The 247,677-nt window shown below is 38.8% G+C and overlaps 27 protein-coding genes, 4 long non-coding RNA genes and 6 other non-coding genes across 44 annotated transcripts; 14 read left to right on the top strand and 23 right to left on the bottom strand.

The window, feature by feature from the left end:
• Positions 1–6,302: 6,302 nt before the first annotated feature.
• Positions 6,303–11,486, bottom strand: PK2-R1 (Pyrokinin 2 receptor 1). Its single transcript, XM_064696614.1, has 6 exons — positions 10,837–11,486; positions 10,594–10,759; positions 8,571–8,703; positions 8,302–8,500; positions 7,452–7,675; positions 6,303–7,381 (listed from the first exon to the last, which is right to left on the bottom strand). The coding sequence occupies exons 1-6, from the start codon at positions 11,321–11,323 to the stop codon at positions 6,566–6,568; spliced, it is 2,025 nt and encodes a 674-aa protein (XP_064552684.1). The 5' UTR covers positions 11,324–11,486; the 3' UTR covers positions 6,303–6,565.
• Positions 11,487–21,266: 9,780 nt separating this feature from the next.
• PK2-R2 (Pyrokinin 2 receptor 2) lies at positions 21,267–25,437 on the top strand. The gene is made up of 7 exons (XM_064696602.1): positions 21,267–21,703; positions 21,757–21,922; positions 21,985–22,117; positions 23,151–23,349; positions 23,423–23,637; positions 23,697–23,807; positions 23,878–25,437. The coding sequence occupies exons 1-7, from the start codon at positions 21,328–21,330 to the stop codon at positions 24,637–24,639; spliced, it is 1,962 nt and encodes a 653-aa protein (XP_064552672.1). The 5' UTR covers positions 21,267–21,327; the 3' UTR covers positions 24,640–25,437.
• A 17,369-nt stretch (positions 25,438–42,806) lies between these two features.
• On the bottom strand, positions 42,807–54,043 carry LOC135438649 (glutamyl aminopeptidase). 2 transcript variants are annotated; one of them, XM_064697030.1, is made up of 9 exons: positions 53,920–54,043; positions 53,448–53,860; positions 52,329–52,699; positions 45,391–45,538; positions 44,809–45,330; positions 44,452–44,744; positions 44,252–44,395; positions 43,699–44,190; positions 42,807–43,636 (listed from the first exon to the last, which is right to left on the bottom strand). In XM_064697030.1, exons 1-9 carry the CDS (start codon positions 53,927–53,929, stop codon positions 42,961–42,963), a joined length of 3,069 nt encoding a protein of 1,022 aa, XP_064553100.1. In that variant the 5' UTR covers positions 53,930–54,043; the 3' UTR covers positions 42,807–42,960. The 2 variants fall into 2 exon arrangements, with proteins under 2 accessions (XP_064553100.1, XP_064553099.1); XM_064697029.1 differs by lacking the exons at positions 52,329–52,699; positions 53,448–53,860; positions 53,920–54,043 and adding exons at positions 45,657–46,143; positions 46,424–46,874; positions 51,988–52,117.
• Positions 52,756–53,270, bottom strand: LOC135438652 (uncharacterized). Its single transcript, XM_064697036.1, has 2 exons — positions 53,197–53,270; positions 52,756–53,137 (listed from the first exon to the last, which is right to left on the bottom strand). The coding sequence occupies exons 1-2, from the start codon at positions 53,222–53,224 to the stop codon at positions 52,923–52,925; spliced, it is 243 nt and encodes an 80-aa protein (XP_064553106.1). The 5' UTR covers positions 53,225–53,270; the 3' UTR covers positions 52,756–52,922.
• A 259-nt stretch (positions 54,044–54,302) lies between the features above and the next one.
• Positions 54,303–63,925, bottom strand: LOC135438496 (uncharacterized). Its single transcript, XM_064696822.1, has 13 exons — positions 62,670–63,925; positions 62,491–62,588; positions 60,863–61,180; positions 60,676–60,794; positions 60,490–60,575; positions 60,013–60,418; positions 58,552–59,206; positions 57,478–57,732; positions 57,049–57,404; positions 56,808–56,955; positions 56,204–56,737; positions 55,207–56,144; positions 54,303–55,116 (listed from the first exon to the last, which is right to left on the bottom strand). The coding sequence occupies exons 1-13, from the start codon at positions 63,871–63,873 to the stop codon at positions 54,438–54,440; spliced, it is 5,796 nt and encodes a 1,931-aa protein (XP_064552892.1). The 5' UTR covers positions 63,874–63,925; the 3' UTR covers positions 54,303–54,437.
• Positions 63,926–65,343: 1,418 nt separating this feature from the next.
• wntD (wnt inhibitor of Dorsal) lies at positions 65,344–67,060 on the top strand. Its single transcript, XM_064696963.1, has one exon. The coding sequence runs from the start codon at positions 66,035–66,037 to the stop codon at positions 66,968–66,970; it is 936 nt and encodes a 311-aa protein (XP_064553033.1). The 5' UTR covers positions 65,344–66,034; the 3' UTR covers positions 66,971–67,060.
• Positions 67,061–68,814: 1,754 nt separating this feature from the next.
• Osi22 (Osiris 22) lies at positions 68,815–69,999 on the bottom strand. The gene is made up of 2 exons (XM_064696821.1): positions 69,243–69,999; positions 68,815–69,179 (listed from the first exon to the last, which is right to left on the bottom strand). Exons 1-2 carry the CDS (start codon positions 69,997–69,999, stop codon positions 68,851–68,853), a joined length of 1,086 nt encoding a protein of 361 aa, XP_064552891.1. The 3' UTR covers positions 68,815–68,850.
• A 3,120-nt stretch (positions 70,000–73,119) lies between these two features.
• Positions 73,120–73,760, top strand: apn (apnoia). Its single transcript, XM_064697004.1, has 2 exons — positions 73,120–73,298; positions 73,366–73,760. Exons 1-2 carry the CDS (start codon positions 73,196–73,198, stop codon positions 73,650–73,652), a joined length of 390 nt encoding a protein of 129 aa, XP_064553074.1. The 5' UTR covers positions 73,120–73,195; the 3' UTR covers positions 73,653–73,760.
• Positions 73,761–74,757: 997 nt separating this feature from the next.
• LOC135438493 (uncharacterized) lies at positions 74,758–77,773 on the top strand. The gene is made up of 3 exons (XM_064696820.1): positions 74,758–74,823; positions 76,847–77,246; positions 77,301–77,773. The coding sequence occupies exons 1-3, from the start codon at positions 74,758–74,760 to the stop codon at positions 77,771–77,773; spliced, it is 939 nt and encodes a 312-aa protein (XP_064552890.1).
• A 2,356-nt stretch (positions 77,774–80,129) lies between these two features.
• On the bottom strand, positions 80,130–85,870 carry LOC135438297 (acyl-CoA Delta-9 desaturase). The gene is made up of 5 exons (XM_064696569.1): positions 85,473–85,870; positions 81,687–81,999; positions 81,275–81,611; positions 80,807–81,153; positions 80,130–80,742 (listed from the first exon to the last, which is right to left on the bottom strand). Exons 2-5 carry the CDS (start codon positions 81,997–81,999, stop codon positions 80,480–80,482), a joined length of 1,260 nt encoding a protein of 419 aa, XP_064552639.1. The 5' UTR covers positions 85,473–85,870; the 3' UTR covers positions 80,130–80,479.
• A 5,949-nt stretch (positions 85,871–91,819) lies between these two features.
• On the bottom strand, positions 91,820–92,821 carry LOC135438579 (uncharacterized). Its single transcript, XR_010437902.1, has 2 exons — positions 92,684–92,821; positions 91,820–92,077 (listed from the first exon to the last, which is right to left on the bottom strand). It is a non-coding gene; the product is annotated as an uncharacterized LOC135438579 (long non-coding RNA).
• Positions 92,822–93,960: 1,139 nt separating this feature from the next.
• TBC1D5 (TBC1 domain family member 5) lies at positions 93,961–96,608 on the top strand. Of its 3 annotated transcripts, none has more exons than XM_064697034.1 (8): positions 93,961–94,474; positions 94,534–94,938; positions 94,999–95,101; positions 95,162–95,307; positions 95,361–95,503; positions 95,559–95,920; positions 95,979–96,510; positions 96,576–96,608. In XM_064697034.1, exons 1-7 carry the CDS (start codon positions 94,134–94,136, stop codon positions 96,462–96,464), a joined length of 1,986 nt encoding a protein of 661 aa, XP_064553104.1. In that variant the 5' UTR covers positions 93,961–94,133; the 3' UTR covers positions 96,465–96,510; positions 96,576–96,608. The 3 variants fall into 3 exon arrangements, with proteins under 3 accessions (XP_064553104.1, XP_064553102.1, XP_064553101.1); XM_064697032.1 differs by having other exon boundaries at positions 96,573–96,608; XM_064697031.1 differs by having other exon boundaries at positions 93,962–94,474; positions 95,979–96,608.
• On the bottom strand, positions 96,534–101,333 carry Su(var)3-7 (Suppressor of variegation 3-7). Of its 3 annotated transcripts, none has more exons than XM_064697026.1 (5): positions 100,491–101,333; positions 99,875–100,429; positions 99,480–99,812; positions 98,480–99,403; positions 96,534–98,433 (listed from the first exon to the last, which is right to left on the bottom strand). In XM_064697026.1, the coding sequence occupies exons 1-5, from the start codon at positions 101,171–101,173 to the stop codon at positions 97,092–97,094; spliced, it is 3,837 nt and encodes a 1,278-aa protein (XP_064553096.1). In that variant the 5' UTR covers positions 101,174–101,333; the 3' UTR covers positions 96,534–97,091. The 3 variants fall into 3 exon arrangements, with proteins under 3 accessions (XP_064553096.1, XP_064553097.1, XP_064553098.1); XM_064697027.1 differs by having other exon boundaries at positions 99,875–100,423; XM_064697028.1 differs by having other exon boundaries at positions 96,534–98,418; positions 100,491–101,332.
• A 317-nt stretch (positions 101,334–101,650) lies between these two features.
• Bet5 (blocked early in transport 5) lies at positions 101,651–102,361 on the top strand. The gene is made up of 3 exons (XM_064697035.1): positions 101,651–101,811; positions 101,885–102,027; positions 102,085–102,361. Exons 1-3 carry the CDS (start codon positions 101,713–101,715, stop codon positions 102,278–102,280), a joined length of 438 nt encoding a protein of 145 aa, XP_064553105.1. The 5' UTR covers positions 101,651–101,712; the 3' UTR covers positions 102,281–102,361.
• Positions 102,362–109,041: 6,680 nt separating this feature from the next.
• LOC135438781 (acyl-CoA Delta(11) desaturase) lies at positions 109,042–116,814 on the bottom strand. Its single transcript, XM_064697266.1, has 4 exons — positions 115,870–116,814; positions 112,045–112,175; positions 110,135–110,526; positions 109,042–110,056 (listed from the first exon to the last, which is right to left on the bottom strand). Exons 1-4 carry the CDS (start codon positions 116,294–116,296, stop codon positions 109,621–109,623), a joined length of 1,386 nt encoding a protein of 461 aa, XP_064553336.1. The 5' UTR covers positions 116,297–116,814; the 3' UTR covers positions 109,042–109,620.
• Positions 116,815–125,332: 8,518 nt separating this feature from the next.
• On the bottom strand, positions 125,333–128,624 carry LOC135438783 (acyl-CoA Delta-9 desaturase). Its single transcript, XM_064697270.1, has 4 exons — positions 128,388–128,624; positions 128,171–128,301; positions 125,931–126,136; positions 125,333–125,848 (listed from the first exon to the last, which is right to left on the bottom strand). The coding sequence occupies exons 1-4, from the start codon at positions 128,566–128,568 to the stop codon at positions 125,347–125,349; spliced, it is 1,020 nt and encodes a 339-aa protein (XP_064553340.1). The 5' UTR covers positions 128,569–128,624; the 3' UTR covers positions 125,333–125,346.
• A 159-nt stretch (positions 128,625–128,783) lies between these two features.
• LOC135438782 (acyl-CoA desaturase) lies at positions 128,784–143,933 on the bottom strand. 3 transcript variants are annotated; one of them, XM_064697269.1, is made up of 7 exons: positions 143,746–143,882; positions 142,771–142,787; positions 134,401–134,853; positions 130,900–131,030; positions 129,512–129,903; positions 129,269–129,444; positions 128,784–129,194 (listed from the first exon to the last, which is right to left on the bottom strand). In XM_064697269.1, exons 3-7 carry the CDS (start codon positions 134,804–134,806, stop codon positions 129,031–129,033), a joined length of 1,269 nt encoding a protein of 422 aa, XP_064553339.1. In that variant the 5' UTR covers positions 134,807–134,853; positions 142,771–142,787; positions 143,746–143,882; the 3' UTR covers positions 128,784–129,030. The 3 variants fall into 3 exon arrangements, with proteins under 3 accessions (XP_064553339.1, XP_064553338.1, XP_064553337.1); XM_064697268.1 differs by lacking the exon at positions 142,771–142,787 and having other exon boundaries at positions 143,782–143,933; XM_064697267.1 differs by lacking the exons at positions 142,771–142,787; positions 143,746–143,882 and having other exon boundaries at positions 134,401–134,980.
• A 5,497-nt stretch (positions 143,934–149,430) lies between these two features.
• RpS7 (ribosomal protein S7) lies at positions 149,431–151,628 on the bottom strand. The gene is made up of 4 exons (XM_064696841.1): positions 151,477–151,628; positions 151,027–151,194; positions 150,630–150,962; positions 149,431–149,667 (listed from the first exon to the last, which is right to left on the bottom strand). The coding sequence occupies exons 2-4, from the start codon at positions 151,192–151,194 to the stop codon at positions 149,584–149,586; spliced, it is 585 nt and encodes a 194-aa protein (XP_064552911.1). The 5' UTR covers positions 151,477–151,628; the 3' UTR covers positions 149,431–149,583.
• On the bottom strand, positions 149,904–150,046 carry LOC135438800 (small nucleolar RNA psi18S-1377). Its single transcript, XR_010437936.1, has one exon. It is a non-coding gene; the product is annotated as a small nucleolar RNA psi18S-1377 (small nucleolar RNA).
• Positions 150,079–150,221, bottom strand: LOC135438798 (small nucleolar RNA psi18S-1377). The gene has a single exon (XR_010437934.1). It is a non-coding gene; the product is annotated as a small nucleolar RNA psi18S-1377 (small nucleolar RNA).
• On the bottom strand, positions 150,274–150,416 carry LOC135438799 (small nucleolar RNA psi18S-1377). The gene has a single exon (XR_010437935.1). It is a non-coding gene; the product is annotated as a small nucleolar RNA psi18S-1377 (small nucleolar RNA).
• On the bottom strand, positions 150,429–150,567 carry LOC135438801 (small nucleolar RNA psi18S-1377). Its single transcript, XR_010437937.1, has one exon. It is a non-coding gene; the product is annotated as a small nucleolar RNA psi18S-1377 (small nucleolar RNA).
• Positions 151,629–152,634: 1,006 nt separating the features above from the next.
• Positions 152,635–153,040, bottom strand: LOC135438450 (cecropin-2-like). Its single transcript, XM_064696778.1, has 2 exons — positions 152,875–153,040; positions 152,635–152,813 (listed from the first exon to the last, which is right to left on the bottom strand). Exons 1-2 carry the CDS (start codon positions 152,971–152,973, stop codon positions 152,721–152,723), a joined length of 192 nt encoding a protein of 63 aa, XP_064552848.1. The 5' UTR covers positions 152,974–153,040; the 3' UTR covers positions 152,635–152,720.
• Positions 153,041–156,658: 3,618 nt separating this feature from the next.
• LOC135438422 (cecropin-2) lies at positions 156,659–157,084 on the bottom strand. The gene is made up of 2 exons (XM_064696744.1): positions 156,919–157,084; positions 156,659–156,852 (listed from the first exon to the last, which is right to left on the bottom strand). Exons 1-2 carry the CDS (start codon positions 157,015–157,017, stop codon positions 156,760–156,762), a joined length of 192 nt encoding a protein of 63 aa, XP_064552814.1. The 5' UTR covers positions 157,018–157,084; the 3' UTR covers positions 156,659–156,759.
• Positions 157,085–159,883: 2,799 nt separating this feature from the next.
• Positions 159,884–160,298, bottom strand: LOC135438440 (cecropin-2-like). Its single transcript, XM_064696767.1, has 2 exons — positions 160,135–160,298; positions 159,884–160,073 (listed from the first exon to the last, which is right to left on the bottom strand). Exons 1-2 carry the CDS (start codon positions 160,231–160,233, stop codon positions 159,981–159,983), a joined length of 192 nt encoding a protein of 63 aa, XP_064552837.1. The 5' UTR covers positions 160,234–160,298; the 3' UTR covers positions 159,884–159,980.
• A 2,742-nt stretch (positions 160,299–163,040) lies between these two features.
• LOC135438373 (cecropin-1/3-like) lies at positions 163,041–163,837 on the top strand. The gene is made up of 2 exons (XM_064696669.1): positions 163,041–163,578; positions 163,640–163,837. The coding sequence occupies exons 1-2, from the start codon at positions 163,480–163,482 to the stop codon at positions 163,730–163,732; spliced, it is 192 nt and encodes a 63-aa protein (XP_064552739.1). The 5' UTR covers positions 163,041–163,479; the 3' UTR covers positions 163,733–163,837.
• A 2,604-nt stretch (positions 163,838–166,441) lies between these two features.
• On the top strand, positions 166,442–166,839 carry LOC135438421 (cecropin-2). Its single transcript, XM_064696743.1, has 2 exons — positions 166,442–166,600; positions 166,662–166,839. The coding sequence occupies exons 1-2, from the start codon at positions 166,502–166,504 to the stop codon at positions 166,752–166,754; spliced, it is 192 nt and encodes a 63-aa protein (XP_064552813.1). The 5' UTR covers positions 166,442–166,501; the 3' UTR covers positions 166,755–166,839.
• A 4,599-nt stretch (positions 166,840–171,438) lies between these two features.
• LOC135438416 (cecropin-2) lies at positions 171,439–171,826 on the top strand. The gene is made up of 2 exons (XM_064696739.1): positions 171,439–171,615; positions 171,677–171,826. The coding sequence occupies exons 1-2, from the start codon at positions 171,517–171,519 to the stop codon at positions 171,767–171,769; spliced, it is 192 nt and encodes a 63-aa protein (XP_064552809.1). The 5' UTR covers positions 171,439–171,516; the 3' UTR covers positions 171,770–171,826.
• Positions 171,827–173,219: 1,393 nt separating this feature from the next.
• On the top strand, positions 173,220–173,515 carry LOC135438559 (cecropin-C-like). Its single transcript, XM_064696906.1, has 2 exons — positions 173,220–173,318; positions 173,423–173,515. The coding sequence occupies exons 1-2, from the start codon at positions 173,220–173,222 to the stop codon at positions 173,513–173,515; spliced, it is 192 nt and encodes a 63-aa protein (XP_064552976.1).
• Positions 173,516–187,534: 14,019 nt separating this feature from the next.
• Positions 187,535–189,063, top strand: LOC135438653 (uncharacterized). The gene is made up of 3 exons (XR_010437916.1): positions 187,535–187,704; positions 188,320–188,735; positions 188,797–189,063. It is a non-coding gene; the product is annotated as an uncharacterized LOC135438653 (long non-coding RNA).
• Positions 189,064–203,764: 14,701 nt separating this feature from the next.
• LOC135438520 (uncharacterized) lies at positions 203,765–204,438 on the bottom strand. Its single transcript, XR_010437891.1, has 2 exons — positions 204,150–204,438; positions 203,765–204,087 (listed from the first exon to the last, which is right to left on the bottom strand). It is a non-coding gene; the product is annotated as an uncharacterized LOC135438520 (long non-coding RNA).
• A 4,687-nt stretch (positions 204,439–209,125) lies between these two features.
• On the bottom strand, positions 209,126–217,520 carry LOC135438492 (uncharacterized). Its single transcript, XM_064696819.1, is given in 7 exon segments — positions 209,126–209,757; positions 209,820–210,118; positions 210,179–210,275; positions 211,106–211,709; positions 214,559–215,153; positions 215,731–216,367; positions 217,362–217,520. Coding segments are annotated over 7 exon segments (2,709 nt in total). The 5' UTR covers positions 217,420–217,520; the 3' UTR covers positions 209,126–209,338.
• A 2,471-nt stretch (positions 217,521–219,991) lies between these two features.
• Positions 219,992–220,071, bottom strand: TRNAL-UAG (transfer RNA leucine (anticodon UAG)). The gene has a single exon. It is a non-coding gene; the product is annotated as a tRNA-Leu (tRNA).
• A 468-nt stretch (positions 220,072–220,539) lies between these two features.
• Positions 220,540–220,619, bottom strand: TRNAL-UAG (transfer RNA leucine (anticodon UAG)). The gene has a single exon. It is a non-coding gene; the product is annotated as a tRNA-Leu (tRNA).
• A 1,081-nt stretch (positions 220,620–221,700) lies between these two features.
• LOC135438497 (uncharacterized) lies at positions 221,701–222,521 on the top strand. The gene is made up of 2 exons (XR_010437889.1): positions 221,701–222,261; positions 222,320–222,521. It is a non-coding gene; the product is annotated as an uncharacterized LOC135438497 (long non-coding RNA).
• A 3,747-nt stretch (positions 222,522–226,268) lies between these two features.
• On the top strand, positions 226,269–227,467 carry LOC135438488 (mucin-21). Its single transcript, XM_064696815.1, has 2 exons — positions 226,269–226,425; positions 226,492–227,467. Exons 1-2 carry the CDS (start codon positions 226,330–226,332, stop codon positions 227,374–227,376), a joined length of 981 nt encoding a protein of 326 aa, XP_064552885.1. The 5' UTR covers positions 226,269–226,329; the 3' UTR covers positions 227,377–227,467.
• Positions 227,468–228,286: 819 nt separating this feature from the next.
• LOC135438375 (uncharacterized) lies at positions 228,287–230,249 on the top strand. Its single transcript, XM_064696672.1, has 6 exons — positions 228,287–228,547; positions 229,047–229,154; positions 229,213–229,272; positions 229,344–229,376; positions 229,916–230,002; positions 230,055–230,249. Exons 1-6 carry the CDS (start codon positions 228,311–228,313, stop codon positions 230,073–230,075), a joined length of 546 nt encoding a protein of 181 aa, XP_064552742.1. The 5' UTR covers positions 228,287–228,310; the 3' UTR covers positions 230,076–230,249.
• Positions 230,250–247,677: the final 17,428 nt, after the last annotated feature.

Here is a 247,677-nt window from a genome sequence, read left to right as displayed (position 1 = left end):
TCAAGATTCTTACTACAAGACTAACCTGGGTGGAACATTTAGTTCTTTATTCAATGGACTGTAAACATATTTTTAAGTAGAAGTGGACCTCAATATAGTACGGGCAGAAATAAATAGTCCACGAGCGGAAGCTGGGTGAAAAGGTAATATACACAATATTTAGCACAAACCTTGCAACGGGTAATACCATCTAGTATATCATATTTGAAATATATTTTTTATAGTTTTATTTATAATTATAGTTATCCATTTCTTTATGCCCTCTTTATAAAGCTTTATTTGCCTTCTTTTTTATTATTAGTTATATATTTATTTATACATATATGTATATATAGTCTTTTAGAGTCTGTGCCTATGCAAATAAAAATTACATTTTGAATTAAAAGTTAGATATTTTTATTTGTTTAAATTTCTCTGTCGCGGCAGCTCATTAAAATTAACTGACAGGCAGACAGGCGTATATGGTTGACATGAAAAGTTCAACATAAAAAAACAATTTAATTATTTAGCTGATATTAACTGACATTATCAATTAAAATGTTGTACCTAATTATGGTAGTTTTTAACTTATTAAAGCGCATGAATATTTTAAACAAATACTTTTTATTGTTTTGTATAATTTACATTGAAATTTAAGTGCAACTAAATTCCACAATTGGAGCTTTATTTATTTGTACATCCAGATGTATGTGCATTTATGTATATAAAGAACTCTAAAAACTGTGATAAACTGAGAGCTGAGCGCTTAGTTCTGTGTACAGACTAATATTTAGATAATCTCATTTATTTCATTTGCTGCGTGTGGGGTATTATTTGCAGCTTTAGCTGTTGGAAAAACTCTTTTCATTTGCTTGCTTGTTTGTTTTTCATGACAATTGGCAATTTGCGATTGCTTTTGCCCCTTTGCCTGACACTTTGCTACAATTGTTGAGCACGAAAAGTCTTTGCAAGTGCCAAAAACCAGCGTTAATTAATAAACTTTTAATACACCAATAAATTATTGGAATTGTTGTCAAACCTCTAATTAATCCCCCTGAACGATTGCCAAAGTTCTGCGCTGCAATGAGCATTGTTAGCGCGTGCGTGTTTGTGATATCAAACAGCTCGACTAGCAGATACCCAGCTGTTACTAGCAGCTATGTAATGTGAGTGCTTCAGCTACTTAAATATTAGAAAATGTGACATTTTCTGCTTCGCACGAGTTGCGTCCATTTGAATGAGTCCGTGTTCATTTGCTTAATAAATTCCAACTGAGAGCTCAGTCGTTGGCAACTCCGGGGTTAAATAAAGCCGGAACGGATTACAAAAGACACGTTCCTGCCCGGTTATCGGGCAGTTGGCATTTACTACGCATCGGCCGCAACAGTGGAGCTCCGCAGACAATGCCAACCATTGCCGCTGATTAAATTTTTAGGGCAAACTTTAAGTTTCGGCGGCATTTGTAGACCCAAGTAATTATTATGAGATGCTGTGGCTGTGGAAATACAACAGAGAAAAGAATATAAAGGGACATTTAGCTGACTGGATTCGAGGGGCTGTGGGTTGGTGGGTTGGTCGGCTTGCTGGCTTGTTCGGCTGCTGGGCTGTTGGGCTGGTTCATGGGTCCTTGGTCAAGGCTAAGAGTCTTTATTGTACGGCTGCAATTGTACAAGCAATTCGAGCTATTTTTGGCCCTACACTTGTGTGGCGGCAAGCTGCAGCTAATCTTTAGCTGTCTGCTTTGCGATTTCGCCCTTTTGTTTTGCCCTCCTCTGCTGCCAGTTTTGGCTCTCTTCTCAGCCCTCTGCCATTCTAGCTTCTTGTGTGTGTTGAAACGAACGCCAGAGTACATGGAGGCCATAAAACAAGCAATTTTAGTTTGTTGAACTGTGACCGGGGGGCACTGCGTTTAATTTGTTGTCAAAAATTGCGGGGCAAATTTGATGCGGCTGCCAGCTGCTAGCTTGCCACACTTGCCGCACTTGCGACTGCGACTACATTTTGCTTAAACTTTGAATTTTTTTGTTCTTTTAAATATATGTTGGCTTTTAAATAATAACATTAAACTGACACAATTAAGTGTTGCCCTCTTACCAAGTATTCCACTCAAAGGAAAATTATGTAAAATAATGAGATAAACACAATGCCACCAAATAAACTTGAATTAATGTTTATGTTGAAAAAATGTAGCAATTAAATTTTAATTTCACGCTATCAACAATGGATCCGACGCTAAATAACGGCAACTTCAACTGATTACAATCAAAAATTCAATTCCAATGCACTTTGCGGATTAATAAAGAATAAATTGAAAACTAAAATGCACTTTTGTCACGCTCAGTTGAAAACTTTTCGATTGAATTTTAATTAATATTTTGCAGAAGCGCATCAAAGTATGCTATACAAAATGTTGTCAAGCGACAGTTATTATTTATCTTATCAAATAAATAATTTAATATATTTTAAATGTTTATTGTAAACTAAAAGATACTTGAACTGTTTATACTAGATATAACATGTACAATTTAATTTGCTCAATAAACAGGATTCTGTTATCAATTTTTATCGATTTTTTGCATACGGAGCAAGTTATCGATTATTTGAAAGAAACTCGTTCTGCTGGGACGGACGGAGGACAGACAGATGGACATGGCTATATCGACTCGACTATTGATACTGGCCATGAATATATATACTTTACATTTCCTTCTTCCTGTTAGATACATTTGCCCTTTTTTTTATATCATAGATTTCTATAAATTCCAAGACAATGCCAAGGCAGGCAGTTGACCTCGCAGCGCCGGCAATGGAAATCAATTGGGTTCATCGATACTATTTGTTAGATTTCGTACATACAAACAATAGCTTGACCAATAAATACATACATATATGCATATATATTTGCATAGTTTCATACACATTATATATCTCCATACACATGACTGCATATTCGCTCGCTTTTAGCAGCTTTTTGGCCATCAAACACACACACACGCGCACACAGAGAAAATACCTTTTTCGGGCTCCGGCAAATTAAGTGCTGTGTAAATTTTTAATTGCCAAACCATTGAAGGTGCTTATGCAATTCGAAATTTGTTGGTTCAGCACTTAAAACTGGCACAGGGAGAAGTGTGTGGTCCTTTTGCTGTAGTCCTTCAATGAGTTTCATGAACAATTTAGAGACTTTCCTGCGGCTAGCCGCTTACTCGTTAAGCGCAGACAATGGCCACAAAAAAATAAAAAATGTTGCTAAAAACTAAATGACAGGATGTGGGCTTAAAATCTGGACCTGAGCATGTCAGCTTATGGGATACAAAACTCTCATAATTTTATACTTTTGTGTGCTGCCCAGACGACAATAGAATACAATGTGTGGGAGTTTTTTTACACACACATGTTACGTGCATAATAAACTGTCTGCGCATAATGCTTGACACAGACCACACAAATCTACGCTCCAAACAAGCGAGAACGCTGTAGTCGAGACTGCTCAACTACAAAATTCCCTGTACTCGTCTTCAAACCGGAAATTTCGTGTTGAATAACTTCCCATTTCCAAAGTAAATTCTAGTACTCATTCGGCTCTAGCTTTGATAATGAACTGTGTTTTAATTTTGAGGGGGACATAAAGTGAAATTGTCCTAATATGTGTATATTCTAAGAGAGCCTACATACCATATTTGGTATAGTTGCCGAACTATGCTTTGAAAACCAAGTCTCAAAATCGATATTTATGGATATATTGAAAATGTAACGAGATATCCTTTAAAAATGTAAAGTTCTTTTTGTGTATGGAACTTCAATTTTCTATAACCTCTTTTCAACTGATATCCTTACGAATACCCCGCATTTTGATTGATCACACAGGCACACATCCACACACACACACCTCAGTGATGAGTATCCGGAAAAGCTGTTTAACGTTCTAAACGTGAAGGATAAGTCTGTTGTCAAATCCAGTTCAAAGGGCTTGCATGCATCTCATATAAACGTGCTTCTAAATGTGACTGACTGTCAAAAGTTAAACGCAAGTTTAATGGAGAAATCATGTTGTCAACACAGTGAGCTGCTTGTGTGGGCAGAATTTAAGATTTGCTCATGAACAATATTCAAAGTCGATTTGATGTAAAGTTAATCAACTGTAAAATGGAGTTCATGCCGAGGGCCTGATGTTCAGCAATTTTCTTTCTATGTCCTGCCATAAATTTTTAGTTCATATTTTATGTCACTTTTCGACTTTATCTTTGACGTTGTCGTGAGCTAACTTCTTAGCTTTTTAACGATTTTTTCCAACTTGAAAATTTATTAAGAAACAAAAACATTTGAACTTGCCTTAATAGAAAGCAGGACAATATTAACTTTATTATTGCGCTTGTATGAAGTATGACTTAATTTGACTTACCTTGGCAAATATTGTTAATAAATGAAACAGGATAGAGACGAACAAGAAAATACCTTGCATACAAATTATATAGTATACAACATTTAAATAAGTATATATATGTATATATAAATTCATTTACTGATCTGGGTAGGACATGGATGTTTTTATTTTATAATCAGTTTAATTTAAAATAATTAAATCCTACTTGACGTTCTACTTGCCATTTAAGAGCCTTTCACTTGGGCAGCTAGCAGGTGCAAGGACTAAGCCCTATGCCATAGCTGTGCAAATCCCTTCCATCAGGCAGACAAAGCGCACTTGGCAAAAAGTAGCTGACAAAATGGCTGCCAAGTGCAAAATAACAGATGCTGCCTTCAAGGAGCAGTTGCTGAAAGGCACGAAAAAAAAATATCCTTTTCCATTCGAATTCGATGTGGGCCTTAGATGCCATTGAATTCTGTTGCTGGCAGTGCATTCGAGGAAAGTAAGAAAAATGATAGAAAAATAAGAAGAAAACTCTTCTCACTTGTTGTTTTTCGTTTCGGTGCATGTGAACAGCTTTATTTGTTATATATATATACTCGTTGCCACTTAAACACTTAATTTATGTGTGGCGCCTAAGTACTAGAGTTGTGGCAAGTCCATGACGTAGTCGGTTCGTCACTTGCAGCCGACATTGGCTTTGCTTTATGCCGTGGCATAAATCGTCTGGGCCAGCTAATGCAGCCGCTGTCATTTATATGGCCATAAATTTCCATGCGAACAAGTTTTCTGACCCTATTTGAAGAGTCTCTTTATATATCTAGATACCTTAGTACTACAAGTAAGTCAACTTGTGTGTGTGTGTGTGTGTGTGTGTGTGGGGGGGGGTATATGTAGTTGGGGGTATATGTAGTTGACAAAGCCTGTGATATTTGCTAGCCACAAGTAAAGCAATGATTAAACATTTCTTAACATTATCGGCTTAAGCGAGAAATTCCAACTTTGGTTTTTATTTTCAATGAAGCTAACTCTGAAACGGATTTTTTGTATAAGGAATAGCGAAAACTGGTTGGACTCAAAATGTTTTCATATATATTGAAGTATTTTAAAAAAAATTCGTAACTTTTTTAGATATACTAAACTAAAAAATGGACTAATTTCGATAAATAATGTGTAATATTTTATATTTATATTTCAATCTCAACCTCAAGAAGCGCAGACGTGTAAAGTATTCGTCTAAAGATGGTTGCCGATGCCGACGGCGCCCGAAATTTATTGGAAAAATATTAATAAAAACAAAAATTATTTTAATTTTTCTTTTTTTATAGACTAAACGTCAGATCTCGAGCCAGCTGAATATAGATTTAATATATATATATAAATATATATATATTTATATATCCGGCGTTTAGCTTATTAAAAACAAATAAAAAAATATATATAATAAAATATGTATAGTAAATAAAATATATATGTTAAATATATATAAATATATTTTTTTTAAATAATATATATATTTTTTATTAAATGCTTATTTATATTATATATTATTATTTTTATTTCTCGAAATGATCCAACTTTCTAATTTTATATTTCTAAAAATATAAGAAATAAAAATAAATACAGTTTTTTTTTCTAAATTGAGGATTTATATATATACATTTAAAGCAGTACATATCTTTGCTTGAGTTCACAAGAAATTGGAAACTTCCGCAACATTTACTTGAGGGGTTGTCGTGTTAGGGGGAGGGTGGTGGAGAAGACAAATAGTGGCAATATACAGAGACGGCTGACTGCGACGTTTTGTGCCTAACTTTTATTTTGGGTAATTTTAAAAACAAATTTATTATTGAAGTAATAATTAACAAACGTCTATTTGAACTATTTAATTGGTTTAAAATGTATTTTTGTCGCTCAGTACTCACTAGATAAAATTTAAATTCTTGCGGTTCTCGCCTCTTACTAAATTAAATTATTGTGCTTAAGACTGGAGAAGCGGAACAACACAAAGCTGAAAGCGAAAATCTGTGCAAATAGGGGCGGAAAAGCGGATTTCGTGCACCCGACTAGAAGCCGAAATACAAAAACATTTTCGTCCATAGATATATTTAACTATTTGTTAACATTAACTCAACACTGAATATGTATGTAAATCTAACTATTTGTAAACGTTTATTTGCTAGCTAAAAAGTTGCAGAGCTTGCGGGAGCGTACCATTTATCACAGCGACTTGGGCGTGGCATAGCCATTTCTGCCACCGCCCGCTTCATTGTTGTTGGCCACATTTTGCTTCTGGCGCTTCTTGCGCCATGGAAACTTGCGCAGCTCGCCGCCATTTGTGTCCGTGGTGTTGGTGCCGTTGTTGGTCTCCTGGTCGGGCAGGCTGCTGCTGCCACTGTAAGCCGGCTCATCTCGACGGCTTATCACCCGTGATAGCTTGAGGCGCGTTGGGGGCTGTGCGTCCTCTGGCTGGGCCGTTGCCAATAGCAGGGCGCCATTGTTTGTCGCCAGCAGTGTGCGCTTGGCACGCCCAGCGGCACAATGGCGACCCACATCAGCCACATTCGTGTCCAGCAAAGAGTGCGAATTGCCATCACTTAGCCTGGAGACCTGCGACTGCAGCAAGCGATGTGGCACTGCGCTGCCCGGCGCTGTGGCATAAAATTCCTGTTTACGTTGGCGCCTGCCGCCAGCACCACCATTGCCACCACCGACAACACCGCCACCACCACCACTACCAGGAACTGAAGCACCACCAGCACCAGCTCCAGCCAGGCTGCTGCTATTAATGGTTGTGGTTGTGGTATTGGTACGTATGCTATCCTGCAGCGACAGCTGATGGTTGGCATCGCGACAGCGAAATTGCACCACGCGATAGGATCCATAGGGCTCCAGTGCATTATTATTGTTGCTGCAGCTGACGGGCTGCAGCCGCATCGAGCCCTGCAGCCGCATGAGTGCGCTGTAATTGTGCTGACGATATTGGCTCTGCTGCTGATGGTTTCTGGCTAAACCGAATTGACGTGTCAACGTGATCTGCAACGCGTTTGCAACGCTCACTAAGTGAAAAGCAACAAAAACCAAGATTGGCAGCACTATTACATACCTTGAAGGCCTCACGGAACTTGTGGCTCATAATGTTGTACAGCAGCGGATTGATGCAGGTGGACAGAAAATACAGTACACCGGATGTGTAATCAAGTATGTGGAAATAATCGTTAAAGGCATCTCGACAGCGGCAGGCATTAATCAGCGAGACGCCATAGACAGCCATCAAACGTTGGGCGTGAAAGGGAGCCCAGCAGAGAAAGAACGCAACGGCTACAGCTACTGCAAAGAGGGGGGAGCGGGTTACCAAATGCCTAGAATTAGGTGTGTGTGTGCATTAGGTGTGTATAAATATATATATATATATATCCAAGAGGGTTCCGCTAGCGCTGCGGCCCACATGGCGTATGCGCATCATTGGGCAAAGTTTTCAATGTGCGCCGCATACTTTTTCTCGTGCGTTCACTGTGTATGTATGAAAGTGTGTGTGTGTTTGTGTGAAAGTCTGTGTGTGTGTGTATTAAGTGTAATCTCAAATTGAACGCTTCGACACTTAGAGAAAAAACCTTGACCTGCTTCTTCAAATTAAATACAAATATTGTCGAAATTGTAAATCCTCTATACGGAATTTTTATATTAAGACGAATTCTTAAACTAAATGAAGAAATGAAGAAGCTGAGTAGGTTTAACTCTTATTTGAAGTCTGTAAATTCTTTTGCCTCATTTTTTTGCTTTTTAGCTAAAGAGTTTTTTCTCCTTAGTTTAAAAAATTCAAAATTTGTGAATTGTGTTCAGTTTTTACCAAAAATGTCATATTTTCTCTGAGTGCATGGCAAAGTTTGACAGTGTGCTTAACGCTCGATGGCCGCTGATTTCAATCAATCAAACCGCCTACTAAATCCACCTACCCAGCATTCTGATGACGCGACTCTGCGCGTTTAGGCCGCGATTCGCGTCGTAGGCGCGTCGCGGCAGTGACTGGAGCAGCCGGCTCCGCTTTAGCTTCATGCCAATCAGCACGTAGAGTACACAGATCGCCGTCATGGGTCCGCAGAAGAATATAAAGCCCGAGACGGCAAACACATGCGCGTAAAAGTTGTTCTCCATCTATAAAAAATATCAAAGTATTTCCTTTAAACTGGCATTAATGGGCAATCAAGTTGCTGCCTGTGCCCACCGTGCAGGAGTAGCCATTATCCTGGTTAACCACAGAGAACTGCATCGCTTGCGGCAGCGCCAGCAGAAAAGCCGCCAGCCAAATGGCGAAGATGAATTTGATGGCCCGCGATAACTTGGACATGGTGTGTTGCCTGTAAATGTTGCATTTTATTTTTCGGTTACACGGATTGCCCATCACTCGCCACTCTCATCAAATGGATGTGTGTGTGTGTGTGTGTGTGTGTGTATGTGTCATTAATAGGGAACAATTTAAAATGTTGAGTTATTTCCGCTGCACTCCAAATACCCTTGCAGCTATACTTCCAGTTTTTATACCCTTGTATAGGATATTATGGTGAATTGTGTAACGCATAGAAGAATCTCCGACCCCATAAAGCATATATATTCTAGATCAGCAACAACAGCTGAGTTGATACTGACGGACTTGACTTCCGTCTGTTGGTCCGTTTGTCTTTTTCTATGCGAACTCGTCTCTCAATTTTAGAGTTTTCCTCTTGAAACTTGCATAGGGCCGTATTTCTATTCTAGGCAGAACATATGTCGGAACAGCCGGTTCGGACCACTATATCATAAGGTTGCCATTGAAGTCGGTCGAAAAGTAGGATCTTGTATCAATATGTTTCTCATATATATACAAAACTTCAGCAACATCGGATCCCTTTAGGATATATCGGTCGAAAATGAAATTCTTGTATGAAAAACTGTTTTGTTTTTTCAAAATATCGTGACCAAATTCGGCATTTATTAATTTCACTATGTTCCTCATATGTTCGCAAAATCTTATCAACATCCGGCGACTATATCATTTAACTGCCATTGGAACGATCAGTCGAATATGAAAAACCTGTGTGTTTATCATGATATATTGATCAAACTCCGTCATTAACTAGTTAAACTAGGCTGCGTGTCAAGTCTTATCAAGACGGCGCTACTATATTATATAGTTCTATAGGAAGATTCGGCCTAACAATGAGCTATTCCATGGCAAAATATTCTCAGCACTTACGAGCTTTCCTATTCAAGAGTGTTAAATCTTAGGCGTGCCGAAGTAATCCTTACTCTTTTGTCTTACGATCAATAATTATCGATAACTTACAGACAAAAGTTTATATCTTTGTCGGCTGACCTATTTGTCTTACGATCGATAATTATCGATAACTTACAGATCACAGGTTCTATCTCTCTCGGCTAGCCTCGACTAGTGCACTCTTAGTCAATTGAATTTGGTTAAGTCGTCTATGTCAAACAGTTTGACATGGCAGCAACAAAATATTTGAACGAATTACTCAAAATAATTTCAAAGCTTGACGCTAAGCGACTCGAGGTTGTTCAGATTAAAAGATATAAGCTTATGCTTTGCATGGACATAAAACGTAAATACCATTTGCTTTGTAATAAACATTTGTTTATTATTCATTTTTAAAGGATAATAACCGTTTCGTATTGTTGTTGACAATTTGAACAGTGGAGTATAAACATGAACAGTTTTTTAAGCCCACGGCTCGCAAAAGTGGTAGAGTCAATAAATAAATAAAAAAACAAAACAAAAATTAATAACAATGGGAGCAGAAATATTTCTGCGAATTGAATGAATTGATTCTCTGTTTGTTTGTTCCATTTAATTATGACAACTGGCGGGATGCAATAAAATCAGTTGCTATTCAAGAATATTTCAACAAATGATGGCAACTCTTTTTGGTCGGTTTATTTAATTGACATTTTACTATCTATCCGCCCATATTTGTAGCCTTAAGCCTTGAATATGCATTTAATTATGTGTATTATTTGGCATTAATTACATATATCATGGATGAACCTATCAAACAACATAAAACAACTCAAATAAATTCCAATGTAATATTGTAAGTGGTAAATAGCAATAAATAATATATACTTGGGGTTAATTAAGCGTACCAATATTATGTTTATAGAGATAATTTATGGACATGTGCTGTTGTAACTAATTAGTTGTTATCTTCAAGTCAACACATACACGCACAGACGCACACACGCACACTTACCTGAAGGGATGGCAGATGGCTATGTAACGCTCCACGGTGAATGCCGTTATGGTTAACACCGTCGCATTGGCGGCCATTTCGGAGAGGACGCTCTCTACAATGCATATGCCGTCCGTGAAGGGATACGAGTTGGGACACCAAAGATTGTATAGCTCCTGCGGTATGCCTAATGATGGAAACCGGATGCCGCAAATTAAGCATACGCAACGCAACGTAAGCCCGTGTGGATTTTGGCCAGCTTACCTGAGACGAGCAAAATCAAATCAGAGACTGCCAAATTGAACAGATAGAAATTGGTGGCCGTGTGCATAAAATTGTTGCGCGAAATGACAATACAGGTGATTAGATTGCCCAGCACGCCTGCCACAAAGATTAGGGCATAGCAAATGGTTAGGATGATGAGCAGCGTGGGCGATTCCTCCGAGCTGTTGGCCATGTTAGTAATTGTTGTTGTTGCCGTTATTGTTGCTGTTGCTGAGCTGCCGTTTGTGCTGTTTGCGGCAAGCAGATTTGTTAGATTCTCGGTCGTCATGTTCAGCATTTGAGCGACATGTGTTAGGAATTTATCATTGTGCAGCAACAACAGCTCCGGGCTTGAACTGTCGCTCGGACTGCGACTGGTACTCGGCCGGAGACTTGGCCTCGCATTTGGCAACGTATGAGCCATGAATGATTGATTGAGGCCATCATCATTGTCGCTGGCAAGAGCAAAGTCAACGCCTTGCATCATTCTGCTGCCAGTTGTCAATTAATTTGTGGGCGTGGCCTTATCACTATTATTAATATAGTCTGCAGCGCCAGCTGCTGTTGTTTGTGCTAAGGTTTGTCGTGCTAGCCGTGCACATGGCTGATAAGCGAGGCAGACCGTCAGCAGGGCCCCAATTATTGTGCATTCGTCTGTAAAGCAAACAACATTAAAAGTCATTAGTCTCAAGTATGAATTTAAATTGTATCCCAAAATACACTGAATACGCCCATCTGGCTTACATTATGATATGCGAGCATACCCGCCCTCTCCCTCAGATTCTGTTTACAACAGGAGGCTTCCTACCTGGCATTAAGGCCAGCTGCCACAATCACAACTGCGCAATTTGGGGCAACTGATTGTGGAAAATTTTTGCGGCACTTTAAGCACAAGAACTTCAAGTGGAAATTTTATGGTCTAATCGCAAATCTTTTGGCTATAAATAGAGAACATCTTGCATTGAGTCCTGGCCACGAGTTGGCATAGTTTCCTTTTGGATTGCTTGCCCCAAACAAAACAGAAAACTTTTCCATATTTGTGTGGCATGAAGAGTTGGTCAACGAATTGAGCAAAATAATGGCCGCAGGACAAAACTTTGGCAAGTGGGCAAACGAGTTGGTTTAGTTAAAATATTTTGTACGTTTAAGCCATGGCTCAATGTGAAGCCACGCAATTTGGAACATCTCTGATAAATGGCATTTTGAGCTCATAATTCACTCATTATTTCGTTGGCACGTTGACAATATGCATACGTAAATCTTACAGCTGCCAATGGCACAGGCACCAGGCCCAACTCCTGAACCTAGCTTGACTCCTGGCCACGTTTCGCATAGGCCATGTGGAACGGCAACAGCAGCCAGCCACTTGGCATTAATCATATTTTCGGCTCGTGTAGTTAGGCTACCTTGAATTTTGAATACCGTTTGAAGATGTTTTGCGTCCGACAGCATTTTCTTAAAGCGTTCATCAGTCAAATTGAACAATGTGAACAACCACAAGGCTTACATGTGATTATCATGCATCATGGCATTTAACATGCGTGGTTTTAGGCAAAATGGTTGAGGCTTAAAAGGAAATTGTTCCTGGAACAATTATGTGCTCTGCTTATAATTAAATGCGCGGTTAGTTAAGATACTTTTGTGGAAATTGTTAGATCTTTAACTTAAGCCATGAGATTCTTTAGGCGGAATAGTTTTGATGTTGCACCAAAATGTAAGCGTACTATAATATTTATAAGGATAACAAAGATAATGAAACTACTTATAATAATAATAATATTAATAATAGAAATATCGATGACAATAATGAAAATATAAATAACAGTAATAAAAATATAATATAAATAATAATAATGATTATTATCGTGTAATATCTTCACTTTTTACTTTTAGAAATTTCACACTATTCAGAAATACTTTTCTTATATGTAGAAAATAAAAGTCAATTAAAAATTTTTATACCAATTTCTTTTTAATATTTCAAAGAAAATTTGCTTTGGGGCAATTTTATTAAAATGAACGAATTTTGCCTGTTTTTGAAGTATTTGATTTGATATTTGATTACCAAGTAAAAAGAGTAAACGGAAACTATGACAATTTTCGATATTATTTTTTATTGGGGCAATGAATAAATATTTGAAAGACTTTTATTAAATATTAAATATGTCCATATTTTGAATTTTGAATCTGACATTTCGACATTTCACATGTCCACACCAAAACCTCGTAAGTTAAATGTTTCTCGAAATTTTATATTCTTGGTTGATTGTCAAGAAATTAATACGAAAACCCAATGGGCAAAACAGTTCTACATCCGGGCCGTGTTCATTGCTGGAATAATTAAGTTGCCAAATCAGGCGTAAATCTTAAGGCCAGCCGAAAACCTCAAGATGTGCAGCAAGTCAACTCACTGTAGCACTTGTTATTACTAATTTAGGCCAATCAATTGTCCAAATATTGCAATTTGAATAATGATAATATTCTCTGAATTACCTAACCTGTCCAAGTTTTTGGATTGACAATTTAATTTGTCAGATGCCGAGCATATATTGTGGAAGGTCAAGCCAATTCTTAAACTTTAACGCTTTAACGCTTTTAACTGCTGTACCGTAAAAATGTCAAGAGATCTGATTCTTTAAGCCCAGTCAGTTGGCTTAAACGAAAACTCCGCGTACCCAAATGCGTCTAAATGACAAAGGCCATTAAGGAGTACAAGCGTTTTATTTGATTTGCTGTCACTTTGGTTGGTTAAAAGAGAACTCGCGGACAAGGACAAGAATTGTTGATATTATTTTTATAATTTTATTCAGTCTCACTCTTTTGTATAGTTATTGTTGCTATGCTCCGACTGAAAGCGGCCATGACAATGGGCACACAAAGGAGCTTTTGCGATGATATCTTAAGCACTTTATGACTTTAAGTAAGAGTGAGAGTTTTAAAACAGATTTACCAACGATTTCAAATCTTTTTTTACACTACTTTTATTGAAAATTAACACTGAATTCCATTTAAATTTATTTAGGAATTTTTTATAATTTTCTTATTTACATCAAGGATAATAAGGTGTTAAATTAAAAGTCGCGCTTGATAGTTGTTAAACGTTTATATTAGGCACGCGCACGTCCGTTCTGCAGCGCAGTCAATGTTAGACTAAATTTCCGTGTGGCTGTTTCGGGCGCACTTGACGCCGTGCCTGTTAACGGTTAACAGCTGTTAGCTAACAGCATTGCCGCGTCCTGTTAAACGGCACTTGTACTTCCTCTCTCGCTTTATTAGCGGGCTGTTAGCATTTGGGCATAATTTCATTCATAAATCCATGCACTTTACCTTGACTTTGGCAACGAGCTAGTCGAGTCGGCCCATAGACACACATACACACACATACACAGTGGCACGGGCAGTGTCTAACATGACGTATGCGTAATAAAGAGCTGGTGCTATAAATGGTAGGCAATTTCATTAAATTGAATTGAATTCAAGCTTAGACAAGCGTATTTAGCGTTTTATTGAAATGTCAAATTGGCCGAGCCACTGACACTTACATTTAATATTTATTGGCCAAGGCGCCGCCTATTGACGTTCAACTGGTTTCCCTCTCGCTCCCAGACAGTCTGGATCGCAAGCGAAACAATCAAAACTCACGCGAAATCAAAGCTTCTTCTTAGTCTGACAGCGGTTGAATGCCCATAAAATACCAAAACAAATGTTTCTTTTTTCCTTTTGCTTTGCCCTTTGTTTTTTTCAGTTTTGCAGGACATGGAGGACAAACGCCGTCAATGCAGCAAAACCACATATTAATCTTTGGATGGACCAGCCGCAGATTTGTGGTTTTTGTTTTGACCGCTCTAAAACTCGCGGCTTTCAGTTAAAGCGCTGGAAATGTCGCTTGTGGCTTTAAAGCGGATTTTCCTGCTGTTTTTGTTATGGTTTGTGGTTGTGCCTTTGGGCCAATACCATGAACAGTTTGTCAGCGACTCGTAATTATGCGCCAAATGTAGGTTGAGCCAAATTGCGTAAGCATAAATTTTCAAAATACAAATTTTACGCTTTTCTGTGTAAGTGAATACTTAAAAGAAAATAACAGAAACTTAAAAAAGATGTCAACAATTGAAATAGGAATTATTGAATTATCAAGATGTACTTACCGAACGTACCGAACCAGTTCGCATTTGGACGGCATTTCACATTTGATTAACGCTGAACCTAAAACAGTTGAATATATTTATTTTTAATTTTTTTAAATTAATTTTGCTATATATTTCACTTTCTGATATTCCGCTGAGCATTTTGTATACAAATAAAAAATATATTTTATCTCTAAGCATATGATTATTTTTTTAAATATTCGAAAACGAGCTTTGGTAAAAATCTAAGACAACTAGAGCAAATGTTTCTGCAAACTATCTTCATGCCCATTTTCGCTGCTCTAGTAAATATTTAATCTCAATGACATCTTAACTGAATATGGCGCAAATAGTCAGAGTCCATAATCAGTTCTACTATTCTATGGATTATTCATGAGATATGCAGATAAAGATACAGCTGGGTAAGCACTCCCACACAACTACTACTACTACACAATTGATGTGAGTACTACACTCAGTCTTCTTGGCACTCTTTAATTGCGTATACGCCACCTTGGCGCTTCTCTTGACAATTCAATTGTTGACAATGTAATTGCTGAGCAGAGCCAGTGGTCCGCTCGGCTTGGACATAGCAGCTGATTAGCATAAATTGGCTGGCGGGCGCACATGTGGACCACCCGCTGTGGGCAGCAGAGGGAGGGCGGGGGGTGGCTGCTTAAATTGTTTGGCTTAAATCAAAAAGGGTCGACCGCAGAGCTGATGGGTTCTCTGGGGCACTTATCTTGATTTGCGAGTGCAGTGTGTTAAACGATAACGATAACGATAATGATAACGATAGCGATAACTTAACCACGCTAGGCGCAATTGTGAGTGCTTGAAATGTTTTTAAGCGCACTTTAATGAGCCATCTAATTTAAGTAGCTTTTAATTGAATGAAATAGGGCTAGATGTGTCCTAGAGTCTGTTGGCTTCGCAGGCTCATTGAACTTTTCACAGAAAATTAAAGGGTTCTTTTTTTACATTACTCATACGACGCGTTGCGCGGCGTCAATGCGAACTCTTGGCATTTGGCGGGTGGGATTTTAATCAAATGAAGCCGCTGTCAGAATTTAGAATTTCTTTTTTGCGGGAATTCAATTATGGGCAAGGCCGTGCCAGTAATGCTCGACTCAATTGCTAATCGAAGACCACAATTAGCCAGAAAATGAAATTCACAAAAGGCCGACGATGACTTGTTGCCCGCGTGCTCACATCAAATAAATCGAAAACAACAACAAAACGAAATAATATACAAAAAAAGTAAAAGAAATTCAATTAAAATGGCCTGTCATGACAGTGCAGCACGCCAAAAGCGATATACTCTAACCAAAATATGTATTCGTTATAGTTGAAATAAAAGGAACTAGTAGATAGATATAGATATTGATATAAATTATTAAATTTCTAAGAAGTAGATAGAAATTGGTAAACATATTTTATTTCCAAATAAATAACAGCTGAGATCTTAATAAAAAAAATATTTACCAAGAATAAATTGCTGGCAAGTTCTTAGAACTTTTTTAACATTAGTTTCGACTTATTGGCAAGAGCTGCTGTTTCCCAAATGAGAGTATAGAAATTAAATAAATATTTGTATATATTCATGCATGTTCTAAGCCGAAATTTAACTTAGCCATGTGCGTTGCGTGCCTGATGAGAAAGTTATTATATAGAACATTTGGCCAGGGAAAACATTGGGCAACGGGTTGGTCGAACTGCAAATGACTTTCGGCCCGAGTTGGCTTGGCTTGCAATAAAACTAAATGAATTGGAAACTTGCACAAAACTCAAGTTGAGCTGCTGACAGCGCCAACTACACCAACTACCCAGCGTTAATGGGAAAACTTCAAAAAAAAAAAAGAAGACAGAAAAGACCAATGCGAAAACCCGGGCGAGACGCCCTGCTGATGTCATGCCTGTTGTTCATAAAGAAAACAACCGAATTCTTTGACTTGAACGTAAGTGAAAGAAAGAAAAGCCAAGCAGCAGCAGCAGCAGCAGCAGCAGAACTTGAAAATTGAAAAGCGACAGCTGACAGTTTGGACAGAGAGGCGATTTCTGGTTTGAGTGTGCCTCTTGGCACGTGCTCTGTGTGCGTGTGTGTGTGTGTGTGTGTTTGCCTTGGCATTGAAAAGGATACATGTGCCATGTCCTGGGTATGCGAGCATCTGGCCGGCTTGTCGGCGTGTGCCAGTGAACATATCTAGCGCCCGCTGTTTGTTTAGGACTTTGTTTTGATTAAGTGCCCAAAAATTGTTTTGCATTATTTGCATAAAGATTGAGAAATTGAATGCCTGCTACGAATTTGATTTATTTGCCCTTGTCAATTCGCACGCTTTTCTCTCAATCGCATCAAATAACATTTATGCGTTTATAGGGACCAGGCCTTAGCTTTTATGAGCCGTAAAGCTATGATAGATTCCCTCGCACACAGCCATAAAGCTGACGGCCAACAAACGCCCAACGGACACATAAAATCTTACCGACTACAAGCCATAAAATGGCATGCGCCAATTCGTGTCGGCCATTTAACTGGCCAACATTCCACTTACTCCTCGCATGCCAAACATTTTATACCAATTTCGATATCTGCAATTGTTAGGAAATACATCATCTGATATATACTATAATATATATTCTTCAAATGTGCTACTGGGAGTGTAAGGCATATTTAAAACAAAATTTATGAATATTAATTGTCATTTTATAAACTCTTTTTGCTTTACATGCAAACTCAAACCAGAATCTTGGCCATAAACAAAGTGTCCTCAAGCATGGAGAACGTATTTAAATTTAGAATAATCATTTAAATGCCAACCCCTTCACATATTAAAATATTTGTCACTTGATTTTTGACCAAATGTTAATGTAAATTATATATTTAATAAAATTTGATGAAAGAAAATTTCTTAAAATTATATCGTGGATATTTTTCGGAAAAATGCAACGGAAAACAAATATATGAAATAAATAAAATAAAATAAAAAGAAAAATATTCTAAAATGCAAACATTTTAGATGAAGAATCTATTAATACCGAGAAAGACGAGAAAGGCTATGTTCGGCACCCCGAAGATTTAACACCCTTGCAGGCCCAACCTTTTCATAATGCTCATAGTGCTTTGCCTGTATCTAAGAAGCACAGGGAAAATAGTTAATGCCGAGTATGGTAAAGATATCTTTAAAAACAAAAAAGTTTTCCATACAAAACCTAAATTTCGACCGATCGTATATAGTGGTCCGATCCAGTTGGTTCCGACATATTTACTGCGTGCAACAGAAAGAGGGACTTCTGCAAAGTGTCATAACGATAGCTTTAAAACTAAGAGACTACTTCGCATAGAAACAGACAGACAGACATTGCTATATCGACTCGGCTGTTGATACTGATCAAGAATATATATACTTTATGGGGTCGGAGACATCTCCTTCTATGCGTTACATATTACACGACCAAATATTAATACCCTCTACAAGGGTATAAAAACGATCATCAAAATGGCCTTTAACGTAAAATCAAATTCGCTTTGGCCGAGATATGCGAGTTTGAAGTATGTATAAGGCATTGACTGGAAACTTAAGAGCTTGACTTAAATAGAAATTGCTTTTGAAAATTGATTCATCAAGCTGGTAAACATTTATGAGAATAATATGAAGTGTATATGAAGTTAATTGAACCTATGCCAAGCTGGTAAACATTGCGGTCATTAGATGGCTAAGCGAAGACAATACAAATGCTAAGAAGTGTATATGTCTTTTTATATTGTCTGTGGCTAAAGGTCATCATTAGCAGGGTCCTTGCTGTGGCCAATATACACGTAATCAGCCAGCCTCAAACACTTAAAGATGCCACTAAATAAGATTAAGTGCATGCCACAATATTAAGTATTTGCATTTTTATTTAACTGCCACAGCGTGAAAGCGAGGGAGATAGAGAGGGAGAGAGAGAAAGCGCCGTCGCAGAATCTGACAAAAGCAACCGGTAGTTCTTGCTGCGCTGCCGACGTCAACAGCAGCATCGGCAGCGTCTGTTGCGTCGCTGTTATTGTGCGCGGGGCCAACTGATACAAGATTTTTGGCCCGAAATTCAGTTGCTGTTATTCGGATGCTGCGGCCAGTTGTTGTCGCTGTCGACCAGCTCGTGGGCCGACTGCGAATACGAATCGAGACTCGTCAAATACGCGATATTTCAAAACAAGTAATCATAAATATACGCATTTTTTCCTCTTATATACACGAAAATGTGGCCCGCAACACGCAACAGAAATTCCAAAATTTAAATATAAATTATAATCACAATACGGGCATAAACATTGTTAACATGTTCATAATCAAGTTTTTAGAAAATTGTTACTAATATGTTCCGGCCATAATGTAACAAAAATAAGTGCAAAAACAGTGAAAAAAATCCCCAAACAAAAAGTAAAGTGCATCGTTCGCAAAATAACTCAAAACAATATCAAAAGCAGTTCAAAGCAATAAAAAATAATAAAAAGGCCAACAAAAAAATGTTAAAAAAACCGAATGCATAAAAATGTGGCAGGCAACATTTAATAAATTTCAATTAAACGTGTTTAAAATGCACAAACGATTTCCAGCACTGGCTGATTAACAAATACAAAAACAAATTATAATTAATTGGCTCTAAGTGAATATACAAAATGTTTCAATGAGCCATTAGAAAGATATGCAAATCCAATTAAAATTTCCACTTACTTTTTGTATACCCTGAAACCATTAAAAGCGGCTAACGAGGGTATTATATTTTTCTGCAAATGTCATGTAACAGGCTGAAGGAACCCTCTCCGATCCCGTGAAGTTGACTCGATCCAGCCATGTCGATCTGTCTGTCTGTCTCTATGAATGCTCGCCCCGATCTGGGCTGCCCTGGGCTAGTATAGCATACGAGGAGCAAACAAGCTAATTTTTAAGCTTGCGCTTTGGTATATACGCAAATTTTGGGGATCATAACAAAGCCCTTATATAAGGATCGGATTATAAATACGGAACCTCTTCAAGAAGTAATTTCCCAAAGCATGAGCCATGAGGGTAGAAGAAGCGCAGCATAGAAGTAAGCTAGAATGCTTGTTTGCTTGAAGCTGGGCTTAGGCTATCTCTTAGCCGGGCACTCTCGACTAGAGCACGCTTCTTTCTTTCATTGTTTGTTTTTTTTTTTGCCTAAGTCTGACATTTATTAACGATTTGTTGAGGCTTTCAGAAGCTAATGTTATCTAGCGATCGGTAGAGCCAGCCATTCATTAAACCAAATCGGTGCAAACTCGATCCTCATTTAAGGCAAGGCCATAAAGTTTGACAAAATTAAGAAAAAATAGCAAAAACGAACAAATAAAATATAATAAATTTCATATGCAAAAACTTTCCAAAAAGGAAGAAGACAAAATAAAAAACATACATTCAAAAAAACAAGTGATAGAAAAAAACACTTTATGGCCAGTGCCAATGCATAACTTATGGATGCGATACGCGATGCGACATGGCGCTGCCCACATTGGAGGCGATTGCCATGCCACGATGTCCAATGGCTAAAAACGCCGACACAATATAATAATAGCTAATAAAAACGATACCAAGCTAACACAATCGAAACCAGTTTCGGTTCATATCAAAATAAAATCCAAATCGACAACATTCTTGAATAAAAGTCAACGTACACATTTTGCATAAATATGCATAACATAAAAAATAACATTATATCATATACATTTTTTTGTTTAAGAATAATAATAATAATGTTATCAAAATCTTTGTTAAATATACTTTACGACTAGCCGTATAGATAGTCTGAATGAATCGCGCATATATATATATATATCTATCTATATAGATATTTATTTGTATATATATACAAATGATAGGCATTATAGTAGGGATCTGTGTGCGACTTTGCTAGTCGGTTGCTAGCTTAAAGGAAATTAAATTAAATGTGACTTAATGATTCAAATGAAAATTCCGAGGATATTGTTGATCCAGCAAGGACATTAAATTGGCAGCTAGCCTCTTTAACTGGTTTACCTGCGGATAATATTTAATTTATGTACAAAAAAAATGACGCTGCAGCTGCTTGGCTCTTCGCTCCTAACGAAAATTTAATGTGCAAACTTTGCGCATTATAAAAACATTATTGCTAAAGAGTCGCATACATTTAAATATATATTTGTATATATAAATGTTTGTGTACATAAGAAACCCACTCTAAAAATTAGATGAAATTGGTTTTACGAATGTATCATTTGGTATAAAAAATGGAATACATCAATTGGCATATTTATTTCGCATAGCCCGTCTCTTCCATTGGATAATCAAATGACATTTTGAATGCGACATTGAAGACACACACACACACACACATGTCAGCCATGATGCTGGCCACAAATGTGTCCGCCCTGGGCGAGGGCACGCCCCCCCTGTCTGAGCTGCAAGTGTTTCACAGTGAAAAATTCCTATTGAATTTAACCCAAGTGCTAAACATATCGGCGGACAATTTGACCAGCCTTTTGCAAGGACTTGAGCCACAGGATCTGCTGGAGCAGTCGCCGCGTCCGATGACCACCCATATGGGCCTGCTGGCCACGCTCAGCGTCGGCTATGCCCTCATCTTTGTGGCCGGCGTGCTGGGCAATCTAATTACCTGCATTGTCATCTCGAGGAACAATTTTATGCACACGGCGACCAATTTCTATTTATTCAATTTGGCCATCTCGGATCTAATATTGTTGTGCTCGGGTAGGTTGCAACGTCGTAATCCTTAACTAGCTGCTTAACCCTCTGAGTCGCAGGCATGCCGCAGGATCTGTACAACTTATGGCATCCCAACAATTATCCCTTCTCAGACGGCATTTGCATACTGGAGAGCGTGCTGTCCGAGACGGCGGCAAATGCCACCGTTCTGACCATCACCTCGTTCACCGTGGAGCGCTACATTGCCATTTGCCATCCGTTCAGGTGAGTGGCCAGTCGCTGGCCTTGGCCCTGCCATTGCCTTGATTGATGTCAGTTCCCACTAGGCAGCACACCATGTCCAAGCTGTCGCGTGCCATAAAGTTCATCTTTGCCATTTGGATAGCCGCCCTGTTGCTCGCCCTGCCCCAGGCCATACAATTCTCCGTGGTAACCCAGGGCGCTGGCTCATCATGTACGGTAAATGTTGTTTAAAGACGACTTTCAACATACCCTAACAGAAACTGAATGCATTGTATTGCAGAGGGTTGTTCTCTTCTTTTTTTGTTTTCTGTATTACGTGTTCAAGGCGATATTTCCAGGTACATTGAAAACTCATTTTTGTTTGCCCAAGAGGAGTGTCTGACAAATAGAAAGGGGAATGGGTGATGCCTGCTCATTATTTAATTTCGATCTATTAGGCGGACTCTTCTCTTAAGTTGACCAAAAATACTCTACGGTCGCTGTCCACCCAGGAGAGTTTTCACTGTAATTATTTTATATATTTTTTGAACAGTTTTAGAGCCGAACAGTTCGTTTCAATGCTAGTCTCCCAGTTTTATAGAGATATATCACATCGCTGTCATAAGAACGATCGGTCGGAAGATATATTTTTACGACATTTGTTCTCAAAATGACTTCACTTTGTCTTTCAAGGCATCTTAACATTACTTGGGGCGCACAAGTTTATATTTTCCATAATATCTTGCACATATTCCGCAATATCGGGCTCATCAATAATCCTGGTATATGAACAAAATAGAATCCAAAATAGAATCACATATCAGTCACATAAACGATCGGTTGAAAATTGCGTTTTTTTGCAACGATTTTGTTTGTTTTTTTTTAAAGATAATTTATCTTCACTTGGGAATTACAAGTCCTACTATAATGTGAAAAGTCTTGTAAACTTAGGAGAATATATGATAGGGTAAAATCGATGAGTTCGATATGAAAACATTTGAATACCGAATATATAAGCCATATCGGCACATTATAACATATAGTTTTTAAATCGCCCAATCGCCGGAAAATGAGGTTTTCGTTATATGGCAAAGCTTAGATAAATATATACTGCACGCCTGCTATCTGGCTGCAAGGGTATTCAGTATTCGGCACACCGAATGTGCATGTTCCCTTCCACTTATATATCGCTTCGTCTGTTAGAGTATAGTATATTCGTTAAGCTTAGACGTATTCGCGCATCGCATTATATTCGTATTATTTTTGACAGATGAATAACGACTTCTTTGCACATGTGTTCGCCGTATCCGGCTTTCTATTCTTTGGCGGCCCGATGACGGCCATCTGCGTGCTCTACGTGCTTATTGGGATCAAGCTGAAGCGGAGCCGTCTGTTGCAGGCGCTGCCGCGTCGCAGCTACGACGTTAATCGCGGCATCAGCGCCCAGACGCGCGTCATCCGGATGTTGGGTGAGTTGAGGATCAGCCGGCAAAAGGCGCTGACATCTCAGCAATAATACTTACATTCTGTTGGCATGTGCAGTCGCTGTGGCAGTTGCCTTCTTCATTTGCTGGGCGCCATTTCATGCACAGCGCCTGATGGCGGTCTACGGCTCCACGTTTGGCATTGAGTCACAGTGGTTCAACGACGTCTTCAATATATTGAACTACACATCGGGTGTGCTCTACTTTCTGTCCACCTGCATCAATCCGCTGCTGTATAACATTATGAGCCACAAGTTTCGTGAGGCCTTCAAGGTGAGTCCATGTGGTTAATGGGCCTGTCGGCGGCTGCTCTAAGACTTTGACCCTTGCAGGTCACTTTGGCTCGTCAATTTCGGCTCTCGGGCAAGCATCAGGGTCAGGGCCTGCCGCACAACTACAGCGCGCTGCGACGCAATCAGACGGGCTCACTGCGCCTGCATACGGTAAACACATGCTAAAATGCACTGCCTTTTGCTGAAACCAAACCAATTGTATTTAATTTTAACCCTGCAGGACAGTGTGCGCACCACCACAACGTTGACCACGTTGAATGGCAGCAGCAATGGGGCCGCAATTGGCGGTTGTCGCAGCTCTCAGCGCTTGCAGCGTGGCTCGCTGAGCAGCTCGCATGCCACATTGCTGAGCACGCAGAGTCGCAGCAGACAGGATCTGTTTGCGACACGTGTTGCAGCAGCTGATGCAGCAGCAGCAGCAGCAGCAGCAGCAGCAGCAACAACAACAGCAGGAGCAGCAGCAGCTGCTGCAACACATTCGCAGCCACACCGAACGCTGCAAACACAAATTTCTCAACTGTCCTCCGTGGGCGATGCCCACTCGCTGCTCGAAGCGGAGCTGCAGTGGCCCGAGGAGCACTACGAGCTGGCGGCACGGCACAAGTGTCCGCCTGCAGCGATGGGCGCCATCGATGAGCTCAGCTGTCAATCGAGTGTGGTGGGCGGCGCCGCTGCGGCTGGTCTATCTCGTGCGCGTCTGAAGCTGACTCGCATCACGCGGCAGCCACAAATGCAGACAAGTGGAGCAGCACTTGCCACCGAGCCAGCGGCAACAGCAGCCACATCAGCCACAACAGCAGTGGCAAAGTCAACGGGCAGTGGCAAAGTGCGCAAGGCAAAGGCTAAACGCTCAAATGCGCTCAAGGGTCTCAGGGCCAAATTGAATTGGCGTGGCAGGCACAAGGAGAGCGCCAACGAAAACGCTGATGGGCAACAAATGCCGCAGTCAAGTGTGGCATCAACACCAAGTGGCGTTTACTGAAGGCACTTCAGCTCGTTCGGTCAGTCCATTCCAGAGATCGCGGCGCCCGGGCTGGGGCCAGGGGGCAGGTACTCGTAACTGTGATAAGAGCAGCAGCAGCAGCAGCAGCAGCAGCGGGACAACTACAACAACAACAAACAATTCCAATTTGTGGCCAACTAAGAGCCAACTATATTCCTAGCAAATACTTAGTCATATATTGTACATACATATATTTAACGCATGTACTCGTTATATTACTCTGATCCGCTCAAATGTGTTTCTCTCTCTCTCTCTTTCTGTTAATAAAGCTGCCAAATTTAACTCTCGTATCTGATATCTGGCACGCGTATCTCTCGGCGCGCATCCAAATTAAGTTCTCAGACTAATGAATTCCATGCAAGTTTTAAGTGCAGCTCACGCTGAAGCATAATCCCCCAGCAATTAAGATGTCTATCGGCCGCATAAATTCCATTTTGGTCTAGACGCTGGAAACTGTTCGAGAGGCTTAGCAGACGGCAGCTGTAAAATGTGAATCTGACGTTTTAAAATGGCGTATGAGTGTGTGTGCGTGTGCGTGTAATGGCGTGTGTGAGTGCATGTCCATGCCCTTGACTAATTACAAGTAATTAGGCAAACAGTTCGAGCAACCGACTTCCATATACCCGCACACCCACTGGCTGAATGTCTAAAGCAGTTGTCCAGTCATAAAGCCAAAATAATAAATGGCTAATTTAATTGCCTTAAACAAAAAACCGTAGAGCTTATTGGCATGAACCAATGCCTAGGTTTGAGGTTTGGCTAACGAACTTCACTTTGCACTTTTTTATGGTTCAAGCTTCGATTCGAGCTGCGCTTGGCATATAATAGTCAATATATAAATAATATTCCCCAGCTCGGTGCGTAGTATATCAGTTGGCTAAATGACTCAGGTATTCAGGTAACATTCTTTATTATAGAATTATGAGAAGATCAAGAAATTCAGAGTTAAATCTGTGACTAGTTGGATCCACTCCGAGCCGAGGTTACCCGAAGCTAACTGAATCACGCGGTGCCAGGTTCAAATCCTGACTTTATGTGTAGCATTATCTGAAGGTCGTTAAAATATATACTATTTAAAAGATAGATTGATGGCAAAAATGTTAAACTATACTTCAATTAAAATATGTGCTATTTAAAACATAGAATGATAGTTAAAATGTTATACCATACTACAAACTATACTAATAAAATAATATTTATAATTAAAACAATTTACTCCAAAAATCTTTTCAGTATTATCCTAATTTATTATGGGTGCTTATGAAAAAAGTTCGTCAGATTAACCTGCAAACTTTCAAACTGTTTGAGCTTTTGAATGATGTGCAAAACCAGAGCCTCGATTTTCTCCTGCTCACTTTGTAACTTTAGGTAAACACTTACGAGAGGGGTATAGCATATACATATATATGTATACTACGTATGGGAGAGGAGATTTAAGGCATTGCGACAGATTACTGAATATTTTATGCCTCTGCACTTGTTAAGTAACAACACAACTCTGAAATGCGCAGTAAAGATTAAGATTAGTGAGGATTTATGAAATTTGTTAATAATTTTTAATGCAGTATGGCATATATATACAAAAGTGATATATGTATATATAAAGATTCAGGTTAGATTAGATTTAAATTGAAATGTATTGATATTTAGGGCTATATATACATATATATGTATTGATATTTAAAACCGCAGTATAATATAGTATATACAAATATATGCAAAATATCAATAACAATAAATCTAAACCTAACCTCAATTTTTATTGTATTTTCAAATTGAGGTTATGTTAAGAGTTTTTTTGGAAACTATCTTAAGACAATAAACCAATTGCTTAGAAAACAATGTAAGACTTAACAGGATTGTTTGAGCTCCAATCAGTTCCAGATATATACTTAACATTATAGTTTGTGTAATCATTTTAAACGTCGTGGGATCCTGCTATCAACTCGGAGATCCAAAGCAAAATTATTTTTATGATTGTGTACCTATTTAGATTTTGCGTTTCACTTCTATTATATAATTGGATGAGATTGTAACTGGCACATTTTAGATGAAAATGAAGTCATTATTCCTGCCAATATTCCCTTTTACTGCTTTGGTGCAGGTATTTAGAGTGCCAGCTGTGCACTTTTTGGCGCATTTAGTTTTAATTGTCAGCGAAATTAATTAAGAGACAGACCAAAAACCGCGTGTGAGCCAAAATAAATGTTTAGCAATTCATAAAGTGCAGCATATGTTAGAAAGTGGTTGGTAAAATATGCATAAGGATACTAGATGCGACTATGGCCGCAACACAGCGAAATTTGGCCAAATTAAAAGGACATTTATAGCTGCCAACTGGCGCAGGTGTAAATATGCAAAACATGTTACATGACATGTAAAAGGAGAGACACGCATGTGCGCAGTATTATTCAAGGTCTACTTAAGATATTTTTTGTTTACATACATTCTTATCAGCCCACAAGCTACGTACACCAAATATTAAGTATACTTAGTGAGTCACAAAATGAAGCTTGGTCAATGGCCAGGCTGGCATTTTGTAGCTGTCAATTGAGCTGAGTAAGTATCTGATTTACTTTACTATGCTAATCATATGCCTTATGGCCCAGTGGCGACAACAGGCACAATATTCAGTTAGTCTGGCCCGACGTAAATATAAAAAGAAACCTTTTCATCAAATTTGCCAGCATTTATCGTATGTGACATCAAAGTCAAAGGCTTTTCGAATAGTTGCCGATGAACTTTATCAGTTTTTATGCGCTGCCCGAAAAGAAACAACAACAACAACAAAAAATGAAAGAAAATAAGCGTATAATATGCAGACATGGCCAAAAATTGGTTACCCTGGCAACCGCACAATAAATGTTACTGTCCCTTATGCCATCAAAAAAATTTACTATCACTTTGCCATGCGTTCAACTTGTCTGGCCGAACAGACGGAGCGGGGACTGTATCATTCAATTTACGGGCAAATAAAATGCGCCCTTATTTTTTGTTTTGTATTTTAAATTTACTAATACGTCTTTGTTTATATCGACACACACGCGCACACACACACCGCACACACACGGTCATAACGCATAAATTGCATACAAATACAACTACAAAGCGGCAATTGAAGCCGGCGACCCGAGTACTGAGTGCTCAAAGGGTCTGCGATTCCTGCGTGTGGCGGGGTTCGATGGGGTGGGGGGCTAGGCAATAACTCGCAATTCCATTTGTATGCATGAGCCCAGTTAGCAATTCAAATGCGCGTTATCAATAGGGGACGAAAGGACGTAGTGGCCGGCAATTAAGTTATAAATTATTAGTTGCGTACTTTTTTGCGACGCCGCAAACCTGAGCTTAATGCAGCTGCGACAATTGAAATTATTTATCGCTCTCTGAATTGGCTAACACTTGTCGCCAACATACACAAGGCTCAATTAATTAACACACGCCTCGTTTTCATTGTAATTGCCAGACGTAAGCAGCCTGTGGCAAGCACACACACATACAAATTTACTTTGGCAAATACATGGGCACACGCCCTGTTATGTTGCAAAATAAGAATGCGAATTTGAGATGCCAAACATGTTGGCCAGTGTTGGGCAGCTAAGTTTGATAAGTGTTGTGTTTGCCTTCGTGCTCGCGCATATCGTGCGTGTTCGCGTTGAGCACGTTAACACGACTCAAGTGAGTCGAATGAGAATGATGAGAAGTATTGGATAAGTATAAGGCTAAAAAAAGGAATTTAATATATATTAATCTTCATTTAAAAAATTTGCAATTAGTTGGATCGTGTCCGCCTCGAATATCGTGCGTGTTCTCATTGTACACGATAGCACGATAAATCGAACTTCGTGCTTGTTTGCATTGAGCTTAACACGACTCAAATGCGATGAAGACTATCGGATAAATATTGGGTTAATAAACATTTTTTGATTGTGTTAATATTAAAGTATCATATGAGTAAGCGTTCAATTGGGCGTGTTTGCCTTCGTGCTCACATTAGAACTGAATATTGTGCATATTTTCATATTGAGCATGTGAACACGACTTAAATTGTATGAGGACAATGGAATAAATATCAAGCTATTAAAAAATAAAATTTAATATGTGCGTCTTCGTTGCACGATAACACGACTCAAAAAATTTAAGCACTGTAGTAAATATCAAGTTATAATAAAAGTAAAATTTAATTTGTGTTATTGTTAAAGTTTATATTAAAAATTGTGCCTTTAGTCGTGCGTGAAGCTTAAAACGCGTGTCAGTATTAAACGTAAGTATGTTTAAAAGCTGTTTAAAACAATATTCTCTCTTTTACAAAAATTGTCCAAAAGTCGTTCGTGCTATGTTTCCCTCGCGCGTGTTGTTCAATTGTGCTGCGTGATCGTGCCGATTCGTGTTGGGCACGCGCCCATCTCTACATTGAGGTGCCAGCCACGCACAACCAGCATTAAGCCCCATCCTAAACCACAAAAGAACAACAATACTTGATATCAAAGTTCTGAGAATTGATGCTGTTTAGCTGGCACGTACGAATCGTTCTGGTTGCCAGGGGGTGCACAAAGAGGTGCGGCAGGAGGGCGGGGTGTGGGGAGCATTGGTTGATGTTTGCTTAAGCCTGGTATAACGTATCAAATCTTTAGCTTTTTGGCATTGACTACACGCCCTGACTTGATGATCTTTCGTTTCATATCCGTTTCCTTTAGTGTTGTTCTTGTTGTTGTTGCTGGCAGTTGTTTTTGTGGCGTTTGTTGTTGGCATTTGGCACGTTGTTAGTGGCCTTTGGGAGTATGCGATAGTCGTAAAATGGAATTTGATAGGCCATGGCATGGAAAATGCGTCTGCCCACACACAAGTATGTATATCCTGCGATTGCCTAAATGCCAAATAAACTGCAATTCAATCACAGTGTCTTGTGCTGTGCCAAATATAAAATAGAAAACAAGAACAAGAGTGCCAGTTGGACGTAACGGACAGCGCAATACCCTGCACAGAGGGTGACTTGCAGGCGAATATACGAATATATATTCAATACTTTGTAAAGGGGTCTTCAGTTTAAGGACCTATAAGTCCTTTGACTCAATCTGTTGTAGGCTAAAGCAAATGTATGTATTCCAAATTTGGAGTTTCTATAAATATATTCAGACCCCATAACATATTGCTAGTTTGGACAAAACAAATATACTTGTTTTCACTGTGTAAAAAGAGTATAACAACTAAAAATGATGCAGACAACAATTTTTGAATGCGGTCTTCAATATTTCTAGCCTAAACACTGATGGAAAGATATGGAAACAGTCTATTTTATAAATGACCGAAAACCCCACACACCCTTTTACGCACCTTTAGAGCAGAGCAAACATGCAAAATAATTTGCGAAAATAACTTGCGACAAATTGATGCCAGTCCCTTCGATAAAACTTACGTAAAATTCTTGTGTTTGCCCTGTGGCTTGGGTCACGTTGAAAATATGATACAATGGGAGGGGGGAATCACCGCTCAGGCTAGAGTATGACAAATGCCAATATCACTCATGGTTAGTTTCTATGGCGACCCGTGGGAGTTGGTTTTGGCATAAGCCCTCAAAATGCTCGAATCTGTATGAATAACAAAAATATAGACAACTGACCAATTCGGCAGAAATTGCCAAGATTTAATTTAAAATGTTAAAGGAAGTGTGTGTAACATTCTCTGCATAAAGCACACTTTAATGCTAAGAAACAGCTATTAATTTAAACTTAACATGAATTGTTACTCTTGACGAAAATGACTTCCCACCAAATGTAACCAAAACATTATTAAAAAGACGACAAATCGAAAGGAAAGAGTTAACAGAACCTGTCAAAATATACAAATTCCTAATATATGTACCACGACTATCAGAACGCCTCACGAACTCAGACCGTTAAAACAAACAAGAAATAAAAGTAGCACAAAAATACATTACAAAAATTCTTCAGTAGGATTAAGTCAAAAATCCCTATGACCGACAAAAGCAACGTTATTTACAAAATACCGTGTGGCGGGAAAAACAACAACAAGTGCAATAGTGTTTACATAGGTACATTAAAATCCAAACTAAAAACAAGGATCAGTCAATAGAAATCGGACTTCAAATGAAGACAACAAAAAAATAAACAGAAAACAGCACTAATGACTCACTCTATAAGGAGCAACCACAGACCAAATTTTAAGGAAACTACAATATTACAACAAGAACCACACTACAACAAACGACACACATTGGAAATATACACCAATCAACAAACGTCTAAATGACAAGACAGAGACAGACACCTCTTAAGCAGCCAAAAAGCCTCAGTTTCAATATCCCCGTCAAAAAGCGCAGACGTGTTAAATAATGTATGTAAAATGTTAAAATTATTGTTTCAACTTAATGTATTCTAATTAATTTAATTGTTTTTGGTATCTTGGTGTTGGTGAAATAATATTTGAGAATAATAAAAGTGTTGGAAAAAATTCAAAGTCGGCAGAAATCGCCAACGTTTAATGTCAAATTCGACAGAAGTGTATGTTTGCTTCGTTGCAATAAATAATTTTTGAAAATTTTACTTTAATGCTAAAATATAACAGCCTGTGAAATGTTACATAAAGCAGCTCTTAAATTTAACATGAGCATTTAAGGTGTGCTCTCATAATGTTAAAATATGTGTGAATAACAAAAATAATCACAATAATCGTTTCATTAAACGGGTTTTGTAAAGCCCCCCCTTATGCTAAGATAAAAGCACATGTTACTTCAAACTACTCTTTTATTTAAATTTAAGATGAGCATTTAACAATTAACATAAAATATAAATTACCAAATTGTAAACGTAATATTCAAATGAAAGTGTATGTTATATTCTTTGCGTTAAATTATTTTTATAAAGCCCACTTTAATGCTTAAATAATTGCCTAAGGACTGTTACATAAAACAGCTCTAAAATTTAACATGATTTAACATGGGCCCTGAAAATGTTAAAATCGGTGTGTACAAAACAAAAAGAAGAAATCGCAAAGATTAAATTTAAAATTTAAAAGGGTGTGTATGTCATATTCGTTGTGTTAAACGAGTTCTTTGAAGCCCACTTTAAAAAAATAACCTGTGGAATTTAACCTAAAACTTTAAATAGCTCTTATATTTAATATTAACATGAGCAAATGGAATAAATTAAGATCGCAGAGCAAAAACATTTTAAAACGGCTACCCGAAAATCGAACCTGACTCGATAAAAGACACGTGTTATTGTTTATTTATTAAAGAGAGATTTAATATATGCAAAATGTTTATTGGCGCGCGACAGGCCAACAAGTCGAACCACATCGCACCACAGCCAAACTGCGTTTGATCCAATTAGACAGAACGCTGACTCAACCGGCAGATAAAACAGTTCTTGCTGCTAACTTTTAATAGCCCCGCTAAAAGTTTGGCACAAATATAGATCTAATGCGACATTAGCTGAACCCAAACTAAGCGAAACTTAAAAGCAATTCAGCTTTTGTCTGTGCGTTAAGACTTATCTAGGATGTCGCCGGGTTATTATTGACTACACGCAAAGGCAACTGAACTTTCAGCTAAAATATATATGTATGCATACTTGCTGTATGCATAAGTATTTAAACCAGTCAGATTGCCCGTGAACCTGTTGTCGAATGCCTTCGCTGTATTAAATTGGCACAATTTATATGTAAACTGTTTTTAATGAGCAGATAACGTTGCCTCTCCCAATGGGAGTTCAGTTTACTAAATCTGTAATTCTTGGGAAAAATGGCGTAACGAACCAAACATCTAGGCGGTATTATAAAATCATGTTAAGGGGAATTACGTATTAACATTAATTAATTCGCATGCTAAAGATAGCAAATATGTTGCCCAGAGTTTGGTTATGTTACATTAGGATTAGGATAGATAAGCTTAGGTAAAATTTCGTTACGTTAGATTATGTAAGGTTAGGTAAGTTAAGGTTAGGTTAGATAAGGTTTGGGATGGTTTGGTAAGGTTACACTATGTAACGTTAGGCTACGTCATATTAAGTATGGTTAGGTTAACTTACATTACGTTGCGTTAAGTTAGGTTAATGTTACGTAAAGAAAGGGTAGGTTAGTTTTGATTTGGTTTGGTTTGGTTTCGTTATGTTAGGTAAGGTTAGGTTAGGTTACTTTAGGATAGGTAAGGTAAGGTAAGATTAGGTTACACTAGAGTAAGTTAGGTTATGTTACGTTATGTTAGGTTATGTTAAAATAGCTTAGGTTAGATAGGTAAAGTTATATTGATTTGTGTTAGCGCTTTTTAAGTTAGGTTAGATTGGGTAAGGTTATCATAAATATAAAACATAAATATAAAATATGTTGGTTGAGTTGAAATAAGATAGTTGGTCTGTGATTGTCAAATGTATGTCACGTTTATCAAAGCAAATATTAATATTTTCAAAGGTATCATAATGTTAGGTGCAATGGTAATATAGAATATAATATAGTATTAGATTCCATTATTTAAGTTTTTATTCGTTTAGAATAGTCAATTGCACTGTGGTAGATGAATCTACAACAGAAATAGCTACTGTAGACGTTCAATATGCTTTACAACCTTAACAAAAAACTATCAATGAAATATCTTTTACATTAAGATGACTTCCTTTCTTCGCTACGTAACTGATAGTACTTACATTTCCTCCAGTAAAATCCACCAAAGCATCTACTAAGCTGTGACCCGTCGATACTCTTATCAACAATGTTGAAGACATTTTTGGCACTTGCAGCTATATGCGCCTAATATATTATTTTCTGATTCTTTAACCTGAAAGATATTATCCAGTTCCCCATATGTGGCTGTAAAAAGAAGTTGTTTGCCCCCAAATACGCAGCTTATAAATATAAAAAATTATAAATAAAGCACCTTGAAAAATATACAATAATTTGACTTTGATGTGTGCTATTAAAATTCATGGAACTCTTGAATTCAAACAGAGCCGTCGAAATAATAAAAAGCAGACGCATTACACAAAGAAATGACTGAAAAAATGGCAACATAACAATCTTAATTAATTGTAAACAAGCCATGCAAAAACCGCAACAACCCCCACCTACCTCCCGCCACGCCCACTGCACTTACAGACCATTTCAACTTGTGACTCTTGTGGACACGCAAATGGCAGCTAGGAACTGAATTTAAGTAGGGAAGGGGATGTGAAGCACTGGCGAGAGGCAGTTCCTCATTGTATATCATACTTATGCCAGGTTTGTTTATGCGGCGTTGTGGTGACTGCAACGTGGGTCCCCAGTGAGTGGGTAAAGATTGATTGCGTCGTCGACATTTGCTATTTGTATGCCATACAATAATAATGTGATTGAATATTCCAGACAGTAGCAGCAGCAGCCGGCAGAAGGAAGCCGACAGATGGTAGAAGGGGAAGCGCGCACAGAATAAAATGGCATTTTATTTATGACACTACGAAAAACAAGTTGTTAAATCAAGAGGAAAAAGAATGCTGAGAACATGACGTCTTTCAATCAGTCAAATTAAATTTGGAAATGTTTAAATCTTAATAATTGTTCTGCAAGTTAATATAGCAAGTCATTAACCTAATATGTCTGTCTGCACACGCATTCGTCTTAACTAGATCTTTTTATAAATATAAGCATGTGCATAAACACATGTATATTTGGATTGTGTGTGTTTTTCTACTCTAGAGGAATTCCTCGGAAAAATATTTAGATGAGCTGTCTGCATGATCTAAGTAAAAAAGAGCTGATCAAAGCTCTATAAATAAATCTGCTTAATATTGTAGCTTAGCTAATTAGCAAAATATATTAAAAAATTATTTACGATTTAAATAATAATAAAAATTTATTTTTAACGCAAAATATTTAAAGTTATTATGACAGTGAAGATGCACAGTGTTAAGTGTTAAGAGATTTTTGATTTTTAATAAAATTAATATATAATTAATATATATATATAAAAATATATAATAATTAATAAAAAGAATAATAATCATATTGAAAACCGCTTGCGTTTTAATGAAATAAATATGAATAAATCAATAATAATTATATATAATATATATATAAATTATGAATAATAATAGTAATAATACAAATATGTATTATAAAAAAAAAAATTTATACATTAATAATAATACATTAAAAATAATATAAAAATGTTTGGTTTAAAAAAAAAATAATATCAGTAAATTATTTATAATAATACTCATATTAAACAGTTTTTAGTTTTTAATAAAATTATTATTAAGAAATAATGATTATTATTAAAAAATTAATAATAAAAATGTTTGATTTTTAATTGAACTTTGATTAATAGGAATTAAATAATTATTTTTTATCATAATCAAAATATTTCAAATGTTTGGTTTTAATAATGCAATTAATATTAATAAATTATAAATAATAATAATTATATTAAAAAATATTTGATTGTTAAAGCATATAATATTAATAAATAATTAATAAAAACTGTGGTTTTTAATAAAATGCATTTTTTATAATACTCATATAAAAATATGTTTCATTTTTAATAAAAAATATTAATACACACAGTAAAATATGTTTGAATTTTTATAAAATTAATGTAACTTAATTATTAATAATAATGCAAATATTAAAAATGACGAACTTTCTCTCTCTCTCTCGAATTAACTATTAAATGCTGCGATTTCTAGCACTCAGCTTCTCAGACATATGTACATAAAGTATTTGCTTTTAATTTCGCTGGCTTTTCATTTCTTTGCATTTCTATATTTATATGAATACGCATCTTATGCGTCGTTTTAAGTGATGGGGCGTGGGACCGTTGAGGCGTGGGGGCGAGTCGCTGTCACCAACGTCGTCGGCAGAACCAAATACCTCATTCGTCAATAAAATTGTGATTCATTGTGAAGCGCTTGCTTGGCCGGTCAGATCAAAATATGGTTATTATTATTATCGCAAAATATTGTGAACATCTTAATTTGCATATAAATTCGTCTGAGAAAAATATTTTGAATAAAATTGTATTGCCTTATCGGGTAACATTACTTGAATAACTCGTTTGCCACGCTTGTAGGGTATCAGGTCTGTGCTCTTAGTATGCCGCACTTTTCAAGTGTAATCAAATTTCGGTTTCCCATTTTGTTGAACATTTTTTTAAAAGTTTTTGAACAATATGCTGATTGTTTTGGCGACCTTTCTGGTGTGTAGCTCGATGTCTAGCTGACTCGAGGCTGGGTGTTTTTTTTTCTTTTTTGTGAAGTGTAATTAGTTTTAATATTTTCTACTTTGAAAACAAAAAAAATAATAATTCTGTGCATGCATGACGTTTCTTAGACATTTTTAAGGTATGATATTTTTTTAAGGAAATATAGTTTTATATTATTCAAAAATTTGTACAATGTTAAATAAAATAAACTTGTTGTGGCTAAAATCTGTATTTCTTTCAGGTTTTTGCTCATAAAAGAAGTAAAATATTGTAGCATCTCCATAGGAGATGTAAGAAGTATAAAACTAAAGACTATGTCTCAAAAGGATATATAACCCATTGACGCTTACTTTATGGCCGGCTACAGGGCATCCCCCTGTCAGGCGCACTCGATTTGACTCTCTTGTTGAAACAAGATTTATGCGAATGCGAGGTATCACACCTTTATGTGCGTCTCGATTTATTTATAGGCATCGAAAAAGCCGAACAGATTTTTCAGTTCATTAAAAATGAAGCTATGTAAATGTTAATGAATTTAATGTTCATGTGAACGGCGACCACAACTGTCAAATGATTTGGCCATTTGGACAGTTGGACAGTGGACAAGCGGACGATGTCGACCAGAAGTTGTCAACCGTGCGGTTGGCCAAATTTATGGCCATTATTTATGTGGGCGCGTGCGAAGTGCACAATTTACACCTCACTAATTTAGCGCTTTGCATTCGCAATGCAAATGCGGCTGGGAAATGCAAGAGTTTTACAAATTGTGCGGAAATAAATTTAAATAAATGCGAACATGGAGACGCACGCAGCAAATGCAATCGAAACTTTGCCAATAAAGGCGGCTTATCAGGCTGAAGGCAATGCGAATGGGAATGGCAATGGAATTGGAATTGGAAATGGGATCGGAGAAGATATACGCAGCGGACATGGCATAAACAAGCGGAAAATGCAAGCAAATGCAAATGGAAATTGCTTGCGCTGCGACTGTCGAAATATCTAAGCCATTTGCCAGCTCGGAGCTCGGACTATTAACTTTGTTTTTACTACGAACCGAACCTTGAACCGAATTAGCAGCACAAGAAAACAGTCGCAACCTGAAACGTGAACCTACACTTATTTAATAACATTTTGAAACTTAAAATTCATCGAATTATATTTAAACCATTTGTATCAAGAAAGAATGGATTTTCCGAAAAGTGTGAAACACCCCTCAAATCAACCTAAACAAAGATCTTTGAAAACGATTTTGTAGCCGAACGGATGATAACCTAAAAACTTTAACACAACCGTTTACCGACAACTTACCGCAGTTGCGAATGGAGTTACCAAACACATACTATATAACTTATTATGTAGGGCTTTGAAAGTTAATTTAAGATCAATCGGACGAAACTTAGAGCTTCTCGTTTTCTAGAAGACCTACTTCGAGAATCGGCTTACACCCGACACATCGCCCATTCAACCTTTGAGTCGCATTTATCATCTAAGAAGATTTTGCGATAAGCATTTTCATAAAATTCTTAGAAATCAATTTTTGAATACGAAACACTACCCACCAAAAATTTGACCCCCATTTCCACCAAGGAGGGATGGATCTTCCGAAAAGTGTGAAACATACCTCAAATAAATTTGAACAAAGATATTTGGAAATATGTTTTTCAAGCCGATCGGCCGTTTTCACATTTTTCCCACACTTGCGGGTGGAATTTTCCAAATACCCGTCATAGCGTGCACCTCTATCACACATAACTACTGAGAAAACTTCAGCTTCCTAGCTCTATCGTTTTCGGCTGTGCGTGGATCAGTCAGTCAGTCATTAAGTCAGTCAATCAGTCAGTTAGTCATTCAGTCAGTCAATCAGGACAAACAGTTGTATATATAGAGATTACGAAACCTAGATGCATAGATGTGTAAAAACCAGATTCACGAAGCGAACTTTCGCAATGAATTGATTTAAACCCCGAACTGAATCACCCTGTTGACGGCAACGATTTCCATTACGCATACGCAAAATTAAGTATACGCAGTGTGTACGCAAACAGTCAAACGTTTTGCGCAATGAGCCGAATTCGGCATTCGAATTAGCAGTTGACTTTAACCGAGCATTGCATAATGGTATTCCCCTGAATGCAACTTTGCAACAGCACAGAGCTTTGCACCATTTGGCGCATTCGCCATTTCTTTGGCTATTTTTCTACTTTTTTGTGTGTGTGTGTATTTATGGCCTTGTTTGTTAAACGAAAAACAAGCGGCCATAAATCAAATGTCATATGCTGGCCACACAGGCAATGGCTCTGCAATAACCCCTTCCTGCGAAAAACCTCCAAGCAATAAAGTAATAAAAAATAAATAAATAAATACAATGAACACAATTCAGAGACCAAGGATTTTAAATTTAAGATAAAGTTGGATAGAAAAGCGAAATTTAGCATTCAATTAAAATGATAAACATGAATTTGAGGAGCTATTCATTGCGCCTTTGGCTTAGGGTTCAGTCACATCACGTATACGCCGTGTGTGGCCACACAGATGACTGCACATGTGTGTGTGTGTGTGTGTGCATGTGTGGGTTAGTGGGTGTACTCTGTGGCATTTAATTACAGAGAGTCGCATCATTAAAGCCTTTTTATTGCACTTCTTTGGCAAAGAATTTTACGGCCAACGACATGAGCCACAGTTTTATGCCATTTTATGCATTTTTGTGCCCACACACGCGAACACACCCACAACTACACACAATATAAACACAACAACAGACAGCAGTCTGGCAGATAGCAGCTACATTCGGTTCACAGTCATCCAGACACACATATCAACAGACTGCACATATGTGTGTGTGGGTATTTGACTGCGTATATCGCAGTGGGTACTGTGGCATATAAAGCTACGCATCAGCAGTTGTCTGTCCGTCTCGTAAATATAGCTCAGAAAATATGCAAACGAGCCATGCATAAAATCCCAGAGCTGCCAATGTCTATAAAACTAAAAGTTGTAAAATTCAAATAAAACGAGCTACTCAAAAATAGATAAATACATTGAAAACTATTGAGCGTCGAAATGAAACAGATACGCTGAAATATTTGGAATATTAGGCATTTTAATGCTTAGCTAATTGATTTATGGTTTTCAAATATTTTGTTGCCGGTGGAAAAGCGAGTGAATTGTCCATTGAAAATTTAAAATATAAATACCGTGAAATATCTTTTGGGCGTATAGAAAGTATTCACAGTCCGTTAGGGGATGCAATTAAATATGAATAAACTTAATACTTCGAATATACAATATACAGATATATGTATATAAATATATACAAAAAAAATGAAAATATAATTTTTAATAGAAAATATTGTTTAGCTTCAAAAAAGCTTATATATAAAATTAATGTGTCATATATTATATATAAATATAATAATATAAATACATATATAATTTTAATTGAAAATATTGTTTTAATTAAAAAAACGTATAAAAAATATAAAATAAAAAAATATAAATATAAAAAATAAAATAAAGAATATAACAACAAATATATTAAGCATAACATACAAAATATGCTATATAAAATATAAAATATCAAAAATAAAGTAGAATTTACATAAAAAAATATAAAATATAAAAGTTTATATAAAATATAAAATATGAAATATAAAATATAAATATAAATCGAAATAGAATTTTAAATTGAAGAGATTGCTTAGTCAATCCCATGTAATTTATAAAAAAGCAATTGTTATATGTTCCATAATTTCAATAGTCGAACCAACAAACCAATTTGTACACAGCTACTTAGAAAATACACTTAGAAATTACACTTAGAAAATACATACATTAATGACTAAAACCTTGTTTACAGAGTATCCCGTAGTTGAGCGCCTTCGACTGCTACATTTTGATCGTTTCTCTTAATAAACACTTTTCAATTCATTCTGGAATGTGTAAGCCTTTTTTTAAATAAAACAAATGCGTAGAATAATTTAAATCAAAAAAAAAAACTTAAAAATGACTAACACACAAGAAACATAAATAAAAAAATATAAAATGTAAATGAGTGCCGTATAAACAGAAACCCTCATTCATTAATTTAGTTTGTTTATAAAAACTCGTCTAAGAATTTTTCAGCGCCGGAAAGAGGCCCATCCAGAAGATGTTCTAAGCATGATAAACTTTCGCTTGCATGGGCAAAGAAATATATATTTACAAAATGAACTTTTTGATAGTATTTGTTTTTGCATTTGGCGAATTTAAGCTAAGACCACGCCTTGGCCGAATCGATAGTTAACCATAAAAAGTGCTTAAAGTGTCGCATGGCCGGGCTCAAGTGCCGCTAATTAGTGCCACAAGGCAGGCACCAGGCGCCGTTGGCAGCTGTCTCTGGGCCTATCCGCAACTGACAATTTAATTTTTACGAGGCGCTTAATGTGCCTTTAATTACAAAAGCAGGCAACGCAGGCCGCTTGATTGAATATTTGCGCCGAATTAAGATTAATGGGCAGGGCGCCCCGCAGGCTTTGGCAGGATGTTGCTATTATTAACACAACATAAATAAGGACAACTGAAGCCGGCGCTTCCGCCGGCTGTCTTATCTATGGTGAATTTGTGCCCGCAAGAGCAGCCAACTAAATGTTGCCGCCTGGCAACAGACGCGCCTCTTCGAGCCGGTTAAAGCAATAAAAAAACAAATATTAATCACTTAGTCCGTCGAGCGTTGTGCTTTCTTTTTTCCACACTCAACGGGCAATGGCAATTCAATTAGCAACTAATGAAGTAATTTCAAGTGTTTGCGAATTGCCTTACGCACGATCCATGGCATTAAATTTAATTACATTACGCATCAACAGGTTTGACGTCATAAAAATGCCAATGCAGGCCAATATAAAATCAAGGGTCACTGTTATTGACTGCCAGTCACACTCACACACACAAACACACGAACACTCACTTACATACACAATTAGGAACTCAATATGCGCGCCATTTTAGATGGAAGATAGCCGGCAAGGCGCAAGTCAATGCCCGAACGTGACAACGGGGCGTATGAGCGATGCCAAAGTGCCCAAAAGCCAGTTAAATGGCTAACAAACGAGTTTCATGACAATCTCTTTGGCATTTGTTTATACTACAGGCAATAATATAATTTTTATTGATAGCCAGACAATAGACCAAGTATGCATATTTATTTATAATGAGCTGCACGCATATGCATATGCATACGGCAAATGCCGCAAAAGTTGGCTAAAACTAGAAAAAAGTTTATGGCTTTAATCAAGACACATCTTTGGATTTATGCAGTCAGACTCTTTGTATAGAAACACACAACAAAATAAAATATGGCTTTGATATATAATAAAATATTAATTGTTAAATTAATTCGCGGCGTAAAATCCATTAAAGTCCATTTGAGAAAAGGCTTTAATTCAATTTAAAGCACAACAATACTTTTGAAAGTCAGATTTAAATATATATTTTAAATTAATAAATAAAATAAAGTGTTGCGACAAGCTCAATCATTCATAGTACAAAATGCTAATGCCTGAGTAGAGCTTATAAATTGGGCTAGTTGGGCCAAATGATGCTGTAGACAAAGCGAAATTAGTTTTGCCTGGCCGTGGGCCAATCAGGGCCAAGAATGTATGTTGCCTAAAATGTGGCAGAAGTTGGGCACTTTATGGCACACTGGGGCATAGACTAAGGGCCAAATGAGCCCAGCAATGCAAGTGGGAATCGGAGCGTAGCTGCTCGACCAATTTAAACGCCTGCAGCCTGTTGCGAGCACATTTACAATTGAAGAAGTTGTGTCCAACTGCCTTGATACACACATTATCATGTCTCAATCGGGCGCCGTGCGATTCCATTAATAGTTGGAGTACCGTCTGGCCGGGTCGATACGCATGACCTTGGCCGGGGGGCTTACGCTTAAATGTCCAACAGAAATCGGGCACTTTAATGTGTGGACAAAAAACACAGTGCAGCTAAATGTGAGGCAATCAGGAATTTACGAGCCACCAAAACATCAAAATCATATAAAATCGAAATCAAATAAATGGCCAACATTTGGGCGACAGATTATTGAGGCCAATCTGTGAGTTATTCGTGCTGCTGCAAAATATGGCCATTTTGTATATTTTGCTGGTGGTGATAATTTAATGGGCCATAGCTGAAATTTATGCAACTGCCCGACTACGTTGCCAATGAAATGTCGCCATCATTTGTGGGCGCCACTTGAGTGATTGGCCTTCCAGTGCAGATGAGGCCTATGTGCAGAATAAATGAAAACAAAAAATTGTTTTGCAATCAGTTGGCAAATTCAATGGACTTCATTCAATTTAAGTCGTAAACAATTTCGCTGCTGACGCCAGAGGCTTGGCCAAAAACTGTGTGTTCGCAAGTAAACAAAAACTTAGGTCCTGTTGCCATAAACAGCTTGGCCAACATCAAATCTGGCATGGCTCATAAAAACGCACAGCGCTCAAATTAAACAGGCACGCGCACCATTCTCCATTCAGCGTGGCGTTTCCGTTTCCGCAATTTTATTGAAAATAACAGACAGGGCAAAGTTAGCCCAAAAATTTGTAATTTATATACGAGATAATAAAACCATTTGAGGAGACAAAACTTTATGCTGATTCCAATATCAATATATTATGCTAAGAAGTATAGATAAAAACAATTTTAATGGTTCGCTTCAGGTTTCTCACATCCATGAACTAGTTCGTCCCTTATTAAATAAATATTTAATGTAAAGCTACAATTAATTTCAATAATGTAGCGTCATTGAAATATAGCAAAGTAAATAATAAAAGTAGAACATTATTTAACTAAACCAGTTTTTTTTCCTTTTGATATGGTTCAGATTCGCCTTAGATTAAGCTTCTTGTTAAGGTTAAGAATTTCAAATTTCCGATAAAGCCGATTTCATTAACAATATCCTATAGTTAAGGTTATAATAGAATGATAACAATTCTTTTTTCAATTTGTATTTTATTCCAAAAATAGTATTCACAATTCCTTCATTCACATTTGCAATGCACTCAAATTGCAGGCTATGACTATTCAAAAATCAATTGGTAATTTTTACATTAAGGATACTTTACAGGTTGCCTTTGAGCAACAGTTTAGTTGATGCGATTTGTCACAGCCGACTGCTCCGCAAAGTTGGCCAACCATTTGCCCACTTGCTCTTGGTTAAGCTCCAGCCATTTGATGTTGGCCTTGACCGTTTCCAGTGCCTGTTGACGCGCAGCAGTGCCAGCGCCGGCCTCAGGATTTTTAGCAAAGAACTGCTGCATCTCCTCCAACTTGGTTTGCGTGGCAAAGCGAGCGGTAATGGTGGGAATAAGGCGACCCAAGGTGCGCTCATTGATACCAAAGCGTTCCACCAGCTTGTCCCAGTTTTCACGCACATAGTCCCAGACGAGGCTCTGACCCACTGGATTGGCGGAAATGTAGCCCAGCAGCGTGAAGTAGTCCTGCCGGCGCACATTGTTCTCGTCCCAAGCCAAGTTGATATAGCGCTGCAGCAGCCAGGGCACCTTAATAGCCGCCAGCGCGTTCATCAGCTTAAGCTTCTCCTGCGCATCGGGCTCAGTCAGATACAGCTGCCAGACCTGATCCCAGGCGGCCTCAGTGTTCACCTGTTGTAGCCCGAAGTAGTAGACAACGTCGCGAACATCGGGATTGGGACGTGTGTCCGGGCTGGCCAACCACTGGTTAAACAAGGTGGCAGCCTGCTCAAGTGCACTCTCGTCTCCAACACCGCAGGCAGCGCTCAGCACCTTGATACGCAGTTTACTAATAAATACAAAGAAAAGTATAATAAATAACAAACTTAAGCTATATGTAGTCGCATATACTTTTCCAGATGATCCGTGCCCACGGTAAAGGTAAGCTTCTCCACAATGGGCGTCAGCAGCTTGCGCGCATATTTCGTAAAGTCCTTATAGGCATTCGTATAGTACACACGATTCTTGAGCGCTGTCAGCGATGCGGTGCCCACGCTCCAGGGCACATAGTCCTGTTCGTTTTCCAAATATGTGCTCAGCTCCAGCGCAATGGTATAATTCAGCTGTGCCGCGTCCGCCAAAGCATTGGCATCGTTTAACAAATGTGCACGATCCGCAGTGCTAAAGGTTTCACGTGATGCCTTCAGAGCTGACACCAATTCGGTCCATTGCTCCTCGGCATAGTTGACACGATAGTAGCCCACCTGATCTTTGTTCAACTTTACCCAACTGACAGTGCTGGGCAGCGTGATGCTAAGCTCATTGTCGTTATAGTTAAAGATTGTGGTCTTTGGCGTGCTGTCTTCGCTGGTTATGTAGGTAATGGGTATAGACCAGCGATAACTGCGAAGGGAGCAGAAACAGTTGAGTAGGTTGCTATTAGAGTGTAAGGCAGTGCACCTACTTGAAGGAAGATGGCTCGACTTCAGCACTATAGTCATCCTGATTGGCTAGGAAACGCTTTTGGGTTAGCTTGTAAACATTGCCATTCTTCACAACTTCAACCACGGGCAGACCCATCTGTTCCGTCCATGTTTGCATGATTTGCCTGTAAGCTCAGATCAATTAGTTTGGTTAAGTGCCAGCAGCAATTGATGCACTTACTTGACTTCATAGTCGAGACCCTCCTCCTCTTCAATGGCCGTCAAATAGTCATCGGTGGTGGCCGTGGTGTAAGTGTGACGACGCAAATAGCGCGTAGTGGCATTCTGCAGTCTTGCTTCGCCAACAAGATTCTCGAGCATGCGCACCAAAGCGGCGCCTTTGGAATAGGTAATGGTATCAAAGTACTCGGTAATTTCAGCAGGGCTCTCAATGGACTTGACAATGGCATGCGAAGCGAGCGTGGCATCAATCTTCAGCACAGGATGCAGCTCCTCAGTCACAAATTGATTCACCTACGTAATGAATGAGAGTATATAAGCAAGATCTCCGACAAGCCAATGAATAAACAGATCTTACCATATCCCAATCGGCATGCATATGGTGCACTCCCTTATACTCAATGAATGAGGCGAAGCCTTCGTTTAGCCACAGATCGTTCCACCAGTTCATGGTAACCAAATTGCCAAACCATTGATGCGCCAGCTCATGGGCGACCACAACAGCGACGCGTTGCTTATTAACGCTGGAGCTGGTGCTCTCATCATAGAGCAGCGCCGTTTCACGGAAGGTCACTAGACCCCAGTTCTCCATGGCACCGGATACAAAGTCGGGTATGGCAACCAAATCCAGTTTGGGCAGCGGATACGAGATGTTAAAGTAATCTATATAATGCGCCGTAATGCCGGCACCGATCTCCAGCGCGTATTCTGTCTTATTAACCTGGGCAGGTGGTGCAAACACACGCAGCTCGATATTGGTTTCGCCCACGGTGGTTGTGGTGTGCGCAAAGTCCGAGATGACAAAGGCGGCCAGGTAGGTGCTCATGGGCAACGTCTCCTCGAAAGTAACCTCCGTCACATCGCCGTCAATGTACTCGCTCTGTAAAAGAAGCAATTCTAGAGAAAGTCTATGATATGTGGGCTTTAATGTTCTTCTTACGGCAACTGGCATATTGGACAGCACATGGTAATCATCGCCGCTGGGCCGGGCAATTGTTATGGCAAACTGCGCCTTCAGATGCGGCTCATCGAAGCAGGGGAACGCTTGGCGGGCGTAGGTGGGCTCGAGTTTCGTACTAGCAATCCATCTGTGAAAAAATTGAACAATTAGTATAAGCAAAACAACTTGTTAGTTAATTTATAAATGTGTTGGGTTAATTAAGGTGCATGCATTTGTTAGCTTAAGAAGGTCACAGCTGCGTCTACCTGGAGCGGTTTTTCAGCTTATTGTAGTATGAACTTTGGTACAGCCCCGTTATGCGATCGACTAACGAGCCATTAAATTTCAGATGCAACGTATAGTTGCCCACTTCCAGTGGCTGGGCGAATTCGCTGACAAAGTACTCGTATTCGGGATAGGCAAAGGTGAGCGTTGGCTTGATTTCCGTCAGCGGAGCACCCGAATCATCCAAACGCTGCAGTTGCTCGTGGCTCACATTCAGCTGTTTGACGTGCACGGGTATAAATGCGATAGGGTCCAGCACCTGCAGATTGATGCTTATGTTGCCCGTATAGCTCTTGGAGTTAAAATCTGGCCTCAAGTGCAAATTATATTTTCGTGCTTTTATCGCTTTGGGCAAACGGAAGCCAAGTTTCTGCAGGACCCGGCTGGCAGCACGTATTTCAGGCGATATGGCGGCCATGGCGTTTGACTTTTTCGTGGTGGGCACTTGGGTGGTCTGTGCGCGAAGATCTGTTTTTTTTATTTATTGTTTTTTTTTTATCAGTAATTCATGAATTAGTTCAAATTATTTATTTCTTCAACTTATACAAAATCAGTGCGCCGAACAGCTGTGGCGTTATCGATAACGATAACAATATCAGCTTGGTATGCTGAGCAAATCGCTTGCAGGCAACACAAAGCTTATTGCTATGAGTGCAGCGGTTGCTCGGCGCGCATTGGCTCAGCATTTGAATTTGCATTGAACAATTTTTAATTTATGAGCGTTTCTTATTTTTAATTTAACACAAACCTGAGAGCACGCTCAAAATTGGTTTCGTGGACAATAACTGATCACGATCCACATATATGGTGCGTATTGTGTCGTTTACTACGCTCAGCGTACCCCCGCTCGCCTGCTGCTTCTGATGCTCGTCAGCAATATTTTTGCCGACATAAACCAAAGCGCCGAGCAGAAAACTGCAGAGCACCAAAAGAAACACACAGAACGCGACCAGAGTGAGGACCGTGTTGCTCGGCGATTTCTTGTGTGCACGATTTGTGTCCTTGATACGATGATTGTCGTCTGTGGAGAGGCTGCTGCGTGGACGCACGTTTTTCGTCGCGTACATGCCGTTGACTTTTTTCGTTTTTGTTTTTGTTTTTGTATATACTATTTGGTTTTTCGGTGTTTATGTATTTAGCTGTTGATTAACTAGGCGCTATTTACACTGGTGCTGATACATTTAAAATGACTTAGCGAGCTATAAAATGGTTAACAAACATTTTACATTAGCTGGAGTGCGTCCAGATTTACATAGCTCTGACTTTCTATTTTTTAAAACAATCGCAGTTAAACACAATAATTTAAATTCTAGCCCGACAAAAATCGAACTCGATGCACCTCATAAATTTCTATAAAATTTTCGATAGCAATCTCACATTTTGTGAAATCGATTAATATCGATTTCCTACACGGGTCTTTTAAAACACGAACGGCAACTAAGAACTAATAACAGGATATCTCCTAGTCGTCTAGAGCAGCTTAGTTAGTTGGCTTAGTTAGCTACGATTTGAAGTTATTGCAAGTTGAAGCTGTTCGAAGCAAAAATCTATTTTGTGACCGCCCAAAAATTTTATTATTTACTGCATTTTAAGGCTTGAAATGTAGCTCAAAAACTAATTTAAGCTGCGATTGAGTAGCGTGTCATCGTCACACGTAATTTGAGCTTATCGTAAACAGACCAAATTACAGACGTTGCTATTATCACATTTTCGTTAGTTATTCCCTATAAACAGAGACATAACATTTGTTTGCTTTGCTTTTGTATCTTGTGTACCGTTTCCGTCACATTTGACTTGATTTCATTGAGAGTTGATGCGATGTTGTCTCCATTGCAGGATCAATCAAATGTAATCTCTACGCTGTCACGTAATGGAGTTGGTCATTTCGCCTTTTCTGTGTAATTGTAGCGACTTAAAGCCAAGTCTTACTTTTAGTTGTTGTTGTTTTGGTTGTTGTTGCTGGCAAGCCGCAATGTTGTATTACAAATTTCCAGGTTTATTGCAATTGCAGTAATACGACCACAGGCCACTTTCTATAGGGGCGTCGGCGTCGGCGTCGTCGTCTGTGTGATTGACTGATGGTTGGAAAGGTTGTTGGCTTTTTTTTTAGATGATTTGCAAGACAGCTCCCTCTCTCTCTCGCTCTCGCTCTGTCTCTCTGTTTGGGCTTATGTCATGGGAAACATTATTCGCACCAAATTTGCATTGTAATTCTATTGAATTAGCCATAAAATGCAGATGCGGTAGTCAAAGCTGCTCTACTCATGTCATCTCATATACATGAACAATAAGCCAATAAACCAATTACCATAAAGCTTATGGTCAAAATGCGATTGTTCAAAACCGAGAGATTAATCGAGCCAAATAAAAATGATTAACTTGCTTACAAACTGCCAAGCAATAGGCATTAAGTCCAGCCTTTGGCAAAATTAAAAACATAACTAAACACATTGATTGCTTTAAAGTGCTTTGAAAGCTTTTCAGTAGCTTTTGCGTTGAAGTCGTAAAAAGGTAAGGTAAAAAACTGTTAACATTTAAAGTTATTTTCTTGAAATTACATTTCATAATATATGTATCTGTTTTTATTTTAGAAAAACCTCTATTTTGTTGCACAACACTGTTGAGTAGCAATTACTTTATGCAAGCTAATAGAAATGGGTCTTTTCTTTTTATTTTAGAAAAGTCTCTCTTTTGTTACACAACACTAGAGAGTATTCCTTTCTTTTTGCAGGAATATAGAAAAGTGTCTTTATTTTGTAATTTAGAAAAAGCTTTTGTTACACAGCACTGGTAGGTAGCCTTTCCTTTATGCAAGCCAATCAAAATGTGTCTTAACTTTGAATTCTCATAATACAGCGCCTACAATTGTGATTTTTTAGTCGTATTGTGTACTCACACTTATTTGTGTACACACTTGAGTAGCTCGGGCCGCAACGAATTGATTAAGATTTAAATGCGGCTATGCACAATGTGAGCGTATGCGTTAATTTCGGCAAGTTGTGCGAATGCGAATCTCAAGTGTTGAATATTATGAATATGCTAATATCGAGTGAGCTGCACAAATTGTCTGGGGCAGCGGCAAGCGCTTGCCAGCTCTGATCCAGCTCATCATTGTGTCGTCTCTCTGACTCTGAAGCCTACGATGATGCAATGCATTGGCGTTGACTCAATTAGGCTGCAGACAAGAGCCACTACAACAACAACAACAACAACGACAAACGGAAAAACAACAATAAAAAAGAGCATAAACAACAAATGCGGCATAAAAATTGCATGACTACCTTATAAGCCAAACACTTGATGTGGCAGCTGCAAAGTATCTGCGACTGCATAATTTTATACGCCTCATTGTATCTGCATCTTGTACACTCAGAGAAAAAATCCAAGAACCTAATAGTCAAATCTAGCCAAGCTCAAATTCTTTATTGAGGAACTTTTTACAAGCAGAAATTCCTGAATACAAATACAGAAATTGTTACTTTTAAGAACGATTGAGCCTTATTTCATATATGAAAGTTATTGTTATAAGTATTTTATGCTTCACCCGAATTCCGTGCTTAAAATAAGAATATTCAAGAATACTTTGTACTTAAGTTTTCAAGACTTAAACGGTTTGATTTTTATTCGAAATTAAAAATAGATTTTCTTTTTGTCATTTCGTTTTTTTTGAGTGTAGATCTAAGGTTGGTTACTCATCAAGCTCGAGGAAAATGTCAAATGGCAGAACAGTTATGCTGCCTTGTTAATGAATGTGGCATTAAGTCAAATACGTTTTAATTTCCATTTAATTAAATTCACGAACTAAAGTTGAATGCACTCGCAGAATGTTATTGTTATTAAAAATAATTTGTTGGTTTATTCAAACGTTCAGTGACTTTTTTTTCCAATTTCACAACTTTCCCAAATAAATAATTAAATGCAAAGTGCGCCCCACAAATGCCCAAAAAGTGAGTCGCGGCCACATAACAAATGCCCTGGCCCAAGCCCAGGCCCATTGCCAGCTCTCTGATTGGGTCACTGTGACGCATGCAGGGCCCCCAATACGTGACTGCAATTGAAAATACGCTCAGACACATATATGATAAGTATTTCAAACGCACACCCAAAAGTTAAAAAAAAAAAACTACGAAAATCAAAACAAAACGAGAAAGAAAGCTATCTTCGGCACGCCGAATATTTAATACCCTTGCAGACCGGATCTTTTCATAATGCTCATAATGCATAAGAACCTCATTTTCGACCGATCGTTCCTACGGCAGCTATATAATATTGTGGTCCTATCCAGCCGGATCCGACATATGTAATGCGTGCAACAGAAAGGGACCATGTGCAAAGTTTCATGACGATAGCTTTAAAACTGACAGACGGAAGGACTCGGCTTGACTTGGCTATTGATACTGATTAAAAATATACTTTATGGGGTCGGAGATGTCTCCTTCTATGCTTTACACAGTTCAAGACAAAATTATAATTCCCTCTGCAAGGGTATAAAAACGAAGAAATGCTTGCAACAGTTTGCCTGTTATGCACAATAATTAAATAGTATTCGATTTGTTTTAATACGTTACGTAAAAACGAAATAATAACGATATTGAAATAAGGGAAAGTAGTAGTTGATATATACCTATATGATGTACCCAAATTTTGTACAACTTTATTATATTCCCTTATTGTGCACATTAGTATATATTATGAGTTAATAATAACTATAGACTACCAAAAGATATAAAAAAGTAATTATTTCTTCGGTACAGAATAAATCTCAAGATTAAAATCTATTCATCAACTATACTTATAGTTATGCATTTTTATTTGGGTATATATCAACGCCTTTGGTCCTGTACTTCAATTAAGACATCACATGATCTACTAAGAGCATGTATTCATTAACTATTCTAAGATATAATACCCTTTTATCTCTCACTATCATAATCTCCCTCAATCTCTACTAATTCAATTATTTGTTGTTTATCCGAAAACCCATTTATCGATCTTTATATTTGTTTCACAAACCTTACAGATTCTCTTTTAGCCAAAAAATATAAGTTTATGTTGACTAATAAAATAAGCTACATTTCACTATATTAAAAATGGTTTTCTTTGATTATTTAGACTGCTTTCACATGCATTCTAAATGAAAGTGAGGAACTCTTGATTGAAGAATTAGTTTTCACAAATGCAAATTAATCAAAAATTGTGCTCTCAGACACATGATCAAGTATAATTTGGTTATTTATCAAAAAGAGCTGACCTTCATTTTTTCCAAACACCAAAGAAGTGAAAGAAATTTAAATGGGTTCGACTGACAGTTGGCCCAAAGGCGTCAAAGTGAAATGGGAAGGGAAAAGAAAAGAAATCAGTGCCAATGAAAACGAAAAATGTTTGAATAAAGCGCGTTGCCCGAACTTCTCAGAACCAAAACATAACAAAAACATGAAACCAAAAAAAAAAACAAGTGAGAGAAGTTTGTAAGAAAACCAGAATCAACTGCGACAAGAAACGGAAACAACATTTAAGTCGATGTCGACCCATTTCGTTTGAGCTGTTGAAGAAAGTATTTTTTTCTAGATAAACGAGCGGCAGCTTCTGCCAGCTATTCAAGCGCTTGGCTGCAGCTTGTAAATGTAAACACAAGACAGAAGCAAGGCGAAGTCGCCGCCGCCGTCGACGTCGACGTCGTGTATTGGCCGATTTTAAGGCCAAGAACTTGCGCGGCAAGTGAACTATGAGAGAGGCTGAGCAGAAGCCTGTTTGCCGGCTAGCTGTGAGTAGAAGGGGGCGGCCAAAGGGGGTGCTGCTGGCTTGGTGGAGCAAACGCAGTTGCAACCTGTTTTGCGTGCGTGAAACTTCTGCTGCCTCTTGCGTTCATATTTATTGTGTTTATTGTTGAAAGTCAAAGTTGGCATAGAATTCAATGGCCGCATTTGTGTTTTATTATTATTATGAAAACGTATTAAAATAAGTTTTCGCCTCACTGCGCTCAATTAGTAATATAATGGCACATTGCCCTCGCCTGGACAATGACAACAACAAAAACTGTTCGGTGCCCAGAAAATAAAATTTAAACGGTATTCATTGCACAAATACATACATATGTATGTAAGATGTACGTAGATGGATATCTATTACAAAGACGCTCATAATTCGCACTGAACAGTTGGTTGGCTTATTTTTGTGGGCATTGCGCTTTGCGCAGCTCTACTTGATTTACAGTTAGGCAGTGTGACAGCAGATTTTTTCTTAATTATTAACCATGCCCAGCCAATAACTGCTCTATTTAATAACGGCACTCGGCTTAAGCTGTTGCTTTACTTAATTCAAATCGATGCCGCGCACGTTTCACATTCGCACGAGCGCGCGAGAGGGCGAGAGACGAGATCGGAGTTCGTTGAAGCGATGCGCATTGACAAACGACAACCGTCGCGCTCAGCTTTGAAATTACAACTAAAAGTCGGCTGTCAAAGCTGCTGCTGCGTGCAAGCTTTCCCGAAAGCTTTGCTCAACAGCTGAGACCGGCTTATTGAACACGCACCAGTTCATTAAGCACTAAGCTCACGAGCTTTTACTCTACGTAGTTTAGTTAGGATTTTAAGCGCGTAGTTTGTTGTTTTTTTTAAATCTAACTTAAAAACCAAATGCCTCAATACACTCACCTCTTATTGCCCTCCGCATCCGTATAGCTGCTTCTGTAGGCACCATATAGATTGTCCAAATTGCAGTCAAAGCTAGCGGACAGCGTATAGGCCTTGTTCGTGCTCAGCACCTCCTTCAGCTCGATTATCAGTAGCTCTCGCGTATCATCCAAATAAAATTTGTCGATGGCGATGCGCATGCGCGCCATCATATTCAGAATACTAATGCCATGCACATTCAGATCCTTGGCGTGCAGCACTATCAAGTTGGTCACTGCGTCCAACTGGAACTGTATGGAGACGGTGCCCTCACAGGCTCCCGTATCCAGATCGGGATGCAAATAGAGTCGATAGCGTATGGGCCTCAGCTCAGTCGGCAGCCGATATACAATCTAGTTGCAGTTGTAAAGATTCGGTGAATATACATAATTGATAACAAGGAAGTCGTTAAAATACGATAAGGCACGCGATAAAGAACTTTATTATTGGTCGCTATCTTAACTAGCTGGACTGAGTCCGCCACAGTAATATCTGACGCATTTATCCCGAAAGTAATTGGCCTGTAATCGTGATCTTTATTAGTAAACCATATTTGAGAACAGTTTGTTAAATAGTTCAGAATTCGCTGCGTAAGTGCGCCTCAAACTGTTCTGTTGGATCGGACAGCACATTGGTCTGTATATAATCCTCCAGTACATCGAGTTTCTCTCGGGCCTCCGACAGCTGCAGCATCAGATTGTCCCTGTGCACCACAACAATGACCAGGGCCAAGGCCAAGCAAGTTGACAGCAGGCCAAAGAAAATGGCCACACGCTCCGCTGTGATATTATCTAACGGAAATAACTGCAAGCTTTAGCCCAGAATTTGCAGGGTATTGACCACGCCTTACTCTTTAGATTTGCCATTAATCTGCCCATTTTAAGTTACCAATATGTACGAAGGCTGCAACCAAACTGACCGCTGGTCAACGCGCAGCGTTTTTTAGGCAAGATAAAAAAATAAACGGCAAAACCCCAAGCCGATAATCGACCCCAGAAAAAAAAAACCTAAAGGTCCATATAGTATGATAATATGTGAATTGGTGCTAATGCCGCCTTTACGGCACAATGACTGGGGCTATAAACGAGAGCAAGTACATACCTCTTCGGGATTGGGCAGTCCGGTGGGCAGAGTGGGATAGATGGGATTCGGATTGGCAGACGTCGAGCTGGGCGTAGTGTTGCCTGGTGTGGTGCCGCCAGGTGTGGTGCCGCCACTGGGCGTGGTGCCGCCACTTGGCGTAGTTACCCCACCTGGAGTGGTGCCGCCACCTGGTGTTGAGTCTCCCGGAGATGTACCCGGGGAGGTGCCACCGCTGGGTGTTGTAACTCCCGACGTGGTGCCCACGGTGGGACCGGCTGTTGTTGTACTAGAAATGAGCACCTCCAGCTTATCCATGGCATCTTGCAGATCATTCTCCAGATTAGCGTTCTCCACGGCCAACACAATTGTGGCAACACAAAAGGCCGTCGTGGTCAGGCCCAAGCAGATGGCCACCACCTTGACCGTTAGCCCTGATCGAAAATGGATTATAAATTCCATATATCATTTTTATAGCAGTTGTAACACTCACAGGCAACCATTTTTTTATTTAATGTAAAGTCCTTGCTCTAGGATTCGCGCTCTTGCCAAACCACTTGCACTGTGCAGCGCGTTTAGACTTAAACTAACTGGAAAACTCGCATCTGAAAAACAATTTGGACTTGATAAACAGATTATTGATATCTGGCCAATTGGGCTGGGCCATAGTTAACGATATGGGGCTAGTGCGATATCATTATAATGGGGGGCTCTTAAGTTTATATGGTCCAATATATCCATATATCCGACGTGGCCGGTTTGATTCGGAGTTGGGTTTACGACTATGACAGGCATTTTTTATCAAAGCTATCGAAGTGCCTGGTTTTTTAAGGGCCACTAAAATCGCCACTCGGTTGTGTAAAATAAAATGCATAGTTTAAATTTACGACTTGATTTGTTTGGTCTACTTTATTGTTATATTTCTTGGCCATTCGCCTTATTATGCAAGTAATTGAGGAAATATTCCACGGAACGGAATTTATTGAATTAGGGAAATTTGTGGTCAATTTTTTACAATGGGTTTTTAGAGGTCAATGGGGCGGCCGTACCGCTCAGCCAGCTGGCAATGTCGTCGGAGTTCTCCTTGAGCCAGTTAATGTTGTATTTGATCGTCTCAACTGCCTGCTGCCTGGAACTGGCGCCCGCTCCAGAGTCTGGATACTTGCTGTAGAACTCCTGCACTTCATCCAGTTTTATCTGGCTGGCAAATCGACTCGTTATGCTGGCTATCAGCTTGCCCAGATTGCGATCATTGAGGCCAAATCGATTGATGAGCTGTGGCCACTGCTCGCGATAATAATCCCAGACAATGGGCTGACCCACCGGATTGGCGGCGATGTTCTGCACACAGGTGAAATAGTCCTGGGAGCGTACAATGCTCTCATCTGTGGCCAGCTCGAGGAAGCGATAGAGCAGCTGACTATCCTGCACAGCCGACAGGCCGTACATTAGCTTCGATTTCTCGCTGGCATCGGACTCGGACTTGAACAGCTCCAGAAGCTGCTCCCAGCTGGCTTCGCTGCTCGTCTGCTGTATGCCATAGTAGTAGACCAGCTCGCGCAGATCGGGCGCTGGGCGATTGGCGGCGGTTGGCGCGTTTAGCCACTTGGTGAATAGCTCCTCGGCTTGCTGCAGGCAATCTTCCACGCCCAAGGCACAGGCTGCGCCCAGCACAGAAACACGCAGGCGGCTAAAGGAAGAGAGCGAGAGAGTTAGAGTAGTATGCAGCCGGCTGGGATATATCCCATATATGTATATATATAGTGTGATTTGCACTCACTTGCCCAAATGGTTGTCGTTATCGACTGTCCAGCCGACCTCCTTGTAGACATTGGTCAGCAGGGTGCGCGCATAGCTCAAATAGGAGACATAGCTGTCGGTGAACATGAGGTTGCTTCTGAGCGACAGCAGCTTGGAGGTGGCCACATACCAGGGCACAAAGTCCGTCTCCTGCGACAGGTAGGCGGTCATCTCCAGCGGCACGCTGTACGACAACTGGCTGGCATCGGCCAAGGCGAAAGCATCGTCCAGCAGATGTGCGCGATCCGCAATATCGAAACGCGTTGGCTGCTCAACCAGCTGCTGGATGAGCTGCTGCCAAATGTCGGACTCATAGTTGACGCGATAGTAGCCCAGCTGATGGGAATTCAGTTTGAGCCATTTAACATCCGTGTTGACAGCCACGCCCACCTCATCCTGATCATACTCGAATATGAAGCTGTGCACCTCGTTGCTCTCCGACGTGTCCAGAAAATAGGTTATGGGCACACTCCACTTATAGCCAAATTCAGTGGACTCGACCGCCTCCTCATAGCTGGCCTTGTTCGAGAGGAAACGCTGTTGGCTAATGATGAAGCCAGCTTCGCTTGCGCGCCGCACATTGAGCACCGGATAGCCCATCTGCTCCGTCCAGGTGCGCATGAATTGGCTCACATTGAAATCGGTGACCTGGGCGGCCACCTCCGTCAGGAAGTCATCGGTGACAGTGTTGGCGTATTGGAATTTGGTTAAATAGTTGGTGACCGCCAGCTCGAAATTCTCGGCGCCGACAACGGACTCCAGCATGCGCAGCACAGAGCCCGCCTTCTCGTAGCTGATGGTATCGAATATGGCCGTGATTTCATCCGGAGATTCCACTTTCTGTACAATGGGATGCGAGGAGAGCTTGGCATCGAACACGAGCACCGGATGCAGTGCCATTATTTGGAATTGTTCCAGCTAAAGGAGAATGCGAATGAGATGGACTTTTCGATGTGAATCCCCGAATTCGAGCTTACCATGCCCCAATCTGGATGCACTGCATGCACGCCCTTGTACTGCATAAAGCGGGCGAAACCCTCGTTTAGCCACAAATCATTCCACCACTTCATGGTGACCAGATTGCCAAACCATTGATGCGTAATCTCATGGGCCAACACACCGGCTATGGACTGTTTATTTAGCGTGGAACTGTAGTCCTCGTCGTAGAGCAGCGCGGTCTCCCTGTAGGTGACCAGGCCCCAGTGCTCCATGGCATTGGAGGCAAAGTCCGGTATGGCAGCCATGTCCAGTTTGGGCAGGGGATATTCGACATTAAAGTACTGTATATAATATTCGGTGACGGCTGTGCCGAATTCCAACGCGTATTTCACTTTATTCAGCTGATGGGGCGTGGCAAAGGCGCGCATCGCAAAATCCTTGCCAATGCCATTCGCATTCACCGTGCTCGACTCCGAGTCAAAATCGGAGACAATGATGCAGGCCAAATAGGTGCTCATGGCCACACTGGTCTCAAAGGTGGCCATCGTGTTCTCGCCTAGATTTGTCGTCTCCTGCATTGAATAAGATGAATCCAATGCTCAAAGAAGATAAAAACAATGCTAAACACACACGTTGACCTACCGTTTGATCCATGTTGGAGAGCGCGTGGTAGGAGCCGGAACTGGGATGCACCACGCTGATGGCATACGTAGCCTTCATGGCGGGCTCATCGAAGCAGGGGAACGCCTGTCGCGCATAGGTGGGCTCAAATTTGGTGGTTGCAATATCGCTGCACGAGAGAGGGAGAGAGAGAGAGAGTAATATGTGGCATGCTTTTAGGCTGCGACACAATGAAGCCCAAAAAAACCCGCGCTCTACTCACCGGTGCTGACCGGCTGGCGTTGTATAGCTGCTGCTGTAGAGCCCAACCAGCTTGTTGATCGACTGGCCCTCGAACACAATGCCCAGCGTGATGACCGCATCCACGGGCAGCTGCTCCTGCATATTGATGATGAGAAACTCGCGCACCTCGTCCAGCTCATGGCTCTCCAGCTCCCGATTCTCCACATAAACGCTGGTTATGTTCAATTTGTGGGAATGCAAAACGATTTGTTTGGTCGCCTCCAGCACTTTAATTGTGATTTTCTCTTGGCCCGTAAAGGTGCCCGCTTCCAAATCGGGATGCAGATAGAGATCATAATGCTGGGGCTCGAGTGCCGTTGGCAGACGATAATCGATCTAATGGGACAGAATACGCTGATAAGCTAAGCGACCCGCTTTTAAACATTCACACACCCAGACGGACACTAACCTCCTCTCGAGTCTGACGCTTCTGGCGTTTATTGGGGTCCACTGCAAGCTGCGATCCATTAAGCGCCTCGTACATGTCAATCTTTTCGCGCATATCCCGCAAATCCGCCTCCAGCTGGTTGCGCTGCACAGCGACCACAATTGTGGCCGCCGCAAGGGCCGCAACGGCCCAAAACAGAGCCACCCGTAAAAAATTGCCGTGCAAAAACATCTTGGCCGTTTGATCGACGGCAGCTAACTGAAGAAATTGGCGACACTTTAGCCGTATTCATAATAGAGCCAAACGATTGTAGCCATATTTTTGTAGCTAATTTTTAATAATGGGCACTTGAGTCACTTTATGGCCAACATCGCCGATAATGCGCGTACAACTAGAACTAAAAGCAATTTGCCGTCCATTTGCTGGTGCCCCACCTGATAGCCAGTTAATGGAGCAGCAGAGATCGCTCAGCGATGACAAATTGAGTCGCAAGCAATATAGTTATTTCGACACTTACCGAGCTGTTACACTCTACCCTCATACCAAATGGGGCATGAGGGCGGGCCTATTGGGCTTGTGCTATGTCCAATTCAACCAATTCGATTTGCATATTTTGGCTTATGTCTGTCCGAGTGCCACGCCCACTGGTAGCTTTGATAATCAGTAACATGTAAATGTCTTTATCAATACATTTGATACACACACAGAAACGCTACCTATGACATGTCAAATAGATAAAATAAAAAACATGTTTTTGATGCCCTGATATCCAACGAGTTACCAAATTCGCAATTTAGCTTCTAGTATAGTATATACAGACCAAGTATCTTTCGTTTTGTGGCCAACTAAATTCTTAGCTTAAGTTTTTTTTATTAAATCCATTATTCCTTTACCCATTAAATAGGTAAAAAAAGTGTATGCCCTAGTCGGGCACACCCGACTAGAGTAGCCTTAGTTATTTTTCTCAATAAATGTCTAATCTTTATTTTACGTATACGCAACGTGTATTTATTTATTATGGCAATTCGATGAATACAAAGCTGTGCCACTTTTAGGGTATTCCGCTAGCCCCCTTGGCCTGCTGCCTGCCCCCTAGTGCAGTCGCTGTTCCTGCGTTTCCAGCCAGGCGTCGACGCTTTCGAGATTTTCGGCCAGCCAGACAATATTATTTTTGACCGTCTCCAGTGCACGGACACGTGCTGCTGTGCCGGCGCCAGCTTCTGGATACTTGGCAAAGAACTGCTCCATCTCCTCGAGCTTCGTTTGGGTGTGGAAGCGAGCCGTTATCGAGGGTATCAGATTGCCCAGATAGCGTTCGTTCAGACCGAAGCGTTCCACCAGCTGCAGCCAGTTCTCGCGCACATAGTCCCACACGAGCGGCTCACCCATGGGATTGGCCGAGATATAGGTTAGGCAGGTGAAGTAGTCCTGACCACGTACATACTCCTCGTTCCAGGCCAGATCAATGTAACGCTGCAGCAGCCACGGCTCCTGTATGGCGGCCAGGCCATACATAAGCTTCGACTTCTCGCTGGCATCGGCCTCGTTGATGAAGAGCTGCCAAACGGTTTCCCAAATCTCCTGATTGCCCGCCGACTGCATGCCATAGTAGTAGACCGTCTCGCGCACATCGGGACTGGGACGCGTATCGGGCGTCGCCAGCCAGCTCTTGAACTGCTGGCCGCCTTCAGTCAGGCAGGACTCGAGACCCAAGGAGCAAGCGGCGCTCAAGGCGGTCACTCGCAGACGGCTGAAGAGAGAAAACAAACGAGAAAAGAGAGCCCGAGTTAGATAGATTGTGGTAGAACAAGAATAGAAAACAACAAAAAATCGAATTAAGGGTTCTCTAGTCGAGGGTGCACGACTGCAAAATACCCTGTACCCAGCTTTTAACTAATGTGACGATATTTTTTAATAGTTAAATATTGTCGCCTTTATGAATTCCAAAATTAGTATGTCTAGGTCTTAAGATCGAAATTTGTAGATTTCCGGCAAATGGGTGAAGTTATCGATAACTTCAAATAAAATTTAAATTTCAATACCTAAAATTAAAAGAAAAAACGTTTTTCGAAACTATATAAATTCTGGAGACTTTGTAGAGCTATCTAGAAAAAATATAATCCTTATCACCCAGATTTCTAATTTAAGACCTTCATTAATATATTGACTCAGCCCAACTTCATGATCAATTATATTTTATAGGTATGTGCCACAGTGAAAACTCTAATAACCAACACTCCTGTTAGGCGGGCACCCCTTTTAGGCGGACACTAGCTCTTAAACCATCATAAATTATGCCAGTACATTTGCCGCTATTAGACGGCTGTTCGCCCAAGATAGTTTTCACTGTACTACAGTGCTGCACCACAGTGAAAACTAGCGGACACTTCTTTTAAGCGGACACCTCTTCCTCCTCTATTTGGCAAGCTCTCCTCTAAAGCAGACACCGTCCATATACTCTTTTTCCCATTTTTAATGGGCACAGGGTGGAAAAAAGATTAGAGAAAACCCCGAGGGATTCCCCGTGTGCTTTGCTTTTAACAAATCTCCACATACTTATCCAAATGATCCTCGCCCACAGTCCAGGTGAGGGACGAGTAAATGGGCTCAATCAGAGCTGTGGCATATTTCTTGTACTTGACATAGCTGCTGGTGTAGAACAGGGTGCGCTTCAGGGATGTCAGCTTGGAGGCAGCCACGCTCCAGGGCACATAATCAAGCTCCTTGGCCAAATACTTGGTCATGTCGAAGGCAATCTCATAGGGCAGCTGCGTGGCATCGGCCAGGGCAAAGGCATCATTGAGCAGGGAGGCACGGTCACCAGCGCTGAATGCGTCCGGGTTGGCGACCATTTGATTGGCCAGTGCCTGCCACAGGGACTGCTCGTAGTTGACGCGATAATAGCCAACCTGATCGTGATTAAACTTGATCCACTCCACAGCGCTGGGCACAGTAATGGTGACTGCACAGAGATTGATGTGATAGTGATCATTATGGTTTAGTATGGACTGGAATATAGATGCCAGCACTTACTTTCGCTCTGATCGTGATAAAACCAGGCGCGCTGCACCGTGGCATCCGCGCTGGTGGTATAGGTGATGGGTATGGACCAGCGGTAGCTGCAATCGTATAATAAATAATATATGTGTGAACATTTCAATCTGATAATCCAGACAGTAAACAAATAAAGATAAGGCAATAAATAACTGGGAAGCTTACTCGAATTCCGAGTACTCGTGCACTGCATCATAGTCATTCGGATTGGCCAAGAAACGCTTCTGCGTTAATTTGTATTCAGTGTCCGAGACCTTGGTGATCGTGACCGCCGGCAGACCCATCTACAACGAATTGGGTTAAATGTCTATGCAAATCTGGCGGGCATGCTGCACAAAGCGATCTTCTTCACCTGCACTGTCCAAGTGAGCATTATATCCGACACATTGTACTCCAGACCCAATTTATCAATCTCCGCAAAGAAGTTGTCCGTTACGGCGTTCTCGTATTTGTATTCATTTAGATAATTGGTAACCGCTGTGCGAAAGATTGTCTCGCCCAGAAAGTCTTCCAACATGCGCACCAGAGAGGAGCCCTTGGAATACGTAATGGTGTCAAAGATTTCCGTTATCTGATCCGGATTTTCAACCTTCTGAATGATGGGATGCGAGCCCAGAGTGCCATCCAGGGTAAACACTGAGTGCAAAGTACTAACGATAAACTGATCTCGCTGTAAAATTAAAAAAAATGGATTAATTAAATTTGATTTAGTAAAATAAAAATAATATTTAACAAAATAAAATAAAGCAACAAAATGGAATACAATTTATCTTTAAAATAAAATAATATAAAAACGAGAAAGAAGAACTATCTTCGGCACTCCGAAGATATAATACCCTTGCAGACCCAACCTTTTCCTAATGCTCATAGTGCTTTGCCCGTATCTAAGAAGAACAGGGAAAATAGTAAATGCCGAGTATGATTAAGATATCTTGAAAAACAAACAAATTTTGCATACAACAACTTAATTTTCGACCGATCGTTCCTATGGCAGCTATAAGATATAGTGGTCCGATCTTAATAGGATTTTGAATATATATGAGGAGCATAGTAAAACTAATAAATGCCGAGTTTGATCAAGATATCTTGATAAACAAAAATGTTTTTCATATAAGAACCTACCCTTCAACCGATCGTTCCTATGGCAGCTATATGATATAGTGGTCCGACCCAGCTGGTTTGAACATATGTACTGCGTGCAACAAAAAGAGGGACTTCTGCAAAGATAGCTTTAAAACTGAGAGACTAGTTCGCATAGACACAGACAGACGGACATGGCTATATCGACTCGGCTGTTAATACTGATCAAGAATATATATATTTAGTGGGGTCGGATATGTCTTCTTCAATGCGTTACACATTTTACCCTCTGCAAGGGTATAACAAGTAAGGGTGGCCTAGTCGGGAGTGCTCGATTATGGGATACCCAGACATTTTTTCTACTAACACCAAATGCCAAATGGCAAAGGGATACTGGCGTTAAAGAAAATAAATATTTATATTATTTTTTATAGTTTTAAAGATATTTGATCTCCATATACTCTACTCGAAGCTACATGCCATGATTGGTGACTCTAGCTCTTAAAATCAAAATATAGGATTCTGATATCGAAATATATCGCCTTTTATTTATTGCCTGGGAACGAGGCAAGCTATCGATTATCGGAAAGAAACTTCTACTGCGCGGGCACTAGGAGGGCCTATTTTAAGTCTCTGGCTCTGGTAGGTTCTGAGATCATAGAGTTCATACGGACAGACGAAGGGGCCGACGGACACGGCAAGATCAATTCGACTTTTGATGCTAATCAAGAATAAATATACTTTATGGGTTGAGGATGCTGCCTTTTATAAACCTTTGCACCGTTTTAATCTTTTTACCCATCAATGGGTTCAGGGTATAATAAATAAAATAATAATAAAGAAACTATATGTATATATAAACTGAAATTTATGGCTCGACTTTGTGGATTATTGACTTACCATTTGCCATTCGGGAAAGACGGCATCAACGCCGAGATACTCAATGAAGCTAGCAAAGCCCTCGTTTAGCCATAAATCATTCCACCAATGCATAGTAACTGATAGCAGGGAAATCGAAAAAAAAATATATATATACCAGTTGGGTTAATCCTCCTTATCAGTGGAGGGGACATAAGTACCTAAATTGCCGAACCACATGTGCGCAAACTCGTGTGCTATCACGCTGGCGATGCGCTGCTTATTCACAGTGGAGCTGGTGGCCTCCTCGTAGAGGAGCGATGTCTCCCGATATGTGACCAGACCCCAGTGCTCCATGGCACCGGACACGAAGTCGGGTATGGCCGCCATATCCAGCTTGGGCAGCGGATATTCAATTTGGAAGTAATCAATATAGTACTCGATGACGCCCTTGCCCACCGTTAGCGCGAGGTCAACCTTGTCGATCTGCTCGGGGGTGGCATAGACGCCCATGTCGAAGGCCTCGCCGATTCCCTTGGTATCAATCTGCACCGTTTTGGCCTCAAAATCGGAGACAATGAAGCACGCCAGATATGTGCTCATGGGCACGCTCTTGGCGAACCTGACCTCCGTGTAGGTGCCCTTGTCAAGCTCCGATTCCATGTTCATGTTGGAGAGCGCATGATAATTGTCGCCCGTCGGATGCACCAATGTGATCTCAAAGGTGGCCTTCAGGGCGGGCTCATCGAAGCAGGGAAACGCCTGACGAGCGTAGGTTGGCTCAAACTTGGAGGTGGCTATCAATTTGCGGCTCTCATCGGCCTTCACGTACGAGGAGCTGTATAGACCCACAATTTTGTTGGCCATATTTCCGGAGAATTCGATATTGAGCAGTACGAGGGCGCCCGCGGTCAGTTTCGTATTCAAATTGATGATGAGGAACTCCCGAACGGTATCAAATGTGTAATCTGTGACCAAAATGGTGACCTCATCCGATTGGAAGACATGCACACCATTGATTTCCAGATAAAGTGAATGCAGTATAATCTGGTCCGTGGCCTCGTTGACGGTTATGTTGATTGTCTCCTCGCCACTAAAAGTGCCCGTCTCAATGTTTGGATACAAATAGAGATCATAATTGTTGGGTATCAAGGCGCTGGGCAGGCGATAGTCAATCTGTTCCGGCGCCGCAGTGGTGCCCGGCTCCGGGGTTGGGCCCGGCTCCGGTGTTGGGCCCGCACTGGTGCTCGACGGCGCCGCCGTGCTGGACGCCAGGCCCGCCTCGAGCAGATCGAGCTTATCCTGGGCCTCACGCAAATCGGCTGTCAAGTTCGCCTTCTGCACGGCCAGCACAATTGTCGACACGGTAAACGCCGTCAGCGCGACGCCCAGACAAATGCTAACCAATTTAGCGGTTATTATCATTTTCGTTTGCGGCCTCAATCCAAAACCGGCGACATCTGAATTGCAACTAAGCGCCCATCATGGACGCCCAGTGATAGGTAACCCACGAGCCGTCACACTCACATATATCTTAATTGGACGCTGAGTGATACCGTCATGGACTGATTGCTAATCTAATCGCAATCGCAAGTCGAACCCGGCACTCACCCACGTCAAGAGCAACTGCGGCCATAAGAATGTGTATTATATATACATACATATATATATATATATATTTATCTGGCATATTTACGGGCCAATCCATTCTGTCCGCATTAGCGGATTCGATTAGAAAGCCAAAAATCTGCGCGTTTTTCCTGCGCAACAAGAATTCCCAATCTCTTGAACAATTTTTGCAGAAACTCCCGGCGCCAGCTTCCTAACTTTCCCTAGCGCCGGCGCCCACATGTGTGTACATATTTACATATATATCCTATATTTGTGTTGAGACCAATTGACCAAAGTTTTTACCCAAATTGACTACCTGATCGATTGCGAGCAGCTCGCCCGGCTTTGGTTTTGTGTATTACCCCGGCGCTTTAGGTACTTAAAAAACCCTTTTCCGGTGCCTACGGCAATACGGGATTCTCGGCCTAATTAGAGACTTTTGGTATTTTCATTGTGTTAAAACCCAAAACATGAAATTTCCGCGCATGTTTTTCAAATGCCTGGCAATATGTAATATTATTTCCCTTATGATAGGGAAAAAAAAGTGTGGCACGATTTACGGGAACATGCGCATACATATATGTACATCCATTAATCTATGGCAATAATATTGTCGCTTGTCCATGGAATTTGGAAATTTGGCTATAAATTAGGATTAGATATGAGTTGTGAGTGAACTAAGCCATTATCAGTATTACATGCACATTTATAGTTTAATCAAATAGTAATCTTAGCCACTAGGAGAGAGTCGAGTAGGTGTCGGACAGAGTTGCCAGACCTTAGGTGTTTATTTGGTTTTGTTTTAATATTTTAAGCATTAGACGTATTATAGCACAGTCTGTGCGGCTAAGAGTTGCCAGACCGGCAACATATGTCCCTTTATGGTTAAAAATATTCTTTAACAACCTCGGCGTTTTTCTAGAAATTATTATTAAATTTTCAGCACTTAATGATGACATTCAAATGTTAGTTTTTCAATAATTCAATAATTTTAGTTAAATCCAATATTTATCTAAATAACAGTATTCCAGTCTATCCGACTGAGCGTTGCCAGAGCGTTAACATACGTTCGTTTCTAGTTTATATATATTCTTAAATAACTTGAGTGTTTAGGATGACACTTAAATGTGTTTGTATACAAAAAATCCAGATTCTATCTTCACAGCTTTAAGCAAACCCATTTCAATGGGTACAGGGTATCAGTATGTGAGCGAATATGTATTAGAGCGAATATCATAAAACTTGTTGATTTATGATAATGGCTTGTAATTGAACTTTGCCTTATACGACTAACTCATGCCGTTTAGCCAAGTCGTGGCATTTACTGTTGTCCGGAAATACCAATAATATGGGCGAGCATGGGCAATTCTGGCTGGCAGGCTAGAGCCTGGTCGAGGGATTCACAAACAGCTTACCGCAAAGCGCAATTAATTTTCCATATTCTATTATTTGTCATATGTTTTGTTAGATAATTGGCTTTGCCAGCCGAGTTGGCAAAACACAGGACTACAGCCCGGAGTACGGCTGCAAATGCACGCCGTACGCCGAGCATTGATATTGAGCAGTTGGGAAAATCCACGAAAGTGAATGGATTCGATTGAGTTTCATTCATGAACACGTAGTGTGCGCTGCAGGACATCTACCTGCCTAAGCGTGGGAAAGTTGCTGGCGACGAGGATCGACGCCGCAGGACGGACGCCGGGCAGGTAGAGGGGAATAAAACTGGGCTGCTCCGCAATTGCGTCGGGCCAGGATCTGTTGGGTTATTTGTGAGGCGCTGGGAGTTTCTTCTGTTCATGAAAAAGTCCCAAGTTGACAAAAGGCAAATTTCCGGTTTTTCGCTGTCGCCTCGTATTTCCCACGGCCCAAGCTTGTGACTTGGTATAAAAACTAGGCCCAGGCTCCTGACAGCCCACAGTCGACCCAAAGACATCACAGAGATCACACACACAACACACACACGTCCAACAACATTATGTTTTATATCATACAAATATTCCTGAGCTTTGCCAGTAGCGCATCGTCGGCCAGCTTGGTGGAGCCGATGAACTACTATCAGTATACACAATTCCAGGCGCCGCTCTCCTGGGAGGCCATCAGCAGCAGCAGCTTGGACCAGGCCATCAGCAGCTGTCAGCAGAGCTTCAAATGGCAGCGCTGGAATTGCCCCAGTAGTGACTTTATAAGGCGACGCACGGCCCCGAGTGGCGCCCAGGAGCTGGATCGCGAGGATGTCTATGTGGCCGCCATATCCATGGCCGCCATATTGCACACGCTAACCAAGGACTGTGCCAATGGTGTCATCGCCGGCTGCGGCTGCAGCAACAATGCCCTGAACGTGCCCTGCGCCCATGAGCCGGCCAAGGCGATGCAGCTCTATGAACAGCGCTATGGCATTGGGGCCGGTGCTCCGGCGCATAATCAGCGCGTGGTTGGCGCCCTGTTGGAGCGTTCGATGGAGCAGGAGTGTCACTGCAAGCGGCACAGCGCACAGGGCAGCTGCCTCGAGGAGCAGTGCGTGCAGGTGCTCAAGCCCTTCGAGTCTGTGGCACAGGATCTGCTGAACATGTACGATGATGCCATACAGCTGGACACGACCTCAAGGAATCTGAAGATCATGTGGCAGAACATACCGCTGGACTCACTCGTCTATATGCTCGACTCGCCCAACTATTGCCAGCCCGAGACCAGCGGACGCTGGGCGGGCACACGTGGCCGCCAGTGCGCCAAGCATGCGGCCAGCAGCGCCGAAGAGCGTCTCTCCTGCCAACAACTGTGCCGGGTCTGTGGATTCCGTGTGCGTTCCCAGCATGTGCGCAGCGAGCGGCGTTGCAACTGCAAGCTGGTCTGGGGATTCCGTTTGCAGTGCGATGTCTGCGTCCAATTGGAGCGACAATACAGCTGCTACTAATCATACAGAGAGAGTAGGAGAGAGAGTGCGAGACTGAGCGAAATATCAATTTGGGGCGCTGGTTGAGCCACGCACCGCACCGCAGCCGCAACAAGAAAAGCAAGAACAACAACAAGAGTTGTAATTAGTTGCCTAGACTTAAGTTAATTTATTTGTACCCAATGCTAATTTATTACCTAGACAAAAACAATAGACAATAAATACGTAACTGAAAATAGATATTTTGTGTTGGTGCATAAATCATTTAGGCAACTCTTGACATTGACTGCATTTATTTGCACATGTGTAAAGTCCCAAAGTTGATGTCATACGATAATCCGTATTATGCCCATTTTGTATGCCCTTAACTTGCATAGTGTCTAATCAGACACAGGGCTTCCAAGCGGGTCGAGATCGAGTACCAACCTATATCATATCACAATATTAGTGGGTTGGATAAAAGTTAAGAAATAATAAAATCAACCTCAAATAAAACTGCTCAGATCCTTTAAAATACATATACATATACTCCTCTATCTTGCCATATTTGTTTCTGATCCAACTTAGACCAATTAATACCAATAGTAGAGGTATACTCTTCTTGTCACATAATGTAAACTATCTCATATTTTAAATCAGCATCAAGAATCAAGCGAAGAGCTGTGGCCAATTGGACTTAAAGCTTACATGTTGAAACCTAATAGAGAATCATTTTTATTTTTTGCAAACAGTAAAAGTTTGTCGGTTCGGCATACCATATCATATAGAAAATATCTGTTAAAAATAGTTTATTTTTACTAATTTCTTTTCAGCTTTTCAAAATGGTCAAATCAAAGAATGCTTCTATTATTTGAGCAAGCTCTTTATCAGACTCGAACTATTATATCATTCGATTCAATAGACAAAATCATTCGAAATTTTTTAAAAATATAACGCATCCAAATACATAAATAAGTGTAATTTCTTGGTTTGTATACCATTGTAGAGGTTATTATAATTTAGACATGAAGTGTGTAACGCATGGAAGGAGACAGCTCCCACCCCATAGAGTATAAATATTCTTGATCAACAGCCGACTTGATACACCATGATACACCGTCTAATTGTTTCTATTTTTTTTAATAGGTCCGTCTTTTTGTTGCAGGCATTACATCTGTCGGAGCCGACCGGATCGGACCATATATCCCATATAGCGTCCTTAGTAACGATTGGTCGAAAACTAGGTTATCGTATGAATTTTGTTTTTGTTTCTCAAGAAATCTTAACCGATTCCGGCATTTAATAGTTTAACTATGATCCAAGTCATATCAAGATCGCACTACTATGTTATATAGCTCTATAGAAAAAATCGGTCAATAATGTTAGGGAATGCCAAATTATTCTGTTTTCCAAGATATTTGCATCAAACTTTGTGTTTACGAGCTTCGCCTAACTCACATATCCGCCAAACCGTTAAGCAAATGTTTACAAGGGTATTTAATCGTCGACGTGCCGAAGATTTCCTACTTTCTCGTTTTGTTTATGTTCAAAAAGAATAATCACTAAATGTTTTTAACAAAAGATTAATTATTTAAAAAAATAATAAATCTATTATCTCTCTACAGATAATTTCATCATCCAGCTCTCATATGCGAATTCTTTCTAGATAATAACTAATTGCTTCTTTAGATGATTATCTAACCTATTTAAGTATATTAATGTCTATAATAAAGTAGATATTCTATTATTTTTAATACCTAATTAAAAACTCAGCGAGACACCCGATATGTTTTTATTTATTTTCATATATTTTGTAACTTAATGCGAAACTTATTGCAATTTGTATGTTTTGTTTTTTTAACTAGCTGTCTAAACTCTCTCTCTCTCTCTCTCACTCCCTCTCGCTGTCTGTCTGCCTCTCGCTAATTGACCCAGGTGGTGGGTTTGCCCTCCACCCGGTAGCCATTGTAGGCCGCAGCTGCGGATGAGGCAGCTGCCGCCAGCTCGGATCTTCGGCTTGGCTCGCTGGCCCAATACGAGGGCGCCACCTCATACGATTGCATCATTTTGTTGCTGTTCTTGATGGCCGACAGGATGAGCAAGAATATGGCCAGTTTGCCCACCAATATGGACTTGACCAGCAGCAGCTTCAGCTTGGTAACCAAAAACGGCACAATCGCCGACTGGATGAGAAAGGGCAATATGAACAGCGGCAGCACCTTGGTGATCATATCGTACTTCTTGCCACGACCTAGGATTTAAATGCAACTGTTCAACATGGCTGTTATCATGCAATAATCTCTTGCGGACTCACCCTCCTCGCTGTTGTCCGTGGTCAGCCAGCGATCGCCGATGATCTCCCTGAGGTTCTCACCATCCAGTTTGACGCGCACAATGTGATTACTCATGTCCAGGCTGACATTGAGACCGGGTCCCACATGGTAGTGCTCCACGTTATCGGATGTGGCCTCCTCAGCCAAACTGGGCTCTGCTTCGAGCAGCTGCTCTTCCAGCCTCTTGTTGCTGTTGTTGTTGTTGTTGTTGTTGTTGTTGTTGTTGTTGCTATTGTTGCGATTCTTGCGTTTGCGCTTGCGCCGCTTCTTGCCGCCCGCCGTCTCATTCTCATCATAGATGGGCGTCTCGGTCTGTGCCTCCAGCAGCGCCTCCGCATTTGCCTCGTTGCGCAGCTCCTGCGCGAGTGCATCATCAATTTCCAGCTGCTGATGCTGCTGCTGCTCCAGCTCCTGGTACTCGACTGCCTCTGTGGCAGCCTCCGCCTCATTGTTGGCCAGCTGTGCCGTACTCACGCGTTCCCGCAGTCGCTTTCTGTACTCACTCGTCGTCTTGTTTCCCAGATAGGTGCTCTTGTAGTTCTTATAGATGCCCATATAAATGTGCGAGTTCTTCTTTAACGCCTGCTTATCCTCCGGCTCATAGCTGCTGGCCAAGCCGCGTGCTCCCTCCGTGGCGGCCTCCTCTGGCATAGGGCTGTTTGCCTCGCTGGTGTCCTGGCTACTGGCAAAGCTGGCGCACAGCGCACAAAACATTAGGAGATTCAGTAAGCGGCTCATCTTTGGCGCATGTCACTTGCTCTTAAGGAAAACTGTGTGCACACCACGCGCTGGCCAGCCACAGAATGTGGCACGATCGACGTGCAACATGCATTTTATCAACTCAGTGGCAGCAGCTGCAGCTGCAGTCGCTGTCGCTGTCGCAGTCGCAGTCGTAGTTGCAGTTGCAACTGCAGCCTCCGCAGCGAGGAAAGCCAAGACCAGATCTGGCTACATTCTGCTGGAATTGGCATTGGAATTGGGCACAGCCAGCTTTAGACGGTGTCACTGCAACGGTGGCAACAAGCTGCCGCATGTGTCTATCCAAGAATGAGACGCGCTGCGCCTGTTCTGAATCTTCCTCAATTAAATTGTGTTCAAAACATTGTCGGACTCTCGCGCTGCGAACATGAAAAATAATTGGAGCAGGCCTGCAATTTCTCATTGAGCTCCAGCATTGATTTCTTTTAGCTGTTATTGCCGCGCCCCCTGCACTCAACCGCCGCTCAGGCTATTAGCCATAAATAATATGAAAACGTTAAGTAGTCTGAGCTGGTCTCTGGTCTGGACCATGGTAACGGTCGCTCGTGTAATTCTTTGGCCATAACCAGAGACAATTAGCTCTGACGGCTATAGCATGAGAAAGTTGTTGACAGAATTGGTTGTTTGGCCAATGCCCTGCTTCTTCTTCTCCTTCGCCGATTCTTCTTCATCTTCTTCTCCTGAAATTGCTCTGGTTGAGCTAGGAGCGGGTGTCTTGCTTAGACCACAACAGAATTGGAAATCCAGGCTAGAAAGTAAATTCTGTAGCGCGAAAAATCCGCTTAACACATTTGGTCTTTCCACTAACTACTTTCACATAACTGATGCCGTTTATTGAAACCCGTTGTAAAACAATTCTGAGTCATTTTTCAACTTCATTTGCATAAATGTAAAACCGAATTTGGTAGATAACTGTTTTCATGTAATATAATAGCTCTCGATACATATTGACAACTGGACTTGAATTTTGTATAATTAATTATTTTTATTTCCTGGACTTGGATTTATTCCTTGTATAAAACGTTTTTATGAAACTTGTTTGCTTACCATCCGATCGGCCTAAAACTCATTTTCAAAGATCTTTGTTCAAATTCATTTGAGTGGTGTTTCACACTTTTAAGAAAATCCATTCCCCCTTGGTGGAAATGGGGGTCAAAGATTTGGTGGGTGACGTCTCGCCCTCAAATTTATTTTCACGTATCTATATGAAAATTCATTTGAGACGTGTTTCACATTTTTCGCAAAATCTAAACTCTTTCGGTGGAGAATGCATTTCATAGTTTTTATTGGTGAATTTTAAGTTTGTTTGATTCCCGTCCGATCAGTTTCAAAATTATTTTCAAAGCTTTTTGAAAACATTGAATTTATAACATACGTGCCACGGGCAAGGCCGGGTTATACCAGCTAGTAGAAATATAAAATTGTAATATTTTTTTTAAAGTTGTTATCCTTTTCTAGTCTAGACCGCTCTATGATAACAGAATAAATTGCAAGCAATGCACCTTAAAATTTGTAAAAATTCTCTTTCTTTATTAGGCCAGACAGGCAACACGTTTTTAGGGCTCAACAGTGCATAATGAAAGTGAATTGCGGACTTGAACAATGCCTACGATAAGTATGTACACACATATAGTATACGTATGTATATATATTTATCAATGAGAAGCCGTTAGAGACGACGTAGGTTAAATGCGTAAAAATTAATATGCATTGCCTCATTGTCAATTAGCTGATAAATCAATATTGTTCAGCGAAAAAACAAAAGAAGAAATGAAAGCGAATGGTTCCGCCCATTTGTGGGCGCTGCCCTCAATATATAGACACGCGTCGTGAAAGAATGCCCATGTCGAAGTCTTCAAATCCGAGCTCCAAGTGCAACATGGCAGCAGAGGCAAGCCAAAAGCAAACTCCGACGCTTGCACCTTAAAGGGCACGCAGTTGCCACCGCCATCGCCACCGCCGTGGTGCACAGTGAAAATCATCACCAGCTTTATGCATATTCAAAAAATGTATACAAAAAAAATGTTAGGGACAATCCTACTAAAGCCCGACTAGAAGATATCTTGTAACAAGCGCTGAGCTGCCTTAACATATGTTCTTAAATATAGTTCAACTTGCAGAAGAATTAAAATATTCCTTATGTATGTACCCTATTTCAGCAACCACCTGCTACATTTGGTGTCTATGCTCAAAAATGCTAATTTAAAAACCGATACTAATCGATAGTGTAAAAACGGAGCGAGTTATCGATCTGTGCAGATAGCCAGATCGATGCTTATCTAGAGTCAATATACTTTACTAGCTAGCATTCCCCGGCGTTACCCGTGGACAATTTATTGCATCACATTTTGTATATAACTTTTTCATCCATACAATTTCAGCCTATGTTAACCACCGAATTTTTAAATTTAGTTTGAAGCTAATTGAAGTATGAACCGAATATTGGCAGCAACATTTTCTGCCCATTTTAGACCAATGGTGTAAAGCTTAAAGCTAAAAAAAAACATTCGTTTATACCGATAGGGGGTGGATTTTGCAAAAAGTGTGAAACACGTCTGAATTAACGTTTACAAAAATGGATCAGTTGATGAACAGACAAGCAGATGGAATAGGGTGACGTAGGGCTTTGAAAATAAGTTTAAATGCGAACGTACGAAACTTAAGAATTTGCCCAAAAGCTCTTTTATCTACAGTTTTCACCGAGAAGGAGTAGACTTGGTCAATCGGATGGCAAACAACAAATTTCATGTTACCTTTTCCGCAATTTTTACTTACTTTGAGGTAGAATTCAACAAAATCGCTCCTAAGCGTTTAGGTTTTCATATAGGTTGCCTCCTATTGTTTGTTACATACCTTTGAACGAAACTGGTATACACTCTTTAATGGATGGCAGGGTATACCAAAAAAGTGACCAGTTGTCAGATTGGGCATCGAGCGAGGCATTCTTCAAAGCAGCGGCACGATTTGGTTGTTTTGGCGCACGTTCGTGCGACGTCCGGCTGTCGAATTTCAAGTAGCCCCAGCAGCGAGTGGCCAAGACCTACGCCCTGATAAAAGCCAATGTCAATTTGGACAGCACATTCAATTGTCAGACAGTGTTGGAGCAGTGTACAGTGGACACGGGCCGCAACTCAAAGCAAACGGATTAAACGAAGGATTAAAGAGTCTCAACGAAATGGCTGCCGCTCAGAAAATCGCCCTCATGCTACTCGGTCTGTGCCTGGTGTGCGATGTGGTGCTGTGCCAGCAGCAGGCCAACAACGACTCGGATGTGGCCGGTCAGTAATTAGCATGGAGCTTTAACTGACTAACCAAAGCTAACCAGATTTTGTTATATTCCAACAGAGAGCCGCACTTTTGGCCATCATTTTCTGCGTCGCATTAGCTTTGCCCTGGTGCCGGGCGCCTTTGTTGTGGGCGTCATAACCACATTGCTGGCCGCTTTGACAGTGGTCTCCATAAAGGGTCTGGGCGTCGGTGTCATACTGCTCGTGCTGGCCATTGGCCAGATGCTGTCCCGAGCCCTGCCCGTGCAAGCCGCTGCCGCGTATGCCGCAGCGCCCGCTCCCGTGCCCATTGTCTACTCGCACTCGCACTCACAACAGCCCGTCTGGCTGGAGAAGGAGTGGTAACAGATGGAGGCGTGTCGAAGGATTTAGCGAGCTGGTAGCAGGCCACAAAGTATACCTCAGCGAGCGTGCAACCAAATAATAATTTAAGTCTAGTTTAAATTATTTATTTACAACGTTTATTTAATACACAACGCAATTATTTAACGCAACGAACGGCTCATCAATCAAATCAAATATTTATACATTTGAGTTATTTTTTAAATTCTTTTTCTTCTGCTTGATTTTCATGAAAAGTGAAATTTTGATGGGCTGCTCATTTGGTATGCAGCTCAGGAGCTAGCCACGATTTACGGTTCTTTCGCTGGCTCTTCCGCTGCGACGGCTCCAGTTTTGGAAACGTGCGTATAGAAAGTACTCCCCGTCCCCCCACTTGTCTCAAATGCAGCTAAAAATGGGTCGCAGATAGCAGAAAATCGATACAAAAATAATTATTGAATTTCTCTAGTACTTAGATCTCATTATGGACACCGTCTAATTAATGAACTCTCACTTGATTGGCAGTCACTTAATTAAGGCGCTGCCAATCTGAACGAGCCAATTGTCAACCAGTTTAAGTCCGGCTACAATTTGTTCCACTTTGCGACAATTTCAAATTTCTAAACGCTAGCAACTCCCCTCCTGACTGATTGATATACGCTCGTGGCTGCCTTTAGCTAAGTGGCTAACATAGTTGGCTGATAAGATAAGGCTGCGCCAAGAGTGTGCCACAAAATCGAAACATGCTTTAAATAACAATCATTAAATTGTGTGATAATCTAGTTGATTTTTCGGCTCATGACATTGAAATTTGTGCGACCAACAATTGGGGCGGCCATAAATAAGTCAGCCAAATGGGCCAACAAGCCGATGCCGATGCCGATGCCAAAGTCAATGCCAAAGCAAAAAGCCAGCGGCAGCAGCCGATTTGACCCGCTAAACTAAATCTGAGCGCTGAGCTCGAGCAAACCAGTTGGCCAGACGAAAGCGGCAGCTGATCAAGAGAGCTGGACAGGATTGGTGGCGACTCCGATCTGGGCGCTGCATTCAGTTCAAAGCTGTTGCTGCTCTCGTGCAGTTGTGCCCAGATCGAGATTAAAAGTTGGCTTAAAACGAAAAATATCTTAAAATGCGCGCTACATTAACTGCTGTGCATATCCTGCTGGGAGTTGGTCTCGTGCAGGCTATAGACTGGGTAAAAAATAATTTAACAGACATATAAATAATAAATTACTAAAAATAATTGTCTAACTAAAAGGGACAGTTCGGGTGGTCAAAGAATACCCTGACAAGCAGATAGCCGACATGATAATTATTTATATAGTGGTGTTCAGGTCCAACAAAATTTACGACCGATTGTTGTTATAGAAACAAAATGATATAGTGGTATATATATTGTGAAGATCATATAGATTTCTTAGAATCAAGATTAGGCTCTTAATTACTACATTCGATTAGAGTATAAATAAAAAGAAAGCTGACCTTTTAAACAAGAAAACTAAAGTTCAGCAAGTATAAACTATAGCAGCTATAGAATATATATATACAGTATAATTTGCTTAGCTGCCTCGAGTACTTTGCACAGGCATTAGAGGCAGCTATCCTAAAACGGCAGTTAACTTAATTTATTTTTTTTCCTAAAAGTGAATCGATTTCATAGTAACCTCGACTTTTTTAAGTTGCACTGAATTCTATTTATCATAGATCATAGATGGCGCAGTTAACTTACATGGTATTCATAGAAATTGGCATAAAATTACTGCCTATGGAGGCGCTCTTGCATGTCTTTTGTTTATGCATTTAGGTTATTTTATACCCTTTTAGAAATGTGTAACGCATAGAAGGAGACATCTCTGACCCCAAAAGTTGATATATTCAGATAGATCAGCAATAACAGCCAAGTTGATATAACAATGTCCGTCTGTCCATGCGTCCGTCTGTCCCTGTCTATGAGAACTAGTCTCTTAAAACTTTACATAGGCCCGTCTTTCTGTTGCCGGCATTACATGTGTCGGAACCGACCGGATCAGACCACTATTTCATATAGCTGCCATAGGACTTGCGCCGAGTCTTATCAAGATCGCACTACAATGTTATATGGCTCTATAGTAAAAATCGTTTTGTATGCAAAATATTCTGTTTTCCATGATCCCAGTGATTTGCAACACCGTAAGCCAAACTGTCTACAAGCTTATTACATTTTCGGCGTGCCGAAGATATTCTTACTTTCCCGCTTATATCTAATCTTGCCGAGAGTTGCTTTGTTTATTGTGTCTCATAATAATTTCATTTAGTACATAATAACAGCCCATAAAGTACTTAATCAGTTGTGTTTTTGAGGATTTTGTTCTTTTTCTGTTTAACTAAATTAAACTCCGAAATTACAATCTGCAACTTGTGTTTAATATATAGGCAGCTTTTTATCAGAATCGATATATGTACTATTGATAAGTTTTCTTTTGTATGAAAACCTTATTGTTTTTCAAATATGAACATTTTTGCAGCTACGAGCCTGACAGAACACATATACAGTATAATTTGCTTAGCTGCATCAATAAGATAGCTGCCTGAAATTTTCTTTTCGCTGCAATAAAAGCGCGTTAAGTGCATCTAAACTTAACAGCCTTTTGCAGGAGCTTTATAGCCATTTATAGCTATTTATAGCCGTTTGTAGCGGGTTTTAGCAGAATTTTAGTAGTACTGCATACTTTCGTGCTGTCTACATAATACGTTTTTGAAATTAAAATTAAAATTGAAATATCCCGGGTACCATATGTCCGATTTCGAAATGATATACCTCTTTCTTCTCGTACGGATCCCGACTATCGATTGACACCAAAAAATCTGAATTCTAAGAAATGGCCCAATTTGAGAAAAACTACTATGTTTTTTGCAAAAATTACGATGTTGACTGAAAATGGCTGTGACCATGAGTCGAACGAGACCAATCTTTCCAAGATCGGGGCTTATTTGGCCGAGATACAGCGATTTAAAAAACGCGAAAAAATGCCGTTATAATTTTGAATATTTTTCGTTTTTTTCCGGCTAAAAATGGTCAGATTTTGGAAAGTTATACCTTTTTGAACTCGAACTGATCTCTGGAATCGACTTGCAACCACGTTTTATGATTTTGTTAACTTTTTTGTTACTTATGCTAACTTATGCTACACACACACACACTAGCGCACCGCTTAATTTTAATGTTAAATACTTTGCAGCGCGCGTTTAAAACCTGTGATGCCACAAATTCAAATTGCGTGACACGAAACTATGGCTCTTCCATACCGATGCGCATCTACGAGTGTCTGCATGAGAGCAGCATGTTGCGCTGCACCAAGTTGTTTGTGCTGCAGAAACTTGAGGAGCGCAAACAGCTGCCACAGACGGGCAATATGACCAGAGATTTTATGGATCAGTTCTTTGGCCAGGAAACGCAGCTGGGCAGCCTGATAACGCAAAAGTATCAGGAAATGTCGGAGAAGGAGTTGAACCAGCGTCTGGTGCAGAACTTTCAGCGCTTCTTCAAGAATCGCGACATCAAGCTGCACTTTCTGCCCGGCATGCTGGTCAAGATTGTGCCTAGCAAAGAGAACAAGCTCAAATTTAGCCTAAAGAAGGGTGAGTTTCAGCCCTAAGAGAGTTTCTGCCGCTGACAATGTCTGTGTCTTCTAGCCATCAAATCCCGATTGGGTCGCGCACGCCGACGCGACACCGAGGAGCTGCAGCTGAATCTTATGAATCTGCCTTCCATGGCCGGCGGCGTTGGCGGCACCAGCGCCAGCGTGGAGGCATACGAGCCAGAGCCGGAGGGTGACTCCAAGCAGCAGGGCGGCTTGGGTGCCGGCATTCATGCGGGCGAGGGCGGCGGCGGTGGTGGACTGCTCAATAAGCGCAAGAAGAAGCAATCCTATAAGACAACAATGTTGCAGGTGGCTGTGCCCATACTGGTGCTGCCCGCCATACTCCTGGCCAGCCTGTTGCCGTTTGTCCTGCCCACACTCAAAATGGCCACAATCCTATCGCTCTTCATGAACAACGGCGCCTTTTTGGCCGCCATGCTCTATGCCTACGCCTCGGCCTCTGCCTCCAGCGCGAGCAACCAGCCGCAGCACATCAGCTATGGCTATACCGATGGCTTTCACTGATCCAAAAATGTAATTTAGTTTTATGTGTTGTATGATTCCAATGCTCTTCCAATAAAGGCTGTCTCTTGTCCTATGACTTTAGTTAACTTAGCTGCATCGTTTTTTTGGCGAACCAAGCCGGTTCGAGTCAAGAATTTCAATTTTCTTGACCCTGAAACTCGAATCGCGAAAAAGAAAAATAAATAAATGCTGTGCGAAGCGAACATTATTTTTCTATAATTTACTTAAGTGCTTATAATGTTTGGACATTCAAAAAAGTTTGGATATTGAAAATAGTTTTGATTATTTTTTTTAATTTTTAAAAGCCTTAACGTTATTTAAGGTAACATTTATTATAGTATTATTATATTAGGAAGAGGAAAAAAATTTAATTTAATTAAAAAAAGGAAATGAACCCAGTTTTAAGGCCAAATATGGATGGGCAAAGGGTCCATGTTTTTGGCATACAATCTACAAATTGACAATTAATCAATAATTAATTTGGCTTAAACGTGAATTTCAATTGTCTCAATTATCTTAACAATTATAATTTCGATCGGACCTCTATAGCATACAACTAGCCGACTTACTAATTTAGTAGCTTTCTTTAAAAAATGAATAATAATATGTTTTGAAAGGTATGTACGTTTAAAATAGATAGAAATAGGTTCAAAAGGAGCCGCACATAATTTAATTTTAATTATAAACAGCTAAATTCTTTGGTTGGGAAGCAACATTAATAGTTAATAATAATCAAATTACATATAAAACTCATGTTCTACTACTATCATCCTAGCGCAAATTCCGCTAACATCTAGAGTTGAGATTATATAAGAAAATATTGTGATAATTAAAATTGTTATAAATCTAACCTATATACTAAAATCCATATAAGGAGTATACCCAAGCACGGCAAAGACAAATTGTTTTTAATCAAAGCAAAGGCGGAACAAATTTTATATACAGGTTAGTAAGAGTGGCTCAATCAAAAAATAATATTCAAAACGGAATTGTTTTAACAGCTTGCGCAAACTTTAAAAAATTGTTAAATACAAATTTATGGCTAGAATGTTAATTAAATTATAAAATTTAGGTTTTTGTTTAATTATTTATTTATGTTAAGTCCAACACACAGTTGAATATTTTTGCGTCAGTTCTAAAAATACATTTTCTAAAACTCAATAAGACCTTTAAATGATAAATATGCGAGTTTTAGTTTTTTTTTTTTGCGCAGCTCATTAAAAATGTATGGGTGCACGCGCGTCTAAAGCAACAACACAAAGACAACTAGTTTTATAAACAACAGCAACAACAACAACATTAGCAATAACTACAACAATGACAACAAAAACAACAACAATGACACTTAAGCTATTGGTACTTCCCAATCAACCAAAAAGAAACCACGAACAAGGTTCAAGCAAAACCTGAAAAAAAAAAAATTATTAATAATAATTATAATGCCTGCCTAATGCGATTCTAACTGTAATACATAAGCAGCAGAGTGCACGACCAGCAGATACCCTTCATTTTTTAAAGCTCAGCTGTTTTCTGCAGCTGCTTTGCCTTGGTAAAATCTCAATCTTGAATATTTTCTACATGTATGATTCCTTAATTATTTAATTGATGGCACAAACAGATGTAATTAAAATATAAGTATTTTCAAATTTTTAATTTAAGTATGAAGACTTCCATAAAATAAAATATCTTTTATCTGTGTATACTTCTACTGTAAGTTAGAGACCAATCTGGATGTCTACAGCTTTTTTAATAGATAGATGGATATGCTCACAAATCGATTATCGATTCTCGACAAACGAGGAGGTTATCTAAGGAGCTATCGATTTTGAAACAGATGTGACTCTACTCTTCATGCTGTTCTGGGATTCACATAAGGGGATCTTAGGGATCTTTACCATTTGACCACCTAGTACAGGGCTCTTTGAAGAAAATATTCTTAGAGTTTCCTGTAAATGTGCAAAAAGAAAACCGTTTTATTTCATTGCCAGACTGTGCCTAAATCCCGTGACTAAGTGTAACACGAAAGACAGCGTTATATATATTTTTTTTTTTTGATATTTTTTCTTTTTTTGGAATTTTAGCGATTTGTTTTTCGAATTTTGTTCTTCTACAATTGTTGTGATTAAATATACAATAGTCTTAATGCTTAATATCCTACACACCTAATAACTAAAAACAATTTACACTCTCCAATCGAGAATTACGAGACTTAATAGGTAAACCTTATTAAGTACAGTTAACTCTAGAACCTCTTGCGTCATTAAAACATATATGTTACAATATTTATAGGGTCAAGTGCTCATCATAGAACAATATTTGTATGTAATAAAGTGGTAAAAAAAACCGTTAAAAAAGAGCTGCTTTTGTTAGTTGTTTTTTGTTTTTTTACAAATTTGGACTTATCTCGAATATGTTCCGGTTTGTTTGTTGTTTTGTTTTTGTTTTTTTTTGGAATTGAAGCCATTTCTTTCATTGCGCCCGATGCGCTGCTGAGCCGCATAAACAGTTCGACTTGAAGCGGACTCTCTGGTGAAATTTGTTGTAAGCTTGTAACCAACACCATGTTTGGGGCATGGACAATTATATGAATATTATTGTGAAATGTTAAAAGTCCCAATTTTCAAAACCATTGAGAGGCACGCATAATTATCAATTTGTTAGGGGCATTTAACGCATCAGAGACGCAATCATTAACATTTTTTTATTCTAATCCTGTTTACTCTCTAGGACACTGTTCACAATTGAGGCGCCTTTGCGATCCTCCTCGCTGATGTCTTTATCATCCCAGCCCCAGATGACATTCTCCTCCAGATCATGATCCAAATGCATCACCAGCTCATTTGTGGGCACTTCGCTGCTGTTATTATTATTGGCATCCAGCATGGCGGCAATGTGGGTGCCATCGCCGGTGCGCATGACCCTCTTATAGACCATTTCCTTGGAGACGAACTTCAGATCATAGGCTTGGCCTATATTGAGAGAATATTGTGGCATAAGATCGCTAGGCTTAATACGGCTTGGCCAATTACTTACCTATCTTGGCCATCAGATCGATAAAGGCCGTGGTCCAGTTGCCGTTGTAGGTGCCCAGCTCAGCTGCTTTGTAGTCCCAGGGGAAGACATGATGATAGTTATGCCAGCCCTCGCCGAAGGTGATGTTTGAGACCAGTCTGGAGTTGACGGAGCTAATGTTCACATCGTACGGCTTCATGCCGTAGAAATGGGCCGCACTGTTCACCAGCCAGGTGCCGTGCAGAGACAGGCAATAGCGCAGCATGGAGCAGCTGAAGAAGCACACCTTCAACGAGGAGCCCATCAGATAGTATGGCAACAGCATGGGCAGAACAAAACAGCAAATTGGCATCACAACAAAATAGTATCTAATAGTTGGGTGTGATAGAAGGAAACAAGAGAGAGAGAGAGAGAGAGAGAGAGAGAGAGAGAGAGAGAGAGAAAGTTAGAATCCTGCACATTCAAACTTAGCCGGCAGCTGGAGCTCACTTCTTCTGGAACATCACAACGGGATCGGCCTCAATGTCGCTCATATCAATCTGTTTGCCCTTGCTGCCAACATCGGGATGCTTCTTGCACATCAGCCAGCCCATGTGGGCAAAGAAGAAGCCGCGTCGCGAATTGTGTGGATCGGCATTTGTATCGGTGAACTTGTGATGCACGCGATGATCCCGCGTCCATTCCCAGATGCTGTTCTGGAAGGCCAACGACTGGCACAGCATCAGAAAGATTCGCAGTGGCATCTTCGCCTTGTAGGCCTTGTGCGACCACAACCGATGCACGCCGGCGGTTATGCCCAAGCCGCCCAAGAACGTGAACAGATAAACTGGAATAGACAGAACAACCAATTAGTGGTCTAGTTGACCTGCATGACCGGCTAACAGGCTCAGCGGCCACTCACTGGGCAGTATCTCGAGGTAAGCGCCCTCGGCTGGTATCAAATAGAGTCCATACAGTGCCATCGAGTGCAAGATTATGAAGAGCACTATGTTGTGATACACAATTTGGGCCTTGAAGGGCTTTGCCGCTGCTGCCTGCTTTGCATCCGTTTGGGGAGTGGCAGCTGGCACAGGGCTTGCCAGCTTGGCGGGCGCTGCCTTTACAGGTGCAGCTGCGGTCGTTGTTGTTGTTGTTGTTGACATCTTGTTGTTGTTGGTGTCGGCAATGGCCGTCTCGGCCAAAATGAAGGTGCTGCCTATTATGTTCGGTGCCATCTGCAAAAGATCAAACAGCGAACAGCTCAGTATTTATGGTGGTCTGTATGTTTACGGAATAGAAATGAATCATCTACATAGTTTGCTTCCTTATTAATGGCCTGTCAGAGCCAGTTGTTGACAGCTCTATTATGTATTCGCGTGTGTGTATGTGTGTGTGTGCAGCTTTCAGATGCAAAGCAGCCTCATTTGCTATGCGGAGCATGTTTCTTGGCTTTCTTCATAAATGGCAACCCACAGGCCCACCCCCCACCATGCCTACAACCTGCCACCCGCCTTAGAGCCGCTCGGCTAATTATGGACCAGCTTAACTCAGCTGCCTCATTACCAACGACCTTCGGTAGTTGAGCTACTTGAGCTGCTACTCAAAAAACCGATACAAAGTCAAGCCAAAAAGCGAACCGGAAGCAAATCGACACAAATTGAAAACAAAGAGCAACGCATAAGAAATGAATAAAATAAAAAAAATAAAACAGCAACATTTAAGCACAATTCTGTTGGCTTCAACGAGCAATCAATAATCCATTTCGAATTGAATTAGTTTCTATAGCAAAAAACCATCTTTCATAAACTCATATTAATATGCATATCATCTACATAAACGAAATGCGTACAATTTAAATGTAAATTACCTTGGGGTAGGTAAGCTAACTAAACTAAGTGCTAGCTACAAATTCCATTAGAATTCGTTATTGTAATGAATTCGTTTTTAATTAGTACTCGGCCGTGAGGCACATTTGTTATTAGGCAAAACAATGCAAAGTTCAGCTTTAATTAGACATTGCGCATACGCCACGTGGTGTTCGATTCGATACCTGACACCTTCGCACCACACTCGAGCTATCTTCGCAACAACAGCAAAAAGCAGGCACCGAGATTGTGACGTCTTTTGTGCTGCACGGCATGTTGCATTTGCTTGGCTTGGCTGCATCTGAGGCACTTGGCCCAAAGCACTTGGCCACTTAAATATTCAAGACTCGCTGACATTGGCCGTGTGAGAATTTGTTGTTAAAATTGAATTGATAATTGCAGTTGCAATGTGTGCCGCGCGCAGCATGCAACATGGCCAGCTGCAGCCAGCTACCCGACTTGTTCTCAAGTGCTTGTGTGATTTTGGGCTTAAACGCTTGACTGGCTTGTTGCCTGGCTGGCTGGCTGGCTGGCTGGTTGGCCAGGGGAGCTAGAGGAGAGTTAGAGGGGAGGCATCTGGCATTGGCAGACAGTTGGCAGCTTCTTTAGAATCGACAACCGGTTGACCTCATAGCATATGCATGCTGTTTATAGCCACATTTGAAACGCGAAAAATTGTTCTTATTTGATTTTGTTTTTTTGTTTTTTCTCAACTGAAACTCGTGCCCAGTTTTCAAGTCAATAACTCGACACGGCTCCAATGTCAAGTTAAAGCCGCAGCCACTTAATCGCAAATTGAATTACAGGTGCGCAAAAGCCAACAATTGAATATTTCGCCAAAATAAAAAACAAATACCAAAAAACCCTTGACATTGAAAAACAGAAGCGTTTCGGTTTTACATTTACGAAAAATTACATACGCAATTATGCATACGCAATGATTACAATTTTCTTGGCTACAGATATACCATATATATATTTATACTTATATATATATATATATTTTTTTTTTTTGTACAAGACCCAAGGTAAGCAGTCACCTGCAACTTTGGCCTGTGCCATTTGCAACTTCGCAGCCAATGCGAATTAATTAATTAAATTAACAATATCATGCAGCAGGGTCAGCGAGTGCATCGGCCAGACAAAGTCTGAATTTGAATGCCTACCTCGAAGAGTGGGTTCTAGAAGAGAACGCAGCTTGCCATTGACTGACATGCGCTGTGCGGCATATTATCAATATATTTATATGCGAACGAAACAAGTTTCGGGCAATATCAATGCCAATAATATGTTAAGAAGTTGGCCAACCTTGTTTCAATCTGAGATGAGGCACATCGCAAGCAGCCATCCTTACCGGAATTATTAGCATAGTTAAATAACCAAGAACAGATTACCTATTCAAAAAACTGCTTTTGTTTGGTTTATATACATATATCTGACTGTATGCATAAATATAATATTATATATATATATATATAAATATATTTGATACATGCTTTGGGATCAAGGTTCTAGCTTGTGACAACAAGTTTGGCCACAAACCTGAGGTTTGCGCTTGAGTTGCGGCTCGTATTTTGCTTTTCTTTTTTTCTGGGTTGAGGTTTATAAATCAATGGATCGTATTAATAGGTATTTGGCTACTTTTGCATTTGCACAGCAACCAAAAATCACGTTGCAGCCACAATGGCAATAATAATAATAAATCTTAGAGCCACGCTCAATGTGCTGAATGTATCTGTATCTGTAGCTGTAGCTGTAGCTGTATCTGTATCTGTAGCTGTATCTATATCTTTCGATATGACTGTGTGCATACGTCCATTGATCGATTTGCTTAGCGGACGCAACTTACGACACCTTTGGCATAGCAATCGGCGACTGTGACCAGTCACAGTTGGGGAGTGGAACGTGACTTTAGCCGGCCACTGTTCTATATGCATGGTCAGCTCTAATGTCTTTATAGCTATGCCCAGATCGCATTATGCGTGGCATCAATATTCATTATACACGGACCGATACTATATGCCATACGCTGGGCTTGTGTCGCATTCATAAATACGGCGTGCGCAAAAGAAATTGAATTTCAAAAATGAAATATTTTAAAAGGGGCCGCCCCAGAACAATCGCGCAATTGCTCATTGCGTATACGACCCGTTGTCCCCCCCGCTGACCCCTTTATATATCGTGCGTTTGATATGAAAAATAGGTGCTCATCTGCATAATTTATAGAATTCCATTCGGACTTTAGCTACGCTTTTTTAAGGCTAGCATAATTTTTGTTATTAATGCTACGTGATTGCTCACTTATTAATTTATTAATTATTTGATTCTCTTTCTTAACGCGTAATCCGCGCTCCATAGTTGTCATCTTTGCTCGGCGATTTCCTATTTGTGGATGATTCACAAAACAATTTGTTGCTCGAAATCGATTCGCTTGATTCGAATTTGTTTATTGAAATTAAGTTTTTGTTTTACGTTTTTTTGTGTTGCGACTGATTGTGAAACTTCTTTGATAGCTTCTTGACGCGTTTTATGATTCTTCTTCTTCTATTTTGTTTTATTGTTACTTCCGCAAATATTTTAAGAAGCGCAGCCAATTATAAGGAAATAAATGCTTATGCTTAAATTTATGCATAAATTTAATATTTCCGTTTAACCTTTTGTTCTGCTGCTTAAATATTGTTTAAAGAGCAAACATTTCAGCTAATTTTATATGTTTATAAAACTCAACTCGAATAAATTAAAAAAAAAGAAACAAATTTTCATTTTTTGTTTGGTTTCGATATGTAAAATCCTTTTGTTGCATTAGAATTGTTCTAATATTTCTGCATTGTGCATACACTCACCTTTGTTGTACTCGATTAGAGATATGTATGTATATGTTAATATATATGTTTATATATATTTGATGCACAGGTAAATTCCGTTCGTGTTGAAGAGCTCCTTCGCTTAAAGATTATTTGCTTTTCAATTATCACCAAACACCAATTATGAGTTACGAGCTACGCACTCAATAGTTCGTTAAGCATCCCTATAAGGATGTTCGATATTTGTTTATATGGCTACACACACGGCACATCCACGATCCGCAAAGAATGCACGGCGTATGATAGTACGGCACGACTCGCAGAGCGTTTTTAAGCTAGGCTAGTTCAAAATTGATTTATATATATATATTTGTATATATATTCGCACACACCCGATCTACCACAGCGAAGTCGAAGAGCTGAGAGTTCGGCTTTGGTGCTCCGATGCTGACGAACAACAGTGCCTCAAATAGTTAACAACACCGAATTTTAAAGCCGATTTTTATGAACAATCGGCCATCCGCTCGGCTCGGCTCTGTCTACGGCTCGTTGGCAATTCTTGGGCTGTGACGAACGTTGTCTCTGGGATCGGGGCAGCGGTTGCGTTGGCTCGCTTATGTGATTTTTTTTTCATTTTTATTTTTATTTTTGTTTTTGTTTTTTTTTTTCATTTTGGCTTAATGCCCGACGCGTGGCTGAGGCTGATTTTGGGCAAAATATTAAGTAAACCGATTTAGATAAAAGCGGCTAAGTAAATGGTATGTAACCGCAATTGAGTTTTCGTGAAAAACAGTTGTTGTTGCGGGTGGAGCGGGCCAGAAGCCGTGAACCGTCATGAAATTAGCATTTAGCCATGCACTCGACGTCTCGTCTATTTGGCCGAACTCACGTAGGCCTCTTCAGGCCCGGACTCTCACGTCAGAGTTGCCCAACAACATATTTTTTTTCGTTTTTTTTTTGTGGACTCTTCTTATCTGCTCGCTGCGACTTTGGCTTACTCAACAGGGTCGGCAATTTCGGTTTCGGTTTCAGTTTTAGCTGCAGGTCATGCACTATCCACCTATCGGTCAAGTTGAGCGCGTTGGCTGCTTAACTTGTTTTAGCTGTCATTTGCCGTATTTCATTTACTTTTTATGCATATGCATACCAACTAGCTAATAGCAGCATTTGACGCTTCAAATTCTTGATTTACTTCAATTTTATGTGGCACACATGTATTTGCGCATCTATGCGATTGCCGTCTCTCATGAAAGCGGGCGCGTGTTGGACTCAAACAACCTATTCTAATTTTAAAGACTATGTTTAATTTTCAATATGTTTTATGCCTTGAATATACACACATATAATGTGCTGCAGGTTTTCTTTAAGTATGCAATATAATTTTAATAGAACTCTGATCTTTGTATAAATTACTAGAGAATTGTATGTAACATCGATTTATTAATTATTTTTTATATTTTATTTTAATATTGTTATTATTATCTAAGTATTATTATTATTTTTTATTAATTATTTCTATTTTTGTTGTTATCTCATTTTTGCTTAGTTATTATTACTATTTATATTATTATTTCACAATTGTGGACTTATTTTGACTTAATTATTATTTTTATATTATTATTGTGATTTTAATAATACTTATTTTTAAAAGTATTATAGTATGTATTATTACTATCAATATTAATTTTTAATGTATTATTGTTCGGATTATTAATATTATTTGTATATTTTATTTTTTATTGTTTTATTGTTATTATTGCTATCTAATTTTAGCTTGGTTATCATTATTATTATTGATTTATTATTGTTATTTTATTATATTTTTTGTTTTCCTGCTTAACTTTGTTATCTTAAGTTGGCTTAATACTTAGTTTTATTTTATTTATATTACTGTAAGTTTTTATCATTTATTATTTTAATCTAATTTTCATTCAATTTTGGCCTGATTCTTATTTTTATTGTTTTTTTATTATTAATTCATTTATTAATATTTTAAATGTTTTTTTATTATTATTATTTGTTGTTAGTGCACTAAAGACGGTTGCCGAGATGCAGCCAAAGTATATCGGAGAAATATTCAACTTTTTATTTTAATAAATTAAGACTGGACCTCGAGCCCCCAAATAAAATATTTAAAACGGAAAGGTCTCCAAAATTAAGTTAATTAATTTACATTATTGTATTTATAATTTAATTAATTTCTATCTTATGATTATTATCTAATTTTTTCTTAAATCATAAATCTGACCACACCCATTCCTTCTCAAGAAGGCGAGGACTCCTCTTGAGCGGACAAATTTACTCGATGGTTATATTATTATTTATATTTATTGTTATTGTAATTTTTCATTTTTATTTAAATACAAACAATCTGACACTATTCGGGAACTTTGGCCATTGGCTAAATCATATTTCATCCATTCCAGATCCCCTTTTCTCTGTAGCCTCAAGGACTTAGTTATTTAAGCTACTCAATAGAGAATGTTTAATAAAATATTTAAATGTTACTATAAGTATCGAAAAAGTAATACAAAATAAAACGGTTAATCTAGTTTTTTTTAAGAAGTTAGAATTCATATTCATGAACATGAATACATATATTTCTTAGCACAAATATCGATAATATGGATATACAAAAAATACAGTTTGCAAAAAAAAGAAAAAAAATTATTTTAACACAAAATTTTAAAACTGAAGTCGTCTTCGCGCAGCTTTTTCGAGACGTTTCCACATAGTTTCTGCCGTCCAAATACGACTGAAGAGCACAAGTTGTTGAGCTGTCGACCCGTTTTTTGCTTTAATCTTCACAGTTTGCTGGCGGTTTTTGGTCTAGTTACAGTTCTAAAATAAGCATTTCATGACCAAACTTAATTACTGTTTAATCCGCGTCAATATTTGGCCACTCACAAAGTGACAAAAGTCCGCGAAGACTCAAGCAGAGGCCTCCAACTGTGGCAAAACAATCTGAACAGGCTTTGGGCCAATAATTATTTGTACTTATTTCTTGTGGCGCGGCAGTACAAAAAAACATATGAAATAAAAAAAAAACTGTTTACAGTTTTCGGTCAGATGTTTATTGTTGAAATGAGTTGTGTCTAATTTTGTTTAGTGTCGGCCACTAAAATTGTTTACTATCCGGACAGACGGGGCCCGGCTATCTCTAGGTGTCAAAAGGCCCGCACGTTGCGCTGTCCTATTGCAAGCTGCTGCAATAGCTGAAGGTCGCCAAGTGGCAGCCTAATGTTGCACACAGTGTGCTTGAGCATACTCTCGCAACAGCCAAGCCAAGCCGTTTATACATCTACACTACACTCTACTTCCAACTGGCAACTAACTTAACTAGCCGCCGGCTGTGTTCAACCGGTTTGTCTCCCGAGTTGGGCGGCATTTACAAGTTCACGCATGTGCCAATTTAATAGTGTAATCAACATTATCAAAACATTAATTTGCGGCACGTGCTCACGGGTGCGTAACACAAATATTGACTAAATGCTCATTAAATGGGGCATTCAACTTGTTTTATGCACTTGCTGAATGAAATATCAGCTCTTTGTGTATTTTTTAACTGAATGAAACTCAATCTATAAAAAAAAGAGCATTTTGCTTCAGGGCATTTTTGAGGACGTGCCTAAAAAGTAAATTAGATCAAACTGAATAATAATATTAATGTTGCTTTGCAAATATTTAACCAGTTTGCGATGTCAGCTTTGTGCCACTGTGCAACAGATTTAGTGTATGCAAGCAACATCAACATAAACTGTAACCCCTCGAAGAGGTCTTAGCCTTCCTGAGAGTAATTGAAAGGCTGCCAGCAGTTAGCAGCTAATGGCCATGTCGCTGCCAAAACACTTAATGACTTGCAGCATTAAAACACCAAAAAAAAACACAACAGAAACATAAAATTAAATAAATAAATAAAAAACAAACCCCATCTATAAGATGCACAAAGAATCGTGTTGAGGCAACAAAGCAGCCAAGGTGAAGCCAAGAACATTTGCGAGTTCTTGAACCAAGTCAATTATCCAAAACAATTATGAAACTCTGTTATTTAGTTAACTCACAATTATCAACAGCGCCTGTTTAACCTTTGGCATCACATCAATTTCACTCTGTGTTAATACCATGTACGTGTTGCAAAAAATGGTTATATTAGTTTGCTGCAGTAGGAGGCCGCACAAGGGCTCGTCGATCGTCGATAACTCTGCCAACTGCCATGAAATCGATAAATATCGATTTTGAGATTACGTTTTTGAGCATATCTGGCAACCTGTAAGAGCTAGACCCATCAAATTTTGTATAAAGATGCTCAGATGGTGTACACAAATCCGGAATCTTTCATTTTTTCACTTTTGAAATACCTGACCCTTAGCAATGGGAATATCATGTCCAAGTTAAAGAGTTACTTCCTTGGCTTGATGCCTGCTCCCAGCTTGGTATAGGGTATCTCACGCTCGAGTAATCTTACAGATTTCTCCATTTTATTATGTAAAATGTTATGTGCTGCTTGAACTATTTGTAAGGCAAGTTAATTGAAATGCGGCACGCGGGACGTGCATAAAAACTTTAAAACTAAAATTGCAAATGCACAGATCAATGAGACGACAAGGCAAAGGCTGCGTTTCCAAGTCTAAAGTGCGTGAAGACCTAATTTAGGCTGGATCGCTTCAAGTCAAATGCTTATGCAAATTGCGAAATGAGACGCAGCCACAGGAAGAACGCAATGTCACACGTTCAAGTCAACAATACGCATCAAATGTGCCATGAAAATCTGTTGAGAAAAACAAACAAAGCGCACGAAAGGGTTACAACAAATAAAAGCAAATGTATGAACAAGCTGGATGTCGCATTAAAACTTTTTGCTGTAGAACATGTTTCTTTATTTTAAATTTATCCAGCACACAATCATGGCATTCATTCGGTTTAACGATCCAAAAGGTAGTGCTGAACAAATAAAATCCATTAGAGCTCAATTTAAGACACGATTCTTACAGGCACAAATATCTGCACACAGACAAATATACAAAACGTACATACATACATATATATATATATATATATATATATGCAGAGAGTCATAAAAAGTACCCAAAGCTATGTAAAATTAAAGCCAGGCGTGACTCTATTTAGGTACCAAATCGAGTACAGTCTCTCACATAATGCTTTGAACCAAGTTGAAGCTTATTCTGGGCAGCAAAATGTGAAGAACCCTAAAAATCTAATGCTAAAGAAATATTAATTAATTGTAAAACTAGGAATTCGGCACTTAAATAAAGTCAAAATACGTAAAAATTCGTATTTGAAGATATTCCTAAATTCCCAAGTCCCAAAGATGCTGAACAAAAGACACAAATGCAATCTATGAAATTAGGGGCTTCCAGCAAACCATTTTCTTCTGCTCGTCCAACATAAACAATCCGTTTTGTAATCAAGTTTTATTCAAACTAAATTAAGGAACATTCAAAATAATAATGCACTTACTTGACATGCAAAACACCATAATGGATGATAACTATCTCGATTTTAAGTGCCAAAATGTACAACCACGTTTTCTCATATAAACCTGATTCAATGTTTGACTTTTTCCAATTTTCTCTAGAACTTTAACGAGTTTGGTTTGCGAGAAACCTGTTAAAAAAAAGAAATAAAACTCAAATGAATGCAAAAATCATTGATATGCTATGGGCAAAAAATGGAGTAGCTGCCCGGGCATATTAGCAAATTGATCACGTGCCCAAATACTCGCGGCATATCAAACTTTACGTCTGATATTATTCTTTCCCAGTTTTTATTGGCATCGTTTCCGTATACGCTCCGTCTTGGAGCCGTTGCTGGGTGCTGGCTAAGAGCATGCCGAAAAAAAACTTCACTATTTTCATTAACAACTCGATCATGTTTGGCATATGGATATAGGGTCTAAAACCGCATGCTGTTTAGAATTCAACAGCGGATCGCAGACAATCCGCAGAACCTGATTCGTGTTTTAAATATGTATATTGAGAGCCTGGGCCTATGGTAGCCAAGCCACTTAGATTTTAATTCGGGATTTCTATTATTAAATTTTTTATTTCTTGTTATGTTAAATATGCACGAATGTCTGTGTGTGTACACAAAAATACATACCAGCTCGTGTAGTTGTGTTCACAGTGGAACAAAAAAATACTAAGGATTGTATTGATTTTGATCGATGGACAGCGGCCCTTAAAGTGTCTGGACTAAACCAGTTGGGCCAGTTACTAAAGTTAACAGATACAAATACATGCAGAGGACAAGGCCATAGATAAAATATCTGGAGTATGTCCATCATAGCATTGGTATGGCACTAATATTTAGGTTTATAGCCAGTTTAATGATATTCCATATTTGATTTATTGCTCAGCATTGCGGGATTCTTTTGACTAGAACAAGTTTTCTTCTTTTAATGTGAACCTTGACATTGGTTTGAACTTAGAATTAACATTCAGAATCTTACATAGAATATGCATATATTATTTATTTAAATAAGGCAACGCCGCAGGCTTTGCTATCTATCTAAAATTATTATTTATTCCAGTCGATTATTACAGGCCAGAGGCATTGGACACGGACTTGTTGGCTACTTCCGCCCTTTGTCTTCCGCGTATCGAGCAAGCGACCTGCAAATGTAACTGTAAGGAATCCAAAAATTATAAAATAAATAAGATAACATATTAAAGAAGTGGACTCGGCATACGAAAATATGTAAATGGATACAAAGTCATATAAAAAGGCCAAAGTCGCGCAAAATCGAAGTTCACCTCGCTGCGTCATGCGGCCGCAGCCCCAAAGAAGAAACCAAGCCGAAAACCCAACAAAAAAAAAAAGAAGAAAAAGCATTTAAAAATCGAAAACCCATCTATTCATTTGATTGCTGGCTCAGCTGTTGGTTGATTAAACATCAGGAAATACAAAATGCTAAGCAGCCAAAGCAAACTGTAACAGGGCCCAAAGAAAAACAAGTTCTCAGGCCAAAAAGCAAACGGCGTTGATAAGCAGCCAATATACAAACGTGTTCGCATTAGACCGTTGTACGAAAATCAACAAAAAAAAAAAAACGAAAACAAAAACAAAAGCAATAAGCAGCAAATACTAAAAAATCAAATAAAAAAAAGAGATACCCAATAGATTAGTTAATTAATGCGTCTCCATGGCAGCCACAGCGTCTTCGCAATTCGCATTTGCATTGACATTGACTTTGACCGAGAAAACAAAATCGAAGCCAATGCGGCGTATACTTGCTGTGTGCTGGCATGCTTCTTCTTGTGTGTGTGCGTGTGCGTGGAAGTGTGCATGTCGAAGTTTTGGTTGCGGTACAAGCACAGCTGACAATGCACTGGACACGCTATGGACAAAGTGAGCACTTAATATTTTTTTCATATGCAAAATCAAAAAAAAAAAGACTAAAAGACAGCCAGGAAAAAACCTCGAGCAAGTTGTTGGCGTGTGATTTGAATTTAAGGCAGTCAAATTGCATTTCATGGTTCAATGCAATTGTGCTATGTGTTATTTAATAACCGGCCCTGAGCACGTTGTGGTTATAGTTCTCATGTTGACAACACTTAACATTCATTCATAAGCACATTTACGCTGGAGACGCACCGTTAAGCAGGCGGCCACCCAGCGTAAATTATTGTAGCTGCAGCTGGCGTATTCATTGGGTCAAGTTTAAAATGGCCCAACAACATGTTAGAAAAATTACTCAAGACTAGATCAAAAAACGGCATTGACCGTCTTACTTAGCTTCCAGCCAATGGCCATAGCATAATACATTATAAATAGAAGAGTTTTGATGCGATAAACTAAAGTCAGCAGGTTATTTGCAATCTTTTTTTTTAATATTTCTTTTTAGCATGGGGTCGCACTTTTGCCGAAACTGTTGCTTATGCTAATACCGCTAATGCCGCTGCGCCGCCGCGACTTTGTTTATTGTTATTTTCTGTATTTCCTGGTTTGTCAGTTTCGTTGACGGGTGAGCATTTATAATCGATAATTTGCTGTGTATCAAGCGGTGATACAAGCATTGACCTCAATATGTGAGTGTGTGTGTAAGCGTTGCGCATCCATATACATTTTTTTTCGATTTATAAAATTATTCTTTATTAGTTGTCTTAGTGAAAAAGCTCAGCACATTGGCATTAACCAATTATGATTTAACGGTTTTAAGTTCAAATGGACAAACGAGAAGCGTACTATCGTTGTGGCGATATTTTTACAGTCTCTAAAAAGAATACATGTTTAGAATGTTCTTTAAATTAAATTGTGGATGGTATTTTTGGTTATAGCACATGCATTTTTTTGGCATGAATGTCTATTAAAGTATTGCTTCATAACGCCTTAAAGCAGATGTCAAAATATTATACCGATTAAAATGACCAATATTGGCTGTAACGGTTTTGCATATAACAACAATTTAAAACGATTCTTTCGATAACATGGATATGCCAAAAACTATCGAAACTAGGGGAGCACTTGGGAGCTTGCCATACCTTTTAAATGTAATAAATTGTTATACACATTCGGTCACACTTGCGCCCTTATCTCACAAATGTTGCCAAATTTAATCTGCTTTGTTTTGTAAACCACTCATATTGCTATATAGTATTTTGAAATTAAATTGTTTCTTGCGCGATCGGGCATGCGGAATATGCTCTTAGTTACAATTTTTGCACAGCCAGCAACAAAGCAATGACCGTGCGCGGTATAGAAGCCATTAAATTGTACATGCCGACGTCAAAGGCAGACACAGCAGCAGCCATAAAAACAAGCATACGAGAGGAAACGGGTAGGGCCGTAATAGAACCTGTTGTTAACAAAAGTAACGCCATGACATCTGTGGAGCGATATAGACAGGAATGGACACAATTGCTGGCCGATTTGGATGAGAACCCCGAAGGCTTGCGTTTAGCTGCCTTTAAGGGGCAGCTGAAAATGTCAAAGTTTCGCAGCATCCATTGGGCGCTCCTGCTGCGAGTATTAAACGCAGATCATCGCAGCTGGCACAGCCAGCGTGGGCAGCAACGCAGCCGGTGAGTCGAGAAGTGCATGCTAATTGCACAACAAAACTAATAAGATCGTGTTTTTGCAGATATGATAAATTTCGTTTGGACTATGTACGTAATCCTCACGAGCTAGTGGGACCCGAAGACGATGATCCATTATCGCAGTCCACACAGAGCATCTGGAATCAATACTTTAGCGATCAGGAGCTATTCGCGGTCATACGCCAGGATGTGGTGCGCACTTTTCCGGGTGTCGACTTCTTTCGCAAGCCCCTGATACAAAATGCCATGACGAACATACTCTTCTACTATGCACGCGAACATCCGTATATGTGCTATCGCCAGGGCATGCATGAGATCTTGGCGCCCATTATATTTGTGCTCTACAGCGATCATCAGTCGCTGTTGCACTTCAGCGAGATTGCCAAGACGAACATAAATGAGACATTGTTGAATGTGCTGGAACCGGCATTTCTCGAGGCTGACACCTAGTGAGTTATGGACTTGGAATAATTTTAGTCGGTGAAATCATATTTTTTTCATTTTTATAGCTCCATCTTCTCCCGCCTAATGTCTTCGGTGGAGTCGTACTACCGCGTTACAAGCATAGTACCCACACCCGACGGCCACATGGAGATGCAAACTTTGGACGAGGTGAGCCATTGCACTCAATTTCTTGTTGTTTATTTCAAGTATTAATTGTCGTTTTTGCAGTCCTCGGGCGCTGACACTGAGCCGCAATCAGAGGTTGAGGTTATCAGTCAGCTGAATTTCATACGTGATAAAATACTGGCCAAGCAGGATCAACATTTACATCATTATCTGCTCAAAATGGAAATACCATTGCATATATTTGGCATGTAAGTGGCCTTCATTGAACCATGCTAAAATCTCAAACTTTTCCAATTAACAGCCGCTGGCTGCGCCTGCTCTTTGGGCGCGAGTTTATGCTGCTGGATCTGCTGCTGCTGTGGGATGCCATCTTCGCGGATAGCGATCGCTTTGATCTGCCCAACTACATACTGGTGGCTATGCTGGTGCATATACGGGATAAGCGTGCGTAATGCCTTGGATTCAAAATGCGGCTGCTCATCCATTTGATTTCTTGCAGTTCTGTTGAGTGACTACACGACTTCGATGACATATCTCATGCGCTATCCCAGCCATGTGGACGTCAACCTGGTGCTGCGACATGCCTTGCATATGCTCAATCCCAAGCAATTCGACTACCCAGCGAATGCGTTCTCTTGTGTTTCCTTTTCAAACAATTTGCCCGCAGCCGGTGCACCCGCATCTGAGTCACCGGGGACCAATCAGCGTGTGCGTACCAGCTCCGAAAGTTCAAATGTTGCCAGCGGCAGCCACATTGATCGCCACATCACCTATATGAAGGCCCGTAATGCTGAGTTTTCCGCCGCATTGGCCAAGCTACAAGATGTCAATCACGTTGCCATGGATGGTTACCTAGCGGACGTAAGTTTAATGGATTTACTAAATACTATTTGAACGCGATCCACGTTTGCTACTCCAGAGTCCCGAGCTGATGCGCCTGGAGCTAAAGAACGCACAGACTGTCATCAAAATAGCGCGCAGCAAGCTGCTTAATTATTTAAACACAGTGCGCCAGCACATGGGTAAGCAGGGCAACGAGGAGCTCAATCGCACTCTGGATGGCATTGAAGAGCTCTGCAGTTTTCTCGATGTCAAATTCGTATTCCCTCTGCATGCGCGCACCGCCCCAATTGACGAGGCACTGGAGGCCAATGAGCGTAAACAATTGAATACTACTAGGAGCAACAGCGCCGTCAGCACGCCGGCAATCAGCCAGATGCCGCCGCCGCCCACTGCCAGTGGTTATGAGATGCCTGAGAATGCCTTTATGCACAACTCGACACGACGGCTCCTGGGGGATCGCCGAGAAATTGAATTGTCGACCATTACCAGCGACGAGAGGCCGGAAACAATGGTGCTGCAAAATGGAATGCCTGCGGCTGAGCCGCAACAGCGGCCGCAATGATGCATTGGCACCGCCGGCTGCCAACGACTGAATATGTTAAAACTAAGTGAACAACTTGTGAATCCTTGATTAACCTTAATAATTCAATTTTATTTGTATGAATTACAGCAGTCAATACAGGAAATAAACGGATGCATACTTGAAGTGCTGAAATACTTATAAATGTATAACTGAATAATGTCAAAATGTTGTGTAAGTGCTATACGTCTAAAATATAACTTAATTAAGATAGTTTTAATTTAAACATGACAAAACTGAGAGTAAACTTAACTAGAGTGCAAACCATATCAATCAAACAGCTCGTGTGACATTTACGAGCCCATTTAGAGTTTTTATAAATTATCATTTTCGTAATGTACCGAAGAACACGAAAGAAAAAAAAAATATTTTTAAATTATAGACTATCTGGCATTATTTGAACAAGATTATTGACTTGAATCCATTTAATTTTCGCGAAATCAGGCAAAATATACTATTAAAATATGTGATGCAAATCTTGAACGGAATATGTAATTCACATGCAAAGCGAAATTTGATTTCTAGACAGCTTTTTGTTATGTTGGAAAACAGTTGGGGGAAAGGCGTAACTTATCCTATTTTTATATTAACGAAACGGGCTACTGAGCTTTATGGTTGCGGCGTTCTGTTGTTGGCGGGCACATGACGCACCACAGCTCGGTTCGCACTCAGAGCTCGCAGCTGCGCCTGTGCTTGAACCTGCACCGGTGTAAGCACTGTGCTCCCACCCCCGCTCGAGTAGCGCATGGGCAGTTTCTGCTGTTGACTGACCTGGTGCGGCTGCGGCTGGTGATAATGCTGTTGCGACTGTTGCTGCTGCTGTCCAGAGTTTTGGAACGTTATTAGCTTGGTGCTGGTGCCATTGTTGACTCGAATTTTACGATACATGGGCGTGGAGCCACCGCTGCCGCTGGACGTGCCATTGCTTAAGTCCGAATGGACGCTAGAGTTTGAATTGGGCGGCGTGTGCATAACAATTGCATTTGGCGAACCATGATTCGACTGCTGCCCGCCACGCTGCACCAAGCTCGATGAATGCACATTGCTGGCAATTGCATTTGGTGTGGTCAGTTTGTTAATGGGCACAATGCGCAGGGCATCCGAGGCGTCCGGTTTGAAGGTGCCAACCTGCACGGAGGAGGGCAGATAGCGGCGTATGTTCAGTGGTACCTCCTTGACGCGCCCATTAACAGACGGTGCTGCCGAAACAGTTACGGTTGATGCAGGTGGACTCAGATTGGTACGAATAGTAGGGCGCTGCTTGGGCGTTACGGTCAACTCGGAAAGATTGCCCGCTATATGGTTGTCGTTAGACAATGACTGTTTCGACTTCGCCGGCGAATCGTCCATCAAATCGTCAATGGTTATAGATGAGGATACTGACTCGGGCGAAGCGGGAGGCACATCCAGTACCTCCTCAAATGTCATGCGATCTGAAGTTTGCCTGGTTGAGCTATTCTCTGCAGTTGACGACGCTGTTGTTTCACATAACTGTGGCGCACTTCTGGGCTCCGCTTCCGGTTCGGCGATTGTGGGCAAAGAAGCGTTCCGCTGCATGCCGCGCAGTTCCAAGTCGCAAACGATCTGCATAATTTTGGCCTTGCCCTCGGCTGCTAGATCCCCAGGCAGGGTTTTCATAGTCTGTGTAATGCTCTCGAAGAACAGATCTATGGTATCGCGTGGCTGTGCAGCAAAAGAGTTTGCCTCTACGTGATTACGTGCTGCTGTGACTGGTGATTCATTCTCACGCTCTAGTGAACGGAGACGCGTAACAATGTCAAAAGAGGAGCATATCATGTCCTTAGCCATATCCAGCTGGCTGCGCTCATCGTTTCGCTTGCCCACAGAGTCGCGCAGTACGCGCAATATGCGACGCACCTCCAGCGAACGACGCATACGCTTGGACGGCGGCTGCTCCCCAGTGCTGCACTCTGATCTAGAAAGAAGCGGACTTCAAATAAATCGATAGCGTACAGTTGCTGTATTCATTCACTTACTTGACGCTTAGGGCCTCATCGCTCTCCTGGTCCATATCCATTACAGATGCGGCGGGTTCCGCTACGTTGTCTGTCAGTGAAGTGACTCCGTTATTATTTCTAATTCGGTCTAACTGCTCGAGATGCTTGCGTGATCCATCGTGCTGGCGCAAAAAGAACAGCTTGATGGGCAGCCGAGTATCGCACATTTTGCAATGGCAGTGATTCTCATCTGCGGCATCCGGCTCCAACCAATCGTATTTAGCTTGCAATTCAGCCATTGCGGCTTTATTTTTCGCCTCCCCTGTTGCCAACGCTGCAATTGTTGGTGTGGACACAGACGTAACATCCGTGGGTGGCATACGTGCTGCTTTCTTACGCTCAAAGCGTAGCCGGACATGTCGCGAGCTTCGCTGATGCTTCGAGGCGTACTTGAAGCTGGGCAAGAAGACAGACACCTCGCACAGCTTACACCAGCCGTAGTTGTGACGCGGTTCGCTCCGCTTCCAAGAGAGCCATGGAAAGCGATCCTTCCAGACCATCACCTTGCCTTGCATTGTGGCAGGCACGGGCTTGTGTGCCGCTTTGCTGGCCACCTTGGGTTGATTGGTTGCTTCGGAGTTATTGCCCTCACCAACTGCTGCTGAATCAGCGTTGCTCTGCTCCTCGTCGTTTTCCTCCTCGTCCTCAGCGGCTTCATCCTCTGCATCCTCCGTACGCTTTTTGCGCGCTTCTTTGCGGCGTGCTGCCTGTCGCACCTTATACTGATGTATAAGCCTTTGGTGGCGAGCGCTTTGCTCATGACGAACCTTGGCCCACTCGCTGCTAAAACGCACGCGACAAAATTTGCACTGCTGAATTTTGCGATCCTTGGAGTAACGCAACCACCAAAAATGCCGCACCACGTGCTTGGTCTTGCGCGACTCGGCAGTCACTTCTGTGGGTCTGCGTTGAGAAATAAAAGAAATTCAATAACTACGGATACTGCCACAGAGAGAGAGAGAGAGAGGGAGAGTCATACTCGGCGGAGCTTCTGGGCGTTGTGGAGAGCTTGTCATCCTCATCAACATAATCTTCATCGCTACCCTCGCTTTGCGCCTCCGACTGTTCCTGTTCGCTTTGTTCCGCCTCGTCGTTGTTCCCTGCTTCTTCCGTTGCAGCAGCAACAGAGGCGGCCACTGCAGCCATATGCTTCTCGGAATTTTCATGAGTTTTGCGTTTGATTTCAGAATGTCCATATATGAAGCGCCTGGAGCAAACATGACAGAAAGCCAAGCTGGGATCAGTGGGATCGGCCACTAGCCAGGGATGCTGTTCCGCATACTGTGCCCAAATGCCTCGATTCAGCTTAGACCTGACGAAAAGCAAGAATTTATTAAACTACAAACTAAAGCCGAGAATAATTATTTTACGCACGACTGAGTCCCCTTTTGTGCAAATAGATTGGCGCAGTGCACCTTTGTCTTCAAGTGACGCATAAAGCTCGTTATGGCCATGCGACAGTCGCAGAGCGTGCAGCGGCATTGCTGCGGATTGGTATCTGGCAACAATTCACACCAGTCACTGGGATCCGTGGACTCTAAGCCGGCGCCAACGATAGTCATAACGTTAGAGTCTTCAGTTTGAGCTTTTGGCTCCGGCGCCGTATCAACTGAATTGGCATCTTGGCTTGCGCTGCGCTTGCGTTTACGTGATGACTTCTCCTGATATGACCGCTGTGCTTCACAGTGGCCCTTGCTGGTCTCGTGCCGCTTGCGCAAGTAGACAAACTCAACGTTCATGCGCACATTACAGTACTTGCACAGACCAATGGTGCCCTCCGGCTGGATTCGCTCGAGCCACTGATGCCAATTTAACCAGCGCATCCAATTGAAGTTGTTTAGCTTCTCCACTTCGTTAGCACGCTTCTGCTTCATGGCGGCCACATAGTTATCGGTGCCGAATTCATGCTTAACCTCATGTTCACTAGTGCTTGAGGAATGTAAAAAATTGAGAATTATGGAGAAGGCATCTACCAATAATAGCTACTAACCCAAACCGCGAATAATCATCACTGTTCTTAAAGGCTAAATAGTTGTTCTCACGCTCCTGGTGGTAAAGCGACATATTGTGCTGTTGTACATATTTGAGCTTCTTATTCACATTTATAACCACATTGCAGTAGAGGCAGAAGGCGTAGTCGCCGTCGCTCTCCTCGTGCAGCAGCCAGGGCCAGCGTTTCATCCAAATCTGCCAGCGCTCTCTGCGGCTAATGCGACGCGAGCCACTGCTGCTTGCCTCATCGGCGCTTTCTTCCTCATCGTCATCGTCCATCTCCTTGCTTGAATCAATTCGTTCCAGTAGGCCCATAGGATCGGGTCCATTGTAAGAGCCGGTACTTTCAACGTCACTGCTGGGCTCTGTCTTTGTGGACGCTTTCTCATCCTCCAGCGGATCCTCCGTTGATTTCTTCTCATGCGCGATATCAATTAGTGCCGTCTGCAATTCGGACCCTGAGGGGTCATTGACGACTTCCACATCGTCATCGTCCAGCTCAATAGTAAGTGTAGTTTCCGCTGTAACTGCGCCTTCGACATCCATTATTTTCAACTCGTGCTCGACTGTCTTTTCTTTATTTATCGGCGTTGCAGACGAAGACGCCATTTTGTTGCCAATACCGGCATCGTCTGGCTTTGGTGAGCAAATCTCACTAGTTCGTCCGTTTTCCACTTCCATTTCTGCCTAAGCAGACTTTACTCTCTCTTTTTATAAAAAGCGAGTTAACCGATGCTCACACCATACGTTTAAATTGCAATAAATTACACTATTAAATTAACTTGAAATCGCATAAATTTGCACAGCAACCAAGGAGCTAGCGTTTGACTATAGGCATCGATAGAAAAACATTCGATTTTGCGAAAACTGCAAGCGCATGACAAGAATATATCGATAATTCAACAACAAGGAAAATTTGAAAAATATCGCATTTACCTATTACACACATTTGTTACTTTAATGATATCAAATTTATGTTTGTTGACTATTAAATGATAAAAATACACCGATTATTCAGTAATTTATTATTTTCAACATTGCTCATTCTCAGCCTTAGCTACCTCAGTTATATTAATCTAGAGATGACCGGTAGTCTGTTAACATATCACCAATTTCTATCGATATATATTTTTTTGCATATTTATAATAGGGTCACACTGTTGCGGCATTTGTTATTGTTAATTTGGTGATGTATAGCGTTTAGCAACGTTTTAGGCAACATGACGATTTTTAATTTGTACATATTTGACAAAATGGGCACTCTGATGCATTACGCCGAATGGAACCGTACCAAAAAATCAGGCATAACCCGTGAGGAGGTAGGCACCGTTCTACGTCATGTTAACAAAAACAAAACGAATGCTAACATTTATTTTTTGTTTATATTGTCAGGAAGCGAAGCTTACATATGGCATGCTATTCTCCATCAAGTCCTTTGTCAGCAAAATATCACCACACGATCCGCGTGAGGGGTTTCTTTATTACAAAACAAATCGCTATGCGCTACATTATCTGGAAACGCCCTCGGGATTAAAGTGAGTAATGCAATAGTCGCTCTGAGCTGAGTTAAGTTTAATTAACGATTACTTTAGATTTGTACTAAACACTGACACGGCAGCCATCAATGTCAAGGAACTGCTGCAGCAGCTATACGCCAAGGTCTGGGTGGAGTATGTGGTGCGTGATCCACTATGGACGCCCGGCACAGTGGTCACCTCGGAGTTGTTTCAGAGCAAACTTGACGAGTTCATTAAACAGTCGCCTATTTTTGGCATAAGAAATATTTAGACTAAGCCCACTGTATAGTTAATAGATACGTATGTACATAAAACTCCAAATTATGTGTCATAAGCGCACAGCCTCTCCAAATTGTAGTCGTTGGCAGCTACAGAGGCCTCCAATTATGCCTGTGCTTTAAATATGTACAAGTGGAACACACGACGGAAACGGCGAAATGTCCCACAGCGGCATTTGAAAGACGCCGCCAAAACTTGCGCAAGGGCTAGCTTTAAAATCTGTAATTTGCAATTGCAAATCATTTTTTCTTCATTTTCGTGAAATTCGTTAGCTTTTCGCATATGACAACTGTTGTTGCTGCCGCACGCGATTAAATCTGTGCGCGACTCGCCCCCATCGCCAGTTACTTTTAAGCTGGCTCCACTCGCGTCAAGGGCTTTGCGCAATCCTCATAACTATGGAAAATGATTTGCAAAATGCCACAGGCTGCGCGCTTATGGAAATACCCAGAGCCAAGCGAGAGAAGTACATAGATGCCATATGCAAGAGCTAGCTAGACAGAGAGAGATACAAATATATGTACTATAGGTTCGACTTTGGCTTACGTTTTCTTTTCGAAAACCTGTCGCTGCAGCACCGTTAGCAACCTTTTTGGGCATGCTAATACATATACATACATACATACATAAATATGATTGTATGTATGTAAACATATGTGAATTTATGTATACCCTTGCCGTGGGTATTAAAGCTTTGTCACGAAATGTGCATCGCTTTAAATAAAGTTCAATTTTTTGTTATCATTCTCATGCACCCGAACCCTCACATTTTCTAAATTTTGTACAACACAATTTAGTTAAATACATATATATTTTTGTAAAGTTCAAAAGAACCCAAAAAAGGGGTACTTTAATTAGTATATTATATATAATAATTTTACTTTTTTCATCTTCAGGTATCTGCAGAGCATTTAAACTTCGGCACAGCAAATATAAATTATTTATTTTTGTGTACTTTTTTTTGCTAGCTTTAACGATGTCTCACTTATACAAAATTCACGCAAGTCATCTGCAGTTTTTGGTCTAAATGTGTTTTGTATCTGTTTTATTTTTGTCACACTGTCGCTTGGGTCAAATTCGAAACCGGGTTTCAACAGTGCATTGCAAAAGCTGCGAAGACAATAAAAATTGAACCGCAAAGCGAGTTTTTAGGCCTGCGACTTTTTTGTCGTCTAAAATATAGTCATATAGCAGGCTAGTATTATTTCATAGACACACAAAAATAAAACCAATTTTGAATTAATCAACTGAACTGTCACGTGGAGGCGCCAGCATCTTACAAAATGCCCTTTCCAAAACTACGTTTATGCATGGGAGTTTTTCATTTGCTTTTTTTAGTTTTTTATTTTAATTTATTTGTATTTATATAAGTATTCAGATATATATTATGTTTATCAAATCCAGATACCGGTTGGAGTCGGCAACTTCTGCTTGTTGACTTTCAATTTGCTAGTTGGCTTTGATTTTGCTTATCGCGGACACGATCACGATTACCATCGGTTCAGCAACCCAATTAGCCCGGGTTCGGGCCGGTTCGAACTTCATGTTACGCTCTTGCTCTTTTTTGGGCTCTGCATTTTGGTTTCCCCAATTTATATGCCCTTGTAAAGGATATTATAATTTTGTCTTGCAATGTGTAACGCATAGAAGGAGACATCTCCGTCTCCATAAGGTATATATATTCTAGATCAGCATCAACAGTCGAGTTGATAGCACAGTTCGTCTGTTTGTCGGGTCGCCCGTCTGTCAGTTTCTAAGCGAACTAGTCTCTCAGTTTTAAAGCAATCATGTTGAAACTTTCTACTGGAGGCAGTACATATGTCGGAATCGGCCGCATCGAACCACTATATCATACAGCTGCCATAGGAACTATCAGTCGAAAACTTTTTTGTTTTTCTAAATATCTTACCTAAACACAGTATTTATTAGTTTCACTTTGCTCCTCATATATATACCCAATCTTAATTACATCGGACTTCTATATCATATATCTGCTGTCGGAACAATCACTCGTAAACTCGTAAACGTATCGTAACCAAACTCGGCATTTATGAGTTTTAGCATGCTCTCCACATATATGCAAAATCTTATCAACATCGTACCACTATATCATATAGCTGCCATAGGAACGATCGATCGAAAAGTCGTTTCTTGTAGGCAAAATATTCTGTTTTTCATAAATACTCACTTCACGTTTCTCACATATTTGCAAAACTGTAAGGCAAACATTTACAAGGGTATCAAATTTTCGGCGTGCCGCAGACTTCCCTACTTTCTCATCTTATTTGATTTTATTTTTTTTTTTTGTGGTTTTGGGCTGCGCAAATGTTACGCAAATTACGAACCACTCTCAATGATTTTCATTTTCGTCAACCGAATAGTTTACAAGGTTATTAACGGTTTGTTAGGCCGCAACGACTTGGAAAATGAAAAAAACAAGAAAATAATATGCACATGCCCTAACATTCCCTCGACATCAAAATGTATATATATGCCTTTTTGTACGGTTTTAATCACAATAAGCACCTGCGGGAGGGTTATTATGAATCTCTATTGTTGTCGCCTGGGAATTTGCTATTTAGCGTTATAATTGCCAACTCTGAGCAGCAATTATTGTTCAGCTTTTCAGTTTAGCTCAATTAAATGTGAAAGATGAGAGCGGCAAACTTTTCATTTAGTTGCTAACTAAGCCCAACTGGCGACTGTGACAGCAACTAATGGCGCCCGCCCACGCGGACTGTGAAAGGGCCTTGGACTTAGCTTTTTATAAACACAATCTCTTTACTATTGTTGACCAACAGGCCAAGCTCGATACCAACAAAGTCAACTAAAATAATATGTTAATGCGTTTAGAGCCTAAAATTAGAACTCTAAATGATCGAGCGAAGTGTGCCAAGTGTGTTAAATGCTCTGTAATCGGAGCTGGGATTGACTTAATGTGTATGAATTACAGAACTGAACTAGATTGGCCCGAATAAACTTAAGCTGCTGCTCAAGTTGTACTCCAAAGGGCCAAAGTTCTCTTTTGCTGTCTTTCATATATCTTGGCCAAGTTTTATGTGCCAATTCTCAGGGTATAAAAAACCAATCTGTTGTCTTTGGGCTTAACATGTTTTTCGAAACTATAAATACATTTGTTAGTCTTTGTTTTGGCTTTTGTGCTAAACAAATTAAATTGCAAACACATTTTATTAGGCAACATTTGCTGAAATTTGAGGGTTTTCGCTCCACACAGCTCCACAAAATTGTGTCCAACAACAAGGTAAACACGCGTGTTTCCTAAAGAACGCTGCCCGTTTGGCCATACAAAGTAGGCGCGCATCGCTTGGCCCTGAAAATCAGCATTAGCTATGCAAAACAATGTATCATATTAGACTGGTAAGACAAAAAAAAATACCAAAATAACAAAAACAACAACTTTTTATATGTGGGCAGGGAATTTCATTGGACTGAAAGCGGCACACGCTGGGGTCAGATTAATACAATGTGCATAAGAAATGAAGCGATAAAAAAGTGGACATAAATTAATAGATTCTGAGAGTTTGGATTGTTTCTTAGCAACAGATAAGAACTAAAACGAACTGCCTAAAACCTGCTTGATAGGCATAATTTTCAGCAAATTCTTTATCTAAATCTTTGGAGTTATTTGATCCTTTGATCAAATCAAATACTTCATCTTTATTTGATCTGGTTACCAACTATTTGATCTTGTTTTGAACTTTTAATCAAATATTTGTATATGGATGATCCTGTGATCAAATATTTGATTAATATAAAATAAACCAGCATCAAGTAAGGATAATTTTGCCAAGCTGCTTAGCTAGATCTTTGGGCTTATTTGATATTTTGATCAATTGATTATTATTTGATCTTGTTATCAATTATTTGATCTTAACAGTTGACCAGTTTCCAGTTAGCACATTTTCACTCGTCTTTAGTCTTTAGGCTTATTTGGCATTTTGATCACTTACGTCTTTGAGTATATCTTTCGGTCTGGATGATCTTTTAGTCAAATATTTAATCTTTGAAAGTATTCAAATTTTAAGAAAGGATAATTATCACTCGAGGATTTGGCTAGATCCTTGGGCTTTTTTATTTGTTTTTTGATCTTTTCATCAAGTTTTAATCTTTACTTGAACCGTTAATCAAATAATTAATCTTTATTTCATCTTGTTATCAACTATTTGAACTCTATGGATTAAATATTTGCTCTTTAACCGTTTTCCAGCTTTGAGTAAGGATAGGATTTTCACTTTAATCCTTGGATTGATTATTTGATCTTTAACAAGATACCAGCTTCAACTAATTTTGACTCAAGTCTTTGGATTAATGTTTTCTTTTGATTAAATTTTGATCTATTGATCAAATTTATTTATTCTTTATTTGATCTTATGATTAAATATTTCGTCTATAAGAGTATATCCGCTTCAACTAAGGATATTTTTCAATAAACTCTTAGGCTAGATCTCTCTCTTTTTTTATCTTTTGATCAAACCTTGTATATTTAAAAGCATTTCAGCTTGAAGTAAGGATGATAGTAAAAACTAAGGTCTTTGGCTATATCTTTCGATTTAGTTGAATTTTTGAAGTATTCCAGCTTCGAGAAATGATAATTGTCAGTAATGTTTTTAATCTATTGTTTGATCTTTGAAAATATACCAGCTTAAAGTAAATATACTTTTTTGTTTGGCGATATCTTTGGGCTCATCTGATCTCAGCTGTGTCTGTTGGCTTGTCACTAATTATGACAAATTCGGCTCATGAAGCTCAGGCAACTGCAACTAACAAGGCCCGAGAGCTTTACGCACCAATGACAGACCCATATTGGTATCAGCCAAAGTAGTTGACCTTTTTTAAGCACAATGGCCAAGAGTCAATGAAGGACAGACCATGGATGTCGGTCCACACATTGTTAAATATTTCAATTTCAATAAAATTTAATGAGACATGAGGCTGACTGATGAATCGCTCGCCTGCTGCACCGCCCAAGTGGCGCATCAGGAATTCCCCCAGGCGAACGTGAGCCAGGCACAGAACCACTTTTCAAGGTTCTAGGCCTAGCCTACCAGCCAACTGGCACGTAGGCCAACTTGTTGGCGCATTGAGCTCGACGTGCTAATCGGTTGCGGGCCAATTAACCAGCGAATCCTGGAATTTACTTCTTGCGCTGACTGTACTGCGGAGACGAGGCTCCCTTTGGCTAGACTTTGGCTTGGTTTGACTTGGACTTGGACTTTGGTCAGATACGGCCTTGGTCACGTAGGCCGAAGACTAACGAAACCAGTCGGCAATTACCCTGGGCGTAGTTTGGCGGCTGCATTCATTTAACAAAAGGTAGTTTTGTTATTTTTTTTTTCTTCTCTGACGCATCTCACATTTGCATTTTGTCATTTAAGTCAGGGCGTTAAGCGAGCATCTGTCAACGGAAATTAAACTTTTGTGCATTTCAAGCGCGTGGGACTGAACCCAAGGGTCAGTGGGTGTTGCTCCAGTTGTAGAGCAAGTCAGGTCTATCAGTTATACAATGCACACACATGCATATTTATATATAGAGATATATATATATAAATATGTGTACATTTAGTCGACACGTAGGCATGTCAAGCATCTGATGCATATCTTTAGCTGAGCTTAAGGAGGGGAATTTCCATAGGCCAAGTTTTTAGCTACGAGAAACTGGAGACTATGAGACCCGTTGGGTCAAAGCCGGTTCAAAAAAACTGTGAATGACAAGTTCTTTAAAAATAATAAGGATAAAAACTGAGCTCTGTATCTAATTCTTAAATATCTAATAAATATCTAATCTAGGTCATGACAAATAATTCACGTGCAGCCATTTATAAATCTTACACGTTGTACAACATTCTGATTCTGAATATTCTTTTCAAATGCATTTTACTTCTCCTTTCACAAATTGTCTTACTATTAGCCAAAAGTGTTTGCCACTTAAAATGCACTTCACGCGTGTTTAATTGTGCTTAATCTAAAAAGTAAATAAAAAACAGTGTAAACATTTCTTTTTTACCCTTTGACCATGTAAACAGGTGAGAGAAGGGGGCATTACAAATTTGTCACAAAATGTAGAAGCAGACGTCTGCGAACCCATTATTTATATATATATACACACATATATATATGTACATCTATAGTTATTATATGTATAAGCCGATGATAGCCTTTCTATTTGGAAAAATCTATCAATAAGTTCACTAATAGAGAAAAGAAAAATTTTCTCAGAACTCAGCTACTTTTTTTTGGAATAATTGGTCCATAATTCCATAAAATATGAATTAATACGATGCTACCATTTTTTCGGAAAGTGGATTGCGGTTTGGACTATTCCCATTAAACTGTTGACTACACTTTTTTATAAATACTACATTTTACGATTTGCCGATTTCATTTATTTTTAGAAAACTAAAAGTCTTCCCTCCGGACTATAAACTCGGGTATATTCGTGTCAGATAAGATCCTAAGAGTAGTCGGACACGCCCACCAGAAGGCGAGCAAGGAAATTCGAAATTAGTCTCATTTTTAGAGTAGTGGTCCTTTTTTAGTAGGTAGATTACAGACAAGCTTCTCCAGAAACTTGCAAAAAGAGACTTCTGTTTCTAAAGATCACTCTTTGAAGTTCACTGCATTTACAGTTTTAGAGTCGTCAAGCCCATAATCCAGAACTTGTTTCTTTATTTATTTTTATTGCTAACTTCAGAAGTAGCTCTGATTGATCGAGAGAAAAGACGGAATCGCATGTATTTTGTAAATGATTTATTTTACCTTTTTTTTTTTGTTGCTTGTAATTTATTGAATTACAAACATGCTTTTGTAAATTTTTAGCTTAAATTATGACGTACCAATCTAATATGCTAGCGAATACCTAAACCTACGCAAATGAATATATGGTGTATATATGGATATCGAATATGGGATCTGTAAGGGTGATACGAATAGGAATAACAATAAAATTAATAAGAATATTAATTAATTTAAGGGAAAAACGATTATTGACCATCACCCGCCCCACGCCCAAGACGCACAAGTTGCGGATGCTTAGATACATATATCGTGTGTGTATATATACATACATATATATGTATATATAAATATACATATAGGAACAGCCAGTCGTGGCCTGCTCCTGGTATGACAAGACCTCGCATTCAATATGAGTTAAGTGTTAAGATTATTAGAACATTTTATGATGTTGTTGTTGTTGTTTTTTTTTGTTTGTTTTGTTTTTCTCATTTTTGTTGTTGTACATTTAAGAGCCCCACACTTAGGTAAACCGGCAAACGGTAGTAATTCACAATCGGTTCTAGCTGCAGTTAACCATTAAGCTGCCAACTTTTTTGTGGCCTTCTTCTGCCGCTCGTTCTCGTTGTCGTTTTCATCGAGCTTGGCGCTCTCGGTGCTGCTCGACTCGGCATCGTACTCTAGATCGGGATCCGGAACCTCGGAATAGTGAAGATGGCCAACCATCTGGGTGCTACCGGGAGCAATTGTTGCCGCACCCACGCCCACCTGCGAGGCGTGTGTGCCATCGCCGTATTTCTCCAGAGTGCGACGCACCAGCTCCTTGGAGGGCTGCTTCATGTCATAGGCCCAGCCAATCCTTTGGAATGTGTCCAGCAACATGGTGGTCATGTTCACCTTGTAGTCGCCCAGCTCAGCTGCTTTGTAGTCCCAGGGGAAGACATGGTGATAGTTGTGCCAGCCCTCGCCCATGGCCATGATGGAGACATAGATGTTCTCGCTGGGCATGATGCGCCTGTGCCAAAAAGAAAAGGAGAAGGAAGCAATTGAATGCTGACAAACATTCAATCAGCAAATTTGCACAGCTACTTACTTGTCGTATGGGCGTGAGCCCCACAGATGAGCTGCGCTGTTCACGGACCAGGTGAAGTTCAGGCTGAACACATAGCGGAATATGCACTGATGCACAAAGGCATGATACCAGGTCTCGTTCCAGCAATAGACCGGCACCATCGTGGGCAGCACAAAGCAGAGCAACGTCTTCAGCAGCACAAAGTATTTCTGATGGAATTGGAGAACGGGATCGGAAACAATGTCGCTCATATCGATCTGCCTGCCACGGCGGAGAACATCCGGATGCTTCAGCATCATCAGCCAGCCGACGTGCGAGAAGAAGAAGCCGCGATTGGCATTATGCGGATCGGCGTCCGTCTCCGAGTACTTGTGATGCACCCGATGATCCCGCACCCAATCGTACATGGTGTTCTGCAACGAATACGAAAACCAATTCGAATTTTTAGTTACGCTTGAAATACTGACAGTTCGTATAGTCAGGGCTTACACCCGCCTAAAGGCACGGTCATTAAATAAGACAAATGTATCTGTCAGATACATTTTTTGTCTATCTTTTGTGGGGCAGTTGTTGTTGTCGCCGCCTTTTGTCAATTTACAGTTTCGGCCCAAGTCGCGCGGTGACAAAAAGGCATTAAGCTGTTGTACTTAATGACGCAATTAATGTTAATTACATTACGACAAATTTACTTTACAATTCGCCACACGGCAAAACAAAGAAGCAAAACAAAAAGCACATAAACAACAACAACAAAACGTTAACCGCAGGTGGGAAACAACATTAGCCGAACATAAATTAAATATGTCTACTAAAATGCCCAAACTATATTGCATAACACAGTGTTGTGACGTCATAAGGTCACGCTGCTAAAAAAGTCGTAGAATGTTGGCTGAAGAAAGGCACACGCTTATGTAAAGCATCTTAATAGCAATATAATTTAATTCAAATTAAAAATTATTTGTAAAAATTTTTAAAGATATTTTTAAATATGAAATATGAAAAATAAATTGTGTCAAAACAAATAAAATAAAAATGTTTAATATATTTAAAAATCTTTTAAATATATATGTCACTCATTTTGAAATATACAATTGGAACTTCAATAAAATTATTAAGTATTTTATTCATAATTTTAATATCTGCAATATTTTCTTTTATGAAAATAACTTCAAAATTCATTAGATTTAAATTTTCGAAGATATATATCTTTATTAAAAAACATCTCTTCAAATTTTAGAATATTTCAATTTAATAAAAAATACATTTTTAATAAAACTCTTTTTGAAACACTGTTTAAATTTTAAATCTCAATCATTAAAAATATATTTAAAAAACCTGTTAAATTAAATTTAATTAAAATATTATAGTTTAATCCCTTTAATAATTTCAGCAATTTTAAAAAAAAAAACTCTTTAAAAAAATTCTTCAAAGAAAAACCTTTTTAATAAAAGTTCCATTTAAAAAATCTATAAATTTAAAAAAAAATAAGTTATTAGTAAAATTAATTTTCTTTCAGTTTGATCAAATGATAATTTTATATAAAAATATATTTATACTAAAAACACTTTTAAAATTGTTAAGAAATATCTCTCCAATAAAATAAACTCTCTATAAATTGCGTTAAATCTATGAATTTTTCAAATCATATTCCCAAAACCTCGAACAATGTTTAACATTTTTGAAGCAATTTCCTGACATTGCCTTAAAAATATTTTAATATAGTATTTTCTAGTATTATTGTAATTTTTGGTTAAACTTAATATTTCTGTATTCATTAATAGCTTGCCATTGCATTGAAAATACCATATTTGTAAAGTGTGATCTAGTTTTTCCAAGTATTTTATTGCTTAGCTTTTCCTTATTCATCTTTTTGATTAAACGCCATATAGCTATATCCATTTATACTTATACTATCTATGTGCTTAACTTACCTGACCAGCAACACAATAGCTGATCATCAGCAGACTCCTCAAGATCGTGTTAGCCTTGTAGCTGCGATGTGTCCAGAAGCGATGGGCGCCCGCGGTAACGCCAAAGCCAGCCACGCCGCCCATAAAGAAGGCTGCAAGACATTTAAAAACAGTATAAATAAATAAATAAAAATAAGAATAGGAGAGGAGACACTAATTAAACTAGAGTCGTCTAACAAACACACCTCCTAACTCCGTCTCAATTGAAAATAAAACCAACAAATATCGTGCTAATTAGATATAAAAAATAGTGTACATATACATACATATATGAAAAAAATTTAAAATACCAAAATTACATTTTGCGGAAATTGAGGCATTTGTGTTATGGTGTTAATTTGTTGGCCAAATCGGTGCACAATAAGCCCAGACGGAAGCTGAGTCGGCGAACGGCATCCACCACAAGGCCAAGGCATGGGAACGTTTTTCAAATTGTTTGATAATTTGACGTGTGGCTGTATCTATGGGTTCGTCAGGTAATTGCAGGCTACGTCAACACGACAGCATAATGACAGAACACGTGACCCAAGACTGCGACTCGCAAACTGTGACCGTGCAGCAGTCACAGTATGAAGCCCATGACGCCCCCAAATGCGGCGTGTGCTTGCCAATAATTGATTAATTGTTTAATGATTCAAGAAATTATTGAATTGTCACCAAACGATGCCGGATGCAAGTGCATGAATCTGCTTGAATGCCAATTGTATCTAACAGATACACGTAGAAATGTGCCTGCACGCCTACAAACTATTACTACAATTAACTCGCAGAGACGCGCGTTGCCAGTGCTTTTCCACAACACCGACGACTAATGACAATGACTAAAGCAATAGAGAGAGAAAAATAATCAGGCAATGACAATTACATTAGTCGAAGAAGCCAGCGAAATGAAAATAAAACAACTTCTCTGACAATGGCGAAGTCGTCAACAATATTCATAGATATTTCGTTTCACAATTTATACTAATGAAAAATTAACGATTTCTTCGCTCAGCCCTAACACACTTGCCAGCCCCCTCCACAGCCCCCCTGCCGGCATGCTGCCACAAAGGTGTTACACACAGTCGAGTCCAACTGAATGAAAGATTAACCTTCAAAAGTTTATTGCTTGATGTTGCTTGGATTGCGACAAGCCAAAAAAAAAAAAAAAAAAAAAACACAAAACCAGTTCTGAAAATAGCCCCAAAAATGTTGGAACTCTATGTATTGCCCCTCTATCGAGCTATCTGGGCGCATGCTGTCGTCGATCATAACATTTGACCACAAAAATGAAAAACATTTGAATGCAATTAAATCAATTTAATCAAATTATAGAATGTGGCCAAAGCCCACAATGCAGGGTCATCAAGGTGTAGCCTAATCCAATTCTTTGACAACCAAATGAAAGCATTGAAAATGCAATGCCAAAAAAATAAACATGTATGCATACATGTGAAATCGGCAAAAGACAAAAATGTTGTTTAGTTAATTTGAAAGTCAAATGAAATGCATAGGCTGCATGAACTTTAGCCAGAGTTCCAGGGTCCAAGACCTTTGCGCAGTTGTGAAATTGCCAAATGGTTCGATGTGGCCTCCCGAAACTTCGCTTGCTGCCCGCGGGTTCAACGTTTCAATCAAGGACGTGTGCACAGACAGATATATATACATACATATATATTGATATATGTGTGATACCCAAATCTTAAATGCATTTCGAGTAAAAACGCTTTTTGTCTGCGCATTTAACAGAAGACTTTACGGATATCGTATTTCTAATGCTAAAAGATACATTTTCAACTGGTTTTTCTTAGGTTTTTCATTAGCTGAGTGGGGGGGTTTTTTTTTTTTGGTACTACGAAATTCAGACTCAGCTAAATGAGATAGATACCAAATTTTAAGGCTTTTTAGGCATTACTATGTACTATATTTGTTATACAATTAAAAATATCTTGTATTTTTATTAGCATTATTATATTAAGTTATTTGATTGCCAACAAAAAGATATCACTCATAATAACCCATACAAATTTTGTAGTTTTCTATCAAAACTTTAATTAACACCGCATTTAGTAGAAACGTGGATAATGGTGCGAAACATCTTTTGTATAACATCAACGCCCCAGAAACTAATTAATATCATTACAGTTGCGACGATCGTGTCAAACACGACAAAAAACACAGAGGGAAAACGTATACAAAATAAAAAGAGCTAAAAAAAAAAAACAAAATGTTGAAACAATCATCTTTGGATCATTGAATAAGCGCTGCACGTCGGCCTGTAATTTGCCAAAATATTTACGAGCTGGACACCGCCCTTAAAAGGGTCTTGCAACGTCTAGACAAGTGCGTGTGCTTGCCCCCTGGTCCATGGTTCGAGTCCAGTGGCCAAGCAATAAATATTAAAATTTACAATACACGCATATTTAAGTTTTTTGTTTTTTTTTTGCTGCTGCTTTAAATTACAATGGAAGTATGCGTCCTGGAATTTCCAATGATGCGCCCATACATGAAAACTGAAGATGGAGCGACGCGACGCGCCGCTGCGCAGCCTGTACTGAGATCTCAATGTCAAACGTTGGGTTTCAATTTAATTTTGGTTATTTTTTCTGTTTTATTTTTTTAATATCGCATGTGGGGAGTACAACTTATGGTGATCATAAATCGTGTGTATTGAGCCATGGCCCTGGCTGCGACTTACATACATGGAAGCTGAGAGCTCGAGTGGCCAAAATGGCGAAGATGCGGCGCGTTTTCGATTTTGTAGATTTGTAGATTTGTTTGCCTTGGCTGAATGCGAGAATTCTTTAGTCGCATTCAATGTTGTTTACTTACAAACAGCCTTGAGACATATGGGTTTTGAGTAATTCTCCCATTAGCCCCAAATAAATATGTGTCAACCGAATGTTCAGTGGTTTTCGGTTTTCTTTTGATACGTTTCGTTTTCGTTTTCATTTTCACAGTTCAACTGTGTCAGTTAATTTTTAAGCTGAATTTGCAAGCGATGGCAATTTGTGAAAATACGAGTACAGTACAAAAACAAATAAATGGCAAAACAAAACCAAAACCCTATAAACCCGATGCCATATGAAATTTCAATATGGCGAAGGCAACGAAGACAACGCCGGCAGCAAAGTCAACGGCAAAGCCAACGTCAGCAGCGCGACGGCGACAGCGCGATGCTAGCGTGGTAGCAGCGACTGCTGGCCGAGGGAAAAGCATGTTAAGTAGCAATTAATTAATGTCAATAAATGAGAGTTCGAAGTATAACTGTAAATGTATGCAAAAAAGTTATGAAATACTCGAAATGCCCCCACACAAATACACACACACTTACACAAGCAATCAGCGCAAGACGCTTAAAATGATTTCTACTCGCTTCTGCTCAGGCCTGTTCATTTCGTTTTTCACTCTCTTCAACCCATGCGGATAGATTGCAAATAATGGCCATAGGTGGGCAGAAGAGAGAGTGAAAGAGTGAGAGGTTATGCGTAGAGTTGGAGCCGGAGAGCAAAAATGGGACATGGGCGAATGTGAAATACATGAACATAAGGTAACAAAGCATGAGATGACACCACACAAAAATGTTTATATACATATATGCATATGTATATACATATATAATCATCAGTAATTTCCGAATCGAAGAAACCGCAGTTGTATTTATTGTTGATGTAACTTGCTGTTGGCAGGTGGGCAACAGACTCTTTTCGACACCTTTCTCAAAACTCACAACACATTTCCCAATCCGTATGCCCACCAGCTTATATAAGCCCCAATATAGGGTCATCTCGTCCGACTTATACTCACACCAGAGGGTTGAGCTCAGGCGCAGCTCGTTCAGCGGATAGGTGATGAAACAGATGACGGCGACAATGTGCAGCAAGGAGATCTGTATGACTTTGTCCCATTTGAGCGGTGCCTTTAACTGCCAGCCCAGGATATTGTCGCCCTTGAAATTGCGCGTATACTCCTCCATATTAATTTGATCCTTGGGTATGTGATTGACCAGATGTTTTGGGATGTTCCTGGGCGACGGCGGTGCTCCTACCGACATCGGCAGCTGCTGCTGCTGCTTGGGGCGCGGCGCCGACTCCGGCGATGAATCCTCACCGCGACGAGCCTGCACCTCGCTGCTCAGCTTGGCACGGCGTGTCATTAGCGGGGGACTACCCTCACCAGTGCTGGGCATTGGCGTGGTGCTGCACACGCGCTCCGATGTGGACAGGTGACCCATTTGGTAGTGCTGTCTATGGCTTTGTGGGGGAAGGGGGAGGATTGTGACTCGGCTATGCTATTCCGGGCTTTTCACTTCATGCACAATGCTTGGGCTGGCGGAAACCCAGGTTTCGTAATTGCCGCTCCAAATCCAAAACTTTCTTCTTCACAGATTTACACACTAAACAATTTTTTTAATTGCAGTTGAAAGTACGTTTTGTTGGCTTTGTCGCCTGTTTTTTTTTTATTTTGTTGGTTTTTATTTTTCGGGTTTTTTGTTTTGTCGTTTTTCGCTTTTGGTTTTATTTGGCCTCTTGCTTTTGCCGCTTTTAAACGCGCACTTGTAACACTCGTCTTGAACGCGGCCCTTTATTTTATTTCTCTTTGTTTTGTGTATATGTGTGTGATATATGTGGGCCTTTGGCGTAAGACCGCAGTTTCTCTTTGGGGCTGGGACTCAACCTGGATTTGGGTTTTCCTTGCGCTCTGACTATCTAACGAACTTAACACGACGCCGTTCCGTAGACAAGTGATCGCAGCCAAAACTTAAAATTTCTACCCTATGCCGGCGTTGGCTTTGACGTTGCCGTTGGCGTTGGCGTTGCAGTCGGCGTCGCTGGTCGCTGCTGCTGCTGCTGCTGGGCTGACATACCACCAAACTGACTGATTGACCGACTGACTGAATGTTGTTGTTGTTGTTTTTGTTATTGTTGTTGTTGTTATTGTTGTGGTGCGCACTGTGGACTCAGAAAAGGTAAAGCAAAGACAAAAACAGCAAACTTAAGGCCAAGATTATGCCACCATACAAACACACATCATACACACACACACATACACACATGCACCTGTAACAGTGCCGATCTTCGTTTCTGACTTCGGCACAGAGCTCGAGCTTTAGTAGCAGCTTCGGCTTCGTCTTCGGCGTCGGCTTCGGCATCGACTTTAACTTTAGCTTTTTGGCTACGCCGCAACGCACAGCATCAGCCGCATGGACGGGTAATATTTTAAGTTTTTTTTTGTTTTTGGTTTTTTTCTGTTGCCAGCTGCGGCTGCTAGCTGCTTGCTGACAGCTTCCAGACAATCGACAAGAAGTCTGCTGGCTGAGCGCGTCTGATTACTCAGCCAAGTTGTTTCCTGTTGAGCATTAAGCAATTTTTTGGGCGTGATCTAAGATACACGTATGTAGATGCTGCTTACCAAATGTTTTTGGCGCTCTAACAAATATGTTTTTGCATTTGCAACTTGCATGCATCAACAATTTGGCAGCTCTTGTTCACTAACGAAATAGATTTAAATCATACAACTCACTATGTCAACGTGTTATCAGTGTATAGCTTTTAGCCATAAAAGATATTTAATGACCTATAAAAAAAATTAAAAAGCAAAATTTAAATTATGTAAATATCAGGTTTATCATTCGCTTGCCGATTTCTATTTGGCATAGCTTAGAAAATGACACTCTGCCGGCGACTGTACCCAGCGTCTAACGCCTGATCAAATGTAGTGCAAAAGCATTTTACAATGGCCAGCGACTAATTCTGTCAGTAGCCTGTCGGTATTTGCATAATAACAAACATTTCTCAATCAATCTCTCCTATAAAATCCCAAAAACGTGGCATATACACACACACACACACACACACACACGCACAGTGTGTTGTATTTAAAATTGGATCCGCAGTCGCAGTTCGTTGTTGTTGTCGTGTGGCCTTCTCCACTTTGGCTTTTTTGTTGACCAAAGTCAAAAACCGTTCGATGATCATGAAGTTCAACAACAACAGCAAAAACAACAACGAAACAAAAACAGCAGCCGCAATAGCAGAGACTGCGTTGCTTTCTCTTTACGTAACGCCAAAGACAAAAGCCAAAAATTAATTAAAAGGCAGCAAAAACAGCAAACTAAAATAAAAAGCGAGCACTAAAAGGAAGCACCGCAGCTCGGCGCGATCTTAAGAAAAAACGTAAACGAAACGCCGAAAAATTCATTCGGCTCGCACGGTCTTAACTATTTCGGCGATTCCCGTGCACTTACGAGACAAGCGACAAACGACATTTAACGTGTGGTTGTTGTTGTTGTTGTTGTTGTTGATGTTGATGTTGATGTTGCTGTTGTTGTTGTTGCTGCTGTTGTTGTCGTCGTTTTTGTGGTTTATGTTGTAAGCTTCACACATTAGCAAATTTAGCTGAACATCAGATTTCAATTGTCAAAAGAAAAAAGAAATAAAACATCCCCACTTGACCACAAAGCAAAGCTACACTGCGCAACATAAAGAGGGTATTCGCTTGCAAAATTTAGGGCATCGTTAGAGCAAGCAAAAAAGGTGGGCAATGTACTGCACTTAAACCTGTTGAGAGTTTGAAGCGTACACTAATTATAAATATTTATGTGAATTTAACTGTTTATCGTAACTATTTTAATATAATTAAGTTTTTTTTTTTTGTTTAATTAACTATGTTTATCGTAAATATTTTTAATATATTTTAGATGTTTTTTTAATTAATTTTGTTTATCGTAACTACTTGAATGTATTTATGTTAAATTTAATAAAGTTTATCGTAAATATTTGAAATATATTTCTACTATTTTAGTTTAATTTAACTTGTATTTATTTATTCTGTATTTAGTCTTTAAGCTTGCGATAAACTTTAATTATATTTATCGTAACTATGTGAAAATATTGTGACTATTTTTGTGTAATTTGTCTATATTAATATATATTTTAGCTATTATTTGTATTAAAACATTATTTTAATCGTACGATTTTTTGTTTTGTTATATTTAATGTAACTATCTAATAGTCGTAACTATTTTAAATATATTTTAACTATTTTTATTTATCGTTAAGACTTGTTTTTTGATTCATTATGATTAATTATGTTTATCGTTAATGGTATTTAATAAGTTTCAAATATATTTTATACTAGCGGGTATAACCCGGCCTTGCCCGTGGCACGTATGTTATAAAATCAACAAACTTAAAATTCACAAAAAAAAACTTTGAAATGTATTTTCCACCGAAGGAGTTTCGATTCTGCGAAAAATGTGAAACACGTCTCAAAAGATTTTTCTTATAGATCTTTGGAAATAAATTTGAACACAAAACGTCATCCACCAAATCTTCGACCCCCATTTGCACCAAGGAGGGATGGATTTTTCAAAAAGTGTGAAACACCCCTCAAATGAATTTGAACATAAATCTTTTAAAATGAGTTTGGGCCCGATCGGATGGTAAACAAAAAACTTTCGTACAAACGTTTTCCGCCAATTTACCACTGTTGCGGGTGGAATTTCCCAAATCGCTGAAATACGTATTCATTAAGTTCTTATTGAGAGCTTTGAAAATAAGTTTGAAGCAAATCGGACACAACTTAAAACTTCGCCCAAAAAATCTTTGAATCACATTGCCCCCGAAGAAGTTTTAATTCTGCGAAAAGTGAAAAACACGTCTCAAATGAATTTTCATATAGATACTTGGAAATGAATTTGAGGGCGAAACGTCACCCACCAAATTTTTGACCCCCATTTCCACCAAGGAGGGATGCATTTTCCAAAAAGTGAGAAACACCCCTCAAATGAATTTGAACAAAGACCTTTGAAAATAAATTTGAGGCCGATCGGATGGTAAACAAAAAAGTTACATACAAACGTTTTTCGCGATTTTTCCACACTTGCGGGTGGAATTTCCCGAAACCCCGTCTTAACGTGCACTTACATCACATAAGGTAGCTACAGTGAAAATTTCAGCTTCCTAGCTCTTCCGGTTTGGGCTGTGCGTTGATCACCAATCAGTCGGTCAGTCAGTCAGTCAGTCAGTCAGTCAGGACAAACAGTTTTATATATAGAGATATTAGGTTATTTGCTTAAATAATGTTAAGTTCTTAGTTGATCGTAACTATTCAAATATATTTTTACTATCAGTTTATTTAATATTTTTGTTTAATATATCGGAGAAATATATATTAAAACAAAATTGTTTTACATTTTTTATTTAATAAATTAAACCCCGGACTTCGAGCCAGCTAAATAAATATTTGCTTAATTTACGTATGTTTATCGTAAATATTTAAATATTTTGACTAACGTACGAAGTCCGTTTCTTGAAACTTTTATATAATAAAACGTGATATCCACTTTTTCCTTTCTTTTATTAACTTTACACCCAAGTCTTTTTGAGTTGGAGCTCTGGCTTTAACTTAGGCATAATAATTATATAATATCCAACTCTGAGTTTCGAATCAATACTCTTTTCTTGTCGATTTGCTCGTATCTAAATTTTATTTGATATTAATTGAAAAAATAACCTTACCTCTATATAGCCCTAAATTTAGACCTATTTATAATTATGCCTAAGTGCGTAGCTTGCACTTTAATTGAGAATAGATTTGGGCATTTTCTATAAAACCTAACAAGCAAAATCACCACAGATTTAATAAAATTTGATTATTTGAATATTACTTAATAATATTTACAACAAAACATTAACAATAAATTTGTCAGCAAAGTTTCTGCAATGAGGTGAACAAATTATATTCAAGATCAAACACACATCTTTGACAACTTTACGATCTATTAGCACACATTGCAAATTGTGAGAGGATTTGACAAATTACTTCGTTTGCTTCAATATTGCTGAGTGTTCGTACATATGTATTCATTTGGCCAACACTCGCAAAATATTCAGTCAGTAGCGTGTTTTTTTTTCTGATTTATTGCGCAGCTTCACGGAGCCAACTTTGCGCAGCGTCAGCGTTTTTTATGAGCTCAAAACAATGAAACATTCTGGGCCCAGAAGAATTGCACGAATCTGAACAAAGCCGATGACTATATACGCATCATTACCAAAAGTTTGGTCGTACTTTGAGCGCTAACAATGCGAGTAAGCGTCATATTTCTGAAAACTAATGATTTCCTTCTTTTGAGCCACATTTGGCCACAATCAAAAGCCATTCATTGCGGGGCTTTGAGTCGTATGAAAACACAATTTGCCGTCGATTAGTTGGCTAAGGTTCATTTATTTATTTTTTAAAGGTTTTTTTTTGTCTTAGGTTTTTTTCTGAAAAGGCGTCATTTGTTTTTGGCCAAAGCAGCGAATGCTTTTGTTCAGGGTTATAGCCAAAATGCACCAAAAACTGGTACTTATTTATTCACTGCTACACTGGTCCTTTTATTAGCTGTACATTGGTACTTTGAAATTTCACCCCTCCGCTGTGTGATTTGGGTATTTACTTGCTCAAGCTCTGGTCACACTGGCAGCGGCAGCGCAAACAGAGCAACATGCTCTGCATTAGGCATCATTGGCCATTGAACAATAAACATTAAATATTAAACATTACACAAGTTAAAGCCGTCAACAATAAATTGCGTATCTGGGCAACCTTCAACTGTCGCTCAGTTGACTATTTCTATGAAAATAAAAAAATAGCAGCCAACACAAAAACAAATTAACATAACAAAGCGCAAAAGTAGGCACAACGCAAGTGCAATTTGCAACAAACTTAATGCCCAAGCGGAGCATGAACAAAAAGCTATCCACACACGCACACACACACACACATATTTATTTGTGTGTGTGTGTGTTTAGCTACAAAGTATTTTGTGCCTGCCACTGCCACAAAAAAAGTCAAATCAATGAAGAACAGCTGTCGTTGAAGCACCGTATATCAAATACGCTTTATGATTTAGTTTATAATTTATAAAAAATAAAAAATAGAATATTTTTAACTGATCTTAACTAGAGATCTGTCAAATAGTATAGCGTGGCATATTAGAATATATATTAGTATATTATTAGATATTTTTATATATTCATACTCTATAATTATAAAGTATAATTCAGTCTCATTATTCCTAAGTATCTTGTTTACTTACAATCTATCTGTAAACACAGAATAGTTTACATAAAAACTACTCATTTTTTAGAAATTTTTAAGCGTTTTTTTATTATATTTTTAGTTTAGTCAAAACTCTGACTTAAACAGGCAACCTACAATTAAATTACAATTCTATTTATTCAATATTTAGGTTATTTACATTTTTCTAGCCCTATGAGAGCTCTCTTTATCTATCAAAGCTTTGTAATATACATAAGCATCTAATAATCCACTTGATGGGGCTATAAGAAGCAGATTTATTTCATTTCTAGTAAATTTACCATATAATTTAGCCAATAAGTAAACGCTTTAATGAAAAGAAAATAAAATAGAAAGAATTTGTTCGACCAACATACATTGTATATCATTGCCAAAGTACCCCACTCCAAGGGTATTCGAAACAACTGCAAACTTTGCGCCGGCGCAGCTTTTAGCTGGCAAATTCATTAGTAATCACTTCACAGCCATTAGGAATTAGTACAAGTGCCTCGCTCACACACACACACACACTATAAAAACCAAAATATCAAATAAGCACAAAATTTGACTATATATAGCTCAATATCTGTATATATTCAATAAAATACTAAATTGGGTTCAAGAATTCTCTGTAAAAAAAGAAAAGCGAAAGGAATTAGAATGTGCCGCATTGTTAACAAGAAAACATATCTTAAGATATGTCTAATATATGTGTCTATAGTCTTCCATAACTGGTTAATCAACCCATACCGACACCTCATATAATTTCTTTAACTTATCGTCTTGGCCTTCTATGCAAATAGAGCTATTTCTGAGCATATGTCTGATATTTGATGATCATTATCTATTAAAAGGAAGTCTGACGAATTTCAAGCGTTTGTAGACAAGAGCAAACACCATGTTCCCACCACAAGAGAAGCCAACACAAAAACGTTTTACTCGAGTGTACTCGACTGCAAAATGCCCTGTATACCTCAATCATATTAATAAGATTATTGTTTATAAGACCACGCTTTACATTCTTCAAATCATAAATATAGCCCAATATGAATTCCGAATTATGTAGTTTCTTACAGATTCAAACTCTTGGGTGCTGCTTCATCCGCTTGCTCCACACTTTTGAAAATTGAATGCAGAAATAACTCACATGTTTCAGGTCCAATCTTCATGAAATTTGAAGGGCATAAGCAGGGGAGCCAAATATATGTGCATTCCAAATCACAAGACCCTAGCTTCAAAAGTGGCTATTTTAAGGAATTTTATGAGAATCGGTGGAGTTATCCAAAAAGTGAAATATTTCTAGTCCTTGTATACTATCCGACAGCCTACATACCATATTTGGCATAAACAGCTCTTAAAGTTCTCGAGATATGCTCAAAAATCCAAATCTGAAAATCGATTTTTATCGAAATTTTGGAAATGGGACGAGATATCGATAAAAAAAATGATAAGCTCATCTTGCGCATGGCATAGTAGAATATATATTTAAAATTTGAAACCTCTAGCTTTTGTAGTTTCCGAGGTCGATTCCATCGTCCCTATAAGGAATATATGTACACTATGGGAACAAATTTGTTTTCTTCTGCCTTTCACATGGATGCGCACAAAAACAGTATACCCTTTTGTATCTCACTTTTCTGGGTACAGGGCATGAAAAAGCACATTTAAATTCCATTTAATTTGCAATGCAGAACTCAGATTTAAACGCGCCCAGCTTGATTGGGCGCAGCTCAAGCGCAAAACCTGGTCCCAAAAACTGTTGAACTAGTCAATATTTGAGTTGGTAACCAGCAGGAGCTGTGCGAATAGAATACCCGTCGATCTATGTATGCTACTTAGCTTTTAGACGCATCATAAGCGGAGTTTTATTTCAATTTTTTTCTATCTCAACCAGGCTTCTGTGCGGGCCAAGTGCGCAAATATTGACGCATCAATCAAGCGCTGGGCAAACATTGCGTATTGGTGATAATTTATTGAGTGCGACTCATTTAATTTGCTCAAAGTGCCAGCAACAATGCAACGACCGATCCGCACCTCAGATAAACCCCCGTCCGCTGGGAAAACCTCAAGCCATTCGATGGCCAAGTTGAAAGGCAGTCAGAAAAAACAAATGTTGATGTTGAAAATGTCGTTGGCACTCGTAAAACAAATTCGAAAGCCTAATTATAAAGATTTGTGAGCTTGTTTAGGGCCGGTCGGTCCAGCACATGCTTTTGGGCTTGCAGTTGGTTTAGGGTTTGCACTTATCGGCATAGTTATCGCAGCTGGGCATTGGGCAACCAGATCCGAGGTGCAACTTTGCTTGACAAACCTTGAAAGTCTATTGATCCATCGAATATAATTAAAAAGGGTATAAAGAAGCTCCGTCCCATACAGTATATTTTCTATACTTGATCTCGTCCCCAAGTCGATCTAGCCATGTCCCTCCATTTGTTCCTCTGCACGTCTTATATATTTTAACTTATAAGTATTCTCTTAAATCAAACGCAGAGCAAGTGAATGTTATCATTTTGATAAGTATCGATTTTGAGACTTGTTTTTTTTTTTAGGTATACCTTTACCAGATTTCGAATATTTCACTTTATATTTATAGGTAAGAAAGGGTATATTTATTTTGGGCATGTGTGCGTAACGGGCAGAAAGATGCATATCCGATCTTGATCAGGAGTGTCTGACCCGAATTAGTCGTGTCTTTCTGTCGGTCCGCCTGTATGAACGCGTAAATCTCCGTAATTTCAAGACTACAGACTTGAGAAGAATTTAACTGATTTTTTAAGGCTGTAAGAACTGTAAGAGCTTTTTTCGCAAAATTTGGTATGTGGGCTATCGTACAGTATACGCAGACTAGGAACATTTCACTTTTTGCTTACCTCAACCCTATCCCCACAAAATTCAAAATCATGTTTCAAGCCTAAAGCCTTCTGATTTGGTCTATACATATATTTGGCCATGCTCATGCCCTTTTAAGTTTAATAAATGATCGGACTATAAGCACCGAATGCATTCAAGAAGAAGCACAGCTGCAACGCGTGCGTGTGTGTGTATAGAAGCAAGCTAGAATGTATGAGAATATCTACGAGTCGAGCACACCCGAGTAGAATACACTTTTTTTAAATGTGTTTCACTTTCAATGACCATTCTTTATTATTGCTGCCATTTGGTTAATTCCTTTTATTTTTTATTGTTGTCAGCTCTAGATTGAGGCCAACTTCCAGCGCCTCACATGAACTTTTCCCGATTGAGATAATGGTTGGCTGGCAAAGCATTTTGCTCCAGCTTCACCTGCTCCTCGATGCACTCGACAATGGGGCGCTTTGTATCCACGGCCAACGTGAGGCCGTTGCGCACCGCCACCGAGGAGATGGTGCGCAGATTCTTGGCCAGATCGAGCGCCGCAAAGACACGTATCATGGTGGAGCCCGTGCCACTGGCATAGTCTCCGAATTCACCGCTCTGATAGTCATGGGGCAGCAGGTAATGGAACTGCGGCCAGAAGGATTTCGTGATGAAGAATATGCTATTGGAATCGGTGGGCTTGAAACCCTTGTGTATGCTCCAAATGAAGTGCGCCGAGTTCACCAGATTGCCCACATTCAGCACAATAAGATTCCTCAACCAGAAGCCCACAAACGTAGACACGCCCAGCGTTTCGCCAAAGTACTGGAAAGGCGTGTTCACGGGCAGCAGCACGTTGAGCCCAATATAGAGCAGCACATAGTAGCTGGCGGAGGGGGTAAAAGCACATTCATATCAGTTGGAGTTGGAACCGCCTCGTCCGGCATATGGTTAGCTGGAAGACCTACCGCTTCTGGAACATGACAATGCCATCGCTTTCCATATCGGTCATATCCACAGTCAGCAGCAGCTGTTCCTGCTGCCGCGAGTACTTCAGCAAATTGCCATGGAGCTGGGCATACATGAAGCTCTGTTTGCTGTAATACGGATCCTCGTCCTCCTGGAATTTGGCATGATGCAGTCGATGTGCCTGCACGCGGCTGTAAATGGTGCCCTAAACCAAAGACAATGCATTGAGAAGTCTTTTTAAAGTTATGTTAAGCTAAGCAGGGGTTAAAAACCAAATATCTATAAGCTTAATGGACTATGTTTAGGTATTTTGAAGGTCGTTGCATATTTATGCCCTGAACCCATTGAAAATGGGTAAAAAGGGTATAATGTTTTTGTGCAAAATATGTAACAGGCAGAAGGAAGCAACTCCGACCCCATAAAGCATATATATTCTTGATCAGCATCAATAGCCGAGTCGATCTAGACATATCCGTCTGTCTGTCCGTCCGTCTGTCCGTCCGTCTGACCGTATGTATAAACGCAAGGACATCAAAACCCATAAGAGCTAGAGACTTGAAAAATGCTGTAGGTCCTCCTAGTCCATGCGCAGCACGAGTTTGTTTTCGATATTCGATAACTTGCTCCGTTTCCAAGTAATCGATAAAAATCGATATCGAAATCATGTTTTTTGAGCAATTTTGGTAAATAATATGAGCTAGAGTCACCAAACTTGACATGTAGCTTCTAGAATAGTATATATACATATGTATATCAAATATCTTTAATTTTATAGCTATCACCACCTCCCCGCTACTACCGCATAGATATCTTAAACAAATAAATGAACCAATTTATATTGCCCACCAATATAAGCCACAATTGACTTTTTAAGAACATACAAATATTCTATAAAATTCATCAAGATCGGTTAAGAAACACAGAAGTTATTAAAGAAAACATGTTTTGCTGGCCTCGAGTTTGAGGCAGCAAGTGCAAATTCCAAGAATTTCTGTATACATGTACCCACACACATTCATGCGCGTCTTCTTTTAATTCTATAAACAGCACTGCAATTGTGATTGTATTGTTTTCTGTGCTGATATTTTAATTCGTTTTTTTTTTCTCGGCAAAAAGTGCGGTCTGTTGCGAGTTCGAACCCTACCCGAGGAAACTATATTTTTTTTTAAAATTTATTTGTATTACTAAAGCAAACGAGCACGTAGCGCGAGCTGCTGTTGAAAGAAGAGGGTTCAGGGTATCCCCTAGTTGGGAACTCCTGACTAGAGCCTCTTACTTGTTTAAAATGTAATAAAATTAAATTGTCATAAAAAAAACCTGTCCTCAATTTGTAGGAACCAAATTTTGCGTAGATATTTTGAAAGGCAAAAGTGTGGCTCCTATTAAAAACTAAAATTTTGTGCAAATTATACATAGTATATATTATATATAGATATATATATGTGATATATGCTTTTAATGAGATTTTAATCAAGTATTACGAGCTTGGCACGTTTGTTTTGAAATATATTTAAAGCAAAAAACAATTATATAAATTGTATTATAAAAGTTAAATATTTTACGGTTGTTTTAATAGGGGTTATATTCATATAATATTATATAATTATATTATATAAACATATTTATACCCTGAACCCATTGAAAATTTGTAAAAGGGGTATAATGTTTTTGTGCAAAAGTATGAAACAGGCAGAAGGAAGCATCTCCAACCCCATAAAGTGTATATATTCTAGTCGAGTCGATCTAGCCATGTTCGTGTGTATGAACGCGTTAATATCAGAAGCTACAGTAAGTTTTCGGGCGATCGTTCCTATGGCAGCTATGTGATATAGTACTCGGACTACAAGAAAAAGAAGCAGCTATGCCAGGTTTTATCACGATAGCTTCAAGGATAAGGCTATTTTGCATATGCATAGGCATAATTGGACAGGCTGAAGGACCTGGCTATATCTACTTGGCTATTGATATATCTAAAGAATATATATATTTTATGCGTTCTAAAATGTCCAATTTACACATATCCTGACAAATTCAAATGGCCTCGTAACAATTTAGTTTTCCAATTTTTAAATCAAAATAAAATGAAACATCACGTTTCCCACACTATCATAACCGTTTGGGGTTGTGTTATGTGCTTGGGTTGCTGTCTTGGCTAAACGTGCGCAGAGCAAGCTCTGTTGCAAGCTCTGCCGCAAGCTTTTGCCAGTGACGTCTCCTAGAAGGGGACCGCTAGACTCACCTGACCGGCCAGCGTCTGGCAGAGCATGAGGAATACACGGAGCGGCGCGGTTGCGGTAAATGTGCGATGTGCCCACAAACGATGCACGCCCACCGTCACGCCCAGTATGCCAAGCAGGGTGAGCAGCGCCGCTAATCAAAGAAAAAATCAAAATCGGGCAGGTGTCAAACTCTAATTACGCAAGCAACAACAACAGCTCTTGACTTATTGAACTCACTGAATAATATCGTTGGCCACGAGGCGCTCGTGAATGTTACATAAATGCCATAGGTGCCCAGTATATACACGTGGATATAGAAGAGCACCACTGGCCAATGGGCGTCACGCTTTTTGAACTCCGCCTCTGTGGGGGCATCCTTGCTGCCGTTGACTGCATCTGTTTTTGCGTGTCCTCCCATTTTATAGAGCCTGTGGGTAACTCAACAGCAGACAACCGTCACGGACGCCAGGTGGAATGCTACTAACTCGGACTCCAAGACGGCGGCTATGCTTAAGCCAGGGGGTCCAAGCATGGGGTCCCCGGCGATCACATGCATATGCATGAGACGCGGCTAAATATGCGTCCGCAACGCGTTCTTCATAGCGGGTTTGAATCGTATGCGAAACACTCAAGTCTGGTTTATGCAACAGTTTAATGCCCTTTAATTTTTTTTTTTTGGTAAGTAACAAAAGCAACGACATAGGCGAGTAGTGTACATATGTGGCATGGGAGCCGGTAGGAGGAGGGGCGGGTGGTCATGTTGTGTCTGGATATTAGGTAATTTGGGGGTGGGAGCGGACGCTTATCTTAAACTTAGGATTAACAAAAACACAGGCGATTAACTGCTAATACTATAGCAGCACTGCGATCCCCACAGCACTCAATTCTGCATCTTGGCCAGCTCGGCCAGATCCTCGCACGGCAAATCGCGATCCCCAAAGCCCCAGACCTGATCCTTGTGAGCATACTCATCGCTGAGGAAACGGGTGCCATCGCCACACTTGGCCGCGCGTCGTATAACCATATCCGGGGACACGGATTTGCCTGCAGAGCAATGGAAATAAAGGGTATTAGAGATCAGTTTGAAATGAACTTGTGTACATGAGTTGACTACTCACGACCGCTGGCAATGCCGATGCGAGCACAGAAATCAATAAAAGCCGTGGTCACGTTTAAGGTGTAGTTGCCAAACTCGCCCGTCTTATAGTCCCAGGGAAACACATGATGATAGTTGTGCCAGCCCTCGCCCATGGCCAGAAACGAGACAATGGGCGCCTCCACGGGTGTGATGTTCCTGTGGACATTAAGTAATATTCCTTAATAGAAACCATCTCGAATATGCGCTGGAAGATTATACTCACTTGTCGTAGGGCTTGTTGCCATACATGTGGGCCACGCTGTTGACGAAGAAGGCCACGTTTAGGGTCCAGGTGAAGCGCATATTAAAGTTAATCCAGAAGGACATCCAGAGATCCTCCTGCCAGAAATACCAGGGCACCAGCACGGGCAGCACAATCGAACAGAGTGCAAACAATGGTATATAGTATTTGCGCTGGAACATGACCACCGCATCCGCCTCCAAGTCGGACATATCAATAACCTTGCGCTTCTCAATCACCTTCGGGTGCGGCGTTAGGAATAGCCAGCCTACGTGCGCAAAGAAGAAGCCGCGCTTGGCATTATGTGGATCCGCATCCGTTTCCGAAAACTTGTGATGTATTCTATGATCAAGTGCCCAGGTATAAGCGTCGCGCTACAAGAATGAAACACAAGGATTAGTCTTTTTTTCTATTGGGGGTTACCAAAGCTGCAAACCGGTTTTTAACTGAACCCATTTTGTTCCGGAATTCAAATTTCTATTTTTCCCTAAGAACAGAACCTTGAATTAACCTCAATAAACAGCTACCGAAGCTACAAAGTCCTGGTTCAAACGGAACCATTAACAACCCGGAATTCCACTTTTTATGTTTCCCTAAGGATGGAACCTTAAATTTAGTCCCATCTTAACCTGAAGCATGCCCCATTTATCCTATGTTTCGAGCCAAACAACTTCCGACCCGGAATTCCGATTTTTATTTCAGCGATTAGCATTCAGGTAAGAGATCCAAAACTTAGCCTGAACTAAACCTTTTAATTTATTTAATTTTATAGCTATCACCACCTCCCCGCTACTACCTCATAGCTATAAATCAAGCAAATAAACCAATTTATATTGCCCACTAGTATAAGCCACAATTTAAATGCAACAGACGTTTTGAGAATATACATATATTCTATAGCACAATAAGATCTACTGCAGAAAATTTGATCAAGATCGGTTAAGAAACACTGAAGTTATTAAAGAAAACATGTTTTGGCTGGCCTCGAGTTTGAGGCAGCAAGCGCAAATTGCAAGAATTTCTGTATACATGTACACACACACATTCAAGCGCGTCTTCTTTGAATTCTATCAACAAAATTGCAATTGCGATTGTATTTTTTTCTGTTGTGCTATTTAGTTCGTTAAAGGTTTGGTATAAGACAATACTTAAATATACAACAATGAGGTTTAGAAAAAGAGGAATAAACTAATTTCAATACATTTATAAAAATATATAAATAAAACTACATGAAATTCAAAAAAAAAAATCTTTTTAAAATAAATTTAACAATTCAGACGGAGCAAACCCATGATTCACAGCTATAGGCAACAAGGTTTACAAATTTGAACCATTGACTTTTGTTTCATTTTGCCATGATTTTCACTTACCTGGCCTGCAATAGAGAACATGAAGGCCAACAGAATGCGCAGGAACAGCGACGCAGTGTAGGACTTGTGCGACCAGAGACGATGGGCGCCCGCCGTAATCCCAATGCCGGAAACCCAAATGCAAGCGACAACTGGAATTGGATAGGGAAAATAACAGAGGTTAACGGCAAATCAGTTAAAGAGCATTGTTCATTGGCAAATGGTTGGGAATTTGCTGACTCTGGCACGCTTGATTTGCCCTCAATTCGATGATACAATGACATCGTGCTATATATAGTATCCCCCTCGCATAGCTCTGGCTATTTCTATTGGCATGCGTCAGAGCAGCTGCTATGCCACCTATTTGCTCTGCTCTATGGAAATCGCGTCGATCACCGTTCCAAACTCATGGGTGCCAATTGAAGCGTTCGTTAACTTTAATTACGCCTGGTCAAAGTGCACATCACTTGCTGCTCTAATTGATGTAAGTATCGAGAGTAAATCTGAACAAAAACACTATTTTAATGGAATCTATTTTATATAAAATACTACAATACTAGATCTACGAAAAGCTGTTACAATATTAATACCAAGTAAATCTTTGTCAAGAACATAGTTTTGGCAAATCTCTAATCCCATAAATGATCCCATATGATAAGATATACAACGATACATATATCATATCATGTATACATATATATCTGTCTGTTTCTAGCTTACATTTTTTTGCACATTGTTTATATATCGAAGCCGGCCTTATCTGACCGCTATATCATGCAGCTGTCATGGGAACTATCAATCTTTCGGGCTTTAAGCTATCTGAGGAACTTTAAAACTAATTAAAAATTAAAATAATAATAAAATACTAATATAATAATGTGGACATCATAAAAATAAATACTTGTTTTAAAGTCTAAAGAATCTTAACTTAAAGGACAATGCCAATTTTCTGTCAAAGAATAATAGTATTAATTAGTTTCGATAGAATATAAATATTGTTCTTTTATTTGTTTATTAATTTTTTTTATCTATATTTATATTATATATATTATTTATATTTTTATTAAATTATTAAAATTTGAGCCCCATTTCTGTTTGGAGTACATCAAATCTCCCTGGAAAAAACATTTTCAGACCAGTTGAAATAACAGCTTTAAAATGCTTATATTTAGTATGAATACCTTAAAAACGGCTTGAAAAGATTTTTTAGTGGAAATACTTAATGTGCAACTATTATTATTATACCCTTGCAGAGGGTATTATAATTTTGTCGTGAAATGTGTAACGCATAGAAGGAGACATCTCCGACCCCATAAAGTATATATATTCTTGATCAGTATCAACAGCCGAGTTGATATAGCCATTTCCGTCTGTCCGTCTGTCTGTTTCTATGCGAACTAGTCTCTCAGTTTTAAAGCTATCTTTATGAAACTTTGCAGAATTCCCTCTTTCTGTTGCACGCAGTTTATATGTCAAAACCAGCTGGATCGGACAACTATATCATATAGCTGCCATAGGAACGATCGGTCGAAAAGTAGGTTCTTGTATGAAAAACATTTTTGTTTATAAAGTTATCTTTACTACACTTGGTATTTATTAGTTTTACTACGTTCCCCATATATATGCAAAATTCTATTAAGATCGGTCAACTATATCATATAGCTGCCATAGGAACGATCGGTCGAAAATTAGGTTTTTGTATGGAAAATTTTTACGTGTTTCAAGATAACTTGACCAAACTCTGTATTTATTAGTTTTACTACGCTCCCCATATATATGCAAAATCCTATTAAGATCGGACAACTATATCATATAGCTGCCATAGGAACGATCGGTCGAAAATTATGCTGTTGTATGGAATTTTTTTTGTTTTTCAAGATATCTTGACCAAGCTCGGCATTTATTAGTTTTACTATGCTCCCTCCACTTATGCAAAATCTTATTCACATCGGGCTACTATATCATATAGCTGCCATAGGAACGATCGGTCGAAAATTAAGTTGTTGTATGGAAACCTGTTTTGTTTTTTATGATATCTTAACCATACTCGGCAATAACTATTTTCCCTGTGCTTCTTAGATACGGGCAAAGCACTATGAGCCTTTTGAAAAGGTTTGGTCTGCAAGGGTATTAAATCTTCGGTGTGCCGAAGATAGCACTTCTTTCTCGTTTTTATTTTACAGATGATTAATATTGTTTTCGTTTACTCAGTTAAGTAGATTTAAGATTCTTTAACACTAAGAGCAAACGAACTTTTCTTTAGATTCAATTATAATATTATCATTATTTAATTTTGCATATTATTGCTTATTATTTTTATTATTATTATGCATCACAAATATTGTTTTTGTAAATATTTGTATTATATTTATTATTTTATATTATTGTTTTATTCATTTATTTAATATTTATACATGCATTCTATTAATAATATATTATATTATATTTATATTATATTTCAGGCCTGTTTCTGTTCTGACTAAATCTGACTAATTTGGCTGAAAATAAATAAACATTATCAGTCTTTCCTATTAAAATAACGGCTTTAAAACATTTTGTTTAGCAAATCTATTCAATTCTCAACTATTATTATATTTATACAACAAATAATTAATATTTTAATTTATTTAAGTTAAGATTCTTAGGCTTTTAAAGCAAACAAATTTTTCCTTCTCTCGTTTAAATTATTTAAACTTTTTATTATTATTTTATAATTATATTAATAAAAAGTATTATTTATTTTAATAAATATTTAATTATAATAATATTAATATTTAATTAAAAAAAAAATATTAATTTAATTAAAATAAAAAAAATTTAAAAATAAAAATTATTTAAGCTAATGGAAAAAGTCCTTTGCTTTCAGGCTTAAAAATCATAACTATGGTTATTATTAATATTCTAATAATTGTTAGTATGAGTTACGATAATAATTATTAATTACGATGTATTATAAATGTTGCATATATATCTACTGTAAATCTTTTTATAAGTATTTTATTATTTGCACAACTGGCCTGTTTCGCTTCTAACGAATTTGATTTTCCAAAAAATGTAAAAAAATAAGTTGTCAGCCTTTCCAGTCAAAGCACTTTTTTTTAGCTTATCAGCTTCAAGTATATTAGACCATAAAAAAAAGAGTTGGAAAAGATTGGCAATGCAACTTGGGGCTATAAATAGTTATAGCTCGGATTCAGATAGATTGTGCGTGGCTGGCGATAAGAAGTTAATCATATTTGCAATTACTTTTAGAACAAAGGGAGGTTTCATTTAAAAGCTCTGACGTGGCATTCCATAATTTAAAGGCTATAAGAAGCGAGCCGGTTGCTAAGCCGTTAAGTAAATATGTTTTGAATAAAAAAATAGTTAAAATACAATAAGCATATTGTTCCAAGCAATTAGACCGACTCCAGGGAACAATTCATTGGCTCACATACGTTAATTGCAGGTCAGCTACCCACTCGACAATAAATAGAGGGTATATACGTATTTATATTTACCAAATGATTATTCGATACGTACCCCATAGGAATGTGTAGAACTTGGCGTAGCAGAGCAGGTAGAGGCCATAGAGAGCGCCGACGTGCAAAAACGTTTGAGCGCCAAGATCGGGCCATCTGATCTGCGGATTATAGACCACCTCCTCGTCGGCGGGCTTCTGCTGCTGTTCCGCGACGAGCTGCTTGGTCTTTGCCTCGTTCTCCCTATAGACGGCATTCTCCTCGTTAAAACCTAAATTATCCTCCAGTTCGGCGGTTGGCTCTTTGGTCTGCTTAGCATCTGCGGCTTGGACTCGTCTGTTTTTGAGCTGATTATCCCCAGTGCTGGCCCTGCTGCACACCTCACCAAGGTGACAGGAGCCGCCGTTGCTCTGCCCGGCAACGGAATCGCTGCCAGCCTTTGGGGGCGTCGGCGTGGATAGGCACATTGTGTTCGCGTGTTTGGTATCGAGTGTTCCTCTCGGTGGTCTGTCGTCTGTAAGTGGAGTTAGCGACATGGATGAATAACTGACTCGCCATAGACTTGCTAATTGAACTCTGGTGGGGCCATCATTCAATAGCCTATTGATTGGAATTGGGAATTATGTGATTGGGTGTGAATATTTTTGTTGGTTGTCTCTCTCACATGCTCACTGCCTACTGCTGCTGCTTATAACTCAGATTCAAGCATGTTTTCTATTGCCATTTATCTGGCCTGTTGTTGGCCTCAAGTTTACACTTTTTATTAACAGTATTCTCAACTTGGCTCTTTCGATTTCTCTCGTTTGTTGTCTTATCTAAAGAGGGCTAAGCAAACCGTTTTTAACTTATCTTTTTATTAAGTGTCCTCTTGTTACAATAAAACAATTTCTCTGGCATCGATAATATCATGAGTGTAAAAAGCTGCGGCAGATGCCCTTACAATAATCGAGTCGAGTCGGAGGAATTATATTATAGAATATTTAGTAATATTTATATTTAATGTCCCATATTACCATATTATTGAATAGCTTTTGCCATCTGTATACGAAACATATATATAAAATATATATGTACATATAAAAGCTTGTGGCTCTACCCTTCATCTTTAATTTAATTAGCTTGTTTGTAAACTAAATATCTATCTACAAAAAAAAGTTTCTCTCTTGCCTCAAATCTATACTATCTTCACATGACTTTGGTCTCTCTGGCCTCAAATCTATACTATCTTTGCATTAGTTTGGCATCTGTAAGATTTGGTCCACCCAAATATGGTATTCAGCCTCCCTAAAGGTTATATTATAAACTCTTCTATATCCGAAGCACATTTTCATGCACACATAAAAACCTTGAATCAACAAAACATTCCTTGCGAAACACCTTTATGCAGGGTATCCGTTAACTTGGCACAATCTCAACTGCAAAATTCTTGATTATTTTCGTATCTTTAGACTCGGCATGTTGATTAAAAACGAACATGTCATAATACTATGACATAACGCCCTATACAAATAAATGAGACAAGTAATAAAAAATGATTTGGTTAAAACTGCACGACTAGTGGCTACCCTGTGTTAGACATATGCAAACAGAAAATCAGAAGTAAAGAAAATGCAAAAATGAAGCTGGGCTGTTCTTCGTGTTTTTTTTTACTATGAACAATAAATGCTTTAAAAACTTTTGTGGTTACTGTTCGATTATTTAATTGATTTTTTTCCTTATGGAAACATTCAGTGGTACCTATGTAGACTTATGATTCAGGCACAAAACAAATATAATATTAGATAATTGTTATGAGGATTATTGGGCAGGTTTTATTGACTGTAAATGATGTACAAAAATTTCGTGTTATATAACGAATCTGTGGATCTCTAAGATTGTATACACTGTAACTATTGAAAATTGCTAAAATAGGGTATAATGGCTTTGTGCAAATGTATGTAACACCACATCTCATAAAGTATATAAATTCTTGATTAGAACAACTAGCGGAGTCGAGTTAGCCCTGTATGAACGCGTCGATCTGGGAAACTTTCAAAACTAGAGACTTGAAATTTTAAATAAATATTCTCCTAAGCCTTGCGCAAAATGGGCTATTCAATTTTTTGCCGATATGTCGTCCCATTTTCAAAGTATCGATAAAAAAGGGTATAATGTTTTTGTATGCATGCTTGTGAAGGTCAGAAGTTAACAACGTAGAGTAGATATAATCTTTATAGTGAAGAGGAGCTGAATCGAACTCGCAAACTACAAAATATAGATACTTTAAATTTTACATACATCTTATACCATGTCATGCGCAAAACGAGCAAATCTTTTTTTTTGTCGATATCAATTTTTAAAATATCGATAAAAATCGATTTTCAGACGTGGGTTTTTAGGCATATCTCCAGAACTATAAGAGCTATTTACTTCAAATTTGGTATTTAGGCTCTCGTTAGTATGTAGTTTCTCGTATAGTATACACCTTTTGGATAACTTCACCTGTTCCCGATAAAATTAAAAGGAAAACTCATTTTTAAAGCTACAGTTTTGTGATTTGGTTAGCTTGCAAATTTGGGCGACCTGTTTATGCCCTTAAAATTTCATGAAGATTTGACTGGAAACATGTGAGTTATTCAACATTCAATGTCAAAAACTATGACGCAGGCGGAAAAAACAGCGGACAAGAGAAGAAGAATTTAAAGCGTGGTCCCTAAAACCTATATATTATATTTTCTGAGGGGTATAGGGTAGTTTGTAGTCGCGCACACTTGCTTAAAGGGTTTTGTGTGTCGTTTGGTTGTTGTCTTCTCTTGTGGTGCGAACATGGTATTTGCGATTGTCTACAAACGCTTGAAGATCGTCAGATAATGATCATCAAATACCAGATATATGCTTTAAGAACATATGCTAAGAACTTATATGAGGTGTTGGTAAGGGTTGATTAGCCAGTTATAGAAGAAAATATACCCATATTAGATATATCTTAAGATATGTATTCTTGTTAACAATGCGAACTTATGCTCGGTACATTCTTATCCCTTTCGCTTTCCGTTTTATATTTAATTAAATATATAGTATACGGATTTAAGCGAAATATAGTAAAATTGTCTGCTTATCTGAGATTTTTTTTGTAGTGAATCTTTTAGATAGGCATGCCGCCTTTTGCGTGTTACCAATATTTCTCAGACAAATTTCCAATAATAAAAAACTCAGATTGCGGACTATGTATTATTTTCGTAAAAATATAAATCGGTTAACACTACCAGAAACTTAGCAAGAAAAAAGAAGAAAACGCCTTGGATTTGGTCTAAAATAAATGCATTGTCATTGCAAGTGAAGTATTTTTATTTTGGCAGCTATAAAAAAGCTTATCAGTTGCCAGGAAGCAAAACAAATTGCCAGACAATTTCTAATCATGGCAAAAGCCGTATATGGCCCCTTGTTATAGGCGCTGAACACCTGTCGCAATCCCAACAGGTGCACACCTCCAACGCAATGACCCAACATCAGGAGAAGTTCATTCAGAATTTGTGGCCAATTGATAAGCGATGGGTGATATATGGGTTTAATAGCATTGAGCAATTTGTGAGGTGACTCAACCTGAAGACCACCAACAGGTGTTAGATGACTAATTCACAATCTTGGGTTATGCAAGTGCGTAGTTCGTAATCGAATTGGGCCATTTCTTTGGCCACAATTGAAGAAGAGGAAGCCTAATAAATTCTGAACTTGAGGGGGGTTTGTTAGATGTTTGTCAATTAACTATTGGTTACGGTCCTGTAGCTGATAAGATTAGATATGGCGCACATCTGCCCACTTAAAGCGCATATCTTGTACATATATCTTTGCATACATTATTTTTCCGGCATTGCTCATACGCAGTAAATGTCCATTGGCGTCTTCATGGCGGGCGACACGCCCCGTTTCGCATTTGCCTTTTAATAAAAATAAAAATGTAGCACATTAGAAGCTAACCGAAAGCATACTCCAGGCACGCTAATTTGATAAGGCAAGAGAAGTACAAGAGAAAGACGAAGATTTAATACGCTTCCAGACATTTGCCTAACGCGTAAAGTAGCTAAACGGTGAGTTTAATGAGAATATCTTGAGAGCAGAATATTTAACCATACCAAACTAATTTTTCGACCGAGGCTTCCTGGTGAAGATACATGGATAAGCAAAAGGTTTTCCTTTTCAAGAATATGTATGTATATACTTTATGGATTTGGAGATGTCGTCTTCTATGCGTCACACATTTAATGACAACATTCTAATACCCTCTACAAGGGCATAAAAAAAGTAACAATAAAAGAATACCGAGTGCCAAGAACTGGAGCTTTTATTGGCAATCAAATAAATTGGAAACTGTGTGTGTGCCTGTGTGTCTGTGTGTGTCTGTGTTTGTGTATGTGTGTGTGTGTGTGTGTGTGCGTGTGTGTGTGCGTGTGTGTGTGCGTGTGTGTGTGCGTGTGGGTTAAAGGGTATTGAAACGTGGCTCAAAACTAGGCGAAGTGCACGCTTAAGGAGCGTGTCGCCCAATTTGATCAACATTCCTATTGGGCCAACACACGCGACTCGTCTATGCCAAACGAGGCCAAAGTCCAGCTGGGAGCATACATAAATTATATTTGATATACAAATTTCATTGTGCCACAACTTAAGCCAGCACCAAGCCGATGGCAACGGCCAGTTCCATAACGCTTAATAATAAATAATAATAAACAATTAAAGAGGCCAGCGCCAAACCATCAGCGCCATTGACATACGTCTCCGAGCGAGTGCACAAGACTTGCCAATTGCCTGACGACGTGCACGTCCCTATCAAAGAACTATAAACAAAACCAATATAAACAGCAACAGCAGCAACAACAAGAAATAGCAAAGAGCACATATAATTTTAATCCCCATATGTACACACAACCTGACATTTTCGGCCAATTTCCATTAACAAATTTATTGGAAATTTTTCGCGCTGCTTATCGAGAGCCCAAAAAAGAACGAACAAAAATTTGCCTAAGTACGTAAATTATTTTTTAATTGCTGTAAATTATTTCTTTTTTCCCTGCTTTGCCAGGGGAACTACTCCTGTGTACTATAAATTAGTTTTATATGACTAAGATCTCCGCTAGTTATAGTAATTAAAACAGTAATTAACATGCTCTACATTTTTATAAATGTGTACAAAAATCATTTTAGATCCCTAGAGAGAACACCACAATTATACCTCTAGCCGCATTAATTGGTGAACAATTTGTTTACCCTGTTAGAGAGTAGTACAGTTTTGTCATAAAATGAGTAACGCATAGATAGAGACATCTGCGACCCCATAAACTTTATATACTCAAGATCAACATCAACCGCCCAGTGTATATAGCCAAGTCCGTCTGTCCGTCTGTCTGTTTCTATGCAAACTAGTCTCTCAATTGTAAAGCCTTCGTCAATCAACTTTGTATATGGTCGTTTTCTGTTCGAGGCAGTACATATGTATGTTGGAACCGACCGGATCTGAACAATGTTCATATAGGTGCCATAGGGACCATCAGTCGAAAAGTGGGTTCTTGTAAGGAAAACTTTTTTTGTTTATGAAGATATCTTGACCAACCTCGGGATTTATTAGGTTCACTATGCTGCTCATATACATATATCTCATCCGCCTCATAAAATATGAGCAATCGGTCGAAAATTAAGCTTTAGATCAACTATATCTCTACATATAAATCTGTTTGTCCTGACTGACTGACTGACTGACTGACTGACTGACTGACTGACTGACTGACTGACTGACTGACTGACTGACTGACTGACTGACTGACTGACTGACTGACTGACTGACTGACTGACTGACTGACGACTGACTGACTGACTGATTGGTGATCAACGCACAGCCCAAACCGTAAGAGCTAGGAAGCTGAAATTTTCACTGTAGTTACCTTATGTGATGTAGGTGCACGTTAAGACGGGGTTTCGGGAAATTCCACTCGCAAGTGTGGAAAAATCGCGAAAAACGTTTGTATGTAACTTTTTTGTTTACCATCCGATCGGCCCCAAACTTATTTTCAAAGATCTTTGTTCAAATTCATTTGAGGGGTGTTTCGCACTTTTCGGAAAACCCATTCCTCCTTGGTGGAAATGCAGGTCAAAGATTAGGTGGGTGACGTTACGCGCTCAAATTCATTTCCAGTGATCTATATGAAAAATCATTTGAGACGTGTTTCTCACTTTTCGCAGAATTCAAACTTCTTCGGGGGGAATGCGATTTAAAGATTTTTTGGGCGGCGTTTTAAGTTGTGTCCGATTTGCTTCAAACTTATTTTTAAAGCTCTTCATAAGAACTTAATAAGTACGTATTTCAGCGATTTGGAAAATTCCACCCGCAACAGTGGTAAATTGGCGGAAAAAGGTTGTATGAAAGTTATTTGTTTATCATCCGATCGGCCCCAAATTCATATTTAAAGATCTATGTTTAAATTCATTTAAGGGGTGTTTCGCACTTTTTGAAAAATCTATTCCTCCTTGGTGGAAATGGAGGTCAAAGATTTGGTGGGTGACGTTTCGCACTCAAATTCATTTCCAGAGATCTATTAGAAAAATCATTTGAGACGAGTTTCACACTTTTCGCAGAATTCAAACTTCTTCGTGGGAAATTCGATTTAAAGATATTTTGTGCGAAGTTTTAAGTTGTGTCCGATTTGCTTCAATCTTATTTTCAAAGCTCTCAATAAGAACTTAATGAATACGTATTTCGACGATTTGGAAAATTCCACCCGCAACAGTGGTAAATTGGCGGAAAACGGTTGTATGAAAGTTTTTCAAATTCAAATTTCAAATTTATTTCCAAAGATCTATAAGAAACATCATTAGAGACGTGTTTCACATTTCTCGCAAAATCTAAACTCCTTCGGTGGAAAATGCATTTTTAAGATTTTTTTGGTGAATTTTAAGAGTTTTCCGATTTGCATAAAAGTTGTTTGATTCCCGTCCGATCAGTTTTAAAATCATTTTCAGAGCTTTTTTGATTTTATAACATACGTGCCACGGGCAAGGCCGGGTTATACCCGCTAGTATAATATATAGCAAAAACCGGTTGATTAATGATAAGTGAATTGCAAAAATATTCTACATCAAAATCTTTAAGATCGACCTTCACAATTCCCCTACATATGTTAGGCCAGAGTAGGGTATTTAATTTTCGGCAATGGCCGTTCTTTTTAGCTTTTAAAATTTAAATTTGTTTTTAATTTAAAGCTTCACAAAATAAATGTCAAATAAAAATGCTGTACCAAACCGAGCTTCACAATTCTCCTCAGTTGTCTGTAGAATCTGTATTTAAGAGTATTGTTAAATTATATCAAAAAATTTTATGCAAATATAGTACATATTTAGAAATTAAATATACTCCCAGTTATTTAAAGAAATTCATACATATATATCTATATATATATAATATATTTATAATTATATTTATATCAAATATATTATGCAGGCAGCAATAAATCGCTTTAGATTTTGCTGAAATCGTTTCATTTATTTGAAGTGTGTGGACGTTAAAAACGATCGACTGCTGCTTGGAATCGGATATAGAGGTTCATTAGTTATGCTGGTACCCGTATTAGCTTAGTATAAGCCCTAAGTGCCGTCCACTAACACCATAAACAACGCAGCTTTAATCGGTAATTGCAACTAGTTGCACAGCTACTAAAAAAATAAGGCAAAAAAACGAAAAAGTAGGATATATCGGCACGCCGAAGATTTAATACCCTTGTATACATTTCCATTTTGCAGATATATGAGAATCGAGAATATCGTAAATGCTGAATTTAATGAAAATGTCTTGGAAAACAGAATATTGGCCATGTCTACAATTCAACCGATTTTTCCTATAAGAGTTATATGATATAGTGTTCCGATCCGGCCTGTTCAGACATTTGAACTGTCTGCAAGAGCAAGACGGACCTATGCAAATTTTCGAGAGGATAGCTGAGAGACTGGTTTGCATAGAAACAGAAAGACTTCTCCTTGATCTCCTTCTATGCGTTACATATTTCAAAAGTTTAATACCCTCAACAAGGGTATAAAAGTTGTTTAATTACTGCGCCACTTACATTTTTTTCTATTGCAATAAAAAACACAGCTAACTGCATGTGATAAACACAAAAGTTAAGCTAATTAAAGTTCTCACAAACTAATGAGATAATAACAGCTAATTTCGCTTAGTGTATACACATAAACTGGCACTTATTGGATGTATATGAAACTGAATTGGCATTCAATTTATTTTCATTAACTTTATATTTTCATTTGTTGTTGACAGCAAATTCAAGAAGCCATAGAAAACTTGTCACTGCCACAGCACAATAAATGAAAATAAATAAATTTAAGAAAATTGATCAACTTGAGAATCTCAACTCAAATTATGCAGCTTGATAAATATTTACAAAAATATACTTACAAGTGGAAAGATATACTCTATTCAAAACAGAGTTATTAACCTAAATGGATATCTTCGAAGCTTTAATACCTTACGAATAAATTTTGATTTACTGTGCTTATTAATTTTTAGTCTGAACAAACGAACTGATTTGAACAGAATTTTAACAAGATTATTATGATTTTCTTATGACATTTCAAACTGAATTCATTTAGAAACCCTATACCACACATACTCTGTTTTTTATATTTTTATCAAAGAATATTGCTTAAACATTATTATAAACTTTTAACTTTTAAAAAGCACGGACTCCAATGGCTTTGGATGAGGTAAATATCATAATCTAGACAAAGGTTTGAGTCCGGAATCGCTTTGTAAGCAACGAAAGAACGTCCGAGAGACCGTCTGAAAGACCGGTTCCTACGTTTCCTTAAGAGAATACACAACAATTATCTGCTGAATAAAACTATGCCCTTTTCTCACAGAGCATTTTACACTAAACACAAAAGAAATACCTTAGACCATCAACAATTTAATTAGAAATAAGCACATTAAGGACAACAAACATAAATACGTAGTTTGTTCTGGACGCGTAATTGACACTTGTTGAAGGTGTGGGGAAGGAAGGAGGCAAGGGGGGGGGCTTTCAAACGAAAGAGCAGGCAAATTGAATAACAAGTCCCCTTGGCATCGTTGCCGTTATAATTGAATTGGAATTTCATTCCAGCCGGCTTCCTGTTGGCACACAACATGCCCATATGTTAAGTGGAATATATTTTATAATACTCAAGAAATTTGCTTATAATGGAATATTTTCTTTCTAACTTTTGCTGAGTGTCACAGTCGAACAAATTGTCGAATTTTGAAAAATTCGCTGACGTCAACCGACCGAACGTTTTGCATTTCTCTTAAAATGTAAATGAAAATTTTTTTCGAATTTTTTTCGTGTTTTGTATTTTGTGTGGTTGGCATATGGTTTATGGGTTTGTAAATTACTTTGTTAATATGCAATAATAGGTTGCCTGAACGCACTTGGCTTTTTTGATGGCGACGCGGTTTATCGCATGGGAGATTTCGTGTTTGAATTTATTTGGAACTAATGGTAACTTATAGTTTTTGTTATCGCAGCGCGTCTATTGCGTTCTGCTGTTCACCAACCGAACGAACTCAAATGACTAACAGCCAATGCTCAACTGGCCGACATTTACATCCACATCCAAGAGCTGACGGCGCCGGCGACGTCGACGTCGCACTGGAGCATGGAGCATGGGAGCAGGGATATGAGGGAGCGGGGAGCGTTTGCCGCTTCTCGCATTCAATTTTTATTATTTTATTATTATTTCACTTTTATTTCGTTGCCTGTTGGGCTGCCATTGTTGTTTTTGTTGTCTCTAACGCTATTATCTACCCATTTTACTCTCCTACTGCTGTTTACTATTCTCTGTTGTGCTCACACATTCCGTAAACATTACAAAAACAAAATAGAAGAAATAAAAACTTGCTTGGTGGCGCGCGCTAAGCAAATTGTAGTTCAAAGTCAATGCCTCTCGCTCTCTCTCTTGCGCTCTCTCGCCCTGATTTAGTAGGCGTTGGCGACGAGCGCTCATATGCTAGGGGTGAGCAACAGCGGTACCCTAAAACCGGCATTTCGTCATCGCGCGCCGTTCAAAGCACTTTAATATCGGTAACCGCATCACAGTTGGCTTCGTATGTTGAACGTTAACCCAGTTTGTTGTTTGGCTCTAAGCACGCTTGTTGCTTTCCCATGCCAACCAGCCTATCGCTTCCTCTCCCTACGTCGACCTCTCTTAATCTTCCTCTCCTCTCTTTATTTGTTTGTTGCCTGGTCCGTTTGATTATCGCATTCGTATTGAAAACTCTCTTGCGTCTGGGCAGTCTTTAAGTATGTCTGGGCCTTAGGTTTCTCATGGCTGTAGGTGGAGTGAATGAATAACGGTAGGCGGGGAGACTAGAAACACATGCGTAGCGCGTGGTTATCGTCTGTGTTGGTTTTTTAAATTTTGTTCTTTCGTGTCAAACCGAAAGAGTGCGGCACAACAACAACGCCAAAAGCTCATAAAACAGAAGCAAAGCGTTGGCGTTTATCGCTGCCGAGCATTATATACAATTTCTCTAAATGCTGATAACCTCCCCGTGGCAAATATTTGTGAGTACATGCCGAATATTTGCACATACATATTTCTGCTCTAATATTCCACACAAAATCCACAGTTAGCTATACAAAAACTAGCATATACACACAAATAAATACATATGTTCATATGTATGTATATGTATGATCACATATTACTCCGCCCATATTTCCGTGTTTTCTAACCCCGAAATTCATAATGTGAAAACAAAAAGCAAAAACAAAACGATGATGTGAATTTATCTAAAAAGCTGCCACAACGCTGTGGACCGGTTTGGTCTGGCCGGGGGTTGGGGGCGTAGGCCAACGCGGCGAAATGTGAGGCAATGGCAACGCGCTGATAAATATAGAAAACACTGAGCGGCAACTATTTGCTACTCGACTATGTGCAAGTGCGTGCGTGTGAGTGGCGTGTACGCATGTGTGCGTGTGTGTATGTGTACATACGATCATTGATTGTGTCTTTACTCTTATCGAGCAAACGAAACAGTGTTAAAACTCTGTAGGTTCTCTCTTTGCGGTTGCCAGCAATGTGTTTGCGCTGGCGCTGGTGGATTTAGATGGTTTGTTTTTCGTATTCCTTTGCATTTTCTGTTCACAAAGTGCAAAAGAGTATATTCGCGACGGACTTGTAGGTTTTCAATTTATTCTCGTTTATATTCTTTATATTCTTTTTGTTGCCCGTGCAAATCAAGTTCATTTTTAATCATCGATAACTTAGTCTAATTTTCAGAATAATTCTCCGAGAATTGACCTCCGGGTCATACCTATACGTACATATATAATTATTAGACGTGTAGGCTTCAGTATGTACACACTTTTGTATGCCAACCTTTAGACCAGAAATAATAATAAAAATCAGACTGTAAAAACTGAAGTTATTGAATTTACCACTGTGAGGTGCTAAGGGAAGGGCAAAAAAAAGTGCACAGTCTAGTGCCAGTGTATGTATGTATGTGTATTTCTGTGTGTGTATATATAGTAGAAAGCACGCCAAGGATTTCAGGGTATCTGCTAGTCGGGCAATACCGCTTTTAGCTCTCTTTTTTGTTTTTATTTTGTAAGCAAATACGTATATGCCGCAAAAGGCACGTACTTTTGGTGCAGTACTCATGGGCGTTGAACATGGGCGTACATGCCCCCTTTCGCGCTCCGCACACTCTTTGAGTAGCAGCAGCCCCCAACCAAAGTGGGTATTGTTGATACAGCTGTGCAATGGAGCAAACACGCGAAAGAAGTAATTGTGGGGGACAATCACACTCGGGAATCCATTGACAAGCTGATAAGATTTGTAACTATATGTATGTGTGTGTTTGTGCATTAGCCCTATCTCGGGCAGTACTTTACGCCAGCAAACAAAGATGAGTCATGGGTCGAGCGCTGCCAACAACAGCAACATGCGATGACATAATTTCTGGCCAACATAGTCGATAATTCATCAACCCCTAGCGAGGAGACAGGACACAACTGAAGGACAACTGGAGCTGGATGAGAGCCATAAACAGTTTCCGCCATGCCAAATAAAATTAACATACAAAGTGTCTGTAAATTCACAAAGCAGCTGAGTGTGTGAATGGGTGGCTGTGTGGGTGGGTTGTTCGTGACTGTGTGTGTGTGTCTGTGTGTGTGAATTTTAATGAATGCTAAGTTAATAAACAACGGCGCATGCGTCACTGGAGCCTTAGCCAATCCTTTTATTCCTCTTATTCATATAAAGGCCAGCTGCTGAACTGACCCAATGATAAACCTCATGATAAACCGCATTGCTAGCAATAGGGCCACATAAATAATAGATTTGACACAATGGCGCCATTTGGCGGGCATGTAAAAGATATCAATCGTCCAACTGTAATTGTGTACAACAATAATCGAATGTGTCGGCCACCTTACCTGGGATTGCCCGCCTATCTGTCTGCCAGACCATCAATCAAAACACACAGCTACGGCAACGACAACAACGGCAACAACAAGTGCAACAACTACAACAACAATATTGGCCTGTCCACGCCTGTTGTGACCTGGATACCTGCTTAATTGCGAGGGTGAGACCTTGTCCTGGAGCTCGCTGCACTGGATACGCCTGGTAGTACAGTGAAGGCTCGCCGAACGAACAGCCGTATAATTTTTGTGTAGCCAACACTTTTACATCATTTTAACACGAAAAGAACCATCAAAATCTTTTTGAAAAATATTTTACGAATATTCGACTTAAAACTGTTAAAAAGAAATCTTTAAGAAATTTTAAATTGGCCTCTCATTTTAAATGAAAATATTGGAATATACCTATAATTGTATGAATATTCGTACATTTCTTTCTCTTATTTTTTAAATATTTTTAGCTTTTCTTTTTAAAGGAAATATAAGAACACAAAAGCAGAACAAACTCAAAGCGTCCACCCATGCGAGTTTTCAGTGTACTTTCTTTCGAAGAACAATTTTTCTGGCATTGGCAGTAATTCATTTTGAAATTATTGTATTGCGTGATTTCGTTGTTGACTCAAATCGAATATGAAAATGGCAACAAACGCGGTTTGTTGTGGTCTACTTTTTTGTCTGTAACCCAGGGACTGTAATTTCAGAAATTAAAAGCAAACGTAATGGTAGATACAAGTTATACAAGTTGGTTTTTTTGCTCTTTTCTGGTCTTACTCCAAATCCGTTCAAATTGATCGAAACTGTATCGTTAGTTGTTGCTTTTTTATTCCTTTACTAAGAATTTTCAAATAATTTTGTGTATTTCGAATTATTTTGCATTTTTGATCAGAAAACCAGAGTATCTCACAGTCAGTTGATTTACGAACTATAGTCAAGTGTTACTTAATAGTTATCCGTCTTTCAATGGTTGATGCCCATGCTGCGTGGATAAGTTAAGACACACCCAATGCGGTGAGTTTCAATTGAGGTGAGTTTATCAGAAATAATTTAGTGCAGTTTCAAACCGAATTATATTCAAAACATTTTGCACTGACTGATTAAACTTATATCTGTAGTTATCAGATGTAATTTAAGTGCAAGGTTTTTGGAAATTTAAACACAAAGTGTAAAAATATAGTTGGAAAATAGTTACAAACCACTTTTATTTACCATCCGTTTGAAATGAGGGACATGGACCTGGGAAAGACGGATAATATACGGTGTACATGTGTATGTATACCTAGTATATACATGTGTCATGACTATAGCTCGGTGTTAAACCGACATATCTTTTTGAACTAGCAAGAGTCTGTAGCATAGATTGGTATTAAAATTTGACTGCAATTTGGTAAAATTTACCAAATTAAGATATGCCATAATTCATCCGTGCGAAAGCCAATAGCTATTTTGATTGAAGAGCTGACCTTTTTCTACCTGAGATATTCCAATTTTATTATTAACTTTAAATAACCTTAAATTGGCTAAAAAGTCTGTCATAGGAAATATATGTGTTTTCCGACTTATGAAAATTTATAGAGTATATTGGGATCTTAATACTTTATACAAACCTGGCGACCACAAACATGACCAAGAGCATTATAGAACACATTTGAGTTCTGATTGGCACTTACAAAAACAAAAACAAAATATGTATATATATTGGGATACAAAAAATCAAAGCCCTTACAAATCTAGACAAATTTGATCAAAATCGTATTCCAACATTATTTAGAAGAGATATTAAAATTATACTTTTAAAAAAACTAAATAACTATAATTCGGATAAGTACGACGTTTAAATGAGCCTTTTCGATTCGTACCCTTTTACGCACTTTTGCAGAATATTATGTGCACTAATTTAATTTTGCCAGGAAAGCCAGTTGCGAAGCCATGTAGCCATCAATTAAGCCACCTTCTATATTCGTTTGATTCTTTCTCTTGTTCCGGTAGTATAAATCATTAATCCTTTTGTGTAACAAGCCACCACCAGCTCCCACCCACCCTCTAACCATGCCCCACCTCCTACCCACTACTCACATGATTATTCTAAATATTTATTACCGATTCCCACATGTCTTGTAATTACAAACGGCGCATGTAAATGAGCCGAGTCGAGCGGAAAAGTAAACCCGCCAGCCGCAGGATTAACCCCTTTTCGCACATGTGTGGCAAGGATTTTATGCATCGCTACCACAATTGCTTGTTCAAGAACTAGGAGTGCGTGTGTGTGCTTGTGGGAGATGGGGATGCCTCATGAAAAAGTTACAAAGTGAATCCAATAAATATGCGTAGCACACTTTTAATTAAACGCACGCTCACACCCCCCACTTGGAATTTGTCGCCTAGGGAAATGGGCGGGCGGTGCACAAAAGGATGTTTCACACACGGCGTCGGAGTGAGGAGCATAGTCAGAGTGGGAGTATAGCGAAGGCCTTTTAAGGTTGCTCTTAATCAGAAGAAGTCCACGCACATCAAAGTAGATGACAGCGTGAATTTAGGCTCGTATTAAAAGTTATCCTTATAATGACTTGTTGCTCTACAGGATTACTTTACAATTCATGTTTCAGCAAGTAAGCATCTTATACATATTCAAATGCGTTCAATTTAAACAATAATTTAATTAAATTTTTAAAAATGTTTACTGTTTTATTTAGTTGACGTTGCGTTCTTTCAGCTCATGTTAAAAAACAAAACGCATCTTCTGTACGACAGAATTTCTTGTTGAACTGAACCAGCGCGACGACGACGACATTGCCAGTGGAACACCTTTAGACATTCAGGTAGTTGTCTGGGAATTCGAAGGTAACATCGCGACCGGTAAGCTTCTTGTAGACCGATGTGAAGGTATCAACCTGAGGAGCACAAAATATAGAAATTAGTAACAATATTCTCTAGAGTAAAATATATATAATAAAATAAAAAACATTTGTCAGACGTTTCAACTTTTTGTTGCAACATGAATAGCTGCAGCAAAAGTGGGCTGAACAAGTCCGATTTATTTGCCGCCGATATAGGAAGTCCCGAGGCACCAGGCACAAAACGGTGCTCGGGAGGCAAATAGGCGGGAGCTTAAAACTGAGATTGGTATGCATGTGGCCGGCGGATAGTTATGTAGAAGCCTTGGTATCGATAGGCTCTACAACGTGGAGTAAGCTGGCTTGTTATTCACTTTGCGTTCTGTTTGACATCCTCTGATTAGAGGGATAAATTCAGGGAATAACACAAGAACGGTGCGTATATCGATATGGCTTGCATTTTAATGTGCATGTGAACAGTGGGTAGTTATGTAGAAGCCTTGGAATTGATAGGCTCTGCAACGTGGAGTAAACTGTTCTGGGGTTTAATATACGTTCTGTTTGACAATCGCTGAACGAGAATACAAATTCAGCGAATAACACAAGAACGGTGGGTATTATCGGAAAAATAGTTTTAAGAGGGGTCTTAAATAACTTAAGAATAGATGTGGCGAGTGGGTAGTTATGTAGAAGCCGAGGCATTCAAAGGCTCTACAATGTGGAGTAAACTGGCCTGGAGTTCGCTTTGCGTTCTGTTCGACAATCGCTGAACGAGAATAAAAATTCAGCGAATAACACAAGAACGGTAGTTTTAACAAAAATATAGCCAATATATGGAGATGTGGGCCCGCAAGGATGCGTAAATGGCGCACAATAACGAGTTATTGGCAAATTGCTATGCGTCCCCTTTGACAATCACGGCGCTTTGTGAACGTGCCGCAAATAACACGGGGACAGTGCAAAACTTAAATTAGATCCTATCCTAATCCTATGTCGCAGCAGCAGCTGGCGGCACTCACTTTGTGTTCGATGGTGGTCTGCTGGTTCTTGTCCAAGTGCACCTTTACCAGCTGAGAACCGTCGAGCTTGACGCGGACACGCTTGCCAACGATCTCGGCGGGGAAGACCAGATCCTCCAGAATGGCATCGTACACAGCCGTCAGGGTGCGCGAGCGTGGGCGCTTCTGTTTCAGCGGGTTGCGCGCCTTGCGCGTTGGCTTGGGCAGAATCTTGCGCTCGCCAATGACCACAACGTGCTTGCCAGAGAACTTCTTCTCCAGCTCGCGCACCAAAATGATCTGGATTTTCTGGAACACCTTCTGCTGTGGAATGGGCACGTAGATGATGACGGCCTGCGCACACAAAGACAAGGATTAGAACTGGCAACTGAGGGCTAAAACTATAGCTACGACTTACCTTCTTGCTGCCAAACTCAATCTCGCGTGCACGGGTTATGTGCAAATCGCGCAGGTAGGGCTTAAGGTCGCTGTTGGCCTCTAGCTCAACGAGCGCCTGGGCAATCGACTTCTCGAACTCATCGGGGTCCGCACCGCCGGGCTTGATAATTTTTGAGCCGATAGCCATCTGCAAATGATTGATAGCACGTTCAAAAAATGTGGCAGAGCTGCGAGAAAAACAATACACAACAACGCCGCCAAGCCAACTTTTCTCTCAACTCAGTCGTCTTTAACCTTTTTTGTAATCATTGAGCATCGACTTCGTTTCAATGGTTTTCACTTGGCAATTTGTACCACAATAATTGGCAGCATTTTGTTAACTCTGTTTGCCATTTATTTTTGGCTTTGCGTTGCATGTTGCACCGGTTTTTTAGCTTTTTCAAAGCGTTCATAGAAAATGTACACCAACCTTTGTCGACTATTTTGACAGGAAAGGAAGTCAACGATGTGACATTGAACTGTGCAAAACGTCATCGGCATGCAGGGTTGCTTTTCACGTGAAGTTGGCGGCAACTGCTCGTGTTGTACGCTTGCCGTTAGATGGCGCTAACGCACAGCTGAATGGGACAAATTTAAAATTTAAATTAAATTTGAAAAATGTTTAAACAGAAAAGTAAAAGTCTTATATGGTAATATTGAATTTAGACTAAAAAGGAGGGTTGTTAAAAAATAGCAATGCAACTAAATGTTGGTATTAAATAGTAAAATAATTGAAAAATTTATTTATTCTTGATTTTAATTGAATCACCTGTGCATACTTTTTTTCCTATTTTCTTGTTGGCTGTGGACAAACCAGCTGCAAATTGAATTTAAATGAAAATTTAATGTTATCACTATTTTGTAGCTGATGCTTTACTTAAGATAATTGCAGTTCTATTTACAATTTGTGGCCTATAAAAAAGTCCACAGACAATTCACGCTGTGCAGTGTCTGTGAGATGTTTGGGTACTAAATGAGGGAAAAACGGGGATATTAACTATCCAGCCAAATAATAACAGCTTTATTTGCATTCGAAGCACGAATAATAATGGACTCTTACATCATCTACAGCAAAATCATTGACTCAAGTCGAAGAACCCGGAATCTAAGGAACATTCTCAACCAGAACTCTAAATGAAATCGTACATGGTACTCTTCGTGTTTTGTCTCATCCTGCACATCAGCATGGGTTCTAAAGAAGTCGGTTTGTTTAAGAGGCATTTTACTGCTCTTTATGAAAAAGCGAAGCAACATACTGGGACTGGAATTAAGAATGTTAAGAAGGGGGCTAGAAAGGTTTCTAATGTTATGAGAATCACATAATACAAAGCAAAATCCAACTTGCAGTCTTACATATTAATTTTCAAGTCTTAAAGTCTTGCTTGGAATTTATGTCTTATTTAGACAATTATCAAAAAGACTTCTTTCGATGGACTTAATTGGAAAATACAAGGTGAATAGAGTATTGCGTAGTCGATTGCAGCCGACAAAAACTTGCTTAATTGTTTGCAAATTAAAAATGCTATGTAATAAACTAAACAGAAATATATAAAAGACTACATTAAAGTATATTTTTATAGGTATAAAAGTTAGATTTCTATTATTTTTGTTGCCTTATCATTAATTACATTTAATTGTTATTAATAAATAAATAAAACCGCATGCTTCAATGGGTTAGCCCCTGGCCGTGGCGGCCACATTCGCAGCCTGTTGGGCAATGCCCAATCCCTGGATGGTAGCATCCCGAGTGTGCTGGCCAACGCGTTCCTGTAAGGTTTATTCTCGTATAAGTAATTATTTATACAAACAATTTAATTGAAAGACTTACAAGTTTCTTGCCAATCTTCTTCAACCAACCAGCCTCGGATTGACCCAAACTGATGGTCAAGATGAGCGCAACGAAGATGAAGACCTTGTAGAAGTTCATATTGAGTTCTGGTATTGAATATTCCGTGGAATCTATGAGAATTTGAGCTGTTGCTGTGGTTCCAGATGCTGATAGACTGATGACTTATACGACCAGGCAGTGCCTCTTTTATAGCTCGTGCAATCCGAGCAGGCAACTCCCAGATGCTGATAAGCCTCGCAGCGCAAAAGCTCAGCAATTAATGGATGCGCGGGGGATTTTATTCGGCGAAAAAGAACACGGATCAAAAGCAAGTAAGGTGAGAGAGGTAAAGTAGGCAGTAAAAAATATAATCTATCATTTATTCATTAATCTCTATTTATTAAACTTTTTTTCCTGACAAACTGACTGACTGACAAACTGACCGACTGACTGACTTATTGGTGATCAACGTACAGCCCAAAGCGTAAGAATTAGGGGCTGAAATTTTCACTCTAGTTATCTTATGTGAAGAAGGTGCACGTTAAGACGGGGTTTCGGGAAATTTCACCCGCATGTGTGAAAAAATCGCGAAAAACCTTTGTTTTTTCTTTACTAACCGATCGGCCTCAAACTAAATTTCGAATGTCAGGAATTATTTGGTACGTTTTTGGGAGACAAATGCGGGTCAAAGGTTTTAAAAACTAAAAATTATTCTTCAGCTTCAAGATTCTCACCGCAATAATAACATGACTTAGATGCACTTAAAATATACTTTTAATAGAAGTAAGGATCAAGATGGGTAGATTTCAATTTTCCACGGGCGTGTACTTAGTGGAAAGGTAGTATCTAAAGTTTTTAGCACAAAACGTTCTACGGGCAAAGTCAGGCAAATTCGATAGTGACTGATGTAAAGAATGTTGTTAAGTATATGCAATTCTATAAAACTGTCAATTTGGAGTAATTTTTTTATTTTTTTGCAAGAAAAATAACAAGCTAAGCTAAGCTCTACTCGGGAGTGCCTGACTATAAGATACCCTGTGCTCGGCCCGAGCTTCCGTAACTAAGATTCAGAAATTAAAAAGAACTTCACATTTTTTGTGTATCTAGCTCTTTTCAGATATAATCAGAAAGCCTAGACTAGTTTTAAGAATATATATATTTTATGGAATTAAAAGAGATTTCTTTCGCCTGTTTCATACATTTACCCTTTCATATTCATTTTCATACCCTGAACCCATTGAAAATGGGTAAAAAGGGTATAATGTATTTGTATTTATATGTATGCAACAGGCAGAAGGAAGCGACTCCGACCCCATATATTCCTGATCAGCATCAATAGCCGAGTCGATTTAGCCATGTCCGTCTGTCTGTCCGTCCGTCTGACCGTATGTATAAACGCAAGGACATCAGAACCCATAAGAGCTAGAGACTTCAAATTAGCTGTAGGTCCTCCTAGTCCCTGCGCAGATCGGGTTTGTTTCCGATATTCGATAACTTGTCCCGTTTCCAAGTAATTGATAAAAATCGATATCGAAATCCTTTTTTTTTGGGCAATTTCGGTAAATAATATGAGCTAGGGTCACCTAACTTGTAGCTTCTAGAATAGTATATATATATCAAGTATCTTTCATTTTATACCTATCGCCGGTTGGAAGAAGAGGGTTTAGGGATCCCCTAGTCGGGAGCTCCTGACTATAACCTCTTACTTGTTAATTTTTGCAGAGTACAAAAATCCATTCTAAGCCCCGCCCAGATTTTAAACAACGCGCAACAAAGGTTTGCCATATAAGATGTAAAGCCAAAATGTTGGGTATTTCCGACATCTCTTAATTGGCCTGACAGATAGAATTGTCATATTAAATAGATTTGTCGGGTAACCACCAAACATGTTTGTCATGAAATAGACAACCAAGAAATTGCGTGAAATACAAATGTTTTTTACTACAAGTCAATTTACGAATGAAATGTTTCGCGGGTTTTTCTGCTTCAAAATGTGTGAATATGCCACTGACCCGATCGGGTTGATAATATGACAATTACGGATCGGTTTAGTAAGCAAACACCTAAAAAACGACCAGGTGTGGTTGTTATTCTTGTTATTAATGTTGTTGTTGTTGCTGTCGTTGTTGTTGTTTGTTTCTATTGCCATCGCATCTTATCAGCGTTTCTTCCCAGTTATCAGCTTGTTGCGTCAATTGGTCTACTCTGCTCTGGAGGTGCATGCTGTGAATCCCAGTGAATCGTTTTGCAGGCAGACTCTTCATAATAATGTGTTCATTAAAACTTATAAAAGAGAAAGAGAAAAAATGAAAATGATTTTGAAACTGATCGGACGGGAATCAAACATCTTTTATACAAATCGGACAAAACTTAAAATTCAACAAAAAAATCTTTGAAATGCATTTTCCACCGAAGGAGTTTTGATTTTTCGAAAAATATGAAACACGTCTCAAATGATTTTTCTTATAGATCTTTGGAAATAAATTTGAACACAAAAGGTCATCCACCATTTCCACCAAGGAGGAACGGATTTTCCTAAAAGTGTGAAACACCCCTCAAATTAATTTGAACAAAGATCTTTGAAAATAAGTTTTGAGGCCGATCGGATGGTAAACAAAAAAGTTACATACAAACGTTTTTGCGATTTTTGCACACTTGCGGGTGGAATTGCCCGAAATTCCGTCTTAACGTGCACCTACATCACATAAGGTAGCTACAGTGAAAATTTCAGTTTCCCAGCTCTTACGGTTTGGGCTGTGCGTTGATCACCAATCAGTCAGTCAGTCAGTCGGTCAGTCAGTCAGTCAGGACAAACAGTTTTATATATAGAGATTATATGTAAAATAAATATATATATATTTAAGTATAATAAGTAAATCAAGAAAGAAAATATTTTGTTCCACGAACAGTCTTTAATTAATAATGGCTTGGGATGAAACCAATAACGAATAAAAAAATATAATCAATCTCAATATTCAAAATTTGGGATTAAACCCAGTTCAAGAATCGAAGTTATCCAGGATAGAATATACTTTGGCTAATTTGGATACGATTTAAACATGAAATACGTGACATTTTATAACTAGTAAAGGAAAATATTGTGAACATTTTTATCTAGCTTTGAACCATTAACACAGTTCTAATGCAAGTTCATTTTTTGTAAAATAGCGGGAACTTATAGGTTACTATTCTACATTCATTAACTCAAGTAAATTATTTCATATTAAAAATAGTTGCTTTATTGATTATATACAAAAAAGAGAACATTTACTCGCTCGAGCCACTTTTGCGAAATATTGTGAATTTCAATGTAATTGCAACCAAATTTATCAAAGACAAAAAACCTAAATGTATGAATTTCTGTGATGCCAGATTTTAAAAATGAATTATTATTAATAATTCTTATTATTTATGGTAACAAAAAATACCCGTTTCTAATTACTTGCCAATAATAAACATATTTAAAAAACAACTAATTTTATTGAGAACGTGCTCAAAATTAACAAATAAAAATATTAAGCAAAAAAGTAAAAGCTTTCCGAAAAAATTGTCGATAAGCAATATAAAAACATTGAGGCTGGCTAGAAAAAGTAATGTTTAAGCGATTTTACCATTCATACTACTGTCTTTAGAATAAATACTTACAGTAGATGATAATAATAGATTTTCTATTTATTAATTTTGTGAGCTTTTTTTTGAGGAATTATTTTCGTAGCTACCTCCCCTATCCCCAAAAAAAATATAATTATGAATGCCATGAAACCAGGATTATAATAAAAATGTATATGTTTTGTGTTAAATACATTTAAAATTATATTTTTTACTTTAAAACACTACAACTATGTAAATAATTTTTTAATAAATAAATATGACTTGTCGATAAATTTAGCCTCTGGCCGTGGCGGCCACATTCGCAGCCTGTTGGGCAATGCCCAATCCCTGGATGGTGGCATCCCGAGTGTGCTGGCCAACGCGTTCCTGTAAGGGTTAATTTTTAATTGTAATTGTAATTGTTTGTACCAACAACTTAATTAAAAGACTTACAAGTTTCTTGCCAATCTTCTTCAACCAACCAGCCTCGGATTGACCCAAGCTGATGGCCAGGATGAGCGCAACGAAGATGAAGACCTTGTAGAAGTTCATATTGAGTTCTGGTATTGAATATTCCTTGGAATCTATGAGAATTTGAGCTGTTGCTGTGGTTGCAGATGCTGATAGACTGATGACTTATACGACCAGTCAGTACCTCTTTTATAGCTCATATAGCTCCCCGATGCTGATGAGCCCCGCAGCGCGAAAACTCAGCCATTGATGGATGCACGAGGGGATTTTGTTCGGCGAAAAAGTACACAGATCAAAGGCAAGTAAGGTGGGAGTCATTTAAAAAACTTTGTGACAATTTTTTTTAAATTGTGTAAACCTATAAAACTGTCGATTCTGAGTGAAACCCAAGAGATATGCCAAGCTCGGAGAGCCTCAGCGCCGAGCTGCCGTTTCCAACATCCAAAAATTACAAAAATCCAACTACATGGATAATTTTTTCAAGATATGGTAAGAAACCCAATACAAGATTGAAGAATATATATACTTTATGTAGTCTAAAAAGCTTTCTTCTGCCTTTTACTTAAGTTTGCATAAACCTATTATTTAAATATACTATATATATACCCTGTCATATCCAATTTGAATGGATGTAGACCATAAAAATCCATTCTAAGCCCCGCCCAGATTTTACACATCAAGCAACAAAGCTTCGCCAAATAAGAAGCAATGCCAAAATGTTGGGTATTTCCGACATCTCTTAATTAGCCCCACAGATAAAAATGTCATATGAAGTGGATTTGTCGGGTAACCACCAAACATGTTTGTCATGAAATAGACAACCAAGAAATTGTGTGAAATACAAATGTTTTTTACTACAAGTCAATTTATTAATGAAATCTTTCGCGAGTTTTTCTGCTTCCCGATTTCCGACTACAACTGTATTCAAAATGTGTGAATATGCCACTGACCCGATGGAGCTGATAATATGATCAGTTCAATGACGGACCAGGTGCTGTTGCTATTTTTGCTGTTAATGTTGTTTTTTTTTCCTCTGTTGCCATAACGCATTATCAGCGCTTCTTCACAGTTATCAGCTTGTTGCGTCGATTGCTCTACTCTGCTCTGGAGGTGCATGCTGTGAATCCCAGTGGATCGATTTGCGGGCAGACTCTTCAGCTGCACCAGCGCTTAAAACTGAAGTCAAGAGGGATTTTGCCAATTGAGTTGATGCCTGCGATTACAATCAATAGTGTGTTCATAACTTTGCATAATTATCATACCAACAGCAGGTTTTGGGTATGCAAATCCTTGCCCTTTTAACCGCGTTGCTATCCAAATGAACACACCACTGAAGTTGCTAATCTGGAATGCGACTGGCATTTCAGGTTAAGTACTAGCGTTGGAGGCCCTAGTACAAAAACACGCAATCGGAATATTTCTGCTGTCAGAAAATAGAACCAGCGGTCCTACTTTCCCCAGAATCTCTGACTTCGAGGCATACCCTGTACACTGGACTCAAAATCGCTCAGCTAGTGGCGGCTGCGCTGTCCCCGTCCGGAGTAACTTGGTTCACTTCCCGCAATTGAGCATTGCTAGTCGTGTTCACCAATATTCGACTGTGAAAGACTCTACTGAGGCTGGTAACGTGGGCTTCACCCATGAGACGTGGACGCCAACCCTGTAGAACCGTTTATCTTCTTCGCCACAATGGTACATACTGCCTTACAGACGAAGGGCAAGCTGACACCTTCGTCAGGCAACTGAAGGAACGGTTTTCACCATTCGATTTGGCCTCCCCAGAAGAGCTCGAGCGTTGGAGAATCCGCTTCAGATGTCACCACCTATCGGGCCCATCCGCATGGAGGAGGTAATCAACGTCGTCAAAGTCCTTCCTGGGACTAAAGCTCCGGGCTATGATGGAATATGCCATATGGAGACGCCCCAGAGTCTCTCCTCGATAAAGCCTGAGGACCCAAACAGGCTTGGTGAAAAATCACCTAAGCCAACTGTGTTGTAACAAAAATGTATGCTGTTTTTGATCCAATACAATAAACATTTATAAAAAAATAATTATGATAAAACTTATAAGAGAGAAGAGTAAGTTCTGCTATCATAAACAAATAATATCAAATATTTGTAGTTATATGTATAAGATATAAATGTATAAATATATACCAATAAGGAATATTATCATCTCGAAATTCGAACTAATACTTGGCGTTCTCTGACGTAGCTAGTCGTGGGATCGATTTATACTCGAAAATTCTACATCAACTTCTTTAAAACCAACATTAAGCCCACTTTCAGTTGAAATTAATTCCACACTGCCTGCTTAAATTAAGCTCATTACTCATAAAACGGGCTAACATTAAGTAATCCAGGATAGAAAATAAAATCTTATAAAATGTTTTTTACTTAGCTTAAGAAAATTCAGACTTAAAATAAATGCTTTTATCTGTCTTTGATCCATTAGCATAGTTATAATGCAGGTTCTTCGAAGTACGCAATGACATTTGTGAGAGAGAATATTCCATTAAATATTCCATTTAATGGCAGAGTCTAAAATTGACTTATTATTTATAATTATTTATTATTTACGGTTTCAAAAAATAACCCTGAATAATTACTTGGCAATAAATAATAAACATATTTTAGCAACAAAAAATTAAAAACTTGCAAAAAATAAATAAATAAATAATAAATCAATATCAATATCAATAATTCCGATAAGCAAAGGAAAAACTATGAGGCTGGCAAAATAATTATATATTATGAAATGTTTGCTTTCAGTTTTTGTTAATGCATATTATATGTATTAAAATATATATTATAATATGTCATAATGATGCATTTTCCTATAAAAAATATTAAAAGCTGTTTTTAGACGTTTTTCGTAGCTGCATCTCAAATGAAATAATAATCATAAATATAATTAAGGATGCCATGAAACCAAGAGATTTAAATGTTTTCTGTTAAATATATTTAAAATTATATTTTTTACTTTAAAACACTACCACTAAATAAATAATTTTGTAATAAATAAACATAATTGGTTCATAATCTTAGCCCCTGGCCGTGGCGGCCACATTCGCAGCCTGTTGGGCAATGCCCAATCCCTGGATGGTGGCGTCCCGAGTGTGCTGGCCAACGCGTTCCTGTAAGGTTAAATCTTCTATAAGTAATTGTTTATACCAACAATTTAATTGAAAGACTTACGAGTTTCTTGCCAATCTTCTTCAACCAACCAGCCTCGGATTGACCCAAGCTGATGGCCAGGATGAGCGCAACGAAGATGAAGACCTTGTATAAATTCATATTGAGTTCTGGTATTAAATATTCCTTGGAAAATAGAAGATCTTTAGATATTGCTGTGGTTGCAATTGCTGAGCGACTGATGAATGATACGACCAGTCACTGCCTCTTTTATAGTTCATATAGCTCCCCGATGCTGATAAGCCGTGCTGTGCAATACTCAGCAATTGATGGATGCATGAGGGGATTTTGTTCGGCGAAAAAGTACACGGATCAAAGGCAAGTAAGGTGAGAGTGGTAAAATATGCCGTAAAAAATATTTCTATGATCCATTTAAACGTAAATGACTGATATAAAGTATGTTCTTCTTATATATGTAATAAATTCTATAAAATCTATAAATTCTAAATAATTATTCAAGAAACAGTTACTCTAGCCGGGAGTGCCTGACTATTAGATACTCGGCTGTAAGATACCCGAGCTGCAGTTACCAAGATTAAACAATTTTGCGTATCTAACTCTTTTAAACTTCTAGACATGGTCAGAAAGTCCAAGGTAGATTGAAGCTATATATACTTTGTGGAGTCGAAAAAGCTTCCTTCAGCCTGTTACGTACATTTACACAAGCCCATTATACCCTTTCTTATCTATTTTCAATGGATTCACAGTATAAAAATTCTAATCCGCACAACAAAGCTTTGCCATATAAGATGCAAAGCCAAAATCTTGGGTATTTCCGCACTTTTTTAATTAGCCCCACAGATAAAATTGTCATATGAAGTGGATTTGTCGGGTAACCACCAAACATGTTTGTCATGAAATGGACACAACTAAAAAATTGGGTGAAGTACAAACGTTTCTTACTACAAATCAATTTATGAATGAAATTTCGCGTAGGTTTTTTTGCTTCCTGATTTCCGACTACAACTGTATTCAAAATGTGTGAATATGCCACTGACCCGATCGAGCTGATAATATGATCAATTCAATGACGGATCAGTTTAGTGAGCAAACACGTAAAAAACAACCAGGTGTGGTTGCTATTGTTGTGGTTAATGTTGTTGTTTTTGGTGTTGTTGTTTCTCTGTTGCCATAGCGCGTTATCAGCGTTTCTTCATAGTTATCAGCTTGTTGTGTCGATTGCTCTACTCTGCTCTGGAGGTGCATGCTGTGAATCCCAGTGGATCGATTTGCGGGCAGACTCAAAGAAAAATTCCCCGCGATATTCAGATACCAGCTAAGTAAATCTATACAATACATAAAAGGGATTCCGCTTAAAAGACAATAAAGCTCGCGGGAAGTATAATTGTATGCATGTTTATACACATGTCGCTTGGGTGCCCATATCGAGAGAGAGTCATAGTATATTTAATTGACCCTGAAGTTCTCCCTCTGTGCACCTCCGCGCTTGTAAGACCTGGCACAAAGAGACTTGTCATAGGCCCTTAAGCGTAACAGATAAACTTATAAAGAAGCTCTCATGTATATACATAAATCCACCTTCCATTACTATCTATACTGCAGTTTTTACTGTGCCAATCCGCATATCTTTATGATCTTAATTAACTCGTGTTGTGCGCTGTTTAATTAGACAGTCAACTCTTTGGGCAAACATTTGCACAGTATAATAATCTATAATATAATCTATAATTGCCGACTGCTATGTTAATATTCCCCAATAAATTGCATTTATTTAATTTTTATTCCCTTTTATGAGCTTGCAAATGATTCTGTGTTTACCCCAGCAGAGATTATATATGGTTTATATATTTATTATTATTATAAAGCTAACATTTATAACAGCAAAATTGATACATATTTTACATTTGAATATATTATGCTGTACTCTTATGATATTAACTGGTTTTAAAAGATGTTTGCATTTGAATACCCTCCTCTCAAATGCAAATAGATGACAGCAACAAAAAACCAGCTGCATTTATTGTCTTATTTACGCTTCTCTGGACGCTTAAAGTCCCTTACAGGAATATACCCCAGTATGCCAGTCTGTCTGAGTCTGTGGCTGAGTCGGAGTCGCAGCTAGATGGTCGGGGTCTGCGTGTTTGGGGCTGTTATGAGATGCCCGCAGTGCCTGGCTGGCTGCGCCTGTCACTCAGCGGTTAATTCAAGCGATTTTATTTACATTTTAGCAAAAGGCCGCCGCAGATCCGGAAAGTAGAGCAGCAGCAGATACTTTTTGGCAGACGGATGCAGCGGCAGGGTGGAGGTGGTTGGGGGCAGGGCTGCGTTGGCGGGGCAACACTTGGCAACTGTTGTGGCTCTTGGCTAAAGTCAAAACCCAGAAGCGTAAAGCGTTTTCACTTGTTAAGGAAATTAGTGGCATATCCTGACAATGGGCACATCCTGCTCCTGCTAGCCTTGTGCTCGGCGTTGCCTTCGTTGATTTAATTCATTTGTTGTCTTTGCTACGGGTCGCTTTTCGTTGCCTTCTTCCATAATTTGGTGGTTGATAGTGTGCCAGCTGCCACGCCCACTAATAGGTGGCAATGGACACGGGTACAGTTGTTTTCTCGATTCGCACTAGATTGCAATTAGCCCAGACCAAATATTATGCTTGCAAACAATTTCAAGCTGGGCAAATGAAACGAGTATCGGAATTGCCGCAGCTTGGTAAACAAATTAATTGTTTTAAATTTTAATCAATAGTTATTTGATAATCGGGATGGTGCTAGCTACAGTCTTAGCCTATTAATTTCCAATTTCAATAAGACAATCTTTTTTGTAGCCCTCATCCTGGCCATCAGCTTGGGCCATAGCGAGGCTGTTTGGTTGAAGAAGATTGGCAATGACCTTTGCTTCCCCCAGTGAGGCGTTGGCCAGAATCTGCGTGGTGCTACCAGCCAGACTCAGAGTCTGGTACAACTGGAAGCTAATGTGGCTGCGACGTCTGCAACTCCTCTGGCTATAGACAGTGTTAAGTTAAAATAAGTTTGAACATCATACCATACTGTCTCATATCCAATCCGCAACTTGACTTTGTCTGAAAATGAACTCTCAAAATCCAAACTTGTGTAAACAAAATTCCAATAACCTGCCTATTCCTTGCGTTTATTCTGCAAACCCTGCTAGCGGGAAGCACAAATTGTCTGTTCAAAAAGAAAATCCCCGAGCCCCAACGATCTGTTTTGTCTTTGCGGTGCGAGACTTATCAGCGCCGGAGAGCTATATGAGCTATAAAAGAGGCACTGACTGGGCGTATCAGTCATCAGTCGCTCAGCATCTGCAACCACAGCAACAGCCAAAGCCCAGCCCCTAGTTTCCAAAAAATATTCAATACCAGAACTCAATATGAACTTTTACAAGGTCTTCATCTTCGTTGCGCTCATTCTGGCCATCAGCTTTGGTCAATCCGAGGCTGGTTGGTTGAAGAAGATTGGGAAGAAAATTGTAAGTCTATAAATCATATTTTTTAGTATAAACAAAAACTTATAAAGATTTACCTTTACAGGAACGCATTGGCCAGCACACTCGGGACGCCACCATCCAGGGATTGGGTATTGCCCAACAGGCTGCGAATGTGGCCGCCACGGCCAGAGGCTAAGATTATGGACAAATTATGATTATTTATTACAAAATTATTTATTTAGTTGTAGTGTTTTAAAGTAAAAAATATAACTTTAAATATATTTAACAGAAAACATTAAAATTTTGTTGGTTTCATTTTTTCTAGTTTCATGGCATCCATAATTATATTTACGATTATTATTTCATTTGGGATGCAGCTACGAAAAGAATGCCAAAAACAGCTTTTGATTTTTTTATGTAATAAAATGCAACATTATGACATATTATTATATAAATTTTGATACATATAATATGCATTAATAAAAAATAAAAGCAAACATTTCATAATATATAATTTTTTTTGCCAGCCTCGTAGTTTTTCCTTTGCTTATCGGAAAGTTTTTCGATGAGCTTTAAATTTATTAATTTATTATTTATTTATTTATTTTTTGCAAGTTTTTAATTTTTTGTTGCTAAAATATGTTTATTATTTATTGCCAAGTAATTAGTCAGGGTTATTTTTTGATACCGTAAATAATAAATAATTATAAATAATAACTCAATTTTATACTCTGGCAAAGAAGGTATTAAATGGAATATTCTCTCTCACAAATGTCATTGCGTACTTCGAAGAACCTGCATTATAACTATGCTAATGGATCAAAGACAGATAAAAGCATTTATTTTAAGTCTGAATTTTCTTAAGCTAAGTAAAAAACATTTTATAAGATTTTATTTTCTATCCTGGATTACTTAATGTTAGCCCGTTTTATGAGTAATGAGCTTAATTTAAGCAGGCATTGTGGAATTAATTTCAACTGAAAGTGGGCTTGATGTTGGTTTTAAAGAGGTTGATGTAGAATTTTGGAATATAAATCGATCCCACGACTAGCTACGTTAAAGAACGCCAAGCATTACTTCGATTCTTGAACTGGATTTAATGCCAAATTAAGAATTTGGAGATTGATTATATGTTTATATTCCATATTGGTATATATTTATGTATATATATATATCTTATAAATATAATTACACATATTTGATATTATTTGTTTATGATAGCAAAACTTTCTCTTTCTTTCTTGAAGTTGTAGGCGCTGCGTCAACTGAAGAGTCTGCCCGCAAATCGATCCAATGGGATTCACAGCATGCACCTCCAGAGCAGAGTAGAGCAATCTACGCAACAAGCTGATAACTGGGAAGAAACGCTGATAATGCGCGATGACAACAGAAACAAACAACAACAACATTAACAACAAAAATAGCAATAGCACCTGGTTGTTTTTTACGTGTTTGCTCATTAAACTGATCCGTCATTGAACTGATCATATTATCAGCTCGACCGTTGTAGTCGGAAATCGGGAGGCAGAAAAACCCACGTGAAATTTCATTCAGAAATTCACTTGTAGTAAAAAACATTTGTATTTAACCCAATTTTTTAGTTGTGTCCATTTCATGACAAACATGTTTGGTGGTTACCCGGCAAATCCATTTGATATGACATTTTTATCTGTGAGGCTCATTAAGAGATGTCGGAAATACCCAACATTTTGGCTTTGCATCTTATATGGCAAAGCTTTGTTGCGCGATGTTTAAAATCTGGGCGGGGCTTAGAATGGATTTTTATACTCTGCACAGATTAAAAATGGATATGAAAGGGTAAAATGGGGTTGTGCTAATGTATGAAACAGGTAGAAGAAATCTCTTTTAATTCCATAAAATATACATATTCCTGAAACTAGTCTAGGCTTTCTGATTATATCTGAAAAGAGCTAGATACACGAAATTATGAAGTTGTTTTTAATTTCTGAATCTTAGTTACGGAAGCTCGGGCCGAGTACAGGGTATCTTACAGTCAGGCACTCCCAACTAGAGCTTATCTCAGCTAGTTATTTTTCTTGCAAACAAAAACTGTTAGATAATTACTCCAAAATGACAGTTTTATAGAATTGCATATACTTAACAACATACCTTATATCAGTCACTAGCGGATTTGCCCGACATTGCCCAAAGAACGTTTTATGCTAAAAACTTTAGATATTGTTAGATACCCATCTTGATCTCCACTTCTATTAAAAGTATATTTTAAGTGCATCTAAATCATTTTATTATTGCGGTGAGAATCTTGAAGCTGAAGAATAAACTTTCGTTTATTAAACCTTTGACCCGTATTTGTCTCCCAAAAACGTACCAAATAAATTCTGACAAAGATCTTTGAAATTGAGTTTGAGGCCGATCGGATAGTAAAGAAACAACAAAAGTTTTTCGCAATTTTTCCACACATGCGGGTGGAATTGCCCGAAACCCTGACTTAACGTGCACCTTCTTCACATAAGATAACTAGAGTGAACATTTCAGCTTCCTAATTCTTGCGCTTTGGGCTGTGCGTTGATCACCAATAAGTCAGTCAGTCAGTTTGTCAGTCAGTCAGTCTGTCAGTCAGTTAGTCAGTCATACAGTCGGTCAGTTTGTCAGTCAGTCATTCAGTCAGGACAAACAGCTTAATATATAGAGATTAATGAATAAATGATAGATTATATTTTTTACTGCCTACTTTGCCTCTCTCACCTTACTTGCTTTTGATCCGTGTTCTTTTTCGCCGAATAAAATCCCCCGCGCATCCATTAATTGCTGAGCTTTTGCGCTGCGAGGCTTATCAGCATCTGGGAGTTGCCTGCTCGGATTGCACGAGCTATAAAAGAGGTACTGACTGGTCGTATAAGTCATCAGTCTATCAGCATCTGGAACCACAGCAACAGCTCAAGTTCTCATAGATTCCACGGAATATTCAATACCAGAACTCAATATGAACTTCTACAAGGTCTTCATCTTCGTTGCGCTCATCCTGGCCATCAGCTTGGGTCAATCCGAGGCTGGTTGGTTGAAGAAGATTGGCAAGAAACTCGTAAGTCTTTCAATTTAATTATTGGTATAAACAATTACTTACAAAAGATTAACCCTTACAGGAACGCGTTGGCCAGCACACTCGGGATGCCACCATCCAGGGATTGGGCATTGCCCAACAGGCTGCGAATGTGGCCGCCACGGCCAGAGGCTAAGATTATGGACAAATTACGTTTATTTATTACATAATTATTTATTTAGTGGTAGTGTTTTAAAGTAAAAAATATATTTTCAAAAATATTTAACAGAAAATATATACATTTTTATTATAATCCTGGTTTTATGGCTTTCATAATTATATTTTTTTGGGTATTAGGGATGTAGCTACAAAAATAGTTCCTCAAAAAAAGCTCACAAAATTAATAAATAGAAAATCTATTATTATGATCTACTATAACTATTTATTCTAAAGACAGTAGCACGAATGCATACATCGCTTAAGAATTACTTTATATGGCCAGCCCCAAGCTTTTACTTTATTGCTAAATATTTTTAGTTGTTAATTTTGAGTACGTTCTCAATATGTTTTTAAAATATGTTTATTATCGACAAGTAATTAGACACGGGTATTTTTTGTTACCATAAATAATTAATAATTATTAATAATAATTCATTTTTAAAATCTGGCATCACAGAAATTCATACATTTAGGTTTTTTGTCTTTGATAAATTTGGTTGCAATTTCATTGAAATTCAAAATAAATTCAAGTAAATGTTCTTTTTTTTCTATATAATCAATAAAGCAACTATTTTTAATATGAAATCATTTACTTGAGTTAATGAATGTAGAATAGTAACCTATAAGTTCCCGCTATTTTACAAAAAATGAACTTGCATTAGAACTATGTCAATGGTTCAAAGCTAGATAAAAGTGGTCATAATATTTTCCTTTACTAGTTAAGAAATTCACATGTTTTAATCGTATCCAAATTAGCCAAAGTATTTTTTATCCTGGATAACTTCAATTCTTGAACTGGATTTAATGCCAAATTTTAAATATTGAGATTGATTATATGTTTATATTCGTTATTGGTTTCATCCCAAGCCAATTTTGAGACTGTTCGTGGAGTAAAATATTTTCTTTCTTAATTTATATACTTAGTATATTTCTTATATATATAATCTGCACATATTTGACATTATTTGTTTATGAAAGCAGAACTTTCTCTTTCTCTCTTATAGGTTTTATTGAACACATTATTAATCATACTCGCAGATATCAGCTTAATTAGTAAAATCCCTCTTGACTCGAGTTTTAAGCGTTGGGGCAACTGAAGAGTCTGCCCGCAAATCGATCCACTGGGATTCACAGCATGCACCTCCAGAGCAGAGTAGAGCAATCTACGCAACAAGCTGATAACTGGGAAGAAACGCTGATAAAGCGCGATGACAACAGAAACAAACAACAACAACATTAACAACAAAAATAGCAACAGCACCTGGTTGTTTTTTACGTGTTTATTCATTAAACTGATCCGTCATTGAACTGATCATATTATCAGCTCGACCGGGTCGGTGGCATATTCACACATTTTGAAGCAGAAAAACCCGCGAAAGATTTCATTCATAAATTGATTTGTAGTAAAAAACATTTGTATTTCACACAATTTCGTGGTTGTCTATTTCATGACAAACATGTTTGGTGGTTACCCGACAAATCCACTGCATATGACAATCCTATTTGTGGGGCTAATTAAGAGTAGTGGGAAATACCCAACATTTTCGCTTTGCATCTTATATGGCAAACCTTTGTTGAGCGTTGTTTAAAATCTGGGCGGTGCTTAGAATGGATTTTTATACTCTGCAACCATTGAAAATGGGTATGAAAGGGTAAAATGGGGTTGTGCTAATGTATGAAACAGGCAGAAGAAATCTCTTTTATTTCCATTCTTTCTGATTATATATTATTTTATTTATTTTATTTTAGTAATGGTCGACAAAACGAGTGTCTTCCTAATTATTCAATACATTACACATACTTTATGAAAATTAAATGCTAAAAGCCTGATTAGAATACACAATTATCTAATAGCATCACCGACCGATGGAGGTGTTTGATTTGCCAGTCCGGCCAGCTGTGCCCCTTTTCACAGCCAATTTTTTCAGTAACGCTATTAGAGCCTATAGCTAAGTAGAAGGGTGTAAGTAGAGAAAATAGTGTTCTTAAGTAAAATTAAACAATGAATAGGGAAAAAGAAAAAAAGAAGTTATTGATAAATTAAAGAAATTTAAACTAGATGTATAGAGTGTTAAGTAGATAGGGTAAAGAGATAGCAATGGAAAATCACCGACTCGATGGGAAAAATTTATAGCCTGTCCGGCAAACTATGCCCCTGCTCATAGTTGGGAATGGTCAGTGAGTTCCCGAAGGTATCCTGATAGCAATGATTTTATTAGGGGTAGAGAAAGTTCGGTAGAGAAAACGTGATGCAAACTATTGTAATTTTTACATAACACGCGAAAAGGATTGTGCATAGCGTACTCTGTTGTGTACGTAGATAAGAATAAGGGGCGATAATTCCTGGTTGGTCTAGAAGGAACAGAGAATTGATGACGCCCTACAAGAAAAGGAGAATCTATATCGCCAACAATCATCATTATGTAGGAAGACAACACCGAGAATTGTCCTACGGTTGGTTAACGACGGAAGATTAAGAAGAAGTAGCCTGCTGGAGTAGGATGGCAACCGAAGATTGGGGTCCCAATTTAAACTTCCTAAGGAAAAAAGCAGAAATTGCTTCTGAACAGATTCAATACGATCCTGGCTATTGTTATACTGCGGAGACCAGATGCAAGAGCAGTATTCAAGGATAGGGCGAACAAGAGAGATGTACTGAAGTTTCGTTATAAAAGGATCGTTAAACTCTTTAGACCATTGTTTAATGAATCCAAGTACACCTTTTGCCTCATTAACTATGTTATCTAAATGCAGAGAGCTAGAGCTAGCTAGCATAAGAGCTAGATACACGAAATTATGAAGTTCTTTTTAATTTCTGAATCTTAGTTACGGAAGCTCGGGCCGAGTGCAGGGTATCTTATAGTCAGGCACTCCCGACTAGAGCACCTTAGCCTGTTATTTTTCTTGCAAAAAAACTGTAAGATAATTACTCCGAATTGACAGTTCTATAGAATTGCATGTACTTAACAACATACCTTATGTCAGTCACTAGCGGATATTGTCCGGCCTTGCTCGTAGAACGTTTTGTGCTTAAAACTTTAGATATTACCTTTCTACTAAGTACACGCCCGTGGAAAATTGAAATCTACCCATCTTGATCTCGAAATAAATTCTGACAAAGATCTTTAAAATTGAGTTTGAGGACGGATAGTAAAGAAAAAACAAAGGTTTTTCGCGATTTTCCCACACATGCGGGTGAAATTTCCCGAAACCCCGTCTTAACGTGCACCTTCTTCACATAAAGTAACCAGAGTGAAAATTTTAGTTTCCTAGCTCTTACAGTTTGGGCTGTGTGTTGATCACCAATCAGTCATTCATTCAGTCAGTCAGTCGGGGGGTCAGTTTGTCAGGCAGTCATTCAGTCAGTCAGTCAGGACAAACAGTTATATATATATAGAGATTATTGAATAAATGATAGATTCTATTTTTTACTGCATACTTTACCACTCTCACCTTACTTGCTTTTGCTCCGTGTACTTTTTCGCCGAACAAAATCCCCTCGTGCGTCCATCAATTGCTGAGTTTTGCGCTGCGGGGCTTATCAGCATCGGGGAGTTGCCTGTTCGGATTGTACACGTATGAAAGTTTTTTGTTTAGTATCCGATCGGCTACAAAAACATTTGCAAAGATCTTTGTGTTCATTTGAGGGGTGTTTCGCACTTTTTGGAAAATCCATCCCTCCTTGATGGAAATGGAGATCAAAGATTTGGTAGGTGCCGTTTCGCGCTCAAATTCATTTCCAGAGATCTATAAGAAAAATCATTTGAGACGTGTTTCACACTTTTCGCAGAATTCAAACTTCTTCTCTGCATAAGAATTTAATGAAAACGTGAAGAGCCTGCCTGCAAATCGATCCACTGGGATTCACAGCATGCACCTCCAAAGCAGAGTAGAATCTACGCAACAAGCTGATAACTGGGAAGAAACGCTGATAAAGCGCGATGACAACAGAAACAAACAACAACAACGACAGCAACAACAACAACATCAACAACAACAATAACAACCACACCTAGTTCTTTATTACGTGTTTGCTTATTAAACCGAACAAATCATTCGTAAATTGATTTGTTGTAAAAAACATTTGTATATCTCCCAATTTTTTAGTTGTGTCTATTTCACGACAAATATGTTTGGTGGTTACCCGACAAATCCATTTCATATGACAATATTATCTGTGGGGCTAATTAAGAGAGTGCGGAAATACCTGGCTTTGCATCTTATATGGCTTAGTTTTGTGGGGCGACGTTTAACATTTGGGTGGGGCTTAGAATTGAATTTTTTTTCTCTGCAGCCACGAAAATTTGATATGAAAGGGTATAATATGGTTGTGCTAATGTATGTAACAAGCAGAAGGAGTCTCTTTTGAATAAATAAAGTATATATATATCTTCAATTTTCTGATTATATCTCGAAATTGATAACAGCTAGATACACGAAATTATGAAGTTTGCACATATACAAAAACATACTTTATAAATGCATAAATGATTCATAGATTTACCACTCTCACCGTATTTGCCTTTGATCCGTGTACTTTTTCGCCGAACAAAATCCCCTCGTGCATCCATCAATTGCTGAGTTTTTGCGATGTGAGGCTTATCAGCATCGGGGAGCTATATGAACTATAAAAGAGGCACTCACTGGTCGTCTCAGTCATCAGTCGCTCAACATCAGCAATCAAAGCAATAACTGAAATTCTCATATTTTCCAAGGAATATTCAATACCAGAACTCAATATGAATTTCTACAAGGTCTTCATCTTCGTTGCGCTCATCCTGGCCATCAGCTTGGGTCAATCCGAGGCTGGTTGGTTGAAGAAGATTGGCAAGAAACTTGTAAGTCTTTCAATTAAATTGTTTGTATAAACAATTACTTATAGAAGATTAAACCTTACAGGAACGCGTTGGCCAGCACACTCGGGATGCCACCATCCAGGGATTGGGCATTGCCCAACAGGCTGCGAATGTGGCCGCCACGGCCAGAGGCTAAATTTATCGACAAGTCATATTTATTTATTAAAAAATATAAGTATTTATTTAGTCTTAATGTTTTAAAATAAAATTATTTTTGGAAAAAAAAGAAGAACAGCATACGTTTTATTATTTTACTTTGACATACTGAAATAATAATATAGTTCAAAATATGGTATGTATACTCAAACAATATTTAATTTTTGTACATTTTTAGTTATCTAAAGGCTTCGGATTAAAATAAATATATAGTTATAACTTTATAAACGGACACGCCTATTAGATGACGCCCCTCTTGGGAGGGGACTTCTCTCATTATGAAGCTGGCCATTCCTATTCCCTCTCTTTCAAGCGGACATTCCTCTCAAGCGGACGAAAATTACTCAATGGTCGCTGTCCTCCCAAGTTTTTACGGTATATCAGCAGAAAAATGCGGAAATTTATGGAATTCCAAACTGAGTACCAAAAAAATTAATTTTTTTGCAAATCTTTTTAGAAACATTTACGAAAACTTGCAATTGCTTACAAAATTATCTTACTAGAAGATATATTACTTCTAAATGTTTAATAAAACCAGTTGATACTTTTTTTTAAATATTATTATAAATAATGTTGTTTCATTTATTATCGAGAAGAATATAAATACGCCATTTTTATTATAATCCCAGTTAGATGGATGTCAAAAACCAGGCTGATGAACAAAATCTTTAGACGGGGCTTGCGTTTAAACAGCGAACGGAACCTCCGACAGCTAGATTTGGAATGCTGCTAAAAAAACAAAAATAGCTCACGAAATAACTATATAGTAAAGTCCAGCTAGATAATATAACATACTTAACAATTATTCTAAATACAGTAAGCAAAACAAATAAATTTATTTTTGAACGGTTTTTAATATATAAATCAATTTACTGCAAGTAGCTAATAAATATAGCTGTTCGTTTTTTTATGAGCTCTTAGTTAATTGGATAATAATTATTAACAATATCTTTTTGTTACTACCCGATGAACCCGTTTGGTTGTTTAGAAACTGAAAACGAACTATTGAATACAGTTTACTTTATCTAATGAGTCTAGAACTTGTTGGGAGTACTTGTGTAGTAGTTTATAGCTACATAAAATCATTCGAATTAACAACTACATTTTATTTAGCTAATGATTCATAGCTGCCGAAATATGTAAAGATCATGTTTTTGTTAGTTCTACGAATATTAATAACTTATCACAAACATCTTCTTTCACATTGTTTGACACGATTTAAATGATACATTGACTTTCCCATGAATCACACTTAATGATTTATATCAAAATTTGTTTCATGAAATTTCTACCAAGCAAAAGTTCCCCTTAAAACAGAATCCCGTTTGTTGATGATGGATATAAAAGCATCTACTGCCGGTCCAGTCGGTCATCAGCCTTTCGGTTCATATTGCTCCAGCAACATAGCCAGTTTTATTACCAAGTCGAGCATGAATTTCTACAAGATATTTATCTTTGTTGTGCTGCTTTTGGCTATTTGCATGGGACAAGCTAAGGCCGACTTTTGGAAAAGGCTTGGCAAGAGAATTGTAAGCCAAAGAGCAAGAGAATGTGTTTTTAACTTTGAGACAAATAAAATAGTTACAGATCTTTAATAACTAATGATATATGTCTATAAATTTACCTCTTTCAGGAGCGCATTGGCCAAAATGTTCGGGATGCTACAATTCAGGTTGTGGACATAGCTGAAAGGGCCGCAAATGTAGCCGCTACAGCAAGAGGCTGAAGAGGGATGCATTTTCTACAGCAGCTCGAAAATGTATTTATTTATATATTTGTAGTCTTTAAGAAATTGAGTTAATCAAATTAAAACCAATGAAAATCCATGAAAATGATTGAAAATTAAGTTTTTTTTGCTTAATATTGAAAAAAAATATTTTAAAATAACTATAAATACATATAGTATATTATGTATCTGTATGTATGTATGTATATTAATAATAAAATTTATTTAATTCGGTAAACGTTTCAAACAATTTTTAGAATTATTTTCTGTTTGATCGTCTTAAGCCTAAAAGACGTGACATTATGCTCGATTAGCAAAAAAAACATTGTTCATGCTTAGGTTCGGCTGTTCTTCATCCAAATATTGCAGCTTGCGGTTCGATGGTTCATGGTTGAACATATTGGAATTCAGACTACAAACCTGTTTTCAGCCTGTAATACATATATAAATATATTGCGTTAACGCTAAAATGAAAGATACTTTATTTGTATAGACTACTTATAATATTTTAGAAGCTAAATGAAAAATGTGGTGAAAAGAGGATTTCTACATCGATTTTTATCGATTGTTTGAAAATGAGGCAAGTTATCGATTAACCAACTCGTACTGCGAGGGCAATAGGACGTCACTCGGCTATTAAAGCTTACATACATTGCACAAAAGCATTATACCCTTTTTACCCATTTTCAATGGGTTTAGGGAACAAAATCAATGTACATGGTTATGCATGTGCTCTATATTCCATACTATCTGTATAATTGCCAACTTATATAAACATTGTCAAGATCAACCCATTTGCATATATGTAGAACTAGGTACAGTTGTTTACGTTTCTGTTTACTTCACAGGGTTGATATTTGAGAACCGAATAGTTCTCACAGTTAGAACAAAACTTCCACCAATTGCACAAGTGTAAGAGCTCCCTTGGCAATAGACCCCGGGCCCTTGCATATGCCCGGAACCCGCAGCCGCTGTTGCTGGTCATTTTGAGCATAAAACGCGTTAAAATGTCAAAACACTTGTGAACCTCTGGGTTTGGGTTGACGAGGGAGCCCGGCTGAAGGTTAGCCTGTGGCAAGCACACACATGTGTGTGCATGTGTGTGTATGTGAGTGTGTGTGTAATTTGCTTTGATTTACTTACATTTGGGAGCATGTCGACACGTGACCGCAAAGTTTACATTAAATTATCAGCGTGCCCTGTGAAAGTGCATACATAGTTGCCATTAAAGTACGTCGACTGCGAGGGGGTAGGGGTGGGTTGGCATTGGGATATGCTTGAAGGATTACCTGCCTGCACTTTAACTGCAAAAGTGAGCAAATGAATTGAATTTGAATACGAATACGAGCAGGCAACGAATGCGGCCTAATTACAATGGCAATGCTGTAGGATTAGGGCAACTCGCCTGGGAAATCGACAGGCTGGGCTGGCTCTTCCTTTTACAATGTCGCTGCCGTCGGCGGTTATAAAACTCGCGGCACATGCTCTGAATTATTGACAGCTCCGGCGTTGCAAGTGCCAGTCAATCATTATCATTTGAGCGCCTCAAATGCCCTGATTAGAGCGCCACTGTCAAATCATTTGAATAACAATAAAGAGCCGGCGAAATTCTAATTTATGCATTGATTTCCCCCCTGCCCCCTCGGGCAGCTTATGTAATAATCATTTTTAAATTACAAAAAAAAGCGCCTGGCACATTGCCATCTATAAGTAATTTAACAACTTCCTGACGCCCGCCCGCAGCGCGGATTGTAAAATTCTCTTTTTTATTATTTGCCTGAAAGCTGGCGTCGTAAATCCCAGAAAATCATCTGTAAGCCGCGCATGGGGCCGCATCAAACAACAACAGCAACAACACTTGAAAATATGTCGAAATATTGTAATATGCGTCGCAGATAGACAGGACGCGCATATAGAACATACATATACATATATATATTTATACTTATATATGAGGCAACCCGCTGGGCTGCCTCCAAGGCTGGCTCTTCAGCAATCGTTTACAATCCATTGAGAAGCTGACGATGTATCAATAATATTTGCCCGAACTCGAGTTCAAAAGGTGGTGCTTGTTGTGCTTGCCCACATGCCCAAAACATGCAGCACAGTGTAGCTGGGCAGGCTGTTCGGCTGAGCTAAAAATAATGTTTGACTTAATTTCTTTTATGGCTCAATATAACCATTATTCGCACTACTTGAGCACACGGCCAAGTGGCGTTTGGGCCGCATAATCAGCAAATTTAAATTCAATTCGCTCTTCGCCAGCGATTTTAAAATGTTTTTGCCGCCGGGCTGTTGGCAATGGGCGATGGGCGTGGCAATTGTCAGCCGCACACACTAAGGTCGTGCCACAAATATACGAACGCCGTCTGCGCAAATCTTTGCCAAAATTTTAATGCCACGCAGCACTCGCCGCAATCGAGCGTAACAATTTAATTTGCTTAGACCTAACTTTGCCACACAATTTATCATATTTAAGAAACGATAAGCCGTTGAGTATAACATAATTTTTTAATTTTTGGTGCATAGTTTTTTAAGAGCCTAGCTTTAAACCTTTAACAATACAGCCGCAATCTGGACTGGACTTTGCGCCCAATCATCTATCACAGCTTTTAGTTATTTCTTTGCTAAAGGGGTATATTGGGTTTGATATTGGTAAAGCATTCAATTAACTAGGGCCTTGAGAGGTTATATACCTTCCGAACCGGATCTAGGAACAGAGCCAGAGTCTCCTCAGTCTGAATTTTACTTCGATTTGCTCCGATTTGCACATATCGATAAATATCAATTCTAGCTTCGATCTCTTCGCGGTTTCGTCAAAGAAATCTTTTAAAAGTATAGTTTTATGATATCCTATCCTAGTTGAGCACGTTCATCTAAAGCCAAAGACTATATGCTAAAAGCGTTATATATCTCTCTTCGAGGTTTCGTCTAAAGACATTTTCAATACAGGGTATGTGCTAGTTGAGCTCGTTCGTCTAGAGACTATATTCTAAATGCGTTATAAATCACATAGAAAAATTCATTCTATGCACTATTTCATATAGACTGTTATTAGTTTTTTGGCTTTTATTTTGTTGTTATTTTTTTGGCTATATGGAACAATGCAAAAATACAATTCAATTTATGAAATATTTTTGTCTTTTCTTTTTATTCATTTTCATTTTTTTTTGGGACTGGCTGAATGAATGTGCAGCGCGCCATGAGAAATGCGATGATATTTTCGCCCCTGAGGTTGGGCATTACATTTCATACGCAATTCAATGGCTTTTGTTCTGCACGAAATTCGGCTGAAGGACTCACATGTCGCCTGCTCGTTTTGCCCAGATTTATGGCCAGCTTGACGATGGCGCATTACATTGTCCAAATTAATAAAAGGTGGACCTTTTGGCCCAGGCGCCGCTCAGCACCAGTCTGGGGTCCTGACAGCGTACGCCCCTGTCGCCTTGTCGCCCCAGTTGTCCCTGTTCCCTGACCTCTCACCCCTTTTCAGGCCACGGCGCAACAATTTAATAAACACCGCGCGCTGTTTTGCGAGCTCTTTTGGGTGCATTTCAAGCACAAATGAAATTGTTTTGCCTGCAGCAAATGTATCTGTGAGATACATAGCAACAACAACAACTACATCAACTATCCAGCCAAGCATTGTGTTTAGGCATTGAACTGCGTATTTTGCGAATAGCTGTTGTCTAATAAAAAAAATTATTGAAATACTGTCGATTTCCACACGAATGCCTCGCAATGACAAGCCTTTTTTTCCAGATCAGCTCAGATCGCATGAGGGTGATAAAGCACATATGAATATTTGCGCTTATGAATAGCTGAGGATGAATACACTCGTGAGTGCCTGGCTGACAAATATTTACCATATGTCCCTTAATATCTTTGGAGGCTAGGCGAGACTTCAAGCTTTAAATGCGTAAATGTTTTTATACCCTGTAAAGGGTGTAATGTATTTGTGCAAATTTATGTAACAGCTGAGTCGATTTAGCCTTGACCGACTGTCTGTCTGTCTATCCGTCTGTATAAACGCATACTATATATCTTGCAAACTACAAAACCTAGAGACTGTAAATTTAAAATTTATATTCTCCTGTGACATGTACAAAGCGAGTTTATAATTTTACAACGATATCTCATCACATTTCCAGAATATTAAAAGAAATCGATTTTAAGACTTGGTTTCTTAAGCATAACTTAAAAATTATAGGGACTATATACAACAAATTTGATATGTAGCCTCTCATAGAGTATACATAAATTAGGAAAACTTCACTTTCTAATCTTCATGAAGATCAAAGAAGCAGCGCACAAGAGTTTGTTCCTTTAAACGAATTTCTTAATATGTAATGCAGCAAAGGGGATTTTAAAGCGATGGAAAAAACGAAAAATGTACAAAAAATTGTTTTCGAAAACGTGTGTAACGCATAGAAGGAGACATCTTCGACCCCTTAAAGTAGATATATTCTAGATCAGCATCAAAGCTGAGTTAATATAGACATGTCCGTCTGTCCCTCTGTATGTCTTTCTGTTTCTAAGCGAACTATTTTCTCTGTTTTAAATGTTCCATTATGATCCTTATCAACATCGGACACCTATATCATATAGCTGCTATAGGAAAGATCGGTAGAATAGTTAGCAAAAACTTCTGTTTTCAAAGATATTTCAACAAACTCATAATTTTCGAGCTGCCCTCGTCTCACATATCTGCAAAAGGAAAATGTCTACATATCCTAAGTTTCTCGTTTTTAATTCAATTTGTTTTATTATGCTGGAATTAATTAGTACCATCTGAACTCTACCAAGCGAATGGCTGTGACATAAGGAAAATAGTTAAAATTTTGTAGCTTACAAGTTTAATTTTGTACATTAAAACCAGCACATGAAATTCTGATAAGAATTTTGACATCCACTTTATAGCCAAACAAAATATTGTATTAGTATTTAATTCTGATTTTTTTATCAATAGAAACTCTCTATTAATCTCCATATAGATAAGCTGGCAATCCAATTAAAACTTATAACACACTTTTGACTCTCAATTCAATTAATAACAATTTAACGCTCCGTGGCACAGTTCCCAATTGCCAGTTCCCAGTTCCCAGTTGCCCAACTGGCAAGTTGCCTCGATTATGAAGATAAAAGAAAATGTGGCCGAAGGTTTTTCCAACTGACAGGCGCACACGTCAGTTTCTGGCCAGGCACAAATTAATCTCGATCCGTGGCAGCGGTGACGAAAAAAATGCCAAAAATTATTAATGAGGACGCATGTGTGAGTGGGAAAAGTCTTAATAAGAGTAAAAAGAGAGAATCAAGGACCAAACGGACCAGACCGACAGGACGGGCACCCTCATTAACGGGAAATTAGTTTTGCCGGAGTGTTTCTGGTCTGATTTCTGGCGATGGTGTCAAAATGAGCTGAACAAAGGCATCTGCCTGCCGTGGGGGGTGATTAAACGCGGAAATGAAGCAAACAGCTTGCTTGGCCGGCCAATCGACCAGCTCCGACTGTTTGCCTGTCTCCTGTCTCCTGTGACGTTGACACTTCAGCGATTAGCGCCGAATCAAAGCCAGTCCGAGGTGCGACAAAGCGCATAATATTAGAGCAAGCAGGAAAAAAGAAGAAAATGCCGGAGGATTAACTCAACTTTGGCCCAGTTATTGTCTCTTCTTTTTTCCCAGCGCATTTGAATTAATTTTGGTGCGGCACTTGAGTGCCACACATAAATCCTCAGCGCGTTGCATTGTCCGGAGTGCTGAGTGTCCTTTGAGTGCACTTAATTATGCGGAAATTGTATTAGAAATGTGTGCGGCCTTTTGCTTTCATTTCTGACTTATTTTACATCAAATTTGCGGCAATTATTTTCCATTTTTGCCCGAGCCTGCGGCTGATGAGCGTCAAATGCAGGCGCAATTGTAGTAGCTCCTTTTCGGTACAGTTGTGCAACATTTTGTTGCACGTTCTTTTTGTTGCTGTGGCGTGTTCGATTCTAAAATTTCAATTACCAGTCACTCAGCTTGCCAAGCTAACAATGCGCCGCGTTGTTTGTTATTTGGTTTATTGATATGTTTTCAAGTCCCTGGAGTATATCGGACTACGTCGAGCTGCCTGTCATATTGCGTTTGTTTTGTGGGGGTGGAGTCCCTTTTTTCCCACTGCCCCACTTCCAATTGATGCTCTCTGCCAATAATTTGTTTAATGGCAGCGTAAAAAATTAGACCATATTGAATGTCAATTGTTTGATTTTTTGATTAAGGGCACCCGCCTACGTTGCCCAGTCCGTTGTTTGATTGTGGTTGGGCCTGAGCTACCTCTCAGCGCTGATTAAATATTGAAAGAGTAAAGTGGCGTAATATGAAGCCGGAACGAGCACAGACAGGACCTTCGGCTGGTTGTAAGTCGAGAGTTTTTCTTGTACGACTTTTCATATAATAGGCAAGAGACGCGCGCATTATTATTTTTGGCTTATTTTTGGAAAAATTCTAAAAAATAATTTCTAGCGGCTACAGCTGTCACGTCTTTCTATTTTTTACCATCAATTTGAGGCATCATTAATCAAAACTCTTTTTGGCAACAGGATATTAGCATAACGAGCTGTTAGAAAAGGCCCCCTTCGGGGATGCGGCCAAAAAGCAAAGCAATGTCAATTTACGCGTCACAAAGCGTTGGAAGAAAACCATTTTTGCTAAGGCTTAAAAATTGCAAACGGATGTGTAAAGTCAGGCGAAAGTCGGAGTGCGCACATGTGCTGCAGTTCCCAGTCTAGAAGCTGAGAGTTTTCGCGCTTTTTAAGGCTTGGCAACAACAACAATAACAACAACGACAATAGCAACAACTATGCATATCGTGGCAAAACATCATTAACTTTGCGGGGCTGCGGGGTTGCATAGGCGTGGCAAATGCCGATGATGCTGTTGGCATTTCCACTTTACCGAGCGACAACGCCCAAATCGTCAAGACACTTTCACTTGCCACTGTCGTTGTTGTTATACTCTGTAGCCATTGGAAATGGTATCATAGTTTTCTGCAGATATATGTAACAGGCAGAGGAAGGCAACTTCCACGCCATAAAGCATATATATTGTTGATCAGCACCAATAACCGAATCTGTCTAGCCATGTTTATCTGTCCGTCCGTATGAACTTGTCAATCTCAGAAATTATAAGAGCTAGAGAATTCACATAAATAAAGCAAATATATTCTTGAGTGATCTCGTTTATTAAAAAAGCTCCAGACTTGAAATTTAAAATATACATACCAAATATCGATAAAAATCGATTTTAAGATTAGGAAAGGTTAACTTTTTGGATACCTCCAAAACGAAAATATTATGTTGACTAAAGGATACAGAGTATTTTGTAGTCGAGCACCCGTTCGTGTTGTTGCTGCGCTTCATTTGCAATTTTTATAAATTTTGCAAAGTTGTGTGTGTGTGCAACATATGTCTAATATGTCTGCGCGCTACTTTTGACGTGCCACTGATTGGCGCCAGTTTCAAGGCAGCGGGTTGGTGAGATGGTAAAGATGAAGGTCGGGCTGGGGCATGTCCCTTGGCTGTGGGTGACGCCAGCTTCAGTTAAATGAATGCAAATTTTTATTTAAACATTACGGTAACAGCATTGAGCTGTCAATATGTTTGTCTTTTTATTGTTGTTGCTGCTGCTGTTGCTGCAACCCGGGCGTGTCCTGATGTGGCGCCAAGTGCTTAAGCGAAGGTGGCGAGAGGCTAGCAAGGATGTGGCATGTGGCATGTGGCGTATGGCGTGTGGCGTGTCTGTTGCTGACAGCTTGAAAAATGGCAAATAGCGAGCACTGCAAATAACATAGAAATTTGATGTCGCAACGTCTTCGAATCGAATGAGTGCTGAATGTATATTCAGAGAGCCCTATACATTTTGTTGAAAATGTAATTTTCTAGAGGACAGTCCTAACTAGGACAATATTTTCTTGATTAAGTTCAATGGAGGTAAAAAGCTTGTTTAAGAATTTATTTAAAAGAACTTCATAAAATATTAAAAGGTATGAAAAGTTACATGCACCTAATTGAAACGCGAAGAAGGGATATCTTCGGAGAAGATTTCATACCCTTGAAGGATTTTCGCTGTAGCATAGTTTGGTCAAGTTGTTTTAATAAACTCGAAAAAGAAGATCCTTGCAGATCGAACCTTTTATAAAGGTTTCCATACAAGAAACTCTTGTCGAGCAATCGTTCCTATGGCAGCTATATGATATAGTGGTCCGATCCGGTTCCGACATATACCGACATACTACCAGCAACAGAAAGAAGGACCTATGGAAAGTGATAAGACTTATTTTATAGTATATTTCCCAAATATTCTCAAAATATGAAAGCAGTCTGCTTGCTTTTAATATAATTAATGTTATATAATTTAATATTAATATTAATTGTGTAAATGTAAGAGTTGCAGTTGATGCAAGCTATCTCCGGTCGATTACACTCGAGCAGAGCTTTCATATTTCTTAATCTTATGCATTTATCATTACACACACACACTTTGACTTACACTCCACGCTGTGATTGGGGGGAAACAGCCATAAAAATTATTAATGATTAACGCTTACAAAGAAATGAATAATTCCAAGCAATAAAAAAGCAACTAAACTGGAAAAAGAAAGGCCCCTATGTGGGCCATATCGCATTTCGTCATTTCGATTTCGTTGAAGGAGGAAGAGGAACAGTTGTGACTCGATCGCGTGCCGGCCAAAACAAATCATTAATCATCGAACTGTTGCAATTTCGGTGGCTGTGGTTAAAATTAATTTTGTAGAAAAGTACAAAACGCCCCAGGCGACCTTTTGTGGTGGGGGGTAACAGGGGGGATGACTGGAGCCGAGTGCCAAAAGCCTCGGGGACCAAAACAACATTAAAAACTACTAAAAAGGCGAAGAGGCCAAAGGAGCGGCGGGCGGGGTCGGATTGTTGCTGAGGCCTGTGTCTGACACATGCGGCGCTTCATTTTTTACGAGTACAGAAAAAAACTTTCACACATTGTTGTTCGGATGTGTAGCGAAAGCGCCGCGGGATATTTGTGACACTGCCGCCGCCAAAGAGATGCCCCGCCCACCCAACAGCTCGCAACTTGGTTGCGGCGTGAAAATGCACACGGGGCAGGGGCAGGAGTAAGGGGCAGGGGGCAGAGGGCTCAGCACAACCGGGCACAACCGGGTGCGTCTTGTGTGTATTGTAAATAACGATTTGCGACGATTTGTGTCATGTGCGATGACGTCGTCCCCGTCGATATCATTGATACTTTGTCAAACGTGTAAATTACATGGCGCATTCGGCACTTGCGATTTATTTTCACATGCAAATTTTCCCAAAAACGAAAGCGAAAAACCCGTCCGAAGACGACGGCGACATCATCATCATTATTCAAAGGGCTGGCAAATCCCAAAGGGGATGCCAGTTTGACACGCGTTCGCGAATCCCTCGCAAACTACTTTAAAATTTCAACCAATTTCAAATGACTTCTTGTCACACATGTGGCCTGGATCTGGGAGTGGGTGCGGGACTGGGAGCGGCAGCGGGAGCGGGGGCTAGGGCCTTGCATCGTTAGTGCAAATCGCATCATCGCGTCGCTTTGTGCGTTTTGATTGATGTCAGACGCTTGTAAGTCGCCGCTCAATCCACATTCGCACATCCCGAGCTGCCGCTCTGACCCTGCCCCGCACAGCCCGTGCGGTTTGACTCTAAGCCGACATTACCTTACCCCTTTTGCCCTGGCCCGGCCCCTTGCGCTTCGACATGCGCTCGTCACGCGATTTTTCAGCAGTTTTCCACGCGTTCATATTTCGTAATATTTTATAAGAATCTTTTTACATTATTTTTCTCGGCGTGATTTATGAAAGCCTGCCGGGTGAGCTACCCCAGACATTTGCGTCTTGTTTATAAGGGTTAAGCTGTTTCAATTTCACTCCAGTGATTAGGTTAGATAAAGATGATAATGATAAGGTTGTGACACATTGGGGCGTACACAGTTTTGCATATGTTAATGTAAATAAAAGCAGCGCTTGTCAAACTGTACTCCAGCAGACAATTATGCCGGCAAAGCAGAGCAGCTTGGCTTCGTATATCGGCTCCACTGTGCACATGAAGCTGCGACTACTGTACTGACTCCTCCACCAGCGAAGTTAAGGCGCCTCTGAGCTCTTCACAAGCAGCTTACAACTAGCTTCTACCTGTCGGCATTTAAGCCAGATTTGGGCCATGGTCGCTACCTTGCACTGCGAATGGTTCAAATCCTCATTTTAGGAATTTTCTCAGTCTGTGACTGGCACGTTTGCTATTCGATTTAAGGCAGAGATCTGTATCTTGATACCTTAGAGGAGCAGCATGGAGCATGGACCAGCCGACATCCTAGCTCAACACAAGGCCTTCTGGCTGGATCTACAGCAAAATAATAATAATAATTGTAAAGTTTTGGACTCTATGACCCCAATGTTGTAAGTTTAGATAAAAGCAACAACAGTGACAACTGTCGCACTTGTGTGCATTGGCAAGGGAACTTTGCCCACTGAGGCGCAACAATTGATGCATAACATGAACTTGACCAGTCACCGAGTGACCAGCCATTTATCAATTTTGACACGGTGACTGTGGCAACTCTGGTCAGTCCGAAAATGCCGCCAGCTGCCTAACCTGTTTGAAGTTGAACGCGCGCGCGCGCGCAAGTGACAAATGTACAAACAAATGCCCGGTTTTTCACGCTCAATGACTTTCAATTAGAGCTACAACAGGACCGGGCGCCGACCCCCGGTGGTCGCCTGGTCAAGTGCGCGTCCTTTTGCGTCAGTTGCCATGTTAATTGGCTAACGCGCAAGGGTTAAACGTGCCCACTGTCCACCCCAAATTCGGGTGTCCAGCTCGGCGCATCGTTCATCAATTGTCCTGATGATGCAGCAAACTTCAAAACGTATTTTCTGCTCGTTAGTTTCGTAATTTTCCAAATTTCTAATGTGCAGACTGTACGCTCAAACCTTCCCCCTCCCCCTCCCAGCTTGTTGTGTCGTACCATTATTTTGCTGGTCATTTTGGGAATTGTCTGCTAATCAAAAAAAAAAAATAACAAGAATGAGATTGTCAATAAGTTTGAGCCCAAAAAGTTCGTGTTTGGAATATGTATTTAATTTGTCGCTTTTCGTACCTAAGATGGAATTTTGAAAAATGATAAGAAATAAAACGTCGATTGATTGTAGAAAAACATCCCTCTTTCGGGCATCCCAGGTGCAAATTAAAGCCGCCAAAATATTTGTTTCTTATCAAGAATATACATACTTAATGGGGTTAAAGCAATCCTTTTTATGATTACGATAAAATACGACTTTAAGATTGCATTTTATATAATTTAACAAGTTTTAACAGTTGTCAATTTTGTGGGAATTCGATTTATTGATATTCCGAATATTAGATCAATTTTTTATCAGAAGTTAAAAGTCGATGTCGTATTTGGAAAACTGTATTCAAATTAAAAATCAAAAATATACATTTTATTATACTTTTGTATGTATTATTTTTTTTGCTGGTCATTTTAGGGAACCCTTCAGAATTAAAAAACATGAAACATTAAATCATGAAACTGGCATCACTTTTATTTCCAACAATATTCGTGTGTGCTATACATAAAGAAACAGTCTCCTAAAGATTTGTAATCAACTTGAAAAGAATAAAGAAAATTCTTCAAATTAAAATGTGAAAACGTTGTCTTTATACCATACCATGAGTGTGTTTTAAAGAATAAAAAAAAAAATAGGTTGCTTTACTCAAAATTTTGGAGTTGTGTACAAATCAAAGAAGACAAACAATTTTTATTTATTTATATGTTACAGGACCAAGTAATAACTCAAACTGTGACAAACATCGTCTTGAAAGTCCAGGTTATCGAATAAGAAAAATGCTTTTTAAACTAGAATATCTTGACAACACTAAGATATTGTGAAAAAAGTCGCAGAAGCGATTTTAATATTGCATTTTCTTTAAAATCTCACAATCTGTCAAGCTTAACCAAAAGACTTTTCTACTTTTAATATTTTTCTACTTGAAAGACTTTCAAGTAAATTTTTATCAACAATAAATCGAATTTTCTTTCATTTATCATAGATAATTTAATTCGCATTCTTGTAGTGTACTCCCTTTTCTTCAGGTAACAACGCCAACTGTCTCTCTCTCTTTCTGTCTCTCCCTGTGTACAGTTGCGCACAAAGCACAGCTGAACATAACCTAGAATTTGCAGAAGATGCGCATCCATTAATATTGCCATCGCATGGGTTTGTGTACATGCGAATATATTGGAATAGAGCATGCAAATGGCGTACGCTTTTCTTTCATCGTATCCATTTTTGCAGCCGCCTGTTCAAAGCAATTGAAGCAGAAATGCCTCAAATCATGTTACACATGACAAACAGGACTAATGTGGTGGCCACCAGGCTGCTGCCTGGGCAAACTTTGCGACTTTCGCAGGGCAAATACAGCCCCCACTCCAACCCTTTAATGAAACATCCAGCGGTTGCCAACACAACCAACAGTGGCTGCAAAAAGTATATAGAAAAAATATCTGCAAACTTTAAAGCAAACAACAGAGCGGAGTACGATTCGTACCACCGCGGGCGCTCATACTCAAATGCGTTTGACAAAATGACAACCAGTGCTTGGACCCCGTCCCCACCCCAAACGGATTGAGCCCACTGATTGCCCAGGCCGGGCGACTGGTAGCTGGCAACTGGTGAATGGTGAATGGTAAATGGTGAATGGTGCCTGCTGCCTGGTGTTTGGCGGGCGCCTGCGTGTGCTTCACGGTTTATTGGTTCCATTTCGCATGTCAAGTTCTCCGTCCACCAAGCGGCTAATTTGCAAATAATATGCATGCGAGTGTGTGTGTGTGCGTGTGTGTGTGTGTGCCTTGCTGGCATTTACATTTTTGCAAAAGGGTTCCATCTCATCCAACCACCAAGTTCTCTATTTGCACGCTTTGGCGGTTTGCTGGCAAAATGCGAAATTAGATTTGAAAGTCCTATTTGCGTGCAGCTTTACCGCTTTCTTCTTTTGTGTCTTTATCTCTTAATACCCTTGCAGAGGGCATATTAATTTTGACACGAAATGTGTAACGTAAAGAAGCAGACGTTGTCGACTCCATGTATGTAAATAATGTTGATTTTGGCGACCTTTCCAAATCTAAAATATTTGATTAGTTCGACTTCTCCAGCTAAACAAATATTTAAAAGTATATATGCATAATTCTCTCTTCGTCCGTTCGTATGTCAGTCTTTCTGTTGCGGACACCTGGATCGAAGCACTCCATCATTTAAAACCTTTTTGATTTTTACAGATATTTTTATATCTAGTTTTGCACGGAAGCATATCAAAGCACTTCTAAGCGAAGGGCATTTAATATTCGGTTTGCGGCAATTGGCCGTGCTCTCCTGATTTTTATTTACTTTTGCAAATTAAGGTCACAATTTTCGGCATTTATTTGGCCCTTTTTTGCAAAATGTTTGCCCATTGGCCCTTACCTTTGAAGATCTTGGGCTTTCAACTCACGTGGCCCACTTGAAAGCCCAAAGCAAATATGTTGCCAATTTGTTTAAGCCGGCATATCTTTGATTTGAAACAAGCGCCTTAGCTGTGTGTCTATATGTCTGTGCCACACAGTCTGCCACATGGCACAGCAATGTTTGCATTATGCAAATGACGTGCCGCTTGGCTGATAAGAACCGGCGCAGGTAAGCGCGGAGCGAACAATTGATTATGATTGTGATTATGATTGAGCGGCGCGCAAAAGTCAATAACAATAGCATAATGCAAAGGACACAGATACAGCTGCCAACAATGGACGCGAAGCGGTCCCAAGGTGCCGTCCAACCCCCCCATACCCGACCGCAAAGGCAAACGCAATCCCAGCTACCAATTCCATGACGGAAACTGTGAGCGCACCACTTAAAATTAATGGAAATGTGTAGCACACACACACACACACACATACAGAGAGAGAGAGCACACACAATTGAAATTTAAATAAAAACTGTCGATGCTCAAGTGAAGTTCCCAGTGCTCCACTTGCTGCCCACTCAGCTCTGGCGCGTTCTCCACCCCGCTCTGTGCCTGTGCGTCTCTGTCGAAGCGTAAAATATTATGTCATTATCAAGGAAACGCAATAAATTTCTCTGGACGCGCGTTAGTCAAATTTCAATACAATAAAAGAAATACAAGAAACTGAAAAAAACACAAGTAAACGCGCTGAAGTTAAACCTGCCCCGACTTGGAGATACTCTGTACACACAAACACAGTTAGCCCAAATGTGAAGAATTCATTTTAAACTGATTTTTTGTTTATTTTAAAATGATATTTTATAATAAAAATCAAGACACATAATTTTGAAAATATGAAAAGTTTCACACTAAATTTGGTGTCTCCAGCTTCTATAATCCCTAAACTATGCACAAAAACCCAGAACTGAAAATCGAATTTATCGATTGTTGGGGGAAAAAAAAAAGTTTGGTATGATACCCAAGAATCTTAATTCAAAATTCACAGACAGACATGAAATATATCTACTCTACGCCTGTTGCCTGTTACATTCATATGCACAAATAGATTATACCCTGTCTTACGCATTTTTAATAAAGCACGGGGCATAAAAAAGAATAGTACAAAAAAAAACTGTTTGAATTTACAATTAGCTGTGGATGGAGTTTGAGTGGCATTGTTGTCATGGTGTGTGTGTGTGTGTTTGTGTCAATTGATAAAGTGTTTGAGCCAGCGTCCTGCCGCGTTTTATTTTTTCACAGGCCACTGACGAGTGCCACTCAAAGACGGGACCACCGCGGCGTTATTATCTTGGATTTGGCATGCGTTGCGCCTGGCATCTAATTACAGAAACAGGAGCTGCGCTCAGGAGCCAGCGACAGGAGGTGACGTTGGATATTCAAATGCGGCCAGAATATGCGGCGTTAAGCTGTGAATGACACCCGTTGCCTTGGCCGCGCCTTTGTGCCGCCTGTCCAGTGGCCCTGGCAACTGTTGCCACTGGGCAGGGCTTGGCGCTCGGGCGGGCAATACAAGTCATTAAGCTGCTGTAATTGCTGCGGCCCGACTTATCAGTCGAGCTGGACCCAATAACCATATATTTACGGAGTAACTTCTTTTGCTGATCTCACCCGCAACCCCTGTTGTTTTTATTGCCAACAACTTTCAGTTGATTTGTGTAAGTGTTGGACGCGAGTTATTGTGTTGGCCAACTCAATGCACATATGAATTGTTTATAGGCCATGGGCGAGACCACACCCACACCCACTCGCAGCTCATATCCGAGTTTCATAAAGGAAATGACATTTTTCTACGGCACTTTTCGCAAACAACATTTTTGCCGATTGACATATATCACCTCCAGTTTCGCATCTCTGGCTCGACGCTTAACGTTCCACATTTCCGGTTTTGGTTTTTCCCGTTGACTGCTTCGAGGATGACGCAGCGGCGGCGGCGTTGGCCGCTTTTCTTGGCTTGTGGCATAAGTCGATTATATGCGGAAATGAAAACCCATAAAACTCCTTTCCTACGGTGATTAGTTAACATATTTTTCGTCGCAACATCCACAATTGTATGGCCTTTTCTTTTTTTTTTTTTTGGGTTACGTATTCGGGAAGGGAAACAATTATTTATGTGAAATATTATTTATTATTTATTGTTGTTGTTCTTTTGGGTGTTCCTTTATGAGTGTGTGTATGCACTCGAGACCGAAATTGTTGTTGCGAGTGGTTGAGGTCCATTAAGTTTTGTGAGTGGCCGGTCATTTATGAGTTATGCATATTAAAAGAGGTTTCAACAGTTCATATGTGTATATAAGTTCATAAATTTAAAGGAACTTTAGTGAGAAGAAAGTTTATGGGTTTTATTAGTTTTAGACATGAATCGAATATAAATATTTTAAGAGCTTTTTATTTATTATTGAAATAAATATAATATAATAATAATATTTTATAAAATATTCATAACAATTCATTAAACATGCACGTCTTTCAATTATTTGAGTTTAAAGATAAATATTCAAAAGTTAAGAACATGCAAGAAGGCTCTAGTCGGGAGTCCCCGATTAGGGGATACCTTGAACCTTATTCTATCAAGACCAAATGCAGGCGCAGCGCTAGCATTAAAATGATAGATACTTGATCTGTAATTTCTATCATAGAAGCTACATGTCAAATTTGGTGACCGTAGCCTTTAAAACCTAAGAGATTTGCTCAAAAAACAGTAAATCGCTATCGATTTTTATCGATTGCTTGGAAACGGGGAAAGTTATCGATTATCGATTATCGATTCTAAATTTTAAGTTTCTAGTTCTTATAGGTTCGGAGATCGACACGTTCATACATACGGACAGACGGACAGACAGACAGACAGAAATGGTGATCAAGAATATATATGTACTTTAAAGGGTCGGAGATGCTTCCTCCTCCCAGTAGCATACATTTGCACAAATATATTACACAGCTTTTACCCATTTCCAATAGGTTAAGGGTATGCAAATTTTAGTTCTTTAAAAACTATCCGAAAATCGATGAAAGTTTTGTGTTTTATATTTTCCACTCTAAATAACATATAAAAAGTAAACTACATTGTTGTAATAATCATTTAGCATGTTCTAATGAATTTTTAATTGTAGCAATAATTTTTTCTATGCCAACTTTCTGGCTTTTTTTGTAAAAAAAATATATCATACATTTTTGTTCAATATTAAATATCTTCAATAAATTCAAAATATAAGTTTGCATATGCCTTTGTTCTCTTATTGAAAGTCCAACTTAAAAGCACGCCATATTCACCCGACGGCATCGGCAGCGGAATAACTTCTGGTTTTAGATACAAGTCCTTTACTATAACCGGGCCCTGTAAATTAAATGAATATAAAACAATTTTAAGGTAAATATACTACTTATGCTTACCGTAAATGGACACGTGTGGTTCAGATTGGAGTAATCCCTGAAGATTCTGTATATGATATTTATAACTGGATTATTGTGCTTCCGTTGAAACTCACAGATGTCAAATGTGATGTCATGTTGCCACGGCTTAAACCCATTCGCCTTTTTCATCAACTTAACTCGGCATCTTAAATCGTAGACTGTGTGTAGGAAAGTACCCGTAAATTGCAAAAGGGTCTTGTTTCTCTGAACAGCCTTCAAACGGCAGGTCTGCAGCAAAAATGTCTGATTGTCAGAACCGCACACGGCATTTGTCCATCTCACATGAACAGCAACCTGAATATAACTTTTCATGTAGAAAGCATTTGTGGACACAAATTTTACTTACATTCAACATCAGTTCTTCAAAAACTATTAATATAATGAAGGGAGCTAAGAGCGAGCTTCGCATATTGTCTGTTCACTGTCTAAAATGGATTTACATAAAAACAAAAAAAAATTAAAATGTTAAGTTTTTTACGCTTGAGTAAAACTATTTTTGAATGAAAATTTTGTAATTTTAACTTGTATATTTGTTCAATTAATTAATCATTTAACAATTAATAACGCATTTTCAATTTTTTTTGGATTAATTTTGGGTTTTACAAATTAAAATAATTATAATTAATCAGTACAGTCTATTAGTTTTTATTTTTTGTAAACAACTACAGCTGCGAGTGCGATCTCAAAGATAAGAATGTTAGAAAAATCTTAAAAAATATTAAGTTAATAAATTCATGTTATCTTGAAAACATGTCTTCTTATATAAAGAGTTGGTAGAACTTAGTTTTGTTAAGTTTGCCTAAGACATTAAAAAAAAAACAAACACAAAACTTTAAGGTGCACGCTCTTAATATTGGATCGTTACATATATATATATATACATATATATATATATATATATATATATATATATATATGTATTTATGGGATTGGAGAGGTCTTCTTCTAGGTCTCCTTTTTGTATTTATTTAATATATTTTTATTTCGTTTTATAAAACTTGCTGCGCTTAGCGTATGCCATAATATTGTTTTTCAAGTGTTTTTAATTGACTTTAATTTTATAAAAAATCAGAATATTTAGATTTCCTAATTACAAGAGTAAAAAACCACATTATTTTGCATTTTGATACATTTAAAAGTAAATTAGGCTTCAAATATTCTAAACGACATTTTAAGTGATAACAAAAAAATACTTAGGATTTGCATATTTAAGAAAAAAATGTATATATCAATTACATAGCCATTTAAATTTCCTGCTTGAAAAAAATGTCCTCTTAATTTTGGGAAAGTAGAGAGAGATTTTTTAATGCAGATGCATCTGCAACCACAGCCGCTGCCACTGTTTCTTTTATATTTTACTCTGACAAGCACAGCGCGCTGACAAATAATTGAAATCAATCAAAATGCTTAAGGACACAGGACCCTCGGTCCTGGAACAACGGGAGAAGGTAGCGACACGTGCGCGAAATGTTGCTAACTAATCAAAATTCAATTTGGCAACTCTGGCCGGGCGCTTAAATCATTAAAATCAAAATTCGCAAATGATGCGCATAATAAACTCAGCGCTCGTTTTCCCATGAAGCGACCAGGAGCCAGGACCAGGAGGCAAGACCAGGGCCAGGGCCAGGATCAGTGGCTGACAATGCTTGGCTTGATGGGTTCATTCGGTGACAATTGAAATATAGCCGGGCATTTGTTGCTGCCAATGTTTGCAAACATGTAACCCTGCCCCCCTACCCCTACCCCTACTACCACTGCTCAGCTTGTTGTTGCGCCAGCCAAGCGTATCAATAAATCCATTTAAAATTGCGTGCAGGCCGCGTGTGTGTTGTGTGTTGTGTGCCGCGCCGGTCGGGTCGAGTGTTTGTCCTCTCAGGCCGCACATAATGCAATGGGAATTATGGCTGCTTAGTGCCTGGCAAAATATCGAAAATAAATTGGCAGCGACAGCGAAACAAAAGCGCCAAAAGACGTCACCAATTGACATCGACATCGACATCGATAACCACCGCCGCAACCCTCACATAGGCCCAGCCTAGGTAACCCCGGCTAATACCGTCCCAAGTCAGCCCAATTTCAGCAACCCTCAATTTAAAATGCAAAATCAAAGTAAATCAATTTCAGTTCGCAAAAAAATAATACAACAACATTCGTGTAAACCAAACCTGGGCACGTTCTGTGCGTTAAGTCGGCCAATAAATCAAATTAGAAAATTTTTACTTTGATTTTTTCTGCCTCAAAATTATGCGCATATGCGCTAGAAGACAAACTCGGCCATAAAGGACATCCAGGACACACTCTACGCACTCAGTCAAGTCTCTGTATAGACATTGTAATTTGTGCAAAATCCTTAAAATCCAACACATTTATCACAAATATGCGCCCATAAATCAGGACACAGACGTTAGCGGGCGGCTGGCGCCTTGGCCAGGGGGCGTGGCACTTATCATGGCACAGTTTCCACTCTAAAATCGAGGCCATAAAATGCGCCTCGTCGCAGCGGGCGCGCCTAATTTGCACATTTTCACTATTTTAATGCTCTTCTCCGATTTTTTAATGTGCTTATTTATGTGGCCTGTTTATGATTTTATGCGCTTTCTATGCTAATTTCGGCCACAGAATAGATCGTAAACTAAAGGTGACGTCATTTATCATACACAAATTTATGCAAGTGGGCGTCACAAATGGTACTTAAAACTGAATGTGTGACAGAGTATCTCTCTGTGCTTATCTGAAAGATACAAACTGTACTTGTAGAACTCTAAGTACTTGAAATATTGAGATTATCATTGTAATAAATAGTTATTTAAAAGCGCAGACAATAATTTATAACTGAGTACTTAGAATTAATTAATTGAAGTAATTATGTATCTAATTTGGGGTGAAATAATCAATTATCTTATTGCCAGAGATACTCCAATATGTAATATTATAATAATTCATTATTCTTTTAGTTTTAATTTAAATATAATAGTGCCAGATATACCCTCAAATCTAATCTAACGTCTCTTATTAATTACTTACCGTATATATCTAAATTAGAATGGAACAATCCATTATTAGTATAAGCTAATAACCCATTCTTAATATAACTTGAATATCATATTGTATGAGGTATTCTATATCTAATACCCTTATATCTAACCTAATAGTAAATTATTAACAAACTTAGTTTTATACCCTTGCAGACATATTATGTCTCGAAATGTGTAGCGCATAGAAGGAGCCATCTCCGACCCCATAAAGCGTAGATATTCTTGATCAGTATCAATAGCCGAGTCGATATACCCATGTCCCTCTGTCCGTCTGTCTGTATCTATGCGAACTAGTCTCTCAGCTTTGCAAAAGTACCTTTTTCTGTTGCACGCAGTACATACGTAGCAGCCGGCTAGATCGGACCACTATATCATATAGCTGCCATAGGAACGATCGGTCGAAAATTAGGTTCTTGTATGAAAACCTTTTTGTTTATCGAGATATCTTGACCAAACTCGGCATCTATTAGTATTACTATGCTACTCATATATTTGCATAATCCTAGCATATCCATAGAAACGATCGGTCGAAAAAATTGAAAACTTTTTTGTTTTGACTAAACTCGGCATTTATAAGTTTCGTTATGCTCCCTACAAATATACAAAATCTTGTTTACATCGGATTACTATATCATATGGCTGCCACAAGAACGATTCGTCGAAAATGAGGTTCTTGTATGAACAAATTTATGTTTTTCAAGATATATTAACCGAACTCGGGATTAATTTTGTGTAAGATAGCCCTTCTTTCTCGTTAAATATCATATTGCCTCTTAAGGGTTTCTCGATTATAAAATCAGATTAAGTAGGAAACATTTTAAGATACATTTAAACATATTATTCTATCTATTTTTTTCTAGATACCCTGATTTACCTGATTTAAGCAATTTTGTACATGATGTAAAATTTGCACATATTCGTCATAAGCGTAATGCACTACTTGAGATATAATACATACGATACATGTAACACATGTAACCACATGAATATTAAGGGTAATTAGAACAAGGGGCCGTGGCAAGAATTAGTCTTAACATTTTTGTTACTTTTCCAAGCATTTTTCGCCTTAAAATAAATGTAACTGCGCTTAGCAACCCTATTTTAATTCAATGCGTTGAATTTTCTTTTACAAAGAAACAAACGTAACTATTGTTCAAAAATTGTAACTCTTACGACTTGAATTGGGTTCATCAATCTGTCAGCACAAACGGTTTTATATATACAGATATTTCACAAATATATGGAAATCTCATAGCTATTATAATGATTATAGCTATCATAGCTTACAACATAGTTAATCTATTCTTTACTAAAATAATAAACAAAAGAAAGTGACGTTCAACCGAGTTGAAAAAGTTAGTTTCGTGTCCTTGTTGGACCTTGTCTTCTTTAGCCTTGCATGAATTCTATATATGATATGCCATTATTTGCCTGCCTTCATCTAGTCATACCAACAAATAGAACCAACAGCTGCGACTTACTTTTTACCAGAATCTCTCTTAAGTAATTTTTATTTCGACATTTCGCTTTGTATCTACCATTTGGTGGCCACTTTTGGGTTCCCAACTCGTTTTAGTGTCGTTAAGCAAATGCTTTTAATAATTTAAGCCAAGATGAAAAGAGCCAACTATGTAAAGTATATGAGTATCTAAATAAATATATGTATTTACGACTCCCCCGTCATGTTGTCAATAACAATTTCGCAATGACACACGCAGATACACAGCGAGAAAAACCCCTTCGCAGACAAGCCAACAAATCGCTGCAAATTACGTTCATAAAATTTTATCACCCAATATCGGAAATGGATTCCTTGTTGTCGGAAAAAGAAAAAATAAATTCCCGCCCAGACTAATGGCCAGCGTATGACCCCTGCCAAAAATGTGAACCAAGTCTCGAAGCAGCTGCGTGCATGTCATTTGCAGCCACTCGGACAGACCATCAAAGTAGTTGTAACAATTGCTGACTGGGATTTGGCTAGTAAAAATAACAGAAAATGAAAAGAAAAATAATAAGAAGCAAAAAAGGGTTGCCATTGCCATTTGATATTTTTTGATGGTCATAAGCATTCATAATTTCATTATTATGAAGTGTCAAGTGCGCCCTACTGTTGGCCCATTATGGAAATGGAAATGGAAATGGTCGCTTTGCGTGACCATTCTGAGGGCGGGTTACGAGCCTGGGGTTTGGGTTTGGCTGAGCGCGCGATTGGAATTTTAAGTTGGCCGTAGCAAATGCAGAGCCTTAGTCAAATCAAACGCCGTCTAATTACTTAGAGTTATGCGCCTAATTTGGCGCAATATTTCGTTGCCAGGGCGATGAATCATGAGTTGGGCCAGTTGGCGAGTCAATCATGCCAACTGTTGCCATCAGTCAAGTCCAAAATTGAAGCCGTTGTCAGCGCCACGGAAGGGTGCAATCCGTAATAAACGTGGCGCATTGGATTACATAATGTCAAGAAGCGCGCCCAAGGCAACTAGTGAGTGCTGCTGCCTCTTATTATTTGATTTTATTTTTGGGTCAGCCCGGGGCAGCTTGGGTCAGCGAAGGGATTACACATGAGTGCGAAACTGGGTCTAACCGCAAAGTACCAGCAGCAGCAGCAAGAGCAAGAGCAGGAGCAGGAGGAGAGCCAGCCGGCTCATGTAACCACAAAACGGCTTTTAGACTTGAGACAGGCCCCCGGGGGCCCACTAGCAACTGGTAAGTAAGTTCTGCCCAAAGATGAGCATCGGTTGAAGTATTATAGTTAATGCCTTGGACACAGATTAATCAGCGTATTGGGCAATGAATTCAAATAAATGCGCACACATAAAACACATGAGCTAATGAAGCCAACCCGGGGACAAGCAGTGTGGGCGAATAGTCAGCAGATTTTTCACATTTTTCATCTAATTGTGGGAGCACAAATCAAACAAGCGACGACACTTGAAGGGTTTCTACAAATTACAACTCTCAATCAATGCAATTTACACAAAAAGGAAAAAATAAAGAAAATCCATCAAAAGCATAACCAGCACAAAAACCACTTGAGCATTTTTACTGACCCCTCAAACAGTTTTCTTTCTCTATGCCCTGTGCTCATAAAGATCTTAGAATAGGGTATGTTATGTGAAGGACTCAGTGGGAAGAGGACTTCTAGCATTTATGATATTTTCTGGATATATTTTCATAAAAATCAGCTAATTCGGCTTGGATGTGGCCAGAGACAGAGGGATATTTATTTGAGAGAGTAAAACGAGACCTATAGAAGCAATATTTAACTTTATATTTTCATATTTTTAATAGCTCCCTTAGATGCTTTTATATCTTTTTAATTACAATTTTTTATTTTATTAATCTGCAAATCCGAAATTTCTATTATAAATCGGAAGTTATAACTAGTAAGTTATTAAGGCCAGCGACATCCCATTTGGTCAAATATGATATATCATTATTGAGAAAGTTTTTTTAACTTAAAGGTTTGCCAGCCAGAATCTTCTAATGTGGCATTTGCTTAAGTTTTGTATACTATTCACAGAACAAGTTCATTACAGATACTTTATGATCCACCATTTCTCCGAAATCAATAAAAATTAATTCCATATACTAGTTTTTTGTAAGTAAGGTACGTAGATGTTGATTATAATTTTTCTAGATAGTATTTAGAGATTTGGGCTCCTTCAAGTCACTTCTGACCCGTGTGCAGGGTATCTACTAGTCACTCACTCACGATTAAGTCTTCCCTTCTTCTTTTTTTGTGGGTCGCAACAATAAATTATAAAAATTTGTGGCATAAATCATTGGTGCAACCACACAGCAGTCACATATTGGCAGCATATAAACTTTTCACTTTTCAATATTTGCTCGGACTTTTGTCCACTTTTGTTTGCTCTGCTTGTCCAGTGGGGCGGGAGGCACAGGGTGGGGGCAGGGTGAGTCAACAACAGCGCGTTGTGCGGGTGCGTTTGATTTGTTTGGCATATTGAAGTGGTCAAGTAAAATGCTGTGGATGAGGGCCAGCCACATGAGGCAACAGCAGTTGCGACAGCATCCGTATCTATGTAACTGGGCGGAACCGTTCGCCCAGTTATGTGCGTTAAGTTAATTGATTAAGGACACTTTGTGGGCAGCGGCAACGTTTATTCTGACAAGAAACCGTAGAAAGTATGGCACAAATTTACCGTTGATTTGCGGCCATTGTCCAGCTTAAATTGTGCCAGCCGAGGCAGTGTATGCGTCTGACCCATATGAGCCATAGTTGCAACATTCTGCGGCAGAGTGCGCCTTTGTTGCGCATTGATTGGAATTTTATGAGCGTTTACCTGCTGTGAGGGGTTGAGTGTGTTGCTTTAAGAGCAGGGTCCAGTCCACGATTTAGCCAGCTTGGTATGGCAGCCAGGCAGCCACCCAGCCGGCATATTCAGTTATATTTATGCGTTTAATAAGCAAGCATGACATGTTGGAAATGTCATGTGTCGGCTGTCATTCAAATGAAACAACTGCCAGCCGCGGGACGCCCTCTTGCTTTCCTTGCTTTCCTTTCCCCTTCCCCATGCCATCCACGAAGTGGCCATTGGGGAGACGCGTGCGCGCAGGATGTGCTTGATTACTTTGACATTTTGCATGGTATATCCGTGTATTAATGAACGAAATAAATTTAATTTTGGCAATTAATGCACTGAGCATCAGACGTCAGCAAGTTTCAGACGTTGCCCACCCGCAATCTGTTAACTTTATGTTTATCATTATTGACTCGTGAGTGCTTCTACCCCACACACACTCGCACACACACACTCACTTTCACTTGTCGCTCATAATGAGCTCTGCTGGGCTGACTGTGCCGCCCCATTTGGGCCGTTCTTAGCCATGGGCGTGGTCCGTTCTTGGCTTAGATTGCTTCGCATTCGGTAATCAAATATTGTAGCTGCGCTTTCGCTTTCACCCGAAAATGTTCGCAAATTGCAATAAAAGGGGACAGCAAGGGAGAGCTAGGAGCATTCTTTGGGGGTTGAAAGGCAAACACTGGACACAGACAGCGCTTAGTCATCATCGTCATCATCCGGATCGTTGAGGCGTCCTGGTTGCTGGCCTGAGGCGGCTTATTGGATTCTATTTTTTCGAGTGCTACTTTAACGCTATTTACGCGACAGTTGTATAAGCGAAACCCTGGCCGGAACAGCAGCTGTCACGACTCCACAGTGCGACAATCATTTGGAGTTCACACCTGCAGCATTGTGGCAGCCACTTCAAAGGCAGTCGCAACCTGAACAAAGGCTGTGTCAGAAAACTCCTGGCAATTAGCGCTAAAAGCTGCATCAAAGCCAGACAAAAAGCTAAACGTGAAACGTACCTAATAACTAGATTGGAGATTAAAGCCACAACGTGACTTAATTAAATGTGCCCCGAAATATACCACACATGAGCAGAAGCCACACAAGGCGCAACGTGTGTTGCGGTTTTGAGCCAAGCCAAAAAACTCGCTGCTCCTCCCCCACCCGAGCAGCCATTTTAACAATTTCTGTTAATCGACGCTTTTCCCGCTTTCCATACAAAAAAGAAACAAAAAGTATAATATTACAATGTTCTGGCGAGCATATATCGCATGTATCCATTACGCTCGACTGCCGCTGACCGCCAGAGAGGGTGGCTCTTCTGGCGCCCGATTAGTTCAGTCAGTCATGACCATGTCCACTCGCTGAGTCCATCAATGGCACATCAAACTGTCCGAGCAATAACAACAATGGAACCATTCAATCAGCGCGCATAAAAACATAAAGAGATTTTAATTTTTTGATTATGTTGTGCGCGTGTGTGTGTGTGTGTGTGTGATATGTGCGTGTCCTGCTCCCGAGGGAACTTTTCCTTTGCTTTTGTCCAATCGTTAATCAATGAAGTTCGTGTGGAACTCCCCTTCGATCTCTGGTCAGATGAACCCTGGTCAGCAACGAACCGCCTCATCCTCATCTTCTTCAGAGGGCAGCTCATTTGTGCGTTTAGCATAATAAAAAAAAGGAAGAAAAGACTCAACGCTTAGTTGGCCGGAAAAACCAAGTTGATTAAATTTCACTGGGGGGAATTCGGCAAAAACTGCACGAATTTTCTGTACTAATGCGTCGTAATTTCTATAAAAGTCACTTCCGGCCGAGGGGATTTTCGTAGTTTATGTAATACACACGATAATTGCAGCTCATCAGCTGAAACGGAACTGGTCTTTGCCTTTATATATATATATATATATATTTATATATGTATATGTAGTTGGTTCAGCACCTGAGGTACAATATTTCCACAACTTCCTCAAAGACGCATTGCGCTCCGCCTGCTTCCGCTCAATTAAACAATTGAATGCAATTTAAGGCCTACTCCAAGACAACAAAAGACAAATCATAGCTATTAATTCCGCACTCGAGGAATGTTTCATTATATATGAAACCAGCAGCCAACTGGAACTAGCGGGCACTGCCGTGCAATTCCGGGCACTCCCGAGCACTCCTTTGTGCTCTGCAGCACACATGTGCCACAAGGATGCCTCTGCTGCTCCTGCTTACTTTTAATTTCCTTGCGACGCCTTATTACGCTCATTCATATGCAAATCGTTGGACTGTAACACAAAAGCCAGCAGCATCAGCAGCGGCAGCGGCAGCGGAAAAACCTGAAAAGCCCAAAGCAGCACCAGTCAAAGGAAAAGGAAAATGGGAAAAAGCGAACGCGCATCAAGTAGGTTGGCATTTGGCTGTGAGCGATTAAAAAATGGCAACTGCCTCTGTCAAGACATATGCTCAGCATATGAATGCCCAAGCTCAATACCATATATTACACTGAGCAAAAATAGGGTCATAGAACACACAAACGTGAAAAAAAAATTAAATAAAAATTAAAATTAAATAAAATAAAAATAAGGTTAAATACAAATAAATACACATAAAGTAAAATAAATGATGAATAACATGAAAACTAAAATAAAATACAAAGAAAGTAAAAATAATGCCAAAACTATAAAAGAAGTAAAATAAAAGTTATATAAAAATAAAATAAAATAAAAATAACAACAGGAATACAAATATTATAAAATAGAGAAAGCAAAATAAATTTATTCTTAATAAAATACAAATAAAATAAGAATAAAATAAAATGAAAAAAAAATAAAATAAGAAAAATAAGAATAATTTGAAAATAAAATAATATTACAAATAAAATAAAAATAAAATATAAATAAAATAAAAGAATACCAAAAAATAGATGTAAATAAAAAATTTATAAAAAATTGTACAAAAACATATTTTATTATAGATTGTCCTCAAAAGGTTAAGGTGACATAGAATTCGAGCCCGAAGTTTTCTGGCATTCGAAGCTAGATTTTGCCTCATTCTCAAGCATTTTATATATATTTTTTTTTTGAGTGTAGCATCTTAAAGTGTCTGAGAGCTCTTGCTGAGTTTGCAGGATTTTCACCTCGTAACCCAAAAAATGTGCGCGGTGGTGGTGGTGGTGTTTCTGTCTTTTAACTACCCGCGAATGGACCGTCAAATGCTTTATGGGGTTGTTATTACTGTTGTTGTCGTAGTTGTTGTTGTTGATGTTGGGACTGTACCTTTTATCTTATATATGTATATGACTGCCACAATTTCGATTTTAAGCATGCCATATCAAATTTAAATGAATCGCTTTTCCAGCATCATTTTACCTCTTGGGACTACATGTGGCGTTTGGCGTTTATAGTTCTATAGATTTAGGGTTAGCGGCTCAAAAATTGTATCACTTGGCCAGAATTGGGTGTGTGTGTGTGTTTTGTATTTTTGGGTACGAGAACAGTTCACATTTCCAATTTCCGCTGCGATTTCGCCCTTTTGTTTGGCAAAACAATTAATGTTATTTGCATAATAGTTAGGCGGGTCGCTGTGTGCCACACAGCCGCACAGCCACACAAAGGGCAGCAGTGGCAACAAATGGAGCTGGCCACATGTGGTCCCTTTTTTGCCATATTCCAGAAAATCTCAATCTCGTTGCTCGTAGTTGGGCGCGCCCAGGGCGAGGCTTTGGCATTGTCTGCTGCTGCTATCAAATTGTATTTGACTTTGAAAATATTTTTGGCAAACATGCCGCTGACTGTGGCAAGTAGGTGTGTCTGTGTGTGTGTACGTGTACGTGTGTGTGTGGCAAGTAACTCGCTGACAGCTTCAAGTGCTCTTGGCTCTTCGGTAGTTTTGTCGCATTATCAGCAGCACTTTCAACTTCAAGTGTCGCTTTGCTAATGTGCAAAAAATGTTGCCTAACTTGATGCAGCTGCAAATTGAAGCTGTCTTGCCACAGCGAGTGGCACTCGAGTTTTGGGGCAAATTGCCAAAAGACACAAGTGTTGCGTCACACACTCACGCACATACACACGCACGCACGCAAACACACATATGGAACGCCTCCCTGCTTATTTATTTATTTGTGCGTTGCTTAAATGACACGAATTTGTCATCTGGTTGTACAGCTAACAAGCACCCCGTTGCCATGCCCCACCCCACCTAACCCCCCAGCCACACATTCACATACATATGTCGTTGTTTGTTTAGCTACACCCCCTGCCTCACGCCCACCCGCCTTCTGTTTGCTCAGCAGTTCAAAATTTCAATTAGTTGTAGAAAAAAAAGAATGCATTCATTTTAAAGAAAATGTTACAAAATGTTTATAATTAGTTTTTCGTATGCAAATTTGTGTTTTTTGTGGGCCACCAAATTGGAATTAAATATTCTTTTTATTGTGTGGACTGCGTGGACTCTGCCCTGCGGCTTTGACCCACTGCCTTAGATTGCAGGGCAGACCTTTCACCTTCTCTGTAAGGTGGAGTGCTGGCGAATTCATTGCATTACTTCCGGCACATTGGGCGATTGTTGTCAGCAATATAATTTCAATAAAATAAATATGCATAGTCTCACTGTACAGTCTGCACAATTATAAGGGAAAATTCATAATTTGCACACGTTTTTTTTACGTTTGCCCCGCTGCCAACCCTCCTCTCGCAAATGAGATAGACGGAAGGAAGCGAAGTCGACGGTGCGATTCGCATCAGCAGCCTCTCACACTTTTCCACCACCCGCAAATGGTTTTCCACTCATTTCAACAGCTTGTTGCTAATTTTTAATAAATATTGAACAACTCGATTCATTGTGGAGGGGGAGGGGGGTATACAGGCGATTCGCTGGCAATATGCAAATTTGCCGACACAATTTTCGCACAATATGAAAGTCATAATTTTGCATCACGAGTCGCGTGTGTTGTGTGATTATTATCATTGAAGGTTTTCCCGTTTTTCCATTATGCTCACGTTGATTAAAAATCTAATGTCTATTGCTGTTTATATTTACAGATTTTGTTGATTTTGCGTTAGCGCCACGTGCCACTGAGCTATACGCCACAGCGTACAGTTGACCCTGCAGAGGATTGTATGCCCTTCTGGGTGGGATTTCAATTGAAACAACAAACTCGTTAAGGCAAACAACATGAACCCATGAAGACGTGTTATCACTTTTTGTTGATTGCATAGTGATTAACTTTAAAACTATCCATATTTATAAGCTTCTATTTTATCTATCAGCTAAGACTTAGATATTTAAAAATTCTAAAGTGCGAACATGAGCCTTTCTTGTTCAGAAGACGGAATGACTCTCTTCCTGCAATTTAAGGAACAAGACTGCATGTTTTAAACAGACCCTAATCAAACCCGGAAGCAACTACAATTTTGCTTTAAGTTTGCAGCTCTGTGCCCGAAAATAGTTTGAGCAATCTTATAATGCTTCAGTTAATAAAGACGCCATAATTAAAAACTAAGAGTTCCATAGGTTAGAATAACTAGATCTGATTCTGACTGGGAACTAGGATACAATTGCTTTCTTTATAGATAAAACTGTTTCTCCTGACTGACTGACTGGCTGATTAGTGATCAACGCACAGCCTAAGCCATAAACCTAAACCAAAATCATTTTCAAAGATCTTTGTGAGAATTAATTTGATAGGTTTTCAGAGGGTTCACCGCTCTTGAATAAAAAATGCGGGTTCAATGAACGAAAGTTTATTTTTCGGCTTTTTCATTTGAACTGTTGATTCCAACATTTGGGATGTCATTTTATGAATTTTAAACATATAAATAAACATATTAATGGAAGCGCAAATCAAGACGGTAGATTTAAATTATCCGCTAGTGATCTATAAAGATATTAATATCAATATAATTACATATACCAGACATTATAAAAATCCAATTCATGCTGTAAGTTTAGTAGGGTATTCAGTATTTCACAGTTAGAGTTTAATAATACTCTTCTGTTCTTTCGTTTTATTGCATACTTTTGGGGCGCCACGTTTAATGCACATTCACTTTATACAATAATTTATGCTTGAAAGACTTCTTCGTAGTCGCTCTAGTTGGGCCATTCCTGTGCTTCCTTTGCCTGTTGCGCGCGCCTTTATACTTTTTGTCCTGGCCCTGCATCTGTCGCCATCCGTGCCGACCAAAGTAAGTGGGACGCGGATTTCCAAACATAATCGCGGCGGGTCCTTCTTGAGACAGTGTCTGGGTATGACCACTTACATACTGCGGGAACAAGAATTGTGGAAAGTAGATGCAAGTGACATTCAACGACTGCAACTACGCACCTCTACAGAGTTCCGCTGATTGCTCTCAACAAGCAGGAAATATCCACTCAATAGAGCTAATATCAAGCAAACGCGCCACATTAGGCCTTGATTTACTATATATATTTTATGGCGATCCGTCAGTTTATGCGTGCACTAAGTTCAAGTGTTACATGGGGAATGTTCATTTGTTATTGTTGACTTCAGAATCGACAGTTATTTGAGCCGCAGAGCAGATAATCAAGTGTCTTTGCAGTGTATATACTGATTATACCCTATATCCGCTGACGCAAGTCGAATTATCTATTAAATAGAGGCTGCCAAAAGAATAAGTCTAAAAATATTTTTTTATTTTGTGTCAGACCCTTTAAGAAATTCTAAAAATTAGAGTCTGAATTTTAACCTGGGGCTATGAAATTGATCATATTTTTATGAAGCCATTTTTACTTATAAGTTCTTCACCTAATTTTCGAATAAATATTGAAAATCAAAGTTACCAGAGTAGGATACGATTAATATATATTAAAGATGAAACCTGACTTGAATAGTTCCAAGCCCCGGACTCTTCCATTTTAATCAATTTAAAAACCTCTTTAGTCGCTTTCACTTATGAAGAAAGTGTATTGAAGCTTCGGTTTTGTAAAGTGTGCTCTTTTTTATGCTTTCCGTTCGGTTCATAAGAGGCAAAACGCCTTAACTCCGATAAGAACTCATATTGTATGACTTTTTGCCCTCCCACTTGGCACTAATTCTGTTTTTATTTTTTCTGTAATTCGATTGAGAATCCATTAACTAATGAAACCGATCTGCTGCACACATTTCGCTATATTTCCTTTTTTTTACATTCTAATTTCATTGAATTTCCACAACAATTTCGCCCAAATGCTGTGTGAGTTACCCTTGCTCTTACCCCTGTTTCCCCTGGTTCGCATGTGCTTGTCATGCAAAGCATTTGATGGCTGTATCCTGTGCCCCGAATGTCCTGTATTGTCCCGTCCTGTGACATTTAACGGCATGTCAACGTCTGTCGCATTTATTGATATGAGCAGCGCGAAATTAACAAATCGATAAACTTTTATCGTTATGCATTTGGGTGCTCAGCTGCAAATAAATAGAAAACCAATTGCCAAGGACATAAAAAGAACGAAACATATAATAAAGCCAGCTCGAAGCGTTTACAGTCAACGGTTCTGCACCTGTAGAGTTAGCTCATGCCATATGGCTAATTTTATGGAGTCTACCTTTTAATTTTCCAATTTTGTCCAAACAAACTTTTTACACAAAAGCCGCAGCGGCAAAAACGTTACGTAACTCAATTATCAAATGGAGGGTGGCTCAGACTTATAAATTGATTAGACGACCTTTTGTCGTCCATAAATACAAATTGGCTTTATTGGCAACTTCGTGGGCGTGGCAGCTTTTTCCCTCTATTGTACTTCAAGCGAATCAGTTGCTTGCCCTTAATGCATACAGTTTTTCAGTTCCTCCTCATTTTTCAGTTTTTGCGGTTAGCGCTGGCTGCTAAATTGCTGTGGGGTACTCAAAGCGACAGATGGCCTAAAAGGTCACTTATTTAACAATTTTTAGTTAATTATCTTTATATCCATATGTTAATCTATTCACAAATCGGTCTATATATTTTTTCTCTCAATTTTCTTTCTATATAGCAGCTTGCATTAGTGAGAATCGCGAGAGTAGAGCTAAATTTATAAATGCGTTTTTTTCTTATTTTCAGCTCAGCTCAACATACGCATATATTTAAATACAAATACATAGAAACTAACATTATTTAATACGATTTTAATCGTTGTTACTTTTAAATACAATAAGACATTGTTTGCTTACAATACGTACTTGTTTTTCAGTAGCCTCCGTCAAAGCCATTGGCACTGCCTCCTCCATAGTTGAATCCGCTTCCTCCTTAGTTAAAGTAGCTGTCTCCTTCATTGTATAAGCCGCCGCTGCCTCGTCCTTTGTTTAAGTCGCCGCTTCCGTGATACTTAACCCGCCGCCTGATCCTTAATTAATTTGCCGTCTCCTCCAATATTTAAGCCGCCGCCTTCTCCTAAACTTAAGTCGCCGTCCCCTCCTTTGCTTAAGTCGCTTCCTCTAATATTAAAGCCGTCGTCTCCTCCACTTGAAGTGAAGCCCATGAAACTTACTAGAATTCATGAGAATCGCGTAGAAGGGAATAAGTAAAGACTACTTTTAATTGGCCTTTTAACTAAATACATACTACATAATACATGCATCAGTAATTACATGCATAGATAACTACATGCATACACATATACACACATGCACAAACACATACATACAACTATACACTCACATACATACATACATACATGCATATATACATAAATACATTCATACATATATACATGCTCTACATGCATAGACACAAAAATATGTATGTACATATCGCGGGTACTACCCAGCCTTGCCCCTGGAATGTTTATGCTTAAAATGTTAGAAATAACTTTTTCATCCAGGTCCCGCCCGTTGAAAGCTTATATCTTAAGTTAAATTCTACAGAGATATTTAAAAATAAGCTTAAAATCAATCGAATGAAGAACAAATCGTCGTGCAAACTGTTTAATATACAGAGATTACATAAAAAAATAAATGAAATTATTAATATACACCGAATTAAATTATTAGGTGTTAATTTTTGATTTCAATTTCATTGATAGTATTCAATGTCAAAAATGTTTGCCAATTTCTTTGCATTCGTTTGTATAATATTTATTTATGTATACATCTATATACATACATATTTATGTAGTTCAAGGTTAACCAAAAATCAGCAAAGCTTCGTAATGAGCAGCGCAAACAGCGATAGCAGCAGCAGCAACAACAACAAATACAGCAAAAGCGTCGCGCTGTCTTCTTCTGCCTGATAAACATCATCATGAATTTTAATGCGGCATATTACACACACATACACGCACACATGTGCATGCACAGCATTAACATTAACATTAACATCAACAACAACATTTACATCAACAGCAGCAGCCGCAGTCGAGCAGCAGCCCGTCAAAGAGTCAAGTTCACTTTCACTACGCTGACGCACACTTCATCATCATCATCAGCAGCAGCAACAACAACAACAATAATGACAACAACTACAACATGATGATCATCAGCATTCAGAGTTGGCCAGAGACCAATTTTGGTCAGTGGCACAGTTCGAATCGCAGCGGCTAACCTAACTGTGCATACAAATGCCTTGCTCTGTCTGCGGCTATTTTTGGCCAACTCGGCTTGGCCTGATGAATGGCATCGATTTGAATTTGGGCAGTTGGCTTTAGCTTGTCTCTTGGCCTGGCCCGCACTCGAGCCCGACTCGTCTTCATTTGGTCTGCGTTGCATCACTGTTCACGCTCAATATTTGCCGCAGCAGAGCCAGCGTTGAGCCAACGTTGAGCCAGGTCTGGAGTACACGCGAATGACGAGTGAAAGCAAAGTGTGGCAATCAATGACGACATCAAAAGACGATCAACAACAAAAAATCAAGAAAAAGCTTGTACTATGGAGTGACGAAGATCGAATACCTTATAATATTTTCAACTTTCTTTTTGAAGCGATTCTTCCTATGGAAGCTATGTGATATAGTACACCTATCTTGTTCCAATATTTCCCAGTAAGCTTGAAGACAAAGTTTTTTAAACAATTTTTAACCTACCGTTCCCGAGGTATCTGTATGGTATGAATCTATGCATGGTTCGAATCTAATAAGTATATGGGAAAATTAGAGAATTTCCTAAAGATTTATTGAGGTAGATCAAAATTGTTGAATTTACTCAAGATTTGTTGATAATCAGCAAAGCTATTGAATCAAAAACTTAATTTTTTTTATAGCTCTTGTTATAGCGAATAATATTATAGAACTATAGATATAGCATTTCCGAAATAATAGAATTTTTTTCATTTTAGAAGCATGTTAAACCTTGTATTATTAAATTATAATTTAATTTATTATATTATTGTATATATTGCAGTATAATTATTTTAAACCTTGAAAAGATAAGATAGTATTCTAACATGGATTCTTATTTTCTTTTTTTCTTTATCTTTATTCTCACTAGGTTTTTGTTATTTTAAGATCTTAAAATAAAATTGAAACAATATTTGTTTATAAATGAACTACATTTTTGAAGAATAATGCTATTATGCTATATGATATAATGACTCGACTTGGACATAAGTTTATATACAGCAAAAATAACAATCTTTCATTTACATTACTTTAAATATTAAAATACTATTTTTCACAGAAACTGACCGACAGGCGGATAAGACAGACAGACGGACACGAATACGAACTAGAATATATACGCAGTGAAAACTCTCTTTTGTGGACAGCGATAGTCGGGTAATGTTTGTCCGCTCTAAAGAAGAATCCGCTAGTAGAGGTGTCATTGGTAATTGATATGATCTGATTCATAGTGTGATTCCTGATGTCCTGATTCCTAATGTCTGTCCAAGAGTTGTGTCCGCTTTATAGGAGTGTCCGTTATGGACTCAGATATGCCTGCTTCTGTGCGTTACATATTTCGTTAAAACATGATAGCATCCTCTGGTAGGGTATACGAAAACTGCAATATCAAGTTAAACCAGCTGCAGCAGGGATGTAAAAAGTGAAACAGCTGACTGCCTGTCTATATAACTGTCTGGCTGGCTGTTCAGCTGCCCATCCAGCTGTCTGTTGGCCATTTTCTTTACGTTTCGCCTCTTCCCAATAGACACACCCCGCTGGCTCAAGGGCACGCGCTGCTTACTAAGTGCGAGTACCCAACGGGCAAGAAACTAAACTCTTCTTTGTTGTAATTTGTTTACTTTTTATATTTAATGTTTTTGCAGCAAAGCTCCGCGCGTTGAGTCATCTTTGAGGCAGCCACAAATCAAGCTCCAGTTGCAGCTGGAGCAGAGCCAAGGCCAGTTAAGGTCTTGAAACTTTTCTGGCATTTGATTAATTGGAAACGCGCTAGTGTGTGTAAATATTTTAATAGCTTATTTAAATAGAAACATGTTTTTCAGACTTTTGTTAACTCACACACGCATACGCCTACACACTCACACACACACACGCACACACACAGTAATTTACTGTTAGATAATTAGCAAAATATGTACAAATATTTAGAGACAGTTCCGTGGATTGCACGCCCCGCCGCCCAGCCCCCTCAACTAGGCGCCAGCTGTTATTGGGTATTTGAAATGTCTCCAAAACCAAATATGACGTCAACGCTCCACATATCTCTCTCTCTCTCCCTCTCTCTCTCTCTCTGTCTTTCTTCCTACGGCTTGATAATGCTCTCGATCCAGCTAATATAGCTCAAGACAGACGTATAAACTCCAGGCCCGGCTCCGCATTGCGTAAATCCGTAGCTTACAATGCCGTAGGCCACCCAGCGGGAATGCTGGCGATCGAAGAACATGAGCGGACCACCGCTGTCGCCGGCACACGTATCCTTGGCCCTCTCGCCGCCGGCGCACAGCTGCTTGGGGCCAAGACGCACGCCGTACAGATCCAGCATCTTGCTGCAGTTCTCGCTGGACACATAGGGTATGCGCAGCTTTAGTTTGATGGGGCTGTGCGTGTTGATAAAGTACTTGTTGACTGAAAGAAAACGTAAAAAACAGTTAACCAGGCAGTTCCACTTGATGCTAAGCCACACTTACAGAGATCGGTGCGTCCCCAGCCGGAAACGGAGAACATTTGGCCCTCGATGAGCGGCGTCTGGGCGCTCTGATTGGGCAGGCATATGGGCATGATGAAGTGCGTGAAACTAACCGGATGCTTCAAACGGATTATGGCTATATCGTTGTACTTGTGACTGGAGTACTCCTTGTATTCCGGATGCACGTGTATGTGCTCGTATGCAATATCCAGTGCCGCGTCTGCACAGCTCAAATAGTTTGGCTCCTCAATGCAGTCCGGCTCTGTCTTGACATTAAACTCGCCCAGACGCACGTGTTTTCTGGAAGTAGAAATCGATTTATTCAATAGAAGCTATATATTCCTGGCTCAATAGCCTTACAAGCCGCGCCGCTCGCGCACGCCCTCGCCTTGGACACAGTGGGCGGCAGTCAGAATGTGACGATCGTCGATCAGAGCGCCGCTGCAGCCGTAGTCATCTGTGGGTGAAGGTAATAATATATTAATAAAAAATGATTTAATTACTATTTTTAAATGTCATAAATAAATATACATATATATATATATATAATAATAAAGGTAATTGGCCAAGTATTTAAAACTTGTTGAAGTCTTTGAAATATTAATAACAAAATTAATATTTTATTTTTATATTTCCAAAAATTTAACAAATCAGAAATTATTGTAATATAGCAAATTATCATTTCTAAACTATTCCCAAACTCTTGGACTAAAATAAAATATAAATATATAATATATAATATATATATATATATATAAATATAAAAAAATATTATTACAAGGGAGCTATAAGCTTAAATATTAATATTTTGAGGAATATCACACTTTTTTTATGAAACGTGTTTTTAATTAATTCAATCGATCAGTATATTATTGTTTCTTAAAAATATTTTAAAAAAATGTTGTTTAATTACTTTGATTTTTAAAATAAATATTCGAAGCACGATTTCTCGTGTTGTCGAAGTCTTGGTGTATATCAATAGTTGTAGACCTATTTTTAATTTCTATAAGATTTTAATTTTGCTGGTTCTAGGATTGGTTCTGGATTTGTTTATTATTAAAACACAATTTATGCTACTTTTTGCTCCAAGTTTTAATAAAGTCACTTTTATGTATATAGCATACAAAGGCTGTTTTAACTTAATACATAAGAATCCTTAAAAATTCAAAGAACAAAATCTCTGAAATTTTTTTTTCAATTGTGAGACTAGTGAAGAAAGGTCTTCAGTTTTTAGTGTGAGTCTCCAATCAAGATGCCACATAAATGCATATAGAGCTCATAACTTACTCGAATGATAGACCAACAATGCCAGCCAAGGATATTCGTCCAGTTCAGCTATTTCGCCGCCATAGATGCGATTTGTGACCTGTTTGCCGCACTCGTTCAACAGATTGAAGCCCGTGCTGGGCTCGACGGTTTGGATGCGTCGCTTAAGCTTCTTCCGCTTGAAGCGCGCGGTGACATCCAAAAAGCGACGATACTCGAACTTGGAGAACTGTATGACCGGATAGAGATAATCCTGGCCATTTGCCGGACAGCAGACAAGCGGCTTGTAGGCGGACTCATTCGAATCGTCATCTGCAGCATCAGCATTTGCTGTTGCCGTTGCCGTTGAATTTGAAGTTGCCGTTGCTGTTGTCTCCACCTCGCACTGCACCTTCTTCAGAAAGTTGACGCGCTCCGAGCTCAGGTTGGTCACATTGCGCACCTGCAAATAGGCGGCGCACTGGCTCACCGGCACGCAGACGCCACGCTTTGTCTCGTTGGGTATGTCGCAGGCCTGGCGCGCCGGCTCTGGCTGAGCATTGGCTGCGCCGACGAGTAGGGCAAGGGCGCTGGCCGCCCACAATGCGCCGATCTTTGGGTACGGGTACATCAGCGATCGGCTGAATTCAAGTCAAACAATGCGATTTCCAATCGATTGCGAACAGGCCTCAAGCTGCAAACAATGTGTGACAACAAACAGCGGGGCCAAAGGGGGCAACACGGCGTATACGCAATCGCGAACGCGTGCACTGGCAAAAAGCAAATGTCGCGAATGTCACGAATGTCGCGTATGTCGTTTGTCGATTGTCGAGCGGCTGAATGAAAACGCACACAAAAGTGAATCCGCTCGCGTGAACGCTCGGCCGTGTATTAAAATCGAATTTGAATGCTGCGCGCAACGGCCTCAGCGGCAACCGCAGCCGCAACCGAAACCGAAACCTCAGCTGCGACTCGGAAGAGCCGAAGCTCGGAGTGCCAAAAAATAAAATCAAATAATATATAAATAAATAAACGACAGCAGCGACTGTTTAAGCCCGCCGTCGCCGCCCCCGCAGCTTGTGACACCAAAACGAGCCCAAAACTGCAATCGCCGTCAACGAAACGGGAGCAACGGTCAGGCGTTGTTGTTGTTGCTGCCCGCTCGCTAACTGGTACCCGGGTCCGGTTATGCAATCAGCTCTCAGCTGTGCAGCCAATTCATGTTTTTTTTTTCTGTTTTCACTTTCATTCGCGGCTCGAACTGTGCCTTTGCATTGCCTACTTTTAGGAGGAGCTTTTTTTAAATGATGTCAAAAGCTTTCGACAGCTTTGAACTGAAGATCACATAGTCCAATTGCTTCAAGTTTTGATCTGTCAGATCTGTCATGTCGTGTAGCTCATGTAGTCCATTTCGAAAAAAATAGCGTAGTCTGTCTTAAGTTGGCTACGCGTTTGATATATCTATCCATAGATGTAAAAATGTAAACAATTCAAAAATAAATAAATAGTAAGACATATTATTAATTTGGAAGATATGAAATTTAAACAAATAAAATAGACAAAAAAATTTTTAACTCATAAAATACAGAAGCAATATAATTTACAGGGTTCAGAAGCAATAAAGAGTTTAAAATTATAATGCAAGAATATTTTAAAAATTCAAAAATTTAAATACCTCAAAATTTAAAAAATTTAATAGCAACAAAATCTACGACATTTTGAAGCAACTAAATTTGAAAAATTCAGAAGCAATAAAATTAAAGGCAATAAAATTCAAATAAATATAAAAGCAAAAAAAAAATGTAAAAATTTGTAAGCAATATAAATTTTTAAATTTAGCAGCAATACGATTTTAGCTAATTTAGAAGCAATAATTCATTACAAATATAGAATCAACAAAATGTAACAAATGGAATGAAATTTGAAAAATTTAAAAAAAAAGGTTTAGATGCAATTAAATTTTAATAATTTTGTGGCAATAAAACTTACAATATTTCGAAGGCATATATTTTTTAAAATTAAGAAGCAATATTATTTTTTTTAAAAAGGTTAAGCAATACAATTAAAAAGATAGCAGCAATAAAATTTTTAAATTAAGAAGCAACAAAATTTGTTATACAATTTTCAATTCAAAATCTCACATATCCCATTCTCACAGACAATAACTCATTGGATCGGAAAATCCAACATATAAATTTGGCTTAACCTGATAATTAAAGTGTCCCTGCTGCAGATGAGATTCGGCGCGTGTGAGAGCACCTGAGTAAGCGTCAAGGTTTTCTTTACTGATTGTCGTCTCATTCAAATTTTATGCACTGTTCACATTCGCAAAACTCGCCTTTGTTTTATCAATTTTCTAAAAAATAATAAAAATAATATCTCATAATGAATTCAGTTTTAATCATCAAGAGTTTAAATTTGATGAATTTTATGAAAACATTTTATCTTATAAAAAATGATGTTTATAGTTTGCATAGCAAAATGTATTTTTTTTCAAGAGTTAAAAAGATATGATTACTATTATAATATATATATTATCATTATAAATATATATAAAAATAATAATGATAAAAATTAAAGTAATAACAATAATAATGATAATAATAATATAATAATAATTAAATAATTAATAATTAATTATTATTATTAGAATTATTAGCATTAGTAATTATAATAGCAGAAATGTTTTTTTAGTTGTTAAGGTATTATTATTATTTTTTAAATAGTAAGTTATACTCTTATTAATTTTTTATTTTACTAAATTTTTGACGAGGATAACCGAATAACCCAACTATTTAATAAGCTTAGTCGAATCCTAGACTTCCTTCGGAGAAGTCGCTCCAATAATAACTAGCCTCAGATTGGAACGCGACATCCTCGCCTGGAGTAAAGTGTAAAGTAAAGTAAAGTGTTAAGCTGTGAAGTCTTAAGTTAACAAGAGTTGTCTTGCTTGAATTACAGACTGCAGATAATTATTACAACAATGGAAAGAATCACACTTTGTGTGTGATTAAATAAAGTGACACCTGTCATGATTTAAAAATATAAAATTATATAGACCAGAAAATACACTTCCAAACGTCATACTTATAGGCAACATTTAGCATGGAAACGAGACGCAACCGCAAAGCTTTGGCCAAAGTCCACAGACCAACAGACCAGGCGGGACAGGCAGCGGCTGCTGTTGTCGTGGCCAGTTGTTACCGGAAGTTTTCTTGTGGCTTATGTTTATGCGGTGGCCAATTAAAGCGCGGTGGCAATGTCAATGGCAGGCGATTGTTTTGGAAAATCCAAAGGTTTTTCAAAAGGCAGTTCATTCACTTTGTGTGCATTGTCTCTAAAATACGTATAATATTTTAATATTTATTGGCTAAAATAGCTAACACTTATGCCTAGTTGTTAAATTAGTATGTTATTGATATGCATATAAACGAGTATGTAGGCAAGATCACAATTCGAGCTTCAGTTTAAAGCTAGGCTAGAGAGCTGCGCTCAGGCTCTCACATTCTGCTTTATCCAAATGTCGTAGGCGGCGACGCTTGTGTAAACGCCCGGCCAGTCCTTGAGGCCGCACTTGTAGCCAAAGGAGACAATGCCCTCCAGCACCCAGGCATTGTCGCGGAAGCGCATCAGCGGTCCGCCGGAGTCGCCGTCGCAGCTATCCTGCGCATATTTGCCGCCCGCACACATCTGAGTCGGCATTATGCTGATCTTGCGCTCGGCGAACTTGCGCTTGCACTGCGCCGGCTCCACAAAGCCCACCGATAGCTTCTGTTTGACGGGACTGCGTGCGGTCTGCAGCGTACGGCCAAAGCCGACCACCGTGTACTGTTGTCCGGCACGCTTTGCTTCCGGCGCCACCACCGAGGGCAGACAGACGGGCTGTATGCTGTTCGAGTAGCGCACATTGCGCTCCAGACGCACCAGGCCTATGTCGTGCGCCTGATTGGGCGTCTTCTCCTTGTAGAGCTCGTGTACGCGCATCTCCTCAACGCCCAAGCGCTGCGCTGCCGGCGCACAGGGCCGCCCGCCGCCGGCGGGACAGTCCACTGCACTGCGCGTATCGTGCTCGCCCAAACGCGCGGAGGCACTAAAAAAAATTAATTATAAAACAATATGAAAATTGAGTTAAAGCATGGGGCGCTTGCTTAGCAGGAAATCAGATATAGCTAATTGAATTTTAAAAGTGCGAACGTGCCAGCCGCTAAACACCCAAAAAAGCAACCGGTCAAGTAAATTAAGAGCGCAACGAATTGTTATCCACTTTGAACCCGTCCCATGCCCCAGAACCCCAGACCCCCCAACCCAGCCAGGCAGCCCACCCGGCGCAACATTGAATGAATCACGTTAACAAGCAGCAGCTAAACGCTTTGAATCTGGTTTGGCCAACTTAATTAATATTCTTAAAGTTAGAAAAAAAAACAATAACAAACGCTAAGTCAAGCAAAAACAACAATAAGAGACCCACTCGCAAAGTACAAAAAAAAATACATATACAAGGTGTTTAGCTGAGCTGCGGGGACTCCTCGCCGCGTAATTAGTTGCTGGAAAGCGTTGCTCAATTCGCAGAAATGCGTGAAATTGTTAGCGTGATTAAGCGTCCGGACTTTCGTTATACTACTACTACTAGGAATTAGTGAACCAGTTCTCTGGGCTGCTCTACTCACAGTGGTCCAATTTCGCGCAGAATGCGTCCGACCAGGCAATGGGCAGCTGTTAGAACATAGCGCTGGTTGATTAGCGTGCCCGCACAGCTGGTCGAGAGTCCGGTGCCGGCCAGGCGTCTGTACTCCAGCAGCACCATCCAGGGGAATTCGTTTAGGTCAGCATCCTCGCCGCCATATATCTTATTGTCTATGGTCACGCCGCCGCAGGTGGGCGGCTGTGGCAGCAGGCTGGCACCGTCTACCTGTTGGGGCTGGCCCTGGCCCTGTAGCCGGCTGCTGTCTGCTGTCTGCTCCTCAATGCCAAAGCTCCAGGGTCGGCGATCAGCGCTGGGAAAAAGCACAGTACTCGGCGTGTTGGGTGCACGATTCCAGTCAAAATCGTAACCCTCGCTGAGATCACTGAAGTCCGCATAGTCCCCAAAGTTGGGCGTCACACGACGACTGCGCGTATAGCCCGTGTCCCGGGTGCAGCAGACAAACGGACGATTGTCTTGGCCCACACCACAACTGGAGGCCTTGATGAACTGCTTCTCTGTCGGCGACAGGTTCGCCTGCTGCAGCACCGAATACAATGTCTGGCACTCATTTATCTGCACACACAGGCCGGCGCGCTGGTTGGGATTTATGCAACGCGCATCTGCAAAGGGAAAAGAAATACGATCAGAAATCTGGTTTTGGGGGAAGTACCGACCAGAATACACGCGGCCAGGCCACCAAGTCAGCGACATTCCAGCGTTTGCACCACAATTGTTGCATACCCTATGCAGTGGGTATTGTAATTTGCTCGAGAACTGTGTGACGCACAAATGGAAATGATCTCATAAACTAACAGAATTTCCTTATTCGGATCACTATATTATAAAACTGCCATAGGAACTAGGTCAATATTTATTCCATGCATGAAAATCTTTTTTTTGCCAGATATCTTGACGTTTATCAATTTTATTATGCTTCATACATATGAGCCAAATCTTATTGACAACGGACTAGTATATAATATATCTGTTATAAGAACGATGGGTTCATTTATAGAATACTTGAACTAATCTTTTTAACATTGGACTAATATATCATATATCTGGCATAGAATTATCAACCGAAACTTAAGGTCTTGTATGAATAACTCTTTTGTTTTTCAAGAAATTTTCTTGAATCACAATGTTTCTCACATATAAGCAAAATCTTAGGAACATCGGATTATTATATATCACATAGCTTTGCAGGAAAACCTTTCTTTATTTTATTTATTTAAGATATCTTGGCCGAACTGAGCAATTACGAGCTTCACTTTTTGCATAACATAGACAAAAAACGTCAGTTATTTGTCTATAAGGGTATTAAATCTTTGCCATGCCGTTCTTTACAGATCTTTTTTTATTTTCTTGATCATTATGATTAATCCTTAAAACGCATATTCAGAGCAACGCGGAACGTTTAATTAGTAAAAGTGGCATTGAACTTGGCACGCACTGTTTTTTTTCTGTTTATTAATTATTAATTAATATATGATTAGGCATTTTTCCCAAAAGCGCGCGTTGAAGATGCGCCCAGTTCTTGGGGGGTTTTTTTTTCTTTAACAAATCACTTTCTAATTAATGCCAGGGAATTCTTGGTTTGAATTCGTCACTTACAACGCGCGTTTGTATTTTCCACAGCCAAAATGCACAGCAATAAGAAAATTAATTTCATTTTTGTATTAATTAGATTTGGCACTAGATAAAGATATTAACATTTGACTATGATAGATATTTATATTTTATATATTAGCCGCCAGACTAGACGCGTTTAGCTCGCGAAATGAAACTGTGAGCTGTTGGCTGGCAGGGCAGGGCTTTTATAGCCGCAGTTCGAAGCGATCGGGTTAGCTGAGAGTTAAAACAAGAAGAAGCCGAGTACGTGTCTGAGTCTGAGGCTGAGTCTGAGTCTGAGAACCGGTGTTAAGAACTCGAAAACAATCGGAGCATCGTTTACGGCTTAATCAGCAGCTGGAATCAAACCTCAATGAGCCGCGTTTGTTGGCCAAAGGGGACTTAACTTGTGGTCAAAACGCTTTACTATTAGTTAATTAGCCTTGGAAATATTAACAAAATTTGCTGGAGAAACGTACATATATGCCACACATAATACGCATACAAATGCATGTCACTGGGTGACACCGAAAATACCAAAATGCGTCTATGTTCGGGGAAAATATCTTTCAGTTTGACAGCGAGTACAATGAACCTGATGTCAGAGCCCAGCTCGAGTCAATGAAATCCGCATGCGACGTCATAATTATGACTGACAAAGTTCCGGTCAATTGATTCTAAATTGCTCCGTTTCGTTTACTCATCTGGTTGGCAATTTAGGTAGTTCTCAAACAAATCATTTTGTACAGATTTGCCCATTTGTCATGCGAATACAATTTAAGCTACGAAAAGTTCAAATGTTAAAAGTTATCTGTAATCAGGGCTTCGATTTGACTTTTTGCAATGGGAATCACACGGCTGCTTGCGTTTGTCAACAGGGGGACTATCCTAACACATCTCGAGCTTGTAACAAGTTCCTAATGCGTATTTGGCATGGCACGGAAAAAATTCCATTAGAACCTATCAGCTGAGTCAACGTCCAAAGCCAATTGCAGGGAAATACGAATATCAAAAGTCAAGCACGCTTAAGCGCATCTTAATATGCAAATAAATACATACCGTCCACATATATTATTCCCATATCATAAATCACAAATATGCATATGCATGGACATAATATGCAAAAACCTAATGTTCCTACACGGTAGCTGGGATCCAGAAAAATATATATGCAGTAAAAAACCCGTGTAAAAACGAAATTGTTCATATACATATTTAAATAATTTGTCCACAGCAAGTTACTTTGCTTGTATCCAGAAAAACAGAATTCCCCAATATTTGAAAAAAAATTGAAAAAAAAAAACCGATTCATTTTAATATTTTAAATCGTGCTAAATCCAAAATAATCTTGTACAACAAATTTCAATTTTTGTATTTACAGAATTAGGTGTACATGTGTAATTGTGATGTGGTTTATTTCTTTGATTAAATTAAGAACTTGAAACCTACAGAAAGACTTTCCCATTGCTAAAAAGACCTTAGCTATCAGAAACATACATATTTTCTAAACAATTTATTGATAAATATTATCTATGTAAATACATATGTACATGATAGTGTGTGACAGTATTAAATGGTATGCAGTATGTCAATTTTTAGTAGTATATTTAGTTACTTATATTTATTATATTATTTTAATAATACATTAAACCATATACATGTATATAAATTCGAACATTGTGTATGAAAAAATTATTCTAAATATGTACAGATATAGGAGAACCTTTTAAGATTTCTTTAATGATTTGATATTAAAAATGTTACAGTCACCAGCCATCTAAAATCTATTATACACACCCAAGCTAGATATTCCAATCCGGGTTGACTTTCTAAGATTTCTTAATCATATTTTTGTCAAGAAATGCAACTGTATCAAAGTTTGACGCATATACGAGGTCTCGACGACTATAAATAAAATTGCACGTGGAGGTGAGTAGAAAATGTTAGTGACTAATAAGGGTATATGGATATATATACTAAATACATATATGATGTTAATATAAATTTTAGGCTTCATTGCTATTTAATCGAATTCGAATTTCTTTGGAAAACATCGTTTACTAATTACTTAGAACTATCTAAGCAAATGCAAGTGTCACATTGTATGTACATATGTAATTCCAAAGAACTCTGCGATCAAGCAGGGCAACGTGTTTTTTTTTAAGTGTTTAAAATTGTATTTAAATGTTCTTACACAAGCAAACCCAAATAAGTTTTAAAGGCTTACAGCTCAAACTGTAAGATATGGGTCTAAAGAAAATCAGCGCCGTCCGCGGTTCCAATTAGCTTAGAAACAAAGCAATAAAACATAAGATAAGTTGTTTTGCTTAACATTTGATTCATTTATTCGCCCCGCAGCGAGGACAGTTGCATGGAACCGCAAAACCCTTTAATTTCCTGTCGTTTTCCCTTTTATTTCGTTTTCAAATTGGACCGACCACTGCGGGTTACTAACAAGATCAACATGTTACCGCAGAAAGGGTTAAAATAGAGTTAAGTAAGCGCACGCGGGAAATGTCAACGCCAGATAAACGGCTGTGCCGGAAAATGGGCATGGGAAGACCTAATTAAGCGCGCAATATTCGTAGTGCTTGCCACCACCAACAAAAAGAGGAAAAAATATTAAGTGAACCTGACAGCGGTGGGATTCGAACCCACGCCCTTTCGGACTGGTGCCTAAAACCAGCGCCTTAGACCGCTCGGCCACGCTGCCGTATGACGCCTGCCCGATTTCAGGCATACAAGTTTTACACTACCTTTTTTATTGTTAATAGAATGTTCTAAGTAGTATCAAACCCAAATCTATTTATAATTGCTTATATTATTATCGCTTTTTTATATTTACTCTTACGTACGCTTAACTATATTTAAATAATTCCTAAAGCTAGCCAATTTGTATATCATTATGCTGAATGTTAATTTTTTTTTATATAGATTTGCATTTCCAATTAAATCTTGAAATTTAAATTTATTTATAATATATTTTAAAAAAATTTATTGTAAGTTCGTTGTGAACATTGCGTGATTTATTATAATTACAAACACTCGAGTGTTCATATAAAGGTGATTACAATTAACATATAATATAAGTATATATTATTCAAATAAATGTTTATGTGCATAAACATGTATGAAAATTAAACAAAAAACCCTTGTCAGCGAAGGAAAAAATATCTCAACCTGACAGCGGTGGGATTCGAACCCACGCCCTTTCGGACTGGTGCCTAAAACCAGCGCCTTAGACCGCTCGGCCACGCTGCCTTGTTCCACCTCGTGTCAAATGTGCAACTTGAAGGCACAGCACAGTACCGTCGTACAGTATGAAAATACTGGTATAGTTTTGGGGATGATTTTCACGAGTGTTGCCGAAGTACATGTGAAAAAAGTAGTAGACAACAATGAAAAGTAGTAACATATGACATTTACTTTTGCTGATACCGACAATACGTTTGTACATAATACGCTTTTTAACAGCGGCGATTAAATATTATAATAAGTCAATAAATAAAAAATTTGAAATATTAAATTAATACTAATGATTAAATTAAAAATATATTTTTTATTGAATAAATAAAATAGTCGTTGGGATTTGGTAGTAAATAAAAATATGAAAATTATTTTTAAATTAATTAAAAATAATGTTCGCATAAATATCAAACCATATTAAGAGTCAAAGATAAATTGCTACATGCAGTTAAAATTCATGCAACTTTCAAGTGTGTGGTTTTATAAAATAAGATTAATTAAATATATCGGATAAGAAATATATTAAAACAAAGTTATTTTCGTTTTTGATTTTTAAATATTTAATTTGTTAATTGTATTATACATTTTGAGAATATATACATAAAGGTATTTTGTAATATTGTAATACTGTTAAGGTAAGGAGCAAATTATTTACTGTTATGTACACTCTTTCTAAAGCTAGTATCTTCACGATAAGCACAGTTAGTTAAGCAATCCTGAGATTGTCTTGGTCAAAAAATACTATAAACCCAAACAATAACAATGCCAAAACGTTTTACGACCCAACATCTACATCAGAGCCATTCTAATTCATTGACAAACGCATTTTGATTTTGTGATAATGAGCAGGGCACAGGGGCAGGGGTCAGAGCAGGGGCCATGTTAGGCTAAGATACAGATGCAAACGCTTACACCTTCGCCAGCTCTGCGCCCTTTGGGGTCGACAAGTTCTGGCCGCACACCCCGTTGTTTTTGTTGTTGTTTTACGATTTGTGCATTTCGCAAATTCGCAAATGGCATAAAAAAAGGTTGCCCTTTTTTTAGACGGTAGCATATTTTATAGCATTTTTATGACGTTATAGTTTCGTATATTTTTTTGTCGCGATTTACGAGCGTTTTATAACTTGTTTACATTAGGCAAGTGAGTAACGGTAACCCTGGGAAGCGTTTTATGCAAAAATCTATTAAAACGCTGGCGAGCTGCATAAAAATCACAATAAATGCACAACGTTTGCGACTTAAACGGTCCATAACCCGGTCACCACGGGGGTTAGGGCCTCTCGTCTTGACTTTGCCACACACACACACACCCTCCACGCTCATTCACATTCAACACATTTGACACATTTCTGCGCCTCAAATTGAGTTTGAAGTTGACGCAAGCGTTGCAAATGGGCCGTGAAAAGCGTTAAACTAACATTTCACATCAAGACTTTTTTGGGCCCAGACAGCTTGCGATCTGCCAACTGAGAAAATGTCATCTGCAATATCGGCTCAAATTATATCGGTTGTATATCTCATGCTTATCGATCAGCCAGCAACTCAGGCTTATAAGTTGGGTCGCCTGGAGTTCGTAATGGAGCACATGGCAAGAAATTTGGAAAGCCCGCGGCATAACATAAGCGTGGCGGAAAGCGAGCTCATATTAAAAGAATTTGTACGCTCTGCCCAGCACTTTATCATCTTTAAATATATATAATATTTTTGTATTTCAGGCAAAATTTGGTGAAGCTGTAAGCAACGAGGCCAACGAGAACAACAACAACCGTGAGATACATGTAGCTAATGGACAGACCTATTCCATGTACTTTGATTTCACACGGAAAAGGAAAAACAGGACGTACAAAAGCTCGTATCAATTCAACAATGTCAAAACACCAAAATAAGCAATAAAATGATGAAAAAGTAAAAACATAACTTAACTAATGTTAAGTAGGGTTAGGTATGCATCGAGTCCAAGACACATAAACAATAAGAAAAGTGGAAACTCACAAACTTAAATCCACACTAAACTATTGAAATGAAAAAACAAATCTATATAATAATAAATTAACCCCAATTAAAGTGAAACAAATTAATATTAACCGAAACAAATGGATTTTCTGGTTACACGAAAACTTTAAACATTTTAGAAAACTGTAAAAGCAACTTCTCAGTAGCCAAACAATGCTTCAAGTTATTTATATGGTTCTATTGATGGGGCTTATGTTAAGACTAGAAGCACATGCCCCTAAGTCAATGGAGGAAAACATGCGAAACAAATTTGTAAGGCAAAATAAGTATTATTATAAGGCAAAAATATTTGGAAATATTAATTTATTTCAATTTCTATACAGGCCAACTTTGAGAATTTGGTGACCAAAAACCGCCAAAAGAATGCATTTAAGATTCAACCAGCCGACAATGTTATCATGCGCCTAGCCTACTCAAAGCCCAAAGCCAACGCCAAATACTATCTTACCCATATCAAGAAAAGAAAGAAACCCCAATATTTCATAAACTTCGACATTCAAAACTATCACAATCCAAATGATCGTCCAGAACGTATAGCCAGAAGAAATGTAAATCCTTACAAACATTTTCCACTTAAGGGCGAAAATGTTTAAGCACTAAATGTTAAAAATAAAATAAATTCATAATGACACAAGCATCGATGATTAAAAACATTAAATGATTAAAAACAAAAAAACTTATTAAAATGTTTGCTGATAATACAAATATAAAATTTAAAATACAATTAAATATATTTAACAATAAAATTAATCATTTGCGGAGGAGTATTCAATCAAATTTAATGAAATATGCAAAATAATTTTCTATTATTTAAAAACGATAAGCACTTTATAACTCTTTCTGGAAATTGTGTCCTTCAGTCAGCACTAGCTCATCCGTGGATCGGGGTACTTTAGAACAAGTTGGCAATATTATCGGCGGCCTGGACTGCTGCATTGGCCACATTCTTTCCAAAGGTGGCACCATCCGAGAGAATGCTCTGAGCGGCAGAAGAATCGGCAGCCTTGACAGCAGCGCCGGCCACGTCCTTGCCAAAGGTGGCACCGTCCGAAAGAATGCCCTCGCCCCATTTAGACGCAGATTTGGCCACGTTCTTGCCAAAGGTAGCGCCGTCCGAGAAAATGCCCTCACCCACACTGGCCACGTCCTTGCCAAAGGTGGCACCGTCCGAGAGAATGCTCTGACCCGCACTGGCAGCGGCCTGGGCAATGCTATCGGCATCATTGTCAATAGCTGAGACAACGGCGCCGGCGGCGAACACTTTTTGGCTGACCATGGCCACCACCAGGAACAGGAGAACTAGGAACTTCATGATACTTATACTTTATGCGACTTTATCGACTGATGGAAATTCGAAAATGTTCCCTCGCATTTATATGGAAATTGATATTGATATAAATCGCGATATGGCTGGCATAATAAATGATCGAATCCGTATGTAAACTGAACTTAAGTTAAAGATAAAACACTTCGAGCTACTGCCGGATATTGCATAAACCTAGGGAAAATAAAATATAAATATAGATAAATCAAAAAAATTATCTAAAAAAGTTGGACAAAAAAAAATAAAATGTGCCATGTACTTGAATCAGACTTTGCCCAGCGCGTATATAAAAAGCAGTTTGTGTTTGTTTACCTTGGACTTGCGTCTATGATTCAGGTCAATATTACTTAAATATTGCTTTAGAATAGCCTATGTATATTTTTTTAATAAATATTTGTTTTAACTCGAAGCACCTAGATACACCTATTAAAATAAAATCAAAAGACATAGGAACATTAAAATATTATGATCGTCGTTTTTTTTTAATATGGTCATAAAAGATACATTTCTTTAGATGACTTATAACTATGGGGTAAGTATATGAAAGTATAATTTCATTCATAAGGATTAGATGTATATCTATAAACATAAACTGATAGAAAAGCTTTAGGATAGGCTAGTTAAAACCCCATTGACTTTACTTGAACACTATAAGATCATTACATATTGTCTGATATTATGACATCTAGCATATTATAAAGCCAACCGAAACATGGTGTATGTCATACACATTATCAATACAATACACATATATTCGAGTGATCAATGTGCAGGAAACACACATTAGCATTAATTTGATTCAGAAATAGATTGTTCATTCATCATGTCGCAAACAATTTAAGCATTTGGTAAACGTATGTAAGCAAAAATTGTCACTTGCCACGCGATTTATCGTTTAATAAAAAGTAGGTGTCATATGACATAGAGTTAAACAAAAAGCTAAGCCAAAATCTGTAACCTTCAGTTCATAGTGCAGCTATTCTAGGTCGTGGCGCTTGCTTGGCAGCAGGTCCTGGCCTACCATGCTTCAAGACTCCTGACAATGAGAAGTTTAGAATATATATAAATAAAAACATGAAAAAATAAAAATAGCAACAAAATTGAAAGTTTAGTTCACCCTGTACACATTTTAAACTTTTGCCTTATATTAGGATGTAAACTCTACTTATATTTAAATGTAAACTAGCCGGTATATACATTCTCGATCAGCATCAAAAGACGAATGGATCAAGCAATTATCTTTTGCCTATTTGTTTGGAGAGACAATATGACTAAAATACTCTAAGCTAAGAAAGTAGTTTCTCACATAAAGCTCAAAAACTATTCCTTTTTTCTAAAATTGATAAATATCGATTGCTCCAGCTCCTTAAGCATATCTCGAAGATTTTAATAGGTGAAGCCACCAGATTTTTAATGTAGTTATTTGTATAGAATTTTCTTAAAATCCAAATTTGATATGTCCTTTCTTAGATAGGGTTTCCTTAAAATTGATCAATTTCGATGCCCAGCTACAATTTTGGAGGCAAATCTCGGTGATTTTTAGAGTTGGAGACACCAAAGTTGATATGCAGTTTCTCTAAATAGCATTAAATGCTATAAACAAGCTTCTTATTCTTGTATTCTATTTCGTTTATGATTAATAATCTTTACAATGACAATCGTCATCAAAGTGCTTATGAATCCAAATTTGTCCCAAAATTGTTTATGATGACTCACAAAATACCAGCATACATATATACTCTAAGTAGTCTATTTTAAGGTAAGCTCGTTAAAATTTTCCCCGACTTTTGGCATTATTTGGTTAATACGCGGCTAATGGGGAACTTTTTATATTGTGTGTTCTGTACACTTAAATAACTTTTTTTAATCAAAAACAGTATAATATTTAAATTTTTATTGACCGCGATTTAATTTTATTTATATAGAATTTAATCCCAAATAAAATCCCCTCAAACAAGTGCGTAAATCTTGCAAATAACCATAAATATATGTATATATATATATATATATATGTATATATATATATATATGTATATATATATATATATATGTATATATATATGTATACATATTTGATTATATGAATTAAAAATTGTACGCTGACACTTTTGGTTATTAATGGGAACATGTAAGCAAATTATGATTAGAAAATTTGAATTCAATGGGTCGACCATACGTCTTGCTCTAGATAAACAACAGGCAACATTTAAATATGGTGGTATACAAAAAATTTCCCAGATAAGTTGGCAGACAGTGTCTAGCGATAAGCATATCGCAATTTATCGAGTTTCACTTGCCTATAAATGTGACTGGCAACTCGTAAATATCATTAGTTGCAATTATAAATTGTGTACAATAAAATATATAAATCATACTGAAAGTCTTGGAATGAAATTTATCGTAGCCCTTACGCTGGCGCTGGCTCTGTTGGGTCTGCAGGATGTGAGCGCCAGGTCTGTGCTGGGCGAACTCGGCCAAGCCTTTGTATGTGACGTGTGCCATATATACTAACTGAACGAAGTGTAAAGTGTCATGTGATCTCATTTCTAGGGCAATTTCGGCAATCAGATTGGACAGGAAGCCTCAAGCTTTGGCAATGCCGTGGGCCAGGCGGCCTCACAGTTCGGCAATGATGTAGGCCAAGATGCAAGCAATCTGAACAGCTCTGCGGTTGGACAAGACGCCTCCAATTTCGGCAACGCATTGGGCCAGGCAGCCTCGCAGTTTGGCAATGATGTGGGCCAAACCGCCAACAATCTCGGCAACTCAGTTGGCAATGAAGGTGGCACAATTGGTTCCGATGCGTCCAATGTGGCACATAATGTAGCCTCTGATGCCTCCAATCTGGCGCACAATGTAGCCTCTGATGCTTCCAATGTGGCTCACAGCGTGGCGAATTCGGCCTCTAATATTGCAAGTTCTGCTTCCAATGCAGCTAACAGCGTTGCAAACTCTGCTTCTAGTGCAGCTAACAACGTGGCAAACTCTGCTTCCAATGCTGCTAACAGCGTTGCAAACTCTGCTTCCAATGCAGCTAACAGCGTTGCAAACTCTGCTTCCAATGCAGCTAACAGCGTTGCAAACTCTGCTTCCAGTGCTGCTAACAACGTGGCAAATTCTGCATCCAATGCTGCTAACAACGTAGCAAACTCTGCTACCAATGCTGCTAATAATGTAGCATCCGATGCTTCCAGTGCAGCTCATTCTTTGACATCCGATGCTTCCAATGTGGGAAACAATGTGGCATCCAACGCCACCAATGTGGCAAATAATGTTGCTTCCGATGCTGCCAACGCTGTTACCAATATCGCTTCAGATGCCGCAGGTGCTGCTGTTAACATTGTAGGCGATGCCACACATGTGGCTGAAGGCGTGGCTGATGGCGCCCTAAATGTTGCCAACAGTGTGGTCAATGGAATCGCCCACTTATTTTAGTGGACTTCTATATCAATTGTAAACACTGATCTACACACATATTAACGCGTATCCTTATAATTAAAAATAAAACTATTATTGCGAGCACTAATTTGATTAATTTTTCATTATTTAACTGGGCACAATTTGCAACCGATTTGAGTAGGGGACAATGTTCATTTTGTGGGCCCGATTAGAATTTCGGGCACGCGAAATCGCTGGAAACAAAAGAAAACACGATTGGTTCCTATACCCTGTTCTTAAGTTGAAATAGAGTATATTGGTTTGGTGCAAGGTTTGTCCAACTCTTCTTTTGTTAAGACTAGAGACTCTAAATACGTATACTGATAAATATATAAACTCGTGTATAAGCGTTGCGGGTAAAGTAATGAGGTCTATATCTTATATATTTTCCAGTCCAAAGTCTATTTTTCCACAGTTTTGATTAGGTGGCACCAAATTTACGCGCTTATTTACTGAAGGCCTTCCCTGAAGATAGAGTCAAATGTGCGCCACGCCCAATCCCAAGCCCACAAACATTGTTAACAATTAAATTTTTCTCAAACCCGACGGGATTACAATTGAAGAGCCCCTTTTGCAATAATAAAGGCTCTTCTGAAGCTATCCTGAGCAGTATTGATCAGTCGAATGTACCTGTCTGCAATGTTCTTGTTATATAAAAATATTAAATTATTATTAAATATTGAAAACAAAAACCATCGACTTGAAATTTAGCGCCGTCTGATAACAATTTTGGACATCAATCAGTGCGTACCGCCGATTTCGACATGAGTTATTGGCCACTTGAGCGTAACCAGGGCGAATTAGAGTAATTTTTACTGCGTCTTTGTTTTGGCCTTACATAGATAAGATCCATTGCCTGTTGGTATATAAATTAAGTTGTTCGCGCTCAAAGTCAAACAGTAAACAAGTTAACAGTTAACCAACAATCAGAATGCAAGTCATATTTGTTGCACTCTTGGCCAGCCTTTTGGTGGCTCAACAAGTCCAGGCTGGCACCATTACCTTTGGTGGCCTCATGAGCGACGTGTCCCAGGTGGCAGTTGCCGGCGAGAAAGTAATCCATAAACTGGAGAATCAGCTGGACGCTGCCAAGCCAAAAACAGAGTATGAGGAGGCCGCTACTCAAAACCTTCTAAGTGATATGGCCAATGGCTTGGGTGATCTAGCCGTAAGTATAGCTCCCCCTGCAGAGGATTACTTAGAAGAAGATATTTCCATACCATAAACTATATATATTTCTCTTGACTGATCAAAAGTTGAGTCCTTCTCTCTGTTTGTTTATATGCAAGCCAGTCTCTCAGTTTTAAAGCTATCTTGATTTCGGAGTCGAACAGATCGAGGCTTTATATCATGTAGTTGTCATAGACAGCATCACACAAAAGGAGAATCTTAATATACATATATTTTTTTGCTATTTTTTAAGACAGCTTCATCAAACCCAGTAATTAAGAGAATTACTATTTGGGTCACATGAGTTGTCTTTTTTAGCACCGAATCAGCATACTAATCATATAGATTATTCCTATAGAGGAACCATTTGATGGATGAAAGTAATTTCAAATATAAAAATTTATCCGTTATACATCAATTGCAAGTAATTGCAAAAATATTTTAGGTTCTCCTGAATATAACTTTTATTTCCTGATTCTATTAACACTATTTCCTAGAATGCCCTGACCAATTTAAGAGTCCACAAAGATTATGTTCAGCCACAGCCGAAAAATCTTATTGGCAGTCTTATGGGTGATATGGGCGATGCTCTCGGCCATTTGGCAGTAAGTCGCATATAGTTAACATTTACTTGGAGTCCACTCAACCTTTCTCAATCAATAGAACACCATTACCAGCCTCATCGTGGAAATTCAGGCAGCGCCCAAATCTCGCAGTGTTTCAGTAAGTAACTTAAATTAAACTTAATCTTAAACTAACATTTGTAATGCTTTTTAATACATTTTATTCCAAAGTCCTCTGGTGCTTCAGTTATTGGTGAGATGGGCGTAAGTATTTGCCTCGTTTTCAACTAAAAACATATTTTTATATCCTGAATACATTAAATATGGATGAAAAGGGTATAATAATATTGTTTAAATGTATGTAAATGTACGAAAAGTATATATATTGTTGGTTAGAATTATTAGCCGAGTCGATCCAGCCATATTCGTCTCTTTGTCTGTCCATCCGTCTGTCTGTATGAACGCGCCGATCTCAGAATCTACTAGAGCTACAGACTTTAAATTGATCTTAGATTCTCCTAGAGCCAGCAATGTACGAGTTTTTTTGTCCGATAATCGATAACTTGGCCCGTTTCCAAGCAATCGATAAGAATCGATATGGAAATCCTGCTTCTGAGCAGATATCTTAGGTTTTAAGAGCTAGAGTCACCAAATTTGGAAAGAAGTGAATAAAGATCAAGTATCTTTCATTTTATAGCTACAGCCACCAAGGAGATTAAGGGTATCCCCTAGTCGTGCGATCTCGACTAGTTAACCTTTTACTGCTTTATATTATACTTTCCTAATTTCATGCTCATTTTTAGGGTATGAGCGCCAAGACTATTGCATCTGCTGACCAGGCAGCTGCTCCCTATGTAAAGAAATTGAATGCTGCTTTGGGAGATCTCGCCGTAGGTTTAACTCAAAGTTTATTCGAAATTTTACTAATTCGAACCATTTCAGAACGCTCTCACCAATCTATAAATGAACTTTTAATAACTCTATATATACAGATATATACCTATTCAATCAGTTATTAATTTGAATTAAGCGAGTTTATCAGCATCTTTAACATCAATTAGTGAAAAACATCTTGTGCCTGTTGTTTTGAAATCTAAGAACTGTAAACAAGGTCAATAAATATACGCTCGAGTTCCAGATGTTGTTGCCAGTTCGTGTTGTTGTTGTTGTTGTTGTTTGATCTACTTGTAGCATGGAAAGGGGTCAAATGATACGTGAATCAAAATTGAAACACGTGATTCCCTGCAACATTAGAGGATCAAATTACCCGAAAAGCACCAGCACCACCAGCATCGCCAGCTCCAGCACCATATAAGCAACGTGTAGGTAGGGCCAAGCCGACACATAAATACACTTCCACACAAAAATGTCTACGTTCTAATGCTAAAAATTCTATTTGGCTTAAAAATTTTTCTAAGCTTAGTGCTAAGTATGAAAATCAGTTTTAAACTCATTTTCTAAGATATATAAGATATTAAACGAATTGTTTTTTGATTTGATCAATCTTAAAGCGGAAAACTAAGCACATACATAACAGTATATATATTCTATAGGGTATACATGTAGAGCATGAACTTTTACGAAGAAAATATTTAACTAAAACAGCTGCATATATGATATAGTAGCTCATTTTGTAGAGAATAAAATTTAAGACTGGCAGCTGCATATAGGATATAGCTACGATATGTATTCAATATGGTAGTTCGATTATAGCAGGCAAATATTTGTTAACTTTTCTTAATATTTGGCATATATTCGATAAAAAAAAAATTGTTTAAAATATAGTTAGAGGATTTTAAGAACAAAAAAGCTATGCAAGAAATATATATGATCATATTCAATGCAACTTTAAAGAACGCAATTAGCTTGTCTTTAATATCGGCTGTATATACACTTTATTAGTTTGAAGATAACTACTTCAAGGCAGACGATACATCAGTTATGCCCGTTGCAAGAGTATTAAAAGCAGCACCATGATCTTTGCCCGATCTTCGCTATACACATGCCTTTTTTTTAATAATTTTTTCACTACGAAGCAGTTTGCAGGGCTCTGCTTTTGACAGTTGCTCAGCTGTCGGTGCTTTCGGATGCTCGTGCTTCGGAAATTGGGTCATTTAAAGGGGTGAGTCGTCTATAGAGACTAAAGACGACAAGCGGAAGACATATACATACGCTGCATGTATACACATACTTTTGTGCATAAGTGTGCGACTGCCTTTTGTCGGTTGCTGTTATTAAATCGCTTTATTGAGCGGCAAATTTCATTTGTTTTGGCAACAGGAAAATTGGATATTTACGTCCACCAAATGCACGATGTACCAAAAGTCGTGCACGCCACAAAACTATAATTATGTACAATTTTAACAAACATTTTGTTAATTAATTTCGGCAGCCCAAGCAAACCTTTTTGTGTGCACGCCCTCACACAAGTCAGAGTCTGATATTTATGGACTATTTATATATAATTTGATAACAATTAAAATGCACAGCCCAACGCAGCTACCAGGCACGACTCCACAGTGCGTGTGACCAAGAAATTATGACGGGTTTTTTATACGTATTTCAAATAATAGATCATTACAGAAAAAATAAAATAATTAAGTGTGACATTGGGGCAGCAACAAGTTCATGCGTCGGCGTGATTAAGGCCCATTTATTGGTCGGGTTGACAGCAGTAGACCTGTTAATATGGCATTAACTTTACGAGTACGAGAAACTCGTTTTGTGGGTGTTATTAAATGAACAAATTAAGTACATTTCGAGATTGAGTCGGTCAACTATTCGCCTCGCAAACGCACAGGACGGCAGACAAAAAAAAGTGGCAAACAGTGTTGGAAACCGGTTTGCAGACGTTTCTATGTTAGTGGTCAAGGTCTAAGGAGCAGCAGACAATCGGACAGCGGACAGCCGACAACAAGAGAAAAAAGAACCACATCAACAACAGACAACAGAATGCAGGCACAGCGGAATAAACAATAACATTGTACAGAACAGCAGAACCAATTCAGAAATAAATGCGAAAAAGTAGAGACAAAGAGAACATCGAGAATTGCATAAATATTGATGTTATATCTATGTACATCACTACATATTTATATATGTGTGTGTATGTATGCGTGTATGTACATATACGTATGTACTTCTCATATACATCTGTGTGCGGGATCAGCTAAATATAGAGTTGGAGAATTCTTAGGGTGACTCAGTTACCGACAAATATTATTTCATTAAAAATAAATAATGCCGAACCGTATAAAAACCAAACCTATTTTACATACTGTAAGTATTTTGAGTTTAGCTTACTGCATCCAAAATTTTCGATTTTATTTATAAACAAATTTTTAGATATTTGCGAATAAATATTTATATTTTCTGTTTTAGTTTTGGGAGTGGTTTGAGTTTAAGGTATCTACATTAAAAATTTTTTCTGAAACTTAAATTTAAAATTTTTTATTTTAAAACTGTCTAATTTTTTGTAATTATAAATATATACATATTTTTATTTGTTATTTTTGCCGTGTAATTGAGTATTAGGTTTCTGCATTTAAACCTTTTAATTTGTCTGTATTGTATTGTATTGTATATATAAAAATTGTCAAATTTATTGCGAAAATAATTTTACCATTTTTGTTTGCTATTTTTTTATGTTGGCCGAGCTTTGAGTATTGGGTTAACGCGTCTACAATTTTTTATGTCATATACAAAAGGTGTCAATTTCATTGCAGAAAAGATTATATATTTATTATACATTTTAGAATCCCCCATTTAAAATTTAAATCGTGGGCATCACAATTAGTAAAAATAAGGACATTCTGATTAACTTATTTTGTTTTAAGAACAGTGCTAAAAATTTCAAAAATTTTGACATTGAATTTTTCTAAATCCCCAATAAATGTTCTATGTCTCTGATCTGTCATTTCTTGGCCAAACCTAATCTGATTTTCCTGATGGATATAGTTTTGATCGTGGCTTGGAATCTAAATAAATATGACTTTCAATTTTTTCCAAAAAATGATAGATCAAAACATTAGAATAGTTTATGTTTTATTAATAGATACTTAAAAGAAGGATGGACTTGATATGATTTAAATTTTTTAAAACAATTAAATATTATTCAGTAAATTTTGATAAACAATTTTTTCTACGCCTAAACCCGCCCTTAAAAGTATCTCTCTTTTTTAAATAAATTGAGTAACCCTAATGGCAGCATGCATCATGCAACAGCAACGTGATTGCAGTGCAGCAAAAAGTTGCATGCAATAAATAGTGTGGACGTATGTGTAACTGTGTTTGAGGGGCAGTTGCGAGTGTGTTTGTGTGCCAAAAGGGTTGCCAAACCACTTGCCTTATGTACAAAATGGAAATAAATAAAAATAAAAGCGAACTGCGAAAATCCCTATAATGAAATTTTAGCAATGCGAATACATAAAAAATACGACGGCTCTTCGCATGTTGAACTAAACCGGTTTTTTATTGATTACGTCGCACTTCAATGCAACTCCCCGCCATCACCCACTCGCCCGCTCAAGCAGAAGTCAAAGGTTGCCTTATCTTATCGAGAGACCACGACTTGTCCAACTGCCTGGAACTTCGGCACTTGACCAGCACTTGGACTCGAACCGAGTCTGTCAAATTGTGGCGCGAATCGTCTAGTCACATCGCTGAGAAACTGCAGTATTAATCGTCACTAAATTTCAGCTGTCAACTGTCAGTTTAAAACGGGCCCGCAATAAAACTTGCTGTATGCAGCCACACTTAACACGCACAACAACAGCAACAACAACAACAACAGCTTCATTAAAATTAATTAATGCCTGGTCACACACACACATACACACGCAAACACGCCAAGGACCAGGGAGCCAAGCGCGACAATAGGTGTCAAGGAAGGGGTCGCCATCATTAGGCGCATATCAGTTTTTCGGTGTTTTCTCTTTTATTTTTGGTTTTTAGTTTTTTTTGGAACAACCGAAAAAATATGCACAAATTAAATTAAATGAAGTGAGTGTGAAAATGTTGGGTGTGGGCAAAGAAACAACTCAAAAGCCACACACAGCAAACATTAAACACCCGAATCCGAGGGGGGCGAGGGCAGGGCGCAAAAGGAAATACGCTCAAGTGATTTTCATACCAAGCCGCCTGTCAACTTGTTGTTGTGGCTGTTGATGTAAAATCAAGATAAGCAAATTGTTGCCGAAAAATGTTGCCACAAAGGAAGCGATTTGGACGCTTTAATGATGATAGAGCATGACACAGAATAAATGGAAAATAAAATCCATTTGCATTGTACATCCAAATAAATACGACCAAAAAATAGCAAAATAAAAAACACAGCTTTTTCTCAGAGCTCTAAATATATAGTGCTGGAAAATGATATGTCAATATATGCCAGCTATTTAAAATTTATGAATTCATAGCCAGTGCTCAAGAGATCTTAACTAAAATCACATAACAACTTTTTAATTGAATAAAGATGCTCCCTTTGTTTTGTAAATTATTCGTGCGTGAAATTTGTTGGAAAATCATTCTTAGTTAATTGTTTTTTTTTTTTGGTGAAAATTATCTCTATTTTTATTCATGAAAATTAGTTAGTCTAAATACAAAGCTTTAACGTAATTATTTAAATTATAATCGTATGTGCATCTTTATAAAAAACAATGATTGTGTTCTAGTTAAATATTTGAAAATATATATACAAGTATTCGCTTTGAGCCTATATCCCACAGAACCAATGTGTATGGCATAAAGTATATTAAATAGTTTGTAAAATAAATATTTTTTTATATAGCTTACCCTACAAAAATATATTAAAGTCTGGCTTAAATTAAATAAAGTTTACCCTTTTATACTATAAATATGCCCTTGAAGTTGAACTTGAATACATGCTTATGTATGTATGTAAAGACAACACACGAATGCAGCACATGCCACTGATGTTGCCTGTCATAAGCAAGAGCTTCGATAATTATTATAATTCGGCTGTTTTTTTATTTTTTTTGCCTGTCAAATTTTCGTTGTCATAAAAATGAACAACAAAATAAAAATAAACTTCAAGTGTGTGCAAATGGTGATATGTATGCACAGACATACATACATATATACACACTCTATATATGTGTTTATGTATATGCAACCTGTTTCACATGTGCAACAGAGCCTGCCGCTAACCCCAATAAAAAAACAAAAAAAAGGCAACACTGACTGCTGACTATTATAATTTTCCTGGTAGCTCCTTTGCGCCTTGTGTGTGTCCTTTTGCACAACAATAACAATAACAACAACAACAACAAGCGCAGTTGCAACTGTTTTTGGTTTCATACGCTGCAACCAGTCTGCAAAACGGGTTACCAAAATTTCAAGTTCAAAAGTGAAATATAAGTGAAACAAGATGCGCGTTGATTTGCTCCATTTACAGGCTACACGAGATTCGAGCATGGGAAACCGGGACAAACGGGCGTGGGACAAGCTGCCACTTAATGGGGCTGCTTGGCAGCCCCTATGAAGGTCTCGCTGTCAACTGATAAAGAGATAATGCTGCAAAAAAAAATATATATATGTATTTAAAAATATATATATATATATAAAGAAAGGAAAGAGTAAAGTGGCAGCAAAAAATAAGAAATAACAGACTGCGTCTGTCTAATTGTCTGTGCGACTGACTGGCTGACTGACTAGCTGCGCAGTCAGCCCGTACATGCTATATAAGGCAATGCCAATGATATCATCACCACACACACATCCACACACAGATATACACACACACAGACATGCATACACTCTCTGCGACGCAGAGCCAACCGCAGATACTTAAGTATTTCAACTGGCGTGGCGCAGGCATTATTTTTGTATTTCACTCTTTCCGCTGCAAATGTTGATAATTTGAAGCATGAAATGCAGAAATACCGCACACACACACTCACACGCACACACACAAGTTCAAGTTTGACATACAGGATCCCATTCAAGGCCCCAACAACAATAAAAAACAGCGCACACAAAACGAGAGGCAAAATTGCAAACAAGTTTCGCTTTTATTTAGTGCCTCGAGCAGCGCCAAGTTGCAGAATCCACATACAAATGCGCCTCTGAGTGTGTGTGTGTGTGTGTATATATATATACTATAAAAAACTATATACAACGTGCCATCGTTACGTGCCGCAGCATTAAAATGGAACAACTTATGTACATGAACATGGGCCCAGGGCCTGCACCAGACCCAGACACAGACGCAGACACGGGTCCAGGCCCAGGCCCAGGGCCCTGGCCCCGGCTCATCGTCGCACTTAATGCTCCACTGATTGCACAACGATCGGCGCTGCTGCGCAAACGCAAACAGCGAGAGCACCATAAAAGGGCGCTGAGGCGTACGCTGCAGCAGGAGAATTGCAAACGTTGAGATACAATTGTATCTCGGCACGTCGAGAGGTGGAGAGCGGGCGTTGCGCGCCCCAGTGCCCAGTCGGTGTCAGTGGGTAGTTAGACTCATTTGTATCTATGTGTGTCAGCACAAGGAGCTGAAATTAAAGTAAGGCAGGAGGTTTCTTGTGCCAACCATATGTTTAGCGTATCGCATGTATCTGCTAGATACTTCTGCTTTTTGTCAGCGCACACAATGGCCATTTAATTATTTGCACTGGGCCCACGTCCAATCATCTCACCTGGTATTGCAGCTTTGTTGCACAGTACAACGCGGTGGCATGCGGTGAGGGGAACGTAGCAAAACACGCAGATTAAAAACTGATTTCCCAGCAAGGATGTATCGCAGCACTCGCTTGATTAATCGCAAATCGTGCGCACACAATCGTTCAGCGATCACGTTTCCCTCGTCAGCACTGGACTCCGGCCAGCAGCAGCAGCAGCAGCAGCCACAGCAGCATCTACTTTGGAGTCTTTAAAAATAGTCGGCACGCTCGTCGACAGTGTCTCAGATAGACAGACGCAGATATGAGTTACAATCCTCAGGCGCTGGGGATTCGTCAATTTCATCACTGAAGTATCTCGCATAGCTTACAACGCAAACAGGACAGAATCTATTGTGTAAATACTTTTAAATTATCGATTTTTCTAGACTCTTGTAATATAAATTTCATGAAAATATCGATCTAAATAAATACCTATTGACAATATTACTTTTGTTGTTCGCAAGAAATCGATTTTTGACTATGCAAAACGATTTATTGTTTATAAAATAATAAATATAAATATAAATGGGCTAGACTTTTCGTCAAGGTTTATCGATTAATCGATTTTATATTTTAAGTGATTGACTAAGCTTTCTAACTAACCACACAACTAATCATAATGATTCATTGATCACATTGACTACGAACATCGGTCATGTAATCGATTAGATAAAAATAATTAATTGGTGGTGCATAATATCTAAGAATATCGTTTTATCGGCTATAATCGATATATATAGTATTATTTAGTAACCATGTAGATGAAGCATATTACTTGATCAATTTTAAAATATCGATTAACTTTTAGGTAAGTATGCGACTTAGCATATACATTTATTGGACTAATCACATTTGCATGTAGATAATTTAATCGATTACAACAAAATTAATTTATTGGACGTACATAACGTTTAAAAATATGGATTTGTCGTTTATAATTAATTTATATAGATTAATTATCCAAACTGTCGACTAAGCATATCAATCGATCATTTTTAAAATATCGATACATTTTCAACCAACTGCACGGCTAAGCATATAGATTTATTTGATTTATTTTTATATCGATTTATTAATCGATTATAACAAAATCAATTAATTAAACGTACATTACGTACGTATGGATTTATCTTTAAAATCGATTTATATAGATTTCTTAACTTAGCATGTCGACAGCGATCGTCGCTGGCTTTAATTGATTCACATTCCGCCTTCATACTTGAAATAAATGGAAATGCTTGTCGAACTTATTGAAAATTAAAATTCAATAATAAATTATCGTACATTTGGTATATGTGAGATATCATGATCTTGTGATGTATACGAATGTATATATAAATTTCAATTGCTTTTACTGGAGCTAGTCGCAGTATCATGATTTATGCAAGCGACACACTTGTGCTTATCAAACCCCAACCCCAAGACTGACACCCTCGACAATGCTGTGTGATGTGGCTCCAATAAATATTCTAAGCAAACAGCGCATGTGTTTTTTATTTCAACAACATGCCAGGCCTATGGGGTTGAAGGCGTCGAGATGGAGTCCAATTTCCGATTTCTCTTGTACATAACCAAATGTCATGTTGTTTCTGCTGCCAGCAGTTGCGGTTCATTTGGCAAGCGCTATAAATTACAAAATGATTTCGACAAAAAAGAAAATACACATATTTAATGGCGTAATTTTAAGCAAATAAACAAAACACAGTTTGGCCGAATGAAAAGATGTATTTGTTTAGGCAGCAGCAGAATCATGTATATGCACACATGACCATAAAAGGGCAAATTCCTTATGCTAATTGAGCCTCAGTCGGCAACAGAAACGCGCCGCATATTCTCAAGTTCCATAAATCAGGCATATTAATATAAATCCAAAATTATGACCATGCCATGCTGACAGCGTCGACCTTTTAACCCTTTGCGACGACATTTCGACTTTTCTAATTACGCGACAAAAGAAAAGTGCGCTGGTAAAATACAGAAAGTATATTCCTTTTTTTTATTTTGATAAATTACTTTTTTGTTAAAAATGGAAAGAAAAAAACAGAAACAAGTAAGATTGTTGCCAACGGGTGTAACCGACTGCATAATACTCGTTCGCAGCTTTAAATATAATAAGAGAAATCAATTTTTGGTAATTTGTCATGACCTCATGCTATATATTTTTGTATATCTTAGTCTACATAACATATCTCGCTCTAGCTTTAAAAGGTTTCAAGAGCTGTGAGGGAGGTAGGGGAGAAGAGAGTCCACTACCAGAGAAGGTCATCAGAGATTTAGCTGCATAATTTTATGGCTCTAGATTTAAGAGTGTGGGAAATACAAATAGTCAGCCCATTAGGAGGCGTGGCTTAAATTTTTAACAATTTGTCTTTTGTGATATTCCCTACATATTCCAAGTTTAAAGTCCCTTCCTACAAACAGCAGGCTGTACATTACACAAAAGCCAATATACTCTTTTTACTTTGTAAGCGGGTATATAAATATAAAAACGAGAAACTTCTGATATTCTCGGCACGCCGAAGATTTAATACGCTTGCAGACATTCGCCAAACGGGTGTGCAGATATTTGAGAATAGTGAAGCTCTAAATGCTGAGTTTGATCAAATATTGTGAACAGAATTGTGAAACAGAATATTTTACGAGCTATTCTTCTAACATAGAAGTGCGATCATAATAAGACTTGGCTTATATATCATCAGCTTGATCAAGATATCTTGTTCAACAATAAAGTTTTTCATGCAAGTATAATTTTATAGTAAATCTAGGAAATGCCAAGTTCGGTAAAAATATCTTGAAAAATCAAATTTTTCCATGTAAGAACCCACTATTCTACCGATCGTTTCTATGGCAGCTATATGATAAAGTTATCGGATCCGTCTGGCTCCGACATATGTATACACTGCCTGCAATAGAAAGACGGACCTAAACAAGATTTTAAGCCAAATAAAAAACTAATAGACAAGTTCGCATAGAAACAGACAGACGGACATGGCTTTATCGACTCGGTTGTTGCTGCTCATCAAGAATCTATATACTTTATGAAATCGGAGATAATTCATTCTAAGCGTTACACATTTCATGACGAAACTATAATATCCTCTACAAGGGTATAACAAGAAAGAAAACAAAACGAAAGCAAACTGAATGCACATGCGGCGTGATGTACGACGCCCTGGGGAACGTTTTGTGCCCCAATCGCGGAACAAATTGCTTACAGCAGAAAATGCAAATCAAAATGACAAAAGCAATTAAATTTAACCCATTTTCAATACAACAAAAAAAGAGGAGAAAAACTTGACTTTTTGTGGTTATTTCATGTGGAAAATGTACTGCATCATGGCCAAAGGGCGCGTTGCCAACAGTTGCAGCCAAGAAAGAAAAAAAGCACAGAGAAAAAAAAGGATAAAGGATAAAGGGGCGCTTTTAATTATTGGCGCCTGCATGTGTCTCAATTTAAATTAGCTGCGCGAACCGGAGCCCAGTCACAAAATTAAAATTCAATTTAAAAATGCCACGAAAAATAGCAAAAAAAAAAGTAAATAAATAAGAAAAACAAAAAAAAATCGTACAACAAAAGTGGACTAATTTGTTTGGACCCGAGGGTGGCTGGCTGCCTGGCAACCCTTTGAAGTTACGGAAATTAGTTTTAGAATTTATTACAATAAAAATGAAGAAGAAGAAGAAGAAGCAGCAGCAGCACCCAGTCCGAACAGGCGGCGCATTTAACGCGCTTTTCAATTGCCATAAAGATGATTTATGATTATCACATTTAATAAGCATATTTTTTATACCATTTTTTGTTTCATTTTCAACTCTTTCAATGCCCTGGCAAATGCCCAGCAAGTTAGTAGGAAACATCTGTCCAGGCCGCCACAATTAACACATTATGCCATGAAGCATTCAACACTTGGAGCCAGCCCCCGTCAATCGCTGCAAGAAACTGTTTTGCGATCCTCAGTGACATTGAAATGTGCAATTGGCATGCCGGCAACGTGGCGACGGTGTGGAGGGGGAAGGTGATGGCATCCCCGACCCTCAACAAAACCTTGGAACTGAGAATGATGGGAAAGGGGAGCTGCCGGCGGGCAGCGCCTGTCCCGGTCCGCGGGATCAACATGAAAGCGGCGTGCAAAAGTAAACAGCAGAACGAGCTGTTTGAATACTCTGTTCAGCAAGAGCAAACGAGTATATTGATGCTTTATCATATCAATATCTTACTCCATATATCCACCATACATATATGTATACATATATAGCCGTCATCTTTTCAGCAAGTGCATATAAGTATATTGATGCTATATCATACCAATATCTTACTCCATATATCCATCTATATGGATATCATCTGACAGGTACTTTACAGGTGACATGTCAGTCCTTTTGTCTTTACACCTATCCCTATGCCATTTTATTCGACTACAAAAACTAGACGCTTGGATAATATTCTTAAATATATAATTGTCATTAAACGTCGTTTTTACCCGCTCCATATAAAGTGAAGAGCATCTTTGGCCACGCCCACCTGCCGCGTAAAGTCAAAACACAGTTTGAAAGACAGCATCAATAGCCAAGTTCTTACACTGCGAACAGCGTATTGTCCAGTCGTGTATGCCCGTAGGCTGCAACGTTGCCTGGTGTTGGTTGGAGCTGTTGCTGGGCTGTTGCTAGCCAGAACAAACATTGTTAGTGCTAAATGCGCCTCAACAACGTTTTCGTTTTCTGTGGCAGACCCAACGCCCCGACAACCGCCCCACCCCGTACCCATCACCCCTTCTGCAATCCGCAGCCGTAGCCAGCAAAGCCTGAAACAATATTTACACGTCGTGCACGAAGCTGCAACTTGAATGTGGCCGTGGCTTTAGTTGTTGTTGCTGTTGCTGCTGCTGCGGCTGCTGCTGCTGCTTGGTGTCGACAGATACGCCGGGGCATTAAAGTATAAAAATAAGAAGCATTTCGTCTGCGCCGTGAGACCTGCAGCACTCGATGTTGCACTTGGCCTGGCCTTGAAAAAACTCCCTCAAACACGGCGCTGCCTCGGCTAGTCTATGGGAAAGCGCTGCACATTAACAGCAAAATGCAGAGTTCTTTTAATTTTTTTCGGCAGCGCCTTGGTCTGCACTTCATTTTAGCCATAATTTGAAAAAGAAGAAACGTTTGTCTGTCTGCCACACACCGCAGCGGGGCACTCCGAAAGCCTTTGTCTCTTTGTCCGTGCCCCAAACAAGTTGAGGAGCATAAATTTGAAGTGTGCAGTTCAGTGCAAGGAGTCAGGAGTCAGCAGTTCGCCATTGATGACATTGTGGCCAAAGCGACTGCCCGGCCGCATCGCTAAGCCAAGTCCCTTGGCCAATGGGTGCCAACAGCATTTCTTTTGGTCATGGCCTTTGGCCAGTCGGCTGACATTGGCGCACACTTTTATTATTGTTTATGCCAGACAGCGCAGAGCGTGCAACATCAGTTGGGCCTTGTTGCCGTGTCAAGTTCAAGGGTTCATTCAAAAACCAAAAGAAAGAACACTCAATTTCGAAATGCCGAAACTTAAATACCCTTTGGCAAGCATTAAGCAGATATGCGTTATCAAAAAGAAAAGCCAATTTCAGACAATTTTTCTCTTTTTCCTTATTTATATAGTAAAACGATGTTGATGGGATTCCATAATATAAAACTGAAGCTCGATACTGAGATTGCGCAATAAGCTATGCACATTGCTGAGGAATTTATCTTGAGAAATGTCAAAAATGTAAAGTATGTGAGGCATGTTGTCTGTAGGATTTTCCCATAAGAAAAAACATTCATGTGTGTGTCTATAATTGAATTGTCTATATATAATTGATAATTGAATCGAATGTGAAACTTGTAAATGTGCGATATTATTAGTACACTGAAATCCGGGTGTAAGATCTTTAAAACTAAAATATTTTTCGTACAAAAACTGATTATATGAGACCTAAGAGAGCTACAAAGTTTACTTTTTCGATATTTTTCTCTTAGTTAGGCTCGTACCTGTCAATATATATATATCCGTAAAACTGAGAGACAAGTTCGCATAGAAACACACAGACTATATCTACTCAACTGTTGCTGATGATAAGGAATATATATACTTTATGGGGTCGGAGACGTTTCCTTCTATGCGTTACATATTTCATGGCAAATTTATAATAGCCTCCCTCCACAAGGGTATAAAAACTGCAATTACTGACAAAGGCTCGACTTCGACTCATAGCAAAACACTTGGAGCTGGCTGTGTCCCACGAGTTGGCTGGTGGCTACATTTGATTTACATTCGTGTAGAACTTAAATAGGCGGCATTCATGAAACGTGGGCGTAGTCGTGCCCAGCCCCGAATTTGGTGCCTAACTCGGGCGGCTCAGCCAGTTTTTGTAATCTCCATTGTCGGCTTTGGACTGCTCGCTGATACGTGTGACCTTAATCTGTATTGACATGTCTCAGAAATTAGATAATAAAGTTGTCGTCAGCCCAGTGGCTGCACAGCCCGCGCAATTGATGGGCTTGTCTTACATATCAATTGGGCCGGAGTCGCAGCCGCAGCCGCAGCCTCTGCCCCATTCCCATTCCTATTCCCATTGTCTGGCTGGCTGCTGTGACAACAATAACGAGCCGGGCGGCACATCTTCTGGATAACTCGTTTCGCTTTAGAAACCAGCCTAGCCAGGCATACTTTAATCCAATTAAACTTTGGATTTATATACTACACCTACCGACTCCAGCCAGGAGTTAGCCGTGCCTTGTTGTAAACCCATTTTATGGCCAATGCGTGCATTGACTGCCATATAGCCCTGTTCTTGGCCAGGTTATCTGCTCTGTTCGTTAATGGCAGCAAACATTCTGCAAATAATCAACAGCTTTAAGCTGACAGCTTTGCCAACTGCAGCTGCAACTGCAACTGCAGCAAAACGCATTTCAAGTGCACTTCACTTGATGACAAATGTCGTAAAGGTAAAAATGAATAAAAATAAAGATAAACCGCAAACGACATAAGTTATTACATATAAAGTATGTACAATATACAAACGTGTACTTTAAGTACATGCAGCCACATACATGCACACAAATAGGCGCAGCAAGAGGCGATGAATGAGATACAGATACACATATATATATATATTTATATATATATGCATATGTGCCCAGTCTACTAGGTTTATACGGCACAGAATTCTAGATATTGCCCAGATTATAAGACCGATAGCACGGAAGTTTGAATTTCGCCAACTTATAATTGCTTAGAAATTAAAATTTATTTCCAAGTTTTTTATTTTAACAATTTTTTCAATTGTTCTCTATTTACAAATAACTTGTTTTAAACTTGATTCTATGTAGCTTTGCAATACCTTTATTTAATTTTTTATTTTTTTTTATAATTTCAGTTTTCAAATTCTCGCTTAATATTATCCCTTAATTTACTTTTAACATAAAATACACAAAAGAGATTTATTTATTTTTATTTGTTGTATTAAGAAAAAGAGCTGACAGAATTAAGAATTTTACATTGTAAGTTTTTATCTGGAAGCCAAGCGTTTTAATTTAATAATTTAATTTAAATTATTATTTATATTTCCTCGAAGTCTTAATATGAGATAAAAATTGCATATGTATATGTAATAGCTATATAAGAGAAAGCTATTGTTTTAATTTAACGGGTAAATTCCATTAATACTTATATTTTTATAGTTGAATAAACAACTTTGCATATTCATTTAACGAATAAAATTAATTATTTTTATAAATTACTCAAATAAATTTCCTATATTTAAAGATAAATTATAAGATAACCTTAATATAATTTATTATATTTTATTAATTATATTATATATATATACATTTATTTTGGTTAATGTTAGTTTGTCATTTCCTTATTATTATATAATAGAACTGGCTATAATAACCTACGGCTAAGACATCATTAAGCCCACACGCGATCGTGAGATTCGAACCAGCATCCTAACCATTCACACAACCTAACCACTAAGAACTGCAGATCAGGTATATTATTCTTGACGTTTTATGTAAAAAGTACATTTTATTCGATATACCGTAACTTTCATATACAAATCGCGATAAGTGTCCGCATGAACGCGCACATCGTAACCGACAAATTTGCGCGTGTATGCGTAATTAGCAGGAACGGCACAGAAATGCAGATTGGGTGGACTGTGGGGCCCGCTGCACGATTTAACGAGCTGCGACTGCAACTGCAACGGCGACAGCGACGGCGACGGCGACGTCAACGGCGACTGCCTTCAAAGGCTTTCAACGCAGCGCGCCCCCATGCGGCCAGCAGCCGAGCAAACCCCACACACGCATTTGAAGAATTATGAGGCGTTGGCAACGCACATTTGGCTGAAGGAGCCGGGCTGGCGGCACCTCAGCGACCCCCCCTGGAACCCCCTCGACCTACACCTCCGTGGTAGAGTGGCAAACGCTTGGCCTCTTGAGCAGACGCAGCGCATGCAACGTAGCGTTTCAATTTATGCGAAGTGATTCGTCATGCGGTTAACTTTAGAATCCGCACACACACACACACAAATACACTAACACATGCAGGCGAGCGTGTGTGTTGGTGTTGTTTCAGTCTGCTGCAGCTGTGTGGCATTTGCATATACAAACTTTGACGGCGCGGGGGCATTGAAACCTAGACGACTGCCAAGTCCAAGGCGACGAGCCTAATGCCTAGTAAAGAGGTTTTTAGACGGGAGGGTGTGGGGTGGGGGGGGCTGGTTTGGTTTAGTGGGTGTGGCAGTCGATTGTTGTTGATGTGGCAAACAACTCAATTGGCAACGTTGACATTGCCATTTCTTATGCTCTGCTTTGGCCAATGCTCTGCGCTTTGGTTGCACGTTTGACCATGAAAAAGCTGAAACACATTAATGGCTAATGAAATGGACGTCCGTCCGTCCGTCCGTCCAAATGTCGTCTTGTTATTAGCTAAAAAGCCGGATGGGGCTAGGCCACAACTGACTGATTTGCCAGCCAGGTGCCCGGCCCAACGATGCTGCCCGAACGCACAATTTGTCAACTGGGCCACGTCAAGATAAATTGCTGTTGCATTGCATTGCAGTCGGCTTTTGTTGGCCAGGCTAATGCCATTGTGCCCGCCGCCCGTGTGTTGGCCTGTTCTCTGCTGATAAGCGGATTCGTGCTAATGAAGTTGCTCGTTCGCATTGTTTGCCTCTACTTTGCCCATTCAGCAGCAGATTACAGGCCATTCAACTGGCTTTTTTTTTTGTAATGCTCTAAACAAATTTATAGCAGCATTTTAGGAGGTCGCGTTGCGAAACAATTTTTCTTGGAAATAGTCTCGCATATGATTTCCAGGGAATTTCATTAAATAGCCGCATAGTCTTAGAAATATTAATGATAACTAAACTGAGTATTCTTAAGTGTATACGGTACGGTACTTGAATGCATGAGAATTTCATAGTAAGGCGATGTAAAAATATTCATTTAGTCTTATTTGCACTGCAGCTGGACAAGTAATGAAAGAAAGTGAAGTAAGTGGATATAGCTCGGCGATGCCCGGACTAAATTGGAAACTTTAAATTCTCTTAAATACTCACAAAAAATATTAATTAACATTACATAAGATCAATTAGATTGAAAAACAATAAGTTGCAATAAACAGTTGGACGCGCATTTAATGATTTTTTTTAAATGGCGTAAAATATTTAAGAAAATGAATATTTACTAGAAGATTCAACACACATATTTGGACATTATTACATAATATTTTATAGGTAGTTTTTTTTCAATAGTTAAGCTTCAGAAACAAAAGAACTCGAAGCCACAATAAACAGTCCCCCGAAGAAAAGGTCACATTTTTGGAGCACGCAAAAACAGAACCCGCTACGCACAAATTTATTTTGTGAATGCCTTCATGGAGGCGGCACTTTGATTGCGTTAAGCTATACAAAATCTACGACTATAAAAAATTAATAAATTCACATAAAATGCCAACAAAATAGGCTCAGCTCATAAGATTTCCGATATGCGTGATGTGAAGTGACCGAGGAAGCGGCCTGAGGCCGCGAACTGAGTCACAGTCGGAGGCGAGGCTCTTAAAGCGGTCCATTTTAATTTGTTAATTTACCACAATGTTTGCCCGGCGGTTCGCCTAGTTTTTAATAGGCAGCTGCTTGAGGTGGACGGGGCTGCAATAAAAAGAATTTTCTCATGGTCGGTTCCCTAAGCAAATTGTTTACAAACAGCTTGCGACGCTTTCTTTAGCGGATTTTGATTTGGATTGTGGTTTTTCATTGTTGTCCCAAAGCACACTTATACACTTACAGTGTGAGTACATTAGCTTAGGCGAACGATAGTTATGTGATTTAAGCTACGAGAAATATTTAAAATATAATATTTATATATATAACATGTTTATAATATGGATATACCCAGTTATTACAATTTTTGTTTTTTTTTTATATTATATTATATTATATTATATATATATATATATATATATATATATATGAATAAAAATATTATATAAAATAATATATACAATTTATAAATAATTAAATTACATCGAAATACACTTTAACTAAAAAAATGTAAACATTAGTATATAAAAAAGTCTAAGATATATTTAAGATGTAAAATATTAGCAAAAAAATAAAGATAAGTTACTTATTTAATTTATTTTATTTAAACTATTCAAAAAACCCTGATAGGCATCTGAATTTCTTAATGCATTATTTAAAAAAATTCTGCACTTAAGTAACAAAATCCTTGTTAATAAAGATGTCTATACATCGAAATAAAGAACAATAAAGTATCTTATAAATTTGTCATAATATAAACTTTAGTTTTCGTACAAGCCAAAATAAATGAAAACAAGTATTTATAAGCTTTAATTAATC

This window comes from Drosophila montana, unplaced genomic scaffold, assembly GCF_035044405.1.
Source record: "Drosophila montana isolate Dmon_TW-CO22-7 unplaced genomic scaffold, ASM3504440v1 contig_3848_1, whole genome shotgun sequence".
Taxonomy (NCBI): Eukaryota; Metazoa; Arthropoda; class Insecta; order Diptera; family Drosophilidae; genus Drosophila; species Drosophila montana.
Note: the sequence above shows the minus strand (reverse complement) of the source record. Positions and strands in the feature narration are given on the sequence as shown.

Excerpts from the sequence above, each read along its gene's own strand:
- PK2-R1 (XM_064696614.1), bottom strand. The coding sequence starts at position 11,323 with ATGATGCAAGGCGTTGACTTTGCTCTTGCCAGCGACAATGATGATGGC. Across the intron at positions 10,760-10,836 it reads TTTGATTTTGCTCGTCTCAG|GCATACCGCAGGAGCTATAC; the intron begins GTAAGCTGGCCA and ends TTCCATCATTAG. Across the intron at positions 8,704-10,593 it reads GCCATCTGCCATCCCTTCAG|GCAACACACCATGTCCAAGT; the intron begins GTAAGTGTGCGT and ends CAACATTTACAG.
- PK2-R2 (XM_064696602.1), top strand. The coding sequence starts at position 21,328 with ATGTCAGCCATGATGCTGGCCACAAATGTGTCCGCCCTGGGCGAGGGC. Across the intron at positions 21,704-21,756 it reads TCTAATATTGTTGTGCTCGG|GCATGCCGCAGGATCTGTAC; the intron begins GTAGGTTGCAAC and ends TCTGAGTCGCAG. Across the intron at positions 21,923-21,984 it reads GCCATTTGCCATCCGTTCAG|GCAGCACACCATGTCCAAGC; the intron begins GTGAGTGGCCAG and ends AGTTCCCACTAG.
- LOC135438649 (XM_064697029.1), bottom strand. The coding sequence starts at position 46,742 with ATGTACGCGACGAAAAACGTGCGTCCACGCAGCAGCCTCTCCACAGAC. Across the intron at positions 46,144-46,423 it reads AATTTTGAGCGTGCTCTCAG|ATCTTCGCGCACAGACCACC; the intron begins GTTTGTGTTAAA and ends TAAAAAAAACAG. Across the intron at positions 45,331-45,390 it reads TGTCCAATATGCCAGTTGCC|AGCGAGTACATTGACGGCGA; the intron begins GTAAGAAGAACA and ends CTTCTTTTACAG.
- LOC135438652 (XM_064697036.1), bottom strand. The coding sequence starts at position 53,224 with ATGGGCAGATTAATGGCAAATCTAAAGA. Across the intron at positions 53,138-53,196 it reads ATTAATGGCAAATCTAAAGA|ATAATATCACAGCGGAGCGT; the intron begins GTAAGGCGTGGT and ends TATTTCCGTTAG.
- LOC135438496 (XM_064696822.1), bottom strand. The coding sequence starts at position 63,873 with ATGATAATAACCGCTAAATTGGTTAGCATTTGTCTGGGCGTCGCGCTG. Across the intron at positions 56,956-57,048 it reads ACGCCAGCCGGTCAGCACCG|CGATATTGCAACCACCAAAT; the intron begins GTGAGTAGAGCG and ends TCTCTCGTGCAG. Across the intron at positions 56,145-56,203 it reads TGCATCCAGATTGGGGCATG|CTGGAACAATTCCAAATAAT; the intron begins GTAAGCTCGAAT and ends ATTCTCCTTTAG.
- wntD (XM_064696963.1), top strand. The coding sequence starts at position 66,035 with ATGTTTTATATCATACAAATATTCCTGAGCTTTGCCAGTAGCGCATCG.
- Osi22 (XM_064696821.1), bottom strand. The coding sequence starts at position 69,999 with ATGAGCCGCTTACTGAATCTCCTAATGTTTTGTGCGCTGTGCGCCAGC. Across the intron at positions 69,180-69,242 it reads CACGGACAACAGCGAGGAGG|GTCGTGGCAAGAAGTACGAT; the intron begins GTGAGTCCGCAA and ends TTTAAATCCTAG.
- apn (XM_064697004.1), top strand. The coding sequence starts at position 73,196 with ATGGCTGCCGCTCAGAAAATCGCCCTCATGCTACTCGGTCTGTGCCTG. Across the intron at positions 73,299-73,365 it reads CAACGACTCGGATGTGGCCG|AGAGCCGCACTTTTGGCCAT; the intron begins GTCAGTAATTAG and ends ATATTCCAACAG.
- LOC135438493 (XM_064696820.1), top strand. The coding sequence starts at position 74,758 with ATGCGCGCTACATTAACTGCTGTGCATATCCTGCTGGGAGTTGGTCTC. Across the intron at positions 74,824-76,846 it reads TCGTGCAGGCTATAGACTGG|CGCGCGTTTAAAACCTGTGA; the intron begins GTAAAAAATAAT and ends AATACTTTGCAG. Across the intron at positions 77,247-77,300 it reads CAAATTTAGCCTAAAGAAGG|CCATCAAATCCCGATTGGGT; the intron begins GTGAGTTTCAGC and ends TGTGTCTTCTAG.
- LOC135438297 (XM_064696569.1), bottom strand. The coding sequence starts at position 81,999 with ATGGCACCGAACATAATAGGCAGCACCTTCATTTTGGCCGAGACGGCC. Across the intron at positions 81,154-81,274 it reads GTTGTGATGTTCCAGAAGAA|ATACTATTTTGTTGTGATGC; the intron begins GTGAGCTCCAGC and ends CCCAACTATTAG. Across the intron at positions 80,743-80,806 it reads CGATCTGATGGCCAAGATAG|GCCAAGCCTATGATCTGAAG; the intron begins GTAAGTAATTGG and ends CTCTCAATATAG.
- TBC1D5 (XM_064697034.1), top strand. The coding sequence starts at position 94,134 with ATGACCGTGCGCGGTATAGAAGCCATTAAATTGTACATGCCGACGTCA. Across the intron at positions 95,102-95,161 it reads AGATGCAAACTTTGGACGAG|TCCTCGGGCGCTGACACTGA; the intron begins GTGAGCCATTGC and ends TCGTTTTTGCAG. Across the intron at positions 95,308-95,360 it reads CCATTGCATATATTTGGCAT|CCGCTGGCTGCGCCTGCTCT; the intron begins GTAAGTGGCCTT and ends TCCAATTAACAG.
- Bet5 (XM_064697035.1), top strand. The coding sequence starts at position 101,713 with ATGACGATTTTTAATTTGTACATATTTGACAAAATGGGCACTCTGATG. Across the intron at positions 101,812-101,884 it reads CAGGCATAACCCGTGAGGAG|GAAGCGAAGCTTACATATGG; the intron begins GTAGGCACCGTT and ends TTATATTGTCAG. Across the intron at positions 102,028-102,084 it reads GAAACGCCCTCGGGATTAAA|ATTTGTACTAAACACTGACA; the intron begins GTGAGTAATGCA and ends CGATTACTTTAG.
- LOC135438781 (XM_064697266.1), bottom strand. The coding sequence starts at position 116,296 with ATGGGTCACCTGTCCACATCGGAGCGCGTGTGCAGCACCACGCCAATG. Across the intron at positions 110,527-112,044 it reads GCTATTGTGTTGCTGGTCAG|AACACCATGTACGATTGGGT; the intron begins GTAAGTTAAGCA and ends TATTCGTTGCAG. Across the intron at positions 110,057-110,134 it reads GGCTCACGCCCATACGACAA|GCGCATCATGCCCAGCGAGA; the intron begins GTAAGTAGCTGT and ends TTTTTGGCACAG.
- LOC135438783 (XM_064697270.1), bottom strand. The coding sequence starts at position 128,568 with ATGGGAGGACACGCAAAAACAGATGCAGTCAACGGCAGCAAGGATGCC. Across the intron at positions 128,302-128,387 it reads GTGGCCAACGATATTATTCA|CGGCGCTGCTCACCCTGCTT; the intron begins GTGAGTTCAATA and ends TTCTTTGATTAG. Across the intron at positions 125,849-125,930 it reads ATTGTCATGTTCCAGAAGCG|CTACTATGTGCTGCTCTATA; the intron begins GTAGGTCTTCCA and ends CCCCTCCGCCAG.
- LOC135438782 (XM_064697267.1), bottom strand. The coding sequence starts at position 134,875 with ATGTCGCTAACTCCACTTACAGACGACAGACCACCGAGAGGAACACTC. Across the intron at positions 129,445-129,511 it reads GGCAACAAGCCCTACGACAA|GAACATCACACCCGTGGAGG; the intron begins GTGAGTATAATC and ends TAATGTCCACAG. Across the intron at positions 129,195-129,268 it reads CATCGGCATTGCCAGCGGTC|GCAAATCCGTGTCCCCGGAT; the intron begins GTGAGTAGTCAA and ends ATTGCTCTGCAG.
- RpS7 (XM_064696841.1), bottom strand. The coding sequence starts at position 151,194 with ATGGCTATCGGCTCAAAAATTATCAAGCCCGGCGGTGCGGACCCCGAT. Across the intron at positions 150,963-151,026 it reads TTGAGTTTGGCAGCAAGAAG|GCCGTCATCATCTACGTGCC; the intron begins GTAAGTCGTAGC and ends TTGTGTGCGCAG. Across the intron at positions 149,668-150,629 it reads AGACCACCATCGAACACAAA|GTTGATACCTTCACATCGGT; the intron begins GTGAGTGCCGCC and ends TGTGCTCCTCAG.
- LOC135438450 (XM_064696778.1), bottom strand. The coding sequence starts at position 152,973 with ATGAACTTCTACAAGGTCTTCATCTTCGTTGCGCTCATCTTGACCATC. Across the intron at positions 152,814-152,874 it reads AGAAGATTGGCAAGAAACTT|GAACGCGTTGGCCAGCACAC; the intron begins GTAAGTCTTTCA and ends TAAACCTTACAG.
- LOC135438422 (XM_064696744.1), bottom strand. The coding sequence starts at position 157,017 with ATGAACTTCTACAAGGTCTTCATCTTCGTTGCGCTCATCCTGGCCATC. Across the intron at positions 156,853-156,918 it reads AGAAGATTGGCAAGAAACTT|GAACGCGTTGGCCAGCACAC; the intron begins GTAAGTCTTTTA and ends TAACCCTTACAG.
- LOC135438440 (XM_064696767.1), bottom strand. The coding sequence starts at position 160,233 with ATGAATTTATACAAGGTCTTCATCTTCGTTGCGCTCATCCTGGCCATC. Across the intron at positions 160,074-160,134 it reads AGAAGATTGGCAAGAAACTC|GAACGCGTTGGCCAGCACAC; the intron begins GTAAGTCTTTCA and ends TTAACCTTACAG.
- LOC135438373 (XM_064696669.1), top strand. The coding sequence starts at position 163,480 with ATGAACTTTTACAAGGTCTTCATCTTCGTTGCGCTCATTCTGGCCATC. Across the intron at positions 163,579-163,639 it reads AGAAGATTGGGAAGAAAATT|GAACGCATTGGCCAGCACAC; the intron begins GTAAGTCTATAA and ends TTACCTTTACAG.
- LOC135438421 (XM_064696743.1), top strand. The coding sequence starts at position 166,502 with ATGAACTTCTACAAGGTCTTCATCTTCGTTGCGCTCATCCTGGCCATC. Across the intron at positions 166,601-166,661 it reads AGAAGATTGGCAAGAAACTC|GAACGCGTTGGCCAGCACAC; the intron begins GTAAGTCTTTCA and ends TAACCCTTACAG.
- LOC135438416 (XM_064696739.1), top strand. The coding sequence starts at position 171,517 with ATGAATTTCTACAAGGTCTTCATCTTCGTTGCGCTCATCCTGGCCATC. Across the intron at positions 171,616-171,676 it reads AGAAGATTGGCAAGAAACTT|GAACGCGTTGGCCAGCACAC; the intron begins GTAAGTCTTTCA and ends TAAACCTTACAG.
- LOC135438559 (XM_064696906.1), top strand. The coding sequence starts at position 173,220 with ATGAATTTCTACAAGATATTTATCTTTGTTGTGCTGCTTTTGGCTATT. Across the intron at positions 173,319-173,422 it reads AAAGGCTTGGCAAGAGAATT|GAGCGCATTGGCCAAAATGT; the intron begins GTAAGCCAAAGA and ends TACCTCTTTCAG.
- LOC135438488 (XM_064696815.1), top strand. The coding sequence starts at position 226,330 with ATGAAATTTATCGTAGCCCTTACGCTGGCGCTGGCTCTGTTGGGTCTG. Across the intron at positions 226,426-226,491 it reads GCGAACTCGGCCAAGCCTTT|GGCAATTTCGGCAATCAGAT; the intron begins GTATGTGACGTG and ends TCTCATTTCTAG.
- LOC135438375 (XM_064696672.1), top strand. The coding sequence starts at position 228,311 with ATGCAAGTCATATTTGTTGCACTCTTGGCCAGCCTTTTGGTGGCTCAA. Across the intron at positions 229,273-229,343 it reads CCAAATCTCGCAGTGTTTCA|TCCTCTGGTGCTTCAGTTAT; the intron begins GTAAGTAACTTA and ends TTTATTCCAAAG. Across the intron at positions 230,003-230,054 it reads CTGCTTTGGGAGATCTCGCC|AACGCTCTCACCAATCTATA; the intron begins GTAGGTTTAACT and ends GAACCATTTCAG.